The 245897-nt window shown below is 48.7% G+C and overlaps 5 protein-coding genes across 6 annotated transcripts in view; 3 read left to right on the plus strand and 2 right to left on the minus strand.

Moving 5' to 3' along the window:
* The window catches only part of LOC144733051 (E3 ubiquitin-protein ligase TRIM11-like), a 265988-nt gene extending 204133 nt beyond the window's left edge, over nt 1-61855 (minus strand). The window contains exons 1-6 of one of the 2 annotated variants that reach the window (XM_078614787.1): nt 61234-61855; nt 60827-60922; nt 52112-52345; nt 50011-50033; nt 49508-49611; nt 34312-34476 (exon numbers count right to left, since the gene is read on the minus strand). In XM_078614787.1, the coding sequence (XP_078470913.1) occupies nt 34312-34476; nt 49508-49611; nt 50011-50033; nt 52112-52345; nt 60827-60922; nt 61234-61791 (1180 nt within the window). In that variant the 5' untranslated portion in view covers nt 61792-61855. Of the gene's footprint in view, nt 1-33774; nt 34477-49507; nt 49612-50010; nt 50034-52111; nt 52346-60826; nt 60923-61233 lie in introns of those variants that run through there. The other variant, XM_078614788.1, reaches the window with a different exon arrangement.
* Nucleotides 61856-74844: 12989 nt separating this feature from the next.
* On the plus strand, nt 74845-114984 carry LOC144733054 (E3 ubiquitin-protein ligase TRIM11-like). The gene is made up of 6 exons (XM_078614792.1): nt 74845-75502; nt 76058-76153; nt 90987-91220; nt 98283-98305; nt 98660-98763; nt 114298-114984. Exons 1-6 carry the CDS (start codon nt 74927-74929, stop codon nt 114846-114848), a joined length of 1584 nt encoding a protein of 527 aa, XP_078470918.1. The 5' UTR covers nt 74845-74926; the 3' UTR covers nt 114849-114984.
* Nucleotides 114985-131779: 16795 nt separating this feature from the next.
* On the plus strand, nt 131780-171432 carry LOC144733058 (E3 ubiquitin-protein ligase TRIM11-like). The gene is made up of 6 exons (XM_078614795.1): nt 131780-132396; nt 136322-136417; nt 150320-150553; nt 151464-151486; nt 152251-152351; nt 170874-171432. The coding sequence occupies exons 1-6, from the start codon at nt 131821-131823 to the stop codon at nt 171416-171418; spliced, it is 1575 nt and encodes a 524-aa protein (XP_078470921.1). The 5' UTR covers nt 131780-131820; the 3' UTR covers nt 171419-171432.
* Nucleotides 171433-179584: 8152 nt separating this feature from the next.
* Nucleotides 179585-201528, plus strand: LOC144733192 (uncharacterized). Its single transcript, XM_078614985.1, has 12 exons — nt 179585-179642; nt 181681-181759; nt 183553-183649; nt 185162-185313; nt 186540-186677; nt 189501-189833; nt 193086-193367; nt 195637-195749; nt 197338-197471; nt 198243-198453; nt 200102-200246; nt 201383-201528. Exons 2-12 carry the CDS (start codon nt 181693-181695, stop codon nt 201481-201483), a joined length of 1773 nt encoding a protein of 590 aa, XP_078471111.1. The 5' UTR covers nt 179585-179642; nt 181681-181692; the 3' UTR covers nt 201484-201528.
* Nucleotides 201529-223645: 22117 nt separating this feature from the next.
* LOC144733082 (E3 ubiquitin/ISG15 ligase TRIM25-like) lies at nt 223646-236884 on the minus strand. The gene is made up of 6 exons (XM_078614820.1): nt 236221-236884; nt 235852-235947; nt 229465-229698; nt 228582-228604; nt 228127-228230; nt 223646-224251 (listed from the first exon to the last, which is right to left on the minus strand). The coding sequence occupies exons 1-6, from the start codon at nt 236794-236796 to the stop codon at nt 223704-223706; spliced, it is 1581 nt and encodes a 526-aa protein (XP_078470946.1). The 5' UTR covers nt 236797-236884; the 3' UTR covers nt 223646-223703.
* Between the last annotated feature and the right edge of the window lie 9013 nt (nt 236885-245897).

Genomic DNA, 245897 nt, shown 5'->3' on the forward strand with positions numbered 1-245897 from the left:
ATGGCCGGTCGTCGTAGTACTTGCGTTCCTGAGCAACACCGCCGTTGTGGACAAGATTGCATTGTAATAAAGAATATACAGCACCGGTGGTATGAAGCGCAATTGGCGATAATGCGTGAGGCGATACGTGACGCCGGGCCTGAAGACTGAGACACGCGCGGGTTAGTGAAGCATCCAGCAGCAGCGGCGATGATGATGGTGTATAAATGCGTCGTTAAACCCGGCACCGCCCCGACACAGCCAAATTTTTGTAAGGTTCGTCACGTAAACAGAACGTGTGTCGGAGAGCAAATCCACAACATTTACAATGTTGAGTTCGACGTTTCGCCGGTAATTACAACCGGCATCATTGGGCGATCGCCAGATGAAGCTTGTTAATTGGATGTGTCGGGTGGTGGCGGGTTTAATGACACATTGATATGTTTAAGCAACCCAACCCAAACAAACTTGCGTTATGGATGATATTGGTCGAGAAAGCCTACTGCCGCTAGGTGTCAAACCCCCTAATACGTTCAATGCGTTACACGTCCAATTCGCGTTACGGAAACCACGTGTTCATAGGAGAACAGGCCGTAACTATGGCGACGACGCCTGCTGCTTGGCTCGCAACGGACGTTGAAAGATCTTCGCGCCGTTCGTTGTTTTTTTTGGGGGGGGGGGGGGTGGTGGGCGTCGCGGTCAAAAGTTGCGCACACCGCAAATGTAACGGATCCGCGACTTGATTTACGAACGTAGCGATTGGCGTCAAAAAAAAAAACCACCCTCGTGCAAAAAAACTAAATGGCAGGGCCCTCCTCCTGTACGCACGTTACATTTTCTGTCACGCCGCCCACGTTTCCAACCGTGCCAATCTGTGGGTCTCTGTACGTGCGTTGAACGTTCTTTCACACCCGACGTAGCCAACCGTGCTAAGCTTGTGGGTCTTCGTGGGTCTGGGTGTCTGTGGGTCTCCGTGTGTGTGCACGTATTTTGATCTTCTTTCTCGTTGTATGGAGCCAACCGTGTTAATCGGAGGTGCGGTGCACTCCAACGGGTGCACGCGCGACCCGCGCCGACGACTTTTCTGCAGCTAACGTGGGGAAAAAAGAGATAAACGCGGTACAATCGGGCGTTTCGCTAAAAATATACGAATATACTTTCGTTATGGATCTCAGGGCAATTACACTGGTCAACACACTTTTTCTGGCATAAGGTATTCTAACGGTTTTGGGGTGCCGATTCCAAATCTAGCATCCGTTTTTGTCTATCACATCAGGTTTTTGAGATATCAAATATTGCATTTTCAATAAAAACTGCAGAAGAAAAATATTAAATAAATGTGTATATCTACATAAAATGATGATATTATAAACACACTATCCTAAAAATACAGCACCATATTTTAACACTAAAGCAGTCACTGACTCGCAACAACTTGCAATCATAAGTGACAGAGTTAATTTCGGGTAAAATCAATGAAAATGGGGTATGCCGATAGCATAAAAATGAGATGTGATGGAGCAAATCTGAGATCAGATTTGGAATCAGCACCCTGCAATTAGTATAAAACAGCTGCAAAAGTCCAGGCCAGAAAAACATGATTTTTTTGTTGACCAGTGTTATCTATCAGAAGCACACAGCAATGTTGATTTCGGCTGATGGCATAAAAAACAAAAAACCCCCAACAAAGAATGCAAAGTTTTCAGCAATTCTATCACTAGGTGGCGCTCGTGCTTTGCGCGTGTTCTTAGGTTTTTTTCGGTAAAGTCACCATGTAGGTAAAAAATTAAAATTAATAAAAGTAAAATAAAATAAAAATCACGACGTTTCGGAGGCAACACAAGCTTCCGTCTTCAGGTGGAACCGTCACAGCCACGACAGCTGTTTTTTTTACTTGATACAGCAATCGTGCTGTGACGGTTCCACCTGAAGACGGAAGCTTGTGTTGCCTCCGAAACGTCGTGATTTTTATTTTATTTTACTTTTATTAATTTTAATTTTTTACCTACGTGACTTTACCGAAAAAACCAAAGAATATGAATCCTTGCAGTCACGAAAGCTTCAAATCTACAAAACTGTGCGCGTGTGTCATCATCGTCATGATCCATGTCGTTTCCACTTTTTTTTCTCTGTCTTGTAGTGGACACATCTCTCTGGCACCAGTCATCAAGCCGTAGTCTCTGTTAAAGTCTTCCTGGTTCCCTCCATTTTTTCCGAACCCACAGCAACAACAATGCTGAATTTTCCCCTACGGGACACTTTTATTTGCCGGTATCAAGAATGATGAAAAATACGCATGGGTTTTGATCTCGATTTGAAGCTTTCGTGACTGCAGGAAATCCATACTCTTTGGTTCTTTCGGTAAAGGTTTTACCCGTTCTAAAACCTATTATATGTGCACAGTACAACCTTGGATTGCGAGTCACTTGGTCTGCGAATGTTTTGCAAGACGAGCAAAATTTTTTAATTAATTTTAATTTGATAAACGAGCGAGGATCTTGCAATACGAGTCGTACGTACATAAGCTTTGTCTGCCGAGCATCACGTGATCACAACTGATATACCAGTGCTTTGATATACGAGTGCTTTGGATTACAAGCACGTTTCCGGAACGAATTATGCTCGCAATCCAAGGTTTTACTGTGTCTTGTTTTAATCTTCTTGGTTCTTTCGGTAAAGTCGTCACGTAGAAGGGAAATAATAAAATTAAAATAATGAAACATAATAAAATACAATTCTCACGACGTTTCGGCCACAATGCAAGCAGCCGTCCTCAGGTGAAGAACAGGTCTGTCAGAAAGATAGCGTCTGAATGAGCACCACCAAGCTTGGCAGCGTATATACTTAAATATATACTTAAATATACGCTGCCAAGCTTGGTGGTGTTCAGAAGAACAGGGCTGTCGGATAGACAGCATCTGTCTTTCCGACACAACGCAAGCAGCCGTCCTCAGGTGAAGAACAGGTCTGTCGGAAAGACAGCGTCTGAATGAGTGTCTGTCTTTCCGACAGACCTGTTCTTCACCTGAGGACGGCTGCTTGCGTTGTGGCCGAAACGTCGCAAGAATTGTATGTTGTTTTATTTTTATTATTTTATTATTTCCCTTCTACGTGATGACTTTACCGAAAGAACCAAGAAGATGAATCCCTGCAGTCACGAAAGAAGCTTTAAATCGAAATATATAAATATATTTTGCATCGGCTGGAGTGGTCCCGTGGACCAGGCAAAGTTTCAGAACCACTGCGTCTAGAATATCGGAGCGAACTCGATCGATAACCGTGGCTGGAGCGGACATTGAGAGATGACGATCACGACGAATACAACAAGAACCACAGTTGCCACATCAACAACGACAACAATGAACCCAAAACGACTACAACGACCACAACCACCACCACTACAAGAACGACCACATAGACCACCACTCTGAAACTATACAAAGAAACGATTGTTGAGTCACGGAGTGAGGAGGGAAACAAAAACTTGATAACCCCACATTCGTTGTGTGAACAATATCTCACAGCCACCCGCGCTAAGCTTCTTGTACAACAATACACGTTCTGATTATCACTATTATTCTATTGTGTTTTGACAGCATTTGCTTTTTTATGATTATCAGTATTGGCTTCTATTGTTGGTATTGCCTTCCCCCCCCCTGCCCCCCCCCCCCCCCCAAGGCCGGAGGGGTGGATAGACTTGGCTGGTTTCGCCAATGAATTTAAATGAATTAACCCGCTCAAATCCACCACGCGCGTTATTAAAACGAAACCAACAATCGCTTCTGCGCAAGCCCCCGTACGCGCGCGTACCGTGCGACGGTGGACCATGAATAAACCTCGAGTCATTTACACCATTGGAACCTCATTTGCCAGTAAAAATATGATAATTGTTTTTTACCCTTCTATCTGGCAACAAAACTGACACCTTTTTACAAGGAGTCATGTTTGCATAGACCACAATACCTGCAGTCATAATGCAAACAAAACACACGTAACTCTGATCATTTGCACTGTCCTTTGAGTTGATTGGTCCACACGAGAGACAGCTTTCCTTAGAGCCTAGTCTCCACTGGTGTTGGACCAGATGACGCCAAAAGGCGCCTTTTGGCGTCATCTGGTCCAACCCATGTGAGACTAGGCTATAAGGAAAGCTGTCTCGGGTGTGGACCAATCAACTTCAAGGACAGTGTACATTATCAGAGTCATGTGTTTTTGTTTGCATTATGACTGCAGGTATAGTGGTCTATGCAAACATGACTCCTTGTAAAAAGGTGTCAGTTTTGTTGCCAGATAGAAGGGTAAAAAAACAAGTATCCAACCTCGAGTCGTGGATCCGACGCTACAGCCAATAACAACTCTTGACCTGATGCCACGTTTACCAAACCAAGTGCCCCTTTGTGTGTTCGTCACGGGCAGCTTTTTTTTTTGGCCAAAAGTGTTTTCATTTGGTGGTTGTCTCTATTTGTGAGGCCCTGTGGCTCGTCACAAAAACAAGTTTAGATGTTGTTTTTGTTATACTTTTAGTTCTTTCGGTAAAGTCACGTAGGTAAAAAATTAAATAAAAATTAATAAAAAATAAAAACAATAAAATCACTAGATTTGAAGCTTTCGTGACTGCAAGGATTCATACTCTTAGTTCTTTCGGTAAAGTCACGTAGGTAAAAAATGAAATTATCGTTTTTATTTGTTATTAATTTTAATTTCATTTTTTACCTACGTGACTTTACCGAAAGAATTAAGAGTATGAATCATTGCAGTCACCAAAGCTTCAAATCTAGAGGATTTTTTGTTGTTTACACCAGGGAGCGACAATCCCATCTTTCTGCATGACAAATACAACTTTGTTTTTGCGCGCGTGGGGTCGTTATCGAGTTTATTCCAGCGAAGCATCCTGAGTTGGGATTGTAAGCCGAATCGTTTCGTGCCTGACTGAACTGCCTGACACGAGACTGAGAGAGAGCAAGATAGAGAGTTGTAACATACAGCCTAGGCAATCAAATTGGCTGCCTCCCCACCCACCCAACTGCTTTGTCCACCTCTGAGCCGAGTCGATGCGCAAAACAAGGAAAGTCGCTTGTGAACACCGCCAATCGGGAAGGTTAACGCGCGTGAGCTCCTTTGCGTGGTCAAGGGGTGGGAAGTGCACGATGCTTTTCAGTGTCGAGGCTGGTGACTCCCTGCTGGAACAAAACTATGGAATGATTTAAAGCGTTCGTGACTGCAAGGATTCATCTTCTTGGTTATTTCGGTAAAGTCACCACGTAGAAGGGAAGTAATAAAATAATACAAATAAAACATAAAATACAGCAGCTGCTGGAGCAGAGAAATTAGCATGTCAATAAATCTACCCCGAAGCGACCGAGGGACAGAAGATGGAATGGCCCTATGAGAGCCTGGTAAATTTTAGAGAGAGAAATAGTTTGAGAAAACAAAATGTAGCAAATCTTTTGGAAATGTAATGCAATGCAACACAGAGAGTCGGCTAGTTAACGCATAGCCTGGTTGATTACGATCTCCAAAGATTGATAAAATTAGAAGTTAAGTGTGAAATTTGACCAACAGAGACACACAGAGAGAGAGAACGACTTACATCCTCACAAATGTAGTTCTACCTGATGACGGTTGCTTGTGTTGCAATCGAAACGTACTCTTATCTCATTTATTTTTTTCTACGTGACTTTACTGAAAGAACCAAAGAGTAATTCCTGCAGTCACGAAAGCTTCAAATCAAGTTTAGTTTATAGTTCAGTTTGATCGCTCAGGGGATGTGGACCCAGCTTGTACACAACGAGATGTGGGCACCACCTCCAATGAGCATGGTTGACTACGGTACGAAAGAAGTTCAACATACATGCTCAGAGGCCCATATAGACACCCACAGAGACCCACAGAGACCCAGAGAGATAAGTCGTAGACCCACAGCGACCCACAAACACCCATTGAGACCCACAGATTAGCATGGTTGGCTACGGTATGGTGCGAAAGAAGTTTAACATACATGCACAGAGACCCATATAGACACCCACAGAGACCCAGAGAGATAAGTCATAGACCCACAGCGACCCACAAACACCCATTGAGACCCACAGATTAGCATGCCTGGCTACGGTATGGTGCAAAAGTGTTAAGTTTACGTACACGGAGACCCACAGATTAGCACGGCTGGATACGTACGGTGCGAAACAGGTTCAACGTACAAACTGTTACATACATTGGTCCAGGGCAAATGGGTTACCGTGATTGCGCATCGTGGCTTGACAACAACCAGCAAGGGGCAAGAGGTTCACCCATGTGTGTGTACGGTGCGAAAGAAGTTCAACATACGTTGCGTAACTGCGTCGTACGCGTTTTCCTCCCACTCATTAATTCGCCCTCCCACCCACCCCGCCATGTTGCCACCCATCATCCCCCTTCTGCCCGCTTTGCTTTCTTTCAATGACGTCGTTAAGGCGGCTCGTCGACTTGGCACGCGACGACTTCGCTGGGGCACGCGGGGGTTCGACGCCTTAGGATTTGGAGAGAGAGAGCGAACGAGAGAGAGAGAGAGAGAACGAGAGAGAGATGCAGACCACACATTCCTAGCAGCAGCAGCATCCCCCCACAGTCCGTGGACATGAACTTGAATTTAAATATGCGCTCAACGTTTAACACAAAGTTTCAAAATAAAAAAACGTATTGTTATTATTGTTGAAGTCGTCTCCCCTTCCATGGTGGTGGTCGTGGTGGTGATTTTTATGATATGATGGTGAGTTGGTGATCGTTGTGGTGTGGCTTTGGTGAATGTTAGCAGTGCCATGGAGGGAAGGGAAATTTAATGGGTTGTACCCCTTTATGGCGCTTGTACCCACCATAGCGGCCAAACGGGGGCTCTAGAAGGGTGCGAGGGGGTGGTAACCCCCCTCCACCTTCAACATAAGTACACATAAACTTAACTAAGCTTGTGGCTGAGGCCCCGGCTCCGCCAACTCCCATTTGGCGGAGCCAAGAGACTGAATCCTCACCCTCGGAATTCCTTGAGAAGTAGAAAAAGGCCACTGCGGATGACCACGTGGAATGTTCGAACGCTCACTGCGGAGAAGAGGCTGCCACTCCTCTGTCGGGAGCTGGACCGGTACCGCCTGGATCTCTGTGGTATTCAGGAGGTCCGATGGACCGGCTCTGGCTCCTGCCCTTCATGAGGGGTGGACAGTCCTCTACTCGGGGCAGGAGGGCTGCCAAACAACAGGGTGTGGTTCTTCTGAATAAAAGAATGAAGGGGGCGTGAGTAGGCCTCGGCAAGGTAAGGTAATTGTACCCTTTTTACCGGGTAAAAGGGTAAAGATAAAGGGTAAAGGTCTCGACATGCCAAGGGGTAAGGGTAAAGGGTAGGGTAAAAGGTAGGCTCGTTGCTTTTTACCTTACCTGCTAAAGGGTAAAAGGTATGGTAGAGTGATTGTATTGTGGTAAGGTAAAAGGTAGGGTAAAGGTAGGCTCGTTTTTACACTTTTACCTTACCTTGCCGAGGCCTAGGCGTGAGAGTATGGTGGCGAGTTGTGGGAAGCTGTAATCCCCAGGCTACTGGAGGCTTACCTCTACATCAACCAAAGGTGAGCAGTGGTGGTTGCTTCTGCCCCCACTGAAGATGAACATCATGCAGGCAAGGCCGTTGAATCAGATGCCTTTTATGATCTACTGTGACAGGTGCTAGCTAAAGTGGCCCGTCGGGATATCCGGTTGGGTGACTTTAATGCCCGAGTAGGTCATGATGCTGGCAGGAGGCTGCTAGACGTATTTGCAGCCCATCGGCTTGTAATTACCAACACGCTGTTCTGGCATCGGCACATCCACACAAAAGCATGGATGCACGCTAGGTCCAAGCAAGAACATCTGCTGAACTACATCGTGACGGAACAGCAGATGCGGGCCTATGTCTTTGTCACCAGGACTTAACGTGGAGCTGATCTGCCCACTGACCATGGGCTTGTCATCTCTAAGATACAATCTTGGACCCCCTGATGAAAGTTGCAAATGAGAATTTCATCATTGCTTGCAGCTTTGGTTGGCATCGCCCCCCCCTCCTCCTGATGCCGAGGGGAAATGGATGAGATTTAGGACTGGCTCATGCAGCTGCAATGGCTGTTTTGGGTGCATGGTCCAAACCTTCCCAGAGAACCTGGCTGATGGAGTAGGTGTTCTGGCTGGCTCAGAAAAGTGACAGGCCCCCTTCACCCGTCTACAGCATCCCACATCGGAGAATGAGGAGGCTTACCGCAGCCTTCACTCGGAGATTCGGAGAGCTGTGCTTGTCGCAAAGGAGAGTGGTGGTCACTGGTTGCTGAGGAGATGGGGTCTGTCTCTAGCCCGCTATCACTAATCACTTCTTAACTTCATCAAACAGTAACTTGCAGTACTATGCCTATTACCATCCTGAGGGGAAAGAAAGGTGATCTGATCTCCGATGCCCAGGAACAGGTTTGCAGATTTGCAAACCTGTTCCTGGGCTGAGGGGAAATCCCTTAGTCTGGAAAACATCATGGGGCTAATTGGGGATGACCCTGCTGAGGCTGCAGTGCCTCCAATATTTGAAGAAGTTGTAATCCCTTGTGAGTGGCTGGCTGATGTGCCATCTATTGAGGAAGTATGGAAGGCGATGCAAAGGAAAAGCTCCGGGCAGAGATAATCTCCCAAGTGAAATGCTGAAGGAGGATTGCGTTTGTGTGCAGACTGCCCTATATAACATAACAGTTTGGACCACTGTACAGGTTCCACAGGTGGTCCCCCTCTTTATGAATGGGGGACCGCACAGACTAACAACTACAGATACATCTTTCTCAGTGTGCCAGGAAAGGTCCTGGCGAGGATTATTCAACATCACATTGCCAGGCGCGCTGAGGAGAGGCTTGCAGAGCTTCAGGCCAGGGTGGTCCGGCACAGATGCCATATTTTCAGGCCGTTTGCTACAGCAGAGGTGTAGGGAATTCCAACAAGGCCTACACCTCGGCTTTATTGACCTGGTCAAGGCCTATGATAGCATCAATATGCCTGGGCTCTGGGTTCTTCATATTTTCGGAGTCCCTGATTCTCTGCTCACAATCATTAAGGACCTTAATGATGGTGGGCGCCATTCCCTTTTAACATTGGGGTGCGACAGGGATGTCCTCTGGCTCCCACATTATTTAACATATTTCGGCCATGTAGTTTGAGAAGCCTTTCATTGCAGTACTGAAGGAATCTACATCTAGTACAGATACAATGGGAGGCTGATCAATGCCTGGGTGCGGTAGAATGATGATTCCCGATTAGTCAACTATGTTAGGTATACTGATGATCTGGTAATTGCTGCTCACTCAGAGGAGGAGTTGGAGGTGCTGCTGCTGAACTTGGAGCTTGCCACTAAGAGGTGGGGCCTTACCATCAGCCGCACCAAAACTAAGCACCTGTCTGGGTATTTTGTGCCATCAAACACTGCACCCTCTCAACTCCCTATTGGTGATGGGGTAGTTGTGGGGAGAGTGGAGAGTTTTCCATACCACCTCCGGTTTGACAGCAGCGGTCTTATTCCGAATCAGTCGAGCAGCATTATCTTTTCATCGTCTGTGTAACGCTATGTGGAAGCTTCCTGGTCTGTCGCTCTACACAAAGCTTCGGGTCTTCTCGGTCACGGTCATGCCCTCTCTGCTCTATGCTTGATAAACGTGGAACCCCCAATAGAACATCTTCACCAGTTATAAACATTCAGGCTGGCCTGACTACGATCCATCCTGGGGTTAGCCAGGCTGGATTGTGTGAGGAGCTCACACATCCTTAAAAAATCTTGGCAAAGTCCCATTGTTGATCTCTTCCGGCAGACAAGGCTGTGTTGGCTAGATCATGTAGCCGAAATGCCCAACCACCGCAAGCCTAAACAGATTTTTTTCTCCACCGGATAGAGGGGGCTAAACGGACGCTGCACGGGCTAGAGAAGAGATGGAGTGACGTGGCATGATGTGGACCTTAGTGATACTAGCAGTGTCAAAATCGACCTCTATGGAGAAGACTTGTGAAACACACTACTGGGAAATTGGAGGCAGTCGCCCTCCAGAAACAACGGAGGGCAGCGGAGCGATGCTCACAACGACGAGTGGAGCGCCGGGCGACTAAAGCACAGTAAGTTGGCACAGTAGGGGGCACAACTGGTGGTGCAGCTACTGGCCATCTCAGTTAACCCATGAAACCTGCAGGCTTTGTTCCATGACCTGTCGGCGAGCTTTTCACACTTCACCTGACCAGCCTCAAAGTGCACCTGGCCTGGCCAAAGCGCCGTGGTGACATCACTGCCACATAGTGGTGACTGGCAGCTGTTGTTGTCATCACAGGGTTGAAAGTGAACCATCTGGACCTCTGGGGAGAAGTAGAAGCCATGAAAAGGGGTCAAGTATCTCACCAAGGGTGGGCACTTCCAAGTCCGCACCGAGACGCACAGAAACACGGGCAGACACACACTCTATGGGAAGTAGATACGAACATGAACACAGGGACGCAAAGACGTGGACAGGGATATGAAGAAACGCGGGGAGATGGAACACACACGGGGGACCTAAAGGTGGACACGGAAACATACGGAGAGACGCAGTGAGACACGGGGACAGAGAGGCTCACGGTAACATGGCGAGACAGGGAGACCGCTCAGAGGAATAAGAGTTGCAGAGATACACGGGGATGAACGGAGACTTGGGAAGACATGGGGACACAGAGACGCACTTGGAGACACACAGACACATGGATACACACGGGCAACAATGAATACACATGGGGACACTGAAAAACATTGGAACATGCTGAGACACACGGAAACACACTAGGTCACACGGAGACACTATACGGGGTCACGTGGAGACACACTGGGTCACGTGGAGACACACTGGGGTCACGTGGAGACACACTGGGTCACGTGGTGACACACTGGGTCACGTGGAGACACACTGGGTCACGTGGTGACACACTAGGTCACACGGAGACACACTGGGTCACGTGGAGACACACTGGGTCACGTGGGGACACACTGGGTCACGTGGTGACACACTGGGGGTCACGTGGTGACACACTGGGGTCACGTGGTGACACATTGGGTCACGCGGAGACACACTGGGTCACACGGAGGCACGTGTGGTCAAGTTGAGACACACTGGGTCACAGAGAAACACGTGGAAACACGGGGACCAATGGAGAGTTGGCTGAGGTGCAGTGTTTGTGTGAATAAATGTGCAATGTGTGAAGTAAAGATCGCTCAGCTTCCACACACTCGTGCGTGCGTCCGTCCGCGTGCGCGTTCACATTTTACTCCTCTACACATTGATCCCGAGAGCGAAGCCGCCCTTTCCGCTCACCTCCGGTTAGCACGGACGGCTACGTACGGTGCGAAAGAAGTTCAACATATATGTGAAAGAAGACTCTGGCCATTATCTTTGTCACCAAGGTAATGTCTTTATTTCACGGCACGGGTCCACACCTTCATCCTCGCTTGTCACGCTCAACGCCCCCCAACCCTCCCACCCGCTCCCTCTTTTCACCTCTTCTTGGCTCCGCCCCTCGTCGCACTAAGTCTCCACCAATCATTGTCACCTCTCTTACCCTCACCTGGCTTAATCGCCCCACCTGACGCTCACCCCAACCCTCTTTTTCCTTGTGAATGGTCCGGCCAATCCTCTTGCTCCCCGTGCCCCGAGCTTGGAGTGTTTTCTCTCCCTCCTTCCAGGGATCGTGTGGGACAATTACTACACACAGAGACCCACAGATTACCATGGATGGCCACGTACGGTGCGAAAGAAGTTCATTTATATCAGAAACAGAGACCCACAGACACCCATACGCATAGAGACCCACAGAGACTCGCACATTAGCACAGTTGGCTACGTGTGGTGCAAAAGAGGTTCATACTTATCAGACACAGAGACCCACAGACACCCACATAGCACGGTTGGCTATGTACGGTGTGAAAGAAGTTCCACATAAATCGTACACATAGACCCACAGACACTCGGACCAACAGAGACGCATGCACAGATATCAGGAGTTCTAGATTTGAACCTTTCGTGACTGCAAGGAATCATATTCTTGTTTTTTTTGGTAAAGTCACGTGGGTACAAATTAAAAATTAATAAAAGTAAAATAAAATAAAAAAATAAAATAAAAATCACGACGTTTCGGAGGCTTGTGTTGCCTCCAAAACGTCTTGATTTTTTTTTGATTTTTTTATTTTACTTTTATTTACATTTTTTACCTACGTGACTTTACCGAAAAAACCCAAGAATATAGATATCAGGAGCCTCGTGCTCCTGGTAGGGTCGCCACCCATGGGCGGCAAGGTCAACGGGGGAGGTTCCAGACTAAAAGCGATCGAAGAGGTCCTCAACGGCTGTGGATGCTGCGGGTCTCAGCACCAGCGTCCCCATGTAAATTAAACTGAGCTATACAGTTTATAATCGATTATCCGTGGCGCGATTATCTGGCTTCCAACATTTATCCGGCAGTCCAAGGCTAATCGGCAAAAGCTGCTCCAAATGACTGCAACCCAGTCCGGCGGTTGGCATCGTTTTCGTGACAACACAAAGTAGCTACGCTTGAATCAAGTGTCAAATATATGCAGTACATTATACACTACATACAGTTTAACACTATGAAACCTCCTTTACCAGTGGCAAAATATAGTAATAGGTTTTTATCCTTTCAACTGGTACAAAAAAAACCTATTACTATATTTTGCCACTGGTAAAGGAGGTCTCATAGTGTAAATGCTTACCCCGAGCTCTCAATACTCTGATAGTGCGCTGTCTTTAAGTTGTACGCCTTTTGGCTTCATCTGGTCCAACACCAATGGAGACTAGGCTCTAAGAAAAGCTGTCTCGGGTGTGGACCAATCAACTTCAAGGACAGTGCATTCATTATCAGAGTTGTTTCTTTTTGTTTGCATTTTGACTGCTTGTGTTGTGGTAATTGCAAACATGATCCCTTGTATAAAGGTGTCAGTTTTTGTATCAGTTGAAAGGGTGAAGACCTATTACTATACATACAGTTAAACACGTAGGCTTTCGCGACCAATATTCATGATAAAGCTTTTTGGGTTAGATTGCGTAAGTATAAATGTTGCGTCGTAACCCTCCACCACCCGACACAGCCAATTAGTAAGGGATTTGTCACGTAAACAAAACGCCAATTATAGATTAGAAGTTTTCGTTACTCCAAGGATCCATACTCTTGTTTTTTTTGGTAAAGTCACGTAAGTTAAAAGAGAACAAATACATTAAATCACGACGTTTACTGTATACAGTAATTTTGCTGTGACGGTTCCACCTGAAGACGGAAGCTTGTGTTGCCTCCATAACGTCGTGATTTAATTTATTTGTTTTCTTTTAACCTACATGACTTTACCGAAAAAAACGTCAATTAGTTACTACTTCAACCCACCGGTGTGTTGGAGTAAATCCACAACATTTACAATTTGAGTGCGACGTTTTCATTTATTTCATTTATTTTTTACCTACGTGACTTTACCGAAAAAACCTAAGAATATAGGAAAGACCCTGTCGGTTTTTTTTTTCACGCGAGTCACCGGAATTCACTCGACTCAAAGCTCTGCGTCTCTCTAGAGAGAGGGACAGACGAGGACATTCCACGATACCTCGTGGATGCCACTCCCCAGCAAGCCAGCAGGAGGCGGCAGTCTGCGCCTTTGTTGCACTTCACGCAGATCTTTCGATTTAAAGCTTTCGTGACTGCAGGGATTCATCTTCTTGGTTCTGTTAAGGCGTTCTTCCACCTCCAACCCAGCTTATATATAAGCTCCTAGCTTGGTAGTGTCTCATTCTTCACCTGAAGACGGCTGCTTGCGTTGTAGCCGAAACGTCGTGAGAATTATTTTATTTTATTATGTTTTATTTTTATTATTTTATCACTTCCCTTCTACGTGACTTTACCGAAAGAACCAAGAAGATTCACGCAGATCGTCCAGTGGGGGGCGCTGTGCAACCATTGCTCTCTGAGCATCCTCGTGTTCAAACATGGTCTTCTTGGTTCTTTTGGTAAAGTCACGTAGAAAGAAATTAATAAAATAATAAAAATAAAATAATTCTCACGACGTATCGGCCACAACGCAAGTAGCCGTCTTCAGGTGAAGTACAGGTGTGTCAAGGAGACATTTAGATTCTGTCTCCTTGACACACCTGTTCTTCACCTGAAGACGGCTACTTGCGTTGTGGCCGATACGTCGTGAGAATTATTTTATTTTTTATTATTTTATTAATTTCTTTCTACGTGACTTTACCGAAAGAACCAAGAAGATGAATCCCTGCAGTCACGAAAGCTTTAAATCGAAATTCAAACATGGTGTTTGTTCATCGACATTCCGTGACGAGTGCAGAATTACAATAACATCTCACCATTCAGGTTCAGATCACGGGGGAGCATTTCTCACAATCATTACTCTCCAGGTATCTCCATCGTTTCCCACGTGAGCATTGAAGTCGCCCAGATAGATTATGGAGTCGGTAGGCGGCACTCTGTCGAGCACTGCACCCACCATCTCCAAGAAGGCCGAACACTCCGAACTGTTGATTGGTGCATACAGTGAGGGAAAAAAGTATTTGATCCCCTGCTGATTTTGTACGTTTGCCCACTGACAAGGAAATGATCAGTCTGTAATTTTAATGGTAGGTTTATTTGAACAGTGAGAGACAGAATAGCAACAAAAAAATCCAGAAAAACGCATGTCAAAAATGTTATGTTCAAATAAACCTACCATTAAAATTATAGACTGATAATTTCTTTGTCAGTGGGCAAACGTACAAAATCAGCAGGGGATCAAATACTTCTTTCCCTCACTGTAAGTACAGAAAACCTCGTGGATGCCACTCCCCAGCAGGTCAGCAGGAGGCGGCAGTCTGCTGTGATTTTGTTACACTTCACACAGCTCGTCCAGTAGGGGGCGCTGTGCCGCCATTGCTCTCAGATTTTAGGTCCGATAGTTGAACTATATAGTTAAATATTCTCAGGTTTTTTTCGGTAAAGTCACGTAGGTAAAAAATTAAAATTAATAAAAGTAAAATAAAAAATAAAATAAAAATCACGACGTTTCGGAGGCGACACAAGCTTCCGTCTTCAGGTGGAACCGTCACAGCACGCTTGCTGAGCTGCTGCACGTGATTCACCACTCATTTAGTCAGCGTCTCTTCCCCGCACTTTGGGGGTGATGGTGACTCAGTGATGATTCTGGACTTGAGTCGTGCGTCCTCAGAGCACGGAGTGTAACCAACGCAGAGAACAGGCAAAATGCACAGATTCACGCACACAAACATACACACACAATACAAATATCCCCCATATAGGCTTCAATAGAATGTTGGGGCAAATGCTGTTCGTGAACGACTGTAAGATTGGCTGAAGTGGAGGAAGGATCTCTCCTGAGGGGAAAGGGATGAGGGGAACTGTGTCAAAAGGGGTGTATTTATCTTCTTGGTTCTTTCGGTAAAGTCACGTAAAAGGGAAGTAATAAAATAATAAAAATAAAACATAATAAAATTATTCTCACGACGTTTCGGTCACAACGCAAGCAGCCGTCCTCAGGTGAAGAACAGGTCTTAGAGTCACCTGAGGACGGCTGCTTGCGTTGTGGCCGAAACGTCGTGAGAATAATTTTATTATGTTTTATTTTTATTATTTTATTACTTCCCTTCTACGTGACTTTACCGAAAGAACCAAGAAGATGAATCCCTGCAGTCACGAAAGCTTTAAATCGAAGGGGTGTGTTTACTTAGCTAATGATTCTACAGTACACGGGACTGTCACACAGAGCACAAGATCCGCATGAAAAAGTAAATAAGTAAATTAACACGGGATAGTTCTTGATCGTCCTGCTCAGAAGTGGGGGTCCTGGTGCTTGAATTCTGATAAGGGAGTGCTCCTGCGATGTGATTTACTGTGCAGGAAACCTACTGTACTCCTGTATTGTACTTCCCTGTTTAAACCGTGTAGTCTATTTCCTAAATTCGGCCCCTTATCAATTTGTGTAGTGTAATATTATCACACTCAAAAATGGTCTGGTCATAAAAAAACTATTTCATAATAATCACAAAATGGGGAACAACAACAAAGCGCGACTCACTTCAACTCGAACCATAGCTCTGGAGCGCCCCCCTTGTTTGCCACGACATCAAAGGTAAGTTTGTCTACACGTGTAACATACCCGTCAACCCATACGGTTTACTCATATTCTTGTACAGGGAAATTGAGTTTTCAGGTCCATACGGTGTATGGTGTTTCAATATGGGCAATATTTTTTGCGTCTATTTGTTTGTGTTTTGTCTCTTGGGATGAGACTTTGTAGGATGAACGTTGAGATTATATGGAGCACGGGGTGACCAATAAGGTCTAAATTGGTCTGTAATAAAGTAGCCACTGATAAGGGGTTGACAGATATACCGTAATAACACAACACTTGTACTGTACTGTAAAATCACGTAGTTAGTTTCTAACTACGTGACTTTAACGAAAGAACCAAAGAGTATGGATTCCTGTAGTCACGAAAGCTTCAAATCAAGACTTGTACAGTACTTCAAACATTAAAACTGAAACACTTGAACCTCTACTATGTACTATACTTAATTCAAATATTAAAACTCTGAAAAGCCTGCACCTCTACTGTGTACTGTACTTAATTCAAACATTACAATTCTCAAACACCTGAACCCCCTTGAGATTTGGGGGGAGGTGCTGGGGGCGGTCTTCATGGTTACTGGGCGAGCGGCACTCCCGATTTGTGTTGGACGATTTAATTTTGTACTTATTTGATAGATTTCGCCATTCGCCTCCACCTGTGGAGCTCTCCACTTTATTTTCTGTGTTGTTTGTGTGAAAGTACAAAGCTCCCTTGAAGATCATCATCACTATCCATGGGCAGATAGCCGGTAGGTGTCAACTGCATATTTCGTCATTTGTTTCTCCTTTCTTAAGTCTTGTGCTAATATCCTCAAGTAGTGCCAGATCTTTCAGGCACCAACCTCTTCATGATGTCGTCATCAAGTCATTCTTTGTTAGGTCTTCCTCTCTTTCCTGTTTTTTCTATTTTTCCGAACAACAGACGTTACATTTTCCTGCTGTTGTCCATCCCACATAATGTACAAATAGTGCCAGTTTCACTATGGGAACCTTATTTGCCAGTAAAAATATGATAATTGGTTTTTTACCCTTCTATCAGGCAACAAAACTGACACCTTTTTACAAGGAGTCATATTTGCATAGACCGCAATACCTGCAGTCATAAATACAAACAAAAGACATAACTCTGATAGGACAGTGCACATTATCAGAGTTATGTCTTTTGTTTGTATTTATGACTGCAGGTATTGCGGTCTATGCAAACATGACTCCTTGTAAAAAGGTGTCAGTTTTGTTGCCAGATAGAAGGGTAAAAAAACAATTATCAGTGCCAGTTTCCTTCTCATAGCTGCCTGCAATAGGTCTTCTTCTGTGCAACCTTGTTTCTTGCGTCTACATTGTTCAGTCTTTGAGTCCAGCTTAGATGCAGTATCATTCTGTTGCAATACATTTCGAGTGTCAATACCTTATCTTTGTCAGTCTTTTTAATCTCCAAGTCTCGCAGGAATACAAAGCTGTGCTGAAAACGCATGTTCTTTTCACATACATAGCAGAGGTTACCAAAAAGATTTCCAAAATCTTAAACAAACACAAGATCCAGGTTCGTTTCAACACAGTACACAAAATCCGTGATTTGATCCAAACTGTAAAGGATGTGATTCCTGATATGCAATACCCGGGTGTCTACAAACTGAGTTGTGGCTGCGGCAGCAGTTACATTGGGGAAATGAAACGATATATCTCGGACCGCGTTCGCTAACACAAGGCAGATCTGAAACATGGTAGGACCAATACCTCTGCTGTTGCTGATCATTGTTTTAACGCAGTGGGCTCACACGAAATAGACTTTTCCAAGACGAAGGTACTCTGCAAACCCACCGGCTATTATCAGAGATTTGTTCATGAAGCCATCCAGATATATAAACACAGACACAACTTCAACCGAGAGGATGGGTACAAACTGAGCAATCATTGGAAGGACGTTATTAACCAGGTAATGTCTTAACTGACTGTGATGTTTCCATCCTGCCTGCCTATGTCAGCTGTTATTTTCGACTCTCTGTGTGTCTTTCTCTCTCTCTGTGCATCTCTCTCCGATCTCTACTCCAGTGACCCGGGTGCTGATGCGGGGTCTACTTTCTGCCCCGCCTCCTCCCCCCCCCTTCTCTCTCCCCCCCTACTGCCGAGACCTACATAACCTCATGCCACGGCAGGTCTCTCGCCTACTTTACTATGCACTACACTATACACCACTACTATACACTACACTACTATACACTACACTACTATACACTACACTACTATACACTACACTACTATACACTACACTATACACTACACTATACACTACACTATACACCACTACTATACACTACACTATACACTACACTATACACCACTACTATACACTACACTATACACTACACTATACACTACACTATACACTACACTATACACTACACTATACATCACTACTATACACTACACTATACACTACACTATACACTACACTATACACTACACTATACACCACTACTATACACTACACTCATCATCATGGCTTGGCTTCGCGAACGAAGATCTAGGAAGGACATCCACGTCTTCTGCAGGCACGCTGGTGGCTGAAGAGGCCTATGCGGGACAAGCAGGTCCTGCCACAACAGCTGCAAGTATAGGTCTCATCTGGGATTGGTGCTGAGGGATCATGGTTTTTCCTCCTTCTCCTTTTGTCCTCCATACGGGCCCTGCGGGTATCTTCGAAGAAGGAGGTGGCCTGGTGGACTGTGTGCCGCCAGGAGTTGCGATCAGCTGCTTGTGTTGCCCACTGACGGTAATCGATGCAGCAAGCAGTGAGGGACTTCTTCAGGGAGTCTGTATCGCTTTCGTGGTGCCCCTATGTCGCGATGGCCAGAGGACAGTTCCCCATACAGCACAATCTTAGGTAAGCGGTGGTTCTCCATCCTGGCGATGTGCCCTGCCCAACGAAGCTGTGTCTTGAGGACCATGGCCTCGATGCTGATGACCTTCGCTGACTTGAGGACTTCAGTGTTGGCGACGAAGTCACTCCAGTGAATATTGAAGATTGTGCGGAGGCAGCGCTGATGGAAACGCTCGAGGAGACTCAGGTGATGACGGTACGTGACCCAGGACTCAGCGCCATACAGGAGAGTGGTCAGCACAACAGCTTTGTAGACGTTGACCTTTGGGGCTCTTTTAAGGTTTCTGTTGTTCCAAACACGTTTGTATAGTCTGCCAAATGCACTGTTTGCCTTGGCCAGCTTGTTGTCGACTTCGTTGTCGATCTTGGCGTCAGACGAGATCACACACCCCAAGTAGCTGAACTGGTGGACAGCTTTCAGTTCTGTTTGTTCAATGAAGATGCTTGGTGGATGGTGCTCCTCATGGGGTGCGGACTGATGAAGAACTTCAGTCTTCCTCAGGCTGACTTCAAGGCCGAAGATCTGAGCTGTTTTCGCGAAACAGGACGTAATTCGCTGCATAGCTGCTTCTGTGTGAGCAAGGAGGGCGGCATCGTCAGCAAAAAGCAGCTCCCTGATCAGTTGCTCCATGGTCTTTGTGTGGGCCTGCAAACGCCTCAGGTTCAGGTTGAACACACTACACACTACACACTGCACTATACACTACACTATACACTACACTATACACTACACTATACACTACACTACACACTACACTATAAACTACACTATACACTAAATTATACACTATACACTACACAATACATTACACTATACACTACACTATACACTACACTATAAACTACACTATAAACTACACTATACATTACACAATACACTACACTATAAACTACACTATACACTACACCATACACTACACCATACACTACACTATAGAATACACTATACTACACACTACACTATAAACTACACTATACACTACACACTACACTATACACTACCCCCCTACTGCTGAGGCCGATATAACCTCGTGCCACTGCAGATCTCTCGCCTACTTCAGCAGTTTTTTCTTGCCGTGGTTGTCCCACTCGATGACGATTGCTTGTGTTGCGATCGAAACGTCGTGATCTATTAGTTTTATTCCTACGTGACTTTTACCGAAAGATCCATAGAGTATAGACCATATAGCTTGAATATGTTGGGTACATATTGAGTCATGCATATGATTGTGATCGTTCAGCTGATGTATATATTAACCTATTTCGATGACGTATGCGTAAGTCATCGGTTTTTCGTGAGATTACATTCTGATGACATTACGTGTACAAAACACATATCTCAAGATCGTCGAGGAACCAGAGGCAAGCGGGGAAGCATCAGTCAGGTGGTGATTAGCTGGCTTCACCAACGATTACCAAATCTATAAAATAAATTTTCTTTGGGTTAGATCGCATAAATATATAAATGTGTCAATAAACCTGACACCACCCGACACAGCCAATTAGTAAGGTTTGTCACGTGAATAGAACATGCTAATTCGTTAATAGTACAGCACACCAGTGTGTTGAACAGCCAAGCCACAACATTTACAATCTGAGTACGACGTTTCACCAGTAATTACAACTAGCTTCATCATTTATATATTTACGAGTTATAACCCCCACAAAAATGTGTTATGGATGATGTTGGTCGTGAAAGCCTACGTGTTAAACTTATTACCAAATCTCTGCGCTCCTCTATATATATTAAGATGTCTTTAAATTTCGATTTAAAGCTTTGGTGACTGCAGGGATTCATCTTCTTGGTTCTTTCGGTAAAGTCACGTAGAATGGAAATAATAAAATAATAAAAATGAAACGTAATGAAATAAATTAATATAATAAAATAATAATATAAAATAATATAATAAGGTATTATTTTATTCTTCTTGGTTCTTTCGGTAAAGTCACGTAGAAGGGAAGTGAGAATTATATTATTTTATTTTATTATGTTTTATTTTTATTATTTTATTACTTCCCTTCTACGTGACTTTACCGAAAGAACCAAGAAGATGAATCCCTGCAGTCACGAAAGCTTTAAATCGAAAAATATTATTTTATTATGTTTATTATTTTATTATTTCCATTCTACGTGACTTTACCGAAAGAACCAAGAAGAAGATGTCTTTAGTCAATTAATGTTTGCGTGTGTGAATGTGGGAATAAATTGGAGGACCCGGAGAAAACCTGCGCCTGAAACGGCGCTACACTCTATGCCATACAGAAGGGACAGACGATTTTAGTCCACTCTTTGCTGTACGGGGTTCTCCTGCAGAGCCAACCTGTTTAACACGTGGCAGGCTTTCGCGACCAATGTTATTCATAATCAACGTTTTTGGGTTTAGATCGCGTTATTTATAAATGTGTCGTAACCCTCCACCACCCGACACGGCCAATCAGTAAAAAAGTGTCACGTTGACAAAGACAATTAGTTCACTGCTTTAGCCCACCGGTGTGTTGAAGCCACAACATTTACAATTTGAGTACGACGTTTCGCTGGTAATTGCATCCAGCATCATCGGGCAATTCGCCAGAATGGTGAGGCTCTGCTGTGTCTCCCGTTCTTATATAGAGCAGCAGCAGAGTGACGTCATCATTAACTCATTAACTCATCAGGTGCAAAGATTCAAGGGGGGAGTGATTGTAATTATATACTAGATTAGTAATCAGGCTGTTGTTACGATGCAACCTGAGTACGGCACCTACTCGGCTCCCTCGGGAAGTGGGCTTCACAACATTCGAGGCGTCCCACCAACCCTCGGCTCCACAGTGCAGGATTACAGGCCACGTGCATAGCCACCACTGATATTACGATGTTACACTGCCATCACCCAGCCACAGAGACGAGGAAACGTACCCACCACATGAGCCCACACATCCCAGCACAGTAAACTGATGTTCAGATTTAATGTTTTTATTCATCACCACACACACATCGACCCTTGACCCACAATAAAATGTGATTCCAATTCACAGGTCACCCACAATACAATCAAGTCTATGTATATTTACGCGATCTAACCCAAGAAACCTTTATTATTGATAATATTGGTCGCGAAAGCCTACGTGTTAAAGTCGATTTGTTTAACCAGGTGAGAACTCAAGAGACCAGGATGAGTCTCGGCTGTAAGAGTGATTGCTGCTGCATTCGCTGCTTCTACTGCTGATGGTGATGATTCTGTTGCTGCTGAAAATGCTTACAATATTTTGTATGCTGTTGGTACTACTCCTGATGCTTACGATGATGATGCTAATGATGGAGCTACCGCTGCTGATGCTGTAGGTCCTGCTGCTGTTACTAATTCTGCTGCAGATGACACTTCTGCTGATGCTGATGAAGATCGAGTCGAGTTGAATTTGAGTTCAACGAGGTGAGAACTCAGGAGATCAGGATGAGTCTCATTGACAAGAGTGACCTGGGTCACAAAAATGAAAAAAGCAAAACAAGTCAAACCCAAATCGTCTGTCAATGAAGCAAATATAAATCTCACCCACAGCCCAGAGCACAATGCGATTCGCGTTCACACAGGTACACAACTGGTACGATATAATCAATGCGTCTCAAATCATCTACGCGTTATTAAACAGCCTGAGACTCGAGGTTGGGTTCACACCGGATTGGTGTCTCACGTTAAAGAGGGGCGCTGCGGTGGCTCGGAGATGTTAACTCCCTCGCCTGGTATGCAGGAGGTCGTGGATTGGATTACGACCCTGAAAGCTGCTGTATATTTGGAGTTTGCGTTGTCTCTATCCCTGTAATAACACACAATGTCTCTGTTATTAATGCGTGTTGAGACAATTTTAGTCCTGTTGTAGTGTAAGGTAGATCTTCACTCTCGAAATATATCAGGTGCTTAATAACTTTAACCAACTTCAAAGTCAAAACACAGTTCCCATTTTTGTCAGCAGAAGCGTTATCCGATGATTAGAAGATTGTGGCTTCAGGTCCAAGTCTGACAGCAGATAATTCAAAAATTAATCAAAACAAACCTTTACGAATAATATTAGTGACGAAAGACCTCCTACTACTACGAGGTATTAAATGGCTTCTCTCTCTATGCCCTGTAAAATAAAACTAGTTTTGGTGGGGGGGGGGGGGGTCACTCGACCCCAGGTTATAACAAAAATGTTTTAGCCCAGCGACGCTCAGCACACACCACGAGTAGTCCCCCCCCCCCGAGTGATGCCATCCCATTCCCACCCCGGATTTATCGCCCAACTAGCAGAAGTACCCGGCGTTGCCCGGGTAAAAAATATATTTCTTAATAACCTTACATATATACACAGATACTAAGGTATTGTCAAAGCCCGGTGGGCTTTGACAATACCTTTCACCACTCACAACTCACCCTCACCACTCACCCTCACCACCACCAATCACCCCTCACCACTAACCCTCACCACTCACCCTCACCACTCACCCTCACCACTAACCCTGACCCCTCCCTCACCACTGACCACTCACCCTCCCCACTCACCCTTCCTACTCACCACTCAACCTCACCACTAACCCTCACCCCTGACCACTCACCCTCCCCACTCACCCTTCCTACTCACCACTCAACCTCACCACTGACCACTCACCACTCACCCTTACCCTCACCACTCACTCTCACCACTCACCCTTACTATTCACCACACACCCTCACCACTCACCCTCAACATCAACACTTGCCCTCACCACTCACCATCATCACAAATCCTAACCACTCACCCTCACCACTCACCCTCACCACTCACTCTCACCACACCCTCAGCACTCACCCTCACCACTCAACCTCACCCCTCTCCCTCGCCACTCTCCCTCACCACTCACCGTCACCACTCACCCTCACCACTCACCACTCACCCCTCACCATCACCACTCACCCTCACCACTAACCCTGATCCCTCACCACTGACCACTCACCACTCACCCTCACCACTAACCCTCACCATCACCACTCACCCTTACTACTCACCACTCAACCTCACCACTCATCCTCACCACTCATCCCTCACCCTCACCACTCACCCTCACCACTCACCCTCACCCCTCACCATCACCACTCACCCTCACCACTCACTCTCACCATTCACCCTCACCATTCTGCCTCACCACTCACCACTCACCCTCACCACTCACCGTCATAACCACCACTCACCCTCACCACTCAACCTCACCCTCACTACTCACCATTCATCCTGACCAATCACCACTGACCAATCACCACTCACCACTCTCCACTAACCCTCACCACTCAACCTGACTACTCACCCTCACCACCCACCCTCACCACTAACCCTGACCCCTCCCTCACCACTGACCACTCACCCTCCCCACTCACCCTTCCTACTCACCACTCAACCTCACCACTCACCCTCACCACCCACCACTCACCCTCACCACTCACCCTTCCTACTCACCACTCAACCTCACCACTGACCACTCACCACTCACCCTGACCCTCACCACTCACTCTCACCACTCACCCTTACTATTCACCACACACCCTCACCACTCACCCTCAACATCAACACTTGCCCTCACCACTCACCATCATCACAAATCCTAACCACTCACCCTCACCACTCACTCTCACCACACCCTCAGCACTCACCCTCCCCACTCACCCTCACCACTTAACCTCACCACTCACCCTCACCACTCTCCCTCACCACTCACTCTCACCATTCACCCTCACCATTCTGCCTCACCACTCACCCTCACCACTCACCCTCACCACTCACCACTCACCGTCACAACCACCACTCACCCTCACCACTCAACCTCACCACTCAACCTCACCACTGACCACTCACCACTCACCCTGACCCTCACCACTCACTCTCACCACTCACCCTTACTATTCACCACACACCCTCACCACTCACCCTCAACATCAACACTTGCCCTCACCACTCACCATCATCACAAATCCTAACCACTCACCCTCACCACTCACTCTCACCACACCCTCAGCACTCACCCTCCCCACTCACCCTCACCACTTAACCTCACCACTCACCCTCACCACTCTCCCTCACCACTCACTCTCACCATTCACCCTCACCATTCTGCCTCACCACTCACCCTCACCACTCACCCTCACCACTCACCGTCACAACCACCACTCACCCTCACCACTCAACCTCACCACTCAACCTCACCCTCACTACTCACCATTCATCCTGACCAATCACCACTGACCAATAACCACTCACCACTCTCCACTAACCCTCACCGCTCAACCTCACCACTCACCCTCACCACCCACCACTCACTCTCACCACTCACCCTTACTATTGACCACACACCCTCACCACTCACCCTCAACATCAACACTCGCCCTCACCACTCACCATCATCACAAATCCTAACCACTCACCCTCAGCACTCACCCTCACCACTCACTCTCACCAGACCCTCAGCACTCACCCTCCCCACTCACCCTCACCACTTAACCTCACCACTCAAACTCACCACTCACCCTCACCACTCACCCTCCCATTCACCCTCAACACTCACCCTCACCCCTCTCCCTCACCACTCTCCCTCACCACTCACCGTCACCACTCACCACTCACCCTCACCACTCACCCCTCACCATCACCACTCACCCTCACCACTAACCCTGATCCCTCACCACTGACCACTCACCACTCACCTTCACCACTAACCCTCACCATCACCACTCACCCTTACTACTCACCACTCAACCTCACCACTCTTCGTCATCACTCACCCTCACCACTCACCCCTCACCCTCACTACTCACCCTCACCACTCACCCCTCACCATCACCACTTACCCTCACCACTCTCCCTCACGCCTCACCACTCACCCCTCACCATCACCACTCACCCTCACCACTCTCCCTCACCACTCACTCTCACCATTCACCCTCACCATTCTGCCTCACCACTCACCCTCACCACTCACCACTCACCGTCACAACCACCACTCACCCTCACCACTCAACCTCACCACTCAACCTCACCCTCACTACTCACCATTCATCCTGACCAATCACCACTGACCAATAACCACTCACCACTCTCCACTAACCCTCACCACTCAACCTCACCACTCACCCTCACCACCCACCACTCACTCTCACCACTCACCCTTACTATTGACCACACACCCTCACCCTCAACATCAACACTCACCCTCACCACTCACCATCATCACAAATCCTAACCACTCACCCTCACCACTCACTCTCACCACACCCTCAGCACTCACCCTCCCCACTCACCCTCACCACTTAACCTGACCACTCAACCTCACCACTCACCCTCACCACTCACCCTCACCATTCACCCTCAACACTCACCCTCACCCCTCTCCCTCACCACTCTCCCTCACCACTCACCGTCACCACTCACCACTCACCCTCACCACTCACCACTCACCACTCACCCCTCACCATCACCACTCACCCTCACCACTCACCCCTCACCACTCACCCCTCACCCTCACCACTCGCCCTCACCACTCACCCTCACCACTCACCCTCACCATTCACCCTCACCACTCATGCTCACCACTAACCCTCACCACTCACTAATCACCTCTCACAACCGTCACTCACCCTCACCACTCACTCTTACCACTCACCCTCATCACTCACCCTCACCACTCACCCTCACAACAACCACTCACCCTCACTACTCATCCTCACCAATCGCACCCTCACCAATCACCACTCACCCTCACTGCTCACCCTCACCGCTCACCACTCAACCTCACCCTCACCACTCACGCTCACCCTCACCACTCACCTCTCACTAATGACCACTCACAACTGCCACTCACCCTCCCCACTCACCCTCACCACTCACCCTCACCAATCACCACTCACCCTCACCACTCACCCTCACCATTCACCCTCACCACTCACCCTCACCATTCACCCTCACCACTTTCCCTCACCACTCTCCATCACCACTCACCCTCACCACTCACCAGTCACGCTCACCACTCACCCTCACTACTCACCACTCACCCTCACTCACCCTCACCGCTCACCACTCACCCTCAACACTCACCCTCACCGCTCACCACTCACCCTGACCACTCACCACTCATCCTCACCAATCACATCCTCACCAATCACCACTCACCCTCACTGCTCACCCTCACCGCTCACCCTCACCACTCACCCTCACCACTCACGCTCACCCTCACCCCTCACTAATCACCACTCACAACCGCCACTCACCCTCACCACTAACCCTCACCACTCACCCTCACCACTCACTAATCACCTCTCACAACCGTCACTCACCCTCACCACTCACTCTTACCACTCACCCTCACCACGCACCCTCACAACAACCACTCACCCTCACAACAACCACTCACCCTCACTACTCACCCTCACCACTCATCCTCACCAATCACCACTCACCCTCACTGCTCACCACTCAACCTCACCACTCACGCTCACCCTCACCACTCACCCCTCACTAATCACCACTAACAACCGCCACTCACCCTCCCCACTCACCCTCACCACTCACCCTCACCAATCACCACTCACCCTCACCACTTACCACTCACCCTCACCACTCGCTACTCACCCTCACCACTCTCCCTCACCACTCTCCCTCACCACTCTCCCTCACCACTCTCCCTCACCACTCTCCCTCACCCTCACCACTCACCCTCAACACTCACCCTCACCACTCTCCCTCACCACTCAACCTCCCCTCACCACTCACTAATCACCACTCACAATCGCCACTCACAACCGCCACTCACCCTCACCACTCACCCTCACCACTCACCCTCACTACTCATCCTCACCAATCACACCCTCACCATTATATTTTTGCCCCAGTCAACGCCGGATATTTTCCATTCGTAAAGTAATCTACAACCTTCGTTTAGTCATTTGTGCGATTCAAAGAATCGATTCCTGTCATGTTGGGGGTTTACATTTTGAATGACAGAGTTTTATTTTCATTGGAATGTTATGTTTTAATGTTTTCAGGAGTTTTTAATTACATTTTTGCCCCGGTCAACGCCGGATATTTCCCGTTCGTAGCAGTTTATATCGACTTTAACCAACTTATAGTAAACGGGAATCGTCCGAATCTAAAGGAATCTACAACCTTCGATTCCTTTGCGCGATTCAGAGAATCGATTCTTGGCGCGTCGGGTTTAAAAGTAATTACACAGTTTTATTTTCATTGGTATGTAATGTTTTAAAGTTTTCAGAAGATTTTAAATGTATTTTCCCCCCGGGCAATGCCGGGTATATCGAGTTTATACCACAAAGTCGTCGCTTGACACGGGTGGGGTGTCGAGGCCTAGTACCGTGCAGAGCCTCCGGCCTTGCCTAGATTGCCTTCCCAGCTGAGGCTGGGTACTGGTGCCATAAACCCCCCCCCCCCCCCGCGCTACAATAATACTGATAGTAGGTTTTTACCCTTTTAACTGGTACAAAACTGACACCTTTATTCAAGGCATCATGTTTGCAATGACCACAACACAAGTAGTCAAAAAAGCAAACAAAAAGAAGCAACTCTGATAAGGATGATAATATGCACTGTCCTTGAAGTTGATTGGCCCACACCCGAGACGGCTTTCTTTAGAGCCTAGTCCCCATTGGTGTAGGGCCAGATGACACCAGAAGGCGTACAACTCAAACACAGTGCAATATCAGAGTATTGAGAGCTCGGGGTAAGCATTTACACTATGAGATCTCTTTTACCAGTGGCAAAATATGATAGTAGGTTTTTACCCTTTTAACTGGTACAAAACTGACACCTTTATTCAAGGCATCATGTTTGCAATGACCACAACACAAGTAGTCAAAAAAGCAAACAAAAAGAAGCAACTCTGATAAGGATGATAATATGCACTGTCCTTGAAGTTGATTGGCCCACACCCGAGACGGCTTTCTTTAGAGCCTAGTCCCCATTGGTGTAGGGCCAGATGACACCAGAAGGCGTACAACTCAAACACAGTGCAATATCAGAGTATTGAGAGCTCGGGGTAAGCATTTACACTATGAGATCTCTTTTACCAGTGGCAAAATATGATAGTAGGTTTTTACCCTTTTAACTGGTACAAAACTGACACCTTTATTCAAGGCATCATGTTTGCAATGACCACAACACAAGTAGTCAAAAAAGCAAACAAAAAGAAGCAACTCTGATAAGGATGATAATATGCACTGTCCTTGAAGTTGATTGGCCCACACCCGAGACGGCTTTCTTTAGAGCCTAGTCCCCATTGGTGTAGGGCCAGATGACACCAGAAGGCGTACAACTCAAACACAGTGCAATATCAGAGTATTGAGAGCTCGGGGTAAGCATTTACACTATGAGATCTCTTTTACCAGTGGCAAAATATGATAGTAGGTTTTTACCCTTTTAACTGGTACAAAACTGACACCTTTATTCAAGGCATCATGTTTGCAATGACCACAACACAAGTAGTCAAAAAAGCAAACAAAAAGAAGCAACTCTGATAAGGATGATAATATGCACTGTCCTTGAAGTTGATTGGCCCACACCCGAGACGGCTTTCTTTAGAGCCTAGTCCCCATTGGTGTAGGGCCAGATGACACCAGAAGGCGTACAACTCAAACACAGTGCAATATCAGAGTATTGAGAGCTCGGGGTAAGCATTTACACTATGAGATCTCTTTTACCAGTGGCAAATTATGATAGTAGGTTTTTACCCTTTTAACTGGTACAAAACTGACACCTTTATTCAAGGCATCATGTTTGCAATGACCACAACACAAGTAGTCAAAAAAGCAAACAAAAAGAAGCAACTCTGATAAGGATGATAATATGCACTGTCCTTGAAGTTGATTGGCCCACACCCGAGACGGCTTTCTTTAGAGCCTAGTCCCCATTGGTGTAGGGCCAGATGACACCAGAAGGCGTACAACTCAAACACAGTGCAATATCAGAGTATTGAGAGCTCGGGGTAAGCATTTACACTATGAGATCTCTTTTACCAGTGGCAAATTATGATAGTAGGTTTTTACCCTTTTAACTGGTACAAAACTGACACCTTTATTCAAGGCATCATGTTTGCAATGACCACAACACAAGTAGTCAAAAAAGCAAACAAAAAGAAGCAACTCTGATAAGGATGATAATATGCACTGTCCTTGAAGTTGATTGGCCCACACCCGAGACGGCTTTCTTTAGAGCCTAGTCCCCATTGGTGTAGGGCCAGATGACACCAGAAGGCGTACAACTCAAACACAGTGCAATATCAGAGTATTGAGAGCTCGGGGTAAGCATTTACACTATGAGATCTCTTTTACCAGTGGCAAAATATGATAGTAGGTTTTTACCCTTTTAACTGGTACAAAACTGACACCTTTATTCAAGGCATCATGTTTGCAATGACCACAACACAAGTAGTCAAAAAAGCAAACAAAAAGAAGCAACTCTGATAAGGATGATAATATGCACTGTCCTTGAAGTTGATTGGCCCACACCCGAGACGGCTTTCTTTAGAGCCTAGTCCCCATTGGTGTAGGGCCAGATGACACCAGAAGGCGTACAACTCAAACACAGTGCAATATCAGAGTATTGAGAGCTCGGGGTAAGCATTTACACTTGTTATTGAATATCAGAGTTGCTTCTTTTTGTTTACTTTTTTGACTACTTGTGTTGTGGTCATTGCAAACATGATGCCTTGAATAAAGGTGTCAGTTTTGTACCAGTTAAAAGGGTAAAAACCTACTATCATATTTTGCCACTGGTAAAAGAGATCTCATAGTGTAAATGCTTACCCCGAGCTCTCAATACTCTGATATTGCACTGTGTTTGAGTTGTACGCCTTCTGGTGTCATCTGGCCCTACACCAATGGGGACTAGGCTCTAAAGAAAGCCGTCTCGGGTGTGGGCCAATCAACTTCAAGGACAGTGCATATTATCATCCTTATCAGAGTTGCTTCTTTTTGTTTGCTTTTTTGACTACTTGTGTTGTGGTCATTGCAAACATGATGCCTTGAATAAAGGTGTCAGTTTTGTACCAGTTAAAAGGGTAAAAACCTACTATCATATTTTGCCACTGGTAAAAGAGATCTCATAGTACAATAATACTGTTTAATCGCTATAATTTTATTATCTACCGACCCTATAATAGTAATTGCACACATTGGGGTGGGGGGGGAGTGAAGAGGACGTGAAACTTTGATGAATTTACCTCAGAATCGCGTGTTAATGCATGCGCATATTTTTAACGGGAATTCAAAATGGCGTTCACCCCGCAGCGAAGTTGTTGCTATCCGTTGCCAGGGGCAACCGCCGTGGTCCGCGCCGGCCGGCAATATTAAATAAATAAATATATAACTAAATAAAGAGCAATCGCACTAAATCGATAATCGGTCCGATTTAAAGTTTAGAGACGAAAAATCGGAAATGCCTAAGTTTACCGCGGGCCGGGGGCGTGCCCACCTGCAAAATTTAATCTCGGCGAACCCCACGGTCCGAGAGCTAAATCCCCCGGAAGGGAGCGTATGCAGACGGAAAAACAGACAGACAGACAGACAGACAAAAAATGAATTATATAGGTTAGATGAGCGAGTGACCACGAGGGGGACGGCACGCGTCACCCCGCAGCGTCACGTGACGCGTGTTCCCAGCACGCCCGCGGTGGAGCTCCGCCCTCTCGGCGTTGAGCGCCACGCGGCGCGCGGTGCGAGGGACGATGACGTCAGAGAGAAGCTTGGCTCCCCCCGCCCTCCCCCACCAGTGCGCTAACCACTGCACCACCGCTCCACCCCACACTACACACATGGCTCTCTATACACTAAAGACGAAGATACCCCGTGTAGCCTTAACAGACTGTTGGGGAAAGTGCTGTTAGGAGCGAGTAGCAACTATGAAGGCTGGCACTGTGAAACACGAGGGAGTGGGTAAGCAGCACCACGCCCAGAAATACACAAAGACAAAGATACGCACAGACACAGTAACAAAGACACAAACACAATAACAAAGACACAAAGACACGCACAGACACAGTAACAAAGACACAAACACAATAACAAAGACACAAAGACACGCACAGACACAGTAACAAAGACACAAACACAATAACAAAGACACACAAAGACACGCACAGACACAGTAACAAAGACACAAACACAATAACAAAGACACACAAAGGCATACACACCAACCCACTTACTCGAAGACAAAGATCCCCCGTATAGCTTTAAAATACTGTTGAGTTAAGTGCTGTTAGTGAGTTTCACCTATGAAGGCCAGCCTGGGAGTGACCCGCCTTTGGATTTCCAAGGGTAATGTTTACTCATTGCACCAGGTAGTCATTTGAGGCTGAGTCGACCTAGGGGAGACCCAAGACCGATTCATATAATCGCTATCAATGATGTTTGTAAACCGGTCATGGGCTTCCCCTAGGTCGACTCAGCCTCAAATGAGTTCCTGGTGCAGTGTGTAAATATCGCCACTGGGGAGACAAAGGCGGTCGGGCGTGGTGCTGGCCACCCACCCCCTCGTGTACCGTTCCGGCCTTCATAGGTGCTCGCTAACAGCACTTGCCCCAACAGTCTGTTCAGGCTATACGGGGGATCTTTGTCTTTGTATATCTGTGTGTATCTATCTGTGTTTGTATGTGTCTGTGTGTGAGAGTGTGTCTTTGTGTGAGAGTGTGTCTGTATGTATGTATCTGTGTGTATGTAAGTGTGTCTATCTGTTTGTGTGTCTGTGTGTTTGTATGTGTGTGAGTGTGTCTATCTATGTGTGTCTGTGTAGTCTTAACAGACTGTTGGGGAAAGGGCTGTTCGTAGCAAGTAGCAGAGCGTGTGAAGGCTGTCACTCTTGCACACGAGGGGGTGGGTGGCCAGCACCAAAAAAAAAATACACACAAAGACACACAAACAGACACACACGGACACAGTAACAAAGACACACAAATACACAAAGATACAATAACAAAGACACACAAAAAGACACAAAGACACAGTAACAATTCACACATAAAGGCATACAGGCCAACCCACTAACTCAAAGAAAATTATCCCCGTGTAGCCTTAACAGACTGTAGGGGCAAGTGCTGTTTGCTAGTAGCACCTATGAAGTCCGGCACTGTGGCACATGAGAGGGTCGGTGACCAGCACCACGCCCGACCCGCCTTTGTCTCCCCAGTGGCGATGTTTGCACATCGCAGCAGGTACTCATTTGAGGCTCAGTCGACCTAGGGGAGAGCCTGGACCGATTCCGATAATCGTCACCAGTGTTGGTGAACCGGTCATGGGCCTCCCCAAGGTCGACTCAGCCTGAAAAATAGTTCCTGGTACGGTGTGCAAACGTTACCACTGGGAAGACAAAGGCGGCCGGGCGTGGTGCTGGTCACCCACCCCCTAGTGTGCTGTGCCGGCCTTCATAGGGGCCGTCCATAAATGACGTCACGCGATTTTTGACCCCCCCCCCTTCGTCACACGGCATCACAAAAGTCAGACCCCCCCTCAAATATGACGTCACAAAGCTCTGCCCCCACCCCCCCCAAGAAAATAAAACATGCCTCAAATAGCTTTAAACTATTGTCATTGTAGTGCATATTTAATGTGGCGCTGCACTCTGATGTTGTAGGAGAAAACACAAAAAAGTCTATTTAATTAAGTAGAACGTGTTGTCTATATTTAAGTTGCGCATTTTGACGTGACGTCACATTTCTCAACCCCCCCCCCCCCCCCATCGTCACAAATGTCTGACCCCCCCCCCCCCAGGTGCGTGACGTCATTCATGGACGGCCCCATATGTGCTCGCTAACAGCCCTTACCCCTACAGCCTGTTAAGGCTGCACGGGGGATCTGTGTCTTTGTGTGCATGAGTCTGTGCGTTGTGCCCGTTTCTCTGCGCTGCTCACACTCCGTGCTCTCAGCACGCACGACTCAGATCCAGAATCCTCACTGAGTTACCATCAACACCCCACACACTCAGTGCGGGGTAGAGCGGTTGACTAAACGAGTGGTGGACGGAGTGCAGCAGCTCCATGGAGTCGGCGCGGTAGAACGACAGCAGCCCCGCCTCCCAGTGCAGGTGACACCCGACTCTCCGGGGAGGATCCCTCACCGGCCCTGAGGTCCGTACACCACCATGCCACACTGACCAGCTGTTGTTATTTTTACATAAAACCCAGGATGAGTCGTTCCTTCCCAGGCTGCACTCGTCACCACGCCCTTTCCGTGCGATCGTCCCGTACGCGACTCCAACCTGACAGTACCCCGCACCCCCCACGTCCACCTCCCAGTAGTGCTGACCCGACGAGAAGCTCTCGGAGCACAGGGCTTGGTCCCAGTAGTCAAAGCGGTGCGGGTGATCGGGGCGACCCTGGGAGACATCGGTCCACGTCACCGTCCTGAGGTCCGAGGAAATCTGGAGGTTGTTGTAGGCCGAGTTGAGGTCCACAGTCGGTGAGCGTCCGTCTGCAGTAACGATAATCACAGTAGCCGTGTAACAACAGCACCACTATAACAACAGCACTCGTGCACTAACACGCACGTACACTACAATAGAGCAATTCATAATGAGCATTGTTATACAACGTTGTAATGCGTAGCTATCGGTGTGATGACATGTAACGGGCACTTTGTCAATCCACTGCTGGATGAGGGCCTCCCTACACCGTGCGGGTCGTGGGGGATATTTGACCATACTTCACCAGGCTGGTCACCGCGCGTTGGTGAAGGCAGGCGGCGCGGCTGGCGAGAGCACAGAAGTACAGTACAGCGGTGCGTTTGTCTGCCCCGCCATCTACATTTTTAAAAGTCGAGCTTCAGTTCAATATTCACTGTGTAATAGATGTAAAACATTTGATGATGCCATCAAAATGTGAACGGCTCTATATATTCTAATGCAAGGCTGAAAACTTAAAATATATTAATTGCTTCCAACATGTATTTATTAAAATGTTTTAATTGAAATAGAACGATCAAACATAGAACAATTGTTAAGTTTTTTCGGTAAAGTCACGTAGGTAAAATAATAATAATAAAATAAAGTGATACAGTAGATTTAGCTGTGACGGTCCCACGTGAAGACGGAGACGTGTGTTGTCTCCGAAACGTCGTGATTTAATTGAGTTATTTTAATTTATTATTTTTATTTATTTATTTTTACTTACGTGACTTTACCGAAACAACCTAAAAGCTTCACATCTAGAATAAATTGTTAAGTAAATGAAATAAAGTTCTAATAATAAAAAATAAAATGGGGCTTTTAAAAAATCGCAGCCTTTGCGATTTGCTAATCGCAATGTTTCAAATTGCGACTTCGATTTGGAATCGATTCATCGTTCAGCCCACTGTGCGGTAGTGCCCGTGGGAGGCAGTGGATCACAGCAGCAGCAGTGGCGTGGATATCAACACCGCCGCAGCCTCTCTGTGTGTGTACAACAAACACAAACATCTCCCGTGTGTCACCTTTCACAGACTGTAGGAGCAAGTGGTGTTGGTGAGCACCTGTGAAGGCCGGCACGGCACACGAGGTGGGTGTGATGGTGTAGTGATGTACACTCGTGTGTGTGTGTGTGATAGTGTAGTGATGTACACTCGTGTGTGTGTGTGATAGTGTAGTGATGTACACTCGTGTGTATGAGATAGTGTAGTGATGTACACTCATGTGTATGAGATAGTGTAGTGATGTACACACGTGTGTGTGATAGTGTAGTGATGTACACTCGTGTGTGTGTGTGATAGTGTAGTGATGTACACTCGTGTGTATGAGATAGTGTAGTGATGTACACACGTGTGTGTGTGTGATCGTGTAGTGATGTAAACTCGTGTGTGTGTGTGAGATAGTGTAGTGATGTACACTCGTGTGTGTGTGATAGTGTAGTGATGTACACTCGTGTGTGTGTGTGATAGTGTAGTGATGTACACTTGTGTGTGTGTGATAGTGTAGTGATGTACACTCGTGTGTATGAGATAGTGTAGTGATGTACACTCGTTTGTGTGTGATAGTGTAGTGATGTACACTTGTGTGTGTGTGATAGTGTAGTGATGTACACTCGTGTGTGTGTGATAGTGTAGTGATGTACACTCGTTTGTGTGTGATAGTGTAGTGATGTACACTCGTGTGTGTGTGATAGTGTAGTGATGTACACTCGTTTGTGTGTGATAGTGTAGTGATGTACACTCGTGTGTGTGTGATAGTGTAGTGATGTACACTCGTTTGTGTGTGATAGTGTAGTGATGTACACTCGTTTGTGTGTGTGATAGTGTAGTGATGTACACTCGTGTGTATGAGATAGTGTAGTGATGTACACTTGTGTGTGTGTGATAGTGTAGTGATGTACACTCGTTTGTGTGTGATAGTGTAGTGATGTACACTCGTGTGTATGAGATAGTGTAGTGATGTACACTCGTGTGTGTGATAGTGTAGTGATGTACACTCGTGTGTGTGTGATAGTGTAGTGATGTACACTCGTGTGTGTGTGTGTGATAGTGTAGTGATGTACACTCGTGTGTGTGTGATAGTGTAGTGATGTACACGTGTGTGTGTGTGTGATGGTGTAGTGATGTACACTGTGTGTGTGATAGTGTAGTGATGTACACTTGTGTGTGTGTGATAGTGTAGTGATGTACACTCGTGTGTGTGTGTGTGTGATAGTGTAGTGATGTACACTTGTGTGTGTGTGATAGTGTAGTGATGTACACTCGTGTGTGTGTGATAGTGTAGTGATGTACACTCGTGTGTGTGTGTGTGTGTGATAGTGGAGTGATGTACACTCGTGTGTGTGTGATAGTGGAGTGATGTACACTCGTGTGTGTGTGTGTTATAGTGTAGTGGTGTACACTCGTGTGTGTGTGTGTGATAGTGTAGTGATGTACACTCGTGTGTGTGTGTGTGTGATAGTGTAGTGATGTACACTCGTGTGTGTGATAGTGTTGTGATGTACACTCGTGTGTGTGATAGTGTTGTGATGTACACTCGTGTGTGTGTGTGTGATAGTGGAGTGATGTACACTCGTGTGTGTGATAGTGGAGTGATGTACACTCGTTTGTGTGTGTGATAGTGTAGTGATGTATACTCGTGTGTGTGATAGTGTAGTGATGTACACTCGTGTGTGTGTGTGTGTGATAGTGTAGTGATGTACACTCGTGTGTGTGTGTGTGTGATAGTGTAGTGATGTACACTCGTGTGTGTGTGAAAGTGTAGTGATGTACACTCTGTGTGTGTGTGATAGTGTAGTGATGTACACTCGTGTGTGTGTGTGTGTGTGATAGTGTAGTGATGTACACTGTGTGTGTGATAGTGTAGTGATGTACACTGTGTGTGTGATAGTGTAGTAATGTACACTGTGTGTGTGTGATAGTGTAGTGATGTACACTCGTGTGTGTGATAGTGTAGTGATGTACACTCGTGTGTGTGTGTGTGTGATAGTGTAGTGATGTACGCTCGTGTGTGTGTGATAGTGTAGTGATGTATACTCGTAGGTGTGTGTGATAGTGCAGTGATGTACACTGTGTGTGATAGTGTAGTGATGTACACTCGTGTGTGTGTGAAAGTGTAGTGATGTACACTGTGTGTGTGTGAAAGTGTAGTGATGTACACTCGTGTGTGTGTGAAAGTGTAGTGATGTACACTGTGTGTGTGTGAAAGTGTAGTGATGTACACTCGTGTGTGTGTGAAAGTGTAGTGATGTACACTGTGTGTGTGTGAAAGTGTAGTGATGTACACTCTGTGTGTGTGTGATAGTGTAGTAATGTACACTCGTGTGTGTGTGATAGTGTAGTGATGTACACTGTGTGTGTGTGAAAGTGTAGTGATGTACACTCTGTGTGTGTGTGATAGTGTAGTGATGTACACTCGTGTGTGTGATAGTGTAGTGATGTACACTGTGTGTGTGTGATAGTGTAGTGATGTACACTGTGTGTGTGTGATAGTGCAGTGATGTACACTCTGTGTGTGTGTGTGTGATAGTGTAGTGATGTACACTGTGTGTGATAGTGTAGTGATGTACACTCTGTGTGTGTGTGTGATAGTGTAGTGATGCACACTGTGTGTGTGATAGTGTAGTGATGTACACTCGTGTGTGTGTGAAAGTGTAGTGATGTACACTCTGTGTGTGTGTGATAGTGTAGTGATGTACACTCGTGTGTGTGTGTGTGTGAGATAGTGTAGTGATGTACACTGTGTGTGTGATAGTGTAGTGATGTACACTGTGTGTGTGATAGTGTAGTAATGTACACTGTGTGTGTGTGATAGTGTAGTGATGTACACTCGTGTGTGTGATAGTGTAGTGATGTACACTCGTGTGTGATAGTGTAGTGATGTACACTCGTGTGTGTGTGAAAGTGTAGTGATGTACACTCTGTGTGTGTGTGATAGTGTAGTAATGTACACTCGTGTGTGTGTGTGATAGTGTAGTGATGTACACTGTGTGTGTGTGAAAGTGTAGTGATGTACACTCTGTGTGTGTGTGATAGTGTAGTGATGTACACTCGTGTGTGTGATAGTGTAGTGATGTACACTGTGTGTGTGTGATAGTGTAGTAATGTACACTCGTGTGTGTGTGATAGTGTAGTGATGTACACTGTGTGTGTGTGATAGTGCAGTGATGTACACTCTGTGTGTGTGTGTGTGTGATAGTGTAGTGATGTACACTGTGTGTGATAGTGTAGTGATGTACACTCTGTGTGTGTGTGTGATAGTGTAGTGATGTACACTGTGTGTGATAGTGTAGTGATGTACACTCGTGTGTGTGATAGTGTAGTGATGTACACTCGTGTGTGTGTGATAGTGTAGTGATGTACACTCGTGTGTGTGTGTGATTGTGTAGTGATGTACACTCGTGTGTGTGTGTGTGTGTGATAGTGTAGTGATGTACACTCGTGTGTGTGTGTGATAGTGTAGTAATGTACACTCGTGTGTGTGTGTGATAGTGTAGTGATGCACACTCGTGTGTGTGTGTGTGTGTGATAGTGTAGTGATGTACACTCGCGTGTGTGTGTGATAGTGTAGTGATGCACACTCGTGTGTGTGTGTGATAGTGTAGTGATGTACACTCGTGTGTGTGTGTGTGTGATAGTGTAGTGATGTATACTCGTGTGTGATAGTGTAGTGATGTACACACGTGTGTGTGTGTGATAGTGTAGTGATGCACACTCGTTTGTGTGTGTGTGATAGTGTAGTGATGTACACTCGTGTGTGTGTGATAGTGTAGTGATGTACACTCGTGTGTGTGTGATAGTGTAGTGATGTACACTCGTGTGTGTGTGATAGTGTAGTGATGTACACTCGTGTGTGTGTGATAGTGTAGTGATGTACACTCGTGTGTGTGTGTGTGATAGTGTAGTGATGTACACTCATGTGTGTGTGATAGTGTAGTGATGTACACTCGTGTGTGTGTGTGTGATAGTGTAGTGATGTACACTCGTGTGTGTGTGTGTGATAGTGTAGTGATGTACACTCGTGTGTGTGTGTGTGATAGTGTAGTGATGTACACTCGTGTGTCTGTGTGATAGTGTAGTGGTGTACACTCGTGTGTGTGTGATAGTGTAGTGTTGTACACTCGTGTGTGTGATAGTATAGTGATGTACACTCGTGTGTGTGTGTGTGATAGTGTAGTGATGTATACTCGTGTGTGATAGTGTAGTGATGTACACTCGTGTGTGTGTGTGATAGTGTAGTGATGTACACTCGTGTGTGTGTGTGATAGTGTAGTGATGCACACTCGTTTGTGTGTGTGTGATAGTGTAGTGATGTACACTCGTGTGTGTGTGATAGTGTAGTGATGTACACTCGTGTGTGTGTGATAGTGTAGTGATGTACACTCGTGTGTGTGTGTGATAGTGTAGTGATGTACACTCATGTGTGTGTGATAGTGTAGTGATGTACACTCGTGTGTGTGTGTGTGATAGTGTAGTGATGTACACTCGTGTGTGTGTGTGTGATAGTGTAGTGATGTACACTCGTGTGTGTGTGTGTGATAGTGTAGTGATGTACACTCGTGTGTCTGTGTGATAGTGTAGTGGTGTACACTCGTGTGTGTGTGATAGTGTAGTGATGTACACTCGTGTGTGTGTGTGTGATAGTGTAGTGATGTTCACTCGTGTGTGTGTGATAGTGTAGTGATGTACACTCGTGTGTGTGTGTGTGATAGTGTAGTGATGTACACTCGTGTGTCTGTGTGATAGTGTAGTGGTGTACACTCGTGTGTGTGTGATAGTGTAGTGATGTACACTCGTGTGTGTGTGTGATAGTGTAGTGATGTACACTCGTGTGTGTGTGTGTGATAGTGTAGGGATGTACACTCGTGTATGTGTGTGATAGTGTAGTGATGTACACTCGTGTGTGTGTGTGATAGTGTAGTGATGTTCACTCGTGTGTGAGTGTGTGTGTGATAGTGTAGTGATGTACACTCTGTGTGTGTGATAGTGTAGCGCTGTACATTGTGTGTGATAGTGTAGTGATGTACACTCGTGTGTGTGTGTGATAGTGTAGTAATGTACACTCGTGTGTGTGTGTGATAGTGTAGTGATGTACACTCGTGTGTGTGTGTGTGTGCGTGATAGTGTAGTGATGTACACTCGTGTGTGTGTGTGATAGTGTAGTGATGTACACTCGTGTGTGTGTGATAGTGTAGTGATGTTCACTCGTGTGTGAGTGTGTGTGTGATAGTGTAGTGATGTACACTCTGTGTGTGTGATAGTGTAGCGCTGTACATTGTGTGTGATAGTGTAGTGATGTACACTCGTGTGTGTGTGTGATAGTGTAGTGATGTACACTCGTGTGTGTGTGATAGTGTAGTGATGTACACTCGTGTGTGTGTGATAGTGTAGTGATGTACACTGTGTGTGTGTGATAGTGTAGTGATGTACACTCGTGTGTGTGTGTGATAGTGTAGTGATGTACACTCGTGTGTGTGTGATAGTGCAGTGATGCACACTCGTGTGTGTGATGGTGTTGTGATGTACACTCGTGTGTGTGTGTGATAGTGTAGTGATGTACACTAGTGTGTGTGTGTGCTAGTGTAGTGATGTACACTCGTGTGTGTGTGATAGTGTATTGATGTACACTCGTGTGTGTGTGATAGTGTAGTGATGTACACTCGTGTGTGTGTGATAGTGTATTGATGTACACTCGTGTGTGTGTGATAGTGTATTGATGTACACTCGTGTGTGTGTGATAGTGTAGTGATGTACACTCGTGTGTGTGTGATAGTGTATTGATGTACACTCGTGTGTGTGTGATAGTGTAGTGATGTACACTCGTGTGTGTGTGATAGTGTAGTGATGTACACTCGTGTGTGTGTGATAGTGTAGTGATGTACACTCGTGTGTGTGTGATAGTGTAGTGATGTACACTCGTGTGTATGAGATAGTGTAGTGATGTACACTCGTGTGTGTGATAGTGTAGTGATGTACACTCGTGTGTGTGTGTGAGATAGTGTGATGTACAGTCGTGTGTGTGTGTGTGTGATAGTGTAGTGATATACACTCGTGTGTGTGTGTGATAGTGTAGTGATGCACACTCGTGTGTGTGTGATAGTGTAGTGATGTACACTCGTGTGTGTGTGTGATAGTGTAGTGATGTACACTCGTGTGTGTGTGTGTGATAGTGTAGTGATGTACACTCGTGTGTGTGTGTGATAGTGTAGTGATGCACACTCGTGTGTGTGTGATAGTGTAGTGATGTACACTCGTGTGTGTGTGTGCCTGAGATAGTGTAGTGATGTACACTCGTGTGTGTGATAGTGTAGTGATATACACTCGTGTGTGTGTGATAGTGTAGTGATGTACACTCGTGTGTGTGTGTGTGATAGTGTAGTGATGTACACTGTGTGTGTGTGATAGTGCAGTGATGTACACTGTGTGTGTGATAGTGTAGTGATGTACACTCGTGTGTGTGTGTGTGATAGTGTAGTGATGTACACTCGTGTGTGTGTGTGTGATAGTGCAGTGATATACACTCGTGTGTGTGTGATAGTGTAGTGATGTACACTCGTGTGTGTGTGATAGTGTAGTGATGTACACTGGTGTGTGTGTGTGTGATAGTGTAGTGATGTACACTCGCGTGTGTGTGTGTGATAGTGTAGTGATGTACACTCGTGTGTGTGTGTGTGATAGTGCAGTGATATACACTCGTGTGTGTGTGATAGTGTAGTGATGTACACTCGTGTGTGTGTGTGAGATAGTGTAGTGATGTACACTCGTGTGTGTGTGTGTGTGAAAGTGTAGTGATGTACACTCTGTGTGTGTGTGTGATAGTGTAGTGATGTACACTCGTGTGTGTGTGATAGTGTAGTGATGCACACTCGTGCGTGTGTGATAGTGTAGTGATGTACACTCGTGTGCGTGTGTGTGTGTGATAGTGTAGTGATGTACACTCGTGTGTGTGATAGTGTAGTGATATACACTCGTGTGCGTGTGTGTGTGTGATAGTGTAGTGATGAACACGCGTGTGTGTGATGGTGTAGTGATGTACACTCGCGTGTGTGTGTGATAGTGTAGTGATGTACACTCGTGTGTGTGTGTGATAGTGTAGTGATGTACACTCGTGTGTGTGTGATAGTGTAGTGATGTACACTCGTGTGTGTTTGATAGTGTAGTGATGTACACTCGTGTGTGTGTGATAGTGTAGTGATGTACACTCGTGTGTGTGTGATAGTGTAGTGATGTACACTCGTGTGTGTGTGAGATAGTGTAGTGATGTACACTCGTGTGTGTTTGATAGTGTAGTGATGTACACTCGTGTGTGTGTGATAGTGTAGTGATGTACACTCGTGTGTGTTTGATAGTGTAGTGATGTACACTCGTGTGTGTTTGATAGTGTAGTGATGTACACTCGTGTGTGTGTGTGATAGTGTAGTGATGTACACTCGTGTGTGTGTGATAGTGTAGTGATGTACACTCGTGTGTGTGTGATAGTGTATTGATGTACACTCGTGTGTGTGTGATAGTGTAGTGATGTACACTCGTGTGTGTGTGATAGTGTATTGATGTACACTCGTGTGTGTGTGATAGTGTAGTGATGTACACTCGTGTGTGTGTGATAGTGTATTGATGTACACTCGTGTGTGTGTGATAGTGTATTGATGTACACTCGTGTGTGTGTGTGTGTGATAGTGTAGTGATGTACACTCGTGTGTGTGTGATAGTGTATTGATGTACACTCGTGTGTGTGTGATAGTGTAGTGATGTACACTCGTGTGTGTGTGATAGTGTATTGATGTACACTCGTGTGTGTGTGATAGTGTATTGATGTACACTCGTGTGTGTGTGATAGTGTAGTGATGTACACTCGTGTGTGTGTGATAGTGTATTGATGTACACTCGTGTGTGTGTGATAGTGTAGTGATGTACACTCGTGTGTGTGTGATAGTGTAGTGATGTACACTCGTGTGTGTGTGATAGTGTAGTGATGTACACTCGTGTGTATGAGATAGTGTAGTGATGTACACTCGTGTGTGTGTGTGTGATAGTGTAGTGATGTACACTCGTGTGTGTGATAGTGTAGTGATGTACACTCGTGTGTGTGTGTGAGATAGTGTGATGTACAGTCGTGTGTGTGTGTGTGTGATAGTGTAGTGATATACACTCGTGTGTGTGTGTGATAGTGTAGTGATGCACACTCGTGTGTGTGTGATAGTGTAGTGATGTACACTCGTGTGTGTGTGTGATAGTGTAGTGATGTACACTCGTGTGTGTGTGTGTGATAGTGTAGTGATGTACACTCGTGTGTGTGTGTGATAGTGTAGTGATGCACACTCGTGTGTGTGTGATAGTGTAGTGATGTACACTCGTGTGTGTGTGATAGTGTAGTGATGTACACTCGTGTGTGTGTGTGCCTGAGATAGTGTAGTGATGTACACTCGTGTGTGTGATAGTGTAGTGATATACACTCGTGTGTGTGTGATAGTGTAGTGATGTACACTCGTGTGTGTGTGTGTGATAGTGTAGTGATGTACACTGTGTGTGTGTGATAGTGCAGTGATGTACACTGTGTGTGTGATAGTGTAGTGATGTACACTCGTGTGTGTGTGTGTGATAGTGTAGTGATGTACACTCGTGTGTGTGTGTGTGATAGTGCAGTGATATACACTCGTGTGTGTGTGATAGTGTAGTGATGTACACTCGTGTGTGTGTGATAGTGTAGTGATGTACACTGGTGTGTGTGTGTGTGATAGTGTAGTGATGTACACTCGCGTGTGTGTGTGTGATAGTGTAGTGATGTACACTCGTGTGTGTGTGTGTGATAGTGCAGTGATATACACTCGTGTGTGTGTGATAGTGTAGTGATGTACACTCGTGTGTGTGTGTGAGATAGTGTAGTGATGTACACTCGTGTGTGTGTGTGTGTGAAAGTGTAGTGATGTACACTCTGTGTGTGTGTGTGATAGTGTAGTGATGCACACTCGTGTGTGTGTGATAGTGTAGTGATGCACACTCGTGCGTGTGTGATAGTGTAGTGATGTACACTCGTGTGCGTGTGTGTGTGTGATAGTGTAGTGATGTACACTCGTGTGTGTGATAGTGTAGTGATATACACTCGTGTGCGTGTGTGTGTGTGATAGTGTAGTGATGTACACTCGCGTGTGTGTGTGATAGTGTAGTGATGTACACTCGTGTGTGTGTGTGTGATAGTGTAGTGATGAACACGCGTGTGTGTGATAGTGTAGTGATGTACACTCGTGTGTGTGTGAGATAGTGTAGTGATGTACACTCGTGTGTGTTTGATAGTGTAGTGATGTACACTCGTGTGTGTGTGATAGTGTAGTGATGTACACTCGTGTGTGTTTGATAGTGTAGTGATGTACACTCGTGTGTGTGTGATAGTGTAGTGATGTACACTCGTGTGTGTTTGATAGTGTAGTGATGTACACTCGTGTGTGTGTGATAGTGTAGTGATGTACACTCGTGTGTGTTTGATAGTGTAGTGATGTACACTCGTGTGTGTGTGTGATAGTGTAGCGATGTACACTTGTGTGTGAGATAGTGTAGTGATATACACTCGTGTGTGTGAGATAGTGTAGTGATATACACTCGTGTGTGTTTGATAGTGTAGTGATGTACACTCGTGTGTGTGTGATAGTGTAGTGATGTACACTTGTGTGTGTTTGATAGTGTAGTGATGTACACTCGTGTGTGTGTGTGATAGTGTAGCGATGTACACTCGTGTGTGTGTGTGATAGTGTAGCGATGTACACTCGTGTGTGTGTGATAGTGTAGTGATGTACACTCGTGTGTGTGTGATAGTGTAGTGATGTACACTGTGTGTGTGTGATAGTGTAGTGACGCACACTGGTGTGTGTATGTGTGTGATAGTGTAGTGATGTGCACTCTGTGTGTGTGTGTGATAGTGTAGTGATGTACACTCGTGTGTGTGTGATAGTGTAGTGATGTACACTCGTGTGTGTGTGATAGTGTAGTGATGTGCACTCTGTGTGTGTGTGTTATAGTGTAGTGATGTACACTCGTGTGTGTGTGATAGTGTAGTGATGTACACTCGTGTGTGTGTGTGATAGTGTAGTGATGTACACTCGTGTGTGTGTGTGTGTGATAGTGTAGTGATGTACACTGGTGTGTGTGTGTGTGATAGTGTAGTGATGTACACTCGTGTGTGTGTGATAGTGTAGTGATGTACACTCGTGTGTAAGTGTGATAGTGTAGTGATGTACACTCGTGTGTGTGTGTGTGTGATAGTGTAGTGATGTACACTCGTGTGTGTGTGATAGTGTAGTGATGTACACTCGTGTGTGTGTGATAGTGTAGTGATGTGCACTCTGTGTGTGTGTGTTATAGTGTAGTGATGTACACTCGTGTGTGTGTGATAGTGTAGTGATGTACACTCGTGTGTGTGTGTGATAGTGTAGTGATGTACACTCGTGTGTGTGTGTGTGTGATAGTGTAGTGATGTACACTGGTGTGTGTGTGTGTGATAGTGTAGTGATGTACACTCGTGTGTGTGTGATAGTGTAGTGATGTACACTCGTGTGTAAGTGTGATAGTGTAGTGATGTACACTCGTGTGTGTGTGTGTGTGATAGTGTAGTGATGTACACTGGTGTGTGTGTGTGTGATAGTGTAGTGATGTACACTCGTGTGTGTGTGATGGTGTAGTGATGTACACTCGTGTGTGTGTGATAGTGTAGTGATGTACACTCGTGTGTGTGTGTGTGTGATAGTGTAGTGATGTACACTAGTGTGTGTGTGTGCTAGTGTAGTGATGTACACTCGTGTGTGTGTGTGATGGTGTAGTGATGTACACTCGTGTGTGTGTGTGATGGTGTAGTGATGTACACTCGTGTGTGTGTGTGAGATAGTGTAGTGATGTACACTAGTGTGTGTGTGTGTGATGGTGTAGTGATGTACACTCGTGTGTGTGTGATAGTGTTGTGATGTACACTCGTGTGTGTGTGATGGTGTAGTGATTTACACTCGTGTGTGTGTGTGTGTGTGATAGTGTAGTGATGTACACTCGTGTGTGTGTGATAGTGTAGTGAAGACTGTGGTGTTTAAATATCGCCACTAGGAAGACAAAGGCGGTCGGGCGTGGTGCTGGCCACCCACCCCTTCATAGGAGCTCGCTAACAGCACTTGCCCCAACAGTCTGTTAAGGCCATACGAGGGATATCTGTCTATATCAACGTATCACCATGGTGATACGTTTTCTTTTGTAATTAACTTGTTGTTGCCCGTGTAGTGATTTACACGGGCAACTCTGCTTATGCCTTGGCCTGGCTGTCTAATAACAGGACCCTGCGGGGTGGGCTGGTAGGAACGAATAACCAAAGAATATAAACATAATGTATTATTACACTTGTTTAGCCAGGAAAGCCCCACTGAGTCTAAAGGTTTTTGTAGGGTCCTGCCAAGTGTTTTCAGTAGTGGGCGATGTTGCTACACCGAATCGGACGATAGGAAGGGAGAGTGTGAGGCCTTGTTCTCGGCTTTAGGCCTAGCTGTAGGCGTTAGGCCGCTGTGAGTTAATTTTTAATTAAAATGTTTTAATTATTTATGTAAAAGCTTTAAATGTAAATGTTTCTATTGCAGTGGCGGCTCCTGCAAAATCTCTCAGGGGGGGCAAATGTCTGGATGATTGATAAGGTCCACCCATGCAATGAATAAATTAACAGCTTAAGCATGTAAAGGCAACTTCACTTCTTTAATATTAATGAAAAATAAAGTGACTCTTACAATACATCTTGTTTGTTTATATACTCACTATTAAAACAAACCACTCAAGTTTATTTTATTAAAGATTCCACTAGGTGGCGATAAATTATATTGTTGGATGAAACGTGCTTACGTATGATGACGTTAGCACGTATGATGACGTAAGCACGTTAGTGCATGCCCTCCCGGAAGCCATAGAGAAGGCATTGCAGCGCCCCCGTTCGAAAAAAAACATCTTTGAATGTAAGTCTATGGGGCCACTCGGGGCGATTCTCAGCCGTAGTGAAATCGCCCAAAAAGAGGCGGTACTCCACAGAACGTGACATGACGCTGATTGGACTATATCCAGAGGCTGACAGTGACAGCTAGCGTGACTCTGTGGTTGAATGACATTGGTGGTGCGTCGCCCAATCGTCCTAATGAAGAAACCGCCCCTGTTCTATTGAAAAACATGAGGGAATGTAACATTGTTAAACATAACTCCCTTTCACACACGCGGGGGTACGATACGAAGGGAGAGTTCGACGCCTAGTTCTAGGCTTTAGGCCTAGCTGTAGGCTTTAGGCCGCCGTGAGTTAATTTTAAATTTAAATGTTTTTATTATTTATGTAAAAGCTTTAAATTTGAATTTTTCTATTTAAAAGCATCAGGGAATGTAACATTGTTAAACATTAACTCCCTTGCACACACGCGGGGGTACAATACGAAGGGAGCCTTTGAGGCCTAGTTCTAGGCTTTAGGCCTAGCTGTAGGCTTTAGGGTGCTGTGAGTTTTTTTTATTTAATTTCAAAGTTTTAATTAAAAGCTATCTCAGGGAATTATAAGGGAATGTTACACGTGTTTAGCCAGGAAAGCCTTATTAATGTAAATGTTTTAATTAAAAGCTATCTGAGGGAATTATAAGGGAATGTTACACTTTTTGTATGGTCATGCCAAGTGTTTTCAGTAGGGGGCGATGTTGCTACACGTAATCGGACATTGGACGGACGGACGGACGAAATAATCTATTGTAGGCTGGTCCACTTCGTTCCTACCAGTATAACCTAAAGTTGCCTTTGAATCTGAGAGCTTCAGGCTGTAACACTCAACCCTAAGAATCCTCAAGATGTCTGTATCTTGTTGCCTCATGCACTAATAATGAATGCTAAACATCTTAGCCATAGCGCGTGTGTGTCAGATTTGAAGCTTTCGTGACTGCAAGGAATCATCTTCTTCTTTATTTTACTTTCTACGTGACTTTACCGAAAAAACCTAAGAAGGTGTGTGTCAGACTCACACGCAGTATAGCAATAGCATCCTCACTCAATTATACACACGTGTAGTGTTAATAGAGCTCATGTAATAGTTGTTTGCACCCATTTGTGTATGTGCTATATTTTAATGTGTAGGTATATTGATATATGTTTTTTTAGTAATTTACCTTTTTGGCTAGGTAATGATTTAGATGGTCAACTAAGGTCAAGCCCTTGACTGGCTGTCTGATTAACCTCTGAATTGTAACACAGAATCGTCAACGTGCCTTTGTGTCTTGGAGCTTTAGGCATTAACACGAAACCCTATGCATCCTAAATGTGTGATTCTGGATATCGCATTTTTATCATTGAACCGTACAAATCCTACAGGCAGCCTTTGTGTCTGCAGTGGTGATGTTTACAAAATGTACTAGGTACTCGTTAAAGCTGAATGTACCTAGGAGGGCTCCAAAATTTGTTCTGAATCCACTCACCACTGATGTTAGCCATGGCTGTGAATAGCCTGTTGGTGACGATGTTTGTAGCTCAGTGCACAAACCATCCCATCTTCACTGGACATCCGTACTCACTCTCATCCATACACCTCCGATTAGCACGGTTGGTGTGAAAGAAGTTCAATGTAGATCTATACACTTTACAAAGACAAAGATGCCCCCGTATATACTCAACAAACTTTTGGGGCAAGTGCTGTTAGCAAGCACCTGTGAAGGCCTGCATGGCACACCAGGTGGTAAGTGGCCAGCCCCACGTCAGGCCGCCTTTGTCTCCCTAGTGGTGATGTTTACACACCGCACCAGGTACTCAATTGAGGCTGAGTCGACCTAGGGGAGGCCCAGGACCGGTTCAGATGATCCATCACTGGTGTTGGCCTTGAGCAGGAATCACACTCGGGACGCCAGGGTCATAGCGCAGTGCACTAACTTCTGCACTACCGCTCCACAACATACTTGTACAAGCACAATTACAACAACAACAACCGCCATTCGCCACTAAGTGGCGGTGACGTCACCACGACGCTTGTGCCAGGCCAAGTACACACACAATAACACACACGCACAGGTGGTAAGAGTCCGTGGAACTCACACATGAATGCCAGCAGGTTGACCACAGCTCCCTGCAGGGCGCTGATAGATGCGATATCTGTTTTGCTGGGAGATGAGGGTGGAGATCCCTTCTGAGCCTCTCTCCTGTAAGATCAGAACCAGAGTGACTCACACAGCCCGTGTCTTACATATCATCATCACACACAGCATCAACAATCACAGCATCATCATCACACGCAGCTCATCATCACACATAGCTTCATCACACACAGCTTCATCACACATAGCATCATCATATGCAGCATCACACACAGCATCACCACTCACAGCATCATCATCACACACAGCTTCATCGCTCACAATAATCACACATCGCATCACACACAGCGAGTGTCTTACGAAGCATCACACACAACATCATCACAGCCAGTGCCTTACACAGCATCATTCCACACAGCGATATTGCACTCATCATCACGCAGCCCATGTCCCACACAAGGCGTCACCCCGTGTATAAATCTGTGCGATTTCATGTGTCCCTACCGGTTTGTCTCCTTCAGGTGAACCTGCAGGAGTCAGACACAGGACAGGGGACGTGAATCAATTTACCTCCAGCCACATTAACCACACGGTGATTGGTAGAGGCGATGAGCTGAGCTGCACTCAGCCATTTGCGTATCCCAGTGTTGTTGGTTGTAAATAAGACAAAGCCGTGGACTCGTTTGGACTCGATGGTTTTCATAAGCAAGGTGTGGCCTCTCAAACCATTGCCACGGGCAATGAGGTGTACGTGGTACTCGACATCGAGTGGCAGTGATTGTGAACCAAAATTGGAAATAATTATCCACTGCGAGGGTGACTTACACCCAGAGCATTGCGTTATCTTTGTCTAGCATTTTTGGGACGATTTTCGGGCCCAAAAACCTCAGAAAAGCCCACCTTTGATACGATTTTTTGGCCCAAAAGTCGGTAATGTACATACTATAACGTACGTACATTGTGTCTTGATTAACTGAATAACCCAACTAATAATAGAGATCTATTGTCATTTATATGCATACATTAACTCACCTCTCCCACTCTGGGCTTTGCACCTGATTGGTTCACAGTGAAGACATCACATTTATTCCTCTAAGACCAAAACAGAAGAATTTCTCCACAATTTTGACGGTGACCTGATGAGGCTGGTTGTAATTACTGGCAAAACATCGTACTCCAATTGTAAATGTTTTTGGTTTACTCTACAACACTCCGGTGTGCTGAACTAGTAACGAAATTGGCATGTTATGTTTACGTGACAAATCTAATTGGTTGTGTCGGATGGTGGCGGGTTTAACGACATTTATATTTAAGCGATCTAACCCAAAAAAACATCTATGGAGGGTGAACACTTGTTGAAGCAGACAATCGTCGGATCGGTTTAAACTTTTCGAGACTGATAAAAAACGAATTCCTGTGGCTTTCCTGATGTTAAAAGCTCTTCTGTTTCAGTATTACTCTTGGTTGGTCGACATTTTGTTACATGAATAAACTAAATCTAGCGGTAAGTAAATAAAATCTGTCTCTTACAGGACCATGTGGTTAGATATTGTAGTGGCAACGTCTATATAAATTACCAGCCAATAATTAACTCGAGGAATTTATGTGTTAATAAAGTATTTATTATTTGGAAATATAGCAGTAATTAATATATGTTAACTGGAAATTCACGTTGGTGGACTTGTTCCACCTTTAATTTCAGATCGCATGGGCCATAGATTGTATTGACAATGCAAGTTGCGTTTATCTGTTCTTAGTGATACCTCGCATGTGCCACCTTGGTAAATGTACAGGCAGTTTTCGGCTTATGAACACCCGACTTACAAACCAGCTTCCATGAATTTAATATTTTTGTTACATTGACGTAAAATGTGAACTTAATCATGGAACAATGTTTTTTCAGCAGAGCAATCCTCCGCGAGATGTAATGAGTCAGCCTCGTGCTGGCAGTGAGTGTTTGTGCATGTGTGCGCCGGCGCTTGTATGTGCGTGCGTGTACAAATTAGTGTGGGGGGAGTGGTCGTGCAATGGTAAGCGCGCTGCGTTACCAACCCAGCGACACGAGTTCGATTCCCACTCACGACCAACACCAGTGACGATTATCTGAATGGGTCCTGGGCCTCCCCTAGGTCGATTCAGCTTCAACTGATTTACTTTTTCAGTGTGTAAACATCACCACTGCGGAGGCAACAGTGGTCAATGGTGGTCAGGTGAGGTGATGCCCACTCACCCTCTTATGTGAGGTGCCACCTTCATAGTCTGTTGGAGTGTGTGCACGCGTGCCTTGTGTGTGTGTCTCTGTAGTGTCCGTGTGGGTGTCTATTTGCGTGTCTTTGTCTTTTGTGTGTGTGCCTTTGTGCCCCGTGTGTTTGTATTCAATTGTAATAACTCATTGCACCTCTTTCAACAAGAAAAAGAGGATCAGGACTCAAGGTAAGTGAAAATAACACGGATTTTTTTATATTTATGTTACTTTATCGACTGTATGGGCATTTAAAGAGTACATTGTTGTGTTCCGACTTATGAATGGTTGGACTTACGAACATGCCTGGGAACGAGTTGTGTTCGTAAGGCGAGTACTTCCCTGACTCCGCAAAAGCTCTACCTGCAGGAACGCGAGCGAGTCCCTCTCCTCCTGCAGAGTGCGCAGGCGCGTGGCTGCTGCCTGGAGCTCGTTGATCTCGTGCTCGTAATAAGCGATGTTCTTCTCGATCTGGGACAGCAGCTCACGCCCCTTCACATCCACGCGATCCAGAGCCGTCTTCTCGTCCTTATCCAGCATCGCCCTCATGCGGTTGAACTCGTCTGTGATACGCGCCTTGGTCTGGACCATGCAATCCTGCAAGGGTGTGTGACGGATGCTATCAATTCATATTCCATGCTATAAATACCAAAGTCACGTTGTTTTCTGGCTACTCCACTAGTTTGCCCTACCACCACATTATGTCTCTGTACTCACATCTCATTGAACAGGTCGATAACTTTAAGTATATAGTTCCTTCACATTTATAATATGGTAAGTAAGATAAAAACGTTAAATTGGATTCCTCTGCGGAAATAATCACAACATTAAGTGAAACTATTCAATTGTAAATCGAAACATAATTTTCCATACGGTCCCATTATATTGCCTAAGATGCATTCCTAAAACAAATGTACTTACCCAAAACATACAAAAAACATTGTTCAATACAACTGAGATATTTTATGCACAAATATGGAGAAAATAACTGCTAATTACTTACTAAAATTACCTGTTATTAAAATTACCTCACATTACTGGAATGTCCATGCCTCTCAGCATAGGCTGGCCACTTTTCCCTCCCTCCATTGTTTAAAATCACTCTAGCTCAGGACTTCACACTTTCAGCTGCTGTACCTGGACCCAACCTTTTTGCTGTTATTTTTGCATTTCCGTTATGTGTTTTTATTCACTAGATCGAACAAAGACGGCTACTGCATCGCACGCTTTCAGGTGCACTTCTGCGGCCGTCTGGAACATTCTTCCTTCCAATATTAGTGTAATAACAGCCATAAAGGGTTCACGTGGGGATTGGCTTGCCGGTCCTGCTTGTAGCCAATAAGGGTTGAGATAGGGACCATGGCCCGGGCGTGATCACGACAGGTCATCAGGAGTGATTGGCCTAGCCATTCGGGGCCCCAGCTAATGGGGAGCCGGATGAGGGGCGTGGTCCCGGGATTGACAGGGAACCATCGGGAATGGTCGAAGCTGTCCATCAATGATTGGCTGGGAGAACCACGTGACGAAGGTATTAAGAGCGAGTGAGAGGGAACGATCGGGAGCAGACTGAAACTAACGAGAGCAGGGTCACGCGCGGACGGGGGCTCTGGGTGCCACGTGCGTGACTCGCTTGAACGAGTGACGGAGGCGCGAGAGGCTGCCCGGTGTGCGACGGCCCGTGCTCAGGCAAGGAACGAACGGTACGCGCGTCGATCGCATACTCGCATGCCTTGGTCAGTAGGAGACCTGGCGTGGCTCCACTGCCCCCAGGTCCCGGCGGGCACATCCCCTAAACTGCACAGGCCATGGCGGGGGCCGGTGACGCTCATAGAGGTTCGGAACTCGCAAAGTATCCGCGTTCAATATGGAAAACGTCGGTGGTATGTTCATTCCTCGCGACTTAAACCCTATGTTGACGCGCGTGTCGGTCCTTCATCCCCAATAGCTGACCTGCCGGGTTCTGCTGGGCCGACTACGCCGCTTGACACGCCTGTTGATCCCAGGGGGGACTGTGTTGTGCCTCCTGCAGATGAACAGGTTCTGAGGGCTGAGGAAGCCCCCGCTGCCCCCCCTCCAACGGGGCCCGCCCTGGACGTGACCAAGCACCAACAACCGACTTCTTCTTCGAGCCTGCCACCTCCTGTCCATCCGGAAGCGAAGCGACCTTGCGCTGGGAGCGGAGAGGGTCCCACGTCGCGTACGCGGTCGAAATCTCTTCCGTTTCGTTAACGTTTGATCGGTTCGCTGATTCCCTGTCGTTACTGCGCTGCAGGGGCGCCCTAATGTATGTTGTGATTTTTTTTATTATGGGTGACTGTTTTAAATGTTGTTAGGCGTGGGAACGCCGGTTCACCCTCAAATTGTTAAACGCACCTTGGTGCCCTAATAACACATTGCGGAATTGGTTCTTCACCCTTTTCCCAGCCGAGATGGCTAAATTTTTTCACCGGGGGGGGGGGGGGGGGGGGGTGATGTAATAACAGCCATAAAGGGTTCACGTGGGGATTGGCTTGCCGGTCCTGCTTGTAGCCAATAAGGGTTGAGATAGGGACCATGGCCCGGGCGTGATCACGACAGGTCATCAGGAGTGATTGGCCTAGCCATTCGGGGCCCCAGCTAATGGGGAGCCGGATGAGGGGCGTGGTCCCGGGATTGACAGGGAACCATCGAGAATGGTCGAAGCTGTCCATCAATGATTGGCTGGGAGAACCACGTGACGAAGGTATTAAGAGCGAGTGAGAGGGAACGATCGGGAGCAGACTGAAACTAACGAGAGCAGGGTCACGCACGGACGGGGGCTCTGGGTGCCACGTGCGCGGCGGAGACTGAGTGCGTAGTCTGTCCTCTCTCTGTTGTCTGCCAGCAACGGAGAGTGAGTGAGCAAAGTGTATCGTGGAGTGGAAATAAAAGGACTGATTCCGAAGCCGTCTCCAGAAGGATTATTACATTAGGAAGCCACTGGAGCTATGCATTTTTCATCATCTAGATTGAAAACTAATTTCTATAGAACTGCTTTTTGTGTTTAGTTGTCTGAACCCCGCACCTCTGATTAGCACGATTGGCATGCATGCAATTATGTTTACTTCACCTCGCACTCATCTGTTCTCTAACCATTAATGAACCCTTTTTTGGTACAATACGCCTTTTGTTTATTTTGTTAATATTGTTAATGTTTGTTTTTAATGTTTTCTTTCCTCCCGTAGCTCTTACGCATTTTTTTCAAATGTCGCATGTCCCTCCGCAGCTATCAACTCAATATTGTTTTTGTTCTATGCTGATGCATCAAGGATTTCCCTTGCAAATTAACTGGGTAACTGGAAAAATGAGATTTCTGTGTAACAATTAATATTCAGGGCCCTATCACTACGCATGACAGTAAACATAGGATAGCTTCCTTTTCCTCGGACCAAACCTGGACATATTTCAGTCAGCCTATATTTATCAAAGCTGTGCAGTATATTGTAATAAACTTCAACACAATTCCACAAGATTTCGTTACAAATAAATTCCTGCCACCTGAACACAGATGCCAATGGCTGTGCTGTCCAAGTCAAACCTGGGTAGTTGTCAACTCTAAGTGGAAGTGTAATGATGGTGGAGTTGCATGGTGAGTGAGATGTGTATATTTGGGAAATATGTAGTGAGTCACTTCTGAGACACTATTTGATGAGGCAACAATTTTATTCTACACTATATCTTACACACTGTTCACATACGGGATAACTATTTACGGGTCAGAGCAGCCAACATGCTGTCTGACCCACGATGCCGGAGACGGAGACGGAGCACCTCGGGTTCTATTCCACCTGTAGACAGCCCCGATTCAGCCTCAGGGCTTCCCTTTTATGCCCCTTAGCGTGGCCTAGCTCCCCCCTCGGCTACGCCCCCTGCTGGAACCCTCTAGAAGGTCTTGGGCCATGCTCCCCGTGTCCCCTCGGTCACCTTTGCCCGACCTCCCTCACCAACGCACATCACGTGCTTCGCCAGCCAGCCGGGTTGCCATGTCCCCACATGCCCCCCACCGCCAGCAGCCAGCACCACGCCCCATAGTGGCATTACCTGCTGTGCTGACTGCTACACCCACAATTCCTCATTCTACTGTACCTCGCGCTATGCGCTGTAGTGATCCATTCTATTTCCTACACATATACTGAATAAATGCTGCTATATCTATGCACTCACAGAAGACTGTGGATGTTAGAAATATGTATTTTAGGGGGAGAGACAAATCTATAATGCAAAAAATATCATCCGTTTATATATTTTCTTAGTTATATTCTCCACAAAAAATAAAATTATTATGGTTGAGTTGTGTATTATTATTTGGCATCGAACTACGACCAATATCTTCACGAGAAGGTCCTTGCCTATAAACATAGGGAAGCACACCAGCATTGACTACAGAAAACCTGACTGATACTGAGACACTGGGTGTGGAAACCAGTCCAGAGCTTGCTTGTACTCATTCAATACTTTTGAAATGATGCACTCCCACGTCGTGGGGCTAATGGGATGTGTCAATTTCTCATGATTTTTATACAGAGGTAGATATTTGATGGGAACCTATTATCTGCTTATCTGTTTTTATTTCTAATATTTTTCACAACACGGAGATGTTGTGTACATTATCACCAGCTGACTTGATGCCCTCTTTTACAGTAGGATTTGCATGACATTGGATACTTGTAACCTTATCGTGGTGGTGGGGTTTGTGTGTTTCAATGACCCTCAGACCTATGTCGCCTGGAGTCTTGTGTTCCTGGTAGGTTGTCCCTTCGTGAACAGGTAAGGGGGGAGGTTCCAGACAAATAATGGTCCAAAAAACATCACTTTATGAGTGGTTAAAAAATACCAAAATCAGAGAACCTCACCCAGACAAGGTATACCAGGACAACCACATAGAGCCAGGCCTCGGTTGTGGTGTTCGCCGAGAAGAGCCTAGTGGGTGGGAGACCCACGTAACCCGGCTACGTGGAGCTGTCCTGTGGGCCTACCATCTTCAGGACGAAAGGTGAGGGGCGGGTGTGATGCTAGTGTTGCGTAGTGCATGACGACTCGGAGGCAGATTTCCTGGTAAGGGCTTACGCCGGTTTATTAAACACAAAAAAAAGCTCCACACCAGAGATAGGTGTCCCTATACTCGGTCCTTCACTCAGACCTCAGGCTCTATCTGTCCCTAGCTCGGCTATCTCTAGGGCTTTCTCACTCGGGTTGGGACAGGGGCTCAACCAACACTGCCCGACCGAGGAGAGCAGCAATTCACGTAACCCTATCCGACTCTTGCAGACTTCTATGAGCCCTACACCTGGCAGTATCTTCGGCTCTCCTACTCGTAGAACTCGGACGGGGGATTAGCCAACACTGTCCGGTCACGAGCAGGAGAGACCTCCTTCAGACCATCACCATCCCACAACGACCCCGCTTTCGTCACGGGGGGTCCCCCCTTAAGTATTCCCCATGACATGACGTCATCGCGCCTCACTGCGCTCATGGCGTCACGTCGCCACACTACTCATCTACAATAGTATGGCAGGGAGAAGGATGGTCTCAGAAGGACTGGACCTTGGAAATGGGCGCTCGCTATTAGGACGTGGTATGTAATGTCACTAGGGGGGAGGGGGAGTCGGTGCTGGTGGAGGAGGTGGAAAGGTACCGTCTAGATGTAGTTGGTCTCACCTCCCCACACAGCATTGGCACTGGAAGCAAACTTCTCGATCGGGGGTGGTCGCTCTCCTATTCCAGAGAAACTTCTGGTACAAGGCCTCGGGTGGGAGTGGGGATACCCACAAGCACCCGGCTGGGTGCTGTTCAGTTCGAGTTTGTCCCAGTGGATGAGAGAGTCGCCTCAATGAGACCTGGCTCTCAGAAAGGACAACTCTGACTGTTGTCTGTGCATATGTACCAACAGCAATTGAGAGTATTCAGCCTTCTTGGAGATGATGGGTGCAGTGCTCAATCGTGCCGCCTACCGACTCCATAGTCTTACTGGGCGATGTCAATGCTCACGTGGGAGAATATGGAGATACCTGGAGAGGCGTGATTAGGGGGAATGTCCCCCCTGATCTGAGCCCGAACGGTGAGATGTTACTGGGATTCTACAATAGTCACGGAATGTCAATAACAAACACCATGTTCGAACATGAGGATGCTGATGTGTACTTGGTATCAGCGCACCTTGGGCCGAAGGTCAATGATTAACTTTATAGTTGTATTATTGGACCTGAAGACATATTTTGTGGACATTCGGGTGAAGAAATGGACAGAGCTGTCTACTGATCACCGCCTGGTGGTAAGTTAGATCCGATGCTTGGGGCACCGACCAGAAAGATGGGGAATGCCCAAACGAATAGTGCAGCTTTTCTGGAAACGTCTGGTGGAAGACCCAGTGCAGAAAGATTTCAACTTCCACTTCTGGGAAAACTACTCCTGCACTCCAGAGAAGGTGATGGACATTGCGTCTGAGTGGACGATGTTTATGACCTCGATTGTAGATGCGACTGTGAAAAGCTGTTGTTGGAAGGCAGTTAGTGCCTGTGAAAGTGGCAAACGTAGGTCCTGCTGGTGGGCACTAGTGGTGAGGGACGCTGTCAAGTTGAATAAAGAGACTTTTTCCGAGCTATGCTCAGAAAAAGGCCTCCCAACTCGATTGAGAGATACCAGCTTGCCAAGAGGGTGGCAGCGGTAGCAATTACTGAAGTGAAAGCCCGGACATGGGAGGCGCTTGGAGAAGCCATGGAGAGAGACTACTGGGCAGCCTCAAAGATCTTCTTGCAAACCATTAGACGCATTACGTCGACGGGACATGGCCCAGGCTGTTCTCACTAACATTGAACTCAACTAAGCAGATAGCCAAGAGGTGTAAGGAACATTTTGATGAGCTCCTCAATCTGGTGAACATGCCCTCCTCTCAGAAGGCAGCCATGGAAACAGCTGGGGGGGTGGGATCCATCACGGCTTCGGACGTCACTGCGGCGGTCAAGGGCCTTCATAGCAGCAAAGCTGCTGGGGTGGACGAGATTCACCCAGAGTTGTTGAAAGCGCTGGACAGTATAGGAGTGTTGTGGTTAACAGGCCTCTTCAATGTTGCATGGAAGGCAAACTGGAGTCGTGGTTCCCATTTTTAAAAAAGGGGCTAGAGGGTGTGCTCCAACTAAAGAGGTAAAGCCAATGTTTGAGTGCTGGAAAGGAGGCTCCGGCCAGTTGGTTGATCCTCAGGTTCAGGAGGAACAATACGGATTCCGTCAGGGTCGTGGAACAATGGACCAGCTCTTTTCCTTCTCACAGATATTTGAAGGGTCATGAAATTATGCTTCTCCAGTCTACCTTTGCTTTATAAACTTGGAGAAAGCATATGACCGTGTTCCCTACAATGTCGTGTGGGTGGTGCTGTGGGAGTATGATGTACCAGAGCCGCTTTTGTGTGCTATCCAGTCCCTCTATTCCCAGAGTGAGAGCTGTGTCCAAATTCTTGGTGCCAAATCAAAGTTGTTCACACTGGGTGTTGGACTCCGCCCAGGGTGCGTCTTGTCTCCACTCCTGTTTGTGATATTCATGGACAGGATATCAAGGCACAGCCGAAATATGGAGAGTATTCAGTACGGGGGCATGGAGGTGCTTTTTGCAGATGACGTTATTCTCTTTTCCTCGTCAGTCTGTGATCTCCAGCGTGCAGTTGAACGGTCTGATGCCGAATGTGAAGCGTCTGTGATGAGGATCAACGCACCAAATCTAAGGTCATGGTTCACTCCTAGGAGATGGTGAAGTGTGCTCTCTAGGTGAGGAGGGAACAGCTGCCCTTACTAGAGGAGTTCAAGTACCTCGGGATTTTTTTCCCGAGTGATGGTAAGTGGGAGCGGGAGATCGGCCGGTGGATCAGTGCGGCTTTCCAAGTGTTGCAGGCACTGTGCCGTTCCCTGGTAGTGAAGTGGGACTTGAGTTCTTGAACAAAGCTCTTGCTTTAGAGGTCGATCTATGTTCCCACATTCACCTATTGTTATGAGCTTTGGGTAATGACTGAAAGGATGAGATCGCGGGTACAAGGGACCGAAATGAGGTTTCTCCGCAGGGTTGCTTGGCTCACTTTCCGTGTTTGGGTGAGAAGCTCGGTAATCCGGAAAAGCCTCAGAGTGAGCCCGCTGCTCTTCCAGATCGAGAGGAGCCAGTTGAGGTGGTTTGGGCACCTGGTAAGGATGTGACCCGGTAGACTGCCCCTGAAACTCTCCTGGGAATGTTTCACTGGTTGAAGACTCTGGGGCCGACCCAGGACACGCTGGCGGGACTATGTCACTCGGCTGGCCTAGGAATGCCTGGGAATTCCCCAGGAAGTGCTAGAGTCTGTCACCAGGGAAAGGGATGTCTAGATCGTCCTACTCAATATTCTGCTGCCGCGACCTTCACCAGGACAAGTGGATTGAGAAACGAATAAATGAAGAAACTCATGCATGCGACAATGCAAACAGGCTCAGAGCAATACCATTGAAGACATATCAAAAGTAGATGCAATCACGTGATTATCCTTGCCATGAAAATGTACAACACTGAAAGAGTGATTCACTAATACATCACGATTCGTTCACATTCAATTAAAAATATTTTAAAGTCATTGACTCTACGTTGTGTTGTGTCTGCTTGACAGTTGGATGTGTGTCATGAGCGCTAAAGTGTTTTCCTGCATTCCCTACACGCTCTTGAAGTCGCATCTCTTGTGTTTATTGTAGCATTTAATCGACTATTTCCAGTCGCATTTTATCATGTTCACTCATTTAATGTATAGTTTCTAATTCAATACAGTTGTTGCTCCATACTGTGTTATTTTATCTCACCTATTGCAGGTCATTCGAGTTATCCTGCGAAATGTTTTGCAGTCTCACCAGATATGACCTTTTTTCCATAAACGTTGTATTTGTTAACATTTCAAGCACCCATAGCGATAATAATAATTCAAAATCCTGCACAGTTACTACACATTGATTCAAAAGTAACAAAGTTTACTTAAGTCTATGAAGTTGTCCTCACAGGGAAAGTCACAGACTCCAAGTAGGGTGGAGGTCACAGGGTAACAAAGTCCACGCGTCGTACCTGCACGTCCTTGCGAGTGGCCTTCATCTGTCCCACGGACACCTCCGCCTTCTTCCTCTTCTCCTCCACCGCTCGTGTCTCCTCTCCGACTCCACTCTGTACGAGACGAAGTCACCAGAGGAGACTCCACTTTCTGAGCGACTCCCTCTTAGCCCCACTACACACGGGGCCCTCAACAGTGATGGCCAGGAAGTCAGCCCAGACTGATTGAAAAAGTCTAAAAGGGCAAGGGACGGTGGAGAGAGAATCAACTCATGGTGATGTTCGTTGCATGAAATGTTTCTAATCCCAATGACACTGATTATTTACTTCCCATGTTGTTATGGCCAGTGACAGCTTTAATCAGCTCGAGTTGAGGTATAGTTTTTTTCTGTATCTGAGTAGCTCTCACTCCGTGAGGGCCTCACCTTACGTGTCTCGTGCTCATCCTTGAGCGTGATGACCCGATGTCCTATGTGGTCTCCTGCGATGGTGCAGTCCCTGCACACGAGGCTCTCGTCCTGCTTACAGAAGAACCTGTAAGGGTCTCCATGCTGCTGGCAGTTTCGCTCCTCCAGGCTGACAATAGGAGCCACCAGGACGTGGTCCATCAATCTCTGGTTGTTCAGGTGAGGTTTCAAGTGGGACTCACACAGGGACATTTCACACCTGAGGCAGGTCTTCACTGCACGAGTCTCCCCATCACCACAGCCATCACAGAAGACAACTGCAGCCATCCTCTCTCCAACTCTGAGCTGCTCCACCAGGTTGGCGAGCGCCACGTTTCTCTTCAGCTGGGGTCGCTCAGGGAAGGCCGCTCGGCACTGCGGGCAGCTGAAGCTGCTCGCTGTCTCCCAGGCACCGTCCAGACACCGGAGGCAGAACGAGTGTCCGCAGCTCAGCGTGGAGGGGCAGTCAAACGTGCCCAGGCAGATGGGACAGCTCAGCTCACTGTCGACACAATCACTGGGAGACGCGCTCGCCATGGCCCATGGCTTCACTCGGACTCAGTCGCTCGCCGCGGCACACGGAGGAGCTATCGCTGCAGCAGCTCACACAGCGGAGACGAACAAGGAAATGAACTTGACTTCACCTGCAGTGAAGTTATAAATACCTCGAGACACGCCCTGGAATGTTCCACACGGTGGCTGGGCTCACCTGTGTAGACGTGGCGTTACAGTCACGCACTGTGAGCTAAAACTTATTTTTGTGTTTAGTTTGTTGTCCTTCCCCTGCACTTCCGATTAGCACGGTTGGCTACGTACGGTGTGGAAGAAATCCAACAAACATACATAGCTTTGACTGGTCTCAAGTGATATAATATTTGTACAAACAAAACCCAGCAGCAGCAGCCAGGGACACAGCGATAATGGTTTGTCCCACAGGCTGATTGACCGGCTAGGGTCAGGCTGTGTGCATTGCACAATGGAACCGCACCTTGTACAAACATTCTGATGTAAAGGTGAACTTGTTTTTTTCCATCTGTGTCTTTATCCATTTTTTTCTTGCAAGGCCTTTTTTAAGGTTCGCAGTCTGTAATCGTCTTCCACCTTTATCAACTAATATTTTAACTACTTGCTTCATGCGACCTCTGTTCATCTGTCAATATATATTTTAGTTTTTTTATTCCAACCACACCGTTTTATTCTGGGTGGACGGTGGTTGTATGTATGTTGAACTTCTTTCACACCGTACGTAGTCAACCATGCTAATCGGAGGTGTGTGGGTGAGTGTGTGGGTGAGTGGTTGGGTGAGTGTGTATGTTGAAATTATTTCGCAGTGTACATAGCCACTCGTGCTAATCGAAGGTACGAGCGAGTGAGTGGGTGGTGGTGCAGATTGAGTGAGCGAGTGGAGTGGTTATTTGGTGAGAGGGGAAACAGATGGGCAGGGGGATGGTGTGAAGGGTGGGCGAGCGGGCGGTGTGGGAGGGCTGGAGGAAGGGGGGCTGGGAGGGCGTGCGGTTGAGTGGCTGGGTCCCTGGGTGGGTGGCCTCACGCATTACCACAGCGAACAGCCTCTGGCTAAACAAACATCGGCGTTCGTCTAAGCTCAATATCGGTATGACTATCACTGTACATTTTCCTAATATGCATAAAAAAATCTTGCTCATCGTTTAAAATCATCATCACGTAAACAAGTCTTCATCACCTATTATTGTCAAATGTTGACATTTTAAATCCTGGACTCGCTGAGTTTGGCAGATTCTATAAAAAAAATATGAATATAAATTTCACAAGGTAAGGTCCACTGAGCTACGTAGCTCTTTTTCCCAAAGGTGACCTGGCCACAAATGAAAGCCCAGCGAAGTGGCTTTTCCCGTGGACATTTTCACAGCCAAAAACTCAAAACGCGTGATGTGGATTCTAAATGTCGAGGGGAAAGCAGAGGGAGCAGAGAAAAATCCACAGGACCACGGCGAGAGAGACATGCAAACTCCAAATATACAGCAGCAGGCATCAGGGTCGGGATCAAACCCACGACCTCTTGTGTACCAGGCGAGGTAGTTAACATCTCCTAGCCACCGTGATGATGAGAGAGAGACATGCAGACTCCAAATATACAGCAGGCATCAGGGTCGGGATCGAACCCACGACCTCTTGTGTACCAGGCGAGGTAGTTAACATCTCCGAGACACCGGGATGATGATGAGAGAGAGAGACACGCAGACTACAAATATACAGTAGGCATCAGCGTCGGGATCGAACCCGCGACCTGCTGTATACCGGGCGAGGTAGTTAACATCTCAGATCCACTGCAGCTAGATGTAAAAAAAATCACAGAGCAGCCACGATGAACAAGCAAACGACTTGACTTTACCTGCAGTTAAATTATAAACACCACGAGACGCGCCCTGGAATGTTCCCTGCGGCAGCCCTGCTCACCTGTGTAGACGTGGCGTTACATTCACACACGATGTGTCAGGGAGTAAGAGTCGCAATTGATATATTCATACAAAAACCCCACGGTAACCATGAACACGGTGATGGTTTGTCCCACAGACAGGTTACACCAGATAGGGTGAGGCTGGGTTTTTTAGCGTAAACTACACGTTGTAAATTCTTATGAAATTTTTAAAGTTATACGTAGGCTTTCGCGAGCCATATTATCCTTAATATTTATTTTCATTTTGGGTTAGATCGCGTAAATATAAAAGTGTTGTTTAACCCGCCTCTACCTGACACAGCCAATGAATTACGGTTTGTCACTTAAACAGAACATTCAGATTAGTTACTATAGCACGCCGGTTGTGTGTTGGAGAGTAAACCCACAGCATTTACCTTTTGACAATTCTGGCTATTGCCTGATGAAGCTGGTTGTAATCACCAGCAATACGTCATACTCGAATTGTCATCGTTGTGGATTTACTCTCCAATACACCACCGGTGTGCTGAAGTCGTAACTAATTGGCACTTTTTATTTAAGTGACAAACCTTACTGATTGGCTGTGTCAGGTGGTGGCGGCTTTAACGACACATTTATATTCACGTAGTCTAACCCTAAAAATTATACTCGTCGCAGTCATTAACATTTGTTTGTTCAGCATCTGTGTCTGTGAATTCTAAATTTGGAATTGTTTCAAATCTACATCAACTTAATGTGTTCGATCTGTGCCTCGTGATCTCTGATGGTCATTTGTAAAATCATTTTTTTCTTGGGATGCGGTTTTAGTCCTGGTGGTTGGCGATCGGCAGGATGGGTGAGTCGGTGGGCAGGTGAATAGGTTGTCAGGTTGGGCAGGTGGGCGGGTGAGCAGATGGGCAGGTTGGAGGGGGGGCCAGGTTATTTGGTGGGTGAGTGATCAGTTGGGTTGGTGTGTGAATGGATGGGCAGGTGATTGGATGGGCACCTATGCAGGTATGAGATGAGTGTGGGTTGGCGGGGAGATGTGAGGGGGGGGGAGGTCTCTGTAGATGGCTGGGTGGGTCGTGGGTTAGGGAGTGGCAGATGACCGGGTGGGAGGGTGTTGGGTGCAAATGAGTGGGTGTTGGTTGTAACTTTTTCATCATGCTCTTAGGTTTTTTTCGGTAAAGTCACGTAGGTAAAAATAAATAATAAAAATAAAATAAATAATAGAAATAAAATAAAAAATCACGACGTTTCGGAGGCAACACAAGTCTCCGTCATCAGGTGGGACCGTCACAGCTAGATTTACTGTATCAAGTGAGGAATTTTGCCTCGTCGTGATTTATAATTTTATTGCTATTATTATTTCTATAATTTTATTATTTATTTTTACCTACGTGACTTTACCGAAAAAAAACCTAAGAGTATGAATCCTTGTAGTCACGAAAGCTTAAAATCTAGAATTTTTCATCATGGTTATTATTATTATTATTTTCATCCACTTCATCATCATCCATCTACCTACTCACATGAATGGCTGCTTAGCCCTCCGCCCCACTGCTTCAGCAAAATATGGGTGTGTTTGTGATTTTTATGTGGTTATGTGTGCGTGTGATTATGTTTTTGTGATTATGTGTGTGATTATTGCGTATGTAATTGTATGTGTTTGATTATTATTATGTATATGTGTTTGATTATTATGTATGTAATTATGTGTGTGTGATTATTAAAAAGTATGTGATTATGTGTGTGTGTGTGATCACGTTGTTGGCTCTCGTTGTCTCGGGGTATGTTTCACCAATCGTGATAATTTCAATAATTCTCCCTTTAACAATTATGATTCTCGCTCTGTTTTTATGATTCTCGCTTTAACAATTATGTTGTGTAATTATGACAGGTATCAGGATTCAGATCTCACTGCAGGACACAGTTCGTCATTACGACGATGGTGCACGAATTTAGGAAAGAAGCACTCGGAACCTGTTTTAATCTAAGCAAATTTAATATCAACTTACTCTAACATCAAACTCTTATCAAAAGGGATTAATAGCAACGACAGTACCCATGCAAATATACGTACTCATCAATCCGTATGAAATGACAAAAACAAGTATTGCCTAATCTTCACGATCACGTGATGAAAAAAAACAATAGGCAGATCCTAAAATATATCAATATTCGTACGGAATGCGTGTCCAAAACAAATTATAGATATCAAATATGTCAGAAGCATCAACGATCGGATTTCATGATCACGTGATCAAAGAATACTTAAGGCGAACCCACACCAACAGTATCAATGTTAGCATACGTGTTAGCAAATGTATCCTTAGCAAATGTTTAGAAAGCATCAAAAGTCAGATTTGCAAGATTATGTGATTAACAGACAAACACACAGCTAATATCAAAATTACCATATTCATGCAGGCATATGGGTTCATACAATACATTCCTATTAAATGGTTAGAAGAACATCAACGATCGAATCTCACAATCACGTGGTTAAACCAAGCCAATAGGCAACACCTCGAAATGGCAATATTCGCACAGAATTCATACTCTTAGTTTTTTCGGTAAAGTCACGTAGGTAAAAAATGAAATTAAAATTAATAAAAATAAAATAATAAAAATCACGACGTTTCGGAGGCAACACAAGTCTCCGTCATCAGGTGGGACCGTCACAGCCAGATTTGCTGTATCACTTGATACATTTGATACAGCACCTGATGACGGAGACTTGTATTACCTCCGAAACGTCGTGATTTTTATTATTTTATTTTTATTAATTTTTATTTCATTTTTTACCTACGTGACTTTACCGAAAAAACTAAGAGTATGAATCCTTGCAGTCACGAAAGCTTCAAATCTAGAATTCGCACAGAATGCGTTCTCATCAAACGCGTGTCAATGAGTTCGAAAACGTCAACGATCTGATCTCCCAATCACGTGATTAAAATAAGACAATAGTCTATCTCATGGTAAGGCGACCATACACAATGCCCTTGTTATGGTGTGTGAGGCATGCAAGCCGAGATTCTTCTTGGCCCACAACCGATACAAGGTACAGTTAAAAATAGTGAGTGAGTGTAAAGTTAATACTCTTTGGTTCTTTATGTATGGATTCCTGCAGTCACGAAAGCTTCAAATCAAGATTGTCAAGTAAATGTTTCTCCTTTCTTCTTCTTTCTGGACAAGTCCCACAATGATGTTTAGAACGGCAGGCTTCGTCCACAGTTGTAATGCGCTCGCGGCCCTGCTGCTCGCTGTTGCGCCTTCTTTCTGTGGTCTGTGCATCGTGCTCGGTCCACGCTGGAGGGTGCTCAGGGCTCCCGAGTCAGCAGCTTCATGGTCAATTTAACACGTTTAAGGCTTTCGCGACCAATATTATTCATAATATAGGTTTTTGGGTCAGATCGCGTTATTCATAAATGTGTCAGCTACAGACTTAGTGCAGCCTGGAAGCGTATTATCAAATAAATACAATTACAATTTTTTATAAGGGAAACAAATACCAATGAATAACAATTGAATGATTACCAATCTATATAATTACAATACCCTCCCCCTCCTTGCCTCGAATCACTGCACCAGATTGAATTGAATTAAATGATGACGTCACCCTGATGCTGCTCTATTTAAGACCGGAAGCAACAGGAGAGCTTCACCATTCTTGCCCGATGTAGCTGATTGTAATTATCAGCGAAACGTCGTACTCAAATTTTAAAATGCTGTTGATTCTCTCTTCAGCACACCGGTGGGCTAAAGAAGTGAATTATTTTGTCCTTTGAAAACGTGACACATTTTTTACTGTTTGGCTCTGTCGGGTGGTGGAGGGTTACGACATATTTATAAATAACGCGATCTGACCCAAAAACCTATATTATGAGCTTCATGGTCAGCCATTACCTGCTGCGCTGCACCTTTGTAGGTTATCAGCACACCAGGTTCGATCAGCAGTCAGAATCCTCTGTGGCTAAGTTGCTCATCATTCCTTGTCAGCAGCTGCAATGCTTCGCGTGAGCACCCTTGGTGTCCCCCACTTCCCTCGGTAGGTCTCCTGTTGTGCCCTGCTGTCTCACTGCGCTTAGCGCTCTCCAGAACTCATCAAGACTCTTATCATGAGAGTATCAGTCACTTGGTCAACTGAACTTTTACATATTCTTTGGTTCTTTCGGTAAAGTCACGTCGGTGAAAAAATAAAAATAAATTAAAGTAAGTGATTTAATTTACTTTTTTTTTCACCTACGTGACTTTACCGAAAGAACCAAAGAGTATGGATCCTTGCAGTCACGAAAACTTCAAATCAAGAATGAACTTTTCCAGCCGACAGCTTGGACAACATTTCATGCATTCTCGATATTAGTGTATATACAAAATCTCTACTTGACATCTCAAACGTCTTAGCTGATCACAATATTATATGAAAATACATTCGCACACCTCTTAGCTTCTCACAATTCTTAGCTTAGTAAAGTACTATTGAAGTCCTTTACTCTGCACGTGACTCAAAACATAAGGAAAAACGGAGAATTAAACCATCAGCGAGTAATTCCTGCAGTCACGAAAGCGCCAAATCAAGTTTGAACCACCTCTACGGGGAAGTTTTAAGTTTGTTTTCTCTCTCTCTGTGTGTGTCTCTGTGCTGTCTCTCTCTGCCCGTGTGTCTGTCTTTGTGTCTCCGTGTCTGTGTCTTGTCTCTCTCTCAAATTTCACACTTAAATTCTAATTTAACAATCCTTGGAAGAACGTAATCAACCAGGCCATGCGTTAATTGTGTGTTTACCGAATTTGTGTTGCATTGCATTACATTTCCAAATTTTACTAAGTTTGTTTGATTTAGTGTGGTTTCTCTCTCTCTCTCTGTCTCCCCTCGTTGTGTTGCTTTGTTTCCTGCTGTTGCGTCTGGTCTCTCATGGACATGCTAATTTCTCTACCCCCCCTCTCTCTCTCTGTCCCCCTCTCTCTCTATTTAATGCCTCGACACAGAGGCGTTGTTTCTCTGTGTGTCTCTGTGTCATCTCTCTCTGCTTATGTGTATGTCTATGTGTCTCCGGTTCTGTGTTTTATCTCTTAAATTTAGCAATCTTTGGAATAACGTAGTCAACCAGGTAGGGTGTTGACTGTTATATTAACCGACTATCTGTGTTGTATTGCATTATATTTCTTAGTTTACTAGGTTTGTTTTCTCTTTCATTTGTACCTGATGATGATTGATTGTGTTGCAATCGAAACATCGTATGCTATTATTATATTTATTCTTTTATCTTTCTATGACTTTACCGAAAGAACCAAAGAGTAATTCCTGCAGTAACGAAAGCGCCAAATCAAGATGGGATTAAATCACGGATTCTGTGTACTGTATTGAAACGAACCTGGATCTTGTGTTTGACGAGCGTTTTGAACTCTCTAAATTAAAAAACAGAGATGACATTGTCATCCTCTCAGCCGACAAAGGCAATGCCACTGTCATCATGGATACAACAATTTACAACAACAAAATTCAGGACCTTCTTAATAATGGCAGCTATACCAAAATCAACAGAGATCCCACCAACTGCTTAGCTACTAAAACCAACAATATCATCACTAAATCGACTTCTCTAATCGATCAAACGAAGCAGAGCTCCCTAAAACCTTCGGCTGCTAGACCACCCAGATTGTGTGGCCTTCCAAAAATCCACAAAGTAGGTACCCCGCTCCGTCCTATTGTCTCCACGATTAACTCACCCACCTACAAACTGGCCCGATTTCTGACTGAGACTCTGCTTCCTTTCACTGGCAAGTCCACCTCAGCTGTACTTAACTCAGCTCACTTGGTTTCTCTAATCAAGGACATCTCACTCTCTCCGGATGATTTGCTTGTCAGTTTCGATGTAGTCTCTCTTTTCACCAATGTACCTGTACTTGACACCATTGCAATCATTGAAGACTTGGTCCAACAAGGACTGAATCCAGATGTACCAACTTTGGGAAGGCACGGTCTTACCAACAAATACTTCACCTGGAATGGTACATTCTACAGGCAAAATGAGGGTACCCCAATAGGTTCTCCCTTATCGCCAGTGGTAGCGAATGTTTTCATGTAAAAATTTGAGACAGATGCCATCCAGACATCCACCCTACGTCCTTCTTTGTGGAAGAGATACGTAGATGACACGTTTGTCATCTGGCCACATGGCCTGCCAGCACTGAACCAATTTCTCAACCACATCAAAACCATCACTTTACCATACATAGCAGGGGTTACCAAAAAGATTTCCAAAGTCTTAAACAAACACAAGATCCAGGTTCGTTTATTTACAGTACACAAATTCCGTGATTGAATCCCATCTGTAAAATATGTGATTCCTGACATGCAATACCCTATTGTCTACAAACTGAGTTGTGGTTGCGGCAGCAGTTACATTGGGGAAACGAAACGACATGTCTCGGACCACGTCCGTGAACACAAGGCAGATCTGAAACACGGTAGGACAAATACCTCTGCCATTGCCGATCATTGTTTTAACGCTGTGGGCTCACACAACAGAGGTAATCTGCAAACCTACCGGCTCCCTTCAGATTTGTGCATGAAGCCATCCAGATATATAAACACAGACACAACTTCAACCGAGAGGATGGGTAGAAACTGAGCAATCATTGGAAGGACGTTATTAACCAGGTAAAATCTTAACTGACAGTGATGTTTCCATCCAACCTGCCTATGTCAGCTGTTATTTCGACTCTCTGTGTCTCTCTATGCCTCTCTCTTAAATATCTTATGCTCACATGTCCGTTGCATTGCACTCTCATGCCTTTGGATTGCACTCTCATGCTCACATGTCTTTTGGATTACACTCTCATATCCAAAGGCCCTTCGGATTACACCCGTTGGGTTGTACTCCCTCGTCGAGGAAGCTGCTCTTCTTATCCTTCTTTCTACAGTAACATGCTAATCTCTCACATTAACAAAGCCACTTCTGTGCCCTCTAATTTCTCACATTAACATCCTGCTAATCTCTCACATTAACAAAGCCACTTCTCTCCCCTATAATTTCTCACATTAACATCATGCTAATCTCTCACATTAACATCATGCTAATTTCTCACATTAACATCATGCTAATCTCTCACATTAACATAGCCACTTCCGTTTCCTCGTCGAGGAGGCCGCTTTTCTTCTTTTCTACAGTTACATGCTAATTTCTCACATTAACATCACTAGCCCCGGCCACTTCTTCACAACCCTTGGGTTACACCCATTTCAAACCTTTTAAAACAGTCTCCCTCAGCTGCAGACCATGCTTTCCCACCTGATGACGGATGCTTGTGTTGCGCCTGAAACGTCGGGATTTATTTTATTTTCTACCTACGTGACTTTATCGAAAGAACCAAAGAGAATGGATTCCTGCAGTCACGATAGCTTCAAATCAAGATTGTTATTAAGTTATTAATAGATAAAAATGTAAAAAGAAAATCGCTAAATCATTTTTTATTATCAATTTCCACTTTAATTCTAATTATCAAATAATTACAATTTAGTAATTATAATTTAACAATTATAATTATTACATTATAATAACTAAATTATTATTACTTGACGCTCACGCCAATTTGTTCGGGGCACGGGGTCGGCAACCTGCGGCTCCGTAGCGGCGTGCGGCTCTTTGAGGGACCGCTGCTTCGTGAGACGTTTTTATTTATCAAGGACCACCACCACCACTGGTCTCTCGTACTCACACCACGTTGCATTGCGGCTCTTGAAATAATTATTTGGTTGTTTTCTATTTTACTTACCGAAATGTAAAAAATAAGAAAAAATGTCTCTCCTTGTTTTGGTTGGCGACCCCCCTAGTTTAGGGGAATCGTTTTTTTTTTATAAACCTTGAATACGAACTGACAGCTGTGTGGTTTGCTGGGCAAAACGCACAGCCTCACCCTAGCGGGAATGTTTTTTTGTTTAGGTGACAAACCTTACTCATTGGTTGTGTTGGGTGGTGGCGAGTTTTACGACACTTTTATATTAAAGCGATCTAACCCAAAAACACGTTTTATGGATAATATTGGTCACGATAGCCTATTTATTATTTTAAATCTTTAATAAGAATTTACACGGTGAGGTTTATAGTGGAAAACACAGCCTCGCCCAAGCGGGTGTAACCAGTCTATAGGACAAACCATCACCGTTTTCATGGTTACCGTGGGGTTTTTGTAAAAATATATAAATTGCGACTCTTTAACCTTGACACTGTGTGTGTGAATGTGACGCCACGTCTGCACAGGTGAGTACGGGCTGCCGCGTGCAACATTCCAGGGCGCGTCTCGTGGTGTTTATAATTTAGCTGCAGGGGAAGTCAGCTCGTTTCCTAGTTCGTTGTCGCTGCTCTGATTTTTTTACATCTCGCTGCGGTGGCTGGAAGATGTTAACTAACTCACCCGGTATACAAGAGGTCGTGGGGTCGATCCCAACCACGATGTTTGTACGTGTACTTGGAGTTTGCTTGTCTCTCTCCCCGTGGTCGCGTGCAATTTTCTCCGGATCCTCCGATTATTCCCTTCACACTTAGAAAAGTGCGTTTAGAGCGTTTGGCTGCTAGAAATGTCCACGCAATAAGCCACGTCGTTGAGCTATCAATTGTGGCCAGGTCGCTTCTGAAAAGAGCTATAAACCTCAGTGGGCCTTACCTGGTAAAATAGAATTAAATATTTTTTATAGAATGGGCCAAACTCAGCGAGTCCAGGATGTAAAATATTCACATTAACAATAGTGGACGAATATATATTGATTTAAAACCTCGATTTTTTTACGCATAATAGGAAAATGTACAGTGAAAGTCATACAGTTAATAAGCTTAAATGTTTGTTGAGCCAGGGGCTGTTCGCTGTGGTCATTCGTGAGGCCACCCACCCAGTGACCCAACCACTCAACTGCACGCCCTCCCAGCCACCCTTCCTCCCTCCCTCACCGCCTGCTCGCCCACCCTTCACGCCATCCTCCTGCCCATCTGTCTCCCCTCTCACCAAATACCCCCCCCCACTCACTCAACCATCACCACCCACTCACTCGCACCTCCGATTAGCACGGTTGACCACGTACGGTGTGAAAGAAGTTCAACATACACCATACACCTAGAATAAAACGGTGTCGTGGGAATAAATAAACAAAAAAATATTTGACAGATAAACAGGGGTCGCTTGAAGCCAGTAGTTTAAATATAAGTTGATAAAGGTGGAAGACGATTACAGACTGTGAAGCTTAAACAAACAGGCCTTGCAAGAAAAAATAATGAATGAAAACACAGATGGGGAAAAAAACAAGTTCACCTTTACATTCTAGATTTGAAGCTTTCGTGACTGCAAGGAATCATCTTCTTAGGTTTTTTCGGTAAAGTCACGTAGAAAGTAAAATAAAATAAAAACAAAAATCACGACGTTTCGGAGGCAACACAAGTCTCCGTCATCAGGTGGGACCGTCACAGTCAGATTAGCTGTATCAAGTGAGGCAATGATTCAAGATGTAATCCCTTAAAAGCGAGTTGAGGGGGGAGGGAGAGGGAGGGGGGAGCTCATCAGACTATGGTAGCCAATGAAAGGAACGTATCGGGAGGGAGGGGGGGCGAGGCCAAAAGGGTGGGCGATGGACGTGGAAGCGCTTGTGCGCAAGCGGCCAATTACTGCACACGCCAACACAATGGAGCGATTGTGCGCAAGCGACCAGCCACTGCACCCGCCAACACAATGGGCAGAGAGGAGGAGGGGAGGTCTAATACACATGATAGACAAAAGAACGAAAATGATGATGGGTACAAACTTAGGGGGAGCTCATCAGACTATGGTAGCCAATGAATGGAACGTATCGGGAGGGAGGGGTGGGCGGGGGGGGGGGCGAGGCCAAAAGGCCGGCTACCATCAAAGGTTTGTACACGAAGCCATACAAATATACAAACACAGACATAATTTCAACCGTGATGATGGGTACAAACTTAGTAATCATTGGAAAGATGTTATCAACCACGCAAAAAAGACTTAATCACACATTTTTTTGGACCATCTTATCTGACAGGCACTATTTTACTGTACTTTACCGAGTGTTAACATCCCCAGTTATTTTAACAGTACTCTCTTCATTGTTCAGCCAGCATTGGTATAAACATGGGCATTTTCGTTCTTTTGTCTATCATGTGTATCAGACCCCCCCTCCCCCTCTCTCTCCATTGTGTTGGCGTGTGCAGTAATTGGCCGCTTGCGCACAAGCGCTTCCACGTCCGTCCCCTACCCTTTTGGCCTCGCCCCCCCCCCGCCCCCCCCCTCCCGATACGTTCCATTCATTGGCTACCATAGTCTGATGAGCTCCCCCTAAGTTTGTACCCATCATCATTTTCGTTCTTTTGTCTATCATGTGTATTAGACCTCCCCTCCTCCTCTCTGCCCATTGTGTTGGCGGGTGCAGTGGCTGGTCGCTTCCGCACAATCGCTCCATTGTGTTGGCGTGTGCAGTAATTGGCCGCTTGCGCACAAGCGCTTCCACGTCCATCGCCCACCCTTTTGGCCTCGCCCCCCCTCCCTCCCGATACGTTCCTTTCATTGGCTACCATAGTCTGATGAGCTCCCCCCTCCCTCTCCCTCCCCCCTCAACTCGCTTTTAAGGGATTACATCTTGAATCATTGCCTCACTTGATACAGCTAATCTGACTGTGACGGTCCCACCTGATGACGGAGACTTGTGTTGCCTCCGAAACGTCGTGATTTTTGTTTTTATTTTATTTTACTTTCTACGTGACTTTACCGAAAAAACCTAAGAAGATGATTCACCTTTACATCAGAATGTTTGTACAAGGTGCGGTTCCACTGTGTGCAATGCACACAGCCTGACCTAGCCGGTCAATCAGCCTGTGGGACAAACCATTATCGCTGTGTCCCGGGTTGCTGCTGCTGGGTTTTGTTTGTACAAATATATCAATTGAGACCGGTCAAAGCTATGTATGTATGTTTAACTTCCTCCACACCGTACGTAGCCAACCGTGCTAATCGGAAGTGCAGGGGAAGGACAAACTAAACACAAAAAACGATTTTAACTATTACACAGTGCGTGACTGTAACGCCACGTCTACACAGGTGAGCCCAGCCGCCGTATGGAACATTCCAGGGCGTGTCTCGAGGTATTTATAACTTAACTGCAGGTGAAGTCAGTTCATTTCCTTGTTCGTCTCCGCTCTGTGAGCTGCGCACAGAACAACTCGTCAATTATATTCTCTGAGCCACAGTGAAGAACTATTCTGGGTGCATCCTCGGGTCATGGCGAGCGCAGCTCCCGCTGAGAACGTGGACCGTGAGTTGACCTGCTCCATCTGCCTGGACACGTTTGACTGCCCCTCGACGCTGAGCTGCGGCCACTCATTCTGCCTCCAGTGCCTGGAGGACGCCTGGAAGAAGGCAGACTCCTACTGCTGCCCGCAGTGCCGCAAGACCTTCCCTCGACGACCCCAGCTGACCAGGAACGTGACGATCGCCAACCTCATAGAGCAGCTGCGAGTGACTGAGACCATGGCTGCTGCTGCTGCTGGTGGTGTTGTTGTTTTCTGTGACCACTGCCCAGAAGGCAAGACGCTTGCAGTGAAGACCTGCCTCAAGTGTGAGATGTCCTTCTGCAGGCAACACCTCGCGCCTCACCTGGAGAGAGCGAAGTTGAAGGATCACGTCCTGGTTTCACCAGATGTGAACCCTGAAGAACGCAAGTGCAAGAGGCACAAACAGGAGCTCATGTTCTATTGCAAGCAAGACATGAGCCTCGTGTGCACAGTCTGCGCTTTCACTGGAGAACATCGAGGGCATGATGTCGACACGCTGGAGAACGAGCATAAGACACGGAAGGTGAGGCCCGCATGCCAACAGCGAAAACCACTGAGGTGCAGAAAAAAACATGCAATGAGATTATTTGGCAGCTTGACATTTCCGCATGATAAACCACTTTGATGAGTTATCATTTGTGGCCAGGTCGCTTCTAAAAAAAATTATTGATGCCTCGGTGGGCTTTGCCTGGTAGGATGGGAATGGCTTAGTTGTATGTTATTGGGTGATTTGTTTATCTTTCTTGTACTTTGCACTACTATCTGGTTTTTGTATAGTTTGTTGTTGTAACGTTCTTACCCACCACTACTGGATATTTGTGAAAAAGAGCTTTATAGCACATCAGATTCCTCCAATATAAATACATATACTGATTCTGATACCTCTACATGAGCTGATAAAAATCTGTCACCTGGGTATAATAGAAACATATCATACAACAAACATCGCCGTGGGTTGATTCTCTGTCCACAGGTCCCTTGCCTATTAGACTTTTTCAGTCAGTCCAGGCTGAATTCCTCACCACGCTTCTGTTGGGCAATTCAGAACTATCTCCTCTGATGACTTCGTCTCTTACAGGGTCGAGTCGCTGAGGAGATGCGGGCAGTGGAGGAGGACAGGAAAAAGGCGGAGGCGTCCGTGGGACAAATGAAGGCCACTCGCAAGGACGTGCAGGTACCGCGCGTGGCCTCTGTGGCCCTGTGACCTCCACCCTGGGTGGAGTCTGTGACTCTCCCCTTGAGGTTAACTCCGTAGATTCAAGTGAACACTCATGTTAGGCTTGAGTCAGTGTGTGATAACTGTGCAGGACATTGCGTTATTATAGTTACGGGTGATTGAAACGTATTTTTTGTCAATGCAACGTTTTACACAAAAAGGTTTATCTCCCGTGAGACTTCAAAGCACGTCGCAAGATAACTCGAATGATTTGCAATGGATTAGATCAAATAAAGCAGTATGGAGCAACGATTGTATTGAATTATAAATTAGACGTTAAACGAGTGAAGATGACGATAAAATACGACAGGAAATCGGCTGTTGAATGCTAGAATAAACACAAGAGATGCGGCTATAAAGAGAGTGCAATGGAATTCTGGAAAACAATTTTGCTCTCATGACACGCACCTACCTCTAAAGCAGCACAACGTAGAGCCAATTATTATTTAAAGCATTTTAACTTGAATATACACGAATCATGATGTATTAGTGATTAACGCTTTTGATGTAGTACATTTTAATGATTCAGTTAATTACGTAATTGAATCTACTTTTGATATATCTTAAACGATATTGCTCGGAGCCTGTTTGCATGAGTTTTCTCATTCATTCGTTTCTCAATCCACTTGTCCTGGTGAAGGTCGCAGAGGCAGAATGTTGAGTAGGGCGGTCCAGACCTCCCTTTCCCTAGTGACAGACTCTAGCATTTTCTGGGGAATTCCCAGGCGTTCCCAGGCCAGCCGAGTGACATAGTCCCACCAGCGTGTCCTGGGTCAACCCAAGAGTATCAACCAGTGAAACATTCCCAGGAGCGTTCCAGGGGGAGTCTACCGAGGGGCATCCTTGCCACGTGCCCAAACCACCTCAACTGGCTCCTCTCGAACCGGAGGAGCAGCAGCCCCACTCTGAGGCTTTCCCAGATTATCGAGCTCCTCACCCACGGAGAGAGGGCCCGGCAACCCTGCGGAGAAACCTCATTTTGGTCCCTTGTACCCGCGATCTCATCCTTTCGGTCATCACCCAAAGCTCATGACAATAGGTGAGGGTGGGAACGTAGATTGACCTGTAAAGAAAGAGCTTTGTTCTAGAACCCACCTCCCGCTTCACTACCATGGAACGATACAGTGCCTGTGTAATGTAGTAACTCGGCGGGAGACGACTTCACGGGTAGCACACTCTTTTATTTCACCAACTTATAGTTACACAGGTGACTAACACCCACTTAGTTACACGGGTGGCTAACACCAGCCTAACCCTCACAGTTCTCCTGGCTACACCGACACGGGCTCCTACGCCCCGAAGCCTCTCGGAACACACCCGGCCAGGGTGTCCGTCTCGACTCTGGGTCCCACTGTCCCGACCCACACGGGCGTCGGACTACGGGTCCCACAGTCTCGGCTCCGAGCCTCACAGGGCCCCGGTCCTGGCAAGGACGGCGGGACTAGGGGTCTCGGGCCACTACCTCCTCCACTCAGTCTTCGATCTTCAACTGGTTAACAACCTCGAGTGCTCTCGCGCGTCCTCCTTTAAGCACCTCCTGCGGACGTTGCTGAGAGCACCCATCCCATTTGACCAATCACTGGGCGCTCGCTACGATCCTCTTTTCGCACCTTGTGTCAGCGCGCCTCACCACCGGCGCGCGCGTCCAAACCACGCCCACATGGCGTGCCCAACCCCGTGCCCCGTGCCGCCCCGTGATCCATCACTGTCGGCGCACGTCAACACCACCACTACATCACCCCCTACCACATAGCTCGCAGCCGACCCGGCTGCTACAAAACATACAACACCCCCTCATGTGTGCCCCGTAACACAAGAACAACATAACAACACAACACAACACGAACATCGCCATCCGCAAAAATCAGCAAATGCCACTACAACAGCAAGAACAATATGTACAATCCGGCGAGTGACAACAATAAATGTGTATGCAGAAAGAAAAAAATATTCTCTTCTTTCTGACTCGTGCAGCGTCCCATTCTTTCCGAGCGTCCCTTGAACGGGACATTACCCCGGCAGAGGGGAACACGGCGGCGAGGTCGGGTTTGAAAAAACGTTTTTTTTTTTTTCTTTCACGAAAAGTGTTGTGTTCTAGCCCGAGTCCGCCTTGCCGGTCCGTCGTACGGCACCAGACTCGGATGACCGTCCGGTGGTGGCGGCAGTTCAGGAAGGCATGGGCCAGGCATCGGGGCTCCGTGCGTGCCGCGGGGTTCTGGTTCCCGACGGTCAACAGCCGTCAGATCCGAGACACCTGGGGGTGGGTCAGGTGGAGACACGTGAGGATCAGCCTGTGACACATCCCTCCCCGAGTCGACGGTCACATCACACGCTCGGTCGTTACGGCATTAAACGGGGTCACGCGGTGCCGCGTAGGGTTTCAGTCGGGAGGGGTGCACGTACCAACGGCGTTTTCCCCATTTAATTTGTATACTCTGGGGTCATGCAACCCGCACAATTTCCACCGGTCCCCTCCATGGTCTCAACAATTTGGGGGACGTAGCCAACGGTGCATGTGGACAATGCAGCCAGGCCTTATCGCCTGGTTTCCAATTGTGCGTATGCACCCTCCGTCCATGCAATCTCTCGTTCGCGATCTGCCGAGACCGCGAATTCAATCTCGCAGCCTCTTGCGCTTCAGTCAATTTGGCGATATTAAATTTGATGTGGTCTGCCAATTTAGATTTTGCACGTGGCTGGGAAATCCCCAGTTGGACGTCCATGGCCAGATCGGCCTCCCGCCCATACATAAGAAAAAATGGGGAAAACCCCGTCGCCGCATGAGGGGCCATTCGATAGGCAGCGAGTACCCCCGGTACCTGTAAGTCCCAATCCACCTGATCGTCGCAGACCTGTTGGCACAGCATAGACGTGATCGTCCTGTTCAGACGTTCAACCATTCCGTCAGTTTGCGGGTGGTACGGGGAGGTACGCACTTTCTTTGTACCCAACAGGTCGCACACCTCGCGCAACAAGACGCTCGAAAAATGTTTCCCTTGGTCCGTCAGCAAGCGTTCGGGGGCGCCCTTGTCCAAAACATAACCTTGGACAAAGGCGTCCGCCACTGCCGCAGCCGACTGGTTGGCGAGTGGCCACGCCATGGGCCAGTGGGTGAAGTACTCTACACCAACCAGCAGGAACTTATTTCCCCTAGGTGTAGCGGGAAAGGGCCCCAAGATGTCTAATGCAACCAATTCGTTTGTGCGCGAAACCTGAATGGATTGCAGCGGTGGATTAGCCGCTATTGGTGGCGGTTTTCTTTGGGCGCACCCTACACATCCCTTAAGAATGTTCGCCACGTCGTTGCCCATCCCCGGCCAATAATAGTCTCGCTGGATTAGGGCGAGCGTTTTGTGAAACCCCAGATGCATGAGTCGTTCATGAGCAGCCAGAACGACCCTACCCCGCATAGCAAATGGCACAACGAGCGCGTGACGCCCGGGACATGTTGTCCCACTTCATCAAGAGGCCCTGTCTGCACACCCAGGAACCGACCCGCGTTTCCCCTCCCTCGGGAGCGTCAACCTTCCGACGTAGCGCGAGTAGGGAGCTGTCGGCCATCTGGAGACGGCCCCACTCGATGAGAGGCAACGCTAACAGCGAGTCCCTCCCTGTGGGAGCGTCGACTCCCTCGGTGGCAGTGGCGGCGAGCACAACTTCCGCGGGGACTGGGACAGGGGGTTTACACCGCGCCGATACCAGCAGACATGCGCATTCCGTGCGCGGCGGCAACCACGACAAGGCATCCGCATTCGAGTGGCGCAATCCCTTACGGTAAATCGTCGTAAATTGGTAGTCCTGAAGGACCTCCAACCATCGGTACAATTGGCCGGATGGCTGCGCCACCCGCATGGCGTATTGAAGAGCCGCATGGTCCGTACGAACCGTAAAATGATGGCCGTAAAGATACGGCCTGAATTGCTGTATAAAAAACACAATCGCCAGCAATTCATGACGTGTCACGCAGTAGCGTTGTTCCGCGGGGGACAGAACCCTGCTACCGTAGGCGACCACCCGTTCGACCCCCCCGACCACCTGTGAGAGCACTCCCCCGATACCCGTGTTACTGGCATCCGTGTCGAACAAAAACGGTTGCGTGAAATCGGGGTAACACAAGGGGGGAGCCTGCACCAAGGCGTCACGAAGGGAGCAGAACGCAGCCTCCTCCTCCGGCCCCCAGTGAAACCGCACACCTTTAGCCATCAAAGCGTGCAGGGGCCTAGCTATGGTGGCAAACTGCTTGACAAAACGACGGTAATAGGAGGCGAATCCTATGAAGCTGCGGACTTCAGTGACCAAGGTTGGCGTTGGCCATGAGCTGACGCTGTGCGTCTTAGCAGGGTCTGTCGAGATCCCTGAACGACTAACGATATGGCCCAAATACCTGACCGATTCCCGAAGCAGAAAACATTTAGACGTTTAAATTTAAAATTTGAAATGTCGGCCGCCAACATGTCATTAACCGCCGACTGCACATGCTCCTTCTCGGCTGGACTGAGCCGAAAGGGATTCTGTCGAATAGGGGCCGCGTCCCCTGTAGCTATGTGGTGGCGCAACAGGTCCGTGCAGCCAATATCGTACTTGTGCCTGCTAAACACGTCAGCGAACTCGAGTAGCAAGCCCCTCAATGCTCCCAACTGCACACTGGACAAGTTACTAGACCCGGCACACAACGAGTCCAACCACTCTGTCCCCTCCTCACTTCGAGGATGCGTATCGGCACTCGAATCCGCGTGAGCAACGAGCTGTTCCTCGACGGGTAGCGGCGCGGCGTGAGCCAGCACCGTTCCCTGCGTAATCACGGCCGGCCGCGACCCCGTATTCAGGACCATAATGAACGGCTCACTGTCTCCCCTCACCATGGTCTGAGCCACCGCTAAGTCGAGGCCCCCTTTGGCTCTGTTAGACGGCCCCAACAGAACTCCCTGTGCCCCCGCATCTACCCCGAGGGGTTTTCTCAACCGAAGGGGTAACAACATTTGCAATCCCGGGGCACCCGTACAGTCTGAGTTGCCAGCGCCTGCACCGTCGCACAAACCGTGCGTATTTTAGTAGGACTCGTCAAAAACGCAACCCGCCGTCCCGATGGAAGCTCAATGCAGGCCTGGTCTATGAGAATTTTGATGGGCATTTTAGACAGAAAGTCCGTACCTAGTAAACAAGGAACGGCCAGCGATGATGATACAAAAATAGGACCCGCCAATTTGATATCGCCAATACAAATAGTCGCCCGAATCTGGCCGATGATTCCCAAAGATCCCCCGTTCGCCGTATAAAATGGTACGTCCACCGGCAGAAGGGGTCGACATTGGACGAGAAGAATGTTATAAATAAGGTCCGAAATGATAGTGGCCGACGCACCCGTGTCCACAAGCACCCGGACCTCAACCCCGTCAATAAACCCCATTACCACGGACGACCCGGCCGCCGCAGCCACAATCCTGTGGGCCAATTCGGACCATTCGACTGCTTTCGGGCCGTGTACGGACCCCTCTCGCCGAACCGAACCCCCGGTGCCCATACGCGGTCCCCCCACCGCCAAGCGGCGACCCGAACGTGCCGTGTATGTGGACCGAGCGTGTGAGGTGCCGCGAATTGCCGGGTTTAGCTGGGATGACTTGTGGCCCTGGTCGTCGTCCGGACGTGGTCCCGTGGCGCGCTGACGCGGGGCCCGGCACCCGGACGCGACGTGGCCCCGAAGGCCGCAGTTGTAGCAGACGACGAGGGACGTCGTAGGTTTCGGTTGCTCCAGCTTGCGGGATGAACGTGTGGGCGAACGACCTCCCGTTCTCCACTCCCCCGATCTCGATACAGTGAAGGCCTCCTCCCGAGCCGCAGCAGGCTGAGGCCCGGCGACCGTGGCGGCCGGTGCCCCGTTCCCCGCCGATGCACAGATGACCGTCGGCTTTCGCTTGAGGACTTCGTAAGCGTGAATACTCGTGGCAATCCCCAGGGAGCAGATGTCCATTTCGTCCGCCGCATTGATGGGGACTCCCAAGCCGTGAGCCAACGCCAGCAGCTGCTCCGTCACCATCGCGTCCTTCCCCTCCTTGTCCATGCGGGGAAAAGCCGCGTCCGCCAAGGCGAGCAGCGCCGTGCGATAGGCGAGCGTTGTTTCTCCAACCACCTTTCGCCGATCGTAGAATTGGTGGCGACAGGTCGAGGGCAGCCCGAACACCTTAGCCATCAGGTGTAGCGCGGCCTGGAGCGTTGAGCGGGACGACCTTGGGGCGGACGTGAAGGCTGCAAGCGCGTCGTCGTCGAGCATCGTTGGCAGCGCGCGCAGAGCAGTGGTGTCGGACTACCCCGACATTTCTTGATGTGCGAGGAACCTTCGTTGGAAGGCTCCCCAATCGCCCCCGTCTGCCTTGAACGCCGACAGCGCGGGCAATTGTTGCTGGAGGACTCGGTCGTCGTCGTCGTCGGAACGATTTTCCCGCGCGCCACTGTGGTTGTAGAAAATGTCGGCTCCGTCTGCAGGCGCATAATGGAGAGCTCCGGCGCGCGCCGATGACGCGGGCTGCGCTGTGTGGAGATCTCCGGCCACGTGGTGTCCGCGCTTCCCGCCAATTGGTGGCGGACCCTCAAAAACGGCGCCAACCTCAAAACTTTTGGCGCGAAACGCCTTTTGGCGGGATCCCTCCGGTCGCGCTCCCTCCTCCAACCCCGCAGCCGTCCCTCCGCCCGCTGGAACGGAGATTTCCGCCAAAATGGCAGTGGCGGCGAGCAGCAACTCCGCCAGGCGGGAGTGTGCGTCCTGTAGGCTGGTGTCGAAGGCAAGCGGAGCATCGGCCATCGCCGCGAAGTGCTGCATCGGCGGCAACTCCTCGTCCTCTCCTCCCGAGGTTGGTGTCTCCGGTACGCCGTCGTCTTCCCGATCTCACTCGTGGGTACGGGTAGTCTTCCTTGTGTCCATACTTCTTGAAGACAGGTTTACTTATGACGCCAGTTGTAATGTAGTAACTCGGCGGGAGACGACTTCACGGGTAGCACACTCTTTTATTTCACCAACTTAGAGTTACACGGGTGACTAACACCCACTTAGTTACACGGGTGGCTAACACCCACTTAGTTACACGGGTGGCTAACACCAGCCTAACCCTCACAGTTCTCCTGGCTACACCGACACGGGCTCTTACGCCCCGTAGCCTCTCGGAACACACCCAGCCAGGGTGTCCGTCTCGACTCTGGGTCCCACCGTCCCGACCCACACGGGCGTCGGACTATGGGTTTCACAGTCTCAGCTCCGAGCCTCACAGGGCCCCGGTCCTGGCAAGGACGGCGGGACTAGGGGTCTCGGGCCACTACCTCCTCCACTCCGTCTTCGATCTTCAACTGGTTAACAACCTCGAGTGCTCTCGCGCGTCCTCCTTTAAGCACCTTCTGCGGACGTCGCTGAGAGCACCCATCCCATTTGACCAATCACTGGGCGCTCGCTACGATCCTCTTTTCGCACCTTGTGTCAGCGCGCCTCACCACCGGCGCGCGCGTCCAAACCACGCCCACATCGCGTGCCCAACCCCGCGCCCCGTGCCGCCCCGTGATCCATCACTGTTGGCGCATGTCAACACCACCACTACACCTGCAACACTGCGGATGCCGCACCGATCCACCGTCCAATCTCCTGCTCCCAATGACCATCACTTGGGATAGAAACCCCGAGTTATTTTTACTTAGTTTAACACGTAGGCTTTCGCAACCAATATTATTCATAATAAAGATTTTTGGGTTAGATCGCGTTATTTATAAATGTGTCGTAACCCTCCACCACCCGACATGGCCAAACAGTAAAAAATAAGATCCATAAAGAAGGCACCCCGCTACGACCCATCGTGTCGACGATAAACTCTCCTACCTACAAACTAGCCCGGTTTCTATCAGACTCTCTGCTTCCCTTCACAGGCAAGACCTCTTCGGCAGTACTCAACTCAACCCAATTAGTCTCTATGGTTAAGGACATGGTACTATCTCCTGATGACATCCTCGTCAGTTTTGATGTAGTATCTTTGTTTACCAAAATCCCAGTACCGGACACCCTAACAATAATTGAGGACTTAGTCCAACATGGATTGAATTCTGATGTACCTGCGCTGGTTAGGCATTGCCTCACCAACACCTATTTTCCCTGGAATGGCACCTTCTACAAACAGAATGAGGGTACCCCTATGGGCTCCCCCTTGTCACCAGTGATAGCCAACATGTTCATGGAAAAGTTTGAATCAGACGCCATCCAGACATCCACCCTGCGTCCTTCCCTGTGGAAGAGGTATGTAGATGACACTTTCGTCATCTGGCCACATGGCCTCCCAGCATTGAACCACTTCTTGGACCACATCAATTCCAGACACCCATCCATCAGATTCACCATGGAAGTGGAGAAAGATGGTAAACTACCATTCTTGGATATTCTGTTTGAGAGGAGACCTGACGGATCCTTGGGACATTCTCTCTACAGGAAAGCCACCCACACAGATTCCTACGTGAAACCGGATTCCCACCACCACCCATCTCAAAAGAATTCTCTCATCAAAACGCTATACCACAGAGCCCATGGCATGTCTGACCAACACCACCTGGCCGGTGAATTAAGACATGTACATCGGGCCCTTAGGATGAACGGATACTCTGACCGCACCATCCGCCAAGCTGTTTCTCCCACCATACAGAAACAGCAACATGAAACTCCGACCAAAACTATCACGTTACCATACATAGCAGGCGTGACCAAAAAGATCTCCAAAATTCTAAACAAACATAAGATCCAAGTCCGATTCAGTACAGTGCATAAAATCCGTGATCTGATTCCATCTGTGAAGGATGTCGTTCCTGACTTACAGTATCCTGGAGTCTAAAAACTGAGTTGCAGTTGTGGTGATTGCTACATTGGAGAAACGAAACGTCATGTTTCTCATCGTGTCCGCGAGCACAAGTCAGATCTGAAACACGGCAGAACTGATTCTTCGGCCGTAGCCGATCATTGCTACAACTCTGTGGGCTCTCATGAAATTGTCTTTTCCGAGACCAAGGTGCTCTGCAAACCTCCTGGCTACCATCAAAGGTTTATACACGAAGCCATACAAATATACAAACACAGACATAATTTCAACCGTGATGATGGTTACAAACTGAGTAATCATTGGAAAGATGTGATTAACCATGCAAAAAAGATTTAACTACACTTATTTGGACCATCTTATTTGACAGACAACTATTACAGGTTATTGATAGACAGCCAGTTTTGTTTTACCAGGTTTTAGTTTTTTCTTTTTTTCACACTTTTGTTATGTAGGCTAGGCGTAGTCACAAACCGCACCTCTCCATAACAAAGGCTCAGTCTTTTGTTATGCAGTCTATTCTTAGTCTTAAGCCTCACCTTACCATATTAATAAAAAGCGTGCCTTTCCGGGCCCTTCCCCCCTCAACCATTATATATACGGAGTGGTAGCTCTTGTAATCTCTCATTTACTTGATACAGCTGTCGTGGCTGTGACGGTTCCACCTGAAGACGGAAGCTTGTGTTGCCTCCGAAACGTCGTGTTTTTTTTACTTTTAGTAATTTTAATTTCAATTTTTTACCTACGTGACTTTACCGAAAAAACCTAAGAATAAGTAAAAAATATGTCACGTTCACAAAGGACAAATAATTCATTACTTTAGCCCACTGGTGTGTTGAAGAGTGAATCAACATAATTTAAAATTTGAGTACGACGTTTCGCTGGTAATTCCATCCAGCTTCATCCTGCAATTTGCTGGAATGGTGAGGCTCTCTTGCTCCCGATCTTAAATAGAGCAGCAGCAGGGTGACGTCATCATTTAATTCATTCAGGTGCAGTGATTTGAGGCAGGGAGGGTATTGTAATTATATAATATATTGGTAATCATTCAATTGTTATTCATTGGTATTTGTTTCCCTTATAAGGAATTTTAATTGTATTATATATTTTATTTATTTAATCATATGCTTCCAGGCCGCACTAAGCCTGTAGCTGTCAGAGCGATTAAAGTTATTTGTATTTCTCTCAATTTCAATGGATTCTCGAATTAGTCTTGGCCAGTAATAATTAGTTTTACACAACACTTCAACGTTATCAAAATCAATTGAGTGTCCTTGTTGACAAGCATGCTCTGCCACTGCCGACAGTTGTGTTTGAGATCATTTCATATGTCTTTGGTGTTCTTTTAGCTTACGTTGATGTTACGTCCTGTCTGTCCAATATAGCATCTGCCACACAAACAATTAATCCGATATACACCTTCTGTTGATAATTTAGGCAATTCGTCTTTAGTGCCAGATACCAGTTTTTGAATTTAGTGTACTGTACCAAATCTTACTTTAATGTTTTGCTTTTGCAAAACACGGGCTAATTTGTCAGTTACTCCTGAGATATGGTATTTTAATTGTTTGAATAATCTTATCGCTTTCAGCAGTGTTGCTTTGCGTTCGTGATTTGGCATTCAGTGCTCTGTTAATTTGAGCATTATTGTAGCCATTCTGTCTTAGTACTTATTTAACATGTTTGATTTCTCTCACTAGACTTTCACCATCTGACACTGTTTTAGCCCAATGTATGCGTGTCTTGATAAGAGAGGATTTCTGAGCTGGGTGATGATGTGAATCTGCATTCAGATAGGCATCAGTGTGCGGTTGCTTTCGGTAAATGCTGTGTGTTATTTTGCCATTTAGACCATGTCCCAGTAAAATATCTAGGAACGGGAGTCTGCCCTTTGTAAACGTGACACATTTTTTACTGTTTGGCCGTGTCAGGTGGTGGAGGGTTATGACACATTTATAACTAACGCGATCTAACCCAAAAACCTTTATTATGAATAGCTTAAACTTCTTCACAAAGGGCAGCTTTTCCCCCCTCACAGGGAGAGAATAATCCAACGTCTCCCGAGAGTGAACCATGACTTCAGATTTGGAAGTGCTGATCCTCATCCCAGCCACTTCACACTCAAACTGTTCCAGTGCACGCTGGAGATCACAGACTGACGAGGCAAAGAGGACGTCATCTGCAAAAAACAGCGATGCCACTTCCATGCCCCCGTACTAAATACTCTCCATACCTGAACTGTGCCTTGAAATCCTGTCCATGAAAATCACAAAAAGGAGCAGAGACAAGTCGCACCCTTGGCAGAGTCCAACACCCACAGTGAATGACATTGATTTAACACCATTAATACGGACACAGCTCTCACTCTGGAAATAGAGAGACTGGATACCACACAAAAGCGGCACCGGTACATCAATCTCTCGCATCACCTCCCACAAGATATTACAGGGAACACGGTCATATGCTTTCTCCAAGTCTACAAAGCAAAGATAGACTGGAGCAGTATGCCCCCATGACCCCTCAAATATCTGTGAGAAGGAAAAGAGCTGGTCCATTGTTCCACAACCCTGACGTAATCCGGATTGTTCCTCCTGAATCTGAGGATCAACCAACCGGCAAGAAACTCCTCTCCAGCACTCTAGCACTTGCTTTACCTGGGACGCTGAGGAGTGTGATCCCGCTGTAGTTGTAGCAGACCCTCTAGTCCCCTTCCTTAAAAATGGGCACCATGACTCCAGTTTTCCAATCCAGAGGTACTGTACCGACCATCCATGCAACATTGAAAAGGCACTCCTACACTGTCAAGTGCTTAACAACTCTGGATGAACCTCATATACTCTAGTAGCTTTGCTGCTATGAAGGCCCTCGACCGCCAGAGTGACTTCAGCAACTGTGATGGATCCTATCCCCCCAGCTGTTTCAAAGCCTGCCATTTGAGATTAGGGCATGTCCACTGGGTTGAGGAGCTCCTCAAATTGTTCATTCCACCTCTCGACTATTTCCTTTGTTGTGTTCAATGTTACTGAGAACAGATGGGGCCACATCCCATATACCCTTCCTAATGCATCGGATGGTTTGACAGAAGATATTTGAGGCTGCACTGTAGTCTCTCTCGATGGCCTCTCCAAGTGCCTCCCTTGCTCGGGCTTTTGCTTCAGCAATTGGTACCGCTCTCTCGGCAAGCTGGTACCTCTCAATCGAGTCGAGAGACCTTTTTCCAAGCATAGCTAGGAAAAAGTCTCCTTATTCAACTTGTCAGCATCCCTCAGCACTGGTGTCCACCAGCGGGACCTAGGTTTGCCACTTTCACAGGCACTAACTGCCTCCCGACAATAGCTTTTGCAGTCGCATCCACAATAGAGGTCCTGAACATCGTCCACTCGGACTCAATGTCCATGACCTTCTCTGGAGTGCAGAATAAGTTTTCCCAGAGGTGGAAGTTTAAATATTTCTGCAATGGGTCTTCCGCCAGACGTTTCCAGAAAAGCTGCGCTATTCGTTTGGTCCTTCCACATCTATCTGGTCGGTGCCCCAAACATCAGATGTAACTTACCACCAGGCGGTGATTAGTTGACAGCTCTGCCCATTTCTTCACCCGAGTGTCCTTAGGTCTGATAATCTAACTATGAAGTCAATTATTGTCTTTCGGCCCAAGGTGCGCTGGTACCACATGCACATATCAGCATCCTCGTGTTTGAACATGGTGTTTGTTATTGACATTCCGTTACTATCGCAGAATTCCAGTTAAATCTCACTGTTCGGTTTCAGATCAGGGGGGACATTCCCCCTAATCATGCCTCTCCAGGTTTCTCCATATTTTCCCACGTGAGTATTGACATCGCCCAGTAATACTATGGGGTCGGTAGGCGGCACGATTGAGCATTGCACCCACCATCTCTAAGAGGGCCGAAAACTCTGAACAGACAACAGTCAGATTTGTCCTTTCTGAGACCCGATGTCTCATTGAGGCGACCCTCTCATCCACTGGGACAAACTCCAACTGAACAGCACCCAGCCGGGATTGTGAATATCCCCACACTCGCCCGGGGCCACTCACCAGGGGTTTCTCTAGAATAGAAAAGACCACCCCCAATCAAGAAGTTAGCGTTCATTGCCAATGCTGTGTGTGGAGGTGAGACCGACTATATTTAGTTGGTACCTTTTCACCTCCTCCACTAGTGCTGACTCCCCCCCCACCCCACCCAGTGAAGTGACATTTCATGCCCTAATAGCTAGTACCCATTTTTAAGGTTCAGTCCTTCTGACACCATCCCACTCCCTGCAAAACTGGAATCGCACCCTCCCCTCACCCTTCATCCTGCAGATGGTGGGCCCAGAGGACGGCGTCACTTAGCCATTTTGGGCAGGGCTCAACCGAATTACGTGGGTCTCCCGCCCACCAGGTGCTTTTTGGCGAATACCACCCTTAGGCCTGGCTCCAGGGGGGTCTCTTGTCTGGGTCAGGTTCTCTGATTTTAGTACTTTTTAACCATTCATAAAGTGATGCTTTTTTGGACCATTATTTGTCTGGAAGCTCTGCCCAGACCTGTTAACCAAAGCAGATCCTACCAGGAGTACAATACTCCAAGCGACATAGCTCTGAGGGTCATTGGAACACAGAAACCCCACCACCACGAAAATGTTACGAGTATCCAAAGTATCCAATGTCATGCAAATCCTGCTGTAAAAGTGGGCATCAAGTCAGCTGGTGATAATAATTCACACAACATCTCCATGTTGTGGAGAATATTAGTAATACAACCAGAAAAGCAGATCATTGGTCTCCATCAAATATCTGAGCTCAGAGTGATTTGAAACGGTGGAGGGAGGGGAGAGAACCCAGCATATGTGTAGTGGGTTCCGAACTGAGAGAGACGGTGAAGTGGAGGCAGCACTATTTATTGTAACTCAACACTTAGACAGGCAAGGTATACAACACTGGAAGGGGTAACGGCCCCTTCACCCGTACGACACTGGGATACACCCCTAGGCTATCTGCCTATCTACCTACGCTCCCAGGTCCTCCCCTAAGGGCTCTAGGCGAGGCTAACTGACCTGGCCCAGCCAAGGCTCAGGACCTGACCACTAGCCACACAGACCCGGCCTTTAGAAGGACATCGGCTCTGAGGCTCTGGGGTCACACCGCTGGCTTGCTCTGCCCGGCCCTGAGAAGGACAGCGGGTCAGAGGAGTTCCAGTGTCTATCTAGCCGGTCTTCAGTCTTCAACTTGGTCTTCTGACTATAGCTTGCGAACACTGCCCCTATCTCTCTGGCTCCCCGTCTGTTATACAAATTCCCCACCGAGGGGCGGGGTTCTGAGGGATCACAGCACACCCCGCAGCCCCCACCCGTTGGTAGGGGCGTGGGGGATCCAAAGCCCACAGCCCCCTTCGAGTAAGCCCAGGGTGTTAGCTGTAACTGATGTGTGTGTTGTCCCATAACACCGTAACAGCTGTAACTGATGTGTTGTCCCATAACACCACTACATATTTTTTAGAGAAATGGACATTCCAATAACGTGAGGGAGTTTTAATAACAGATAATTTTAGTAAGTTATTAGTCGTTATTTTTCTCCATATATGTGGATAAAAAATCTCAGTTGTATTGAAAGAGATTTTTTAGTATGTATTGGGTAGGTACATTTGTTTTAGGAATGCATTATAGGTCATATAATGGCACCGTATGGATAATTATATTTTGATTGACAATTTAATTTTCACTTTATGATGTGTTTATTTCCACTGAGGAATACAATTTTGCTTTTTATCTTACTAACAATATTATAGATGTGAACGTTCTAGATTCTTCAACAGTTATTGACCTGTTCACTGAGATGTGAGTGCAGAGACATAATGCAGAGGCAGGGCAAACTAGGTTTAGAGTAGCCAGAAAACAATGTGACTTTGGTATTTATAGCATTAAATTTGAATGATATCATCCATCGAACACCCTTGCAGGATTGCATGGTCCAGACCAAGGCTCGCATCTCAGGCAAGTTCACCCGCATGAGGGTGATGCTGGATGAGGACGAGAGGGCAACTTTGGATTGCGTGGACATGAAGGGGCTCGAGCTGCTGTCCCAGATCGAGGAGAACATCGCTCATTATGAGCACGAGATCAACGAGCTCCAGGCAGCAGCCACGCACCTGTGCGCTCTGCAGGAGGAGAGGGACTCGCTCACGTTCCTGCAGGTAGAGTGAGTAGGCATCACTCCACCTGGCCACCCCTGACCACTGTTGCCTCTGCAGTGGCGATGTTTACGCACACAACCAGGTACTCCTTTGAGGCTGAGTCGACCTTGGGGAGGCCCAGGACCCATTCAGATAATCGTCACTGGTGTTGGTGGTGAGCAGGAATCGAACTCGTGTCGCCGGGTTGGTAACGCAGTCCGCTTACCATTGCACTACCACTCCCCCCACACTAACTTGTACACGCACGCACATACGAGCACGGGCGCACACATGCACAAACACTCACTGCCAGCACGAGGCTGACTCATTACATCTCACGAAGGATCGCTCCACTGAAAAAACAATGTTCCGTGATTAAATTCGCGTTTTACGTCGAAAACTGCCTGTACATTTAGAAAGACGGCACATGCAAGGTATCACAAAAAACATAATAACGCAACTTGCATTGTCAATACAATATATGGGCCATAGATTGTAATTTAAACAAGTCCACCAACGTGAATTTGTATGTTTTAGTAAAAATATAACTTACCACTGAATTTCCAAATAATAAATAAAGATTAACATTTTGACTTTAAACTTTCGTGACTGCAGAAATTATGTCGGTAAAGTCACGTAGATAGAAAATAATAATAAAAAGAAAGTAAATAAAAATAATTAAAAATAAAAAGACATTAGTGGTTTTTGTTTTATATTATTATTTATTTTAATTGTATTATTTGTATTTTTATTCACTTTATTTTTATTATATTTCTATCTACGAAACGAGTACAACGTTTTGCCAGTAATTATAAACAGCCTCATCAGGTGACCGTCAGAATTGTGGAGAAATTCTCCTGTTTTGGTCTTAAAGGAATAAATGTGATGTCATCACTGTGAGCCAATCAGGTGCGAAGCCCAGAGTGGGAGAGTTTAGTTAATGTATGTGTAGTGGTGGTATTGACGTGCGCCGACTGTGACAGTGATGGATCACGGGGCGGCGCGGGGTGCGGGGTTGGGCACGCGTTGTGGGCGTGGTGTGGACGCGCGCGCCGGGAGTGACAGATGACGGGGCGGCGCGGCGTGAGTGGTGAGGCACGATGAGATGTGGGAAAAGAGGATCGTAGCCAGCGCCCGGCGATTGGTCGAATAAGTGGGTGCTCGCAGCGACGTCCGCAGGTGGGGTATAAAGGGGGACGCGCGAGAGCACTCGGGGAGAGTTACCCAGTTGAAGACCCGAAGACGGAGCTGAAGACTTAGTCGCCGAGTAGCTAAGTGGATGTTGGTCATCCGAGTAGCTCAGTGGGCGTTAGTCGCCAAGTAGCTAAGTGGGTGGTTGTCACCCGAGTACTAAGTGGATGTTGGTCATCCGAGTAGCCCAGTGGCGTTAGTCGCTGAGTAGCTAAGTGGATGTTGGTCATCCGAGTAGCTCAGTGGGCGTTAGTCGCCAAGTAGCTAAGTGGGTGTTTGTCACCCGAGTACTAAGTGGATGTTGGTCATCCGAGTAGCTCAGTGGGCGTTAGTCGCCAAGTAGCTAAGTGGGTGTTTGTCACCCGAGATACAAAGTAGGTGTTAGTCACCTGTAAACGAGTTTGATAAAATAAAGAGTGTGTTACCCGTGAAGTCGTCTCCCGCCGAGTTAGTACATTACAACTGGCGTCAGAAGTAAACCTGTCTTCAAGAAGTATGGACACAAGGAAGACTACCCGTACCCACGAGCGAGGTCGGGATGACGACGGCGTACCGGGGACACCGACCTCGGGAGTAGAGGACGAGGAGTTGCCGCCGATGCAGCACTTCGCGGTGATGGCCGACGCTCCGCTTGCCTCCGACACCAGCCTCCAGGACGCGCACTCCCGGTTGGCGGAGTTGCTACTCGCCGCCGCCGCTGTCTTGGCCGACATCTCCGTTCCGGCGAGCGGAAAAACGGCTGCGGGGGTCGTGGAGGAAGCGACGTTGGAGGATTCCCGCCAAAAGGCACTTCGCGCCAAAAGTCTGGAAGTTGCCGCCGTTTTTGGGGGGCCGCCACCGATTGGCGGGAAAGACGGACGCCACGTGGCCGGACACCTCCGCGCAGCGCAGCCCACGTCATCAGTGCGCGCCGGAGCCCTCCATTTTGCGCCTGACAACCGAGCCGACATTTTACACAACTCCAGCGGAGCGCGGGAAAATCTCTCCGACGTCGACGACGATCGGGTCCTCCAGCAAAGATTGCCCGCGCTGTCGGCGTTCAAGGCGGATGGGGGCGACTGGGGAGCCTTCCAACGAAGGTTCCTCGCTCATCAGGAGATGTCGGGGTGGTCCGACACCACTGCCCTGCGTGCGTTGCCAGCGATGCTTGACGACGACGCGCTTGCAGCCTTCACATCTGCTGCAAGGTCGTCCCGCTCTACGCTCCAGGCCGCACTACACCTGATGGCGAAGGTGTTCGGGCCGCCCTCCACGTGTCGCCACCAGTTCTACGATCGGCGGAAGGTGGCTGGGGAAACGACGCTAGCCTACCGCACGGCACTACTCGCCTTGGCGGACGCAGCTTTTCCCCGCATGGATAAGGAGGGGAAGGACGCCATGGTGACGGAGCAGCTGCTGGTGTTGGCCCACGAGTTGGGGGTCCCCATCAACGTGGCAGACGAGATGGAGATCTGCTCCCTGGCGATCGCCACGAGCATTCACGCGTACGAGGTCCTCAAACGCAGGCCGGGGGTCGTCTGCAATTTGGCGGGGAACGCGGTACTGGCAGCCACGATCGCCGAACCTCAGCCAGCTGCGGTGCAGGAGCAGGCCTTCGCTGCATCGCGTCCGGGGGAGTGGAGAACGGGAGGTCGTTCGCCCACACGTTTGCCCCGCAAGCTGGAGCAACCGAAACCTACGACGTCCGTCTTCTGCTACAACTGCGGCCTTCGGGGTCACGTCGCAGCCGGGTGCCGGGCCCCGCGTCAGCGCGCCACAGGACCACGTCGGGACGACGACCAGGGCCACAAGTCATCCCAACAAAACCCGGCAAGTCGCGCACCTCACACGTTCGGTCCACAAACACGGCACATTTGGGTCGCCGCTTCGCGGTGGGGGGTTCGCGGCTGGGTGCCGGGGGTTCATTTCGGCGAGGGGGGTCCGTACGCGGCCCGCAAGCAGTCGAGTGGTCCGAATTGGCCCACAGGATCGTGGTTGCGTCGGCCGGGTCGTCCGTGGTAACGGGCTTCATTGACGGGGTTGAGGTCCGGGTGCTTGTTGACACGGGTGCGTCGGCCACCATCATCTCGGACCTTATTTATAACATTCTTCCCGTCCAAAGTAGACCCCTTCTGCCAGTAGACGTGCCATTTTATGCGGCGAATGGGGGATCCCTGGGGATCATCGGCCAGATTCGGGCGACTATTTGCATTGGTGACATTAAATTAGCGGGCCCTATTTTTGTATCATCATCGCTGGCCGTTCCCTGTTTGCTAGGTACGGACTTTTTGTCCAAAATGCCCATCAAAATTCTCATAGATCAGGCCTGCATTGAGCTTCCGTCAGGTCGGCGGCTTGCGTTCTTGACGAGCCCTACCAAAATACGCACGGTTTGTGCGACGGTGCAGGCGCTGGCAACTCAGACTGTAAGGGTGCCCCCGGGATCGAAAATGTTGGTACCCCGTCGGTTGAGGAAGCCACTCGAGGTGGGCGCGGTGGCACAGGGGGGGCCGTTGGGGCCGTCTAACAGGGCCAGAAGGGGCCTCGACTTAGCGGTTGCTCAAACCATGGTGAGAGGGGACAGTGAGCCGTTCGTAAGGGTCCTGAATACGGGGTCGCGGCCGGCCGAAATTGCGCAGGGAACGGTGCTGGCTCACGCCGCGCCGCTACCCGTTGAGGAACGGCTCGTGTCTCAAGCGGATTTCACTGTCGAGTCGCATCCTCCAAGTGATGAGGGGACAGAGTGGTTGGACTCGTTGTGTGCCGGTTCTGCTAACTTGTCCAAAGTGCAATTGGGAGTCGACGCTCCCACGGGGAGGGATTCGCTGTTGTCATTGCCCCTCATTGAGTGGGGCCGTCTCCAAATGTCCGACAGCTCCCTACTTACGCTACGTCGAAAAGTTGGCGCTCCCGAGGTAGGGGATGCGCGGGTCGGTTCCTGGGTGTGCAGACAGGGCCTTTTGATGAAGTGGGACAACATGTCCCGGGGTCACGTGCTCGTTGTGCCTGTTGCTATGCGGGGTAAGGTCGTTCTGGCAGCTCATGAACGACTCATGCATCTGGGTTTTCAAAAAACGCTCGCCCTAATCCAGCGAGACTATTATTGGCCGGGGATGGGTAACGACGTGGCGAACATTCTTAAGGGATGCGTAGGGTGCGCCGAAAGAAAACCGCCACCATTGGCAGCTAATCCACTGCTGCAATCCATTCAAGTTTCGCGCACAAACGAATTGGTTGCGTTGGACATCTTGGGGCCCTTTCCTGCTACACCGAGGGGAAATAGGTTCCTGCTGGTTGGCGTAGAATACTTCACCCGATGGGCCATGGCATGGCCACTCGCCAACCAGTCGGCTGCAGCGGTGGCGGACGCCTTCGTCCAGGGTTATGTTTTGGACAAGGGCGCCCCCGAACGCTTGCTGACGGATCAAGGAAATAATTTTTCGAGCGGTTTGTTGCGCGAGGTGTGCGACCTGTTGGGTACAATGAAAGTGCGTACTTCCCCCTACCACCCGCAGACTGACGGGATGGTTGAGCGTCTGAACAGGACGATTACGTCTATGTTGTGCCAACAGGTCTGCGACGATCAGGTTGATTGGGACTTACAGGTGCCGGGGGTACTCGCGGCCTATCGAATGGCCCCTCATGCGGCGACGGGGTTTTCCCCATTTTTTCTTATGTATGGGCGGGAGGCCGATCCGGCCATGGACGTCCAACTGGGGATTTCCCAGCCACGTGCAAAATCTAAATTGGCAGACCACATCAAATTTAATATCGCAAAATTGACTGAAGCACGGGAGGCGGCGAGGTTGAATTCGCGGTCGCGGCAAATTGCGAACGAGAGATTGCATGAGCGGAGGGTGCATACGCATGATTGGAAACCAGGCGATAAGGCCTGGCTGCATTGTCCACATGCACCGTTGGCTACGTCCCCCAAGTTGTTGAGACCTTGGAGGGGACCGGTGGAAATTGTGCGGTTTGCACGACCCCAGAGTATACAGATTAAATGGGAAAAACGCCGTTGGTACGTGCACCCCTCCCGACTGAAGCCCTATACGGCACCGTGTGACCCCGTTCTGTGCCGTAACGACCGGGCGTGTGATGTGACCGTCGACTCGGGGAGGGAGGTGTCGCAGGCTGCTCCTCACGTGTTTCCACCTGACCCACCCCCAGGTGCCTCGGGCTTGACGGCTGCTGACCGTCGAGAGCCTGAACCCCGGGGCACGCACGAGTCCTCGATGCCTGGCCGATGTCTTCCTGAACCGCCGGCACCACCGGACGTTCAACCGCGTCTGGTGCCGTACGACGGACCGGCAAGGCGGACTCGGGCTAGGTCTCAACAATTTTCATGAAGACGTTTTTTTCTCTACACCGAGCTCGCCCGGTGTTCCCCTCTGCCGGGGTAATGTCCCGTTGTAGGGACGCTCGGAAGAGAAAGGGGACACTGCACGAGTCGAAAGAAAAAAAAAAAATTTCCATTTATTTTCCTTTTTGCATACACATTGCTATTGTCACTCGCCGGTTTGTATATATTGTTCTATTGTCGCGGTGGCATTGGTTGAGGGTTGCGGATGGTAGTGTTCGCGTCGTGTTGTGTTGTTAGGTTAGTTGTTGTTCTTGTTGTTGTGTTGTGTTACGGGGCACACAGGGGGGTTTGTATATTTTTATAGCAGCCGGGGCGGCTGCGAGCTATGTGGTAGGGGGTGATGTAGTGGTGGTATTGACGTGCGCCGACTGTGACAGTGATGGATCACGGGGCGGCGCGGGGTGCGGGGTTGGGCACGCGTTGTGGGCGTGGTGTGGACGCGCGCGCCGGGAGTGACAGATGACGGGGCGGCGCGGCGTGAGTGGTGAGGCACGATGAGATGTGGGAAAAGAGGATCGTAGCCAGCGCCCGGCGATTGGTCGAATAAGTGGGTGCTCGCAGCGACGTCCGCAGGTGGGGTATAAAGGGGGACGCGCGAGAGCACTCGGGGAGAGTTACCCAGTTGAAGACCCGAAGACGGAGCTGAAGACTTAGTCGCCGAGTAGCTAAGTGGATGTTGGTCATCCGAGTAGCTCAGTGGGCGTTAGTCGCCAAGTAGCTAAGTGGGTGGTTGTCACCCGAGTACTAAGTGGATGTTGGTCATCCGAGTAGCCCAGTGGCGTTAGTCGCCGAGTAGCTAAGTGGATGTTGGTCATCCGAGTAGCTCAGTGGGCGTTAGTCGCCAAGTAGCTAAGTGGGTGTTTGTCACCCGAGTACTAAGTGGATGTTGGTCATCCGAGTAGCTCAGTGGGCGTTAGTCGCCAAGTAGCTAAGTGGGTGTTTGTCACCCGAGATACAAAGTAGGTGTTAGTCACCTGTAAACGAGTTTGATAAAATAAAGAGTGTGTTACCCGTGAAGTCGTCTCCCGCCGAGTTAGTACATTACATATGCATATACATGGCAATGGATCTCGATTATTAGTTGGGCTATTCATAGTTAGTCAAGACACATAATGCACGTACGTTATATATGTACATTACCGACTTTTGGCCACAAAATCGTATCAAAGATGAGCTTCTCTTGAGGTTTTTGGGCCTGAAAATTGTCCCAAAAATTCTAAACTTCTGACAAAGGTAACACGATGCTCTTGGTGCAAGTCAACCTCGCAGTGGATAATTATTTCCAATGTTGGTTCACAATCACAGCCACTCAATGTCAAGTGACACGTACGCCTATTGCCCGTGGCAACGGTTTGAGAGGCCACACCTTGCTGATGAGAACCATCGAGTCCAAACGAGTTCACGGCTTTGTCTTGTTTACAACCAACAACACTGGGATAAGTGAATGGTTGAAGTGCAGCCCAGCTCATCGCGTCTACCAATCACCGTTTGGTTAATGTGGCTGGAGGTAAACTGATTCGCGTCCCCTGTCCTGTGTCCGACTCCTGCAGGTTCACCTTAAGGAGACAAACTGGTAGGGACACATGAACTCGCACAGAATAACACACGGGGTGACGCCTTGTGTGAGACATGGGCTGCGTGATGATGATGAGTGTAATATCGCTGTGTGTAATGATGCTGTGTAAGGCACTGGCTGTGATGATGTTGTGTGTGATGCTTTGTAAGACACTCGCTGTGTGTGATGCTGCACGTGATGATGCGATGTGTGATGATTGTGAGCGATGAAGCTGTGTGTGATGATGCAGTGTAAGACACGGGCTATGTGTGATGGTGCTGTGTGTGATGGTGATATGTGTGTTGGTGCTGTGTGTGTTGGTGCTGTATAAGACACGGACTTTGTGAGTCACTGCTGGTTCTGGTGTCATAGGAGAGACACTCAGAAGGAAGCTCCACACTCATCTCTCAGCAAAAAAGACATCGCCGTGATCAGCACCCTGCAGGGAGCTGGGGTCAACCTGCTGGCATTCATGTGTGAGTTCCACGGACTCTTACCACCTGTAAATGTGTGTAATTGTGCTTGTACAAGTATGTTGTGGAGCGGTAGTGCAGTGGTTAGCGCACTGCGCTATGAACCTGGCGTCCCGAGTGTGATTCCTGCTCAAGGCCAACACCAGTGATGGATTATCTGAACCGGTCCTGGGCCTCCCCTAGGTCGACTCGGCCTCAATTGAGTACCTGGTGCGGTGTGTAAACATCACCACTGGGAAGACAAAGGCGGCCTGACGTGGTGCTGGCCACTCAACCTCTGGTGTGCCATGCAGGCCTTCATAGATGCTTGCTAACAGCACTTGCCCCAAAAATTTGTTGAGGATATACGGGGGCATCTTTGTCTTTGTAAAAGTGTATAGATCTATATTGAACCAACCGTGCTTATCGGAGGTGTATGGGTGTATGGATGAGCGAGAGTGAGTGCGGATGTCCAGTGAAGATGGGATGTATTGTGCACTGAGCTACAAACATCGTCACCAACAGGATATTCATGGCTAACATCAGTGGTGAGTGGATTCAGAAGCAATTTTGGAGCTCTCCTAGGTCCAATCGTCCTAGGTACTCATTAAGGCTGTATTGTAAACATCACCACCACAGACACAAAGGCTGCCTGGAGGATTTGTATGGTTGAATGATAAAGACTATAGATTGTAGAACAAGGACTCTTATCGTTGATTGTTAATACCCAAGGATCATACATCCAGACTAAGACATAGGAGTCTTCGGCTTCATGTTAACAGTTTGATGCACAGAGAGTCAAACTAAGGCACTTTTACAATTTTAGCTTCCCCAGTTAATGGCTGAGGCTCACAGAGCCAGACTAAGGCATTGCCTTGATTAATCTTGCCTATCACCGCACTGCACGTGCAAAGAAAAACATTACCACTGTAATGTATTCATTGGACACTAATATATAGCACAAACACGAGCATATTTCACTATTACATGAGCTTCATTGATAGTACACGTATGCATTATCCAGTGAGGATGCTGTTGGCCAAAGTAACCATTGTAGCAGATGAATATATGACTATAAGTCTTCTCTGTAATGGATGTCATCATCAGACTCGAGAAAGACTACATCACCGTTGTTATGCACAGGGTTCTTTGATAATGCCGGAGGCTCATAACCAGAATAAGGCAGCCTTAGGATTCTCAAGATTCATTCATATCTCTTGAGGCTGCTATATCCCTACTCAGGCACAGTAAGGATTATTGGGGTTCAAGGTTAATACCTGAGGCTCACAGAGCCAGACTGGGTTATCACTGTGGCTGACCATGTGTATCACTGTGCAAACAGATACATTACTTTTGCCCATGTATTGCAATACCTCTCCATTAATATACAGCACACACACGAGTGTAAAGGAGTATTACATGAACTATATTAACCCTACACGTGTGTATTATTGAATGAGGATGCTCTTGCTATGCTGTGTTTGTGTGATTATTTTACACAGTGATACGATGGCTGAGATTCTGAGGATTCATTATTAGTACTTGAGGCAGCGTGATACAGGCTCAGACACAGTTAGAATTCATAGGGCTCTGTGTTAATGCCTAAAGCTCTAAGAATCAAAGGCACCTTTAGGATTCTGTGTTATTATTCAGAGGTTAATCAGACAGCCAGCCATGGGCTTGACCTTGGTTGACCGTGTAAATCACAACCTAGGCAAAAAGGTGAATTACTATAAAACATATATCAATATACCTACACATTAAAATATAGCACATACACACAGATGAGTGCAAATCACTATTACATGAGCTCCATTAACACTACACGTGTGTATAATTGAGTGAGGATGTTATTGCTATTCTGCGTGTCACACACACTCACACACGCTAGGGCTAAGATGTTTAGGATTCATTATTAGTGCTTGAGGCAGCGAGATCCAGACACCTTGAGGATTATTAAGGTTCAGTGTTACAGCCTGATGCTCTCAGAATCAAAGGCAACTTTAGGTTTTAGTAGACAGCCAGACCAAGGCATAAGCTGAGTTGCCCGTGCAAATCACTACACAGGCAACAACAAGTTAATAACAAAAGAACACGTATCAACATATACCAATACGTTGATATAGACAGAGCTCTCTCGTATGGCCTTAACAGACTGTTGGGGCAAGTGCTGTTAGTGAGCTCCAATGAAGGGGTGGGTGGCCAGCACCACGCCCGACCGCCTTTGTCTCCCCAGTGGCGATGTTTACACACCGCAGTCATCACTACACTCTCTCACACACACACACACGATTGTACATCACTACACTATCACACACACACGAGTGAACATCACTACACTATCACACACACACGAGTGTACATCACTACACTACACTATGAGATCTCTTTTACCAGTGGCAAAATATAATAGTAGGTTTTTACCCTTTTAACTGGTACAAAACTGACACCTTTATTCAAGGCATCATGTTTGCAATGACCACAACACAAGTAGTCAAAAAAGCAAACAAAAAGAAGCAACTCTGATAAAGATGATAATATGCACTGTCCTTGAAGTTGATTGGCCCACACCCGAGACGGCTTTCTTTAGTCCCCATTGGTGTAGGGCCAGATGACACCAGAAGGCGTACAACTCAAACACAGTGCAATATCAGAGTATTGAGAGCTCGGGGTAAGCATTTACACTATGAGATCTCTTTTACCAGTGGCAAAATATAATAGTAGGTTTTTACCCTTTTAACTGGTACAAAACTGACACCTTTATTCAAGGCATCATGTTTGCAATGACCACAACACAAGTAGTCAAAAAAGCAAACAAAAAGAAGCAACTCTGATAAAGATGATAATATGCACTGTCCTTGAAGTTGATTGACCCACAACTTCAAGGACAGTGCATATTATCAGAGCTCTCAATACTCTGCATATTATCAGAGCTCTCAATACTCTGATATTGCACTGTGTTTGAGTTGTACGCTTTCTGGTGTCATCTGGCCCTACACCAATGGGGACTAAAGAAAGCCGTCTCGGGTGTGGGCCAATCAACTTCAAGGACAGTGCATATTATCATCTTTATCAGAGTTGATTCTTTTTGTTTGCTTTTTTGACTACTTGTGTTGTGGTCATTGCAAACATGATGCCTTGAATAAAGGTGTCAGTTTTGTACCAGTTAAAAGGGTAAAAACCTACTATTATATTTTGCCACTGGTAAAAGAGATCTCATAGTGTAAATGCTTACCCCGAGCTCTCAATACTCTGATATTGCACTGTGTTTGAGTTGTACGCCTTCTGGTGTCATCTGGCCCTACACCAATAGGGACTAAAGAAAGCCGTCTCGGGTGTGGGCCAATCAACTTCAAGGACAGTGCATATTATCATCTTTATCAGAGTTGCTTCTTTTTGTTTGCTTTTTTGACTACTTGTGTTGTGGTCATTGCAAACATGATGCCTTGAATAAAGGTGTCAGTTTTGTACCAGTTAAAAGGGTAAAAACCTACTATTATATTTTGCCACTGGTAAAAGAGATCTCATAGTGTAAATGCTTACCCCGAGCTCTCAATACTCTGATATTGCACTGTGTTTGAGTTGTACGCCTTCTGGTGTCATCTGGCCCTACACCAATGGGGACTAAAGAAAGCCGTCTCGGGTGTGGGCCAATCAACTTCAAGGACAGTGCATATTATCATCTTTATCAGAGTTGCTTCTTTTTGTTTGCTTTTTTGACTACTTGTGTTGTGGTCATTGCAAACATGATGCCTTGAATAAAGGTGTCAGTTTTGTACCAGTTAAAAGGGTAAAAACCTACTATTATCACTACACTATCACACACACACACACGAGTGTGCATCACTACATTATCACACACACACACACGAGTGAACATCACTACACTATCACACACACACACACACACGAGTGTACATCACTACACTATCACACACACACACGAGTGAACATAACTACACTATCACACACACACACGAGTGAACATAACTACACTATCACACACACACGAGTGTACATCACTACACTATCACACACACACACACAGTGTACATCACTACACTATCACAAACACGAGTGTACATCACTACACTATCACACATACAGTGTACATCACTACACTATCTCACACACGAGTGTACATCACTACACTCTCACACACACACACACACGAGTGTACATCACTACACTATCACACACACAGTGTACATCACTACACTATCACACACACACAGTGTACATCACTACACTATCTCACACACACGAGTGTACATCACTACACTATCACACACACACGAGTGTACATCACTACACTATCACACACACACGAGTGTACATCGCTACACTATCACACACACACACACGAGTGTACATCACTACACTATCACACACACACAGTGTACATCACTACACTATCACACACACACAGTGTACATCACTACACTATCTCACACACACGAGTGTACATCGCTACACTATCACACACACACACACGAGTGTACATCACTACGCTAACACACACACACGGGTGTACATCACTACACTATCACACACACACAGAGTGTACATCACTACACTATCACACACACACGGGTGTACATCACTACACTATCACACACACACACGAGTGTACATCACTACATTATCACACACACACACACGAGTGAACATCACTACACTATCACACACACACACACACGAGTGAACATCACTACACTATCACACACACACGAGTGTACATCACTACACTATCACACACACACACACACGAGTGTACATCACTACATTATCACACACACACACACACGAGTGAACATCACTACACTATCACACACACACACACGAGTGTACATCACTACACTATCACACACACACACACACACACGAGTGTACATCACTACATTATCACACACACACACACGAGTGTACATCACTACACTATCACACACACACACACGAGTGTACATCACTACACTATCACACACACACACGAGTGAACATAACTACACTATCACACATACCCGAGTGTACATCACTACACTATCACACACACACACTGAGTGTTCATCACTACACTATCACACACACACACGAGTGTACATCACTACACTATCACACACGCACGAGTGTGTATCACTACACTATCACACACACACACGAGTGTACATCACTACACTATCAAACACACACGAGTGTACATCACTACACTATCACACACACGAGTGTACATCACTACACTATCACACACACACACACACGAGTGTACATCACTACACTATCACACACACACACGAGTGAACATAACTACACTATCACACATACCCGAGTGTACATCACTACACTATTACACACACACACTGAGTGTTCATCACTACACTATCACACACACACACGAGTGTACATCACTACACTATCACACACGCACGAGTGTGTATCAATACACTATCACACACACACACGAGTGTACATCACTACACTATCAAACACACACGAGTGTACATCACTACACTATCACACACACGAGTGTACATCACTACACTATCACACACACGAGTGTACATCACTACACTATCAAACACACACGAGTGTACATCACTAAACTATCACACACACGAGTGTACATCACTACACTATCACACACACACGAGTGTACATCACTACACTATCACACACACACACACGAGTGCACATCACTACATTATCACACACCCACACGAGTGTACATCACTACACTATCACACACACGAGTGTACATCACTACACTATCAAACACACACGAGTGTACATCACTACACTATCACACACACGAGTGTACATCACTACACTATCACACACACACGAGTGTACATCACTACACTATCACACACACACACGAGTGTACATCACTACACTATCACACACACGAGTGTACATCACTACACTATCACACACACGAGTGTACATCACTACACTATCACACATACAGTGTACATCACTACACTATCTCACACACGAGTGTACATCACTACACTATCACACACACACACGAGTGTACATCACTACACTATCACACACACACACACACACGAGTGTACATCACTACATTATCACACACACACACACGAGTGTACATCACTACACTATCACACACACACACACGAGTGTACATCACTACACTATCACACACACAGAGTTTACATCACTACACTATCAAACACAAACGAGTGTACATCACTACACTATCACACACACGAGAGTACATCACTACACTATCACACACACACGAGTTTACATCACTACACTATTAAACACACACACTGAGAGTACATCACTACACTATCACACACACACGAGTGTACATCACTACACTATCTCACACACACGAGTGTACATCACTAAACTATCACACACACACACACGAGTGTACATCACTACACTATCACACACACACACGAGTGTACATCACTACACTATCACACACACAGAGTTTACATCACTACACTATCACACACACGAGTGTACATCACTACACTATCACACACACACACACGAGTGTACATCACTACACTATCACACACACACACGAGTGAACATAACTACACTATCACACATACCCGAGTGTACATCACTACACTATTACACACACACACTGAGTGTTCATCACTACACTATCACACACACACACGAGTGTACATCACTACACTATCACACACGCACGAGTGTGTATCAATACACTATCACACACACACACACGAGTGTACATCACTACACTATCAAACACACACGAGTGTACATCACTACACTATCACACACACGAGTGTACATCACTACACTATCACACACACGAGTGTACATCACTACACTATCACACACACGAGTGTACATCACTACACTATCAAACACACACGAGTGTACATCACTACACTATCAAACACACACGAGTGTACATCACTACACTATCACACACACGAGTGTACATCACTACACTATCACACACACACGAGTGTACATCACTACACTATCACACACACACACACGAGTGTACATCACTACATTATCACACACCCACACGAGTGTACATCACTACACTATCACACACACGAGTGTACATCACTACACTATCAAACACACACGAGTGTACATCACTACACTATCACACACACGAGTGTACATCACTACACTATCACACACACACGAGTGTACATCACTACACTATCACACACACACACACGAGTGTACATCACTACACTATCACACACACACACACACGAGTGTACATCACTACACTATCACACACACACACATACACGAGTGTACATCACTACACTATCACACACACGAGTGTACATCACTACACTATCACACATACAGTGTACATCACTACACTATCAAACACACACGAGTGTACATCACTACACTATCACACACACACACGAGTGTACATCACTACACTATCACACACACACGAGTTTACATCACTACACTATTAAACACACACACTGAGAGTACATCATTACACTATCACACACACACGAGTGTACATCACTACACTATCTCACACACACGAGTGTACATCGCTACACTATCACACACACAAACACACACGAGTGAACATCACTACACTATCACACACACACGAGTGTACATCACTACACTATCACACACACACACACGAGTGTACATCACTACATTATCACACACACACACACACGAGTGAACATCACTCCACTATCACACACACACACACGAGTGTACATCACTACACTATCACACACACACACACACACACGAGTGTACATCACTACACTATCTCACACTCACACACGAGTGTACATCACTACACTATCACACACACACACACGAGTGTACATCACTACACTATCACTCACACACACGTGTACATCACTACACTATCACACACACACACACACGAGTGTACATCACTACATTATCACACACACACACGAGTGTACATCACTACACTATCACACACACACACACGAGTGAACATAACTACACTATCACACATACCCGAGTGTACATCACTACACTATCACACACACACACACACGAGTGTACATTACAACACTATCACACACACACGTGTACATCACTACACTATCACACACACACACGAGTGTACATCACTACACTATCAAACACACACGAGTGTACATCACTACACTATCACACACACGAGTGTACATCACTACACTATCACACACACACGAGTGTACATCACTACACTATCACACACACACACACACGAGTGTACATCACTACACTATTACACACACACACTGAGTGTTCATCACTACACTATCACACACACACACGAGTGTACATCACTACACTATCACACACGCACGAGTGTGTATCACTACACTATCACACACACGAGTGTTCATCACTACACTATCAAGCACACACGAGTGTACATCAATACACTATCACACACACACGAGTGTACATCAATACACTATCACACACACACGAGTGTACATCACTACACTATCACACACACACACACGAGTGTACATCACTACATTATCACACACCCACACGAGTGTACATCACTACACTATCACACACACGAGTGTACATCACTACACTATCAAACACACACGAGTGTACATCACTACACTATCACACACACGAGTGTACATCACTACACTATCACACACACACGAGTGTACATCACTACACTATCACACACACACACACACGAGTGTACATCACTACACTATCACACACACACACACGAGAGTACATCACTACACTATCACACACACACACACACACGAGTGTACATCACTACACTATCACACACACACGAGTGTACATTACTACACTATCACACACACACGTGTACATCACTACACTATCACACACACACGAGTGTACATCACTACACTATCAAACACACACGAGTGTACATCACTACACTATCACACACACGAGTGTACATCACTACACTATCACACACACACGAGTGTACATCACTACACTATCACACACACACACACACACGAGTGTACATCACTACACTATCAAACACACACGAGTGTACATCACTACACTATCACACACACGAGTGTACATCACTACACTATCACACACACGAGTGTACATCACTACACTATCACACACACGAGTGTACATCACTACACTATCAAACACACACGAGTGTACATCACTACACTATCACACACACGAGTGTACATCACTACACTATCACACACACACGAGTGTACATCACTACACTATCACACACACACACACGAGTGTACATCACTACACTATTACACACACACACTGAGTGTTCATCACTACACTATCACACACACACGAGTGTACATCACTACACTATCACACACACAGAGTTTACATCACTACAATATTACACATACACACGAGTGTACATCACTACACTATTACACACACAGTGTACATCACTACACTATCTCACACACACGAGTGTACATCACTACATTATCACACACACACGAGTGTACATCACTACACTATCACACACACACGAGTGTACATCACTACATTATCACACACCCACACGAGTGTACATCACTACACTATCACACACACGAGTGTACATCACTACACTATCAAACACACACGAGTGTACATCACTACACTATCACACACACGAGTGTACATCACTACACTATCACACACACACGAGTGTACATCACTACACTATCACACACACACACACACGAGTGTACATCACTACATTATCACACACACACACGAGTGTACATCACTACACTATCACACACACGAGTGTACATCACTACACTATCACACACACACACGAGTGTACATCACTACACTATCACACACACACACGTGTACATCACTACACTATCACACACACAGAGTTTACATCACTACACTATCAAACACAAACGAGTGTACATCACTACACTATCACACACACGAGAGTACATCACTACACTATCACACACACACGAGTTTACATCACTACACTATTAAACACGCACACTGAGAGTACATCACTACACTATCACACACACACGAGTGTACATCACTACACTATCTCACACACACGAGTGTACATCACTAAACTATCACACACACACACACACGAGTGTACATCACTACACTATCACACACACACACGAGTGTACATCACTACACTATCACACACACACAGTGTACATCACTACACTATCTCACACACACGAGTGTACATCACTACATTATCACACACACACGAGTGTACATCACTACACTATCACACACACACGAGTGTACATCGCTACACTATCACACACACACACACACACGAGTGTACATCACTACACTATCACACACACACAGTGTACATCACTACACTATCTCACACACACGAGTGTACATCACTACACTATCACACACACACACGAGTGTACATCACTACGCTAACACACACACACGGGTGTACATCACTACACTATCACACACACACAGAGTGTACATCACTACACTATCACACACACACGGGTGTACATCACTACACTATCACACACACACACGAGTGTACATCACTACATTATCACACACACACACGAGTGAACATCACTACACTATCACACACACAAACACACACGAGTGAACATCACTACACTATCACACACACACGAGTGTACATCACTACACTATCACACACACACACACACACGAGTGTACATCACTACATTATCACACACACACACACACGAGTGAACATCACTACACTGTCACACACACACACACGAGTGTACATCACTACACTATCACACACACACACACACACGAGTGTACATCACTACATTATCACACACACACACGAGTGTACATCACTACACTATCACACACACACACACACACGAGTGTACATCACTACACTATCACTCACACACACGAGTGAACATAACTACACTATCACACATACCCGAGTGTACATCACTACACTATCACACACACACACACGAGTGTACATTACTACACTATCACACACACACGTGTACATCACTACACTATCACACACACACACTAGTGTACATCACTACACTATCAAACACACACGAGTGTACATCACTACACTATCACACACACGAGTGTACATCACTACACTATCACACACACACGAGTGTACATCACTACACTATCACACACACACACACACGAGTGTACATCACTACACTATTACACACACACACTGAGTGTTCATCACTACACTATCACACACACACACACGAGTGTACATCACTACATTATCACACACCCACACGAGTGTACATCACTACACTATCACACACACGAGTGTACATCACTACACTATCAAACACACACGAGTGTACATCACTACACTATCACACACACGAGTGTACATCACTACACTATCACACACACACGAGTGTACATCACTACACTATCACACACACACACACACACGAGTGTACATCACTACATTATCACACACACACACGAGTGTACATCACTACACTATCACACACACACACACACGAGAGTACATCACTACACTATCTCACACACACACACACACGAGTGTACATCACTACACTATCACACACACACGAGTGTACATTACTACACTATCACACACACACGTGTACATCACTACACTATCACACACACACGAGTGTACATCACTACACTATCACACACACGAGTGTACATCACTACACTATCACACACACACGAGTGTACATCACTACACTATCACACACACACACACACGAGTGTACATCACTACACTATCAAACACACACGAGTGTACATCACTACACTATCACACACACGAGTGTACATCACTACACTATCACACACACGAGTGTACATCACTACACTATCACACACACGAGTGTACATCACTACACTATCAAACACACACGAGTGTACATCACTACACTATCACACACACACGAGTGTACATCACTACACTATCACACACACACACACACGAGTGTACATCACTACACTATTACACACACACACTGAGTGTTCATCACTACACTATCACACACACACGAGTGTACATCACTACACTATCACACACACAGAGTTTACATCACTACAATATTACACACACACACGAGTGTACACCACTACACTATCACACACACACACACACGAGTGTACATCACTACACTATCACACACACACACACCAGTGTACATAACTACACTTTCACACACACACTGAGTGTTCATCACTACACTATCACACACACACACGAGTGTACATCACTACACTATCACACACACACGAGTGTACATCACTACACTATCTCACACACACGAGTGTACATCACTACATTATCACACACACACGAGTGTACATCACTACACTATCACACACACACACGAGTGTACATCACTACACTATCACACACACACACACACGAGTGTACATCACTACACTATCACACACACACACCAGTGTACATAACTACACTTTCACACACACACTGAGTGTTCATCACTACACTATCACACACACACACGAGTGTACATCACTACACTATCACACACACATACGAGTGTACATCACTACGCTAACACACACACAAGTGTACATCACTACACTATCACACACACACACACACACGAGTGTACATCACTACACTATCACACACACACATACGAGTGTACATCACTACACTATCACACACACGAGTATACATCACTACACTATCACACACAAACTAGTGTACATCACTACACTATCACACACGCACGAGTGTACATCACTACACTATCACACACACACGAGTGTACATCACTACCCTATCACCAAACAAGTGTACATCACTACACTATCACACACACACGAGTGTACATCACTACACTATCACACACGCACGAGTGTACATCACTACACTATCACACACACACACGAGTGTACATCACTACACTATCACACACACAGAGTTTATATCACTACACTATTACACACACACGAGTGTACATCACTACATTATCACACACACACGAGTGTACATCACTACACTATCACACACACGTGTACATCACTACACTATCACACACACACACACACACGAGTGTACATCACTACACTATCACACACACACGAGTGTACATCACTACACTATCACACACACGAGTGAACATCACTACACTATCACACACACACACACACGAGTGAACATAACTACACTATCACACACACCCGAGTGTACATCACTACACTATCACACACACACACGAGTGTACATCACTACACTATCACACACACACACACGAGTGTACATCACTACACTATCACACACACACACACGAGTGTACATCACTACACTATCACACACACACGAGTGTACATCACTACACCATCACACACACACACGAGTGTACATCACTACACTATCACACACACACACACACACGAGTGTACATCACTACACTATCACACACACACGAGTGTACATCACTACACTATCACACACACACGAGTGTACATCACTACACTATCACACACACACGAGTGTACATCACTACACTATCACACACACACACACACACGAGTGTACATCACTACACTATCACACACACACGAGTGTACATCACTACACTATCACACACACACGAGTGTACATCACTACACTATCACACACACACGAGTGTACATCACTACACTATCACACACACACACACACGAGTGTACATCACTACACTATCACACACACACGAGTGTACATCACTACACTATCACACACACACGAGTGTACATCACTACACTATCACACACACACGAGTGTACATCACTACACTATCACACACACACGAGTGTACATCACTACACTATCACACACACGAGTGAACATCACTACACTATCACACACACACGAGTGTACATCACTACACTATCACACACACACGAGTGTACATCACTACACTATCACACACACACACGAGTGTACATCACTACACTATCACACACACACACGAGTGTACATCACTACACTATCACACACACACACGAGTGTACATCACTACACTATCACACACACACACGAGTATACATCACTACACTATCACACACACACACGAGTGTACATCACTACACTATCACACACACACACACACACGAGTGGACATCACTACACTATCACACCCATCTCGAGTGCCGTGCCGGCCTTCACAGGTGCTCACCAACACCACTTGCCCCTACAGCCTGTGAAAGGTGACACACGGGAGATGTTTGTGTTTGTTGTACACACACAGAGACGCTGCGGCGGTGTTGATATCCACGCTGCTGCTGCTGCTGTGATTCACTGCCTCCCACTGGCACTACCGCACAATGGGGCTGGACGATGAATCGATTTCAAATCGTAGTCGCAATTTGAAACAATGCGATTAGCAAATTGCAAAGGCTGCGATTTTTTGCGATTTGAAAAGTCCTATTTGCTTTCTTATTGGAATTGTTTTATTTTTTATTATTAGAACTTTATTGATTTAACTTAACAATTCATTCTAGATTTGAAGCTTTCGTGACTGCAATGATTCATACTCTTAGGTTGTTTCGGTAAAGTCACGTAGGAAAAAATAAATAAATAATACAAAATGAAAATAACTCAATTAAATCACGACGTTTCGGAGGCAACACAAGTCTCCGTCTTCAGGTGGGACCGTCACAGCTAAATTTGCTGTATCACTTTATATTATTATATTACTATTATTTTATTTTATTATTATTAGTTAATTTTATTATTATTTTTATCATTTTTAGTTAATACTATGTTATGTTATTATTATTTTGTTAGTATTATTTTATTATTAAAAAATATCTTATTAGTATTTTATTATTACGTTATCCATATTAATTTATTGTTATTTTATTTTAATATTATTGTTGTATTATAATTTTTTATTTTACTACTATTATTTTATTATTATTTTGGCGCTATTATTATTTTAATAGTAATTTATTTTATTATTATTACTATTTTATTTTTATTTTATTATTATTATTTTATATTATTATTTAACCTACGTGACTTTACCGAAAAAACTTAACAATTGTTCTATGTTTGATCGTTCTATTTCTATTAAAACATTTTAATAAATACATGTTGGAAGCAATATATTTTAAGTTTTCAGCCTTGCATTAGAATATATAGAGCAGTTCACATTTTGATGGTATCATCACATGTTTTACATCTATTACACAGTGAATATTGAACTGAAGCTCGACTTTTAAAAATGTAGATGGCGGGGCAGACAAACGCACCGCTGTACTGTACTTCTGTGCTCTCGCCAGCCGCGCCGCCTGCCTTCACCAACGCGCGGTGACCGGCGTGGTGAAGTATGGTCAAATATCCCCTGCGACCCGCACTGTGTATGGAGGCCCTCATCCAGCAGTGGATTGACAAAGTGCCCGTTACATGTCATCACACCGATAGCTACGCATTACAACGTTGTTTAACAATGCTCATTATGAATTGCTCTACTGTAGTGTACGTGCGTGTTAGTGCACGAGTGCTGTTGTTATAGTGGTGCTGTTGTTACACGGCTACTGTGATTATCGTTACTGCAGATGGACGCTCACCGACTCTGGACCCATTCTCGGCCAACAACAACCTCCAGATTTCCTCGGACCTCAGGACGATGACGTGGACCCATGTCTCCCAGGGTCGCCCCTATCACCCACACCGCTTTAATGTCTACCACCAAGCCCTGTGCTCCGAGAGCTTCTCGTCGGGTCAGCACTACTGGGAGGTGGACGTGGGGGGTGCGGCGGGGAGCTGTGCGGTTGGAGTCGCGTACGGGACGATGGAACGGAAAGGGGGTGCTAAAAAATACTGGCTGGGACACAACGACTCATCCTGGGTTTTATATAAATATGACAACAGCTGCTCAGTGCGTCATGGTGGTGTAACGACCTCTGTGCCGATGAGGGATCCTCCCCGGAGAGTCGGGTTTCACCTGCACTGGGAGGCGGGGCTGCTGTCGTTTTACCGCGCCGACTCCATGGAGCTGCTGCACTCCGTCCACCACTCGTTTAGTCAACCGCTCTACCCAGCACTGAGTGTGTATGGTGTTGATGGTAGCTCAGTGAGGATTTTGGATCTGAGTCGTGTGTCCTGAGAGCACGGAGTGTGAGCAGCGCAGAGGAACGGGCACAACGCACAGACTCACGCACACAAAGACACAGATCCCCCGTGTAGCCTTAACAGGCTGCAGGGGTAAAGGCTGGTACAGAGCACCTATGAAGGCCAGCACGGCACACAGGAGGGTGGGGGGCCAACACCATGCCCGGCCGCCTTTGTCTTTCCAGTGTTGACGTTTACACACCGCACCAGTGAATCATGTGAGGCTGAGTCGACCTAGGGGATGCCCATGACCGGTTTACAAACACCATTGATAGCGATTATTTGAATCGGTCTTGGGTCTCGCCTAGGTCGGCTCAGCCTCAAATGAGAACCTGCTGCGGTGTGTAAACATCGCCACTGGGGAGACAAAGGCGGATCAGGCGTGGTGCTGGCCACTAACCCTCTCTCTCTTGTGCTGTGGCGGCCTTCATAGGTGGTGGTTAACAGCACTTGCCCCAACAGTATTTTAAGGCTATATGGGGGATCTTTGTCTTTAGTGTATAGAGGGGCATGTGTGGTAGTGTGGGGTGGAGCGGTGGTGCAGTGGTTAGCGCACTGGTGGGGGAGGGCGGAGCCAAGCTTCTCTCTGACGTCATCGTCCCTCGCACCGCGCGCCGCGTGGCGCTCAACGCCGAGAGGGCGGAGCTCCACCGCGGGCGTGCTGGGAACACGCGTCACGTGACGTTACGGAGTGACGCGCGCCATCCCCCTCGTGGTCACTCGCTCGTTGGGCGATAAACCCGGGGTGGGAATGGGATGGCATCACTAAGGGGGGGGGGGACTACTCGTGGTGTGTGCCGAGTGTCGCTTAGCCAAAACATTTTTGTTATAACCTGGGGTCGAGTGACCCCCTCCTCCCCCCACCCAAACTAGTTTTATTTTACAGGGCATAGAGAGAGAGAGAATCCATTTTAACACATAGTAGTAGCAGGTCTTTCGCCACCAATATTATTCGTAAAGTTTTGTTTTGAACAAACCCCAAAACACGTTCCTTCGGATTGGGCAGGTAGGAACTTGGTTGGACAGCGCGACGTTTGGGGGGGGGGTAGTTGGATGATTGGGCGTGTTTACCTTCCCCCCACCCTCCCCGACATCCTCAACCAATCGTGGCTTTGCTCGGCGTTCGGGGGGGGGGAGGTGCATGGGTGGGATGCATTCCGATGCATGACAGACAGACAAATAATCCCTGGTGGGCAGTGTGGAACCTGTTGTTCCTACCTGTATTAATATTTTAATTATCTGCTCTCAGACTTGGACCTGAAGCCACAACCTTCGATTCATGTGATAACGCTTCTGCTGACAACAATGGGAACTGTGTTTTGACTTTGAAGTGGGTTAAAGTTATTAAGCACCTGATATATAGAGTGAAGATTTACCTTACACTACAACACGACTAATATTGTCTCAACACGCATTCATAACACAGATACAATGTGTGTTATTACAGGGATATAGACAACACAAACTCCAAATATACAGCAGCTTTTAGGGTCGTAATCCAACCCACGACCTCCTCCATACCAGACGAGGGAGTTAACATCTCCGAGCCACCGCAGCGCCCCTCGTTAACGTAAGACACCAATCCGGTGTGAACCCAACCTCGAGTCTGAGTCTGTTTAGCGACGCGTAGATGATTTGAGACGCATTGATTATATCGTACCAATTGTGTAATTGTGTGAACGCTAATCGCATTGTGTTCTTGGCTGTGTGTGAGATTTATATTTTCTTAATTGCTGGCATGGGTTTGACTTGTTTTGCTATTATTTTTGTGAACCAGGTAACTCTTGTCAATGAGACTTACCCTGATCTCCTGAGTGATAACCTCGTTGAACTCAAATTCAACACGACTCGATCATCATCAGCAGAAATATCATCAGCTGCAGAATTAGTAACAACAACAGGAGCAACAGCATTAGCAGTGGTAGCTCCATCATTAGCATCATGATCAGTATCCGAAGCAGGACCAGAATCAATATTAATAATACAATGAATATCAGCAGTAACATAATAATCAATAGCATAAGCAGCAGCATTATCGCTAGCATAATTAATATTATCAGGAGTAGGACCAGCAGTATTAATAATAATATAATCATTAGTAGTAGTAACAGAATCATCAGTAGCAGCAGAAGCAGCAGCATCACTCTTGCAACCGACACTCATCCTGGTATCTTGAGTTCTCACCTGGTTAAACAAATCGACTTTAACACGTAGGCTTTCGCGACCAATATTATCAATAATAAAGGTTTCTTGGGTTAAATCGCGTAAATATAAATATACTTGATTGTGTTCTGGGTTACCTGTGAATTGGAATCACGTTGTATTGTGGGTCAAGGGTCAAAATATTCTGGGTGAATAAAAATAAAATTAGAAAATTATTTTCAAGATTGTCATCCAGGCTTGAATGTTTCTCTCTCAGAGCTGAGCCTGACTACCTTATGTTATATTACGCGAGATTAAACCCGGTACGATTTATAAATCTACAGCATATGCCTTCACAGGTAAGTGCTGTCTGTACCATTGGGCCAAATTCTATGGCGTGTGTCGTGGTATTTCTAGCTGCACTCTCAATCAATTTGCTTGTTCCTCGTCACCGTGAGCAACAATGATTATTGATCCTGACTGATGCATGATGATGAAGAGCATGATGATGATAATAATAACAATGACTGTGCTTGGTAATGATGATCACCACCCAATACTCTCCTACCTGATACCTGTCACTCCTTAGGGGCCGTCCATAAATGATGTCACGATTTTGGACGATTTTTTACCCCCGTCACACAGCGTCACAAATGTCTGACCCCCCCCCCCCCCATGGTGCATGACGTCATTTATGGACGGCCCCTTAACCCACGACCCACCCAGCCATCTACAGAGACCCTCCCTCCCACGTGCCCACACTCAAACCTGCTCGGCCATACACCTGCCCATCCTGCCACCCGTTCCTCCTCCTAGTGTGATGTGTAATGTTGTTACATTCCCTCACCATGTACTATAGCTGAGTTATATACAGTGCATAGTGTGCTGTATAGTGTGATGTGTAATGCTGTTACATACCCTCACCATGTACTATAGCGGAGTTACATACAGTGCATAGTGTGCTGTATAGTGTGATATGTAATGTTGTTACATACCCATACCTGTCAACCCATACGGTTTTACCCGTATTCTTCTACAGGGAAATTGAGTAAAAACATTTTGTTTGTCTATTTGTTTGTGTTTCTCCCTTGTGATGGGACTTTGTATGATGAACGCTGAGATTTATAAGGGACACGGGGTGACCGATCACATTTGTTTTGGTCCGTAATAAAGTAGGGCACTGACAAGGGGTTGACAGCTCTGCATGCCCACACCATGTGCTAGATCTGAGCTGTAAACAGTCAACGGCGAGGTTATTCTTCTTGGTTCTTTCGGTAAAGTCACGTAGAATGGAAATAATAAAATAATAAAGATATAACATAATAAAATAATTCTCACGACGTTTCGGCCACAACGCAAGCAGCCGTCCTCAGGTGGAGAACAGGTCTGTCGAGGAGACAGACCTGACCAAGAAGATGAATCCCTGCAGTCACGAAAGCTTTAAGGCGAGGTTATTGTGAGAAAATTATGAGAAGTAAACTCCTTGGTTCTTTCCGTAAAGTCACGTAGATATTTTTTTACCGAAACAACCAAAGAGTATGGATGCCTGCAGCCACGAAAGCTTAAAATCAAAAGTCACATCGGCGATAAAATCACGCGTAGTGAATTGAAAGAGACATTGACGAGGCGTCAACCATTAATGTTGTACAACAACAACAGCAGCAGGTGCTGCTGTGCGTCAACGAGCTGCACCACCCGCACGCCGTTCGCCACAACGTGCTACAGACGCAGTCCATGGCGACACGGAGCCAAGGCGAAGTCGTCGCTGCACTCCGACAACAAAGAAAGCGGTGGATAAAGCAAAGCACTTTGTGGCAATCGCCCGCATGTCAACAAGACGCAGGGAACTACTAACTTTTATATTTATATATATACACTGTAGATGTCCATAATGCAGGTTGTTTGGGTTAGATGGTTAACCCCCAATAAAACTGTATAATGGTTATTGGTCGTGAACGCTTTACGTGTTAAACTACTGTTAGGTGTTCTAGATTTGAAACTTTCGTGACTGCAAGGATTCATATTCTTAGGTTTTTTCGATAAAGTCACCTAGGTAAAAAATTTAAATTAATAAAAGTAAAATAAAAAATAAAATAAAAATTACGACGTTTCGGAAGCAAGACGGAAGCTTGTGTTGCCTCCGAAACGTCGTGATTTTTATTTTATTTTACTTTTATTATTTTTTTTTTAGAATTTTTACCTACGTGACTTTACCGAAATAACCTAAGAATACTGTTAGGTGTGTTATGGTGATGCGTTAACTTTCCTTGTACTTGCGCAACTATAATGTTTGTGTACTGTTTGTTGTTGTAACGTTCTTACCCCGTGCTCCTACTGGACATCTGTTAACAAGAGCTTTACAGGTCATCGGATTCCTCCTGCAGTATAAATATTCCGATTCTGATGTACGTCGGTCCAAAGATGCCAAATTAACATGTGTGATAATAACAAATCGCTTTACCGTTATCTGCTTTGATCCACATTGCTCACCGTAGCTGTTTGGCTGTTCGGAATGTACCACTCACTCAGCGGGAAGGGGTGGGGGTAGCAACAATTTCGCATTAACTTTTACTTTAAAACATAAATACACGAAGCAAGTCACAGCATGATAAAATAATTGTAACCGATATTATACAATGATTAACAAATCACAATTTGAATCGATTGAATAGGGTAAAGTTGTATTCCTAACATTGTGAAATAATGGGATAGAATCACCCCTGTGGTTGATAATGGTTTCTCTCTCCGGGGGTCATCGCAAGACAAATTATTATATTAAATTGTAATCAAACTTTCAAGTATGTTTTAAACATGTTATTGTATTTAGACTTTTAAATACAGAAACACTTTTTTATCGTGTAAACATCCCCGATTGTAAATGTTGTCTTGGCCAATCAACAGGCGGGAAATAATGAGCGTTAGCGTGACACACGCTGGTACTTGTTAAAGCCAACGGCGCGAATCTACAGGTACATCTAGACAGGTTTGTATGTTTGTGTGATGCGGGCCTTGTTTTTACATTCCTTAAACATCTGAGCACATTCCATGGGGGTATCTCGTGAGGTTTTTAACCCCGTGTAAAGTAATTTTACATCCTTGTTTCTTGTCTGTCTGCGAGCCCTGATACAAATACTCACCACTCACCATCTACACACGACAAACCAGCCGATATCCACAAACATTACTCACCATCTCATATGCACACACACACTACTCACCACTCACCATACACACACATTACTCACCACTCACCATACACACACACTACTCACCATCAACACACACTATTCACCACTCACCATCCACACACACTACTCACCACTGACCCTACACACACACTACTCACCACTCACCATACACACACATTACTCACCACTCAACATACACACACCACTCACCATCCACACACCACTCACCATCCACACACACTACTCACCATCTCATAAGCACACACTACTCACCACTCAACATCCACACACTACTCACCACACACGCTACTCACCAGCCGCCATTAACCAGGAAGCAAATCTCCCCCAGGAATAAACCCGTTTCGCAGATATTCTGATGGAGATAATGAGACCAAGAAAGAACTGCAAAGTGTAAAAACATCCTTGCAGAAGGAAGAGGCAATGACACAAACGAGAAAAAGGCAGCTCCAACCAACTCACCTTCGCATTAAATGGACTTGCTCCTTCCTACATTCACGACCTCCTTCAGCCACGAATATTGCATCAAGATCGTCAAGATCTTCAGCTTGTGCATTCCTCACTGGCTCACCGTCTCCAGGCTACACACGTGGAGGTGAGTTGGCAATTATGGCACCTACACTCTGGAACTCGTTGCCCTTCGAGGTCAAGGGGACTTCCGAGACACTGCTCATCTTCACATCTCCACTAAAGCCATCTCTGTGTAAATTGACTTTCTCCCTTTAGTGATGTTCAAATGTCCTTCTCTCTTCTTTCCTTGGGTGATGTTCACTATTTTCTGATATACCATGCATAGCACCCCGAGAGCGATTGTTTAAGGGCGCTTTGGTAATGTTAATTATTATATTACCATTACTGAATGATTATGTAATCAGTAGAAATATATTATTTAAATATTAAAATACTATTCTTGCATTATTAGCGTCAAAGTATTATAGCACAACCATTTATTTATTATGTAATTATTGTTTAGGTGTCAGTATTAAACAGTTATTTAATTATAATTAAGTTAACAATACATACAAAATAGCTAAATCATTATTTTATTAGTATCCATTTCCAATTAAGTAATAATTGAATTATTATTATAACATTATACTAATGATAGTATTATTAATTGACGGTCACGCCAGCTGGTTCAGGGCACGGGGTCGACAATTTTCGGCTCCGTAGCGGAGTGCGGCTCTTTGAGGGACGGCTGCTTCGTGAGATGTTTTTATTTATCAAGGACCACCACCACCACGGTCTCTCGTACTCACACCACGTTGCATTGCGGCTCTTGAAATAACGAGTTGTTTGGTTTCTATTTTACTTACCGAATTGTAAAAAATAAGAAAAAATGTATCTCGTTGTTTTGGTTGGTGACCCTCTCGTTTAGGGGAATCTTTTTTTTGTTAAACCTTGAATACGAACTGACAGCTGTGTGGTTTGCTGGGCAAAAGGCACAGCCTCACCCTAGCGGGAATGTTTTTTTATTATTGTTAGACGGTTTTATTTAACTCACTCTGTTGTTGTCGTATCCTCAAATCTTGTAACTCAATTTTAACCCACTTCCCAATGTGGTATCGACTGCAAACTTTGTATACTTACGTCATACTGATGACAATACTATACTCTATTAAAAAAATGAAACAAGTATTTTTAAACAATCTTTTTTATATGTTATGTTTCGGCTTGAGTCTAATTGTCCACGCTCAACTGACGTTGGCTGTAAATCGCCACGGTCCCTTACGTTGTGGCAAGCTTCGGGGCCACTTCCTGGAGTCGTCGAGTTCTGCCATTACGAGTATGGTACAATTTCGATGTAAAGCTTTCGTGACTGCAGGGATTCATCTTCTTGGTTCTTTCGGTAAAGTCACGTAGAAGAGAAATAATAAAATATTAAAAATAAAACATGACAAAATAATTATCACGACGTTTCGGCCACAACGCAAGCAGCCGAGGCGACAGCGACGTTTCGGCCACAACGCAAGCAGCCGAGGCGACAGCGTCTGACGCTGTCGCCTCGGCGTCTGACGCTGTCGCCTCGGCTGCTTGCGTTGTGGCCGAAACGTCGTGAGAATTATTTTGTTATGTTTAATTTTTATTATTTTATTACTTCCCTTCTACGTGACTTTACCGAAAGAACCAAGAAGAGTATGGTACATTTCATTAAAGCGTGTTAAAAAAAATATTTTTTAACATTACTTATTTTGTTTACGTGACAAACCTTACTCATTGGTTGTGTCGGGTGGTGGCGAGTTTTACAACACTTTTATATTTAAGCGATCTATCCCAAAAAGACGTTTTATGGATAATATTGATCGCGATAGCCTACTTATGATTTTAAATCTTTAATACAAATTTACACGGTGAGGTTTACAGTGGAAAACACAGCCTCACCCAAGCGGGTGTAACCAGCCTATCGGACAAACCATCACTGTTTTCATGGTTACCGTGGGGTTTTTGTAAAAATATATCATTGCGACTCTTTAACCTTGACACTATGTGTGTGTGAATGTGACGCCACGTCTACACAGGTGAGTACGGGCTGACGCGTGCAACATTCCAGGGCGCGTCTCGTGGTGTTTATAATTTAGCTGCAGGTGAAGTCAGGTCGTTTCTTTGTTCGTTGTCGCTGCTCTGTGATTTGTTTTACATCTCGCCGTGGTGGCTATGAGATGTTAACTACCTCGCCTGGTATACAGGAGGTCGTGGGATCGATCCCGGCTCTGACGCCTGTACATGTGAAGTATTGGAAATGATGGCAGGAAACTCCTTGACGGGTAACACACTTTATATTAAATCTTGACTTGTCACAATACAACGTGTGGTCTCTATTCTTCCGACTGCACACTTCACTTAGCTCGTGTAGACTCTCTGCCTCTGGCTACACTCTTCACTTAGCTCGTGTAGACTCTCTGCCTCTGGCTACACTCTTCACTTAGCTCGTGTAGACTCTCTGCCTCTGGCTACACTCTTCACTCGTCTCGTGTAGACCCTATGCCTCTGGCTACACACACATCACTCGTCTCGTGTAGACCCTATGCCTCTGGCTACACACACATCACTCGTCTCGTGTAGACCCTATGCCTCTGGCTACACACACATCACTCGTCTCGTGTAGACCCTATGCCTCTGGCTACACACTCTGCATGCTCACACTGCATGCTCACCCTACACTCCGCCTCTGGGTTACACAGAGTCCCGGTCCCCACAGGACAGCGGGACTGGGTACCGCAGGGCCCTATCTCTTCCTCTCCGTCTTCAGTCTTCGCTGGTTACACTCTCCCCGTACGCTTGTGTGCATCACCTTATATAGTCCCTCCTCCCGGGAGACGGAGCGGATGTGGACCTTGACGTGAGCATCGCTCCTTAGTGAACCAATCACGACGCGCTATCTCTACGATCCGTTTTCCCCCAGCGCGTGTTTCCACTCCCCAACCAATCACGCCGCGCTGCCACCCGATCACTCCCTCTCCAGCACGTCACCGGCACACAGCCAATCAGCACCACACAACCCACGATCCCGCGCTGACCCCTGATCCCTCACCGTCAGCGCGCGTCACCACACACACAGCCAATCACGACGCGCTGGCACCCGATCGCTACCCCAGCGCGTATCACCACTACATCACCCCCTCCCACATAGCTCGCAGCCGGCCCGGCTGCTAACCAACAACATCACACAACGTTAACACAACAAAACCCCCACCCCCCAGTGTGCCCCGTAACACAACAACAACAACACAACAGCAACCTATGTACAATTTGACAACTAACACAAGAAAAGTCAACAATAACACACACAACACCTTATAAGAAGCTATATACAGCCCGACGAACAACATAATAAAAGCGATTTCCAGAAAATGAACGCGCCCAGCGTCTCCGTGACTAACGCAGTGACGAGGCGCTCCAGCTTCCTCGACTCCTCACATGGTAGGTCATGAAAAGTAGCGCGACCTGGCGCGAGTCCGACTGGCCGGTCCGTCATATGGGACGGGACGCTGATGACCGTCCGGTGGTTCCGGCTGCTCTAGACGGCGCGGATCGGGCCTGAAAGGACCGGCCCCGCCGCGAAGATCCGGCCGCCGGTGGTCGGCAGCTGTCAGTTCCGAGACACCTGGGAGGAGATCAGGCGGAAACATGTGAGGATCAGGCAGAGACATTTTCCCCTTTGGGTCGTCGGTCACGTCACATGCTCGGCCCTCACGACACAAGGGGAGGCCATATGGAGGCGAGAACGGTTTCAGTCGGGAGGGGTGGACGTACCACCGTCGCTTTCCCCATTTTATCTGAACGCACTGGGGGCGTGCAACACGCACGACCTCCACGGGTCCCCGTCATGGCTTCAACAATTTAGGCGACGTAGCCAAAGGTGCCTGAGGGCAATGCAGCCAGGCCCTGTCACCTGGTTTCCAGTCGTGCACGGACACCTTTCGTGCACGCAACCGCTCGTTAGCAATTTGGCGAGCCCGCGAAATAAGCCGTGCGGCCTCCCTTGCCTCTGTCAGCTTATGAATATTAAATTTAATATGTTCTGCCAATTTAGAATTAGTTCGTGGTGCGGACAGGCCAAGCTGCGTTTCCATGGGCGGGTCGGCTTCCCGACCGTACATCAGATAGAATGGGGAAAACCCCGTCGCTGCATGGGGGGCCATTCTATATGCGGCGAGGACCCCCGGGACCTGCAGGTCCCAATCAACATGTGCCTCACACACCCGCTGGCACAGCATAGAATTCAAGGTCTTGTGGAGTCTCTCCACCATCCCGTCCGTCTGCGGGTGGTACGGGGAGGTACGCACCTTCTTAGTACCCAACAGATCGCACACCTCTTGCAGCAATTTACTTGCAAAATTTTTCCCTTGGTCGGTCAGCAAGCGTTCGGGAGCCCCCTTGTCCAGGACGTAGCCCTGGACAAAGGCGTCCGTCACAGCCGCCGCCGACTGGTTGGCGAGTGGCCACGCCATAGGCCACCGGGTAAAATATTCGACCCCCACCAACAGGTACTTATTACCCCTAGGCGTGACTGGAAAGGGCCCCAGAATATCGAGCGCAACGAACTCGTTAGTGCGCGAGACTTGAATAGATTGCAGCGGTGGATTAGCTGCCACGGGCGGTGGTTTTCGCCTGGCGCACTCAACGCATCCCTTCAGAATATTTACCACGTCGCTCCCCATTCCCGGCCAATAATAGTCACGCTGAAGCAGGGCAAGCGTTTTGTTTACTCCCAAATGCAAGAGGCGTTCGTGTGCGGCCAAAACAACTTTCCCCCTCACAGCAGAAGGCACCACCAGTGCATGCCGCCGGGACAAACTGTCCCATCTCATTAACATGCCTTGTTTAAGTACGTAGGAGCCAGTTCGCTCCTGGTCCTCTTTAGGACCCCCCACCCTGCGGCGCAATGCTAGCAGGGAGCTGTCCGCCATTTGGAGGCGGCCCCACTCACTCAGCGACAGTGAGAGCAGCGAGTCCTGATCCTGAGAGGTAGCGGGGACATCCCCGATTGGTGCGCCCGCGGTCGCAGCCAATGCCCCCATATCTTCCACAACCGGCGGTTTACAGCGCGCCGATCCCGATAGACACGCACATTTCTGACAAGGCAACAATCGCGACAGGGCATCGGCATTTGTGTGTCGCAACCCCTTACGGTATGTGGTCGTGAACTGATAGTCTTGGAGGACTTCCAACCACCGTGACAATTGGCCCGAGGGTTGGGCGACCCTCAATGAATACTGTAGCGCCGCGTGGTCCGTCCGGACCGTAAAGTGACGACCATAGAGATACGGTCTGAACTGTTGTACAAAAAAAACAATGGCAAGCAGTTCGCGACGGGTGACGCAGTAGCGCTGCTCCGCCGGAGACAACACCCTGCTACCATAAGCGACCACCCTTTCGACTCCCCCAACGACCTGGGATAGTACCCCCCCAATGCCCGTGTTGCTAGCATCCGTATCTAGCAAGAAGGGACTCGCAAAATCCGGATAGCGCAAGGGTGGGGCACCCACCAAGGCGTCCCGGAGGGAGCAGAACGCGGCCTCCTCCTCCGGTCCCCATCGGAACTTCACTCCTTTCGCCGTTAGAGCGTGCAAGGGTTTTGCAATAGTGGCGAAGTGCTCAACAAATCGGCGGTAATATGAAGCAAAACCGATGAAACTGCGCACGTCTGAAACTGACGTGGGTGTCGGCCATGAACTGACACAGTCCGTCTTCGCGGGATCGGTAGAGATCCCCGAAGAGTCGACAATGTGACCCAAGTATCTAACGGACTTACGAAAAAGGTGGCATTTGGCCGGTTTAAATTTCAATTTAGCCGATCGCATTCGTAAGAACACCCCTCTCAATCGCTGGAGGTGTTCCTCAAATGTTTTACTGAAAACAATGACATCGTCAAGGTAAATCAAGCACGTATCCCATTGCAAGCCCGACAAAACCAACTCCATAAGGCGCTGAAACGTCGCTGGAGAGGAGTGAAGTCCCATGGGTAACCGGTTAAACTGGAACAGGCCCCCTGGAGTCCGAAATGCTGTCTTAGGTTGAGACTCTTCGTCGAGTGGCAACTGCCAGAATCCCGATAATAAATCAAGAGTCGAAAAATATCGCGCACCAGACAATGCATCGAGGGACTCGTCCATCCTGGGGAGCGGATACGCGTCAGCCACAGAGATCTTATTCAGGCGACGGAAATCTACGCAAAATCGCAAGGACCCGTCCTGCTTCTTAACCAGGACAATAGGTGCTCCCCAAGGACTGGAGGAAGGCGAAATAATGTCAGCTTCAAGCATATCGTTAACGGCCGACTGAACATGTTCCTTCTCAGCAGGACTCAGTCGGAAGGGATTTAGCCTGACCGGTGCCGCATCGCCCGTGTCAATGTGGTGGCGTAACAAATCCGTACACCCAATGTCATATTTATGTTTACTGAACACATCAGAAAATTCCATTAGTAACTCGCGCAGCGCACCCAACTGCACCGCTGACAAATCGTCCGAGCCCGCGCACAGCGAATGGACCCATTCAAGGTCCTCCCTCGGTTCAATGTTCTTCGTGGGGCTCGGATCAACGTGCGCAACCAGCCGCTCATCCGCAGGGACCCGCGCCGCGTGAGCCAGCACGGTGCCCTGCTGAATGACGGCTGGCCGCGACCCAGCGTTTAAAACCATCACAAACGGATCCTTGTCAGCCCGAACCAAAGTGTGAGCCACCGACAAATCGACCCCCCCGACAGCCCTGTTAGAAGGACCCAAAAGCATGCCTTGTTCCGAAGTCCCCCCCACCCATGGTTTCCGCAACCGGAGGGGAATTAACATCTGTGAACCCGGGGGCACGTGCACGGTCTGTGTCGCCAACGCTTGTATCGTAGCGCACGCCGTCCGAATCTCAGTAGGGTTCGTCAAAAATGAAATACGGCGACCCGATGGTAGTTCAATGCAACGCTGATCGATGAGAATTTTAATGGGCATCTTAGCCAAAAAATCAGTGCCCAATAGACAAGGAACCGCCAAAGAAGACGAAACGAAAACGGGTCCCGACAATTTGATATCTCCAATGCAAATGGACGCCCTAATCTGACCGATAATGCCCAACGATCCCCCATTAGCAGCGTAAAATGGCACATCCACTGGGAGCAGCGGACGGCATTGGACGGGGAGAATGTTGTAAATGAGGTCCGATATAATAGTCGCCGACGCCCCCGTGTCCACCAATACCCTGACCTCGACCCCATCAATAGATCCCGTAACGACGGATGAACCCGCTGAAGCAGCCACAATTCTGTGCCCCAACTCCGACCATTCAATGTCTCCCCAGTCCCGGCCGAACCCCCCTCGCTGAACCGAATCCCCGAACCCTAACCGGCCCTCCTCCGTCGCCCCGCGACGGCCCATGCGTGTCGAGTGTGTGGGCCGAGCATGTGAGGTGCCGCGACTTGTCGGGGTTTGTAGGGATGACTTGGGGCCTTGGTCGTCGTCCAGCCGAGATCCCATGGCGCGCTGACGTGGAGCGCGGCAACCGGACGCCACGTGGCCCCGGAGGCCGCAGTTATAACACGTGATGAGGGTCGTCGGTGATCTCGGTTGCTCCAGCTTGCGGGCCGATCGTAGAGGCGACCGACCCCCCGACCTCCAGTCCCCTGGTCGTCCCGCGGTGAACGCCTCCTCTCGTGGACTGACGACTTGGGGTTCGGTGATCACCGGACCCGGAGCTGAGGCCACGGCAGCGTTGCAGACGACCCCCTGTTTGCGTTGAAGGACCTCGTGCGCTTGTATACTCGTAGCGACCCGCAAGGAAGAAATATCGATCTCGTCGGCAGTGTTGATGGGGACCCCCAGGTCCTGCGCCAACTTAAGCAGCTGCTCCAAAACCATCGCATCCTGGCCCTCCTCGTCCATACGAGGGAATGCAGCATTGGGGAGAGCCAGCAACGCCGTGCGATAGGCGAGCGCGGTCTCCGTGTCCGCCTTCCGCCTTGCATAAAAATGATGGCGACACGCCGAGGGAGGTCCGTAGACCTTGGCCATGAGACCCAGCGCTGCCTTAAGCGTGGAGCGGTCCGACCTCCGTGCTGACATGAAGGCCGCGAGCGCGTTGTCGTCCAACATGGCAGGCAGTGCCCGCAGCGCCGTAGCATCGGACCAGGCGGACATCTCCTGATGCGCCAAAAACCTGCGCTGAAATTGGCCCCAGTCCCCGCCTTCCGCCTTGAAGGCTGACAATGCGGGAAGGCGCTGTTGAAAAATGAAGTCGTCCTCTGCCTCGTGGTTCCTTCCCGCCGCCCCGTCGGTGTGTAAGATGGCGGCCCCAGTGGCGGGTGTCTGATGGCGGTCCGCAGCGCGCGTTGATGACGTAAGAGCGCGCGCTTGGAGAACCGCCGCCACGTGGCGGTCGCCGTTCCCGCCAAAAGTCGACGCAGATGAAATGGCGGGAATCTGCGGGGCGACCCTGTAGAATGTCCGCCGCCGTCCCCGCTCCAGCCGACGAGCTGATTTCCGCCAGGATGGACGCGGTGGCGAGCAGCAGCTCCGCCAGACGGGAGTGCGCCTCGCGGAGCACGGCCTCGGTCCCCAGTCGCTCATCCGGCGCCGTCGGCGGATCTTGCAGCGTGGGCCATTCTTCGTCCTCGCCCCCCGATGGCAGCTGGCCCGGGTCGTCAAGGTTGTCCTCGCGGTCAATCCCGTGGGTCCGACTGGTCTTCCTTGTATCCATGCTTGGAAGACAGTTTCACTTCTGACACCAGTTGAAGTATTGGAAATGACGGCAGGAAACTCCTTGACGGGTAACACACTTTTTATTAAATCTTGACTTGTCACAATACAACGTGTGGTCTCTATTCTTCCGACTGCACACTTCACTTAGCTCGTGTAGACTCTCTGCCTCTGGCTACACTCTTCACTTAGCTCGTGTAGACTCTCTGCCTCTGGCTACACTCTTCACTTAGCTCGTGTAGACTCTCTGCCTCTGGCTACACTCTTCACTTAGCTCGTGTAGACTCTCTGCCTCTGGCTACACTCTTCACTTAGCTCGTGTAGACTCTCTGCCTCTGGCTACACTCTTCACTCGTCTCGTGTAGACCCTATGCCTCTGGCTACACACACATCACTCGTCTCGTGTAGACCCTATGCCTCTGGCTACACACACATCACTCGTCTCGTGTAGACCCTATGCCTCTGGCTACACACTCTGCATGCTCACACTGCATGCTCACCCTACACTCCGCCTCTGGGTTACACAGAGTCCCGGTCCCCACAGGACAGCGGGACTGGGTACCGCAGGGCCCTATCTCTTCCTCTCCGTCTTCAGTCTTCGCTGGTTACACTCTCCCCGTACGCTTGTGTGCATCACCTTATATAGTCCCTCCTCCCGGGAGACGGAGCGGATGTGGACCTTGACGTGAGCATCGCTCCTTAGTGAACCAATCACGACGCGCTATCTCTACGATCCGTTTTCCCCCAGCGCGTGTTTCCACTCCCCAACCAATCACGCCGCGCTGCCACCCGATCACTCCCTCTCCAGCGCGTCACCGGCACACAGCCAATCAGCACCACACAACCCACGATCCCGCGCTGACCCCTGATCCCTCACCGTCAGCGCGCGTCACCACACACACAGCCAATCACGACGCGCTGGCACCCGATCGCTACCCCAGCGCGTATCACCACTACACATGCAATTAGAGTTTGCTTGTCTCTCTCCCCGTAATCGCGTGCATTTTTCTCCGGATCCTCCGATTATTCCCTTCACACTTAGAAAAGTGCGTTTAGAGTGTTTGGCTGCTAGAAATGTCCACGCAATAAGCCACGTCGTTGAGCTATCAATTGTGGCCAGGTCGCTTCTGAAAAGAGCTATAAACCTCAGTGGGCCTTACCTGGTAAAATATAATTAAATATGTTGATAGAATCGGCCAAACTCGGCGAGTCCAGGATGTAAAATATTAACATTAACAATAGGTGATGAATATACATTTGTTAGGTTATGAAGATATAAATCCTCGATTTTTACGCATAATAGGAAAATGGACGGTGAAATTCATACAGATAATGAGCTTAAATGAACCACGATGTTTGTTTAGCCAGGGGCTGTTCGCTGTGGAAATGCGTGAGGCCACCCACCCAGTGACCCAACCACTCAACCGCACGCCCCTCCCAGCCACCCTTCCTCCAGCCCTCCCTCACCGCCTGCTCGCCCACCCTTACGCCATCCTCCTGCTCGTCTGTCTCCCCTCTCACCAAATAACCCCCCCACTTACTCACTCAAACTCCACCACCCACTCACTCGCACCTTAGATTAGTACGAGTGGCTACGTACGCTGCGAAATATGTTCAACATACATACTCACCCACACACCCACTCACCCAACCATCACCCACACACTAAATCACTCACTGACCTACACACTCACCCACACACCTTCGATTAGCACGGCTGACTACGTACGGTGAAAAAGAAGTTCAACATACATACAACCACCGTCCACTCAGCATAATACGGTGTAGTAAGAATAAAAAAACTAAACAAATATTGACAGATGAACAGAGGATGCATGAAGCCAGTAGTTAAAATATTAGTTGATAAAGGTGCAAGACGATTACAGACTGCGAACTTTAAAAAGGCCTTTCAAGAAAAAAATGGATAAAGACACAGATTGAAAAAAACAAGTTCACCTTTACATCAGAATTTTTGTACAAGGTGCGGTTCCATTGTGTAATGCACACAGCCTGACCCTAGCCGGTCAATCAGCCTGTGGGACAAACCATTATCGCTGTGTCCCGGGTGGCTGCTGCTGGGTTTTGTTTGTACAAATATGATATCACTTGAGACCGGTCAAAGCTATGTGTGTTGAACTTCTTCCACACCGCACGTAGCCAACAGTGCATATTAGAAGTGCAGGGGAAGGACAACAAACTTAACACAAAAGTCAGTTTTAGCTATTACACAGTGCGTGACTGTACCGCCACGTCTACACAGGTGAGCGCGGCCGCCGTGTGGAACATTCCAGGGCGTGTCTCGAGGAATTTATAACTTAACTGCAGGTGAAGTCAGTTCATTTCCTTGTTCGTCTCCGCTGTGTGAGCAGCTGCTGCTGTGATAGCTCCTCCGTGAGCCGCGGCGAGCGACTGAGTCCGAGTGAAGCCATGGGCCATGGCGAGCGCGTCTCCCAGTGATTGTGTCGACAGTGAGCTGAGCTGCCCCATCTGCCTGCGCACGTTTGACTGCCCCTACACGCTGAGCTGCGGACACTCGTTCTGCCTCCGGTGTCTGGACGGTGCCTGGGAGAGAGCGAGCAGCTTCAGCTGCCCGCAGTGCCGAGCGGCCTTCCCTGAGCGACCCCAGCTGAAGAGGAATGTGGCGCTCGCCAACCTGGTGGAACAGCTCAGAGTTGCAGAGAAGATGGCCTCCTCTGTTCTGTGTGACGTCTGTAATGACAGGAAGACTCCCGCAGTGAAGACCTGCCTGAAATGTGAGATGTCCTACTGTGTGATACACGTAAAGCCTCACGTGGAGAATCTCGGGTTGAAGGGCCACGACCTTGTGGCTCCCATTGTGAATCTGGAGGAACGAAGATGCAAGCAGCATGGGGACCCTTACAGGTTCTTCTGCAAGCAGGAAGTTGCAGACACTGCACACGAGAGGCTCGTGTGCAGGGACTGCACCATCGCAGGAGACCACATAGGACATCGGGTCATCACACTCAAGGTTGAACACGAGACACGGAAGGTGAGGCCCTCATGGAGTGAGAGCCACTCGGGTGCAGACAAACGATACCACAACAAGAGCCGATTAAAGCTGTCACTGGGCATAATAACATGGGATGTAAAGCATCAGTGTTACTGGGGATAATGTAAAAATCTCATGAAACAAATATCACCGTGGGTTGATTCTCTCTCCATGGTCCTTTGCCTTTTTCAATGGTTTTATTTAACTTCACTTGTGTTTGTCGTGGTCAAATCTTGTGATCACAAGTTAGTCTACTTCCTGTTGTCCAATAAATTCAAAATTTTTCACACGTACTCAGATCCGGAGACAATGCATGCCTGTATGAAAATCGGCACCAATTAATGAAATAATTGGCTCCGTTTAAGCCATTACAATTTTTGTTTGGACGGCTTATTATTTATATATTTATGTAAGATTAAAAAACGCCGCGGTCTCTAAACTGTCGAATCGCCTTGCACAAAAAGCAGGCGCCGCGTGTCTCAGGCGCACCTGCTCTGTGTGAACGGGTTATGGCCACCATCACGCCACACAAAAAAAAGTAGTACTGTACTTTGAAGATTCCTCTATGAAATAACCAATTATTTCAAGTAAGCGTTGATGTGGGAGCAGGCGTCGCATCATTGACGTACTTATCGACGGTGAGTTAAACAAAGTTGTGAAAAAAAAACTCCTTACATTTTTCTTTTTTAAACAACGTTTGTATTTAAAAGTGCACTAAAAAGTAAAAAAGGTGATTACACTTAATTCCTCTATTTGTATGTCCTGGTCAAATATTGTAATCAAAATGTTGTCCAGTTCCCGTTCTGAAATCGATCCCAAATTTTGCACACATATTCAATTCCAGAGACTATGCATTCCTCAATAAAAATCGGCATCAATTAATAAATTATTTGCCTCGTTTAAAGCAATTAATATTTTGTATGCAAGCCTTATTTGACGAGTGCTTTGCGAACAGGTTTTGTGAAAAATATATATTAATACCAACGTACGAGTCCAGAGTTGCTTGTATGTCGTGGTCAAATCTCATAAAAATGTCGTCCAGTTCCCATTGTCCAATCGATCCTAAATTTTGCACACACACTCAGATCCAAACACAATGCATGCCTGAATAAAATTCTCCATCAATTAATGAATTACTTGGTTCGTTTAAAGCTATACATTTTTGTATGAAAGCCTTTTCAACGAGTCGAGGATCCGTTGCATATTGGCAAACAGCGCTTAATGGATTGTTTGGACAAATACGTTCAATAGGACCACCGACATACTTCGGGACATTCAGTTGCAATGATTTGAATTGGCTTGATATGCGCAAGGCACTCGTAATAGCTGATGAAAGACCTGCCACACAACGATTGATTGAACAGTATCCTGTCATAGTCACTCGACACTTCATGATTCGATTAAACGCACTTATGAGATTCTTGACAAATAATCATGAAGTGTTTGGACAGTTTGCCATAAAGCTCTGCGAATCTATCCAACGAATAATCAAGTGAATGCTCATAATGAAGCAGTGCTTCAATACTTCAGAGCTCTTAACACCTATGTACACAATAACAGCACAAGATCAATTACTGGATGCCACGAGAAATATTGAAAATATCCAAATGACCACAATAATTCCACAGGACATAAATAAGACTGGAGGCTTGCCACGTGTATGTATAATATTTATAGGAGACAAAGTCATGTTAAGATCCAACATTGATGCTCTAAAGGACTTGTAACTGGTGCAATTGGATATATCACAAAAATAACTTGGCCTATTCCTAGTCGTGCACAATTGCACAAGTTGAAATAGACTTTGGCAAGGACGGCACACACGACATTAAGCCCAAATCAGTTCAGTTCCCTGCTAATCGTGGCTATGGTACAGCTGAACGAAGAATGCTGCCACTAATTCTATCATGGACATCGACAGTGCACAAAATGCAAGGATGTACAGTGCATCATGCAGTCGTGTACTTGGGATCAAAGCTCTTCGAAGCAGGTCAGGCATATGTGGCCTTAAGTCGTGTTTGCTCGCCGGATGGACTTTAAATTTAAGATTTGGACAACTGAAAACTGACCGGAAACACTTCATGCAATAATGAAGCGTTAGCAGAAATTAATAGAATGAAATTGTCTTTGTGTTTCAACCGAGAAGATGGATTCTGGCTTAGCAATCATTGGAAGGATGTGATAAACCATTTCGGGTCTTAATTGATTGTGTTCACGCTTACAGTGACTTTCAGACCGCATTCAATTCTTCCTCTCTCTCCCCCCTCCTCCGTTCCGAGCATAGTTGGACTCGTCCGTCTGAACAACCGCTAGTTGCTGTCCGTGGTGCTACCGTTAGGAAAAAAACGCCACTTTTGTTCAAAATTTATTGCTGTGGTTTTCACACCTGATGATGAATGCTTGTGTTGCAATCGAAAAGTCGTGAGAATTTTATTGTTTAATTTTTATTATTTTATTATTTCCCTTCTATGTGACTTTACCGAAAGAACCAAGAATAGGAATGCCTGCAGTCACGAAAGCTTTAAATCGAAATTTCTAATAATATAGCGCGGATATCTCTATCTACTATTAACAATGTTATGATGCTACATAGTTGCTTGAGATGGCTTTATGTGTTAGTAGTACGTTTGGAATCATCTAACCAATTCCATGCTAAAATTCTAGTATTTAGGTTGTGAAGAGTTGGAAACAAGTATAATATGAACTAGCTTCTAGCGTTCCTTTGTCAACTGAAGTCTCACAATATGAAGTGGTATCTGATTTGACAATATCAAGGTAAGCTGTAAGGTTCTAGGCAATGTAGAATATGCGTGATATGGAATATCACGTATCAATAATTAAAAGCCTAGTATGAAAGTTCACCATTCATCTGCAAATCTTGACGAGCAACTTTTTAATTATCAAAAGTTTAAACTTAACAACATAAGTAATACATATTTGAAGCAATTGAAACACACATGTCCACTTGATTATCATAGGGAAATAAAAAAAATGCATAAATAATAGATAAAATACAGGTTGTCCCCGAGTTACGATGGTCCGACTTACGATATTTCGATCTTATGATGGCGATAGCGATATGACAAAAGTGTAAAATAGTTTACATTTCGCGCGCCAGGCAAACGCAGCAGCGTACGAGGTACGATACTGTACGTTGGGACGCTGCACGCATATAGTTTATACAGTACGGTACTGTAAATTGTTCTGTTTTGCTAATTTATCACCATTATTTAAGACTCCTGGGTAGGCTAGGCCATTTTCGACTTACGATATTTTCGACTTACAATGGGGTCGTCGTAACGCATCTCCAAGTCTGGGACTACCTGTATTTACAATTACAAACACTTGACAAATACCTTCGAAATATTTTTTTACAAATCTACTATGCTTGTATTAGATTTGGGGATACCCAAAGATATATTTTATTAGTTAGTAATACAGATTTAGTAAATATACTCAAAACACTTGCAAGTGTTCTACACTTCATGGCAAACTTAAATGACATCATTATCAACATTTTGCCTTCTACTACTAATGATTGACTATAATTTTGACATACATTGTATCACACAAATAAACTTTGATCAAAATCCAAAATTTTAAAGCAACTCATTATGCATTAAATATTCAAGGAGTGCCCAACGGTTTTATGTTTTAGTTACAAATGTCCAAAAATATTCTGATCAGCTGGTGACGGCTGAAATAAAATAATTTGTTACTTTTTAGTGCACTTTAAAATAAAATTATTGTTGTTAAAAATATATTTTTAAGGAGTTTATCTTATTTTCAGTCGGTTTGGGCTGACTTCCTGACCACTTCTGGTGGGCATTATAGAGCGATCACTGTGGAGGGCTCCATGCGGTGTGAGACTGAAAGGGGGCCGCTCAGGGAGTGGAGTCTCCTCTGGTGCCTTCGTCTCTTGCAGAGTGGAGTCATTGAGGAGACGCGAGCGGTGGAGGAGAAGAGGAGGGAGGCGGAGGCATTCGTGGGACGGATGAAGGCCACTCGCAAGGACGTGCAGGTACCACGCATGCGCTCTGTGACCCTGTGACCCTGTGACCTCCACCCTGCGTGGAGTCTGTGACTCCCTGTGAGGACAACTTCATAGTTTGAATTGAACTTTGCTAGTCTTGAGTCAATGTGTAGTAACTATGCAGGATATTTAATTATTATGGCTATAGTTGCTTGAAATGCAACTAAAAAATGCTAATTTATATAAAAACATTAATATATTGTGTGACTGCAAAGCATTTCACATGATAACTCGAATGACTTGCAATGGGTGAGATAAACTAAAATCTAAACTTTTTATTTTACCAGCTAAGGCCCACTGAGCTATTAGCTCTTTTTCAGAAGCGACCTAGCTACAAATGATAGCTCAATGAAGCGGCTTATCATCCATCATGTGAAAATGTAAAGCAGCCAAATAATCGAAATGCATGTTGGTTCTAAATGTGGAGGAAAACCCGGAGGACCCGGAGGGGATCAAGAGACATGCAAACTCCAAAAATACAGGCATCAAAGTTGGGATCAGGATCGAACCCACGACCTCCTGTATACCAGGCAAAGTAGTTAACATCTTGCCACCATAGCACCCTATAAAATAGAACGATATGGAGCAACACTTGTATTAAATAAACCAAGAAATTAATTAAACAAAAAAAGATTTGGATAAAAATATGAAATCAGCAGTTAAATTTGACAAATACCAGATGCGACCTGAAGAGATATGCCTGATTAACTTGTTAGATGAAAGTGTGCAAGTCGCAGATTAGAGGAAGTGTCACCAACCTTTTCGCAGCTTCTTCACTTGTCAAGATGGGCTCTGCTTCTGCCACAATGTGACCAGTCTGTTCAAGGCAATCGGAATCGCCTGTAACCAGAATGAGTGGCGACTCTTCATTAATAGCTCATCCAGGAGCCTCAAATCCGTGCTGCTTCAAGTACCCGTCTCTTCCCCTGGCTCACTCTGTGCACATCAAAGACTATTACAACAGCATCAAGGCCTTGCTGGACGCCTTGAAGTATGATGAGTAGGGCTGGGAGGTCATCGGAGACTTCAAAATGGTAGCATTCCTGATGCGTCTCCAAGGCGTTTTACCAAGTTTCCCTGCTGTCTCTGCCTTTGGGACACAGCGGACCGAGTTCTCTGTGGGGAGGAACAACGTCAAGTGGGAGCCACTGGTGGACCCTTCAAAAGGTGCTGATGCCACCACTGCACATCAAATTGGGCCTGATGAAACAATTTGTCAGAGCTGTTGATAAGGAGTCGGCAGCCTTCAAGTACCTTCAAGACTTCTTCCCTAAGCTGTCTGAGACAAAGGTCAAAGCTGGTGTCTTCATCGGACCATAGATAAAGAAGATCCTGGAGTGCAATGAATTCCCCAAAATGATAACTAGTAAGGATAATGCGGCTTGGAACAAATTAATCGCAGTGGTTCGGGGCTTCCTGGGTAATCACAAGGCCGAAAACTAGGTGGAGCTGGTTGAGACTAGTGAAGAACTATGGCAGCATGGGCTGTAGGATGTCCCTCAAAGTCCATATCCTTGATGCTCATCTTGATAAATTCAAGGAGAACATGGGAGCGCACTCGGAGGAGCAAGGCGAGCGCTTCCACCATGATATACTGGACTTTGAACGCCGCGACCAAGGACAGTATAATGAGAACATGATGGGAGACTACATTTGAGGGCTGATTCATGAAAGTGATTTACAGTATAATCGTAAATCCCGAAAAACTTCTCACTTCTAAATCTTTAGTAGTAATTTTGCATTACTTTAGTATAAATACATGTGAATTTTTATTCATATGTTGTTGTTGTTTTCTTACTTTATGTGAATGAAAAGACACAAATTAACCCGTTTTCTCATTGAAAATAGGTAAATTTCTAAATATCACTGTCTTGGTCACAAAAGCATAGTTTGTGGGGAATAATAGCCATTTTCTATACTTTTTAGGTATAAGAAATTACTAAATAACACTTATGTAATGGGTTCCGGAGACACTTGTAGAGGTCACGTCTTTATTACAATCCAACACTCAAACAGTCCTGATACTCTGTTACAGCCTAGATACACTACTCTGGCTACGCTCTGGAACTCGCCCTCACAAGGACGTAGACACGGGAGTTCCAGAGTCCCACCACTGGCCCTCACAGCGTTCCAGGGTCATCAGATGGCTGGTCTTGGGTCTTGGGTCTTGAGCTACAACTGGCCTCGATCGTCCAGGGAGCTGCACTTTTATGCCTTGTCCCCAACGAGGAGTGGGGTTGTGTGCGCCCCAAGATATCCCACAGAGCACACACAGCCCCCCCCCTCCCCCCCGTTAGTGGCGCCAAGGGGCTTAAGCGTCTGGGTTGCCTGGGAACCTAGCGCCTGGCGCCAAGGGGCTTAAGCGTCTGGGTTGCCTGGGAACCTAGCGCCTGGCACCAAGGGGCTTAAGTGTCTGGGTTGCCTAGGGTCCCAGAGCCCCCAGCAGCCCCTCCCCTCTTATGTCACTACATTACCCTCCTCTATGTAGCCTCCAGCCGTCCCGGCTGTCAATAATTAGAAAGTTTAAATTAACGAAAGGGAGAGAAAAAAAAAACGCGATCCTCAACAGGAAAAGAAAAGAGAACAAGAAAGCAACCATAATACCCTAACCCACCTGTACAACTTTGCACTATATACAAGCGTCAATCAACAAAAAGGTGAAGCAATGACACGTGAACAAACGACCCGCGGCACACCTAGCCCTCCTGGGGATCCACATAGAAAACGGGGAATTAGCAACAACAAATATACAGATTCCGACGCGTTGGATGCACAACCAACACCGGTAATCGAACCGAAATCACACAACCACTGCATGGATGGCAGGGTTCCACACCACTCTGCCACCCTCCCATCCGTCAGGTGGTGAGAAGGCGAAGACCAACATGTCTAGCACCCCTCTACACACACTAATCCGGACGTCTGTCTACGTCCCGGGTCGAGAAGTCGTACTTCAGGGCCGACCCATGTATTGGGCAAAGAAGTCGCACTTCAGGGCTGCTCCAGTATCTACATTTTAAAATATATATATATATATAAATTTGACATCACACAAACAAAATAAATCTGCCTCCTCCCGCCCAGAAATGGCAGACGCACGCGCGAACCGCATTTCTAAGGCATCCCGTGCTTGCATCCCAGCAGCCCTCACTGAGGACCACCACCGACATTATATGTCACCCCCTAGCACCCCCCACCTTTCCGACGTGGCGTCTCCATCCTAAAACCGCGCACGTCGGCCATATCGGGGGAACTTCAACCCAGTCTCTCTCCAAGATTCGCATCGCAGCTTATAGCTGTACCGACCGAGCTGAGACGACCCATCGTTCACTCACTGCACAACATGCACCCTAACAACTGAGGGATACAGTCCCAATGTAACGGGACAACTACACCTGAACACTACGAATCTCCAGCCCACTGTTTCAACGTGCCTCGGAGTGTCTCAATCTCCGGGCCGTCAGGTCAAGCCGTCAGCCATTGCATGACGGGACCACACTCTCCGAGCCATGTGAGCGCACAGCCCACTAGGCTAGACATGCCACGGAGTGTTTCAATCTCCGGGCTGTCAGGTCAAGCCGTCAGCCATAGCATGACGGGACCACAACTCTCGTGTTAGACATGCAACACCCACTGGGCCATCCTGGTCAGGATCTGCACCCCAAGATATTTGAGAGCCAGCACGACAATTCCAATCCCTGGCAGCATGTCACCATCTCAAGATAAATGCCCCATACAGTCTCTACATCGTTAAGAATGACAGCACAAGCTATACATTAACAATCACGAACAAAGCTCCATACAAACCATACATTGTTAACAATCACAAGCAAAGTTTCGCACACACATTGACAACACTCACGAGCGAAGCTCCACACAGTTTACCCAACAACAATCACGACTCCCCAACGACAACAAAGAAAATGTCAACGCAAAAATCATTAACCCGGAGTGCGTAGATGGACGAAGTGTCAGGGGCCTGCTCTCCCGACCTCCAACCTCTGGCCAGAGCAGAGGCGACGACCAGCGTGTCGATCGATGTGCCGGCCCCGGCGCTGGTTACAGTAAGAATGGTGCCCTCACTCTCCGGTCGCAGCACTGATGATGCGGCATGGTAAGTTGAAGCCAGCTATCGTCCGGCGGTGAATGTCGCAGCGCTGATGACGCGGCGTTGTTTGGTTTGACCGCGCTAGGCCTGGAAGTGACGTTGCTCCCAGCGGTCATTGCTCCCCCGGCAGAAGTGACGACAAACCCGGAAGTATCCCCCACATTTGTGGCAGGATCGGCGGTGGCGTCCACCATGTTTGTGGCGGCGGCGGCGGCGGCAGGCTCGGGCGAGCGCTGCGCCTCTTCTTTCCCTCCCACCATCGCCTGTGAGCACCGCATCTTGCCCAGGAGGGAGGCGGTGGCGCAGAGCAGCTCTGCGAGGCGAAGCAGCGCCTCCTCCATCCCTGCTCCCGACGCTAGAGAGGGGACGGTCGGCGGAGCAGACAGCTGCTCAGCCAGCGGTGCGGCGTCGCCGTCGGCCGGCGGTGCGGCGTCGTTGTCGGCCGGCGGTGCGGCGTCACTGTCGGCCGGCAGTGCGGCGTCGCTGTCGGCCGGCGGTGCGGCGTTGCTGTCGGCCGGTGGTGCGGCGTCGTTGTCGGCCGGCGGTGCGGCGTCACTGTCGGCCGGCGGTGCGGCGTCGCTGTCGGCCGGTGGTGCGGCGTCGTTGTCGGCCGGCATTGGCTGCCCCATCGCTGCTTGCTCCTCGACATCGCCATCAGGACTGAAGGTACGTGGCTTACTTCTCGTCTCCATGGCCACTTCTGACTCCAAATGTAATGGGTTCCAGAGACACTTGTAGAGGTAACTTCTTTATTACAATCCAAAACTCCAACAGTCCTGATACTCTGTTACAGCCTAGATACACTACTCTGGCTACGCTCTGGAACTCGCCCTCACAAGGACGTAGAGCTGGGAGTTCCAGAGTCCCACCACTGGCCCTCACAGCGTCACAGGGTCCTCAGATGGCTAGTCTTGGGTCTTGGGTCTTGAGCTACAACTGGCCTCGATCGTCCAGGGAGCTGCCCTTTTATGCCTCGTTCCCAACGAGGGGTGGGGTTGTGTGCGCCCCCAGATATCCCACAGAGCACACACAGCCCCCCCCCCGTTGGTGGCGCCAAGGGGCTTAAGCGTCTGGGTTGCCTGGGAACCTAGCGCCTGGCACCAAGGGGCTTAAGCGTCTGGGTTGCCTAGGGTCCCAGAGCCCCCAGCAGCCCCTCCCCTCTTATGTCACTACACTTACTACCCAGGAACAAAAATTGTGTTACATAGTGTTATAAAAGTCCATCGTTCTGTTTGTTTGTCCATTTGTTTGTCAACAAAATTATAAGAGCCTTAAAGAAGGCCTAAATAAAAATATAGAAAGTGGGGGGTAAATAGTTGATCTAAATGGTTTCCAAAAATTGTCCAACCCCCCCTCCAAAAATGTGTTTACCCCCCCCCCCCCGCCACACCATTTTTATTTGTAGGCATATATACCTACACACCCTACATAAATAGTCAGGAGTATCTAGTGACTCTGCAGTGGTATCTATTGACTCTATAGTGATATCTGACTCTATAGTACTGTCTACTGACTATAGTAGTACCTACTGACTCTATTGTAGTATCTAACTCTATAGCAGTATCTGATTATAGGAGTATCTTTTGACTCTACAGTAGTATCTACTGACTCCTTAGTAGTGTAGTGACAGAGAAAGGTCACTACTGTGTCGGCCCGTACGAAGGCTGGGGGCCCCAAGGGGGTGCCTGGGGGGTCACGTGGTGGAGGGATCCGGACCCTCCCAGAGGTGGGGGAAGTGAGGCGTGTCCTGGGAAGGGAGGCGTGGCCTGAAGAGAGCCAGCCACGCCGGGGCGGAGCCAGCCACGCCAAACCAGATATAAGCGTGGTGTGAACGCTGAGCGAGGCTGTTGTACTGTACTCCAAAGAGAAGACATCGTCGGTCGTCAAGTCCCGAGTCGTCGTCCTGGGCCAGGCAGGCCGTTGCCTGCCTGGTCCAGTCTGTGTCGTGTTCCAGAGTGTTAGTGAGTTGAGGAAGGTGGTCACCACCTTATGTACAGTGTTATGTTACTTACCGTTTAATAAATAGTGTTGCCTCCAAGCTGCGTGTGTGTGCACCTAATTCGGTCTTACTACATTTGGCGTCAGAAGTTGGAAAAATAAATATTGCTAGGTGTTATCCTAGGGAAGTAAAATGGGCACACGAAAAACAAATATACAACTCACCTGGACGCCTTCGTACAACGGGGACGGTGTGACGACCATCCTTCGGACAGCCCCGGGGATGGCAGCCCCGGTGACAGAGAGAGAGAGAGATGGCGCTGCACGCGGAGCGGTGGGACTGTCACCACACTGCTGCTTCGCCGCCGTCGGGAATGGAGCGACGGAGCCGCGGGGAGAGGACACCATCGTCGCTGCGGGGGCTGGCAGGGGAGGCCCGGCCATGCGGGCCACGCGGTTCCCGCCATTTCGGCGGCTGGTCGGGGCGCGGTTCCCGCCAAAGCGCCGCTCCCGCCATTTCGGCGGCGGGAACGCCGCTCCTGCTGCTGAAATGCCGCTCCCGCCGACATCAACGCCTGCGAAGGGGGAGTTCCACACGTTCGGGTGGCGCCCCCGTCTTCTGCTCGAGCACGAGAGGGTGGATGGGTTCGCAAGAGCAGGCCGTATTCATCATGCAAGATTCTTTGGGGCGTCCCCGTGCTCCACCTTGCCGCGCTCCGCTATTTAAAGGTTGCCAGGCGAGTCGTCACATGACAAGCACCCGTCCCCAAGAAAAATAATAACTTCACCCATCTTGCGTGCGCCGGGTTGCGATCGCGGGTGTTTTTTTTTTACTCGCTGGGTTGCGGAGCGTGTTCGTCCGGTTGTGTGCGTGATAAATTGACGCGGCGACCATGGGGGGTTTCTGCTTGTAACAAGTGTTGTTGTTAAATACGGCGTCGAGATTGGTATCTTCTGGGTGTAGTTAATGATTAATTCGTGTTGGTGTCCCGAGCTCCGTTGATATCCTGTAGGTTGCCGTGTTAATGACTCGTGTTGTTATATCGTTTTGTTGCGAAATCGCCATTGTTATTGTGTATACTGTATGGAGGTTCGCTCGTGATTGTCACGTGTAACTGTAAGAAACTTTGATCGTCATTGTTGCCAAGGTACAGACCGTATGGAGCTTTGCTTGGAATTGTTAACAGTGTATGGAATGTTGGGTACTTGCTTGTGATTGTTTACTATGTACGGATTGTCTGGAGTATTGATTGTGTGTGTTGCCATGTGGGGACTGGATGGAGCATTGCGCCAAACGATTTACTGTACGAACTTCGTATACTGCATATACTGTATTAATCAATTCGGCGATTCTTGGGGTTTGTGTATAGTTTTTTTGCTCTCAAAATTCGAATGCCCTGAGTCCCATGGTTAATGTTGAAGGGGATTTAGAAATGACAGGTTCGGTTTGTTTCAAACTCGCTGGTTGGTTCCTGTCCGTTGTTGCACAGATGATGTCTTTTGTGCGGGAATGCTCCTTGTGTTCTATATGGATCGGGGGTGCGGTTCCGTTAATTGCCGTCAAATTGCGTTGCTCTCTCCACTCGGTTGGTACAGCTGCATGCTGCAATGCGAGTCTCGGAGATGATGTGTACGGATACGGGATGTGAGGTGTATTGTTGTGACCATTGAATATTCGGGATCGTCACAAATTGTGCGTACCTGTTCGGCATTGGATCAGTTCTGTGGGGGATCATAATTCAAATTGTATGTGTTGTGATGGTGTTAAATTGCGATGGTGACATGCTGCCAGGGATTTGGAATTGTGCTGCTGGCTGTCACCTATCTTGGGGCACAGGTCCTGACCAGGATGGCCCAGTGAGTGTTGCGTGTCTAACATGAACGTTGTGGTCCCGTCATGCAATGGCTGACGGCTTGACCTGACAGCCTGGAGATTGAAACACTCCGTGGCATGTCTAGCCTAGTGGGCTGTGCGCTCACATGGCTCGGAGAGTGTGGTCCCGTCATGCAATGGCTGACGGCTTGACCTGACAGCCCGGAGATTGAAACACTCCGTGGTATGTCTAGCCTAGTGGGCTGTGCGCTCACAGGGCTCGGAGAGTGTGGTCCCGTCATGCAATGGCTGACGGCTTGACCTGACAGCCCGGAGATTGAAACACTCCGTGGTATGTCTAGCCTAGTGGGCTGTGCGCTCACAGGGCTCAGAGTGTGGTCCCGTCATGCAATGGCTGATGGCTTGACCTGACAGCCCGGAGATTGAAACACTCCGTGGTATGTCTAGCCTAGTGGGCTGTGCGCTCACATGGCTCGGAGAGTGTGGTCCCGTCATGCAATGGCTGACGGCTTGACCTGACAGCCCGGAGATCGAGACACTCCGTGGCTTGTCTAGCCTAGTGGGCTGTGCGCTCACATGGCTCGGGGAGTGTGGTCCCGTCATGCTGTGTCTGACGGCTTGACCTGACAGCCCGGAGATCGAGACACTCCGTGGCTTGTCTAGCCTATTGGGCTGTGCGCTCACATGGCTCAGAGAGTGTGGTCCCGTCATGCTGTCTGACAGCTTGACCTGACAGCCCGGAGATCGAGACACTCCGTGGCTTGTCTAGCCAAGTGGGCTGTGCGCTCACATGGCTCAGAGAGTGTGGTCTCATCATGCTGTGTCTGATGGCTTGACCTGACGGCCCGGAGAGTGAGACACTCGGAGGTGCGTTGAAACAGTGGGCTGGAGATTCGTAAGGTTCAGGTGGAGTTGTCCTGTCACGTTGGGACTGTATCCCTCAGTTGTTAGGGTGCATGTTGTGCAATGAGTGAACGATGGGTCGTCTCAGCTCGGTCGGTACAGTTATATGCTGCGATGCGAGTCTTCGAGAGAGACTGGCTCGTCTCAGCTCGGTCGGTACAGCTATATGCTGCGATGCGAGTCTTGGAGAGAGACTGGGTCTCAGCTCGGTCGGTACAGCTATATGCTGCGATGCGAGTCTTGGAGAGAGACTGGGTTAAAATCCCACCGATATGGCCGACGTGTGCTACTGGTTGTGATGCTGCGTCGGAAAGGCGGTGGGGTGGTAACATGGAAATTCCCCCCCCGATATGGCCGACGCGTGCTACTGGTTGTGACGCCGCGTCGGAAAGGCGGTGGGTTGGTAACATGGAAATTCCCCCCCCGATATGGCCGACGCGTGCTACTAGTTGTGACGCCACGTCGGAAAGGCGGGGGGGTGCTAACGGGTGACTGTCATTGCATGCGTGATTCTAACGGGGGGGGGGGGGGGCTGTGCTGGAGCGTAAGTGGGTTAGCCAGTTTTCATGTATATTTGTTGTTAATTCCCCGTTTTCTATGCGGTTCCCTTTTACCCTCGTCGATTCTGTATATATTACGTGATTGTATTTCTTATCGGTCGCCGGTCATTTATTGATGTTGTTGGTTCGGAGGCACACCTTTTCGATGTTTCACAGTTGTGTTACAGCCGGGGACGGCTGTGTGTTTATACAGGGGGGGGTGATGTAGTGACAGAGAAAGGTCACTACTGTGTCGGCCCGTACGAAGGCTGGGGGCCCCAAGGGGGTGCCTGGGGGGTCACGTGGTGGAGGGATCCGGACCCTCCCAGAGGTGGGGGAAGTGAGGCGTGTCCTGGGAAGGGAGGCGTGGCCTGAAGAGAGCCAGCCACGCCGGGGCGGAGCCAGCCACGCCAAACCAGATATAAGCGTGGTGTGAACGCTGAGCGAGGCTGTTGTACTGTACTCCAAAGAGAAGACATCGTCGGTCGTCAAGTCCCGAGTCGTCGTCCTGGGCCAGGCAGGCCGTTGCCTGCCTGGTCCAGTCTGTGTCGTGTTCCAGAGTGTTAGTGAGTTGAGGAAGGTGGTCACCACCTTATGTACAGTGTTATGTTACTTACCGTTTAATAAATAGTGTTGCCTCCAAGCTGCGTGTGTGTGCACCTAATTTGAACCTACTACAGTAGTATCTACTGACTCTATAGTGGTATCTGACTCTATAGTAGTGTCTAATGACTCTATAGTAGTATCTACTGACTATACATTGGTAACTACAGACTCTACAGTAATAACTGTACACATGGAGGGGGGGGGGTGCAAAGTGCGGAAAAGCCCTCTGCAGGAGCTAAACAAGTGTTTTCTTAGCCCGTCCTGCAGCAGTAATTGTGTGCATTCTAGCTGGTCTCCATGCACGCTGTTCAGGATTTTCCTCAGCCAACTGGGACCACTGACCCGGTCCCAGCGCCCGATCGTTACTCCCCTTTATCAGCTCCCCCCCATCTGTCGCACAGCCAACCCACGGAAGGTGATGGATTGCATGTGTGTCATATGGGGGCCGAGAGTATGAGGTGCCGCGACTTGCCTGAGCCTGTCACGGGGTCGATGGTGGTCGCCGGTCCTGAGCCCGAGGTCCTGCGTTGCCGCGACGGGGAGCCCGGCAGCCGGAGGAGACCTGGCCCTGCAGGCCGCAGTTGTAACAGACCACCAATGAGCCGTCTGAGGGTGGGTTCCCCTGTTCAGGTGGCGCGTGTCCTCGCGTGGTCGGCTGCTGCTTGATCGCCAGCCGCCCGTCGAGGCAGACGCAAAGGCCCGCGCAGGATGCTGGTCCTCCTCGGAATCACCGGTGTCAGTGGCACCAGCACAGGCAATGATGGTTGTGTCCCGCTGCAGCAGGAGGTGCGCGTAAATACTTCGCGCAGCTCGCAGGGAGAAGTCGTCATTGTTAGCCGCTGGGAGGACGATACGGAGCTCACGAGCTAGGCGCAGCAGCTTCTGCAAGACAAGGGAGTCGATGCCTTCCTGGTCCATGCGCGGGTATTCGGCCCGAGCTAGGGCCAGCAGCGTGCTGTGGTAGACCAGGGCTGACTCCGCGGTGGTCCATGTCCGAATGTCAAAACGGTAACGAGTGTCGGACGGTGAACCATAAATGGCCTGCATGTGCCGAAAGGCACCTTGTAATGTGGAGCGTTCCCGCAACGGCAGCGTGATGAATGACGCCAAAGCATCATCGTCCAGCAAGGCCGGGAGGGCACGGAGCACCTCTGCCTCCGACCACCCGGTTATCTCCCTGTGGGAGTCGAACCGATGCTGGAATGCAACCCAGTCGCCACCGGCAGCTGAAACTACTTGTAGCGGCAGCAGGCGTTGCTGTACGGGCTGCAGCTGGCCAGCTAAGAGCTCCGCCGCCCCCACTGATGATGATGTCACTGCCAAGATGGAGGCCGTGGGCAGCGGTCGCACTGGTGATGACGAGCCAGCCGCAGATTGGTTGCCGCTCGACCAGGATGTGACGTCAGGTCCATAGTGCACCGCGGCACCGGCGGAAGCGGGACCCGCAATGGCGGGAACTGGCGGCGCGCCTGAGGCAGCGGTCGCTGGCTCGCCAGGACCCCGGTGTCTGGCGCGATGTTGTCGCCGTCCAGACCCAGAGCACGGCCTCTTCCGCGAGTCTCCATGGCCACTTCTGACACCAAATGTAGTGTGTTCTTTTATGGAGACGTTGAGGTAGTGGCAACACGGTATGTTTATTTTTAGCTATAATAACTCTATTATGCCCCTTATCTAGGGAGGTATGGCCCCCCGGCTATTGTGACCTAAACACTGCCCCCTGCTGGCTCCCAGCCTTCCGGCTATCCATGTCCTAGGGGAGGCTATCTGACCCGACCCCGCCAAGGTGCGGGTCCCGATCCTGGTCCAGCTCAGCCCGGCCCTTAGAAGGACATCAGGCTCTCGGTCCCAGGATCCTGGCTAGGGAGGCTATTCTGACCCGACCCAGCTAAGGTATGGGTCCGACCTCTGGTTCAAGCTCGACCCGGCCCTTACAAGGGCAGCGGGCTTGAGGCGCCAGGGTCCGAGTCTAGCTGGCCTTCAATCTTCGGTATTCAGTCTTTGAAACTCTGCCCTCAAAATGTGTTGAGGTCCAGCTTTTACACACCTCTCCGGTGTGTCATCCTCTGGCCATGCCCCCTTGAGTTCCAGGAGGGTGGGGGTCCCGGGGGATCCTGCAACTCCCCGTAGCCCCCTCCCACCCGGGCTGTGGATTGTAACGGCTTTTCCCACCGGTTCGCGGTACCCCCCCCCCCCCCCCCCTGATGGGCATTGTCCGCAATTGCGGATTAGTGCAGCCCATCCACAGCACTACACATGCGCGTACGCGATCCGACGCTACATATGGACTGCCCGGCTCTCCACGTCTAAGCCCCTCCCCTGTTTTATTGCATTTAAGTTCGCATGAATGTATCATGTATTCGTGATTGAGTATCGGTGTCGTACATGTTAATGGTAAGGATAATTACCTAATTGTGTCTACATTTTATGTCTTCAACGCTATTGCTATATGCTTGTATTTTGTTGTCACCTGCATTGATTTCCAATGTAACGCAAATGCTGCTGTGAAAGAGGGCACCAAGTCACCTGATGGTATTAATAATTGACTCAAAATAACCATGTTATGGAGAATATTAATATAAACGGATACACAGACATTACATCTTAATATATCTATCTCTACGTAAAAATGATGCATGTGTAGAGGTGTTACGGATGTCAAACAAACACACTGGGCGTGGTTATGCCCGTATGCGAGGAGATGCTTACATCCACGTCCGCACCGTTGAGCCTGGGGGGCTAACACGGCGCTGGGATCCCCCACGGCCCCACCCCTCAGGGGGAGAATTGCTATATAAGGTGGTGAGCCGGAGGGCTCGGGGTTCAGTGTTCAGCTTAAACCAGTGAAGCAAGAAGACCAGCTAGATAGGCCCTGGGACTCCCCTGGATCGCTGTCCTTCTCAGGACCGACCAGGGCAAGCCAGTGGCGTGGCCCCGAGAGCCCAGAGCCGATGTTCTTCTAAGAGCCAGTCTGGGGACTCAGGGTGCCGTAATCCCAGCTTAACCAGAGCTGGGTCAGCTAGCCTCCCCTAGCCCTGTAGTGGAGGACCTGGGAGTAGCTAGCCGGGGTAGAGATAGAGGGATCTCCCTGTTAGACGGGTGAAGGGGCCGATACCCCTTCGAGTGTTGTATATCTCGGCCTGTAATATACAACTGTGTTCAATAAATAAGTGTGCCTCCGACTACGTCGTCCAAGTCTCCTTGAACCATACTACACATGTACGAAACTTAAAAAAACTCATCAGCCCCACTAACTGAGAGTACATACATTAAGAAGTATTGATTCAGTACAGGAAACTGGAGAGGTTCATGCATCATTTAATTTAGCATCTGATTACGATCCATATCATGGAAATATGGTCATTGTGTATCATTTTTGGCAGGTCACCAGCATTGATTCATGCAAGCCTAACTCTGCTAATGAGACACTCCATCTCAAAACAGATCCAGAGTTTGCTTTTACTGATGCAATTCTGCTAAAATTATGCATTATCAACTGGCCATGGGGCTGACAGATTGTGCACAAAATACTTGTATTGTTTAGGTGGAGAGACAGATCTATGAAGTAGGCAACTTGTGTGCTTATCGATTGTATTAATAGTTTGCAGATCATTATCAAAACACCTCTGGATGAAGGCTTCCCAACATCGTGCTAACCATTGAGGCTAGTGTGGCCATACTTAGTTGCGCTGGTCAACTCCCTCCTCATTACGGTTGACAACTTCCCAGGTTTGACTTGCACAGCTAGGGAGTTGGCTTCGGTGTTCGGGTGGTAGGAATTGATTTGTAACAGAATGTGGTCGATTTGGGTTGCTCTTCATTACGCCATACTGCACGGTTTAGATAAACATGGGCCGACTAGTAAATATGCCTTGGTTTAGTTTGTGGACCTACCTCCCCTCTCCCACCTGGTAATAGGGCCCTAAAAAAGTGAATTGATAGAATCCATCACACGCCCCTTGCAGGATTCCATGGCCCAGACCAAGGTTCGCATCGCAAGTGAGTTCACCCGCATGAGGGAGACGCTGGATGAGGACGAGAAGGCAGCTCTGGACCGTGTGGACGTGAAGGGGCGCGAGCTGCTGTACCAGATCGAGGAGAACATCGCTCATCACGAGCATGAGATCAGCGAGCTCCAGGCAGCAGCCACGTGCCTGCGCGCTCTGCAGGAGGAAAGGGACTCGTTCACGTTCCTGCAGGTAGAGCGCTCGCAGAGCCTGAGTGAGTGTCTCAGTTTGACAGAGCCCTCAGCAGTAGAGAGACACCTGGCTAAAGGGTTCACGTATATTAACATATCTATATGTGTGTGTATTCAACCACGGTTGCTGAGTACAGGCCCCAAGGATTGGAGCATAAAGTGACTGGCTACTGACAGCTTCGATAGTACAGCATAACAACGAACACACGGTTATAGTAACCTGGGAATAGAGACCAAGCGAGGAAATGCCATGGACGTTTTGTGTGAGGAAAGGAGAAATGTGGTATCCTACAATACGGTGGTTAACCATTTCACATTCGCAGATGTCTGCAAGTTGCAGCGTGGCTCCCGTTCACCGTTGAGTATCGGAACACGCTAGCAGTTAGCGTAAAATTATTCAGAGGCATAGCGCCTTTGTTTTTAAACACATTGTAGTCACCGCAGAGAACGGTAGCGACACGACCGCACTCTGAAATAGTGGGGGCCACACTGTGCCAAACACCCTCCTGCATTGAAATTGTGGAAGCCTTGGTGCTGATAAAGTTAAATTATTTTAGTTCTGATGACATACACCTACGTAAACGTACGTCATCGGAATCGGAAGAAAAACCTGCTATTAGTACACTTACAGTATATGTACTGATACCAAAGGAAGTGACTAACCCACAAAGACAGAGTCTGTGTGCATCTTCATCCCATTAACACATTAGATTTCCATCAAATTGTTTATTTTCCAAGGTATCTTTCATTTCCCTCGCCATTTCCTTCTTTTGGTCACCCTCCCATGAATGCTCTTGCCCTGGCTCCTATTCTCATCGGGTTTTACATAAATACAATAATACACTCTGTCTATATATGGTTAAATTATCTTAGATTATTTATCAATCTGTGTCCCTTTTTTTCTTCCACAGGGTCATATGAAGAAGACAGAGAGGTACCTTAGCGCTTGAACACAAGCTGAGGCTGGGTTTGTTCACTGTGTGAATGCCTCAGTAGGAGAGGGGTTTTTGAAAGTGAGGATTTGAAGAAGTCAGTAAAGAATCGGCGAGTGTTGCTGTGTCTATCCCCATGTATCTCTCTCTCGCTAGGTCTTTGTGTTTCTCCTGTGTCCATGTCTTTGTTTCATCTTCTTTATTGGTCTCTACTTCTATTGGTCTCTACGGCTGTATATCTAAGTTGTACCCTATGGTAGTACAGTCCATTGTATAAGAACTTCACTTAAAATGGATTTTGCCATCATATAAGTGAAGTCAAGGTGGGGGGGGTATTATTGCAGTTTCGCAACACTGTGGCTGAGCGCAAGTGTTTCCGTGTCTTCTCCTGTCTCCCCTTGTCTGTGTATAGATTGTATTATATGCTTCAACGCTTCCATCTTCCTCTGTTCATAGTTGTGCAATATTCCTTAAGCACCCTGTACTCGTTCTCTGCAACGTTGACGTTTTTGTTTCGTTGTTGCCGTGCTCACGCACCATGAATCTCCTTTGTAAAATAGCCAGGTAACTGGCTAATCGGGACCAACCGTGTTACAAATAAAAATAAACGTAAACATTACCTGGCCCACCTCCTGCAAGATTCTGCCTAAAGTGATGTTATTCCACTCATCTTCCCTGGGCTGTATAAGTGCTGCTTTACTTGTTGTCTACGTGTTCAGACGCGCACGTGTAAAGTCCTCTCTCCCTCTCTCCCCCGTGTGTTCAGAACCGAGCGCTCCCCACCACCCACTCTTCCGAGTGACTTGACTGTGGATGACGTGACCTTGCTGAGTAGAGTCATTGAGAAGCTCAAGCTTTCCACTCTGTGTGAGTTCACATTCAAATGGTCAAGACACATATGTGCATATGTTGAACTTATTTTCCACTGTACGTAGCCAACCGTGCTAATTGGAGGTCATACACGGACATATGGAAGGAGACAACAACAACCGCAATTCGCCACTAAGTGGCGGTTACGTCACCACGGCGCTTGTGCCATGCTATGTGCATGTTAAGGCTACATAAATTGTCGAATGCCCGCTGACAGGTCGTGGGCGAGACCCAGGTGCCATGGGTCAACTGACTGAGATCACTGGCCAATGCACTACCTGTGCCCCCTACAGTGACAAGGGGCCAGAGCAAAGGATAGACACACACATACAAATAAATGCAGGAAGATTTAAAGGACATCATATTTGTTTTTGCTAGTTGCAGATGGTATCCTATTAATTGTCACCATTCCCCAATGAGATCATCAAACCCATCTCAGTGTAAAGGGGAGGCCTGTGCTGTTGAAACAGCCACATCCAGATAGCAGGGCCCTGGGTTTAATCCCCTAATTATAACTTCTACTCAGGATAGCCAATGTACTCAAGTGTGGTGAGTCTAGCCTTAGTTTAATCTCCAATGACTAAACAACAAATTCAACCCTCACAACTCATGGCACTCAATTCACTCTCAACCAGGGGTGAGGACATCGATATCAGTGGCGGAGGTAGAGTGGAGCTCAATAACGTAGACAACTCAGCTTCTGTCGCACGGGAGTAATAACATCATCGAATTGTTCATCATAATTCATTATCTATCCACTGCTGGATGAATTCCTCTATGGGTCGTGATGTAGTTACTCATCTCATTTGATATTTCTAGAGCGCCTTTCAGCTTAATCCGCTCACATCGTCGCTCCATCTCTCGGGCGAGCACTGACCATTGGCTGCCACTCCATCATTAGTGTCGACCACCAGACTTCGTCCGTTCTGGCGATGTGTCTCGCCTGAGCACTCCTCACCATCATCATCATGATCCATGGGCAGAGAGCCTGTAGTCGGTGTCCACTGCAAATTCCGTCATTTGTTTCCACTTTCCTCTGTCTTGTGCCAATATTCTCAAGTAGTGCCACATCTTTCTGGCACAAATCTATTTTCTCATTCTGTGTTAGGTCTTCCTCTATGTGTCTCTATGAATCCCTATTGGTCTCTACGAGTCTCAATGGGTATCTATGAGTCTCAAGGAGTATCTATAGCTCTCCATACATCTGAAGTACCGGTGAAGACGATGGACACCCAGGTTGAGGCACACGTATCTTTATTCAAGCTTGTCGGTACAGGACAGCACTAGAGGGGGTAGCGGCCCCCTCACCCGGATAACTGGGGATACACCCTAGCTAACCCTGACCTATCCCCAAGTCCTCCACTAACGGGCTAGGGGAGGCTAACTGGCCCGACACTGGTGAGTCGGGCTACGGTCTCCGGAGTCCCAGGGTCTAACCCTGGTTCACGGAACCACGCCTCTGGCTCGATCCTCTGCAGCCCTTACAAGGGCGGCGTCGAGGGGAGTCCAGGGCTCTAACTAGAAGATCTTCCTCCTTCCTTCTTCGTTCCCAGACTGAGCCCCGAGCTCTCTCTGTCCTCCCCCTTTATACCCCCCACCAGGATCACAACCCCCCAGGCTGCCTGACGCGGACGTCGTTGCGGGCACCCCCCCCCTGTGTACTCCCGTAACTCCGCCCACTGTGTTTGTTACCCGTTGGATCGTATGCACCTACAGCCCTCCCGTAACAGCCCTACATCACCCCCCCCATTACAGCTCGCAGCCGTCCCGGCTGCAACAATTTCAGATAAAGGAACATTTACCCCTCGACCCTGTGTGTGCCTCATTTTTTTTTCAACAAAATGCGAATTGAAGAACAACAACAAGAACAACAACCATACCCCCGAAGGGAATGTCCGACGCACCCCCCCCCCCCCCCCCGCATAAATACGAAATCCGTAAAAGCACGTATATACAACTAGGCAAGAACTCCCCCCAGCACACACAGCACACCCTGACACACAACGCACCCACAACACACACACCGCGCCCACACAACACAACACACACAGTGTGCAAGGAGCACACCACCGACGCAGCATATAGTAACCATGACACGAGAAGGAAAATAAATAAATAAAAGTTTTTTTTTTTTTTTCTTTTTCTTCCTTCTGTATATTATAAGAGTCTGCGCATTTTAGCGTGCGTCCTTGCCGCAGGCCCGTCACACGGGGCAACCCCGGACGGCGGACCATCCGGTGGCGGCTGTCCCATTCGAGGTGAGGTCGCGATTGAACTCGCGCGACTGTCGGCATCACCTGTGTGGGTTCCAGGGCGTGAGCCCGTCATTCCCGGTGCACCTGTGGGTGGGACAGCCGGCAACACATCAGGCGAGAGCAGCGACGGACCCTCCGAGTCGGTCGACCCCCCACATGCTTGGCCTCGCGTGTGTGGAGTGGGCCCCCGCACCGCAACAAACGGCTTCAGCCTAGAGGGGTGTACAAACCACCGGCGCCTCCCCCATTGGATTCGAACGCACTGAGGCCTCAAAACCTCAACAACCTCGACGGGGCCCCGCCACGGGCGCACGAGTTTAGAGGAGGTCGCGAGTGGTACCTGGGGACAGTGCAGCCATGCCCTGTCCCCCGGCTTCCACTGCAGCACGTGCGCGCGAGCCAGTCTGAGGCGCTCGTTCGCCTTGTGACGCCTGTCAGAATTTAGCCTCGCCGCATCCCGCGCCTCAGTCAGTTTGTCAAGGTTAAATTTAACGTGATCGTCCAATTTAGTTTTTCCCAGCGGCGCGGGGATCTGCAGCTGTGCCCGAACAGGTGGGTCGGGTTCGCGGCCATACATAAGAAAGAAAGGTGAAAACCCCGTCGCAGCATGGGGAGCCAATCTGTATGCCGCTAGAACCCCTTGAATTTGTAAGTCCCAATCAGCCTGTGAGTCCGAAACTTGCTGCGACAACATAGACGTGATGGTGCGATGCAGACGCTCGACCATCCCGTCCGTTTGCGGGTGATAGGGAGAGGTTCGAATTTTTTTCGTTCCTAGGAGATCACAGACTTGTTTTAGGAGTTTCCCGGAAAAATTTCTACCCTGGTCGGTCAACAACCGCTCCGGGGCACCTTTGTCCATGACATAACCTTGGACAAAGGCGTCGACGATGGCTGCTGCCGACTGATTCGCCAGGGGCCAGGCCATAGGCCAGCGCGTAAAATATTCGACCCCAGTAAGCAAATATTTATTTCCCCTGGGGGTGGCGGGGAATGGCCCCAGAATGTCCAGTGCGACCAGTTCATTTATTCTGGAGACCTGGATGGACTGCAAGGGCGGGTTCGACTCCCGTGCCGGTGGTTTGCGCTGCGCACACTGAGGGCATGCCGCCAACAGATCAGCGACATCCCTTGTCATGCCCGGCCAAAAAAAATTCAGCTGGAGCAAGGCGAGTGTTTTCTGGGTACCTAGGTGGAGGAGGCGCTCATGAGCAGCCCACACCACCTTACCCCGTAGGCCAGAAGGGACCACCAGCCGGTGACGCTGGGATTTCCCGTCCCAATGCATAAGCAAGCCCGCATGGGTTTCCCATGCGTCGGCATGACCCGTCACACGCCCCCTCTCCCCGGCGCGACGACGCAACGCGAGGAGGGAGGCATCCTCCAACTGGAGGCGCCCCCATTCATCAACGGGCAATCCAAGCAGGGAATCTCTCCCCTGTTCGGCGATATCAATGGGGACTACCGTTTCATCATCGGCGGCCGCCGCCAGGACCGGAACCATCATGTCCCCTACTGGCTTGCAACGCCCCGACCCCAGGAGGCATGCGCATTCGGAGGCGGTTGGCATCCGTGACAGAGCGTCAGCGTTGGTGTGGCGAACGCCCTTACGATAAGTGGTTTCAAAACTGAAATCCTGGAGGACCTCCAACCATCGGGACAATTGTCCCGATGGCTGTTGAACCTTCAGGGCATACTGCAGTGCCGCATGATCTGTGCGGACGGTGAAATGCCGACCGTACAGATATGGGCGATACTGTTGGATGAAATAGACAATTGCCAACAGTTCCCTACGGGTGACACAATATCTTTGCTCCGTTGGAGACAACACCCGACTGCCGTACGCGACCACCCATTCCACGCCGTCAACCACCTGGGAAAGCACGCCTCCAATACCCGTGTTGCTCGCGTCGGTGTCGAGCAAAAACGGCCTCGAAAAATCTGGGTAAATCAAGGGAGGAGCCTTCACCAGCGCGTCCCGAAGGGAGCAGAAAGCAGCTTCCTCATCCTGACCCCAGTGGAACCGGACCCCTTTAGATGTTAACGCGTGTAGGGGTTTCGCAATCGTTGCAAAATTAGCGACGAAGCGTCGGTAATATGATGCGAAGCCAATAAAACTCCTGACCTCTCCCACCGTGGTGGGAGTCGGCCAGGAGCTGACACACTGCGTTTTGGCGGGATCGGTAGCAATACCCGAGCGCCCTACGATGTGCCCCAGATAACGCACCGACTCGCGTAACAAATGGCATTTCTGGGGCTTAAATTTCAAATTAGCAGCCCGCATCTTTAGGAAAACCGCCCGCAACCTCTGGAGATGTTCGTCAAAAGTTTTACCAAAGACAATAACGTCATCCAAATAAATCAGGCACGACTCCCATTGCAATCCAGCCAAAACCAATTCCATCAATCGCTGGAAAGTTGCCGGCGCTGAGTGTAAGCCCATCGGCAACCGGTTGAATTGGAACAGGCCGTGCGGTGTACGGAAAGCAGTTTTAGGCTTAGAATCATCGTCCAGAGGAAGCTGCCAGAATCCCGAAAGTAAATCTAGTGTGGAGAAGAATCGCGCTCCCGCCAAGGCGTCCAGCGATTCGTCCATCCGTGGGAGCGGGTATGCGTCGGCAACCGAAATTTTATTAAGGCGCCGAAAATCCACGCAAAACCGCAACGAGCCGTCCTGTTTTTTAACCAGGACGATCGGCGCTCCCCAAGGGCTGGTGGAGGGAGAAATGATGTCGGCGGCTAACATGTCATCAACAGCCGATTTGACATGGTCCTTTTCGGCGGGACTTAACCGAAACGTATTTTGGCGAATTGGCGGGCTGTCACCCATGTCAATATGGTGACGCAGCAGGTGAGTGCAACCCAAATCATATTTATCTCGACTGAAAACGTCGGAAAATTCCCTCAGTAGCGTTCTAAGCTGTTGGCGCTCTGAATTTGTCAGGTCCGTCGATCCCGCACAAAGCGCGTCGATCCACCCTTCATCGCTGTCCGAATGTGGGAGCATCCGGGAAGCAGTGCCAACGTGGTTCGCGACAGGTTCCTCGCAGGGCACCGGCGTCGCGTGAGCGAGCACCGTCCCTTGAGGAACCACCACCGTCTGCGATCCCACATTGAGGACCGCGATGAAAGGGTCCCCGTCCCCTCTTACGACGGTCTGGGCCGGAATCAAATGAGGCCCATTAACCCCGGCCCTAGACGGTCCCAGCAAAACACCCTGATCCCCTATGCCCTTAGCGAAGGGCTTACGAAGTTTCAGAGGCACTAGCATTTGAGCTCCCGGCGGCACACGAACAGTTTTAACGACGAACGCCGGTACCGTCGCGAACGCCGACCGAGCCGCCGCAGGGGATGGCAGGAACGCCATGCGCCGCCCCGATGGAAGCTCAATGCATCCTTGGTCGATCAAAATACGAATGGGCATTTTACCTAAGAAATCCGTCCCCAGCAGGCACGGAACCGCCAGCGAGGAGGAAACGAAAATCGGCCCCGACAATTTGATGTCCCCAATAGAAATTTGCGCTCGAATCTGTCCCATGATGCCGAGAGAGCCCCCGTTAGCGGCATAGAATGGGACGTTAACCGGCAGTAAAGGCCGGCTTTGTACGGGCAGAATATTGTAAATTAATTCCGAAATGATTGTCGCCGATGCCCCCGTATCGACCAAGATGCGTACTTCTACCCCGTCAATGTGTCCGACCACGGCCGACGACCCTGATGACGCGGCTACCACGCGATGGGCCAACACGGACCACTGTTTGGGCTCGATTTGAGTCCCTGCAGTGATCCGCGTTGGCCCGTCGCAACGCGACATGGGCCCCCCGTTTGTTGTGGTGCGAGAGTGTGCAACGGGTGGGTGCTTTGGCCAAACATGTGTGGTGCCCCGACTCGCCGGATCATGTTGCTGGAGCTTGGGAGGAGGAGGGCCGGCGTCCCGTCGAGGCGTTGTCCCGCGCTGTCGAGGAGAGCGGCACCCCGAGGCGACGTGGCCCCGGACGCCGCAGTTGAAACACCGCGGGAGCCCCGGTGGAGACGACGGGCGGTTGAAACGGCTTGACCCGTCCCGGGCCGACCGTACTTCTTGCGCCTGTTGCCGTCGATGGTCGACGGCGAAGAGCTCCTCCGTCGGAAGGGTGGCTGCAGCCACCGCACGCCCTGCCGATGCCCTGCTGGCTTTCCGCCGCAGGGACAGAAGGTTGGCGTGAAGGAGGCGCGCCGCCTGAAGAGAGGTCATCTCGGCGTCCTCCTGTGCGACGACAGCGATGTCCAGGTCGTCTGCCAGGAGGAGTATTTTCTCCGTGACCATCGCGTCCACGCCGTCGTCGTCCATACGGGGAAAAGCCGTCTTAGCCAGCGCTAGGAGGCTCGTCCTGTATGCCAGGGGCGACTCCTTCTCACCCCGCTTGCGCTTGTAGAACTGCTCTCTGCATTCTGCTGAAGGTCCATAGACCCCGGCCAGCAGTTGTAGCGCCTTCGGCAGAGTAGACCGCTTCTCTTTCGGCGCCGATGTGAGGGCAGCGAGCGCGTCTGCGTCGAGGAGCGCCGGCAGCGCGCAGAGGGCTTCATCGTCGGACCACCTTGCCATTTCTTGGTGGGCGATGAAGCGTCGCTGGAAGCCGCCCCAGTCGCCCTCTGCACCAACAAATTCTTTCAGCGGAGGCAGCCGTTGTTGCAGCGCAGCGTTCGCCTTGGAAGTCTGCAGGCTGTTATCCCCGGGACTCGGCTGTGCGTCGGCGCGAATGGCAGATGGATTCGCCTGTCGCGGATGTGATGACGCTCCCTCCGCTGGTGATGACGCAGCTGTCCCAGCGAGAGCGGTGTCGGACCCAAGGTTGAGCCCGGCCACGCCCTCTGCAGCTGCCGTAACGATGGCGGGAAATTCAAAGTTGGAGTCTTCAGAAATGGCGGGAAGGCGCTCAGGTCGACGACTCCCCTCGCCCCGTGGTGGACCACCAGCCCCCAGCCGCGTGATGTTTTCCAGCGTGGCGGCAGCGGCATACAGTAGCTCCGCCAGTCTCTCGTGAGCCAGCCGTAGCGCGTCTGGCTGCGGCCCCTCTTCATGCCGATGCCCCGGTAGGAACGCGTCGGCCCCCGGCTGCGCCATGTCTTGGTGAGCCGTCTCGGGCTCAACGACTTCAGCAGTGTCCTCCTCCGGTACTCTGGCTCGAGCTGTCTGGCGTGTTTCCATGTCCGTAGTTCTTCTGACACCAGATGAAGTACCGGTGAAGACGATGGACACCCAGGTTGAGGCACACGTATCTTTATTCAAGCTTGTCGGTACAGGACAGCACTAAAGGGGGTAGCGGCCCCCTCACCCGGATAACTGGGGATACACCCTAGCTAACCCTGACCTATCCCCAAGTCCTCCACTAACGGGCTAGGGGAGGCTAACTGGCCCGACACTGGTGAGTCGGGCTACGGTCTCCGGAGTCCCAGGGTCTAACCCTGGTTCACGGAACCACGCCTCTGGCTCGATCCTCTGCAGCCCTTACAAGGGCGGCGTCGAGGGGAGTCCAGGGCTCTAACTAGAAGATCTTCCTCCTTCCTTCTTCGTTCCCAGACTGAGCCCCGAGCTCTCTCTGTCCTCCCCCTTTATACCCCCCACCAGGATCACAACCCCCCAGGCTGCCTGACGCGGACGTCGTTGTGGGCACCCCCCCCTGTGTACTCCCGTAACTCCGCCCACTGTGTTTGTTACCCGTTGGATCGTATGCACCTACAGCCCTCCCGTAACAGCCCTACACATGTCTGGATCTGTGAGTCTCTATGGATCACTGAGTCTCTGGGTCTCTATGAGTCGGTCATCATCACCATCCATTGGCAGATAGCCCGAAGTAGGTGTCCACTGCATATTTCGTAATTTGTTTCCACTTTCATCTCTATTTTGTAGTGCCAATATGCTCAAGTAGTGACCACATCTTTCTGGCACCAATCTCTTGTGGTGTCGGCATCAAGCCATTCTCTAGCGCCCCTACTTTTTTTGCTTAACAAATGGTTTGGTGATGCTGGTGCCGCATCGGCAGTGGTGCACAATCACAAATAACAAAAAAATTCAACACATTATTTAGAGCACATGTATATTTATACACGTGATATGAAGAAGGTTCATTGCCCGAAACGTCCACCACTATATTTTTCCTTTTAGGGTAACCTTATTCATGAGTGCGAGTTTTTTTACGTAGTTTTCTTAGTAGCTTATATTATGATTTTTTATTTGCATGTGTTCCCTTCTGCACAGGCTCCTGTTTCTGTCTGTCAGTTTTATTACAAGTGTGTACTTCTTCATCGTTATTTGCGCACTCTTCAGCTTTTGTTAAATGTCATTTGTATGTGTTGTGTGGTGTATGAAGACTCGGGAGGCAGAATTGCGAGTAAGGGCTTACGCCAGTTTATTAACACAAGGGGTTAACAATACACACCAGAGGTAGGTGTTCCTACACTTGGCCATTCACGCAGAAATCGGGCTCTATCTGCTGCTAGCCTTGGCTATCTCTTGGCTCTCTCACTCGAGTCGGGACGGGGGCTCAACCAACACCCCCTGACCGAGGAGAGCAGCACTCCACATAAACCTAGCCGGCTTTGGCAGGTGTCTCTCAGTCCTACCCCTGGCTATCTCTTCAGACACTCTCCATCCCAGGCTCCCACAATGACCCCGCTTTCGTCACCCAATCCCCCTTAAGTGCTCCGAGGTGACATGATGTCATTGCGCCTCACTGCGCGTGTGACGTCAGTTCTCCATACTACTCCTCTACATATGTATGCATGTTGAACTTACTTTGCACCGTACATAGCCAACCGTGCTAATCTATGGTCTCTGCGGGTCTCTATGGGGCTGAGTGTCTGTGGGTCTCTGTGTATGTGTGTATATATGTTGAAATTATTTAGCAAAATACTGAGCCAACTGTGCTTATCGGAAGATTTGTCAGAATTTGTCAGTGTTCATTGATCTGAATAATTTAACACAAGCGGTGCCACTGCACTGATTGAAAACTTTCCCTGATTGGACACACGCTGTGCTGCTTTTCATTGCAAAGTTCAGATGTCCAATAGCACTCCCACCTGCTCTCCCCCACACTTACTCATAGAGGTCAAGTGTGGCTGTTATATCACGTATTATTACACGAGAAATTGATAAGGTATGAGAGCCTCTCAGTAAAATCGTGAACATTTTTATTAATTTAACATTGATGAATACGGAATGGGCGAAGTGTCCATTCCAATATAACAGATGATTCCATTCGCAACTTCTCTGAGACACATTTAGCATGCATATTGTTGAGTAATCATGTCTGAGTCTCATGACCACACTTCCTGAGGATTATTGCGATTTGAGGTTGTTATATCCAGGCTGATGCACCTTTTATAATTCTTCGGGTTCAGCGTTCATACGCGAAGCTCACAGAGCCACACTCAGATGAAACTGTTTGAATATATATGTATAATGACTCCGACGACAAGAAATAAGAAGAGCCACTTTCATTGAGTCGACACCATAAGGTACCCTATTATCGAATTACACAATAAGGGACCCTAGGCTTCGTGCTTGTCTTCAAGCTCTTCTCTTCCTGTCACCGTCCCCACTCCTCGTGCTCTCCCCTTATATTTCCCTCAGCCCCCTTTCTCGAATTTTTCCTCACTGTATTTCCCCTAGCCAATCCCTAATGGTTCCAACCCGTCCCCTCTGGGTTCCACTTTATTTCCCACCTCCAATCGGAGAACTTTGGTTATTTTTTAATAGCCGTAAGGCTGCACATTGGCTTGGGGACATTTTCGGTCATTACATATGCATGACAGTAAATTACCACTACCCATGTACACTACTGTCATACTAAGACGTCCATAGATGACTACAAACGAATTTAATTAACTATTAGATGAGCTCTATTAACACTACACGCATATATTATTGAGTGAGGTGCTTTTGCTATTTTGCGTGTATATGCTTAACACACAGACGCTATGGTTGTGTTTAATAGGATTCATTGTTAGTACCGTACTTGAGGCTGAGAGATCCAGACTCAAATACCTTTAGGATTCTTGGGGTTCATTGTTAATGCCTGAAACTCTCAGAATCAAAGGCACCTTTAGGATTCTGTGTTAATATTCAGATGTTTATCAGAACGCCAGACCAACGCTTCAGCTTGGTTGGCCGTGCAAAGCACTACACAGGCAAAAAGGTGATTACGATAAAACATGTATACCTATACAATTATATATAGCACACACACAAACACAGATGAGTGTACATCACCCTTACATTGCATCTATTAGCACCACACGTGTACAGTGCTGGATTAAGCTAGTGCGGAGCCTGTAGCATATGTTATAAAGAGGCCCTAAATAAAAAAAAATACACGTAGATATTAATATACTAGCGGTAAGTACCCGGCGATGCCGGGCGAATAAGGCGGACACACACAAGGACTTACACACAGACATCGACCCACACACATAGAAACACATCGATTTAGATGCACACACACGCACACATATGGTTAAACCCAGGATGGATCGTTAGTAGGCCAGCCTAAATGTTTCTAACCGATGAAGATGTTCCATTAGGGGGGTGCACGTTTGGCAAGCGTAGAGAAGAGAGGGAATTACCGTGGCCGAGAAGACCTGGAGCTGCATGTGGAGCGAGAGACCAGGTAGCTTCCACACAGCGTAACGCAGCCGATGAAAAGATAATGGCGCTCAACTGATTTGGAGTGAGACCTCTACTGTTAAACTGGAGCCGGTCATGAGCACACTGGCCAGGTAGGGGAATCTCTCCAATATCTGCACAACTGCCGCATGACCAATTGTGAGTAGTGGGGGTGGATTGTCCGATGGTACAAAATACGCAGGCAGGTGCTTAGTTTTGCTCGGGATGATGGTAAGGCCCTACCTCTTAGTGGCAAGCTCCAGGTTCAGCAGCAGTGCCTCCAACTCCTCCTCTGAGTGAGCAGCAATCACTAGAGCATCGGAATACATAACATGGTTGAGCAATAGGGAGCCATCCCTTGACCGCACCCGGGCATCGATCAGCCTCCCATGGTATCTGAACCATATGGTATTTTCTCCGGTACAGTCATTGAAGGCTTCACGAACTACATGGTCAAAATATGTTAAATAATGTGGGAGCCAGAGGACATCCCTCTCACACCCCAAGGTGGAGAGGGAATGACTCTGACTGACGGCCACGTAGTTTTACGTGGGCCGCTCACCATCATGAAGGTCTCGATTTAAAGCTTTCGTGACTGCAGGGATTCATCTTCTTGGTTCTTTCGGTAAAGTCACCACGTAGAAGGGAAATAATAAAATAATACAAATAAAACATAATAAAATAATTCTCACGACGTTTCCTCAGGTGAAAAACAGGTTTGTCGGAAAGACAGCGTCTGAATGGGCACCACCAGGCTTGGCAGCGTATATTTAAGTTGGGTTGGAGGGGGAAGGGGCGCTTTGACAAAAGAATTTGCATATCAAGAGGAATTTAGCATATTTATGGAAAATGCAGATATGGGATTAGTCACTACTTGTGGAATGCGTAGGAGGTGCGGGGGGGGGGTTCAAAGTCATATTATGCCCGTGCATTATGCAGTATGCAGGATTAGCAGCATCAAAGGGAGGGATTAGAGTTAGCAGTAATAGAGGGAAGGAATTTTAATAGTAAGGGTCTGCAGCAGCTAAACCACCACGTAAAAAAACTAAAATATAAACTACATCAGTATCATCAATATACTAAATATACTCTCCAATAAGCTGAGCTACTAACAGTAAGTCATACATTATAATTCTGTCGCAAAAATATATGCCTCCAGCTAAACTTTTTTCACTTACATCACACGGGTCTACCCCGTACTATATACTGCCATAGACAAACCCAGCATTAAATTACATACTGCATTACTATACACCACCCTATACCTTAGACTATACGTTGTAATATTACACTGTATTATTCTACCCACCCTACTGTATACCACACTGCTGTATATTCACTATACAATTACGATACTATATATTACCTTATACATTATATTAAACATTACACTTTTATACTATTTATTATTATACAATCTGCTATACACTCTGCCATTGACCGTCGGGTGAAAGGTACTAAGAGGAAGCAACGAAATATGTCAATGGGAGAGTGGTGGTAGGAGACTTGCAGCGGAGCAAAGAATCCATTCCTTGCGGAGAATAAAATATATATAGTCAATGCCAGTGAGCGGACTGCGGTCTGAAAGTCACCATAAACGTGAACAGAATCAGTTAAGATGCGAAATGGTTTATTACGTCCTTCCAATGATTGCTGAGCCAGAATCCATCTTCTCGGTTGAAATTGTCTCTGTGTTTGTATATGTATATGTGGATCGCCTCATGAACGAATCTCTCATGGTAGCCAGATGGCTTGCAAAGAACCTCTGTCTTGGAGAAGTCAATGTCATGTGAGCCCACTGAATTGTAACAGTGATCTGCCACGGCTGAGGTATTTGTCCTACCGTGTTTCAGGTCTGCTTTACGTTCACGGATGCGGTCCGAGACATGTCGTTTGGTTTCTCCAATGTAACTGCTACCACAGAGGCAACTTAGTTTGTAGACGCCAGGGTACTGTATGTCTGGAACCACGTCTTTTACAGACGGGACCAGATCACGGATTTTATGTACTGTGTTGAATCGGACCTGGATCTTGTGTTTAATCAGGATTTTGGAGATCTTTTTTGTGACCCCAGCAATGTAGGGTAAGGTGATGGTTTTGAAAGGCTCCTCAACAGGATCCTTCATGATGGTTGGAGTCATGGCTTTGTGGATTGTGTAGTCGGAGTAACCATTAGCCTTAAGAGCTTGGCGTACGTGCTTGAGTTCACTGGCAATGTGTTCCTGGTCGGAGATGCATTGGGCTCTATGGTGTAGAGTCTTGATGAGGGAATTATTCTGGGATGGATGGTGGTGGGAATCCGGTTTTAGGTAAGCATCCGTATGGGTGGCTTTACATTTCAAGATAATCACAACAACATCAATTGAACAGTCTGCCCGGGTCTCCAGCCAGAGCCCGTTAACAGCCCCGACATCCACAGGCAGCAGATTACCACGGCGGCCCCCTCCATCGGAGGCCCTCTCATCGCGGTCCCCGGTTCGGTGGCGCCGGTGTCGCCTTGTCTGGTGCTGCTGTCTCTCCAGTCCCCGTGGCCCCCGGTCGTGCCGCCTCTCCATCAGGCCTCACATGGGGCACTGTAGGTGGCCCGGGTAGGGGTGATGATGATGGCGGTGATGATGGTGGAGAGATGCATGGCTTAAGGCGGGTGGGGTGCACAAACCATCGTCGCTTACCCAGTTGGACCTAGACGCACTGCGGTTGGAGTGCTTTAATGACCTTGACCAGCCCTTTCCAGGGTCGGTGCAGCTTCGGTGAGAAGCCGACCGGCACCTGAGGACAGTGTAGCCATGCCTGGTCCCCGACTTTAAAGGGCTTGGCGGTCACTGTCCTCTCCCCTATCCGTACATTGCTCCCTTGGCTAGTGGTCGATGCGGCCTCGGCTGCTTGGCGGGCCTCCCTCAAATAAATGAGGGAGGCCTTTAGTGCCTTTGGCCACGTGTCAGCTCTCACGGGCATGTCCGTCAGCTGCACTTCAATAGGCGGAACGGGATCCCGTTCATACATCAGGAAAAATGGCGAGAACCCCGTTGCTGCGTGCGGGGCCACCCTGTACGCCGGTAAGACCAATAGAATGTGGAGGTCCCAGTCAGAGTGGTTTTCGTCCACCACTTGGGACAACATGGCCGCTATGGTGCGGTTAAGCCGCTCCATTATCCCATCGGTCTGGGGATGATACGGAGATGTTCAGGCCTTTTTAGTGCTCAGGATAGAGCAGACGTCCTTCAATAGCTGTGAGGAGAAATTTCTGCCTTGATCCGTGAGCAACCGCTCTCGTGCCCCCTTATCAAGAACATAGCCCCCCACGAAGGCATCGGCGATGGTCTGTGCCGTTTGGTCTGGGAGGGCTCACGCCATCGGCCACCTCGTGCAGTACTCGACACCAACCAACAGGTATTTATTTCCCCGTGGCGTGACCGGCAGTGGTCCCAGGATGTCCAACGCAACCAATTCGTTGACCCTGGTCACCATGATGGGCTGCAGGGGCACTCGGGTTACCCGCGGTGGTGGCTTCGCCGTGGGCATTCAACGCAGGTAGAGACCTATCGTTGCACGTCAGTAGTCATGCCTGGCCAAAAGAACCGACCCTGTAATGTGCACAGTGTCTTCCACCCCGCCAGGTGCAGCAGCTGGCAGCCATGTACGTCCATGACCAATTGTCGACGCAGCGACTCCGGAACCACAAGGCATCGCCGGTGTCCTGCCGGGTCCCATCACATGAGGAAGTCCTCCCATACGATGTACTCCTCCCCCCCTGCCTCCACCGAGGTACGTAGCACTTGCAGGGGGGGCTTCCTCCAGCTGTAGACGTCTCTAATCATCCAAGGTCAGCCCCAGGTCGTGGTCGGTCAGCTGGACCTCACCCTGTGCGTCCTCCGCCGTATGTACGGGAGAAATGACCATTCTCTCCGGCCTCGCCTCCTTGCAGCGTGCCGCATCTGTGGTGCACCAGCCGGGACAATGCGTCCGTGTTGGCGTGTCTGGTCCCCTTGTGATGCACCACGTGGTACCTGTACTCCTGCAGGCACTCTATCCATCTGGCCAGCTGGCCCGAAGGCTGGTCGATGCGGAGCGAATACTGCAAGGCCGCGTGGTCAGTGCGGACCATAAATTTGCGATCATACAGGTAGGGTCGAAGTTCCTGCACAAAGTGAATGACCGCCAAGAGCTCCCTACGTGTGATGCAGTTGTGCTGCACCACTGAAAAAAGCACGTGACTACCGTAGGCGATAACCACTTCCCGACCCTGCTGGACTTGGGACAAGATGCTGCAGATGCCCACATCGCTGGCGTCCGTGTCCAGGATTAAGGGGAGGCCAAAATCCAGAAAGGCCAATGGTGGTGCATCTGTCAGATGCGAGCACAGCTGCCGGAATGCCTCCTCCTCCAGAGGGCCCCAATAAAACCTCCGGGTTCTTCACCATCAACACGTGCAAGGGCTTCGCAATGGTTGCAAAGTTGGGTACAAACCGGCGGTAGTAGGACACGAAACCCACAAACCTGCATACCTCTGGAAGCGTTGTGGGAACAGCCCAGGCCCTAACGCAGGCCGTCTTTTACGGGTCTGTAGCCACTCCAGACTCACTGACGACATGGCCCAAGTAGCGTACCGACGACTGCATAAGGTGGCACTTCGACGGCTTGAGCTTCAAGTTCGCGTTCCGGAACCGCAGGAATACCTGATATAATCGTCAATGTTTTCCTCGAATGATCGGCTGAAGACAATAACGTCGTCCAGGTAGCTGAGTCACATTTTCCATTGGATGCCTGCTAAGGCCAACTCCATTAAGCGGTGGAACTTCGCCGGTGCAGTCTGGAGGCCCATAGGCAGGCAGTTGAACTCGAACAGGCCCTTTGGTGTCCGGAATGCTGTTTTTGGCCGCGAGTCCGCGTCTATTGGGACCTGCTAGGACCCGGACAATAAATCCAGCATACTGAAAAATTTTGCTTCTGCCAGTGCATCAAGTGAGTCGTCGATACGTGGTAGGGGATATGCATCGGCAAGCGTGACGGCATTGTGGCGTCGGAAGTCCACACAGAATCTCAGTGACCCATCTGACTTCTTGACTAGGACCACCGGTGCCCCCCAGGGACTCAAGAATGGAGAAATTATGTCGGCCCGCAGCATCTCCTGCACAGCTTGTTGAATGTGCCATTTTTACATTGGGCTCATTCTATATGTGTTTTGGCGCAGGGGTGCGGCGTCTCCCGTGTTGATGCGGTGCTGCAACAGATTTGTGTGTCCTAGGTCGAACGGTCCCCGGCTGAACACGTCCGAGAACTCATGAAATAATGAGTGGTGCTGGTGTTTCTGGTCGGGTGGCAATCCCGGCTCAGGCCCCGCCAGCTGATCCATCCATGAGTCATCTCCTCTGTCCTCGGACTGGCTGATGCTTCCTACAAGCTCGGGCTCCGTCCTGCGGGCTCCTAGTGACAAGGGACTAACGTGGGCCAGAACCATTCCTGCCTGCACCATCGCTGCTCTGTTGGAGGTGTTCAGCACCTGAATGAACAGATGGTTCCTCTGGACAATAGTTTCGGCCCCCACCAGTGCATGGCGATCCGTGGTGGCTAACGCCGGAGACACCAGGATGGGTGAGTCCGGCTGCGCTGTCACGAGGGAGGACCGATATCGCAGCGGAATCAACATCTGGGCTGCCGAGGGAATGGAGACAGACTCACTGACCAGAGCCTGCATGTAGGATACCCCCCGGCCGCCTCCCACCGTTTTTAGGAAATGGAGATGAGTTCCCTGGACTTCCACCCGCCCATTGGCCAGATCAATTTTCATTGGCATCCGCCTCAGAAAATCCGTCCCCAACAGGCAGGGTACGGGCAGCATTGCGGAGACAAGGATGGGTCCTGCTGCCGAAAGCTGCCCAATCTGTATGGGGGCTTCAACTTGGCCCAGGAAGCCCATGCTGCCTCCATTTGCTGCAATGAACGTCGTATTAATGGGGACTAAAGGCTGTTTTTTCTCCGGCAGCATCTCATGCATAGTGCTCAAGATGATCGTGGCCGATGCCCCTGTATCAACCAAGATGCGTGCCGACACTCCCGCGATTTCACTGACCAGAACCGAGGTTCCTGACGTGGCCTCTACCACCCGCCTTGCCAGCTTCCTCCATTGTGTGGCTGAGTCCTGCCATTGACCAGCCGGCGGCTCATTATCCTGCGGTGCATGGTGAGATGACGGGGGATGGATGTGAACGGGCCGAAGATGGGGTTCCCCCCTTGTTACGTGGTGTGGGCTCCCCCCTGGGGTGCGGGCTGGGCTCTCCATGTGGTGCGAATTGCCCCCCCTTTGTGACGTAGGATGGGCCCCCCTTGTGTGGGGCGGCCCCCCCTCCCCCCATTGTAGTGGGGATTGGGGGGTGGGCCCCCTTTATGGTGTGGCTCCCCTGGTCCTGTCTCACTCCGCCACATTGCAATGGTGAGGCGGTGCGTGGAACTGCTCCACGGCGCACCGGCAATTGTGTGTGTTGCCTCAGCCCAGGGGCCGTTGCCCCTGGCGACTCGCCGGCGTCGCAGGTAAACAGTGACGCCACTTCCGGCCGCGACGCCACTTTCGGCCGCGACGTCACTTCTGGTCCGGACGGCACGTCAATCCGCGCCGCCACTTCCGGTCGCGACGTCACGTCCGTTCGCGACATCACGTCCGTTCGCGACGCCACTTCCGGCCACGACGCTACGTCCATTCGCGACGCCACTTCTGTCCTCGACGTCACGTCTGTCCACGACGCCACTTCCGGTCGCGACGCGATGGCAAGCCGCGTCGTGATCTCCGGCGCAATCCCCGGCCCTGGCGCGATCCCCGGCGCGGTCCTCGGCCCCGGCGCAATCCCCGGCTACGGCGCGGTCCCCTTCCCCCGGCCAACAGCACACCTCGTGTGCCGTGCCGGCCTTCATAGGTGCTCACCAACAGCACTTGCTCCTACAATCTGTGAAACGTGACACGGGAGATGTTTGTGTGTGTTGTACACACACAGAGACGTGACGGAGGTGTTGATATCCACGCTGCTGCTGCTGCGATCCATTGCCTCCCACGGGCACGACCGCCACAGCAGGGCTGAACGATTATTCGATCGTGCAGCCCTAGCACACAGTGCACCCGCAGTGCGCCCCACCTCCTGGCACCTCGCAAAGCCCCGCAGGGGATGGGCCTGGGTAGGGCTCACATGTGCGGACACCACCCTGCCTAGCAGGTGCTACAGGCTGCGGGGCTACGTGGCGGGGCAGCCACCACCCTGCCTAGCAGGTGCTACAGGCTGCGGGGCTACGTGGTGGGGCAGCAGATGGCGGGTCGGACAAACGCACCGCTGCACTGTACTTCTGTGCTCTTGCCAGCCGTGCCGCCTGCCTTCGACAACACGCGGTAACCGGCGTGGTGAAGTATGGTCAAATATCCCCCGAGACCCGCACGGTGTAGGGAGGCTCTCATCCAGCAGTGGATTGACAAAGTGCCCGTTACATCTCATCACACCGATATCTACGAATTACAACGTTGTATAACGATGCTCATTATGAATTGCTCTACTGTACTGTACGTGCATGTTAGTGCACGAGTGCTATTGTTCTAGTTGTGCTGTTGTTACATGGCTACTGTGATTATCGTTACTGCAGACGGACACTCACCGACTCTGGACCCAAACTCGGCCTACAACTACCTCCAGATTTCCTCGGATCTCAGGACGGTGACACGGACCGCTGTCTCCCAGGGTCGTCCCGATCACCCACACTGCTTTGATGGCTATCTACAAGCTCTGTGCTCCGAGAACTTCTCGTCGGGTCAGCACTACTGGGAGGTGGACGTGGGGGGTGCGAGGTACTGTCAGGTTGGAGTCGCGTACGGGACGATTGCACGCAAAGGGAGTGGTAAAGAGTGCGAGCTGGGAGCGAACGACTCATCCTGGGTTTTATATAAAAATGACAACAGCTGCTTCGTGCTTCATGGTGGTGTACGGACCTCAGTTCCGGTAAGGGATCCTCCCCGGAGAGTCGGGTGTCACCTGCACTGGGAGGCGGGGCTGCTGTCGTTTTACTGCGCCGACTCCATGCAGCTGTTGCACTCCATCCACCACTCGTTTGGTCAACCGCTCTACCCCGCACTGTATGTGGGTGGTGTTGGTAGCTCAGTGAGGATTCTGGATCTGAGTCGTGTGTCCTGAGAGCACGGAGTGTGAGCAGCGCAGAGAAACGGGCACAATGCACAGACTCACGCACTCAAAGACACAAATCCCCCGTGAAGCCTTCACAGACTGTTGGGGAAAGTGCTGTCAGCGAGCACCTATGGGGCCGTCCATAAATGACGTCACGCACCTAGGGGAGGGGGGACATTTGTGACGATGGGGGGGGGGGTTTGAGAAATGTGACGTCACGTCAAAATGCGCAACTTAAATAAATATAGACAACACGTTCTACTTAATTAAATATACTTTTTTTATAAATGTTTTCTCCTACAACATCAGAGTGCAGTGCCACATTAAATACGCACTACAATGACAATAGTTGAAAGCTATTTGAGGCATGTTTTATTTTCTTGGGGGGGGGGGGGGTCAGAGCTTTGTGACGTCATATTTGAGGGGGGGTCTGACTTTTTGTGACGCCATGTGACGGAAGGGGGGGGCGGGGGTCAAAAATCGTGTGACGTCATTTATGGACGGCCCCTATGAAGGCCGGCACAGCACACTAGGGGGTGGGTGGCCAACACCACGCCCGGCCGCCTTTGTCTCCCCAGTGGTGACGTTTACACACCGTACCAGGAACTTTTTTTTCAGGCTGAGTCGACCTAGGGGAGGCCCATGAACGGTTCACCAACACCAGTGACGATTATCGGAATCGGTCCAGGCTCTCCCCTAGGTCGACTGAGCCTCAAATTAGTACCTGCTGCGATGTGCAAACATCGCCACTGGGGAGACAAAGGCGGGTCGGGTGTGGTACTAATCACCGACCCCCTCGTGTGCCACAGTGCCGGACTTCATAGGTGCTACTAGCAAACAGCACTTGCCCCGACAGTCTGTTAAGGCTACACGGGGGATAATTTTCTTAGGGTTAGTGGGTTGGTCTGTATGCCTTTGTCTGTGTGTGTCTTTGTTACTGTGCCTTTGTGTGTATTTTTGTGTGTCTTTGTTATTGTATCTTTGTGTATTTGTGTGTCTTTGTTACTGTGTCCGTGTGTGTCTGTGTGTGTGTATTTTTGTTTTGGTGCTGGCCACCCACCCCCTCGTGTGCGAGAGTGCCAGCCTTCACAGGCTCTGCTACTTGCTACGAACAGCCATTTCCCCAACAGTCTGTGAAGGCGACATAGACACACAAAAGATAAAGACGAAGATCTCCCGTATAGCCTGAACAGACTGTTGGGACAAGTGCTGTTAACGAGCACCTATGAAGGCTGGCCTTCATAGGTGAAACTCACTAACAGCACTTAACTCAACATTATTTTAAAGCGATAAGGGGGATTTATGTCTTTATCTTTTGTGTGTCTATGTCGCCATCACAGACTTTTGGGGAAAGGGCTGTTCGTAGCAAGTAGCAGAGCCTGTGGGTTGGTGTATATGCCTTTGTCTGTCTTTGTTATTGTGTTTGTGTCTTTGTTACTGTGTCTGTGCGTGTATCTGTCTTTGTGTGTCTTTGTTATTGTGTTTGTGTCTTTGTTACTGTGTCTGTGCGTGTCTTTGTGTGTGTGTCTGGGCGTGGTGCTGCCTACCCACTCCCTCGTGTATCACAGTGCCAGTCTTAATAGTTGCTCCTCGCTACTAACAGCACTTGCCCCAACAGTCTGTTAAGGCTACACGGGGTATCTTTGTCTTTAGTGTATAGAGAGTCATGTGCGTAGTGTGGGGTGGAGCGGTGGTGCAGTGGTTAGCGCACTGGTGGGGGAGGGCGGGGCAAGCCAAGCTTCTCTCTGACGTCATCGTCCCTCGCACCGCGCGCCGCGTGGCGCTCAACGCCGAGAGGGCGGAGCTCCACCGCGGGCGTGCTGGGAACACGCGTCACGTGACGCTACGGGGTGACGCGCGCCGTCCCCTCGCGGTCACTCGCTCGTTGGGCGATAAACCCGGGGTGAAAATGGGATGGCATCACTGGGGGGGACTACTCGTGGTGTATGTGCTGAGCGTCGCTGGGTTAAAACATTTTTGTTAGAACCAGCGGTCGAATGACCCCCCTCCTCCCCCCCACCAAACTAGTTTTATTTTACAGGGCATAGAAAGAGATATAAGCCATTTTAATACCTAGTAGTAGTAGGAGGTCTTTCGCCACCAATATTATTCGTAAAGGTTTGTTTTGATTAATATTTTAATTATCTGCTGTCAGACTTTTGGACCTGAAGCCACAACCTTCGATTTATGGGATAACGCTTCTGCTGACAACAATGGGAACTGTATTTTGACTTTGAAGTGGGTTAAAGTTTATGTTTTATTTTTATTTATTTTATTATTTCCCTTCTACGTGACTTTACCGAAAGAACCAAGAAGATGAATCCCTGCAGTCACGAAAGCTTTAAATCGAAATTTGGTTAAAGTTATTAAGCACCTGATATATATCTAGAGTGACGATCTACCTTACAATACGACACGACTAATATTGTCTCAACACGCATTAATAACACAGAGACACTGTGTGTTATTACAGGGATAGAGACAACGAAAACTCCGAATATACAGCAGCTTTCAGGGTCGTAATCCAACACACGACCTCCTGCATACCAGGCGAGGGAGTAAACATCTCCGAGCCACCGCAGCGTTTCTCGTTAACATTAGACACCAATCCGGTGTGAACCTAACCTCGAGTCTCAGGCTGTTTAGCAACACGTAGATGATTTGAGACGCGTTGATTATATCGTACCGGTTGTGTAATTATGTGAACGCTAATCGCATTGTGCTCTGGGCTGGGGGTGAGATTTCTGTTTGCTTCATTGCTGGCATGGGTTTGACTTTTTTTGCTTTTTTCATTTTTGTGACCCAGGTCACTCTTGTCAATGAGACTCATCCTGATCTCCTGAGTTCTCACCTCGTTAAATTTAAATTCAATTCGACTCGATCATCAGCATCAGCAGAAGTATCATCAGCAGAAGAATCAGTAACAGGGGCAACAGCATCAACAGCAGTAGCTCCATCATTATCATCATCAGCATCGGGAGTAGAACCAGCAGCATCAATAATGATAGAATCATTATCAGCAGTAACAGAATCATCATCAGCAGCAGAACCAGCATCATTATCATCACTCTTGCAACCGAGAACCATCCTGGTCTCTTGAGTTCTCACCTGGTTAAACAAATCGACTTTAACACGTAGGCTTTCGCTACCAATATTATCAATGATAAAGGTTTATTGGGTTAGATCACGTAAATATACATAGACTTGATTGTGTTCTGGGTTACCTGTGAATTGTAATCACATTGTATTGTGGGTCAAGGGTTAATGTGTTCTCGGTGAATAAAAAATAAAATCTGAAAATCTATTGTTAAGATTTTCATCCAGGCTGTGAATGTGACTCTCTCATAGCTGAGACTGACTTGTGTAAACATGTATTTTTTTGGGATGGTTACTGTTGTTTTGTTTGTATAGATGTCATAGTATTGGAGATTAAACCCGGGCACGGTTTGTAAATCTTCAGCTTACGCCTTCACAGGTAAGTGCTGTCTGTAGCCTTGGGCCACATTCCATGGCGCATCTCGTGGTATTTATATCTGCACTCTCAGTTTGCTTGTTCCTCGTCATCATGAGCTATGATGATGAATGGATCCTGATTGATGGATGATGATGAAGAGCACGATGATGATAATAATGACAACGCTTGGTAATGATGACCACCACCCACTCACCTGCACCCAACACTCTTTTACCCGACACCTGCCACTCCCGAACCTACTACCCCCCATCCTATTGTAATAAAAGACTCCGTCAGGCACTGCTGGTCTCCGTTGGTCTTTTATTCAAATTCTTTCTCCGCACCCCACTGGTCTCCGACGTGGACCAGCGTCGTCTCACGCGCGCCCCCGCATGCGCTTCCTCCTCAGCTCCTCCACTCGTCCTCACACCCCGCTGGTCCTGACAAGGGACCAGCATCTCCTCTCGCGTGCCGCGCATGCTCCTCTCGCGTGCCCCGCACGCTCTTCTCGCGTGCCCCGCAAGCTCTTCTCGCGTGCCCCGCACGCTCCTCTCGCGTGCCCCGCACGCTCCTCTCGCGTGCCCCGCACGCTCCTCTCGCGTGCCCCGCACGCTCCTCCATTAGCTGCTCCTCGTGCGCGCCCCGCACGCGCTCTCCCATCAGCTCCTCTCCCGTCAGTTGCTCCGCTCCTCCCCGCTCCGCACACCGCTGGCCGACGGTGTGCCGCCGAAGCCCCATCAGCCACGTGGCTGATAGCGCGGCGGCCACCCAACGTGGTCCCGCTTCTTCACTCCATCAACTGACCCCGATCTCTTCAGGGCTCCCCTCTATATCCTCTCTCCCACGTGACCTTGACTCCTCCCCTTCCGGATCGTCAGATCCGGCCTTCCCATACTGCCCTGCTGGCTCCACCTCCATTCACCTCGCTTCCCATTGGAGCCGAGGTGAACGGCGGCACCTCCCACACGCCCCCCATACCGGGCTCCGCCCCCAATACCCCGGGCCGTGTGATTGGGCCAGAGCCCAGCAGCAACCCCATTTACGCTCGCATTACACTTGTATTGTACTCATTTGAGGCTGAGTCGACCTAGGGGAGGCCCAGGACCGGTTCAGATAATCGTCACTGGTGTTGGCCGTGAGCGGGAATCGAACCCTTGTTGCCAGGTTCATAGCGCAGCGTGCTAACCGCTACACTACCGTTCCCCACATTACACATATATACAGACACAGACACAATTTCAACTCAGAAATCATTGGAAAGATGTCATCAACTACTTTGGGTCATGACTTGATTTGTGTTTTCGTGTCAACCTCTACCTTCAGCAGTGTGGATGTGTGTAGGGAGGTGCAATGCCCCCCCCCCCGATCTCTACCCCCCTCTTTCTCCCCCTATCTCTACCCCCTTCCTACCCCCATTGTCTACTCCTCCATTAAATTTCGATTTAAAGCTTTCGTGACTGCAGGGATTCATCTTCTTGGTTCTTTCGGTAAAGTCACGTAGAAGGGAAATAATAAAATAATAAAAATAAAACATAATAAAATACATTTCTCACGACGTTTCGGCCACAACGCAAGCAGCGGTCCTCAGGTGTCTTGTCTTTCCGACAGACCTGTTCTTCACCTGACGACGGCTGCTTGCGTTGTGGCCGAAACGTCGTGAGAATTGTGTTATTTTATGTTTTATTTTTATTATTTTATTATTTCCCTTCTACGTGACTTTACCGAAAGAACCAAGAAGATGTACTCCTACATTCTTAGACCTCCTTTGCCAGTACCAAAATATAATAATAGGGGGGTTTTCCCCTTTTTTCTGCCAACAAAACTGAAACCTTTTTACAAGGATTCATGTCTGCATTAACCACAATACTTGCAGTCAAAATTCAAACAAAAACACACTCTGATTATAAATGCAGTGTCCTTGAAACTGATTGGTTCACACCAGAGACAGCTTTCTTTTGAGCCTTGTCTCAATTGGTGCTCGACCAGAGGACGCCAAAAGGCACCAATTGAGACGAGGCTCAAAAGAAAGCTGTCTCTGGTGTGGACCAATCAGTTTCAAGGACAATGCATATATTATCAGTGTGTTTTTTGTTCAGAGTTGTTTCTTTTTGTTTGCATTTTGACTGCTTGTGTTGTGGTTATTGCAAACATGATGCCTTGTATAAAGGTGTCAGTTTCTGTACCAGTTTAAAGGGTAAAAAGCTATTACTAAAGACAAAGTAGTGAGAAATGCAATGATGAGAAATAATGTGACGTCACGCACCTGGGGGGGGGGGGTCAGACATTTGTGACGATGTGTGACGAGAAGGGGGGGGGGGTTTGAGAAATGTGACGTCACATAAAAATGCGCAACTTTAAATAAATATATACAACACGTTCTACTTAATTAAATAGACTTTTTAATACATGTTGTCTCCTACAACATCATTGTGCAGCGCCACATTAAATACGCACTACAATGACAATAGTTTAAAGCGATTTGAAGCATGTTTCATTTTTTTTTGGGGGGGGGGGGGCAGAGCTTTGTGACGTCATATTTGAGGGGGGGAGTCTGACTTTTTGTGACGCCGTGTGACTCAGGGGGGGTGGGGGGTCAAAAATCGTCAAAAATCGCGTGAAGTCATTTATGGACGGCCCCTAAAGTGATGAGAGATGAGACTTCCCTACCCCGTATAATTTCTGAAATCTGTCACCCCCCTGCCAACATTTGTATATTGGTTTAGCCATGTTTGTGTTGTTGTAGTACAGAGTTAGACTGATGGCCTTAATCTAAGTTGTCTTGTGGTTGTTGTTGGTTGTTTGACTTGCATCCCACTGGGATTTTTGCACACAGCGTTGGTGTACGGTGATTTTTTTCTGCAATGTTTTGCTGTCTTTTCTTGGATTTCTGTTCGCACTTAGTCACATAGTCACTTTAAGATGTTTTTTGGTCATGTTTTTGTTTTTTGTTTGTTGCGGTTGCACCCGATTCAAGAGCCGAATGGCTCACAGGGCTATACCTAATGAATGAACTTGAACTTGACTTGTTCTGGATTTGAAGCTTTCGTGACTGCAAGGAATCACAATCGTAGGTTTTTTCGGTAAAGTCACGTAGAGTAAAAAATAAAAATTAATAAAAGTAATAACAGAAATAAAATAAAATAATAAAAATCACGACGTTTCGGAGGCAACACAAGTCTCCGTCATCAGGTGGGACCGTCACAGCTAGATTTGCTGTATCAAGTGAGGCAAAAAATCCTCGATACAAGTTCTTAAATACAAGTTAAGGGGGGGGGGAGGAGCTTATCTGAGTGTGGTAGCCAATGAATGGAACGTAATTCTAGATTTGAAGCTTTCGTGACTGCAAGGATTCATGATCTTAGGTTTTTCGGTAAAGTCACGTAGGTAAAAAATTAAAATGAATAAAAGTAAAATAAAAATAAAATAAAAATCACGACGTTTCGGAGGCAACACAAGCTTCCGTCTTCAGGTGGAACTGTCACAGCACGACAGCTGTATCAAGTGAGTGAAATTCCAAGAACACAGTATTTGTAAGCGATGGGTATTACCTTTTTCGATTTAAAGCTTTCGTGACTGCAGGGATTCATCTTCTTGGTTCTTTCGGTAAAGTCACTTAGAATGGAAACAATCAAAATAATAAAATAAAACATAATAAAATAATTCTCACGACGTTTCGGCCACAACGCAAGCAGCCGTCATCAGGTGAATACCAGGTCTGTCGCGGAAACAGCGTCTGAATGTCTCCCCGACAGACCTGGTCTTCACCTGATGACGGCTGCTTGCGTTGTGGCCGAAACGTCGTGAGAATTATTTTATTATGTTTCATTTTATTATTTTTATTGTTTCCATTCTACGTGACTTTACCGAAAGAACCAAGAAGAGAGGGTATTACCTTGTTATCGCGGCATCTCTCGTTGTCTGTTAAAAACTCTAACAGATAGGTGGAATTCCTCCCCGTAGAGGGTATTAATTCTAGACTTGAAGCTTTCGTGACTGCAAGGATTCATATTCTTAGTTTTTTTCGGTAAAGTCATGTAGGTGAAAATTATAATTAATAAAACTAAAATAAAATAAAAATCACGACGTTTCGGAGAGCAACACAAGCGTCGTGATTTTATTTTTATTTTACTTTTATTAATTTTAATTTTTTACCTACGTGACTTTACCGAAAAAACCTAAGAAATAGAAAATGTTAATTTGGAGCTTTCGGTAAAGTCACGTATAAAGATAAAATAATAAATTAAATAATAGCATACGACGTTTCGATTGCAACACAAGCAATTATCATCAGGTATAAATGAAAAGAAACACAAATTTAGTATACTTAGAAATGTAATGTAATATTATTAAGTATACGAGATTTGTGTTTCTATTTCATTTATACCTGATGATGATTGCTTGTGTTGCAATCGAAACGTCGTATGCTATTATTTAATTTATTATTTTATCTTTATACGTCACTTTACCGAAAGAACCAAAGAGTAAATAGGAAATGGAACGTATTTGGAGGGAGGGGTGGGAGGGGCTAAAAGTGTTCACCACCCCCCCCCCCGGCATGTTGCGTAGATTCCCCGGAATCGAATTGCTTGGAATCTATCGGAGGAATCGATTCCTCTACCCCCCCCCCTCACCACCACATCCACCATTGCTCAGTCGCTTCAGGTCACGCAGCAGCAGACAGCAAGAAGCAGGCAGCAGGCAGCAAGCAGCAAGCAGCAGGCGTTGGCTCCGTGTGAACGCTTCCGAAGACGGCGCGCGGGCGATCGGGACTTCTATTCGGTAAACTTTGAACGTTGCGCAAAATCGTTGAATTAATTTAAATTAACAAAAAAGTTACGGCGTTGGCGGCGTTCGCCGGTCACCGGGGTGCCCGGGGCCCGTCGCCCTGGTCGGTAGGGTATTCTAGGCGAGCGCGGGGGGCCCGAGAGCCCGTCGGGGGCCTATAGGGGGAGGGGTGAAAAAAAGTTTTAAAAGTTACATTGACGATCAAACAGCAGCAGCAGTAGCATCATCATAATCAGCAGTGTCATCAGCAGCAGTTGTGTCAGCAGCAGTAGCATCAGCAGTGTCAGCAGCAGTGTCATCAGCAGCAGTGTCATCAGCAGCAGTGTCATCAGCAGCAGTGTCATCAGCAGCAGTGTCATCAGCAGCAGTGTCATCAGCAGCAGTGTCATCAGCAGCAGTGTCATCAGCAGCAGTAGCATCACCAGTAGCCGTAGCATCAGCAGTGTCATCAGCAGCAGTAGCATCACCAGCAGCAGTGTCATCAGCAGTAGCATCAGCAGCAGTGTCATCAGCAGTAGCATCAGCAGCAGCTTTATCAGCAGCAGTGTCATCAGCAGTGTCATCAGCTTTATCAGCAGCAGTGTCATCAGCAGCAGTGTCATCAGCAGTGTCATCAGCAGTGTCATCAGCAGCAGTGTCATCAGCAGCAGTGTCAGCAGCAGCAGTTGCTTCATCATCAATAGTGTCATCAGCAGCAGTGTCACCAGCAGCAGTGTCATCAGCAGCAGTGTCATCATTAGCAGTGTCATCAGCAGCAGTGTCATCAGCAGCAGTGTCATCATTAGCAGTGTCATCAGCAGCAGTGTCATCAGCAGCAGTGTCATCAGCAGCAGTGTCATCAGCAGCAGTGTCATCAGCAGCAGTGTCATCAGCAGTAGCTTCATCAGCAGTAGTGTCACCAGCAGCAGTGTCATCAGCAGCAGTGTCATCAGCAGCAGTTGCTTCATCAGCAGCAGTGTCATCAGCAGCAGTGTCATCAGCAGCAGTTGCTTCATCATCAGCAGTGTCATCAGCAGCAGTGTCAGCAGCAGTAGTGTCATCAGCAGTGTTAGCAGCAGTAGCATCAGCAGTTGCTTCATCAGCAGCAGCGTCATCAGCAGCTTCATCAGCAGCAGTAGCATCAGCAGTAGCTTCATCAGCAGCAGTATGATCAGCAGCATCATCAGCAGCAACTTCATCTGCAGTGTCATCAGCAGCTGCATCAGCAGCAGTTTCATCAGCAGTGTTAGCAGTAGCATCAGCAGTAGCTTCATCAGCAGTAGCTTCATCAGCAGTAGCTTCATCAGCAGCAGTGTCATCAGCAGTGTCAGCAGCAGTGTCATCAGTAACTTAATCAGCAACTTCATCAGCAGTGTCATCAGCAGCAGTATCATCAGGAGCAGCTGCATCAGCAGCAGTATCATCAGGAGCAGCTGCATCAGCAGTGTTAGCAGCAGCATCAGCAGCAGCATCAGCAGCAGCTTCAGCAGCAGCTTCAGCAGCAGTGTCATCAGCAGTAGCAGCATAAACTCAGCAGCAGTAGCATCAGCAACAGTGTCATCAGTAGCAGTAACAGCAGTAGCAGCATTAAGAGCAGAAGCATGAAGATCAGCAGCATCAGCAGCAGCAGCAGTGTCATCAGCAGCAGCTTCATCAGCAGTAGCAGCATAAACTCAGCAGCAGTGTCATCAGCAGCAGTGTCATCAGCAGTTGTCATCAGCAGCATCCGCAATAGTAGCACCAGCATCATCAGCATCATCATCAGCAGTAGCGTCACACAACAGCATCATCAGCAGTAGCAGCAGCATCGGCAGCAGCGTCACACAGCAGTGTCATCAGCAGCATCATTTCCAACCCCGTGGTGCTGATGATGATGATCGTGATGGTGTTTGTGTCGATGGCGATGATTGCTGCTGCTGATGTGTGATCCTATAGTCTAGGGGCACCCCCAGTGGCAGCTGTCCCTGTTTGTGAGTCTCCTGTCAGTAGTAGTAGCGGTAGCGACGATTTGCTGGATTGTTTTCCCTGCCTGTGTGTCTGTCGTGTGTTTCAGGAGTTGGCCATCATGCTTCGGCTGTTGCTGCTTGTGCTGGTGGTTCGGCCTGCACTGATGGAGGTGTTCACATCAATAGGTGACGCACGCGCAAACATGCACGCAAACACTCGCACACGCAAATACGCACGCAAACACGCACACGCACACAAACACGCACGCACACACGCACACAAACACACGCACAAACACGCACGCAAACACGCACGCACACAAACACTCACACACGCACACACACACGCGCGCACACACGCGCGCAAACACGCACGCAAACACGCACGCACACAAACACGCACGCACACAAACACGCACGCACACAAACACGCACACAAACACGCACACACACGCAAACACGCACGCACACACACAAACACGCACACACACACAAACACGCACACACAAACACGCACACACAAACACGCAAACACACGCACACACACGCAAACACACACACGCAAACACACGCACACACACGCAAACGCACAAAACAAAGACAAAGGTCCCTTGTGTAGCCTTTAACAGACTGTCGGGGCAAGCGCTGTTAGCCGGATTTCTCTTTTTTTCGAAGGTAAATAATCGAAAACGTAAAATTAAGCACGGGCACGCGAGCACAGCCACCTTGTTTCTTCAAACTTATTTATGAACATCATTTTTTTTGACCGGGAACCAAGGTGGGGTGGGGAGGGGGGGGGGGGTCCAGGCTGCTGCAGTAAGCGGCAGAGGTCGCAAACGGGTTTTGATTCCTTACCTGTACCCGTAACCGGCCGCACCAGGGTCGCAAATGGGTACCCGTACCCTACCCAATACGCGGCTACCCATACCCGGCCGGGTACGGGTAGGGTACGGGTATCGGGTACCCGATTGCGACCTTTGGGATGAAGCCATGTTGCAGGCGCGGGTGGGTTGATTCTAGGAACTTGAATTGTGAGAAGAGACAAGACGTTGGGAAATGAGTGACAAACGGCGACTCACCAGTGACTCACGGCCTACCCGTACCCGGCCGCACCAGGGTCGCAAATGGGTAACCGTACCCGTACCTGGCCGGGTACGGGTACCCGTTCCCTACCCGTACCCTACCCGAAATGAGTGACAAACGGTGACTCACCAGTGACTCACGGCCTACCCGTACCCGGCCGCACCAGGGTCGCAAATGGGTAACCGTACCCGTACCTGGCCGGGTACGGGTACCCGTTCCCTATCCGTACCCATACCCTACCCGAAATGAGTGACAAACGGTTACTCACCAGTGACTCACGGCCTACCCGTACCCATACCCGGCCGCACCAGGGTCGCAAACGGGTACCCGTACCCGTACCTGGCCGGGTACGGGTACCCGTTCCCTACCCGTACCCGTACCCTACCCGAAATGAGTGACAAACGGTGACTCACCAGTGACTCACGGCCTACCCGTACCCGGCCGCACCAGGGTCGCAAACGGGTACCCGGCTACCCATACCCGGCCGGATACGGGTAGCCGGGTATTGGGTAGGGTACGGGTATCGGGTACCCAGTTGCGACCTCTGGTAAGCGGTTAAGAACCACTGCTCCAGATGATGTACAATACAGGGTGCTTGAAAACAATGTTTTAACGCTTATATGGCGACTATCGGGTTTTTTTAAATGGAAAAATAACAGATAATAATACTCCAAAGCTGCAGACGCAATAACTAATGTCACGATAAATGTTTTTTTACCCTTCTATCTGGCAACAAAACTGACACCTTTTTTACAGTGGGCGTTCGACACTTCACGTGGCCTCAGCGTGCACATGGCCTGGCACAGGCACCGTGGTGACGTCACCGCCACTTAGTGGCGAATGGCGGTTGTTGTTGTGTTTTTGCAACTCCCTCCCTCTGTCTCCCTCTGTCTCAGGACACATGAGCGAGCTGCTCGACACCGAATCGGACCTCCTGCGCTCTCTCGACTCGTACATCGCCGAGCAACAAAGACGCCTGCACAGCCTGAGAGCGTGAGAACAGCAGCAGCATCAGCAGCAGCATCAGCAGCATCAACGTTATGATCATCAGCAACATCATCAGCAGCATCGTCATCAGCAGCAGCAACATCAATATCAGCAGCAGCATCAACATTATGATCATCAGCAGCAACATCATCAGCATTGTCATCATCAACAGCATCGTCATCATCAGCAGCATCAGCAGGAACATCAATATCAGCAGCATCGTCATCATCAGCAGCATCGTCATCAGCAGCATTGTCATCAGCACTATCGTCATCAGCAGCAGCATCATGATCATCAGCAGCATCAACATGATCAGCAGCAGCATCAACATCAGCAGCGTCATCAGCAGCATCATGATCAGCAGCGTCATCAATATCAGCAGCGTCATCAGCAGCATTGTCATCAGCAGCATCGTCATCAGCAGCATCATCATCAGCAGCATCGTCATCATCAGCAGCAACATCAATATCAGCAGCATCATCAGCAGCATTGTCATCAGCAGCAGCGTCATCAGCAGCATCGTCATCAGCAGCGGGGGGAGAGACACACAAACTCCAAATACACAGCCATCGTCAGAGTCAAGATCGAACCCACGACCTCCTGTACACCGGGCAAGGCAGTTTACATGTCGCCACATGTAATCTCCAAATATACAGCAGCAGGCATCAGGGTCGGGATTGAACCCACAACCTCCTGCATACCAGGCGATGTAGATAACATCTCCTAGTCACCCACCCACTCCACCAACTCACCCACCCACTCACCCACTCACCCACCCACTCACCAACCCACCTACCCACCTACTCACCCACCCACTCACCCTCCCACTCACCCACCCACCCACCCACCCACTCACTCACTCACTCACTCACTCACCCACCCACTCACCCACCCACCCACCCACTCACCCACCCACCCCCTCACCCACCCACTCACCCACTCACCCACCCACCCCCTCACCCACCCACTCACTCACCCACCCACCCACTCACCCACTCACTCACCCACCCACCCACTCACCCACCCACCCCCTCACCCACCCACCCCCTCACCCACCCACTCACCCACCCACCCACCCACTCACCCACCCACTCACCCACTCACCCACCCACTCACCCACCCACCCCCTCACCCACCCACCCCCTAACCCACCCACTCACCCACCTACCCACCCACCCCCTCACCCACCCACCCAACCCACCCACACACCCAACCACCCAGCCACCCACAAAACCCACCATCCCCCTCCACTCACCCACCCACTCACCCACCCACTCACCCACCCACCCACTCACCCACCCACTCACCCACCCACCCACTCACCCACTCCCTCACCCACTCACCCACCCACTCACCCACTCACCCACCCACTCACCCACCCACTCACCCACTCACCCACCCACCCACTCACCCACCCACCCACTCACCCACCCACTCACTCACCCACCCACCCAGCCACCCCCAAAACCCACCATCCCCCCCCCCCCCCCACCGCTCTCCCCGCGCTCTCCCTCGCAGGTGGGCGGAGTCTATACAGGAAGTCCGCCGCTCCGCGACCCTCGACCCGGAAGGGTTCCTGGGCAATCCGGTCAACGCCTACCGGCTACTCAAGCGGCTGGGGCAGCAGTGGCGGCCGCTAGACGACACGGCCATCATGAACCCGGCCACCGGTGGGTAGCAAGCAAGCCGCACTCGCTCACTCACTCAGCTTTCATTCACTCAGCTTTCATTCACTCAGCTTACACTCGCTCACTCATTCACTCACTCACTCGGCTTACACTCACTCACTCATTCACTCACTCATTCACTCACGCAGCTTTCATTCACTCACTCATTCACTCGCTCACTCATTCACTCAGCTTTCATTCACTCAGCTTAAACTCGTTCACTTATTCACTCACTCAGCTTTCATTCACTCACTCATTCACTCACTCAGCTTTCATTCACTCACTCATTCATTCACTCAGCCATCATGAACCCGGCCACCGGTGGGTAGCAAGCAAGCCGCACTCGCTCACTCATTCACTCAGCTTACATTCACTCAGCTTACACTCACTCAGCTTACACTCACTCATTCACTCAGCTTTCATTCACTGAGCTTACACTCACTCATTCACTCAGCTTACACTCACTCATTCACTCAGCTTTCATTCACTGAGCTTACATTCACTCATTCATTCACTCAGCCATCATGAACCCGGCCACCGGTGGGTAGCAAGCAAGCCGCACTCACTCACTCGCTCATTCACTCACGCAGCTTTCATTCACTCACTCACTCACTCATTCACTCACTCAGCTTACACTCGCTCATTCACTCACTCATTCACCCGCTCACTCATTCACACTCAGCTTACACTCGCTCATTCACTCAGATTTCATTCACTCGTTCATTCACTCAGCTTTCATTCACTCAGCTTACACTCGCTCACTCATTCACTCGCTCACTCATTCACTCAGCTTACACTCACTCAGCTTACACTCACTCAGCTTACACTCACTCATTCACTCGCTCATTCACTCACTCAGCGTTCACTCACTCAGCTTACACTCGTTCATTCACTCAGCTTAGACTCACTCATTCACTCAGCTTAGACTCGCTCAATCACTCAGCTTACACTCACTCACTCATTCACTCGCTCATTCACTCACTCAGCGTTCACTCACTCAGCTTACACTCGTTCATTCACTCAGCTTAGACTCACTCATTCACTCAGCTTACACTCGCTCATTCACTCAGCTTACACTCATTCACTCACTCATTCACTCAGCTTACACTCATTCACTCGCTCATTCACTCAGCTTACACTCGCTCACCCACTCATTCACCCACCCACTCACCCACTCGCTCGCCCACTCACCCAGAGCTGCGGTTTGTCTCCGTCTCCCTCTTACCCAGAGTTCCTAGCGAACATATCTGCCCAGCGTCTGTGGCTGCCCACTGAGGAGGGCGTGACGGGGGCAGCCAAGGCTCTGATGCGTCTCCAGGACACGTACAGGCTGAGCACGCGCGACATTGCAGACGGGAACCTACCAGGTACTCGCTCACAGAGGTACTCGCAGAATCACAAAGAGACTCACTCTTCTTCTTGGTTCTTTCGGTAAAGTCACGTAGAAGGGAAATAATAAAATAATAAAAATAAAACATCATAAAGTAATATAATATATAAAAATTGTATTATTTTATGATTTCCCTTCTACGTGATGACTTTACCGAAAGAACCAAGAAGATGAATCCCTGCAGTCACGAAAGCTTTAAATCGAAATTCATGGTTTTTTTTCTTCAAATTTTCTTGCTGTGGTTTTCACACCTGATGATGATTGCTTGTGTTCCAATCGAAACGTCGTGATAAATTTATTGTTTAATTTTTATTATTTTATTATTTCCCTTCTACGTGATGACTTTACCGAAAGAACCAAGAAGATGAATCCCTGCAGTCACGAACAGCTTTACATCGAAAGAGACTCACTCTGTGAGACATTCTATGTCTGTGGCTGCTACAGCCTGAGCCGGGTCTCAGAACCTTAGTCCTCTGAGTCTCTAAACTCTGAGTCCCTGAGTCTCTAGACTGTGAGTCTCTAGACTGTGAGTCTCTAAACCCTGAGTCTCTCGACTGTGAGTCTCTAAACCCTGAGACCCTGAGTCTCTAGACTGTGAGTCTCTAGACTGTGAGTCTCTAGACTGTGAGTCTCTAAACCCTGAGTCTCTAAACCCTGAGTCCCTGAGTCTCTAAGTTACTCCACCCACTCGCTCCCTCATTCACCCGCTCCCTCATTCACCCGCTCATTCACCGCTCACCCACTCGCTCACCCACTCGCTCACCCACTCGCTCCCTCATTCACCCGCTCACCCACTCGCTCCCTCATTCACTCGCTCCCTCATTCACTCGCTCCCTCATTCACTCGCTCCCTCATTCACCCGCTCACCCACTCGCTCACCCGCTCGCTCCCTCATTCACCCGCTCATCCACTCGCTCATCCACTCGCTCACCCACTCGCTCCCTCATTCACCCGCTCACCCACTCGCTCACCCACTCGCTCATTTACTCGCTCGCTCGCTCATTCAGTCTCTGAGTCTCCAATCCTCGAGTCTCCGAGTCTCTGGACCCCGTAACCCTTCCTCTCCCCACCCCGCCCCACCCTCACCCACTTGCTCACCCACTCGCTCACCCACTCGCTCACCCACTCGCTCACCCACTCGCTCACCCACTTGCTCACCCACTCGCTCACCCACTCGCTCACCCACTCGCTCCCTCATTCACCTGCTTACCCACTCGCTCACCCACTCGCTCACCTACTCACCCGCTCACCCACTCGCTCACCCACTCGCTGACTCATTCACCCGCTCACCCACTCGCTCACCCACTCGCTCATTCGCTCGCTCGCTCATTCAGTCTCTAAGTCTCTGAGTCTCTAATCCCTGAGTCTTTGAGTCTCTGAGTCTCTAATCCCTGAATACCTGAGTCTCTGAGTCTCTAATCCCTGAGTCTCTGAGTCTCTAATCCCTGAGTCTTTGAGTCTCTGAGTCTCTAATCCCTGAGTCCCTGAGTCTCTGAGTCTCTCAACCCTGAGTCTCTGAGTCTCTAATCCCTGAGTCCCTGAGTCTCTAATCCCTGAGTCTCTAAGTCTCTAATCCCTGAGTCTCTGAGTCTCTAATCCCTGAGTCTCTGAGTCTCTAATCCCTGAGTCCCTGAGTCTCTGAGTCTCTCAACCCTGAGTCTCTGAGTCTCTAATCCCTGAGTCTCTGAGTCTCTAATCCCTGAGTCTTTGAGTCTCTGAGTCTCTAATCCCTGAGTCTCTGAGTCTCTAATCCCTGAGTCCCTGAGTCTCTGAGTCTCTCAACCCTGAGTCTCTGAGTCTCTAATCCCTGAGTCCCTGAGTCTCTGAGTCTCTCAACCCTGAGTCTCTGAGTCTCTAATCCCCGAGTCTCTAAGTCTCTAATCCCCGAGTCCCTGAGTCTCCAATCCCCGAGTGTCCGAGTCTCGTAACCCATCTCTCCACCCCGCCCCACCCTCACCCACGGTCTCTCTCCCTGTGTGTGTGTCTGTGCGCTCGCTCATTCACGTCCAAGACGCGATGTACCACGTCGCTCTCCCTGTGTGCTCGCTCATTCACCCGCTCACCCACTCGCTCATCCACTCGCTCACTCATTCACCCGCTCACTCATTCACCCGCTCACCCACTCGCTCACCCACTCGCTCACCCACTCGCTCACCCACTCGCTCACCCACTCGCTCGCTCATTCAGTCACCGAGTCTCTAAGTCTCTAATCCTTGAGTCTCTGAGTCTCCAATCCCCGAGTCTCCGGACCCCGTAACCCTTCCCCTCTCCACCCCGCCCCACCCTCACCCACTTGCTCACCCACTCGCTCACCCACTCGCTCACCCACTCGCTCACCCACTCGCTCACCCACTCGCTCATTCAGTCTCTGAGTCTCTGAGTATCTAAGTCTCTAAACCCTGAGTCCCTGAGTCTCCAATCCCCGAGTCTCTGGACCCCGTAACCCTTCCCCTCTCCACCCCGCCCCACCCTCACCCACTCGCTCACCCACTCGCTCCCTCATTCACTCGCTCCCTCATTCACCCACTCGCTCACCCACTCACTCACCCACTCACTCACCCACTCGCTCACCCACTCGCTCACCCACTCGCTCATTCAGTCTCTGACTCATTCACCCGCTCACCCACTCGCTCACCCACTCGCTCACCCACTCGCTGACTCATTCACCCGCTCACTCACTCGCTCACCCACTCGCTCGCTCATTCAGTCTCCGAGTCTCCGGACCCCGTAACCCTTCTCCCCACCCCGCCCCACCCTCACCCACGGTCTCTCTCCCTGTGTGTGTCTGCGCGTGTCCAAGGTGCGATGTATCGCGACGCTCTGTCTGCTCGCGACTGCTACGACCTGGGCCGCGTCGCCTACACGGAGGGCAACTACCGCCACACGCAGCTCTGGATGCGGCAGGCGCTGCGCATGATGCACCGAGGAGGAGGGGGGGAGAGACGTGGGGCGGAGGGCGGAGAAGCGGAGGAGACACCGGGGGGTGGAGGATCGGCGGTGGAGGGGGTGGAGTGGCTGACGGGGGCGACGGTGGTGGACGAGGTGGGCGTGTTGGACCACCTGAGCTTCGTGGCGTTTCAGCAGGGCAAGACGGAGGAAGCGTACTCGCTCACGAAGCGGCTGCTCATGCTGGGTACGAGTGATGGGGGGGGGGGGTGGGGGGGGGGGGTGAGCGGGTGGGTGAGCGGGTGGGTGAGCGGGTGGGTGGGTGAATGAGCGAGTGAGCGAATGAGTGGGTGAGCGAGTGAATGAGCCAGTGAGCGAGTGGGTGAGCGAGTGGGTGAGCGGGTGGGTGAGCGGGTGAGTGGGTGAATGAGCGAGTGAGCGAATGAGTGGGTGAGCGAGTGAATGAGCCAGTGAGCGAGTGGGTGAGCGGGTGGGTGAGGGAGCGAGTGGGTGAGCGGGTGGGTGAGGGAGCGAGTGGGTGAGCGGGTGGGTGAGCGAGTGGGTTAGCGGGTGGGTGAGCGGGTGGGTGAGTGGGTGGGTGAGCGGGTGGGTGAGGGAGTGAGTGGGTGAGCGGGTGGGTGAGCGAGTGGGTGAGCGGGTGGGTGAGCGGGTGGGTGAGCGGGTGGGTGAGCGGGTGGGTGAGGGAGTGAGTGGGTGAGCGGGTGGGTGAGCGGGTGGGTGAGCGGGTGGGTGAGCGGGTGGGTGAGGGAGTGGGTGGGTGAGCGGGTGGGTGAGCGAGTGGGTGAGCGAGTGGGTGAGCGAGTGAGCGAGTGGGTGAGCGGGTGGCTCAGCGGGTGAATGAGCGAGTGGGTGAGCGGGTGAATGAGGGAGCGAGTGGGTGAGCAAGTGAATGAGCGAGTGGGTGAGCCGGTGAATGAGGGAGCGAGTGGGTGAGCGAGTGGGTGAGTGAGCGAGTGAGCGAATGGTTGAGCGAGTGAGCGAGTGGGTGGGTGAGCAGATGAATTAGCGAGTGACGAGTGAGTAAGCGAGTGAATGAGCGAGTGGGTGAGCGAGTGGCTCAGCGGGTGAATGAGCGAGTGGGTGAGCGGGTGAATAAGTGATAGAATGAGCGAGCAAGTGAATGGGCGAGTGGGTGAGCGAGTGGGTGAGCGAGTGACGAGTGGGTAAGCGATTGAATGAGTGAGTGGGTGAGTGGGTGAATGAGCGAGTGAGTGAATGTGCGAGTGGGTGAGCGAATGTGCGAGTGAGTGAGCGGGTGAATGAACGAATGTGCGAGTGAGTGAATAAGCGAGTGGGTGAGCGAGTGATAGAGCGAGTGTGTGCATGGCAGCTGGTCCCGTTACCACCTTGATCTCTGTGGGTTACACGGGGTCAGGTGGGCTAGTTCTGGAATGTGTCTGTGTAGAGGAGAGGCTGCCACATCTCTCACCCCATATCCATCTCCCCATCTCCCTCCTCACCACTACCGCCTCCCAGACCATCTCACTCTCTCCCCATCTCTCACACCCCATCTCCCCATTTCTCTCTCCGCATTTCTCCCCCCATCTCTCTCCCCACCACCACCACCGCCTCCCAGACCCATCTCACTCTCTCTTCCCATCTCTCTCTCCATCTCCCCATCTCACTCTCCCCATTTTTCTCCCCATCTCACTCTCTCTCCCCATCTCCTCAGACCCGTCTCACTCTCTCTCCCCATCTCACTCTCTCCCCCCATCTCTCCCCAGACCCGTCTCACTCTCTCTCCCCATCTCCCCATCTCACCATCTCTCTCCCCATCTCCCCATCTCACCATCTATCTCCCCATCTCACCATCTCTCCCCATCTCCCCATCTCTCTCCCCATCTCCCCATCCCCCCATCTCTCCCCATCTCACTCTCTCTCCCCATCTCACTCTCCCCATCTCCTCAGACCCATCTCCCCATCTCCCCATCTCACTCTCTCTCCCCATCTCTCCCCATCCCCCCATCTCTCCCCAGACCCGTCTCACTCTCTCTCCCCATCTCTCCCCATCTCCCCATCTCCCCATCTCCCCATCCCCATCTCACTCTCTCCCCATCCTCCCATCTCCCCATCTCTCCCCATCTCTCCCCATCTCCCCATCTCACTCTCTCTCCCCATCTCTCCCCAGACCCGTCTCACTCTCTCTCCCATCTCTCCCCATCTCCCCATCTCCCCATCTCCCCATCCTCATCTCACTCTCTCCCCATCCCCCCCATCTCCCCATCTCTCCCCATCTCTCCCCATCTCCCCATCTCTCCCCATCTCACTCTCTTTCTCCCCATCTCCCCATCTCACTCTCTCTTCCCATCTCTCCCCAGACCCGTCTCACTCTCTCTCCCCATCTCTCCCCATCTCCCCATCTCTCCCTATCTCTCCCCATCTCCCCATCTCTCCCCATCTCACTCTCTTTCTCCCCATCTCCCCATCTCACTCTCTCTCCCCATCTCTCCCCAGACCCGTCTCACTCTCTCTCCCCATCTCTCCCCATCTCCCCATCTCCCCATATCCCCATCTCACTCTCTCCCCATCCCCCCATCTCCCCATCTCTCCCCATCTCTCCCCATCTCTCCCCATCTCCCCATCTCTCCCCATCTCACTCTCTTTCTCCCCATCTCCCCATCTCACTCTCTCTCCCCATCTCTCCCCATCTCCCCATCTCCCCATCTCCCCATCCCCATCTCACTCTCTCCCCATCCCCCCATCTCCCCATCTCTCCCCATCTCTCCCCATCTCCCCATCTCTCCCCATCTCACTCTCTTTCTCCCCATCTCCCCATCTCACTCTCTCTCCCCATCTCTCCCCAGACCCGTCTCACTCTCTCTCCCCATCTCCCCATCTCCCCATCCCCATCTCACACTCTCCCCATCCCCCCATCTCCCCATCTCTCCCCATCTCTCCCCATCTCTCCCCATCTCTCCCCATCTCCCCATCTCACTCTCTTTCTCCCCATCTCCCCATCTCACTCTCTCTCCCCATCTCTCCCCAGACCCGTCTCACTCTCTCTCCCCATCTCTCCCCATCTCCCCATCTCCCCATCTCCCCATCCCCATCTCACTCTCTCCCCATCCCCCCATCTCCCCATCTCTCCCCATCTCTCCCCATCTCTCCCCATCTCCCCATCTCTCCCCATCTCACTCTCTTTCTCCCCATCTCCCCATTTCACTCTCTCTCCCCATCTCTCCCCAGACCCGTCTCACTCTCTCTCCCCATCTCTCCCCATCTCCCCATCTCCCCATCTCCCCATCCCCATCTCACTCTCTCCCCATCCCCCCATCTCCCCATCTCTCCCCATCTCTCCCCATCTCTCCCCATCTCCCCATCTCTCCCCATCTCACTCTCTTTCTCCCCATCTCCCCATCTCACTCTCTCTCCCCATCTCTCCCCAGACCCGTCTCACTCTCTCTCCCCATCTCCCCCCCTCTCCCCATCTCCCCATCTCCCCATCCCCATCTCACTCTCTTTCCCCATCTCTCCCCAGACCCGTCTCACGAGCGTGCGCAGGGGAACTTCGACTACTTCTCCCGGGCTCTGTCCGCCAAGCGGAAGGGCGACGACGAATCTCACCTCCTCACCACCGGCATGCTCAGCGACTCCTCCTCCTCGTCATCGTCCTCGTCGTCCTCGAAGAGGAGGAGGAAGGACACGATGGGGGGAGAGAGACTCGGGGAGGAGGAGGTGGAGGAGGAGGTGGACGATGGGAAGAGTGCAAGATACATGAAGCTGTGTCGGGGAGAGGGGATCAAGATGGTGAGTCGCGGGGGTAGGCGACAGACGACCTCACGGCTCCCTCCGTGCCTCCCTTCCCGCTCTTCTCCGCGTCATCTCTCTTGTCCTCCACGTCTCCCTCTGTGTCTCCCTCTCTCTGTGTCTCTCTGTGTCTCTCTCTGTTTCTGTCTCTCTCTTTTTTTTAAATAATAACTTTGCTTTATGTAAACCCCCACCTCTCGCTCACTCTCTCGCTCACTCTCTCGCCCACTCTTTCGCCCACTTTCTCGCTCACTCTCTCGCTCACTCTCTCGCCCACTCTCTCGCCCACTCTTTCGCTCTCTCTCCCGCTCACTCTCTCGCTCACTCTCTCGCTCACTCTCTCGCTCACTCTCTCGCCCACTCTTTCGCTCACTCTCTCGCCCACTCTCTCGCCCACTCTCTCGCCCACTCTCTCGCCCACTCTATCGCTCACTCTCTCGCCCACTCTCTCGCCCACTCTCTCGCCCACTCTCTCGCCCACTCTCTCGCTCACTCTCTCGCTCTCTCTCTCGCTCATTCTCTCGCTCACTCTCTCGCTCACTCTCTCGCTCACTCTCTCGCCCACTCTCTCGCCCACTCTCTCGCTCACTCTCTCGCTCACTCTCTCGCCCACTCTCTCGCTCACTCTCTCGCCCACTCTCTCGCTCACTCTCTCGCTCACTCTCTCGCTCACTCTCTCGCTCACTCTCTCGCTCACTCTTTCGCTCACTCTCTCGCTCTCTCTCTCGCTCACTCTCTCGCCCATTCTCTCGCCCACTCTCTCGCTCACTCTCTCGCCCACTCTCTCGCTCACTTTCTCGCCCACTTTCTCGCCCACTCTCTCGCTCACTCTCTCGCTCACTCTCCCGCTCACTCTCTCGCTCACTCTCTCGCCCACTCTCTCGCCCACTCTCTCGCTCACTCTCTCGCCCACTCTCTCGCTCACTCTCTTGCCCACTTTCTCGCCCACTCTCTCGCTCCCTCTCTCGCGCACTCTCTCGCTCTCTCTCTCGCTCACTCTCTCGCTCACTCTCTCGCTCACTCTCTCGCTCACTCTCTCGCCAACTCTCTCGCTCTCTCTCTCGCTCTCTCTCCCGCCCACTCTCTCGCCCACTCTCTCGCTCACTCTCTAGCTCACTCTCTCGCTCACTCTCTCGCTCACTCTCTCGCTCACTTTCTCGCTCTCTCTCCCACTCACTTTCTCGCTCACTCTCTCGCTCACTCTCTCGCTCTCTCTCCCGCCCACTCTCACACCCACTCTCTCGCTCACTCTCTCGCTCACTCTCTCGCTCACTCTCTCGCTCACTCTCTCGCTCACTCTCTCGCTCACTCTCTCGCTCTCTCTCCCGCTCACTCTCCCGCTCACTCTCTCGCTCACTCTCTCGCTCACTCTCTCGCTCACTCTCTCGCTCACTCTCTCGCTCACTCTCTCGCTCACTCTCTCGCTCTCTCTCCCGCTCACTCTCTCGCTCACTCTCTCGCTCACTCTCTCGCTCACTCTCTCGCTCACTCTCTCGCTCACTCTCTCGCTCACTCTCTCGCCCACTCTCTCGCCCACTCTCTCGCCCACTCTCCCGCTCACTCTCCCGCTCACTCTCTCGCTCACTCTCTCGCTCACTCTCTCGCCCACTCTCTCGCTCACTCTCTCGCTCACTCTCTCGCCCACTCTCTCGCTCACTCTCCCGCTCACTCTCTCGCTCACTCTCGTTCTGCACGCAGCCCTTCTCGCAGTCCGACGGCCTCCGACGGGTAGCGCATATCAGCATGCAGAGCTCCCCATCATCTGCCACCGAGCACACGGCCTCCTCCATCGCCCACTGCTCCTTGAAGGCCGGCACGGCGTGGGTCAGCAGCCACGCATGGCGGAACTCCGGCCACACCCTGGCTCCGACCAGAGCGCGGAAGATGCCCAGGCTGCTGGCCGGACGTTTCCCCTCCAGGGCCACCTTCCTCGCCCTGTAAATGGCAAGCTTGGCATAGCCGACGAGCATTCTCTCCCTCTCTCACCCTCTCCCCCCTCTCTCCCCGCTCTCTCTCTGTATGCGTGGCACGTGCAGTGCCATGTGCAGTGTTTGTGATGTCCACACGTGACGCTGCACTCGATGTGTGACTTCGCATCGAACTCGGCTCCGGTGCTAACGCTGCTGGCAGCAATAACATTGGTTTGAAACTCTCTTTATTTTTTTTACAATGCAGAGGAAACAAGAAGATGCTCGGTGTAGTCGGCACTTTGCTTCGTTCATCATTTCGTAATTCTCTCTCTCTCCATCTCTCTCTCTCTCCCGCTCTCCCCCCCTGTGCAGGCAGCACCAATGTAGGAGACACTCTGCCCTCGGGGCAGCTCTCCAACGTGCCGTGGAGACGCACCGGCGTGCGCTACTCCAACAACGAGGCGTACTTCGACGTGATAGAGGAGGTGGATGCCATCATTGATCGCTCTGGTGAGAGAGAGAGAGAGAGAGGCAGAGACAGATAGTGGGAGAGAGAGACGCAGAGAGAGACACAGAGAGAGACACAGAGAGAGAGACAGAGAGACACAGAGAGAGACACAAAGAGACAGAGAGAGACAGATAGTCGGAGAGAGAGAGAGTGGGATACAGAGAGAGAGAGTGGGAGAGAGAGACAGAGAGAGACACAGAAAGAGAGAGACAGAGAGAGAGACAGAGACACAGATAGACAGATACACAGATAGAGACAGAGAGAGACACAGAAAGAGAGAGACAGAGAGAGACACAGAGAGAGACAGAGACACAGATAGAGACAGATACACAGAGACAGAGAGAGACACAGAAAGAAAGAGACAGAGAGAGAGACAGAGACACAGATAGACAGATACACAGATAGAGACAGAGAGAGACACAGAAAGAGAGAGACAGAGAGAGACACAGAGAGACAGATAGTGGGACAGATACACAGATAGAGACAGAGAGAGACACAGAAAGAGAGAGAGACAGAGAGAGACACAGAGAGAGACACAGAGAGACAGATAGTGGGACAGATACACATATAGAGACAGAGAGAGGGTGGGAGAGAGAGACAGAGAGAGACAGAGAGAGAGACACGGAGAGACACAGAGAGAGATACAGAGAGAGACACAGAGAGAGACACAGAGAGAGACACAGAGAGAGACACAGAGAGAGCGACAGAGAGAGACACAGAGAGAGAGACACAGAGAGAGAGACACAGAGAGAGAGACACAGAGAGAGACACAGAGAGAGACACAGAGAGAGAGACACGGGGAGAGACACGGAGAGAGACACGGAGAGAGACACGGAGAGAGACACGTAGAGAGACACGGAGAGAAACACGGAGAGAAACACAGACACAGAGAGAGACACACAGAGTGTGAGAGACTTTTGACTTTCAAAACACTTTTATTGCTGCCAGCAGCAACAGCACTGGAGCCGGTTTCGCTACACGAGGGGGTGGGTGGCCAGCACCACGCCCGACCGCCTTTGTCTCCCCAGTGGCGATGTTTACTCCGTGCCACCGCTACACCAGGTACTCATTTGAGGCTGAGTCGACCTTGGGGAGGTCTATGACCGGTTCAGATAAACGTCACCGGCCGTGGTCGTGAGCTGGAATCAAACTCGGGTCGCCGGGTTCGTAGCGCAGTGTATTGCTAACCACTGCGCCACCGCTCCCCTACACATACACTCACAGATGCACACAGTCGCATTTACTTACATATTCACACTTGTACTGTCTCCCTGTGTCTCTCTCTCCCCATGTCTCTCTCTCTCCCCGTGTCTCTCTGTCTGTCTCCCCGTGTGTCTCTCTTTCTCCCCATGTCTCTCCTCCCATCTCTCTCCCTGTGTGTCTCTCATCATTTCTCTCTCTCACCATGTCTCTCTCTCTCCCCGTGTCTCTCTCTCTGTTTCCACGTGTCTCTGTCTGTCTCCCCGTGTCTCTGTCATCTCCCCCCGTGTCTCTCCCCCCCGCGTGTCTCTGTCTCTCTCTCCCCGTGTCTCACCCCCCGCGTGTCTCTGTCTCTCCGCGTGCAGAACCCGCGTCTGCTGGACGATGTGAGTTTCCACCCGTGCGTGCGTTTCAAGCGCTGGGAGTCTGAGCGCGTTCTCTCCTTCATCCCTCCCGACGGGAACTTCCGGCTCATCTCCTATCACGTCTCCTCGCAGAGGTGACACGGAGACACACGCAGAGAGACACGCGGAGACAGGGAGACACACGGAGAGACACACGGAGAGACACACACAGAGAGACACACGGAGACAGAGAGACACGGAGAGACACACGGAGAGACGCACGGAGACACACGGAGACACACGGAGACACACATGGAGAGACGCACGGAGAGACACACGGAGAGACACACGGAGAGACACACGGAGAGACACACGGAGACACGCGGAGAGACACACGGAAACATACGCAGAGACACACGGAGAGATACGGAGAGACGCACACAGAGAGAGACACACGGAGAGACACACGGAGAGACGCACGGAGAGACGCACGGAGACGCACGGAGACACACACGGAAACACACACGGAGACACGCACAGAGAGACACACGGAGACACGCACGGAGAGACACACGGAGAGACGCACGGAGACACACGGAGAGACGCACGGAGAGACGCACGGAGAGACACACACGGAGACACACAGAGACACACGGAGAGACACACGGACAGACACACGGAGACACACACGGAGAGACACACAGAGACACACACACAGAGACACACGGAGACACACGGAGACACACACAGAGACACACACACATAGAGACACAAACAGAGACACTTACAGAGACACCCACAGAGACACACACGGAGACACACAGAGACACACACGGAGAGACACGCCCATCCTGGCCTGCGTGTGTCTCTGTCTATCTCCCGCAGCCTGGTGTCTATCCCCGTGTGTCTCTGTCTATCTCCCGCAGCCTGGTGTCCGTGCCCGTGTGTGTGCGCCACTCCGTGTCGTTCCGTGAGGGCGGTGGCGGCGGCGGGCGTCTGGAGCTGACGCTGGGGCCTCGGCACAGCGGCGGGAAGACGCTGGAGGCGGTCGTCGTCACGGCGACGCTGCCGCCCCCCGTGCTCGCCGTGGCGCTCACGGCAACGCAGGGGACCCACGCATTCGACCCCGTCTCCAAGGTGACGGGGGGGGGGGAGAGACGCGGGGGGGGTAGGGAAGGTACAAGGAGTGAGGGAGATAGGGGGGGATATGGGGAGAGGGAGGAGAGAGGGAGACGGGGGGGGTATGGGGAGAGAGGAGGAGAGCGGGAGGAGAGAGGGAGACGGGGGGGGTATGGGGAGAGAGGAGGTACAAGGAGAGAGGGAGGAGAGAGGGAGACGGGGGGGGGGGGGTATGGGGAGAGGGAGGAGAGAGAGTCAAGGGTGACACATCTTCTTGGTTTTTTCGGTAAAGTTACGTAGCAGGGAAATAATAAAGTAATAAAAATAAAACATAAAAAAATACAATTTTCACGACGTTTCGGCCACAACGCAAGCAGCCGTCCTCAGGTGAAGAACAGGTCTGTCGGGAAGACAGCGTCTGAATGAAACACCCCAGGCTTGGGTTTTTTACCATCGGGTTTAATTGTCTTTTCATATTAAACCCGATCATCTGAGATTGGGAGAAATCCGGTTTAATTGGTTCTAATTGCAGAACCACACTTCGCCAACATTCCAAGCTTAAAGAACTCACTGGCGCCCACGATTGTGGAAAATAAACTCGTGTTCATCAAGACCAACCTGCCCGCCGCATTCTACGACTTCCCCGTGCCCAGTGGCCCCCCGAGTACGATGATAGCAGCACCGACGAGGAAGCAGCCTGAGCCTTGGATCAGAGTTTCGTATTCATGAAACCAGGTTTTAATTCCCCCGAAATCTGGTTTAATTGTATTAAAGATAAAACCGATGCCTGCCGCTGGAAAAATCGGGTTTTTTCCACCCATGAGAGAGAGGGACAGAGGGGAGGTACGGGGGTAGAGGGAGAGAGATGTTTTCAGCGTGTTTTAATCATGCCTGTACTACATTTACGTGAAACTGCCCTTGCGGTTGTCTGTTTAATGGACACATCTCAACATGATAAATTGCAAGCCGACAATCCATTACACATCCCACAAATGAACCGAGAAAAGTAGAATTTAATTCTGAACAAGATCTTCAGACAAACATGTCAACACAACCGACATATCCTTCACATTCACACATTGCATAGCCATGAAAGTGCTGCTGCTGCAGTTGACACAGCCATCCAATGAGACGTCATGGATACAACTAGTGTCCGAAGATGCAACAGATTCTAGAGTAGCATGCAGTTTAGGGGAGAGGGGTACAGAGAGAGAGACGGATGCACACAGGGAGGGAGACACGGTCCATGCGTTGCCATCGGACGTGGGGTGACGCAGAGGTGGAACGAGGAGGACATGGAGACAGCTCATTCACTTGGTCTGTGGTGTTAAAGTGTCTGTCCCTCCTCCTAACCTCCCATGCCTTTCCTCCTCCCTCTCTTCACTCCCTCCCCTCCTCACCATGTCTCTGTCATCCTCCTATCTCCCTCCTCCTCTACCCCCCTCCCCGTGTCTCCCTCCTCCTCCTCCCCTCTCCCTCCTCCCTCTCTTCACTCCCTCCCCTCCTCTCCGTGTCTCTCTCCTCCTCCCCCTCCCCGTGTCTCCCTCCTCCTCCTCTCTCCCTCCTCCCCGTGTCCCTCCTTATTCCCCCTACCTCCCCCCTGTCCTCCCTCTACTCACCCCCTTGCGGTGTCCATGTTCCACCCTCCCCCGTGGTCGTGCTCCAGGTCCTGACGTGGGACATTGGGAAGATTAATCCCCAGAAGCTGCCGACCATCAAGGGCTCCCTGACACTGCAGTCCGGAGCACCGAATCCTGAGGAGAATCCCGTCATCAACGTCCACTTCAAGATCCAGCAGTTCGCCATTTCAGGTACGCGGGGAGCAGGTTGGGGAGAATCTGAGGACCCGTGGAGACCAGTGGAGAAAGGCCTGATGACCACAGTCCCGTCGGTGAGCTCCTCTGGCAGGCAAGGCTGCGTTGGCTGGGTCGCATAGCCCGCATGCCCAGCCAATGCTTGCCCAATCAGCTTCTAAACTTAATTTGGAGCTTTCGTGACTGCAGGAATTACTCTCTGGTTCTTTCGGTAAAGTCACGTATAACGATAAAATAATAAATTAAATACTAGCATACGACGTTTCGATTGCAACACAAACAATCATCATCAGGTATAAATGAAATAAAAACACAAATCTAGTATACTTAGACATGTAATGTAAAATTATTAAGTAGACTAGATTTGTGTTTCTATTTCATTTATACCTGATGATGATTGCTTGTGTTGCAATCGAAACGTCGTATGCTAGTATTTAATTTATTATTTTATCGTTATACGTGACTTTACCGAAAGAACCAAAGAGCAATCAGCTTCTGCTTGGCCGGATAGAGGGGGCTAAACGGGCATGGCAAGAATTAGGGGAGAGATGGAGTGATGCGGTACGGGAGGATGTGGAGCTGAGTGGACTTGCCGATGACCGGTACCAGCGGTGTCAAGATCGGCCTCTGTGGAGGAGGAGGCTCGTGAAGGACGCTGCTACTGGGCAGTTGGAGGCAGTCGCCCTCCAGAAACAACGGAGGGCAGAGGAGCGACGCTCACAGCAACGAGCGGAGTTCCGGGTGGCTAAAACACAGCGAGTTGGCACAGTAAGGGGCACAGGTGGTGCATCAGCCAGTCGTCTCAGTCGACCCTTGGCATCTGGGTCTATTCCCGTGACCTCCTGCCAGCAAGCGTATGACACTGCATGTGACCTCAACGTGCACATAGCCGGGTGGCTAAAACACAGCGAGGTGGCACAGTAGGGGGCACAGGAGGTGGTGGTGCATCTCCCGGTCCTATCTCAGTAAGTCGACCCATGGCACCTGCTGGGTCTGTCCTGTAACCTGTCAGCGGAAAGCCTCGCACACTTCAAGTGACCGCCTCAAAGTGCACATAGCCTGGCACAAGCGCCGTGGTGGTGACGTCACCGCCGCATAGTGGTGACTGGCAGCTGCTGTTGTTGCCGCCGCAGGGTTGAAAGTGAACCGTCTGGACCTCTATGGGGAGAAGTACAAGCCATTCAAAGGGGTGAAGTATCTCACCAAGGCTGGACGCTTCCAAGTCCGCACCTAGACACACAGAGACACGGGCAGACACACACACTCCATGGGGCGTAGATACGCACAGGGACGCAAAGACGTGGACAGGGATACGAGATGGAACACACACGGGGGACCTAAAGGTGGACACGGAAACATACGGAGAGACTCAGTGAGACACAGGGACAGAGAGGCTCATGGTAACATGGCGAGACAGGGAGACTGTGCAGAGGAATACGAGTGCAGAGATCCACGGGGATGAACGGAGACTTGGGAAAACATGGGGGGACACGGAGACACAAGCACGTGAAAACCACAGAGATGCACTTGGAGACACACAGACACATGGATACACACGGGCAACAATGTATACACAGGGGGACACTGAAAAACATTGGAACATGCTGAGACACACGGAGACACACTAGGTCACACGGAGGCACCATACGGGGTCACGTGGAGACACACTGTGTCACGTGGAGACACACTGGGTGACACAGAGACACACTGGGTCACGTGGTGACACACTGGGGTCACGTGGTGACACACTGGGTCACGTGGTGACACACTGGGTCACACGGAGACACACTGGGGTCAAGTTGAGACACGGGGTCACAGAGAAACACGTGGAGACACGGGGACCAATGGAGAGTTGGCTGAGGTGCAGTGTTTGTATGAATAAATGTGCAATGTGTGAAGTAAAGATCCCTCAGCTTCCACACACTCGTGTGTGTGTGTGCGTCCGCGCGCGCGTACACGTGTGTGTGGGGAGCGGTTAGCGCACTGCGCTATGAACCCGGCCACCCGAGTTCGATTCCCGCTCGCGGCCACCAACATCGGCGACAATTATCTGAGCCGGTCGTCGGCCTCCCTTAGGTCGACTCGGCCTCAAACGAGTACCTGGTGTAGCGGTGTTTAGTTAAACATCGCCACTGGGGGAGAGACAGAGGTCGCAACCGGGTACCAGATACCCGTACCCTACCCGATACCCGGCTACCCGTTTGCGACCCTGATGCGGCCGGGTACGGGTAGGCCGTGAGTCACTGGTGAGTAACTGTTTGTCACTCATTTCCCAACGTCTTGTCTCTTCTCACAATTCAAGTTCCTAGAATCAACCCAGCCGCGCCTGCAACATGGCTTCATCCCAGAGGTCGCAATCAGGTACCCGATACCCGTACCCTATCCGTACTCGGCCGGGTACGGGTAGGGTACGGGTACGGCCGGGTATGGGTACCCGTTTGCGACCCTGGTGCGGCCGGGTACGGGTAGGCCGTGAGTCACTGGTGAGTCACCGTTTGTCACTCATTTCCGAACGTCTTGTCTCTTCTCACAATTCAAGTTCCTACAATCAACCCACCCGCGCCGGCAAACATGGCTTCATCCCAGAGGTCGCAATAAGGTACCCGATACCCGTACCCTACCCGTACCCGGCCGGTAGGGTACGGCCGGGTACGGGTAAGGAATCAAAACCCGTTTGCGACCTCTGGGGAGAGACAAAGGCGACCGGGCGTTGTGGTGCTGGCCACCCACCCCCTCTGTGTGTGCCACAGTGACGGTAGCCTTCATAGGCGCTGCTACTCGCTACTCACAGCACTTGCCCCAACAGTCTGTTACAGGCGAAACGGGGGCATCTTTGTCTTCGTGTACGTATAAGTGTATCTGTGTGCGTGTGTCTATGTGGGGAGCGGTGGTGTAGCGGTTAGCGCGCTGCGCTATGAACCTGGCGACCCGGGTTCGATTCCCGCTCACGGCCAACACCACCGGTGACGATTATCTGAACCGGTCCTGGGCCTCCCCTAGGTCGACTCAGCCTCAAATGAGTACCCGGTGTGGTGTGTAGTAAACATCGTCACTAGGGAGACAAAGGCGGCCGGGCGTGGTGCTGGCCACCCACCCCCCTCGTGTGCCGTGCCGGCCTTCATAGGTGCTCGCTAACAGCACTTGCCCCTACAGTCTGTTAAGGCTAAATGGGGGATCTTTATATATATATATATGTGTGTGTGTGTATACATGTGTAATAACAGCTATGATGGGTTCACGTTGGGGATTGGCTTGCCGGTCCTGCTTATGGCCAATAAGGGTTGAGATAGGGAGCGTGGGGTCAGCGTGATCACGGCATGTCATCTGGAATGATTGGCCCAGCCAATTGGGGCCCCAGCCAATGGGGATCCGGGTAAGAGGCGTGGTCCCGGGATTGACAGGGAACCATCTGGAACGGTGGAGATTGCCCATGGAGGATTGGCTGGGAGGACCACGTGACGAAGGGGTTAAGAGAGAGAGAGAGAGGAAGGTTCGGGGGGAGACTGGGAACTGAAGAGGGGCGAGAGCCACGCGCGAGCGGGGCTCTGGTTGCCACGTGCGGGGTGAGAGCTGGTGGGAGTCCGCCGCCACTCCGTTGTCAGCCAGCAGCAGAGCGTGTGGGAGAAGGTGTACCGTGGAGTGGAAATAAAGAGGACCGATTCCGAATCCGTCTCTGGAGAATTATTACACTGGTGTCAGAAGTACTTCTGCGACTGTTTGGACGATCGTCAAGATGTCCAAGCACCCCAGAAAAAAGAACCTACCTGTACCTCTATCGGAGGAGGAGGTCGAGACGGATGAAGATGAGCTGTTGGGAGCTACAGCCCCTATGCCGCCTGCTGAAAATTTACCTCTCGACGTCTCTCAGCGTCGACCGACGGAAGATGCGACCGCTCCTGGAACAAAAGGCGAGTGGCAGATGATGGCGGAGCAGATAGAGTCATTACGCGCCGTTCTGCTTAGTCTGGTGACCGCGGTGGCATCCTCACCAGCTGCGGGCCGCCAGATTGCCGATCACCTGGACACCTTGGGAAGAAATCCGGTCAAGGAACCTGCGTCCGCCATTCCTTCTGCTACGCGGGAGGACGCCGCCATTCTGGGAGGAGCGGCTGCGCCGGAGCCGCCGGCCGCCATTTTGTCTGATACGGGTGGAGAGCGGGAACGGCAGTTGGAGACGCCCGCGGCGCGCGCTTGCCACCGCGGACATCGCCTTCCACAAATTAAAGAATTCATCGCCGGGGGTGATTGGAGTGCTTTCACATGGCGCTTTGAATCGGCTTTTAGATCCGTCAATTGGACGGAGGATGAAGCACTGGGAGCGCTACCTACACTGCTCGACGATGTTTCTCTGGGGGTCTTCCGTTCCATCCCGGCGGCCAAGAAGAAAACACTGCGGGACGCGTTCGCGGAGATGGCGGAATTCTATGACTCACCGACGTCAGCCACCAGAAAATTTATGTTACGTCGCCGAGCATCGGAGGAATCGCCGTTGGCCTATCGTGGGGCGTTGATGGCGTTGGCCATGGCTGCCTACCCCGACGCGACGGCCGACCATTTGGATCCTCTCATCCTCTCCCGTATGCTGGAGTTGGCTCAGGAACTCAAGATTTCGCTGCCAGTGTGCGGCCACGAACCGCTTACATCGCGATGGGTGGCGCGCTGCCTGGACGCTGAATTTAATATCAGGCGTTGGGACCAGATGGCGGCGTGGACGGGGAAACCAGAGATCGACGGCCCACCCTTGGGGTGGTCTCCACGACTGGTTGTCCACTGCTCCGACGACTCGGGCGACGACGACATGTTGACTGCTGCTGTTTCGAACGAGACTCCGGGACGACGGCTGCGCGACCAGCGTGGCAACTACATGGGCCGTCCACGTGCAAGGGCCGGGTCGTCCGACCGCCGGCCGACGTCGGCGGCTTGCTTCAAGTGCGGCAGACGGGGCCATTTCGCCCGTGACTGCCGCTGTCGGCCTCGACCGCCGCCTCCACCTGCCGCGGAGCCGCAACAACCTCGGGCGAGTCGGCACACATCGGACACCCGGCAGGTCCAGTCACATCACCCATCCATTCGCACTCATTCTCACACTCCTCGGGAAAAATTTACTCCCCCCGCCACAGTTACGCGCTCTGCTACGCAGTGGAAAAAATTGGCTCGCAGGGTGGTAGCTGCGGCTTCGGGCTCGTCGACGGTACGCGGTACCATCGACGGCGTTGATGTGCGCATCTTGGTGGACACGGGCGCGTCGGCCACCATCATTTCTGACGTTATTTTTCATTTGTTGTCCATCCCTGCGTCGCAGATACGTAAGGTGAATGATGCGTGTGTCGCCGCGAATGGTGGAAGCATGGGTATCTGTGGCCAGGTAGATGTGAGCATCGCAATCGGAAATATTACCGCCGCAGGACCTGTGTTAATCTCTCGCTCACTAGCTGTTCCATGCTTACTCGGTACTGATTTCCTGCGTCGGATGCCACTGAAAATACGAGTCGACCAGGACTGTTTAGAAATGCCGGGGGGTCGTCGTATGGCGTTTCTGCCTTCCTTGTTGGCCAGCGCGCCTACAGGTAACGCAGTTACTGCCGTTGTTGCTGCTACGGTAGAAGTACCGCCGGGAGCACAGATGTTAATACCGTTGCGTTACCGTAAACCCCTTCGAATGGGGAAGGGTGCAGAGGGCGTGCTGCTATCCCCATCTAATTCGGCATCTAAATCATTTTCTTTAGCGGCGGCGCAAACGATCGTGCGACCGGGTCAAGCACCTTTTATACAGGTGTTAAATGGGGGACCTGACCGCGTTGTTGTTCCGAAGGGGTCGGTGTTGGCTCACGCCACTACCGACTTCGCCTCTTGCGACGCAACGCCGCGCGCACGAATGCCCACTGGTAGGCCCCCACACGATCGCTCTCAAGAACGTTGGATCGCAGATTTGTGCGGAGAAAATTCTTCCTTGTCGAACGAACAAAGGAACGCTTTGCGGTCATTGTTGATACAGTACACTGATGTTTTCAGTAAAAATGATTTGGACCTCGGCCGCACGTCGCTTTTGTCGCACCATATTGACACCGGTGCGGCGCCTCCCATCTCTATGCACCCTCATCGCATGAGCCCGGCGGAAAGGGATCACGTGCGCGGAGCGGTAGATGAATTGTTGGCGGCGGACATCATTTCGCCGTCCAACAGCCCTTGGGCCGCGCCCGTCGTTCTGGTAAAGAAGAAAGATGGCGGTACAAGATTTTGTGTTGATTTCCGCCGGTTAAACAAAGTTTCGGTGGCAGATGCATACCCCTTACCGAGGATGGACGATTCGTTGGACGCTTTATCGGGTGCTAAGTATTTTTCCACCCTTGACCTGTCCTCGGGGTTCTGGCAGCTTCCCCTCGACGATGAGTCGAAGGCGAAAACAGCATTCCGCACGCCGCAGGGTCTCTTCGAATTTAATCGTCTGCCTATGGGCTTGAATGCGGCACCGGCGACGTTTCAGCGGCTCATGGAATTGGTGCTAACCGGACTACAGTGGGAAACGTGCCTCATATATCTTGACGATATAATTGTTTTCAGCCGCACGTTCGAGGAACACCTCCAACGTCTAGAGGCGGTCTTTCAAAGAATGCGTACGGCTGACCTTAAATTTAAACCTAAAAAATGCCACCTTCTGCAACACTCTGTCCGTTACTTGGGTCATATTGTCAGTTCGGATGGCGTATCCACTGACCCTCTAAAAACGAAATGTGTACGGGAATGGCCCACACCCACTTCGGTGGGAGATGTTCGGCGGTTTATTGGCTTCGCTTCCTATTATCGCCGCTTTGTTAAGAATTTTGCGACGTTGGCAAAGCCATTACATGTTCTAACTGGCAAAAATCAAAGGTTTAAATGGGGAGCGGAAGAGGAAAAATCTTTTATGGCACTTCGGGACCACCTCGCCACGGCGCCGACGCTGGATTACCCAGATTTCTCACAGCCCTTCATCCTCGATACGGACGCTAGTGATATTGGCATTGGGGCCGTTTTGTCGCAAATGTAAGGACGGGGTAGAGCGAGTAATCGCGTACGGCAGCCGGGTTTTGTCCCCTGCGGAAACACGCTATTGTGTGACAAGGCGGGAACTTTTGGCAATTGTACACTTTGTCCGATTGTACCGGCCGTACCTGTATGGACGGAAATTCCTAGTTCGCTCAGATCATGCGGCTTTACAATACTCCTTGAAATTGGATCAACCGTCAGGCCAGTTGGCTAGGTGGTTGGAATCGTTACAAGAATTTTCCTTTGATATTACATACAGAAAGGGGGCCCGTCACGCGAATGCTGACGCGCTCTCAAGGCTGCCGCCCCTTCCTCCGTGCACTTGCCTGACGGGCACGCACCGCTGTGCGGCACCGGCCGCTTCACCTTGTCCGGTTATGGGGGCAATAGCGGATGAGGATACAGGGGCGGGAGCGAAGGAGGCCGACCAGCAAGGGTCGGTGGACACAGATGATATTTTACGGCTGCCACACGCGACCTGGCTACGGGAGCAGGAGGCTGATGCCTCGCTGTCTCCACTACGGAAATTGATAGGGAAACAAAAATCTCGATTGGCGGGTTGGAAATGGCAAATGTTCCGAGGCAAGTCAGGATTGTTAATGTGTACTGATGGGTTGTCTGACCGACCACGCTTGGTGGTGCCTACTTCGCTTCGCTACGACCTGCTTCGTGCTCTGCACGCTGATAAATTGATGCACCTCGGCGTTCAAAAGACTTTGGCCGCGCTGCAAAAGGATTTCTTTTGGGCCGGCATGACGACAGACGTCAATGACTTTGTTCGCTCATGCCAGGACTGTGCAAAGAGGAAGCCGCCTCGGAACCCCTATGTACCACCGTTACGTTCCATTGAGGTGTCCCGCATTAACGAATTGGTCGCTCTCGATATTCTGGGCCCGTTTCCCCCAACGGCGAGAGGCAATAAATACCTTCTCGTCGGAGTGGAATATTTTTCTCGATGGCCGATGGCCTGGCCCCTACCCGACCAGACGGCAGCATCCATTACTGACGCTTTCTTGAACGGGTATGTCATGGACAAGGGGGCACCTGAAAGGCTGCTCACAGATCAGGGGCGGAATTTCTCTTCCAAATTGCTTAAGGAAGTTTGTGACGCGTTGGGTACGAAGAAAATTCGCACTTCCCCTTACCACCCACAAACGGATGGTATGGTGGAACGATTCAACCGCACCCTCTCGGCTATGCTTTGTCACACGGTCAGTGAAAAGCAAACCGATTGGGACCTGCACATACCAGGCGTCTTGGCGGCTTACCGCATGGTTCCTCACACATCCACGGGATACTCACCATTCTTTTTGATGTATGGCCGTGAAAATGTTCCACCCATCGACGTGCAATTGGGTCAGCAGGGCAAACGACCGTCCCGTTCCTTGCCTGACCACGTGCGTGAATCGCTTGAACGAGTGACGGAGGCGCGAGAGGCTGCCCGGTGTGCGACAGCCCGTGCTCAGGAAAGGAACGAATGTTATGCGCGTCGATCGCATACTCACATGTCTTGGTCAGTGGGGGACCGGGCGTGGCTCCACTGCCCCCAGGTGCCGGCGGGCACATCCCCCAAACTGCACAGGCCGTGGCGGGGGCCTGTAACACTAATAGATGTTCGGAACTTGCAGAGTATCCGTGTTCAGTATGAAAATCGGCGGTGGTATGTCCACTCCTCACGGCTTAAACCCTATGTTGACGCGCGTGTCGGCCCTTCATCCCCATTAGTTGACCTGCCGGGTTCCGTCAAGCCGACCACGCCGATTGCCACACCCATTGCTCCCAAGGGGGACTGTGTTGTGCCTCCTACAGATGAACAGGTTCTGAGGGCTGAGGTGGCCCCAGCCGCCCCCCCTCCAAGGAAACCTGACCTGGACGTGACCAAGCATCCACAACCTACTTCTTCTTCAAGCCTACCACCTCCTGTCCATCCGGAAGCGAAGGGATCAGGCGCTGGAAGCGGAGGGGGTCCCGCGTCTCGCACGCGGTCGAAATCTCTCCCGTTTCGTTAACGTTTGTCCGTTCGTTTAATTCCCTGTTGTTACTGCGCTGCAGGGGCGCCCTAATGTGTGTCGTGATTTGTTGTTTGGGTGACTTTTAAATGTTGTAGGCGCAGGGGCGCCGGTTCACCCTCATATCGTTAAATGCACCTTGGTGCCCTAATAATATGTTTCGGAATTGGTTTATCACCCTTTCCCAGCCGAGACGGCTATTTTTTTTCACCGGGGGGGGGGTGATGTAATAACAGCTATGATGGGTTCACGTTGGGGATTGGCTTGCCGGTCCTGCTTATGGCCAATAAGGGTTGAGATAGGGAGCGTGGGGTCAGCGTGATCACGGCATGTCATCTGGAATGATTGGCCCAGCCAATTGGGGCCCCAGCCAATGGGGATCCGGGTAAGAGGCGTGGTCCCGGGATTGACAGGGAACCATCTGGAACGGTGGAGATTGCCCATGGAGGATTGGCTGGGAGGACCACGTGACGAAGGGGTTAAGAGAGAGAGAGAGAGGAAGGTTCGGGGGGAGACTGGGAACTGAAGAGGGGCGAGAGCCACGCGCGAGCGGGGCTCTGGTTGCCACGTGCGGGGTGAGAGCTGGTGGGGGTCCGCCGCCACTCCGTTGTCAGCCAGCAGCGGAGCGTGTGGGAGAAGGTGTACCGTGGAGTGGAAATAAAGAGGACCGATTCCGAATCCGTCTCTGGAGAATTATTACACATGTATAAGTGTGGGTCTTTGTATATGTGTGTACATCTAACTCTCTCTGACAGCATGTTTAAAATGACACGGTACTTGCATTCACGTTGCTAACGGCGTTAGTAACGTGAATGCAAGTGGCGATGTTTGTTACACCACCACCGCTACACCAGTTACTCATTTGAGGCTGAGTATACCCAGGGGAGGCCCAGGACCGGTTCAGATAATCGCTATTACTGGGTGTTGGTGGCCGTGAGCGGGAATCAAAACTCGGGTCGCCAGGTTCGTAGCGCAGCGCAGCATTAACCGCTTCACCACCGCTGCCTTTACGCATACAGTACACACGGCACAGTACACACGGCACAGTACACACGGCACAGTACACACGGCACAGTACACACGGCACAGTACACACGGCACAGTAACACGGCACAGTAACACGGCACAGTAACGGCACAGTACACACGGCACAGTACACACGGCACAGTACACACGGCACAATACACACGGCACAGTACACACGGCACAGTACACACGGCACAGTACACACGGCACAGTGCAGTAGTCTCACGTTTGACCACATGGCCGAACGAGTGAACCCAAACCGCGTACTGTGTCGTGAATTTTGGGTAGAAATATGCTAGCTGCGCACACAGTGATACCGCGTTCCTGGAGCTTGTTCGTATATTGAAACGTCGTATAGTGAACAACTTACAACATTGGTGCCATGAGGATGCGTTCCCAGCCTTGGTGACTTACCATTTCACACTATGAACACTTCACAGCTTACTCCTCATATGGTCAATGAAGGCAATTTATATAGAACATAATATTAAAATGTTATACTGTACAGTATAAAGCACAGTGAAGAAACGCATAGCTGTGAACCCATTATCAGTTCCCTACCTTACTGTAGACCAATTCAGAGCTTAATGGTCACCCAGTGCCCCTTATAAATCTCAACGTTCATTCTAGAAAGTCCCATCACAAGGGAGAAACACAAACAAATTAACAAAAAACATGTTTTGCCCGCATTTAGACGTCATATTATTTAGACAGTGCGGTAGATTTTCAAATAGCTACCTATTAATTTCAGTGCATTCATTGTTTTATTTTATCATTAGCTCTCCGTGTAAAATATTGGTGAAAGAAATCCAAAGTTTCGTTAAACCAAAACGTGGTCTATCGAATGCCGTGTACGCACACCGAGCCTCTCCCGTGGATCGCCACCGTGTCGTGGTGGAGGTGGTTTGTGTTGTTCCAATGATCGCGAGAGCGAAGCCACCCTTCCCGCTCACCTCCGCTGAGCCCGGACGGCTACGTACGGTGCGAAAGAAGTTCAACATACATGTGAAAGAAGACTGGCCCTTTTCTTTGTCACCAAGTTAATGTCTTTATTTCACGGCATGGGTCCACAACTTCATCCTCGCTGTCTCCCTCAACGCCCCCCAACCCTGCCACCCGCTCCCTCTTTTAACCTCTTCCTGACTCCGCACGTCGTCGTCACCTCTCACCCTCACCTGGCCGAACTGTCACACTTGACGCTCACCCACGCATCCACGCACTCGCCCACCCACTCGCTCGCCCACCCACTCGCTCACCCATCCACTCGCTCACCCACCCACTCGCTCACCCACCCACTCGCTCACCCACTCACCCACCCACTCACCCGCTCCCTCTTTTCACCTCTTCCTGGCTCCGCCCCTCGTCGCACGAAGTCTCCACCAATCGTCACCTCTCACCCTCACCTGGCCGAACCGTCACACCTGACGCTCGCGCACCCACTCACTCACCAAACCCACTCACCCACTCATCCACCCACTAACTCACCCACTCATCCACCCACGCACCCACTCACCCACCCACTCACCCACCCACTCACCCACGTACCCACTCACCCACTCATCCACCCACTCACCCACCCATTCACCCACTCACCCACCCACTCACCCACGCACCCACTCACTCACCCACCCACTCACCCACGTACCCACTCACCCACCCACTCACCTACTCATGCACCCACCCGCTCCCTCTTTTCACCTCTTCTTGGCTCTGCCCCTCGTCGCACTAAGTCTCCACCAATTATCGTCACCCCACCTGACGCTCACCCCAACCCTCTTTTCCCTTGTGAATGGTCCAGCCAATCATCTTGCTTCCCGTGCCCCCTAACCAATCAGAGCGTGGAGTGTTTTCTCTCCCTCGTTCCAGGGATCGTGTGGGACAATTACTACACACACAGAGACCCACAGATTACCATGGATGGCTACGTACTGTGCGAAAGAAGTTCATCCATAACAGACACAGAGACCCACAGACACCCATACGCATAGAGACCCACAGAGACTCGCACATTAGCACGGTTGGCTACGTGTGGTGCAAAAGAGGTTCATATTTATCAGACACAGACACCCACATAGGACGGTTGGCTATGTACGGTGCGAAAGAAGTTTCACATACAATCGTACACAGACCCAGAGACATTGGACCAATAGAGACCCACAGATTACCACGGTTGGCTACGTATGGTGCAAAAGAAGTTACAAATACACACGTACACAGAGACCCACAGACACTCGGACCAACAGAGACGCATACACAGATATCAGGAGTTCTAGATTTGAAGCTTTCGTGACTGCAAGGAATCATATTCTTGTTTTTTTTTTGTAAAGTCACGTAGGTAAAAAATTAAAATTAATAAAAGTAAAATTAAATTAAAAAATTAAATAAAAATCACGACGTTTCGGAGGCTTGTGTTGCCTCCGAAACGTGATTTTTTATTTATTTTACTTTTATTAATTTTAATTTTTTACCTACGTGACTTTACCGAAAAAACCCAAGAATATAGATATCAGGAGCCTCGTGCTTCTGGGAGGGTCGCCACCCATGGGCGGCATGGTCAACGGGGAAGGTTCCAGACTGAAAGCGATCGAAGAGGTCCTCAATGGCTGTGGAACAGGCAGAAGGGATGCACCAACGTCCCCATGTAAATTAAACTGAGCTATACAGTTTATCATCGATTATCAGTGGCGCGATTATCCGGCTTCCAACATTTATCCGGCAGTCGAAGGATAATCGGCAAAAGCCGCTCCAAATGACTGTAACCCAGTCCGGCGGTCGGCATCGTTTGCATGACAACACAAAGTAGCTACGCTTGAATCAAGTGTCAAATATATGCAGTACATTATACACTACATACAGTTTAACACTATGAGACCTCCTTTACCAGTGGCAAAATATAGTAATAGGTGTTTACCCTTTCAACTGGTACAAAAAAAACCTATTAATATATTTTGCCACTGGTAAAGGAGGTCTCATAGTGTAAAGGTTTACCCCGAACTCTCAATACTCTGATAGTGCGCTGTTTTTGAGTTGTACGCCTTGTGGCGTTATCTGGTCCAACACCAATGGCGACTAGGCTCTAAGAAAAGCTGTCTCGGGTGTGGACCAATCAACCTCAAGGACAGTGCATATCATTATCATGATCAGAGTTGTTTCTTTTTGTTTGCATTTTGACTGCTTGTGTTGTGGTTATTGCAAACATGATCCCTTGTATAAAGGTGTTTAACACGTAGGTTTTCGCGACCAATATTCATGATAAAGCTTTTTGGGTTAGATCGCGTAAGTATAAATGTTGCGTTGTAACCCTCCACCACCCGACACAGCCAATTAGTAAGGGATTTGTCACGTAAACAAAACGCCAATTAGTTACTACTTCAGCCCACCGGTGTGTTGGAGAGTAAATCCACAACATTTACAATTTGAGTGCGACGTTTTGCTATATACAACTACTTAATGAAAATGCTGCATGGTATTTTTCGTGACTTTATAACGGCAGCAATAGAAAAAATAAATATGCACGGCGTCATCCTGGCGAAAAGTTTCGTCTAATTTAGCGTTCCAGAGCACCGCTCTCAAGGCTGCATTGTCACGTGATCACGGCGAAAGAGACACGCAAACTCCAAATATACATCAGCAGCAGCAGGCGTCAGGGTTGAACCCACAAGCTCCTGTATACCAGGCGAGGTGGTTAACATCTCCTAGCTACCGTGATGATGATGAGAGAGAGACATACAGACTCCAAATATACAGCAGCAGGCATCAGGATCGAACCCACGACCTGCATACCAGGGGAGGTATTTAACATCTACTAGCCACCGTGATGATGATGATGAGAGAGAGAGACACGCAAACTCCAAATATACAGCAGCAGGCATCAGGGTCGGGATCGAACCCACGACCTCCTGCATACCAGGCGAGGTAGTTAACATCTCCTATCCACCGTGATGATGAGAGAGAGAAACATACAGACTCCGAATATACAGCAGCAGGCATCAGGGCCGGGATCGAACCCACGACCTGCATACCAGGTGAGGTAGGTAACATATCCTAGCCACTGTGATGTTGATGAGAGAGAGACACGCAAACTCCAAATATACAGCAGCAGGCATCAGGGTTGATATAAAACCCACGAACTCCTGTATACCAGGCAAGATAGTTAACATCTCCTAGCCACCGTGATGATGAGAGAGAGACACACAGACTCCAACTATACAGCAGCAGGCATACCATGCGAGGCAGTTAACATCTTGCCACGGTGGTATTACTGCACGCTAAATCGCACAAACCAAACCCCGCATCGATTGAGAGAAACATACACAATACCTGCACGTGCCATGGGGTGAGGGCTCGCATATGAACATCGCTGGGAGGATCCTCTCATCGACGCGGCCTCAAGGAGCGCGCTGTCGCGGTGGAGGGGAGAGAGATCGCCTGCAGAGGGAGAGACGCCGGTTGGGTCAGTGTCACGGTGCACGTGGCTGGGAAAGTTTCTTCTAGATTTGAAGCTTTCGTGACTGCAAGGATTCATGTTCTTAGGTTTTTTCGGTAAAGTTACGTAGGTAAAAAAAGATAAAAATGAAGAAAAGTAAAATAAAAATAAAATAAAAATCACGACGTTTCGGAGGCAACACAAGCTTCCGTCTTCAAGTGGAACCGTCACAGCACGATAGCTGTATCAAGTGATATCAAGTGATACAGCTATCGTGCTGTGACGGTTCCACCTGAAGATGGAAGCTTGTGTTGCCTCCGAAACGTCGTGATTTTTATTTTATTTTACTTTTATTCATTTAAATTTTTTACCTACACAGTCACTTTACCGAAAAAACCTAAGAATATGGGAAAGTCCCTGTCGGGTTTTTTTTTCACGCGAGTCACCGGAATTCACTCGACTCAAAGCTCTGCGTTTCTGTAGAGAGAGGGACAGACGAGGACATTCCACGATACCTCGTGGATGCCACTCCCCAGCAGGCCAGCAGAGGGCGGCAGTCTGCGCATTTGTTGCACTTCACGCAGATCGTCCAGTAGGGGGCGCTGTGCAACCATTGCTCTCTGAGCATCCTTGTGTTCAAACATGGTCTTCTTGGTTCTTTTGGTAAAGTCACGTAGAAAGAAAATAATAAAAAAATAAAAATAAAATAATTCTCTCGACGTATTGGCCACAACGCAAGTAACCGTCTTCAGGTGAAGAACAGGTCTGTCAAGGAGACAGAATCTCAATGTCTCCTTGACAGACCTGTTCTTCACCTGAAGACGGATACTTGCGTTGTGGCCGATACGTCGTGAGAATTATTTTATCTTTATTATTTTATTGATTTCTTTCTACGTGACTTTACCGAAAGAACCAAGAAGATGAATCCCTGCAGTCACGAAAGCTTTAAATCGAAATTCAAACATGGTGTTTGTTCATCGACATTCCGTGACTAGTGCAGAATTATAATAACATCTCACCATTCAGGTTCAGATCACGTGGGGCCATTTCTCACAATCATAACTCTCCAGGTATCTCCATCGTCTCCCACGTGAGCATTGAAGTCGCCCAGTAAGATTATGGAGTCAGTAGGCGGCACTCTGTCGAGCACTGCACCCAACATCTCCAAGAAGGCCAAACACTCCGAACTGTTGTTTGGTGCATACAGTGAGGGAAAAAAGTATTTGATCCCCTGCTGATTTTGTACGTTTGCCCACTGACAAAGAAATGATCAGTCTATAATTTTAATGGTAGGTTTATTTGAACAGTGAGAGACAGAATAGCAACAAAAAATTCCAGAAAAACGCATGTCAAAAATGTTATGTTCAAATGAACCTACCATTAAAATTATGGACTGATAATTTCTTTGTCAGTGGGCAAACGTACAAAATCAGCAGGGGATCAAATACTTCTTTCCCTCACTGTAAGTACAGAAAACCTCGTGGATGCCACTCCCCAGCAGGCCAGCAGGAGGCGGCAGTCTGCGCCTTTGTTGCACTTCACACAGCTCGCCCAGTAGGGGGCGCTGTGCCGCCATCGCTCTCGGCTTTTAGGTCCGATAGTTGAACTATATACTTAAATATTCTTAGGTTTTTTCGGTAAAGTCACGTAGGTAAAAAATTAAAATTAATAAAAGTAAAATAAAAAATAAAATAAGAATCACGACGTTTTGGAGGCGACACAAGCTTCCGTCTTCAGGTGGAACCGTCACAGCACGCTTGCTGAGCTGCTGCACGTGATTCACCACTCATTTAGTCAGCCTCTCTTCCCCGCACTTTGGGGGGTGATGGTGACTCAGTGAGGATTCTGGACTCGAGTCGTGCGTCCTCAGAGCACGGAGTGTAACCAACGCAGAGAACAGGCACAATGCACAGATTCATGCACACAAACACACACACACAATAGATATATCCCCCATATAGGCTTTAGCAGAATGTTGGGGCAAATGCTGTTCGTGAACGACTGTAAGATTGGCTGAGGTGGAGGAAGGATCTCTCCTGAGGGGAAAGGGCTGAGGAGAACTGTGCCAAAAGGGGTATAGTTACTTAGCTAATGATTCTACAGTACACGGGACTGTCATACAGTTAGAGCACAAGATCCGAAAGAAAAATAAGTAAATTAACACAGGATAGTTCTTGATTTTCCTGCTCAGAAGTGGGGTCCTGTTGCTGTGAATTCGGATAGGGGAGTGCTCCTGCGATGTGATTTACTGTGCAGGGAACCTAATGTACTCCTGTATTGTACTTCCCTGATTAATCCGTGTAGTCGATTTCCTCAATTCGGCCCATTATCAATTTGTGTAGTGTAAGATGATCATACTCAAAAATGGTCTGGTCATAAAAAACTATTTCATAATAGTCACAAAATAGGGGACAACCACAAAGCGCGACTCACTTCAACTCGAACCATAGCTCTGGAGCGCCCCCCTTGTTTGCCACGACATCAAAGCTAAGTTTGTCAACACGTGTCACATACCCGTCAACCCATACGGTTTACCCGTATTCTTGTACAGGGAAATTGAGTTTTCAGGTCCATACGGTGTACAGCCGTTTCAAAATGGGCAACATTTTTGTGTCTATTTGTTTGTGTTTTGTCCCTTGGGATGAGACTTTGTAGGATGAACGTAGAGATTTATAAGGGACACGGGGTTACCAATAAGGTCTGAATTGGTCTGTAATAAAGTAGCCACTGATAAGGGGTTAACAGATATACCGTAACAACACAACACTTGTACTGTACTGTAAAATTACGTAGTTAGTTTCTAACTGCGTGACTTTACCGAAATAACCAAAGAGTATGGATTCCGGCAGTCACGAAAGCTTTAAATCAAGACCTGTACAGTACTTCAAACATTAAAACTGAAACACCTGAACCTCTACTATGTACTATCATTAATTCACATATTAAAACTCTGAAAACCTGAACCTCTACTGTGTACTGTCCTTAATTCAAAAATAACAATTCTCAAAAACCTGAACCCCCTTGAGATTTGGGGAAGAGGTGCTGGGGGCGGTCTTCATGGTTACAGGGCGAGCGGCACTCCCGGTTTGTGTTGGACGATTTAATTTTGAACTTGTTTGATAGATTTGGCCATTCGCCTCCACCTGTGGAGCTGTCAACATGATTTTCTGTGTTGTTTGTGTGAAAGTACAAAGCTCCCTTGAAGATCATCATCACTCTCCATGGGCAGATAGCCCGTAGGTGTCAACTGCACATTTCGTCATTTATTTCCCCTTTCTCAAGTTTTGTGCTAATATCCTCAAGTAGTGTCAGATCTTTCAGGCACCAACCTCTTCATGATGTCGTCGTCAAGTCATTCTCTGTTAAGTATTCCTCTCTTTCCTGTTCCTTCCATTGTTCCGAACAACATACATTACATTTTCCTGCTGTTGTCCATCCCACAATGTACAAATAGTGCCAGTTTCCTTATCATCGCTGCCTGCAATAGGTCTTCTTCTGTGCAACCTTTTTTTATTGCTTCTACGTTGTTCAGTCTTTGAGTCCAGCTTAGATGCAGGATCCTTCTGCAGCAATAAATTTCGAGTGTCAATACCTTATCTTTGTCAGTCTTTTTCAATCTCCAAGTATCGCAGGAATACAAAGCTGTCCTGAAAACGCATGTTCTTTTGACATACATAGCAGGGGTTACCAAAAAGATTTCCAAAATCTTAAACAAACACAAGATCCAGGTTCGTTTGAACACAGTACACAAAATCCGTGATTTGATCCAAACTGTAAATGATGTGATTCCTGATATGCAATACCCGGTTGTTTACAAACTGAGTTGTGGCTGCGGCAGCAGTTACATTGGGGAAATAAAACGACATGTCTCGGACCGCGTTTGCGAACACAAGGCAGATCTGAAACATGGTAGGACCAATACCTCTGCTGTTGCTGATCATTGTTTTACCGCAGTGGGCTCACACGAAATTGACTTTTCCAAGATGAAGGTACTCTGCAAACCCACCGGCTATTATCAGAGATTTGTTTATGAAGCCATCCAGATATATAAACACAGACACAACTTCAACCGAGAAGATGGGTACAAACTGAGCAATCAATGGAAGGACGTTATTAACCAGGTAAAGTCTTAACTTACAGTGATGTTTCCATCCTGCCTGCGTATGTCAGCTGTTATTTCCGACTCTCTGTGTGTCTTTCTCTCTCTCTCTCTTTCTGTGCATCTCTCTCCGATCTCTACTCCAGTGACTCGGGTGTTGCTGTGGGGTCTATTTTCTGCCCTGCTTCTTCCCCCCCCCCCCTTCTCTCTCCCCCCTTACTGCCGAGGCCTACTATATAACCTCGTGCCATGGCAGGTCTCTCGCCTACTTCACTATACAAGACACTATACACTACACTATACACTACACTACACACTACACTATACACTACACTATACACTACACTGTAAACTACACTATACACTACACTACACACTACACTATACACTACACTATAAACTACACTATAAACTACACTATACACTACACTATACACTACACACTACACTACACACTACACTACACACTACACTATACACTACACTATACACTACACTACACCATAAACTACACTATACACTACACCATACACTACACTATACAATACACTATATTACACACTACACTATACTATACACTACACTACTATACACTACACTATACACTACACTATACACTACCCCTCTACTGCTGAGGCCTATATAACCTCGTGCCACGGCAGATCTCTCACCTACTTCAGCAGTTATTTCTTGCCGTGGTTGTCCCACCTGATGACGATTGCTTGTGTTGCGATCGAAACGTCGTGATCTATTATTTTTATACCTACGTGACTTTACCGAAAGATCCAAAGAGTATAGTACATATAGCTTGAATATGTTGGGTACATATTGAGTCATGCATATGATTTCGATCGTTCAGCTGATGTATATATTAACCTATTTCGATGACGTATGCGTATGTCATCGGTTTTTCGTGAGATTCCATTCTGATGACATTACGTGTACAAAGCACATATCTCAAGATCGTCGAGGAACCAGAGGCAAGCGGGAAAGCATCAGTCAGGTGGTGATTAGCTGGCTTCACCAACGATTACCAAATCTATAATATAGGTTTTCTTTGGGTTATATCGCGTAAATATATAAATGTGTCAATAAACCTGCCACCACCTGACACAGCCAATTAGTAAGGTTTGTCACGTGAATAGAACATGCTAATTCGTTAATAGTACAGCACACCTGTGTGTTGAAAAGCAAAGCCAAGCCACAACATTTACAATCTGAGTACGACGTTTCACCAGTAATTACAACTAGCTTCATCATTTACATATTTACGGGTTCTAACCCCCCAAAAATGTGTTATGAATTATATAGGTCGTGAAAACCTACGTGTTAAACTTTTTACCAAATCTCTGCGCTCCTCTATATATATTAAGATGTCTTTAAATTTCGATTTAAAGCTTTCGTGACTGCAGGGATTCATCTTCTTGGTTTTTTCGGTTAAGTCACGTAGAATGGAAGTAATAAAATAATAAAAATAAAACATAATAAATTAATTTATATCATAAAATAATAATATAAAATATTATTTTATTCTGTTTTGTTTGTATTATTTTATTATTTCCATTCTACGTGACTTTACCGAAAGAACCAAGAAGAAGATGTCTTTAGTCAATGAATGTTTGCGTGTGTGAATGTGGGAATAAATTGGAGGACCCGGAGAAAACCTGCGCCTGAAACGGCGCTACACTCTATGCCATACAGAAGGGACAGACGATTGTAGTCCACTCTTTGCTGTACGGGGTTCTCCTGGCAGAGGCAACCTGGGTACGGCACCTCCTCGGCTCCCTCGGGAAGTGGGCTTCACAACATTCGAGGGGTCCCACCAACACTCGCCTCCACAGTGTGGGATTACAGGCAACGTGCATAGCCACTACTGATATCACGATGTCAAACTGCCACCGCCCAGCAACATAAAGATGAGGAAACTTACACACCACATGAGCCCACACATCCCAGCACAGTAAGCTGATGTTCAGATTTAATGTTTTTATTCATCACCACGCAAACATCGACCCTTGACCCACAATAAAATGTGATTCCAATTCACAGGTAACCCAGAACACAATCAAGTATATGTATATTTACGCGATCTAACCCAAGAAACCTTTATTATTGATAATATTAGTCGCGAAAGCCTATGTGTTAAAGTAAATTTGTTAAACCAGGTGAGAACTCAAGAGACCAGGATGAGTCTCGGCTGTAAGAGTGATTTCTGCTGCATTCGCTGCTTCTACTGCTGATGGTGATGATTCTGTTGCTGCTGGGAATGCTTATATTATTTTTTATGCTGTTAGTACTACTCCTGATGCTGACGATGATGATGCTAATGATGGAGCTACCGCTGCTGATGCTGTAGGTCCTGCTGCTGTTACTAATGTAATGCGGGCGTAAACGACCTTCCGGAAGTGACGTCATGGGGGGAGGAGTTACGTCACGTGGGGGAGAGGGTTCAGGTCTATAAGGGGAGAAACCGGAAGAGGAAGGGGAGTTGTCGGAGACTGGGAAAGAGTGAGGCCACGCAGGGCGGAGAGTGAGAGAGTGGCGAGATCGCCACATACACAGAGAACGAGGATCGGCACCGTCGGCCAACGGTGACCGACCCCGGAGCAGCAGGAGCAGCAAAGAGGCTGCGGGGAGCAGCGGGTCTGCAAGGGAGTTCGGCAGCGGGAGTCTGCACGAAGAGTTCAGCAGCGGGTCTGCAAAGGAGAGAAAGGAGGCTACGAGAGCGACAGCAGCCTGGGGCTGCAAGCGGAGGGTCTCTAGGGGAGTGCCGTGAGGGAAAAGCATAAGAACCCAAATAAAGGACACGGAGTCAGAGAGAAGCGTCCGAGTTCTTTATTACACTAATTCTGCTGCAGATTACACTTCTGCTGATGCTGATGAAGATCGAGTCGAGTTGAATTTGAGTTCAACGAGGTGAGAACTCAGGAGACCAGGATGAGTCTCATTGACAAGAGTGACCTGGGTCACAAAAATGAAAAAAGCAAAACAAGCCAAACCCATGCCAGCAATGAAGCAAATATAAATCTCACACACAGCCCAGAGCACAATGCGATTAGCGTTCACACAAGTACACAACTGGTACGATATGATCAATGCGTATAAAATCATCTACGCGTTGCTAAGAATCGAGGTTGGGTTCACACCGGATTGGTGTCTCACGTTAGGGAGGGGCGCCGTGGTGGCTAGGAGATGTTAACTCCCTCGACTGGTATGCAGGAGGTCGTGAGTTGGATTCAGACCCTGACGGCTGCTGTATATTTGGAGTTTGCAGTGTCTCCCTCCCTGAAATAACAAATAATGTCTGCGTATTATTAATGCGTGTTGAGACAATATTAGTCGTGTTGTAGTGGAAGGTAGATCTTCACTCTAGATAATTATCAGGCGCTTAATTACTTGAACCCACTTCAAAGTCAAAGAACAGTTCCAATTTTTGTCAGCAGAGGGAGGCATTATCCCATGAATCGAAGGTTGTGGCTGCAGGTCCAAGTCTAAGTCTGAGAGCAGATAATTACAATACTAATAAAAACAAACTTTAATATGAATAATATTGTTGGTGAAAGATCTCCGCCTCCTACTACGAGGTGTGGCTTCTCTCTCTCTATGCCCTGTAAAATAAAACTGCTTTGGGTGGGTGGAGAAGTCACTCAACCCCTGGTTATAACAAACATATTTAGCCCAGCTCAAACACCACGAGTAGTTCTCCCCCTAGTGATGCCATCCCATTCCCACCCCGGGTTTATCGCCCAACGAGCGAGTGACCGCGAGGGGGATGGTGCGCGTCACCCCGCAGCGTCACGTGACGCGTGTTCCCAGCACGCCCGCGGTGGAGCTCCGCCCTCTCGGCGTTGAGCGCCACGCGGCGCGCGGTGCGAGGGACGATGACGTCAGAGAGAAGCTTGGCTCCCCCCGCCCTCCCCCACCAGTGCGCTAACCACTGCACCACCGCTCCACCCCACACTACGCACATGGCTCTCTATACACTAAAGACAAAGATACCCCGTGTAGCCTTAACAGACTGTAGGGGCAAGTGCTGTTTGCTAGTAGCACCTATGAAGTCCGGCACTGTGGCACACGAGGGGGTCGGTGACCAGCACCACGCCCGACCCGCCTTTGTCTCCCCAGTGGCGATGTTTGCACGTCGCAGCAGGTACTCATTTGAGGCTCAGTCGACCTAGGGGAGAGCATGGACCGATTCCGATAAACGTCACTGGTGTTAGTGAACAGGTCATGGGCCTCCCCTAGGTCGACTCAGCCTGAAAAATGAGTTTCTGGTACGATGTGTAAACATCACCACTGGGAAGACAAAGGCGGCCGGGCGTGGTGTTGGCTACCCACCCCCTAGTGTGCTGTGCCGGCCTTCATAGGGGCCGTCCATAAATGACGTCACACAATTTTTGACTCCCCCCCCCTTCGTCACACGGCGTCACAAAAAGTCAGACCCCCCCTCAAAAATGACGTCACAGAGCTCTGTCCCCCCCCCCCCCCAAGAAAATAAAACATGCCTCAAATAGCTTTAAACTATTGTCATTGTAGTGCATATTTAATGTGGTACTGCACTCTGACGTTGTAGGAGAAAACATTTATAACAAAAAGTCTATTTAATTAAGTAGAACGTGTTGTCGAAATTTATTTAAATTTGCGCATTTTGACGTGACATCACATTTCTCAACCCCCCCCCCCCCCCCATCGTCACAAATATCTAACCCCTCCTCCCAGGTACGTGACGTCATTCATGGACGGCCCCATAGGTGCTCGCTGACAGCACTTGCCCCAACAGCCTGTGAAGGCTACACGGGGGATCTGTCTTTGTGTGCGTGAGTCTGTGCGTTGTGCCCGTTTCTCTGCGCTGCTCACACTCCGTGCTCTCAAGACGCACGACTCAGATCCAGAATCCTCACTGAGTTACCAACACCACCTACCCACAGTGCGGGGTAGAGCGGTTGACTAAACGAGTGGTGGACGGAGTGCAGCAGCTCCATGGAGTCGGCGCGGTAAAACGACAGCAGCCCCGCCTCCCAGTGCAGGTGACACCCGACTCTCCGGGGAGGATCCCTCACCGGCACTGAGGTCCAGACACCACCATGACGCACTGAGCAGCTGTTGGTATATTTACATATAACCCAGGATGAGTCGTTGTGTCCCAGCTCGCACTCGTCACCACACCCTTTCCGTGCGATCGTCCCGTACGCGACTCCAACCTCACAGCCCTCCGCCGCACTCCCCACGTCCACCTCCCAGTAGTGCTGACCCGACGAGAAGCTCTTGGAGCACAGGGCTTGTGTATAGCTATTAAAGCGGTGTGGGTGATCGGGGCGACCCTGGGAGACAGCGGTCAGCGTCACCGTCCTGAGGTCCGAGGAAATCTGGAGGTTGTTGTCGGCCGAGTTTGGGTCCACAGTCGGTGAGCGTCCGTCTGCAGTAACGATAATCACAGTAGCCGTGTAACAACAGCACCACTATAACAACAGCACTCGTGCACTAACACGCACGTACACTACAGTAGAGCAATTCATAATGAGCATTGCTATACAACGTTGTAATGCGTAGCTATCGGTGTGATGACATGTAACGGCAATTTGTCAATCCACTGCTGGATGAGGGCCTCCCTACGCCGTGCGGGTCGCGGGGGATATTTGACCATACTTCATCAAGCCGGTCACCGCGCGTTGGCGAAGGCAGGCGGCGCGGCTGGCGAGAGCACAGAAGTACAGTACAGCGGTGCGTTTGTCTGCCCCACCACGTGGCCCCGTAGCCTGTAGCAACTGCGAGGCAGAGTGGTGACTGCCCCGCCACGTGGCCCCGTAGCCTGTAGCACCTGCTAGGCAGAGTGGTGACTGCCCCGCCACGTGGCCCCGCAGCCTGTAGCACCTGCTAGGCAGGGTGGTGACTGCCCCGCCACGTGGCCCCGCAGCCTGTAGCACCTGCTAGGCAGGGTGGTGACTGCCCCGCCACGTGGCCCCGCAGCCTGTAGCACCTGCTAGGCAGGGTGGTGACTGCCCCGCCACGTGGCCCCGTAGCCTGTAGCACCTGCTAGGCAGGGTGGTGGTGGCCGCCCGTGCGAGCCCTGCCCAGGCCCAGCCCCTGCGGGGCTTTGCGAGGTGCCAGGAGGTCGGGCGCTCTGTGCGCTGGGGCTGCACGATTTTGGGAGAATCTCTAATTGCGATTTTTCTGACAGATATTGCCATTTGATTTGCGATTAAATTTTTTTAAGTCGAGCTTCAGTTCAATAGTCACTGTGTAATAAATTTAAAACATGTGATGGAGCATGATATCAAAATATGAACTGCTCTATATATTCTAATGCAAGGATGAGAACTTAAAATATATGAATTGCTTCCAACATGTATTTATTATAAAAAAAATATTGAAAAAGAACAATTAAATATAGAACAATTGTCAAGTTATATAAATAAAGTTATAATAAAAATAGACAAACAATTCCAATAAGAAAGTAATAGGACTTTTCAAATCGCAAAAAAATCGCAGCCTTTGCGATTTGCTAATCGCATTGTCTCAAATTGCGACTTCGATTTGAAATCGATTATTCGTTCAGCCCCACTGTGCGGTAGTGCTCGTGGGAGGCAGTGGATCGCAGCAGCAGCATCAGCAGCGTGGATATCAACACGCCTTAGCGTCCCTGTGTGTACAACAAACACAACGATCGCCCGTATAACCTTTCACGGATTGTAGCAGCAAGTGCTTTTGGTGAGTGGCTGTGAAGGCCGGTACGGCACACGAGGTGGCTGGGGTTGGCCAACACCACGCCCGACCGCCTTTGTCTCCCCTGTGGTGACGTTTACACACCGCACCAGCTGCTCACTCGTGTGATAGTGTTGTGATGTACACTCGTGTGTGTGTGTGATAGTGTAGTGATGTACACTCGTGTGTGCTAGTGTAGTGATGTACACTCGTGTGTGTGTGTGTGATAGTGTAGTGATGTACACTCGTGTGTGTGTGATAGTGTAGTGATGTACACTCGTGTGTGTGTGTGTGATAGTGTAGTGATGCACACTCGTGTGTGTGTGATAGTGTAGTGATGTACACTTGTGTGTGTGATAGTGTAGTGATGTACTTTCGTGTGTGTGTGTGATGGTGTAGTGATGTACACTCGTGTGTGTGTGTGTGAAAAAAACACCAAAACTAAGCACCTGCCTGGGTATTTTGTACCATCGGACACTCTACCCCCACAACTCCCAATCGGTGATGGGGCAGGTGTGGAGAGAGTGGAGAGTTTCCCATACTTGGGCAGTGTGCTTATGACCGGCTCCGGTTTGACAGCAGAGGTCTCACTCCGAATCAGTCGAGCGGCCATATCTTTTCATCGGTTGCGTAACGCTGTGTGGAAGCTACCTGGTCTGTCGCTCCACACGAAGCTTCAGATCTTCTCGGCCATAGTCATTCCCTCCCTTCTCTACGCTTGCGAAACGTGGACCCCCCTAATGGAGCATCTTTGCCGGTTGGAAAAAATTAGGCTGGCCTGTCTACGATCCATCCTGGGTTTAACCAGGCTGGATTGTGTGAGGAGCTCACAAATCCTTGAAAGATCTGGGCAAAGTCCCATCGGTGAGCTCCTCCGGCAGGCAAGGCTGCGTTGGCTGGGTCATGTAGCCTGCATGCCCAGCCACCGCATGCCTAAACAGCTTTTGTTCGGCCGGATCGAGGGGGCTAAGCGGGCGCGGCACGGGCTAGAAAAGAGATGGAGTGATGTGGTACAGGAGGACGTGGAGCTGAGTGGACTTGCCGACGACTGGTACCAGCGGTGTCAAGATCGGCCTCTGTGGAGGAGGCTCGTGAAGGACGCTATTGGGCAGTTGGAGGCAGTCGCCCTCCAACAACAACGGAGGGCGGAGGAGCGACACTCACAACAAGCGGAGCGCCGGGTGGCTAAAGCACAGGAAGTTGGTTCAGTAGGGGGCACAGGTGGTGCATCAGTTAGTCATCTCGGTCATCTCGGTGAGTCGCCCCGTGGCACCTGCTGGGTCTGCCCCGTGACCTCCTGCCAGCGGGCGTTCGACACTTCACATGGCCTCAAGGTGCACTTGGCCTGGCACAAGCGTCGTGGTGACGTCACCGCCACTTAGTGGCGAATGGCGGTTGTTGTTGTATAGTGATGTACACTCGTGTGTGTGATAGTGTAGTGATGTACACTCGTGTGTGTAATAGTGTGTGCTAGTGTAGTGATGCACACTCGTGTATGTGTGTGTGCTAATGAATACATTACAGTCGTAATGTTGATGTTTGCACGTGCAGTGTAGTGATAGACAGGGTCGACCAAGATTATGCCTTAGTCTCGCTCTGTGAGCCTCAGCCATTATCTGGGGAACCTAAGAATACTAAAAATGCCTTAGTTTGACTCTGAGCATCAGGCTGTTGACATGAAGCCTAAAAATCTTCAACGTATCTTAGTCTGGATGTATGATCCTTGGGCATTACCAATCAACCCTAAGTTTATATAATCTATAAGAGGTTTTTTTGGGGTTAGATCGCGTAAATATATAAATGTGTCATTAAACCTGCCACCACACGACACAGACAACTAGTAAGGGTTGTCACATAAACAGAACATGCCAATTCGTCACTAGTACAGCACGCCGGTGTGTTGGAGAACCAAGCCACAACATTATTGAAATTTATATTGATGTAGTTATAAAAGCCATTTCACCATATGAATTCTGCAGGCCACCTTTGTGTCCGCAGTGCTGATGCTTACAGAACGTACCCGGTACTCGTTTAAGCCAAGGGTTCATCTGGCAGAGGCTCAGAATTGGTTCTGAATCCACTCACCATTGATGATAGCCATGGCCGTGAGTCACGTGTAGGTAACCATGTTTGTAGCCCAGTGCACAGAGCATCCCATCATCATTGCACATCCGTACTCACTCTCGCTCATCTACAAATACGCATACAAACAGACACAATTACAAGACCCCCCGTATAGCCCAAACAGGCTGTAGGGGCAAGGATTGTTAGCGAGTGGCACTTCAAGGCCGGTATGGAACATGAGGGGGTGGGTGGCCAGCACCACGTAAGGCCGCCTTTGTCTCCCTAGTGGCAGTTTTTACACACTACACCAGGTAGTCATTTGATGCTGAGTCGACCTAGGGGAGGCTCATGACCGGTTCAGAAAATTGTCACTGGTGTTGGCTGTGAACGGGAATCGAATTTGTGTTGCCAGGTTCATATTGTAGCACGTTAACCACTATGCCACCGCTCCGCAACATACACACAAGACACAATTACACACACAATAACACACACACACAGGTGGTAAGAGTCCGTGGAACTCACACATGAATGCCAGCAGGTTGACCACAGCTCCCTGCAGGGTGCTGATCGTGGCGAAGTCTTTTTTGCTGGGAGATGAGGGTGGATCTCCCTTCTGAGTGTCTCTCCTGTGAGACAAAAACCAGCAGTGACACACAGCATCATCACACACAGCATAATCACACACAGCATCAGCATACACAGTATCATACTACACATCATCACACACAACATCATCACCCGCCATCATCACACATGGCATTATCACACACGGCATCACAAATGGCAACATTGCGCACAGCATCACAGCACACAACATCACACAACCCTCGTCTTACACAGCATCATGCCACACATCATCACACAACATAACACAGCATCATCACACATCATCATCACACATAATCATCATTACTCAGCCCATGTTCCACACAAGGCGTCACCCCGTGTGTTAATCTGTGCAAGTTCATAGTCCATACCGGTTTGTTTCTTTCAGGTGAACCTGCAGGAGTCAGACACAGGGGGCGTGAGTCAGTTCACCTCCAGCCACGTTAACCACATGGTGATTGGTAGACGCGATGAGGCTGCACTCAGACATTTGCGTGGCCTAGTGTTGTTGGCTGTAATCAAGACAAAGCCATGGATGCATTAGGACTCAATGATTCTCATCAGTAAGGTGTGGCCTCTAAAACTGTTGCCACTCGGTACCTGATGTCATGGCAAGAGGCGTCCGTGGCACTTGACATCGAGTTGCAGTGATTGTGAACCAACATTCAAAATAATGATCCACTGCGAGCGTGAATTACAACCAGAGCGTGGTGTTACCAGAGTCCATAATTTAGCAGGGTGAATATTTGTTGAGGCAAGCAATCTCGGGATTTGTTTCAACTTTCAAAGACTCATCAGCAGTCAATGCTGAAATATAACTGCTTCTGGCTTTCCTGATGTTAAAAGCCCTTCCGTGTTCAGCATTACTAATGGTTGGTATACATTTGGTAAAATGAAAAATGTAAATGTAGTGTCAAGTGGCCTCAATCTGATGTACATTACAGGATGATGCGGTTACAATTTGTAATGCCAATGTCTGCATATATTACCAACCAATTACTCGAGGAATTTGTGTGTTAATAGTTTTTTTATTATTTTGAAATTCAGCGCTAGTTTATATTTTTATTACAATATACAAATCCAAGTTGGTGAACTTGACTCTACATTTACTTTCAGAACCCATGGGCTATATGTTGTCTTGACAATGGAAGTGACGTTATCTTGTGTTTTGTGTTGCAACGCATCTGCCAAGTTTACAAACGCAACGAATATACGTGAACTGGGGCACTCGCCCTGGCTCCATGAACGCTCTACCTGCAAGAACGTGAGTGAGTCCCTCTCCTCCTGCAGAGTGCGCAGGCGCGTGGCTGCTGCCTGGAGCTCGCTGATCTCACGCTCGTAATGAGCGATGTTCTCCTTGATCTGGGACAGCAGCTCACGCCCCTTCACGTCCACGCGATCCAGAGCTGCCCTCTCGTCCTCATCCAGCGTCGCCCTCATACGGGTGAACTCGCCTGAGATGCGAGCCTTGGTCTGGACCATGGAATCCTGCAAAGGGGCATGCGATAGATTCTATCAATTCATATACCATGCTGTGAAGACCAAAGTCACATTGTTTTCTGGATATTTCAAACCTAGATTTCCCTGCCTCGACATTGTCATTGAGCTCCCACTTAACAGGTCAATAACTTTAAGTATCTAGGTGTTATCTTGTCCTTCACATTGATAATCTGGCCAGTAATGATATAGTCCAAGCCACCATCCTCCCCATCTTTGACGCCTGTGTAATCATCAACCGCCTAGCCTCTCGTTCCATTATACCACCTGGCCGCCCACTTTGACCTTGATGCCTCCATATCAATGCATGATTACATCCTCTGTATCACCTCTAATGTATCCCCCTGGATACCTTCATCCTTAACGTTCTTTTGAACAAAACTGACAAATACGTGTAAAGACAGTACAGGGGACTAGCGGTCATGGGGTAATGACAGGGGAATTAGCATGGGAAGAGACTAGGGGCCATTCGTAGGAATTCAAATACGAATATAACCGTCTAGGCCTTGGTTAGGGAATTGGTAGAGACTCCGCCAGGCATGCAAATGTTGGTCCCCTTGCGTTACCGCAAATGATTACATTTGGTCGACCTCGATGTGAGATTCCTCCTTACACCGTCCAACACAGCGACCCGTGGCCTTACACTGGTGGGCACACAGACGATCCTGCGGATGAGCCAGGAGCCATTTCTGCACGTGTTAAATGTGACGGCTGTGGTCCAGGTGGGTACTGTATTGGCTCACGCGATGGCTGCGTGTTGCGAGGCGGTTGACTCGGCGGCGGTGGATATTGTGGGTGCGGTGGAGGAAAGGGCCAAGTCGAATGCGAAATGGGCTGAAACACTGTGCAACTAAAATCCGGATTTGTCTGAGGCGCAATGGGGCAAATTGTGGTCGTTGCTACTGCAATTTTCGGACGTTTTTAGTAAGGGCAAGTTTGACATTGGACGTACTTCGCTGCTGCAGCACCATATTGATACGGGTGACGCAGCTCCTATACGCCCGAACTCATACCGTATGAGTCCTGTAGAAAAGGAGCATATACAACAGGCGGTGGATTAAATGTTGGCGGCTGATATAATTTCATGTCAACCAGCCCTTGGGGAGCCCCTGTAGTGCTGGTGAAAAAAATCGGATGAGAGTCTAAGGTTCTGCGTTGATTTTAGGAAACTAAACAAGGTCTTGGTGGCAGATGCATATCCGCTTTAGCTTATGGACGATTCTCAGGACGTGTTATCAGGTGCTCGTTTTGTTTTTACATTGGATTTATTGTCGGCAAATACTCCTGAACGAGTCATCTAAACTTAACACTGCATTTCGAACGCCTCACGGACTGTATCAATTCAATTGTTTTCCCATGCGATTGCATTCGGTGCCTGCCACATTCCAGAGGCTTATGAAGTTGGTTCTAGCAGGATTACAATGGCACTCGTGCCTCATTTATTTGGACGATGTTATTGTGTTTCCATTTAAAGCTTTCGTGACTACAGGGATTCATCTTCTTGGTTCTTTCGGTAAAGTCACGTAGAAGGGAAATAATAAAATTAAAAAAATAAAACATAATAAAATACAATTCTCACGACGTTTCGGCCACAACGCAAGCAGCCGTCCTCAGGTGAAGAACAGGTCTGTCGGAAAGACAGCGTCATTCAGAATTGTATTTGATTATGTTTTATTTTTATTATTTTATTATTTACCTTCTACATGACTTTACCGAAAGAACCAAGAAGAAGGTTATTGTGTTTGGTCACATGTTCGAGGAGCATTTGCAACGGTTGCGAGCGGTGTTATCCAGGGTACATTCAGCTAATCTGAAATTGAATCCTGCTAAATACCATTTATTACAAACCTCGGTCCGATATTTGGGCGACATTGTGAGTGCTTCCGGGATAGCTATGGACCCCGACAAAACAGCGTGCATACGAGATTGGCCGACCCCCAAGTCTGTGGGTGAAGTGCACAGTTTTGTCGGGTTTGCATCCTATTACCGATGGTTTGTTCCATGGGTTGCGACCGTTGCAAAACCTTTGCATGCTTTGACTGCTAAAGAACAGAAGTTCAAATGGGGGGAGGAGGAGACAGCGTTTGTTATGCTATGCGATCGCCTCTCCAACGTGCCTCCCTTGGCTTATCCTGATTTCTCCCTGCCCTTTATCTTAGATATGGAGGCCAGTGACCTAGGTATAGAGGCTGTCCTGTCTCAGATGAAGGGCGGGGTTGAAAGGGTCATTGCATATGGTAGTCACGTCCTGTCGCCGACTGAGCAGCAGTATTGTGTTACCCGCCGGGAACTTCTGGCATTGGTCTGCTTCATTCATCAGTACAAGCCTTACCTATATGGCAGGGATTTCGTGGGCTCCACGGACCATGCGGCCCTGCAGCACTCCCTGCAAGTAGACTAGCCATCCGGCCAGCTTTAACGCTGGCTAGAAACACTAGAGGAATACTCCTTCCAGGTAATCTATCAGAAGGGCGTAAGCCACTGTAGCACGGATGCATTGTCTTGGTTGCCTCATGCAGAACTGTACATGTGTGCGTCGGGAGCTGGTCGGTGATGGTCGTAGCTTCACTGAGTGATGCAGAACCAGCCGGGATGATTATACATAGAGACAGCACTTTGGGGCCCATGCATGCAGAATGGGGGCAGCTGCAGGTGGATGATGGTTCATTGTTTGCTTTCCGGCGTCGCGCGGAAAAATAAACATTATACTACTGCCTCTGCGGGAGTCTCGCGGGTTGTTCTCCATGAGGGACTGTTAATGCGATGGGATGAGGTTTCACACCATCGTTGCCTAGTGGTCCCCACTTTCCTGCGGGGTAAGCTGACGTTAATGGTGCATGAAACTAAGCTGCTTGCACCTCGGGCATCGGAAAATGCTGTTGACCTTGCAACGGGACTTTTACTGGCCTGGAATGTCGACCGATGATCATCACCTGGTCGCAGTTTGCAAGGAGTGCATGAGGTGAAAGCCCCCAATGCAAAGGTATCAGCCCCTGTTGCAGTCCATCACAGTGTCCCGAATCGATGAATTGGTTGAACTAGACATCCTGGGCCCCTTTCCATGTTCACAAAAGCGGAACAGGTTTCTCCTGGTGGAGGTAGAATATTTTACTCGGTGGCCAATGGCTTGGCCATTGCTGGACCAAACAGCTGCATCGACTGTGGATGCATTCCTACACGGCCACGTGTTTTATAATGGTGCCCCAGAGCAGCTTCTCACTGACCAGGGTCAAAATTCTCGTCTAAAGTGCTGCGCGAAGTGTGCGACGTATTCGGTACAAAAAAAATAGAAAATCGCCATACCATCCTCAAAAGAATGGGATGGTAGAATGCTTGAATAGGACCATAATATCTGTGCTCTGTCAATCGGTTAATGAGGCACAGACGGACCGGGGCTTGCATGTCCCGGGGGACATGTCGGCTTACAGAATGGCCCCACACGCCTCTATGGGAATCTCCCCTTTTTTCAACTTGGTACGACCTCAGAGATAAAGCAGTCGTCCCTACCCGTGCCACTAAAGGATACACTCGGGCGTGTGTCGTAAGTGCACGTGGCAGCAAGAGAAAATACTGCCATGGCGCAAGCCGCTAACAAAAGGAACATGGAGCGGCGTGAGCACGTGCTTCCATGGGCAGTCGGGGACAGGGCGTGGTTTCATTGCCCGCAGGTGCTGCTGCGTACGTCCCCCAAGTTACACCGGCCATGCCGTGGACCGGTGGAGATTATAGAGGTGAAACGGCCGCAGTGCGGATCAGGGGCCGAGAGCCATCGAGAAGATTCAAGAGAAGGGGCATGGCCAAGGGTCAAGGGATGGCCACGCTGGGGATTAAAGGGGTCAAGAGGAGAGGCTCGATGCTGCTGTTGGAGTCGGGTTCTTCGTCTGCCAAGTGTACGTGTCTTCAATAAAAATAATCACTAGAGCAGTGTCTCCTGGAGTCGTTACATATGTAAGGACCTCCTAACTCCGCAAATTCCCAGTCGCAGCTTCAAAAGTATCTGCCTATTCATAAATAAATATATTATTAAAACTTGGTTTGGTGATGCGTCCTTCCATGCTGCTACTACTACTTCACGTTACTGGAATGTCCTTGCCTCTCAGCCTAGTCTTGGCTTCCTCCCCACTCCAAAATTATTACAGAGCTGCGTGATGAGTGAAATATGAACCAGTTCTGGATTTTACCTTCAGCAACCCGCACTGACCCGCACGAATACGTATGGCCAACTAGCCTCAATGATCAACACGATGTGGGGAAGCCTTCGTCCAGAAGTGTATTGGTGAGGATCTGTAAATTATTTACAACAAAAAAAGCACACAAGTCGTCTTCCTCATAGATTGTCTCTCCACTTCAACAATAAAAAGTATTGCGTCCACAATCTATTGGCCCTGGTGCCTTTTGGGATTATATTATTCTAGCATAACTGTATTCATTCAGTGCAAGCAAACTCTGGACCGGTTTTGGCATGCAGTGTATCATGAGCAGAGTCAGGCTCGCTTCAATTAACGCAGGTGAACTGCTAGGTGTTATAGACAAGGATATGGATCTTAGTCAGACAAAATATTATTTGATGCATAAACAAGTCCAGCGTTTCCTCTACAGAATCAATACTGCAAAAATGATGCACTCCCAGAAGACTAGAGCCGATGTGATGTTTATTAATGTATGTATTAGGTGGATAGACAGATGTGTTAGGAAATCATAATGTCTGTTTATTTTATTGTTATATTCTCTGCAACGAGTCTAATTATTATGTTGGTATTGTTTATTATATAATTTGGCATCTAACTAGGACCCATATCATGACAAAAGAGTCCTTACCTATACACATAGGGTAGTACATCAGCCTTACCTCAAGCAAGCCTAACTGATACCGAGACACTGGATGTGGAAATTAGTCCAGAGTTTGCTTTTACCGAATCAATACTTTTGAAACGATGCACTCCCACATCGTGGAGCTGATAGGATGTGTAAATTTTTTCTCATGATTTTTATAGAGGCAGATATATGATGGAGACTTTTATCTGCTTATATGTTTTTGTTACGAATATTCTCCACGTTTCTTTCGTAAATTTTGAATATCACCAGCTGATCTGATGCGCTGCATTACACAATTGATACTTCTGCATGCGAAAACACAAACAGGCTCATAGCAATATCGTTGAAGACATATCAAAAGAAGATACATTTACGTAATTATTCTTATCAATAAAATGTACGGCACTAATATTCAATCACTTTAACATTACTATTCGTGAGAAATTTTTTTTTTTTAATATTCAGACTCTATTTTATGTCTGATTGAGAGTTGAGTGCGTCTCGTGAGAGCAATTTTTTTTCCAGCATTTCCTGTACTCTCTTGAAGTCGCGTGTTTATTCTAGACTTTAACAGCTGAGTTCTTGTCATTTCATCTTCTTAACTCGTTTAATTTCTAGTTTCTAATTCAATGCTGTCGTTTCTCCATACTGTGCTATTTTATCTCACTCATTGCAAGTCATTCGAGTTAACCTGCGAAGTGCTGCGCAGTCTCACGAGATATGAACTTTTTTTTACATATGTTGAGTAGTTCCGACGGACGTACTCGGAGACGGAGGTAAGTTAGGGGCTTCCGCCAGGGTTTATTAACACTTATCAATACTACACAGCAGGGTACACAACTCCCAGGGGCTAGGGGTCCTACTCTGAGTCCGGGTCCCAGCCGGCTAGCTCCGGTCTCTCTTTCTCGTGTCAGATCGTGGAGTCTGCCGACTCCACCGACCGGAGAGAGAAGCACCTCTACGGCTACCACCGGCTTCTCCCCAGACTCCCTATTCGATCCCTCTCACTATCCCTGGTTCCCTCTTCACCCTGTTTACTATCCCCGTTCCTACAGTGACCCCACTTACATCACGGGGTATCCCCTAAATACCCTAGGAGACGTGACGTCATTGCACTGAATGGCACACCTGACGTCACATCCCCATTTTACTCCTCTACACATATATAAACGTTTAATGTTTTTTCTCATTTATATTTCAAGCATCCATAGCCATAATAATGCAATGTCTTGCAGTTATTACACACTGACTCAAGACTATCAAATCTACGGAGTTGTCCTCACAAAGAGAGAGTCACAGACTCCACGCAGGGTGGAGGTAACAGGGTACCTGCACGGCCTTGCGAGTGGCCTTCATCCGTCCCACGTACGCCTCTGCCTTCTTCCTCTTCTCCTCCACCACTCGCGTCTCCGCTCCGACTCCATTCTGTAAGAGACGAAGCCACCAGAGGAGACTCAACTTCTTATGCAGCTCCCTCTCAGCCCCACTCCACACGGAGGCCTCCAGTGATCATTCTATAACTGCCCACCAGAAGAGTCCAAAGAATTCAGCTTTAAAGAAAAAAGAGCGTGGAGAGAGAATCATCCCACCCTGATGGTTTTGATGTAATGAGATGTTGTTGTAGTAGAACTCTTATGGGTTCAGGTCATGGTATTGTTCGCTCCTGAGTGACTCCAACTCAACCCACGCAGGCCTCACCTTCCGTGTCTGATGCTCATCCTCCAGTGTGATAAACTTATGACCCGTGTGGTCTCCTGCGATGGTGCAATCCCTGCACACAAGGCTAAGGTCTTGCTTGCAGTAGAACTTGAGCTCCTCGTTGTGCCTCTTGCACTTGCGTTCTTCAGGGTTCACATCTGGTGAAACCAGGACATGACCTTTAAACTTCATATTTTCCAGGTGAGGCACGAGGTGTTCCCTGCAGAAGGACGTATCACACCTGAGGCAGGTCTTCACTGCAAGCGTCTTGCCTTTTGGGCAGTTGTCACAGAAAACAAAACCATCAGCAGCAGCAGTAGCAGCTATGGTCTCAGTCACTCGCAGCTGCTCTATGAGGTTGGCGATCGTCACGTTCCTGGTCAGCTGGGGTCGTCGAGGGAAGGTCTTGCGGCACTGCGGGCAGCAGTAGGAGTCTGTCTCCTTCCAGGCGTCCTCCAGACACTGGAGGCAGAACGAGTGGCCGCAGCTCAGCGTGGAGGGGCAGTCAAACGTGTCCAGGCAGATGGAGCAGGTCAACTCTCGGTCCACGTTCTCAGCGGGAGCTGCGCTCGCCATGACCCAATGATGCACCCAAAGTAGTTTCTCACTGTGCCTCAGAGAATATATTTCAACAAAAATAATTTAAGTTTATAATATCGTGAGATGTTGAATATCATTGACGAGTTGTTCTGTGCGCAGCTCACACAGCGGAGACGAACAAGCAAATGAACTGACTTCACCTGCAGCTAAGTTATAAATATCTCGAGACACGCCCTGGAATGTTCCACACGGCGGCTGCGCTCACCTGTGTAGACGTGGCGTTCCAGTCACGCACTGTGTAATAGCTAAAACCGATTTTTGTGTTTAGTTTGTTGTCCTTCCCCTGCACTTCGAATATGCACTGTTGGCGACGTGCGGTGTGGAAGAAGTTCAACACACATAGCTTTGACCGGTCTCAAGTGATATATTTTTTATACAAACAAAACCCAGCAGCAGCAGCCAGGGACGCAGCGATAATGGTTTGTCCCACAAGCTGATTGACCGGGTAGGGTCAGGCTGTGTGTATTGCACAATGGAACCGCACCTTATACAAATATTCTGATGGTAAAGGTTAACTTGTTTTTTTCCCATCTGTGTTTTCATTCAATATTTTTCTTGCAAGGCCTGTTTGTTTAAGCTTCACAGTCTGTGATCGTCTTCCACCTTCATCAACTAATAGTTAACTACTGGCTTCATGCATCCTCTGTTCATCTGTCAATAATTGTTTAGTTTTTTTATTCTTACTACACCGTATTATGCTGAGTGGACGGTGGTTGTATGTATGTTGAACTTCTTTTTCACCGTACGTAGTCAACCGTGCTAATCGAAGGTGTGTGGGTGAGTGTGTAGGTCAGTGAGTGATTTAGTGTGTGGGTGAGTGGTTGGGTGAGTGGGTGAGCGGGTGTGTGGGTGAGTATGTATGTTATACTTATTTCGCAGTGTACGTAGCCATTCGTGCTAATCGAAGGTGCGAGTGGGTGGTGGTGGTGGAGGTTGAGTAAGTGGGGGGGGGGGTTATTTGGTGAGAGGGGAGAGAGACGTGCAGGAGGATGGCGTGAAGGGTGGGTGAGCAGGCGTTGAGAGAGGGCTGGAGGAAGGGTGGCTGGGAGGGCATGCGGTTGAGTGGTGGGGACCCTGGGTGGGTGGCCTCACGCATTACCACAGCGAACAGCCCATGGCTAAAAAAACAACGTGGTTCATTTAAGCTCATTATCTGTATGACTTTCACCGTCCATTTTCCTATTATGCGTAAAAAAATCAAGGATTTAAATCTTCATAACCTAAACAATATATATTCGTCACCTATTGTTAATGTTAAGATTTTACACCCTGGAATCGCCGAGTTTGGACGATTCTATGAAACCTATTTTTATTTTACCAGGTAAGGCCCACTGAGGTTTATAGCTCTTTTCAGACGCGACTTGGCCACAATTGATAGCTCAACGACGTGGCTTATTACGTGGACATTTCTAGCAGCCAAACACTCTAAACGCACTTTTCTAAGTGTGAAGGGAATAATCGGAGGATCCGGAGAAAAATTTACGCGACCACGGGGAGAGAGACAAGCGAACTCCAAGTACATGTACAGGTGTCAGGGTCTGGATCGAACCGACAACCTCCTGTATACCAGGTGAGGTAGTTAACATCTTCCAGCCACCGCAGCGAGATGTAAAAAAAGATGTAAAAATAATCACAGAGCAGCGACAACGAACAAGGAAACGAGCTGACTTCACCTGCAGCTAAATTATAAACACCACGAGACGCGCCCTGGAATGTCGCACACGGCAGCCCGTACTCACCTGTGTAGACGTGGCGTCACATTCACACACACAGTGTCAAGGTTAAAGAGTCGCATTTGATATATTTTTACAAAAACCCCACGGTAACCATGAAAACGGTGATGGTTTGTCCTATAGACTGGTTACACCCGCTTGGGTGAGGCTGTGTTTTTCCACTGTAAACCTCACCGTGTAAATTCTTATTTAAGATTTAAAATAAGAAATAGGCTATCGCAACAAATATTATCAAAAAAACGTGTTTTTGGGGGTAGATCGCGTGAATATAAAAGTGTCGTTAAACCTGCCACCACCCGACACAACCAATGAGTAAGGTTCGTCACCTAAACAAAAAAACATTCCCGCTCGGGTGAGGCTGTGCGTTTTGCCCAGCAAACCACACAGCTGTCAGTTCGTATTCAAGGTTTGCAAAAAATTCCCCTAAACCAGGGGGGTCGCCAATCAAAACAACAAGGTGAGAAAATTTGTCTTAATTTTTTACAATTCGGTAACGTGGTGTGAGTACGAGAGACAGCGGTGATGGTGGTCCTTGATAAATAAAAACGTGGTGTGCCTACGAGAGACGGTGGTGGTCCTTGATAAATAAAAACGTGTGCGTACGAGAGACCGTGGTGGTCCGTGATAAATAAAAACGTCTCACGAAGCAGCCGTCCCTCAAATAGCCGCACGCCGCTACGGAGCTGCAGGTTGCAGACCCCGTGCCCTGAACCAACTGGAGTGAGCGTCAAGTAATAATAATAATTTCATTAGTATAATGTTATTATAATAATTTAATTATTACTTAATTGGAAATGGATAATAATACAATAATGATTTAGCTATTTTGTATGTATTATTAACTTATTTATAATTAATAACTGTGAAATACCGACACCTACATAATAATTAAATAATAAATAAATGCTCGTGCTATAATACTATGACGCTAATGCAGTAATAGTATTTTTATAATTAAATACATTTCTACTGGTTACATAATTATGATATTACCATTACTGAATGATTAACATGTACAAAGCGCCATTAAACAATCGCTCTCGGGGTGCTATGCATGGTAAGTCAGAAAATAGTGAACATCACCCAAGGAAAGAAGTGAGGACATTTGAACATCACTAAAGGGAGAAAGCCATTTTAAACAGAGACGGCTTTAGTGGAGATGTGAAGATGATCAGTGCCTCGGAAGTCCCCTTGACCTCGAAGGGCAACGAGTTCCAGAGTATAGGTGCCATAATTGCCAACTCACCTCTACGTGTGTAGCCTAGAGACCGTGGGACGGTGAGCAATGCACAAGCTGAGGATCTTGACGATCTTGATGCAATATTCGTGGCTGAAGGAGGTCATGAATGTAGCGAGGAGCAAGTCCATTTAAGGCGAAGGCGAGTTGGTTGGAGCTGCCTTTTTCTCGTGTCTGTCATTGCCTCTTCCTTCTGCGAGGATTTGTTTTTACACTTTGCAGTTCTTTCTTGGTCTCATTATCTCCATCAGAATATCTGCGAAACGGGTTTATTCCTGGGGGAGATGTTCCCCTGGTTAATGGCGGCTGGTGAGTAGTGTGTGTGGATGGTGAGTAGTGTGTGGATGTTGAGTGGTGAGTAGTGTGTGCTTATGAGATGGTGAGTAGTGTGTGTGAATGGTGAGTGGTGTGTGGATGGTGAGTAGTGTGTGGATGTTGAGTGGTGAGTAGTGTGTGTGGATGGTGAGTGGTGAGTAGTGTGTGTGATGAGTAGTTTGTGTGTGTGGTGAGTAGTTTGTGTGGATGGTGAGTAGTGTGTGGATGGTGAGTGGTGAGTAATGTGTGTGTATGGTGAGTGGTGAGTAATGTGTGTGGATGTTGAGTGGTGAGTAGTGTGTGTGTGTGCATATGATATGGTGAGTAATGTTTGTGGATATCTGCTGGTTTGTCGTGTGTAGATGGTGAGTGGTGAGTATTTGTATCAGTGCTCGCAGACAGACAAGAAACAAGGATGTAAAATTACTTTACACGGGGTTACAAACCTCACGAGGTACCCCCATGGAATGTGCTCAGATGTTTAAGGAATGTAAAAAAATTACCCGTAAAAACAAAGTTTTTCACTCTAAATCCTTTATATGCGTGGCGGCTAGAGTTCTCTCGTCCTTTGGCTTGAGATGGCTGCCACCTATGGGTAAGATGATTGCCTGCCACCATTAAGCAATTGGTGATTACATATAATTTATTTTTTCCTAAAAAGTGTAAAATTTTTGAAAAAAATTTTCACGAAAATAAATTGTCACGCACAACGAGTCTGTGTGCAAAATGTCAGCTCGATTGGATCACGGGAAGTGGGTTAAAAAACGACCGAAAGATTTGCACTGTCGTAAGCGCGCAAGCAAGCGAGTGAACTTAATATAAAGGATTTAAAAACAAGCCCCGCATCACACAAACATGTCTAGATGTACCTGTAGATTCACGCCGTTGGCTTTAACAAGCACCAGCGTGTGTCACGCTAACGCTCATTATTCCCGCCTGTTGATTGGCCAAAACAACATTTACAATCGGGGATGTTTACACGAAAAAAATAAAGTGTTTCTGTATTTAAAAGTTTAAATACAATAACATGTTTAAAACATACTTGAAAGTTTGATTACAATCGAAAAAAATAATTTGTCTTGCGATGACCCACGGAGAGAGAAACCATTATCAACCATAGGGGTGATTCTATTCCAGTATTTCACAATGTTACGAATAAAACTTTACCCTATTCCGTAGATTCAAATTGTTATGTAATGATTGTACAATAATACTTACAGTAATTTTATCATGCTGTGTCTTGCTTTGTTTTTTTTATGTTTTAAAGTAAAAGTTAATGCGATATTGTAGGTATCCCCCCCCCAACCCGCTGAGTGAGTGGTACATTCCGAACAGCCAAACAGCTACGGTGAGCAATGTGGATCAAAGCAGATACCGGTAACGCGATTTGTTATTATCACAGATGTTAATTTGGCATCTTTGGACTGACGTACATCAGAATCGGAATATTTATACTGCAGGAAGAATCCGATGATCTGTAAAGCTCTTTGTAACAGATGTCCAGTAGGGGCACGGGGTAAGAACGTTACAACAACAAACAGTACACAAACATGATAGTAGCGCAAGTACAAGGAAAGTTAACACATCACCATAACACATCCACAGTAGTTTAACACGTAAAGCCTTCGCGACCAATATCCATTATACAGTTATTTTCGGGTTAACCATCTAACCCAAACAACCTGCATTATGGACATCTACAGTATATATAAATATAAAAGTTAGTAGTTCCCTGCGTCTTGTTGACATTCGGGGCGATTGCCAGAAAGTGTTTTCGGTGTGCAGCGACGACTTCGCCTTGGCTCCGTGTCGCCATGGACTGCGTCTGTAGCGCGTTGTGGCGAACGGCGTGCGGGTGGTGCAGCTCGTTGACGCACAGCAGCAGCTGCTGCTGCTGTTATTGTTGTACAACATTAATGGTTGACGCCTCATCAATGTCTCTTTCAATTCACTACGCGCGATTTAATCACCGATGTGGCTTTTTACTTTGACGATATCACTCATGACTTGAAGCTTTCGTGACTGCAGGCATCCATACTCTTTGGTTGTTTCGGTAAAAATATCTACGTGACTTTATTGAAAGAACCGAGGAGTTTACTTCTCATAATTTTCTCACAATAACTTCGCCTTAAAGCTTTCGTGACTGCAGGGATTCATCTTCTTGGTCAGGTCTGTCTCCTCGACACACCTGTTCTCCGCCTGAGGACGGCTGCTTGCGTTGTGGCCAAAACGTCGTGAGAATTATTTTATTATGTTTTATTATTTTATTATTTCCATTCTACGTGACTTTACCGAAAGAACCAAGAAGAATAACCTCGCCGTTGACTGTTTACAGCTCAGATCTGGCACATGGTGTGGGTATGCAGAGCTGTCAACCCCTTGTCAGTGCCCTACTTTGTTACGGACCAATCCAGACGTGATCGGTCACCCCGTGTCCCTTATAAATCTCAGCGTTCATCCTACAAAGTCCCATCACAAGGGAGAAACACAAACAAATAGACAAACACAATGTTTTTACTCAATTTCCCTGTACAGGAATACGGGTAAACCCGTATGGGTTGACAGGTTTGGGTATGTAACAACATTACACATCACACTATACAGCACACTATGCACTGTCTATAACTCAGCTATAGTACATAGTGAGGGTATGTAACAACATTACACATCACACTATACAGCACACTATGCACTGTCTATTACTCAGCTATAGTACATGGCAGAGGTGGGACAAAGTCATTGTTATGCAAGTCCAAGTCGAGTCGCAAGTCATCAAATTCATGACTCGAGTCTGACTCGAGTCCAAGTCACATGACTCGAGTCCACACCTCTGGTACATGGTGAGGGTATGTAACAACATTACACATCACACTCCACTACACACTATGCACTGTATATAACTCAGCTATAGTACATGGTGAGGGTATGTAACAGCATTACACACACGTGTACTATATCTGAGCTTTACACAGTAGATAGTGTGATGTGTCATGTTATAGACAACCTCATCGCTTGGGTCTGGGTAGTAAATATAAACACACTGGCATAGCTACTCAGTGGTGTAAGTTACACTATCATAGACACACGAAGAAACCGAAATGCACACAAATATACGTGCAAATTCACACGTAGTAAATCGTTTTTTCGAAGTTAACAGGCATGTGTCACTTGATACCGAGGACACCCTTGCTAATGAGAAGTTCAATCGAAGGACTTTCCAATTATAATATTTTAACCATCAACATCCTGGGGGCTTCACAACATCGGAGATGAACAAGGAAGCCAACATTACTTAGCACGAGGTTACAAACCTCACGAGACACTCCGTGGAAATGCGCTCAAGTGGTCAAGGTCACAGACACGAACTTCGTATTGCACGCAGCTGTCTAGACGCAACGTGAAACACGTTACACGGTCGGCTTTGACCACTTCCAGACGGGAGCCAGGTCCACTCGCTCCACTCTCAGTGGGAGCTGCGCTCGCCACGACTCTCAGTGGCTTCTCACCGATAGCCGCTCGCTGTGGCTGAGAGACGCTGTCCCAGGAGCGCACACGGCGGCGACGAACCAAGACACGAATCGACTCTCACCTGCGTAGACAGGAGCGTTGCATTCACATCGCGGTGTTGGGGTTTACAGGTCGCGATTTGTTAGAAAACCCAGAGTGGCCAGGCAAACGGTGATGGTTTGTCCCTTGGACTGATGTCGTTGGCTATGGTGAGGCTTTGTGGGTTTCTGCACCAAACCGTACCTTGTAAAAATTTATTATTAAAGGTTTAAAAAAAAGTATGTCGTCTCTATCATTGACATTTATTTGTTCTGGATTTATATTAGCGTAACTGTTTAAAATTGTCTTTAAAAAATAGTAAACATTAAATTGCAATTTTTTTGACAAATCATCTCACAACTTCACGTGTAAATGAGTGGGGGATCAGATGGAAGGGGAGAAGGGTGATCGTGTGGGTGGTTGAGGTGTGTGTGTAGGTGGAGATTGGTCTTGTAGTGGTTAGTGCACTGTGCTATGAACCTGCCGATCCAAGTTAAATTCCCACTCATAGCCACCAACACCAATGATCATTGTCTGAACCGGTCATGGGCCTCCCTTAGGTCGATTCAGCCTCAAATGAGTACCTGGTGTAGAGTATAAATATCACCACTCGAGAGACAAAGGCAGCAGGGCTTCGTGCTGGCCATCCACCCACTCGTGTGCCGTGCCGGCCTTCATAGATGCTCGCTAACAGCACTTGTCCAACAGTCTGTTCAGGTTATATGGGGGATCTTTGTCTTTGTGCGGGTGGGTGAGTGAACGGGGTTGCAGGTGATCAGGAGGGAGGGAGATCAGCCGGGAATGGGCGCTTGAATATGCATGAGGTAGGTAGCTGGGCGGGTGGCAGAATGGGCAGGTGTATGGCCGAGCAGGTGTGAGTGTGGGCAGGTGGGAGGGTCTCTGTAGACGGCTGGGGGGGGGGGGTATTAGGCTATGGAGTGGCAGGTATCGGGTAGGAGAGTGTTGGGTGCAGGTGAGTGGGTGGTGGTCATCATTACCAAGTGTAGTCATTATAATCATCATCTTGCTCTTCATCATCATCCATCAGTCAAGATCCATTCATCATCATAGCTCATGATGACGAGGAACAAGCAAACTGACAGAGTGCAGCAAAAAACACGAGATGCGCCATGGAATGTGGCCCAAGGCTACAGACAGCACTTACCTGTGAAGGCGTAAGCTGTAGATTTACTAACCGTGCCCGGGTTTAATTTCCGATAATATAACATCCATAAAACAAAACAACAGTAACCATCCCAAAAAAATACGTGTTTACACAAGTCAGTCTCAGTTATGAGAGAGTCACATTCACAGCCTGGATGACAATCTTGACAATAGATTTTCAGATTTATTTTCTATTCACCCAGAACACATTGACCCTTGACCCACAATACAATGTGATTACAATTCACAGGTAATCCAGAACAAAATCAGGTCTATGTAAAGTTACGCGATCTAATCCAAAAAACCTTTATCATTGATAATATTGGTTGCGAAAGCCTACGTGTTAAAGTCGATTTGTTTAACCAGGTGAGAACTCAAGAAACCAGGATGAGTCTCGGTTGCACGGAGTGATGATAATGATGGTGCTGCTGTTGATGATTCTGTTACTGCTGATAATGATTATATCATTATTGATTCTAGTTCTACTCCTGATGCTGATTAAGATAATGATGGAGCTACTGCTGTTGATGCTGTTGCCCCTGTTACTAATTCTTCTGCTGATGATACTTCTGCTGATGCTGATGATCGAGTCGAGTTTAATTTTAATTTAACGAGGTGAGAACTCAGGAGACCAGGATGAGTCTCATTGACAAGAGTGACCTGGGTCACAAAAATGAAAAAAGAAAAATAAGTCAAACCCATGCCAGCAATGAAGCAAATATAAATCTCACCCACAGCCCAGAGCACAATGCGATTAGCGTTCACACAAGTACACAACTGGTACGATATAATCAATGCGTCTCAAATCATCTACATGTTGCTAAATACCCTGAGACTCGATGTTGGGTTCACACCGGATTGGTGTCTCACGTTAAAGAGGGGTGCTGCGGTGGCTCGGAGATGATAACTCCCTCGCCTGGTATGCAGGAGGTCGTGGGTTGGATTACGACCATGAAAGCTGCTGTATATTTGGAGTTTGCGTTGTTTCTATCCCTGTAATAACACACAGTGTCTCTGTGTTATTAATGCGCGTTGAGACAATATTAGTCGTGTTGTAGTGTAAGGTAAATCTTCACTCTAGA

Source organism: Lampetra planeri, chromosome 45 (genome assembly GCF_965212315.1).
Source record: "Lampetra planeri chromosome 45, kcLamPlan1.2.h2, whole genome shotgun sequence".
Lineage (NCBI taxonomy): Eukaryota > Metazoa > Chordata > Hyperoartia > Petromyzontiformes > Petromyzontidae > Lampetra > Lampetra planeri.

Coding starts and splice junctions, on each gene's coding strand:
- LOC144733054 (XM_078614792.1), top strand. CDS start 74,927: ATGGCGAGCGCAGCTCCCGCTGAGAACGTGGACCGTGAGTTGACCTGC. Junction 75,503..76,057: donor ACGAGCATAAGACACGGAAG/GTGAGGCCCGCA, acceptor CGTCTCTTACAG/GGTCGAGTCGCTGAGGAGAT. Junction 91,221..98,282: donor ACTCGCTCACGTTCCTGCAG/GTAGAGTGAGTA, acceptor CGACTCCTGCAG/GTTCACCTTAAGGAGACAAA.
- LOC144733058 (XM_078614795.1), top strand. CDS start 131,821: ATGGCGAGCGCGTCTCCCAGTGATTGTGTCGACAGTGAGCTGAGCTGC. Junction 136,418..150,319: donor CCACTCGCAAGGACGTGCAG/GTACCACGCATG, acceptor CGCCCCTTGCAG/GATTCCATGGCCCAGACCAA. Junction 151,487..152,250: donor CATATGAAGAAGACAGAGAG/GTACCTTAGCGC, acceptor CCGTGTGTTCAG/AACCGAGCGCTCCCCACCAC.
- LOC144733192 (XM_078614985.1), top strand. CDS start 181,693: ATGCTTCGGCTGTTGCTGCTTGTGCTGGTGGTTCGGCCTGCACTGATG. Junction 185,314..186,539: donor CATCATGAACCCGGCCACCG/GTGGGTAGCAAG, acceptor CCTCTTACCCAG/AGTTCCTAGCGAACATATCT. Junction 200,247..201,382: donor CCAGCAGTTCGCCATTTCAG/GTACGCGGGGAG, acceptor TTGCCGCCGCAG/GGTTGAAAGTGAACCGTCTG.
- LOC144733082 (XM_078614820.1), bottom strand. CDS start 236,796: ATGGCGAGCGCAGCTCCCGCTGAGAACGTGGACCGAGAGTTGACCTGC. Junction 235,948..236,220: donor ATGAGCATCAGACACGGAAG/GTGAGGCCTGCG, acceptor CGTCTCTTACAG/AATGGAGTCGGAGCGGAGAC. Junction 228,231..228,581: donor CACCTGAAAGAAACAAACCG/GTATGGACTATG, acceptor TTTGTCTCACAG/GAGAGACACTCAGAAGGGAG.